The sequence below is a fragment of the Somniosus microcephalus genome, chromosome 10 (genome assembly GCF_052327205.1).
Source record: "Somniosus microcephalus isolate GS21.2 chromosome 10, FLI_Smic_1.0, whole genome shotgun sequence".
Lineage (NCBI taxonomy): Eukaryota > Metazoa > Chordata > Chondrichthyes > Squaliformes > Somniosidae > Somniosus > Somniosus microcephalus.
The window spans coordinates 171,489,787-171,778,144 of NC_140996.1; the positions used below are offsets into that span (position 1 = coordinate 171,489,787).

The 288,358-nt window shown below is 45.4% G+C and overlaps 3 protein-coding genes across 10 annotated transcripts in view; all 3 read right to left on the reverse strand.

Annotated features, from left to right (window-relative positions):
• Window positions 1–17,080: 17,080 nt before the first annotated feature.
• ska3 (spindle and kinetochore associated complex subunit 3) lies at window positions 17,081–59,678 on the reverse strand. 3 transcript variants are annotated; one of them, XM_085999173.1, is made up of 10 exons: window positions 59,551–59,678; window positions 43,345–43,460; window positions 42,881–42,945; window positions 34,527–34,692; window positions 30,642–31,077; window positions 29,754–29,863; window positions 26,759–26,928; window positions 22,771–22,998; window positions 19,310–19,437; window positions 17,081–18,032 (listed from the first exon to the last, which is right to left on the reverse strand). In XM_085999173.1, exons 2-10 carry the CDS (start codon window positions 43,442–43,444, stop codon window positions 18,026–18,028), a joined length of 1,410 nt encoding a protein of 469 aa, XP_085855299.1. In that variant the 5' UTR covers window positions 43,445–43,460; window positions 59,551–59,678; the 3' UTR covers window positions 17,081–18,025. The 3 variants fall into 3 exon arrangements, with proteins under 3 accessions (XP_085855299.1, XP_085855301.1, XP_085855300.1); XM_085999175.1 differs by lacking the exon at window positions 59,551–59,678 and adding an exon at window positions 51,972–52,074; XM_085999174.1 differs by lacking the exon at window positions 59,551–59,678 and adding an exon at window positions 51,925–52,031.
• A 28,697-nt stretch (window positions 59,679–88,375) lies between these two features.
• On the reverse strand, window positions 88,376–209,704 carry LOC147111859 (palmitoyltransferase ZDHHC20-B-like). Of its 4 annotated transcripts, none has more exons than XM_085999177.1 (14): window positions 209,577–209,704; window positions 198,082–198,108; window positions 175,698–175,792; window positions 163,657–163,777; window positions 146,641–146,710; window positions 142,800–142,832; window positions 141,039–141,159; window positions 128,105–128,140; window positions 112,718–112,850; window positions 112,312–112,438; window positions 96,776–96,865; window positions 95,337–95,452; window positions 91,480–91,543; window positions 88,376–91,014 (listed from the first exon to the last, which is right to left on the reverse strand). In XM_085999177.1, the coding sequence occupies exons 1-13, from the start codon at window positions 209,692–209,694 to the stop codon at window positions 91,485–91,487; spliced, it is 1,146 nt and encodes a 381-aa protein (XP_085855303.1). In that variant the 5' UTR covers window positions 209,695–209,704; the 3' UTR covers window positions 88,376–91,014; window positions 91,480–91,484. The 4 variants fall into 4 exon arrangements, with proteins under 4 accessions (XP_085855303.1, XP_085855302.1, XP_085855305.1 ...); XM_085999176.1 differs by having other exon boundaries at window positions 95,334–95,452; XM_085999179.1 differs by lacking the exon at window positions 128,105–128,140.
• Window positions 209,705–285,985: 76,281 nt separating this feature from the next.
• Window positions 285,986–288,358, reverse strand: part of micu2 (mitochondrial calcium uptake 2) — a 572,545-nt gene continuing 570,172 nt past the window's right edge. For all 3 annotated transcript variants that reach the window (XM_085999181.1, XM_085999180.1, XM_085999182.1), the window contains one exon: window positions 285,986–287,005. In XM_085999181.1, the coding sequence (XP_085855307.1) occupies window positions 286,901–287,005 (105 nt within the window). In that variant the 3' untranslated portion in view covers window positions 285,986–286,900. The remainder of the gene's footprint in view (window positions 287,006–288,358) is intronic.

Below are 288,358 nucleotides of genomic sequence, written 5' to 3' on the forward strand. Positions count from 1 at the left end.
AAAGCGAGAAGTCTGGCTATTCTGCCATAATCTATCCAGTTACAAAGTAGATTGTTCAGGACTTAAGCTATGTAGTCCATATTTAGATGTTGGAATATTTAATGTTGGTGAATTTCAAGTCAAATTACACAGTAATATCAGATGCTGATGAATACTTACCAAAAACTAGCACTACTAATTGTGGTGTATGTAACCTGTTCCACCTTAAGAGAACTTAAGCCTGTTCCACCTTAAGAGATGTACTACTTTCTCTGGCTGCTGTATACGTAATACCGGTGGTGACCACCGGTATATAAGTACTGTGTAGTGATATTGTATTTAGTATAGTCCTGACCTCCAACTAGTAAAGACCTGTTGAAACTTTATTCTTGTAGTCTGTGTCAGTAATTAATCTTAATACAACTGGAACACATAGACGTAACAGTGGCGACGAGTCAGATTCTTACCCTGCGGCAGTTTATATCCACGGCGGCTTCGTCCACAGAACAGGCGTCGAAGAGAGGCATCCACCCTCATCACCCTGCTGGAAGACACGTCGCGCGGCAGGCATCGAGAACCCGGAGTGCAGAAGACATCCTGAACTCGAAGCCTCCATCAGCGGCAGTCAGCTATCTTCTTTCTACCTCGGTGGTGGGTAAGCCGGTCAGCAACGCGAGCAGAAAGTCGGCTGCATTGGCTGTACAGGCGGGGGGAGGAAGACGGAGGAATAAGGGCGGTGAGATCGATCGCGACCGGAGATAAGGGCCGGGCCGCTTTCGGGCCAAAAAGGCGCAGCGTCTGGGGCGACTGAAGGCGCGAGAGCCGCGGTGAAGGCGAACGCAGCCGGTGCTAATAACCGGGCTGCAAGAAGGGCTGTGAGGCGCGACATCGGGGAAGCGCGAATACCCGAGGGAGCCGCGGTGAAGCGGAGACAGCGTCGGGGGAGTTACTAACCGCTGGGAAAGGGGAGCAGCAGCGGCACGCCAAATGCCATTGCAGCCAGTGGGTGAAGACCGCCAAGCGCGGGAAAACCGCCATTTTGTAGGCGGAGGACGAAGACAAGAGCGGGAAGCCGCCATCTTGGGATAAAATTAAATAAATTGTAACGATGCCTAAACATGGGAACATTAATACCTTTGATAGCGACATCGAAGATTGGGCCATGTACGTAGAACGCATACAAAATTATTGTAAAGCAAATAAAATCCCAGATGCAGAGAAAGCACTAACTTTATTGAACTTAATGGGTGCGAAGACATACGGGCAATTGAAACACCTTTTATCACCAGATGAACCGGCGGATAAGACGTTTGAGGAGATTGTTACTGTCCTGAAAAATCATCTAAACCCCACGCCGCTGATGCTAGCGGAATGATTTAAATTTTACAGCAGAAGGCAGCTGAAGGATGAAAGCAATGCTGAATATTTAATGGAATTGCGTAAGCTAGCAAAGTACTGTCAGTTTGGAATGGGACTAACAGACGCGCTAAGAGATAAATTTGTGTGTGGATTATTAAAAGAAGATACACAAAAGCGACTGCTCGAGGAGAATGAGCTGACGCTTGAGAAAGCGGTCACTATGGCAGCAGCACACGAAGCCGCAGCGAGAGGCACGGCAGTAATGCAGCTACGGTCACCGGAACTCAGTACAAATAAATTGGGTTTGAGTACTGTAAAATGTTATCGTTGTGGAAAGACAACACACAATCAGAACCAGTGTTGGTTTAAAAACCAAGAATGCAGAACGTGTGGCAGGCTTGGCCACATAGCTAAAGTATGCCGGTCAGGAAAGAAGACCAGCAACAAAAAGTCACCGCAAGGAAAATACATAAAGGTGCACAAGGTGACAAAGAACAGTTTGAACGAACAGAAGTCAGATTCAGACGCTAGCAGTAATGAACTGGGTAGCTTAAGAGTACACAACGTTGGTAAGGATGCAGATCTCCAGACAATTTGGGTCACTCTTCAGATAGCAGGAGTCCAAGTAAAGATGGAATTGGACACTGGATCGGCATTGACGGTCATGAATAAGAAAGATTACAAAAGGTTATTCCAACATATTCCCCTACGGGATACGGAGATTATATTGAAAACATACACGGGGCAAAGAGTGTACCCCATCGGAAAGATAGAGGTAAAAGTGGTCCACAAGGGCGAAGAAAGCCAAGTAATGGACTTATATGTGCTACCTGAAGGAGGTCCACCACTACTGGGACGGGAGTGGATTAGGAAAATGAATATGGACTGGCACTCCTTAAAAGCACTAACGGTAGATTCCGGGGAAACAGATGTCAAACCTAAACGATTGTCCAAAATATTGGATGATGCTAAAGAGGTGTTCCAGCAAGGACTGGGAACACTGAAAGGAATTACGGCAAACATCAAGATTGATGAACATGCACAACCAAAATTTTTCAAAGCCAGACCGGTACCCTATGCAATACGACCTACTGTAGAAGCGGAACTGGAAGCGCTAGAACGTTCAGGTGTACTGTCTAAGGTAGATTGGAGTGAGTGGGCTACGCCCATTGTTCCCGTTATGAAACGTCCTTCGAGCAACAAGCCAGGAGAACCAGGGAAGGTTCGCATCTGTGGAGATTTCAAGATCACCATTAATCCGGTGCTTCACACGGTGCAGTATCCGCTTCCGCGGATTGAGGATATTTTTGCTTCGTTGTCTGGCGGGAAACACTTCACCAAGATAGACCTGGCACAGGCGTACTTGTAAATGGAGGTTGAAGAAGAGTCACGCCAGTACCTCACGATCAACACGCATAGAGGTTTGTACCGGTATAATAGGCTGGTTTTTGGAGTGGCATCGGCTCCGGCAATTTGGCAGAGGGCCATGGAGCAGGTATTACAGGGAATTCCAGGCACACAATGTTACCTAGACGATATTCTGATTACAGGTGATGGTGATGAAGAACACCTCGCAAACTTGGAACTGGTGCTCAACAGACTGAAAGAGTATGGACTTAGAGTTAATTGGCAGAAATGTGAGTTCTTTCAGAAGCGGATCTCGTACTGTGGTCATGTCATTGACCGGGAGGGGCTTCATAAGTCTCCTGACAAGATAGAGGCAGTTGTAAAGGCTCCCGCTCCGGATAATGTCTCTCAGTTGAGGTCGTTTCTGGGATTGATTAACTATTACCATAAATTTCTACTGAATCTATCCACGGTACTGCACCCGCTGAACGCTCTTTTACAGAAGGGGGTACCATGGGAATGGAGCGAAAACTGTAAGAAGGCATTTCGCAAAAGCAAAGAATTGATCACCTCAGAGGAAGTGTTGGCTCACTTCAACCCGACACTGCCTATTCGGTTGGCTTGTGATGCTTCTCCATATGGTATTGGGGCAGTACTCTCACACAAGTTGCCAAATGGCACGGAAAGGCCAGTCGCGTTTGCATCCAGATCATTGACCTCCGCTGAGCGCAACTATGCGCAGATCGATAGGAAGGCTCTCAGCCTTGTATGGGGAGTGAAGAAGTTTAATCATTACCTGCAGGGCCAAAAATTCACACTTCTGACAGACCATCAGCCGTTGGTATCCATTTTTAACCCTAAGAAGGGTGTTTCGGTGATGACAGCACAGCGACTCCAGAGATGGTCCCTTTTCCTAGGGGCACATCAATATCAAATAGAATTCAAAGGTACAAAGCAGCATGGCAATGCTGATGGGCTGTCGCGCCTGCCACTACCTGAAGCGGAAGAGACGACGAAAGTTGACCCTGTTGAGTTATTTCATTCGACCATCATCGAGTGTTTACCAGTCACCAATGCAAGTATTGAAAGAGAAACCAGGAACGACCCGACACTGTCCCGAGTTTACGAGGTGACAGTGAAGGAATGGCCAACACATGGTGATCCTCTGTTACCGGCATTCTCGGCAAGGCGAGACCAGCTGTCCGTCTGCCATGGTACTTTGATGTACGGGACAAGAGTGATTATTCCTCCCAAGTTACGGGAAAGAGTTCTAAAGGAACTGCATGACGGTCATCTGGGGGGAGTTAAGATGAAAAGTCTTGCTAGGGCTTATGTATGGTGGCCGGGCATTGACCAACAGATAGAGGGGTTGACAAAAAGCTGCGCTGGGTGCCAAAAAGTGCAAAATGCACCTCCGATCGCACCGCTACACCCATGGGAATGGCCTTCAGCCCCATGGCAACGCGTACATATTGACTTTGCTGGTCCATTCATGGACTCCATGTTCCTAATTGCGGTGGACGCACATTCCAAATGGCCAGAAGTGATCAAGATGAATACCACTACTTCAGAAAAGACAATTGCGGTGTTAAGAACAATATTCGCAAGGAACGGATTGCCAGAACAGATATGTTCGGACAACGGACCACAGTTCGTGTCGGAAGAATTCCAAAAATTCTTAAAGAAGAATGGGGTGAAACATTATACCTCTGCCCCATATCATCCGGCGACAAACGGGTTGGCCGAGATTTGTCCAAACATTCAAAAAGGCAATAAAGGCCATGAACGATGATCAGATTCCGTTACAACACGAGGTGGACAATTTCCTAATGGCATATCGAAACGCCGCTCATGCAGTGACTAACCAAAGTCCTGCCATGATGTTTTATAACAGGAGGTTGCGGTCCAGGTTGGACTTGTTAAAACCAAATGTGCGGAGGGAAGTGGAAAACAAACAGTTCCGGCATATTAATAACAAGTCCACTCGAAGTTTCGACGTAGGACAACCAGTGTTGGCAAGGGGCTATGGAAACGAAAAATGGCAGTCCGGAACAATTCGGGCCAGACAAGGACCTCTGATGTACACAGTAGATATTGGTAACAATGTGATAAGGCGTCATGTGGATCAACTGGTAGAATCAAGAGCAAGGGTCGAACCCATGGTTGCGACAGAGACAACTGTGGAAGACGTTAATGAACCTGAAGCATCTACCTCGGCAGGGACTGTACCTGATGATGACGTCCAATACATAGGAAACCAACAAGAGTCACCTCAGCAACAAGAATCAGAGACCACTGAAAGGCGTTATCCAAACCGAATCAGAAGGCCTCCTGAGAGACTGAACCTTTGAACTGTTTATACCTGAAGTTATATATGTATATATGTTATTATGTTATGTTAAATGGGGATATGACTGTTAAGCTAAAAAGGGAGGATTGTGGTGTATGTAACCTGTTCCACCTTAAGAGAACTTAAGCCTGTTCCACCTTAAGAGATGTACTACTTTCTCTGGCTGCTGTATACGTAATACCGGTGGTGACCACCGGTATATAAGTACTGTGTAGTGATATTGTATTTAGTATAGTCCTGACCTCCAACTAGTAAAGACCTGTTGAAACTTTATTCTTGTAGTCTGTGTCAGTAATTAATCTTAATACAACTGGAACACACAGACTTAACACTAATCTTCTGGTAAAACGATTCACAGTTGCATTACAAAATATATTGTGCATTACAGGGTATAACACGGTTATAAAAAGACCACATTCTGCAATACACCATAAGCAGTAGCATGGGAGTTCTGCTAGTGCTGTTTAAAAAAAAAATGTATTAATGCTTTCTAAACAGACCAGGATACAGCACCTGTATTTCCATCTCCTGGTGCCTAACCAGATTTTGCTCATAGCATCTGAAAAATAAATGATAGACAAGGCCACTGTTTTTTTTCTCCCCTCACAGAAAATGGACAAAAATCACAGAATGTGAATTCCAAAACACCAGTAAACCTCCCAGGACCCCATGTAAAGCAAATGACATTCACCAAAAACCAATAGCCCTGATATAGAGACTAAAGCATTTGCAACCATCTACAGCCAGAAGTGCCAAGTGGATGATCCATATCGGCCTACTCCTGAGGTCTCCACCATCACAGAAACCAGTCTTCAGCCAATTCAATTCACTCTACGTGATATCAACAGCTTAGCGCACTGGATACAGCAGAGGCTATGGGCCCCCGACAACATCCCAGCTATCATGCTGAAGACTTGTGCTCCAGAAATAGCCATGCCTCTAGCCAAGTTGTTCCAGTACAGCTACAACACTGGCATCTATCTGACGATGTGGAAAACTGCCCAGGTATGTCCTGTCCACAAAAAGCAGGACAAATCCAATCTGGCCAATTACCGCCCCACCAGTCTATTCTCAATCATCAGCAAAGTGATGGAAGGTGTCATCGACAGTGCTATCAACTTGCACTTACTCACCAATAACCTGCTCACTGATGCCCAGTTTTGGTTCCGCCAAGACCACTCGGCTCCTGACCTCATTACAGCCTTGGTCCAAACATGGACAAAGGAGCTGAATTCCAGAGGTGAGGCGAGAGTGACTGCCCTTGACATCAAGGCAGCATTTGACCGAGTGTGGCATCAAGGGGCCCTAGTAAAATTGAAGTCAATGGGAATTGGGGGGGAGAAACTCTCCACTGACTGGAGTCATACCTAGCACAAAGGAAGATGGTTGTGGTGATTGAAGGTCAATCATCTCAGCCCCAGAACATCGCTGCAGGAGTTCCTCAGGGCAGTGTCCTAGGCCCAATCATCTTCAGCTACTTCATCAATGACCTTCCTTCCAACATAAAGTCAGAAATGGGGTTGTTCACTGATGACTGCACAGTATTCAGTGCCATTCACAACTCCTCAGATAATGAAGCAGTCCATGCCCGCATGCAGCAAGACCTGGACAAACTTCAGGCTTGGGCTGATGAGTGGCAGGTAACATTCGTGCCACAGACTATCTCCAACAAGCGAGAGTCTAACCACCGCCCCTTGACATTCAACGGCATTACCATCGTCGAAACCCCCACCATCAACATCCTGGGTGGTCACCATTGACCAGAATCTTAACTGGACCAGCCACATATTGTGGCAACAAGAGCAGGTCAGAGGCTAGGTATTCTGCAGCAAGTGTCTCACCTCCTGACTCACAAAGCCTTTCCACCATCTACAAGGCACAAGACAGGAGTGTGATGGAATACTCTCCACTTGTCTGGATGAGTGCAGCTCCAACAACACTCAAGAAGCTCGACACCATCCAGGACAAAGCAGCCCACTTGATTGGCACCCCATCCAGCACCTTAAACATTCACTCCCTCCACACCGGGGTACCGTGGCTGCAGTGTGTACCATCTACAAGATGCACTGCAGCACCTCCCAAACCCACGACCTCTTCCACCTAGAAGAGCAGCAGGCGCATGGGATCACCACCACCTCCAAGTTCCCCTCCAAGTCACACACCATCCTGACTTGGAAGTATATCGCTGATCCTTCATCGTCGCTGGGTCAAAATCCTGGAACTCCCTACCTAACAGCACTGTGGGAGTACCTTCACTCCACAGACTGCAGCAGTCCAAGAAGGCGGCTCACCATCACCTTCTCAAGGGCAATTAGGGATGGGCAATAAATGCTGGCCTTGTCAACGATGCCCACATCCCATAAAACAAATTGGGAAAAAAACACCGCCCCTTTTGTATATTACAGAGATTATCTCTTGTGAGTTCGCAGAAAGTCGGGGGGGGGGGGGGGGGGAAGGGAAATAGATCACAGAATGCAATCTCCAAAACGCTAGAAAAAAATCCCAGAAACTCAATAAAAAAGTTTAATTTTTGATCATCATAAGCTAACTTGTTTGGCCCAAGTCAGCAGTGACCTGCCTCAGACCTAGAAGTGGTTTCAAGACCTACAATGGGTGTCAATAATCTCACCTCAAGACTGGTTGCAAAACTGGCTTTTTGAACTGGTTTTCCTGTTGAGGACTTGAATTTCATAAGCTGCATCCTAGCTCCAGAATTGATGGAAGAGGGCACAACTTGCATTTATATAGCAACTTTAACGTATTAAAACACCCAAGGTGCTTCACAGGAGTGTTATCAAACAAATTTTAATTACCCAAATATCGATTGGGATAATGCTAGGGTAAAGGGAAAGGAGGGGGAGGAATTTCTGAAATGTGTTCAGGAGAATTTCCTTGACCAGTATGTTCTTGGTCCAACTAGGAAGGAGGCAGCACTGGATCTGCTGCTGGGGAATGAGGTGGGCCAGGTTGACCAAGTGTCTGGGAGAACACTTGGGTACGAGTGATCATCGTATCATAAGATTTAGATTAGCATTAGAGAGGAGCAAGGAACAATCTAGAGTGGAACTTCGCTAACTTTAATGGGATGCAAAAGGATCTAGCCAGGGTAAAATGGAAACAAAGACTGACAGGAAAAACTGTAATGGAACAATGGGTGATCTTTAAGGAGATGTTCCAAGTACAGGCTAGTGTAGGAACGGAAGTTCCTATCCGAATAATGAAGTTCGACGCAGTGAAACAAAATAACAAAGTTTAATAAACAAACAACTTAACTGGTAAAACTACAGGAGCAGATGTAAACAGGTCTGTGCAGCCTCACAGCCTCTCTAAGACTGCTATTAAGTACTGGAAGCTGACGTCATGACGTCATCACGTTCTCTGCGCCAACTGGGGGTCACGTGATCGGCGTCATGACATCATCACGCGGAAATGCAAGAAACTACATACAGTTTAAAGGTGCAGTCCACAGCTGCACTACACAGTAGTTAAAGGGATGATTACTAATTGCCCAGTGTCTCTTGGTGGCTCCGCCACAGGCGCCCCCCCAGAATTCTCTTTAACAGACAGCGTCAAACGAACAGGAGGTTTAATGATCTGCCCGAACGACTACGAACTTCAGGCAGTGGAACGTTGGGAGACGAGCCAGTGCTTGGCTGTGTCTGAAGTGGTGCATCTGGGGTGGAGGGAACAGTAGCAGAAGGTGTAGGCAAGGATGAGGCAGAAGCAGGCAGTTCAATGGTGGGCTGTTGCATAACTGGTCTAGCAGCCAACGGTGGTCGTCCACGGCGAGGTGGCTGGGCAGCAACAACTGGTTCACTCCGATCTAGATGGGCTGGTTTAAGTCGGTCGATAGAGATGGTATCGGACTTACCTCCCACTTCGACCGTGAAAAATTTCTCTCCCGCTGAGATGACACGAAACGGTCCAGCATAAGGTGGTCTGAGTGTATCTCTATGAGCGTCCTGCCGAATAAAAACGTAATCGGAACTCATAAGTTCTGCCGGAACATGAGGCCTCTGTAGGCTGTGATGCGAGGTTGGGATAGGCAGGAAATTCTTTGCCACCTCGTGATGCTGAAGGAGCTGCTGAGCAGGCGACCACGGTTCTGTATGTGGAGGGAGGAAGTCCCCTGGTACTCGAAGTGCTTGACCGTAGACTAACTCAGCCGATGAAGCCTGGAGGTCATCCTTGGGGGCTGTACGGAGGCCTAGCATCACCCAGGGGATCCACCCAGTTAGGACCACGCAAGCTGGCACGGAGGGACGCCTTTAGAGACCGATGAAACCTCTCGCATAGACCGTTCGCTTGCGGATGGTAAGCGGTGGTACGGTGCAGCTTGGTACCCAAGCCCTATGCAACTGAGTTCCACAACTCTGACGTAAATTGTGGACCTCGGTCAGAGGAGATGTCAGATGGCACCCCAAACCGGGCCACCCACGACGAAATAAACGCCTTGGATACGTCCGCTGCAGTGGTAACGACCAAGGGAATCGCCTCTGGCCACCTGGTAGTGCAGTCCACTATTGTCAGGAGATGCATGAAACCCCGCGAAGCGGGGAGGGGACCCACTAAGTCCACATGTACATGACTGAACCGGCGTTCCGGCACCGGGAAGATGGCCACTGGAGCCTTAACATGACGACGGACCTTCGATTTTTGATAGTCCACGCACTTGTTTGTCCAGTCCCGAACGTCCGAATGCATTCCCTTCCAAACAAATTTGCGGGACATGAGCCGTTGTGAAGCTCGCATCCCCGGGTGCGATAAGCCATGTATAGCCTGAAAAATCTTCTTAAGCCATTCGACCGGCACAATGGGCCGGGGTACTCCCATGGATGTGTCGCACAAGAGCGTGGTTCCTGCTGATTGGAACATAACATCGGCTACCTGCAAGCTAGAAGGCGTGGTCCGATACGCCTGAACTTCGGAATTTGCCAGTTGTTCTTCCGCCAACCCGACGAAATCGATTCCCAGGTGACCTGCCTGGACTGGGGCATGTGAAAGGCAATCAGCCACGAGATTATCTTTGCCGGACACATGTCGTAAATCCGTCGTAAATTCGGATATAAATGTAAGGTGGCGCTGTTGCCGGGCTGACCACGGCTCCGCCGTTTTGGCCATTGCGAAAGTGAGCGGCTTATGGTCCACGAATACAGTGAACGGGCGCCCTTCTAGGAGAAAGCGGAAATGCCAGATGGCCAAAAACAGGGCCAGCAACTCCGTCAAAAGTGCTATATTTTCGCTCGTTCTTGTGCAGTTGGCGGCTAAAAAAGGCCAATGGCTGCCAAGTCCCGTCAACCTATTGTTCCTGAACCGCCCCGATGACGTAATCGGAGGCATCGGTAGTAAGGGCGATGGTCGCACCCGGGAGTGGGTGTGCGAGCATAGTTGCGTCTGCCAACGCCGCCTTGGTGTCAAGGAACGCCTGGTCCATCTGCGGTGTCCAAGTGATAACATCTTTACCCGACTTCCCTTTGAGTGCTTCGTACAACGGCTGCATCAATTGGGCTGCCTTGGGGACAAAACGATGATAAAAATTTACCATCCCCAGGAACTCCTGAAGAGATTTAAGTGTGTGAGGCCACGGGAATGCTGTAACTGCCTCTACCTTGGTGGCCAGTGGGACGGCGCCTTCTGAGGTGATCCTATGCCCCAGAAAGTCAATGCTGGTTAACCCAAACTGGCATTTGGCTAGGTTTATGATGAGGCCATGTTGGCTGAGACGGGCAAAGAGTGTACGTAAATGAGCCATGTGCTCCTTCTTATCCTTACTAGCGGTGAGAATGTCATCCAAGTAAATGAAAATGAAGGGAAGGTCCCGTAACACAGAGTCCATGAGTCGCTGAAAGGCCTGAGCCGCATTTTTCAATCCAAACGGCATGCGGAGGAACTCAAAAAGGCCAAACGGTGTGATGGCCGCCGTTTTGGGGACGTCTTGAGGGTGCACAGGAACTTGGTGATATCCACGGACGAGATCTACTTTGGAAAATATTGAGTTGCCAGCCAAATGAGCTGAAAAATCTTGTATATGCGGTATTGGATACCTATCCGGCATAATGGCTTCGTTAAGGCGTCTGTAATCCCCGCAAGGCCTCCATCCGCCACCTGATTTAGGTACAATGTGTAGTGGGGAGGACCAAGGACTATCGGAGCGTCGGACAATCCCAAGGCGCTCCATGGTCTGAAGCTCTGCCTTTGCGGCTGCAAGCTTTCCAGGTTCCAATCTTCGTGCCCGAGCGTAAACAGGCGATCCCGTTGTGATGTGATGCGCCACACCGTGCCTCGCGACTGCTGCCGAAAATGTAGGCCTGGTGAGCTCCGGGAACTCGCCGAGTAGGCGCCTAAACCCTTCCTGCGATGGAACTGCACAGGCAACCGACCAGGAGACAGCGGTGCTGCGGTGGCAAGGCACCGCGTGGAAAGTAGACGCATTAATGAGTCGACAATGTTGGACATCGACCAGAAAACCATAGGCGCAGAAAAAATCAGCCCCCCAGGATGGCCTGTGATACTTTAGCCGTTATAAACTCCCACACAAAACGTTGACCTCCGAGAGTTAAATTAACTGTCCGTTTACCGAACGTGCGAATGTCCGCACCATTGGCTGCCTCGAGGGAAGGACCGTGACCGCCGGATTGTAGATCTAGCTTTGAAACTGGCAAAATACTGCACTGAGAACCAGTGTCACACAAGAATTGTCGCCCTGTCATGAAATCCGTAATGTAGAGGAGTTTTCCCGCTGAACCGACTGCCATGGTGAACTGGGTGTGTTTGTCAGACCCTGTCATCCTCATCGAAGTTTGCGGGCCTGCTGGAGATTTTTTTTCAGCGAAACTGCAGGGAGGACGGCAGCGTCGAGCCTTGGCGCCAAAACGGGCGTGGTACACACACCAGCCTGCTGGAGGGCTGGACTTTGCTCGCATAGGGGAAAGGCGCCTCGTGGCTGCACAACTCTGTTGTGTGACCGTAAAAATCTTGTCTGTCTCTGCAGCAAGCTCGGCACAGTCCGTAATCGTAGAACTGGCCAAGGCTGCCTGAACTGGTTCAGGTAGCTGGCAGAGGAAGAGTTCGCAAAACAAAAAACATTGGGGCTCCGAACCCAAAAGCGTGAGCATCTGGCTCATCAATTCCGATGGTTTTGAGTTCCCGAGGCCGGGCATAGCAATAAGCCTGCGTGCACGCTCCGACTTATTTAAACCAAACACCTGTAGTAAACGAGTTTTTAGAGCTTCATACTTGCCCTCTGCCGGTGGATTGCCAAGGAGGCTGACGACCCGCGAGGCCATGGCGCGGTCGAGAGCGGAGACCACATAATAATAACGGGTCGAATCCGCTGTAATGTCCCGGAGTGCAAACTGGGCTTCTGCCTGGAAAAACCATGCTGCTGGTTGCTGTTCCCAGAACTGCAGCAATTTAAGGGCAACGGCGTTCGTGTTCATTATAAATATCTCGACGAAAGTTGTCCGACAAGATCAGGGTCACCAATGTAGGAACGGAAGTTCCTATCCGAATAATGAAGTTCGACGCAGTGAAACAAAATAACAAAGTTTAATAAACAAACAACTTAACTGGTAAAACTACAGGAGCAGTTGTAAACAGGTCTGTGCAGCCTCACAGCCTCTCTAAGACTGCTACTAAGTACTGGAAGCTGACGTCATGACGTCATCACGTTCTCCGCGCCAACTGGGGGTCACGTGATCGGCGTCATCATGCGGAAATGCAAGAAACTACATACAGTTTAAAGGTGTAGTCCACAGCTGCACTACACAGTAGTTAAAGGGATGATTACTAATTTCCCAGTGTCTCTTGGTGGCTCCGCCACACTAGGTACATTCCAACAAGAGGGAAGAGTAAGGGAACCAAAGTAAGGGCTCCTTGGATGATAAGGGAGATAGAGAAGATGATGAAACAAAAAAAAGAGTGTGTATGATGCATGTCAGGTGAATTCTTCAAGAGAGAACCAGACCAAATGCAGTAAGTTGAAAGGGGAAGTGAAGATGAAAATAAGATTGGCAAAGAGAGAATATGAGAGTAGAATGGCGGTTAACATAAAAGGGAACCTAAAAATCTTCTACCAGCATGTAAACAATAAGTGGGTAGTAAGAGGTGGGGTGGGGCTATTAGCAACAAAGGTGATCTATGCTTAGAGGCGCAGGGCAAGGCTAGAATACTCAATAATACTTTCTATAGGTGTTTACTAAGGAGGTGGATGCTGACAAAATATCGGTAGCAGTGGAAAAGGTAGATGCAATGGAAGGGGTGAAAATTGCTAGACAGGATGTACTAGAAAGGCTGGGTATGATTGGAGTGGATAAGTCGACTGGTCCAGGTGGCTTGAATCCCAGATTGCTAAGGGAATTGGGGGAGCAGATAGCGGAACGGCTTGCCATAATTTTCCAATCTTCCCTAGATGCGGGGGAGGTGCCTGAATATTGGAAAGTGGCAACTGTGACACCATTGTTCAAGAAAGGGTGTAAGGACAATCCTAGTAACTACAGGCTGGTCAGTTTAACATCAGTGGTGGGTAAAGTTTTAGAAACAATAACCAAGGAAAAAATTAACGGGCACTTGGAGAGGTTTAAGCTATTTAAGGAGAACCATGTTTGACTAATCTAATTGAATTTTTTGATGAAGTAACAGGGAGGATTGAAGAAGGGAATGCAATGGATGTTGTCTACATGGATTTTAGGAAGGTGTTTGACAAAGTACCACATAGAAGGCTGGTTAACAAAATTGAGGCTCATGGAATAGGTGGGTCAGTGGCAGCTTGGATAAGGAATTGGCTTATGGACAGAAAACAGCAAGTTGTGGTAAACGGCTGTTTTTCAGACTGGAGGATGGCAGACAGTAGTGTTCCCCAAGGGTCAGTGCTGGGGCCACTTATATATAATAATGACCTGGACATTGGAAGAGTCGAATTTCTAAATTTACCAATGACACCAAACTTGGGGGTGTGGCAATGAGGATGATACCAATCGACTGCAACAGGATATAGAAAAGCTAGCAGAATGGGCAGACATGTGGCAGATGGAATTTAATAAAGAGAAGTGTGAGGTGATGCATTTTGGCAGCAGGAACAGGGAGCGGCAATATACAGGAAACTTTGGTTTATCCGGAGGTTAACTGTCCGGAATGCTTGAGCCAACGGCAAAAATCAGGAGCTGTTTCGTTAGATTTTTTTCTTTTCGTTGCTTTTTTTTTCACCAGTCAGGCTCTGCAAGGTCTCGCTGAAGCTGTTGCTAAGTTACAGAGATGCTTGCAAGGTTCGGCCGACTGTTTAGAAGCTGGGTTTGTTGCCAGATACGGAGCTCAAAATCTCCGTATGTTTCAACATTAGCGCTGGTTTGTCCGGCAGTTTTGATGGGACGGCAACAGCTCGGTCCCGTCGGTGCCGGATAGCACAAAGTTTCCTGTACACTTAATGGCACAGTTTTAGGGACAGAGGGAAATGGGAGTTAATGTGCATAGGTCCCTGAAGGTGGCAGGACGTATTGAGAGAGTGGTTAGCAAAGCATATGGGATCTTGGGTTTCATAAATAGAAGTATTGAGTACAAAAGTAGAGCAATTATGCTGAACCTTTATAAAGCGCTGGTTAGGCCACAACTGGAGTATTGCGACCAGTTCTGGTCACCACACTTTAGGAAGGATGTGAAGGCTCTTGAGAGGGTGCAGAGGAGATTTACCACAATGGTTCCGGGAATGGGGGATCTTAGATACAAGGGCAGGTTGGAGAAGCTGGATTTGTTTTCATTAGAGCAAAGGAGGTTAAGGGGTGATTTGATAGAGGTGTACAAGATTATGTCGGGTTTGGATAGGCTAGACGGGGAAAGGCTGTTCCCACTAGTTGATGGTACAAGGACTAGGGGACACAGATTTAAGGTTTTGGACAAGAGATACAGAGGGGATGTGAGGAAAAACTTTTTTACACAGCGAGTGGTGAGGACCTGGAACTCGCTGCCGATGGAAGTGGTGGAAGCGGTGACACTCAATGTTTTCAAGGGGAGACTGAATAGGCATTTGAGGTAAATAAACTTGCAGGGCTACGGGGATAGAGCGGGGGAATGGGACTGACTGGATTGCTCTACAGAGAGCCGACATGGACTCAATGGGCCGAATGGCCTCCTTCTGTGCCGTTATGACTATGTAACATGTAACCTTTGCTTTTAAACACTAAATAGGGCAAATATATTTACAAGTGAAGTGAAGATGAAAATAAGATTGGCAAAGAGAGAATATGAGTAGAATGGCGGTTAACATAAAAGGGAACCTAAAAATCTTCTACCAGCATGTAAACAATAAGCGGGTAGTAAGAGGTGGGGTGGGGCTATTAGCAACAAAGAAGGTGATCTATGCTTAGAGGCACAGGGCAAGGCTAGAATACTCAATAATACTTTGTATCGGTGTTTACTAAGGAGGTGGATGCTGACATATATGCTGTATATATTTACAAGTGAATACAGAAAAACAAAATTTAAACATTTAACAGAGGCAAAAACACACCGGCAATTGCTGGTATTCTGAAGGGTTCAAGATGCAATCTATTCACTTAATTTCTACCTAGAAGGGCAAGGGCAGCAAGCGCATGGGAACACCACCACCTCCAAGTTCCCCTCCAAGTCACGCACCATCCTGACTTAGAAGTATTACGTCAATCCTTCATCGTCACTGGGTCAAAATCCTGGAACTCCCTACCTAACAGCAATGTGGGAGTACCTTCACCACACGGACTGCTGCGGTTCAAGGAGGCAGCTCACCACCACCTTCTCAAGGGCAATTAATGCTGGCCTTGCCAGCGACGCCGACATCCCATAAAAACATTTTTTTTAAATCCTAAAATGTTACTTATGTACCTATACCCTCTTTGCATCAAAGTCTTCCTTTGTTACCAACAAGGGCATTTTGCACAATAGGCCCAAGACAGCCTAGCAACAAGACATTTGGTGCAGAACTACTTCAGTATCAGCAATTGCTGGCAACCAGCAACTGTCCCCATTCATGATAATGCCGAAGAGGGATAAAATCTGCTCTTGGATTGCCTCTATTATTCTTCAAGTATTCATATGTTAAGCTAGTGTTTAAAACAAATACTGGTATTCATGAGTCTCCATTATTTCTGAATTCATCAAAATTTCTGTTTGTACCATATACCCTGTAATTGGAAAGATCAATTTCAGGGATGCAGTCATTTATTGCATCAAAATTTAGGCAGAAAAATGCTTTACTGAAATCCTAGTGACCCAGCATTATCAAGCTCTGTGCCAGAGTGACAGATTCGCCTTTAGAGAAAAACAAGTCATCAGCGCAATGAGACTGAATTCAGCAAGTTTTCTAGGAAGGTGATTCAATTACTTATCTCCAGCCGCAACTATTTGAATCCTTACTAACTGTAGTAACAAGATTTGTATATGCATTGCATGATGTCAAAAGTGCTAAATTTTAACACATACGGATCATCAGAAAGCTGAATTGGAGGAATTACCCAATCACCTCCAGTCTGAACGGGAATACAGGTGTCACTATATTCAGCCCTGAATTCGAGGCCTGGTAGTATCAGCCCAGTGTGCCACTAATTATGCCCATTATGCTACTAATTATGCCCATTACGCTATTGACTAGTTTGTAACACTACAGGCAAACAAATGAAAGAAAAAGAGAAAATGAATAATGTTGCACCGTTCGTGTCCTTAGATGTCTGAAAGCACTTCACAGTGAATTAGTTACTTTTGAAGTAAAGTTACTTACGTAGGCAAACGTGTAGCCAATTTATGCAGTGAGTGCTACCAATAGACAAGCTGACAACCAAGTAAACCAACAACCACCAATGTAGCTTACTCTCCAAGTTTTCCTCTATCGAATGTACAAATGTTAAAATCAGGTACAAGGTTACTGGTTTTTCATGGAAATATTTAATCCTAGAACATTGGTAAACATCCCAGAATTCCACATAATAAAAATAAAATCTGACCCAGTGGCCTTGATCACAAGCACAAACCTTCACACGACCTTTAAAAACCAAACTGGCACCAAAATCATGAAACACAAAATCTGCAGGTAAAGTTTAATTGCCATTTTAAAAAGCCAAAAAACTAAAATTACATTGTACACCTTCTGATATTAACTGATGCTTTCATAAATAAAATTATACATCAAGAGATAGAATATACAAAATGGGGAAGAACAGAAAAAATGCAAAATGAAAGTCATGAGGTTAGCAGAAAGGACCAAAACATATGGAAATGTAGTTTGATTTGGGTTTTCCTCCCCAATTTTCTGCCCTTGCTGTTCCTCTTCTGAAGCTGGTTACTTAATCAAAGTCAGTCTTCTGCATCCTTATACATTCAAAATCTACAATGCCTTTTACAGATAATGAAAATATACAGAAAACTACTAATTTTATAGAAATCTGATTAAAATGCTACATTGAGGATTTCACTTATTAAGGTCAATTATGAATATGTTGACCAAAATTCTATAATTTTGTTTGAACTTGGGGGCTTGGAAAATTTTGGGAAGGAGACCAATTGCACAATCACATGTTGAATGTGAAAACCACTTTCACGCAGCTTTAAGTACTGTACCTTACCTCAGCATAATGCATGCATAGCTTGAAATAGCTTCTAAAATGTTTTTCTTCCCCACAAATAGCAAACAAACTATAAGGCACAATCTATTTTATGATTAATTCTCAATTACAGCTTTGATCTGTCCTTATAATGTGCTGGGAATATGCAAACACTTTTTGTGCTTCATCAATAACTAACCTTTTTTCTACAGCACCATTTACACGGCCCACTTTACCCCAGTGTGGATTTGGAGTTGCTTCCGTACTTGCTAATTCAATAGCACAGAATTCTCCATCGCCAGAACCACCCAAACATTCTACTCTGGTCACGGTCTTAATTTGCTGACTAATCTAGTATATTCTTTTTCCATTATCCAGTCTATTTTTCCAATTTCTTTCACCAAGACTTATCAGAGATGGACACAGGTCACTTTCTGGAAAAAATAAATGGAAAAACAAGAGTAATATTAGTCCATATGTTTTTGATTACTAAAAGTATAAATGACATAACTGTTAGTACTACATAACTGAGCTATTAGAGTGTCAACTGTCCTATCAATTCTGTAGTTTCATGCATAGTTATGCTTTGTGCAGTGATCACACACTCCAAATTATTTACACTACACACACCATACAAAAATACTCAGGCACCAACTGTGAAAAAGTACAATAAAAATGGTAGTTCAGTACATGAGCCAGGGATGAGAAAAAGATCTAACGAAGGTCCTCCATCTAGAACTTTTTCACCATGGCATCTGTATATATAAAGGTATACTGAATAAACTCAAATGTTTTTGCCTCCATTACTTTCCTTGAACGATTATTCCAATCATTTAGCATGTTGAGTAAAGAAATTAATTGTATCCAATTTTTTCCTGATATTTGCTGCAAAATAGAAATCAGTTGAAAATGAGTTTGTGTCCTCTAAGGATCCCTACTGAAAAATGCATTTGTGGACTCTAGGAGCGATCAAGATTTAGCTTGGCTGTGTTGGCTCTTTCACATATAGAGCTGTAGCGTCATTAAATCATTTTACGGAGAAGGGAGAAAAAGGGAGTGAGAGGGGTGGAATACCATACTCCAGGTTACATATTTGACTAGGAAAAAATAAACACCCATGGGGATATCTGCCCCCGAGATACTTTTAAGTAGAATAACTTAAATTAGTTTACATCAATTCTGAAAAAGCCTTTTCAATTGTCAGATTATAACCTAACTTTTCTCCATCAGTTATATTCCAAATGAGTAGGACCAAACAGAAGTGCGATAGGCTGCAACATTTGTGCAGTTTCGCAATGTAGTTGTCTACACTAATGACTTGCAGAGATATGCAGGTTACTCCAGCTACTCTACAGATATCCTGCAAATCTACAAGAAGTGGCCTTGACTGTGGTGCAATGCCCTTCAACACCAGCAGCAATGGAAGCACATTCTGCCATTCTTTACCCATCTTGGGTTAATCTAGAAAACAGTTCCAAAAGCTGGATCCGTAGTATAGGCTGCATTGTAACAAAGAGGATAACCTGTGCTCAACTGACCCAATCGTTGAAGTGGAGAGGTTTCTGTTGGAAAAGTTATCAATGATGTGCAGCCTTGAATCACATTAGTTGCATAAACTGCCAGGAATTCTAATTTATTCAATACAGAATAGCAATAGCAAGAGATTTAAAATACCAATGTTGAACTGCTAAAATGAATGATCACATTTTACCTGTTTTCTTTCTCATATTTGTTCCTGGGTACAGGGGTCATTAGATCAGCAGAAGTCAAATTTTGTCTGCTAAATTTGTGTCTTACATCACGAGGAGTCCTTAAATTCGCATCATAAGACGACAGAATCTGGTACACATATTAAATTGTTAGTATATTATGGCAAAAGAATTGTAAAATTACTAGTTCCAAAAATAACAAGTGACAAATTAAAGTTTAGTTATACTTATTATTTAAGTGCATAGACAAGTCAGATAAATTCCTAGGAACAGGTCATGATTGTGCTACATAGGATAGAAACATCGAATTTTACAGCAAAGGAGATGGCCATTTGGCCTGTCGCACCTGTGCCAGGTTTCTGAAACAACAACTATTTATAAAGTGCCTTTAACGCAGTAAAACATCCCAATGTGGTTCACAGGGGTGTTAGCAAACAAAATTTGACACCGAGCCACATAAGGAGGTATTAGGGCAGATGACCGAAGCTTGGTCAAAGAGGTAGGTTTTAAGGAGCGTCTTAAAAGAGGAAAGAGAGGTAGAGAGGTGGAGAGGTGATGGGAGGAAATTCCAGAGCTTAGGGCCTCGGCAGCTGAAGGCACGGCTGTTAATGGGTGTACACTTGAAGTGCCGTAACCTACAGGGCTACAGACCAAGAGCTGGAAAGTGGGATTAGGCTGGATAGCTCTTTGTCGGCCGGCACGGACACAATGGGCCAAAATGGCCTCCTTCGGTACTGTAAATTTCTATGATTCTATAATGGTGGACAGGTTAAAATCGGGGATACGCAAGAGGCCAGAATTGGAGAAGCGCAGATATCTCGGAGCTGGAGGTTACAGAGATAGGGAAGGACGAGGCCATAGAGAGATTTGAAGACAAAGATGAGAATTTTAAAAATCGAGGCGTTGCTTAACCGGGTGCCAAAGTAGGTTTTGCCAATGTAGCGAGCACTGGGGTGATGAGTGAGTGGGACTTGGTGCGAGTTAGGACACGAGCAGCAGAGTTTTGGATGAGCTCAAGTTTATGGAGGGTGGAAGATGGGAGGCTGGCCAGGAGTGCGTTGGAATAGTCAAGTCTAGAGGTAACAAAGGCATGGCTTAGTTCCATTTCTGTACTCTTTCCTCATATTCTTTTACATTTTTTCTGTGTAAACAGGTTTACTATGATACCAGAGATCAGACGCTTTAGTTGAGAGATTAGACTGGCATAAAAAAAATTCTTCCAGTCTCACCCTTTGTTCTTTTGATCTCAAGGTTATGTCCTCTAATTACTGACTCACCAAACCTATTTACGGCACAAAACCATTCATAATTTTTCTCCTCATAACTAAAATCGCTCATCTCTGGTATCATCTCAGTAAATTTCAACAGCCTTCCTAAAGTAGGATACCCAAAACTAGTTAATAAAGTAACTGCGGCCTAATCAATTATTTGTATGTTTAGCATAGCCTCTTTGTTCATGTACTCTATGAAACCTAAGATCCCATAATCTTTTTTGAATACAGCTTTTATCAACATACCCTCCCATTTAAAAAAAACTGTGCATCTTAACCCTGAAGTCTCTCTGATTCTCTACTCCTTTTGAAGTTTTACTATTCTGTATATTTTCTCTCCTTATTCACTTTAGAGTGAATCATGCTCTCTATCTCTGTGTTGTCTGCAGAATTTGATAATGTGCCCCCATAATAAAGTCCAGATCATCTGTTATATATAAAACTGAGCGGTCTTAGGATTCTAAAGGCACTGTGCCTGCAAGTGGCACTCTGAACTTAACATTTTATGCCTAATTAAGTACAATAGACAGCACTTAACGTTGTGACAGCCCAGTGAAGTGACAGCCAAATTCTTGTGCATAAACTGAGGAACCATGCACTCTACTGCTGCTAACCACACAGTGACTGTTCTTTCTGAATCATATGAAGAAAATATCCACTCCCCCTCCCTGAACAAAAATATGGGGACTAAACAACAAAGAAACCATCAATTCCCTCTTCCATCCATCCCCACTGAACAGAAATTCCAGAAAAGGACTGGAAAACCATTTGTAATCTCAACACCTCCTTTGCATGAACAGAAATTCGAGGATTGAACTATAATCCTACACACAAGAGTATAAAAACTAAAGTGAACACCGGGGAAGAGAGGATGAGAGAAAAGGGGGAGAGGGCAAGAGAAAGAACGAACAAGATCCCACCACACTGATAAAAATATTGTGAACATACCTCAACACCACATTGAATTCCCCCCGCCACTGAAGAGGTATATTGGGTGAGATTTTGAGGCCTCCTGCCTGGCGGAATCGAGAGGGTAACACCCCAAAAATTGTGAAGAACTTATTGCCCCTGTTCTTCACGTGACTGTCACTATTTTGCCTGTGTCCTTGGAATAGGTAGCCGGTATGGCCGCCTGAAATAAGCGTTCAGTTAATTTAGGTGTGAAATGTTATTTTAGGACTCTACTGGGTGCAGTATCGTGGTCCAGCTGAATAGGAGCCCAAAGGTAAGTACTTATTTATTTTGTAGAGCCAGCAACACCGTGCTGCACCTCGCCCCCCTCCCCCAAGAACGGACCCCACCCCGTCTGAACTACCTTTTTAAAGGACCGCCCAAAATTGCTCTGCGACGCTTATTTTCTGTCTGCAGCCCACTGGCTCCCCATGTTAACCTCAAAATGGACTGGGCCTCCCGTTAGCACTATCGGGCGGCTGGCCAGCCGCTCGAAAACACATGGAGGGGACATCTAATCCATCCTTACCTGCTACACCACTTCTCCAGCCACACACTGAACTCCCTAATTTTACTATTGCTATACTGACGAGCACATGGCACCACATGCAATCCTGAGATTACTATTCTTGAGGTGCTGCTCTTTATCTCCCAATTGCTGAAACTCCATTTGCAGCACTTCAATGCTATTTCTTTCTTTGCCATTGGACCCAAAATGAAGCACAACTTCTGGCTGTTCCTGTTCATTCTCCAAAACCTTTGCATCTGCTTTGATATATCCTTTACCCTGGAAGGCAACATACCACTCGGGACTTTTGGTTGCAGTTACAGAAGTGCCTGTCTACTTTCCAACTATAGAATCCCCCATTACTACTGTCTTTCTGCACATCCCCTCTTTGGCAACCACATGCGCCACAGTGCCATGGCATTGCCCACAGTTGCCCTTATCCAAGTTGCTGCCATTGTCTTTAGTGCTGAATACCCATTTTTGTCAATTTAACTCGGGGCTTTCCTGTAGTACTTCCTGTCTTCTCTTCCTACCCTGATGCAACCAATTGTTCCAGTAATCTTTTCTTGGTCACATTCAGTTATCAGTCAAAGATGATGTGATAGAAGGTGGCTGCGTAGAAACCGCAAATGTACTTTCTCTTTCAAAGTTTTGTACTGTGTCTAAAAAACATGGGCACTAATTTTTGATTCCATTTTGGAGCAGTGAAAATTAAACAAGAAACAAAACCAACCTTAAGAACATCTGCAGTAATCAGTGTGGTCATTTCTGGGGCCTTTGGTGTATCTAGAAGAATTTCACAGTCAGTCATCATTGGTGGAGGCGATGGCGATTTGCTGTATCCATTCAGAAAGTAATGCTCAGAACTCATGGCTGGCGGCTGAGGTTCTTCTAAACTGAACCTATCTGTTGCAGTTTTTTCTACAGGTGCAGTAGTTACTTCATTTTTAAAATGTTGACACTAAGGAGAAAAAAATTATATAAAAGAAATACATATAACTGTCCCACATAAAGGGGGGTTTGGTACCATTTATACTTAATTTAATTTATTAATATGAACAGCTTTTGTTGGTGAGAATGCATACCTTTCAAGTTATTTTTCTTCTCCGACAGCCAAAAAGGCAACATGCTGTTACACTATTGGCTAGGCTATGTGGAATGCAAGAGAAGCTTAGTGACAATTGTCACTCCTTCCTGTCCGGGGGGTGGGGGGAAAAGAGAGCTCTTTAATTCTGCTTCTCTACATTCCACAATAGTGAGCAGATAATGATAATTCAAAAGTGTGTGCAAGGCCCGGGGCGGGGTGGTTCAGACAATCCTATGTCCTACCAATTTGGTCCCTTAATGAATTAGTCTGGCAGTGTATTATTTTCCACTTTGAGATGATGGGAGAACATGATAATTGTTCAATGTATTCTCCTGTAAGAAATTCAACATAATTTGGGATTGTTGAATCTAAGCGTACTAACCTAGATAAAGTGAATAAAGATACAAGTTTCAGCTCATAAGGGTCTCGGATGTTTCAAGTAAACTGTAGTCTGGCTGTAATCATGGAGAAAGCCCAAATTATAATGGCCCGGAATTTGCAGTGGGTAACAATGGCGAACTAACAGCTTTCCCTGTTATTACCCCTTTGAAACTGATCGCAACTTCATCATGTAACGCATGTGCATCTAAACACGTAAAGCCAGAAGTTGCGGTCAGCCAGTCACTGCTCGGACACTGGCTGTGCTGTGGGCCCCACCCCCATAACCGGCAATCAGTGTAATCCGTGAAACTGACGAGAACTGCAGTAATATCACTGTTAAATACCACATTAAAAGTTAGGCCTTGTTGGATTAGGTGTAACTGGGGTTTTAACAGCGTATTGACTACTAAAAAAAAAAGTGTTATGGCCCTGAAAAACTAATTTTATGGAGTGTCAAATTTCCCATTATAAGAAATTGCAATTTTTAAGAAACTTTAAAAAAAATTATATTTTTTTAAAAGTTTGTTCACATTTATTTCAGGTTTATCTTTTCCCCATGCGAGAGCCCCAATCTTTGTTTTGCTCTGTAACATTCTTAAAAAGTCTGAATAAAAGCAATTTCTTCACTTCCTGGTTCCCTGTCTGAGAATTCTGCATTGTGATTGGCTGCTGAGAAAGCTTGTTGACGTCACAGCTAGGGATTCCCCATTATTCTACACTGTCGAAAAAGGCAAACTTCTCACCACAGAGATCACGAGATCTTTGTGTGCAGTTTTCTTTGGGGCCAGCGGTGAACACCTTTGCTTCGCTGCTGATCGTAAATTCCAGGCCAATACATAGGAACAGGAGTAGGCTATTCAGCCCTTCAAGCCTGTTCTGCCATTCATTTAGATCATGATCCAGGAAACTACAGACCAGTGAGTTTGATATCGATTGTGGGTAAAGTCATGGAAATCCTTATTAAAGAGAAGATCGTGGAGTGTCTGGATAGAAATAAAATCATAAAAGGTAGCAAATAGGGGTTCATGAAGGGGAGATTTTGCCAATCTAATTTACAGGTTTTTTTGAGGGTATGATAAAGGAACTTGATAGGGGTAGGCAGTGGATGTGGTGTACTTGGATTTCAATGAGGCCTTTGATACAGTTCCTCTGGAAAGGCTAGTACAGAAAATAAAGCAGGAATCAGTGGAAATATTTTTAAATGGATATGTAATCGGCTTACCAATAGTGGTACAGAGATTGCCATCAGCCTGGGAGAATGTTACGAGTGGGGTCCCACAGGAGTATGTTTTGGGACCTCTTTTGTGTAACATTTTTATAAATGATCTGGAGCAAAGAGTCACAAGCACAGTGGTTCAATTTGCAGATGATACAAATCTAATGAAGGTGGCAGACTCCAAAGTGGAAGAGGATAAGTTACAGAAGGATTTAAATATACAGTACTGTACTTGGGAATTGAGTAGACAGGTAGGTGGCAGATGAAATGCAATGTAGAGAAATGCAAAGTGCTTCATATGGGTACAAAAAATCCAGGAAGGAACTATTACTTAACAAAAATAAAATAAAGTACATGGAAAACAAGAGAGATCTGGCGTCCTGATTGACAATAAATTGAAGCTATCGCAACAATGCTCAGCAGCGGTGAGTAAAGCAAATCAGATGCTGGGTTGTATTAAAAGGTCAATATTGAAACAAAATAGTATGGTAAGCCTGCCAGTTTATAAATCATTGGTGCGACCGTACTTAAAATACAGTTCTGGTTGCCACAGTACAAAAAAGATGTTGCAGCTATTGAAAGGATACAGAAGAGAGCAACCAGAATGATTGAGGAGATGGAGGGATTGGATTATGAGGAGCGATTATGTAAATTTTGCATGTGCTCACAGGAAAAGAGAAGTTGAGATGTGATAGGATTGCAGGTTTTAGGATTCTAAAGGGATTAGATAATAACAAGCTATTTCACGTTGTCCAGCACAGTAGAACCCGAGGACAAGGCCTGCACTTGAAGGGGTGGAGGGGGAAAATTAAAACTAACGCGCAGAAACAATATTTCAGCGAGTGAGTAGTCAATCTATGGAACACACTCCCTAAGCAGACAGTGGATGCAGCTAGTATTAATTCAAATGAAAATTAGATAAATTTCTTTCAGAAAATAGCATTTTGGGATATAGTATATGAGTAATTTGAGACATGATGTGGTAAATGTAGTATGCTTGGGAGGAAAAAGGTGACTTTGGACCGATGGTTCCCAAAGCTCTCTACTGCTGGGGTTTTTCCCGGTCTCATTTCTGGGTCTGTTGTAGAATAATTGAGAGATTAATTGCTATGATTAATCAACAACTCCATTATCATTGTATCATACGATTACCAAGATGGTAGAAGGCAAACTAGATGGACCGTGGTCTTTTTTCATCTAGCAATTCCTATGTTCCTATGGCTGATCTGTACATCAACTCCATTTACCTGCCTTCGATCCATATCTCTTGATACCCAATTAAATTTTGTCGAGCTCAGTCTTGAAAATTTTAATTGACCCAGCATACACAGCATTTTTGGGGAGAGAATTACAGATTTCTACGGTACATACGTACACAAATCTGCAAGGTTTTTCATGGAATGTTGCATCACAACAGGTCACTTGCCCTAGCCATGTATGATCGTCACATTTCAGGATTCTGATCTGCCCATATGGGAGGATCTTAGGATAATTTATGATAAAAGTGCTGCTATTAGGTCAAATGTAGCTCTCAAAGAGCTGCATTCACAGAACAGCAGAACTAAGAAAGGTATATGAGGATTCAGATGAGGAGTCTAAATCAGAGTGCTTTAGACAATGAAACTAGTTTAGAGATTCCAGTGGACATTCACACCCATTAATATGTAGATGTTTCTATTCATGCGAGTCCAGCGTAAAGTATCTGCTGAAAATATACTCTTGGGAGAGGGGGATAGTCAGTTTGGTTGAAAAACCTGCTGGAAAATCTCTGAAGGACCTGTGCTTCCACTTCCTGAGTATAAGAGAAAAGTGACTCTTGGGCAGGCAGGCAGCCAGCTAACCAAGCGGGAAAAAAGCAGTTTAAATCAGTGATTGGAGAATGCTGACAAACTTGACTAGTCTTTCTCCAAAGTCACATCAAATAAAAATGTAATTGGTGTGCTAGATATTAATTGCCATTTGCAGATCAGTGAAACATTATGAACACAAATGCTTGCATAGGTATAGTTTTACATTAGTGCTGAAGATCATACTCACAGCAGATTGCTTTTTCAGCCATGGCGTTTCAAAATTTGGCAGTACTGGAGATGGCACAGAGCCATTTGATTTTCTTTCTTCATCTGCTGGAACTTGGAAGAAATCTTTATAAATTTTCAGGCCAGGAGTGCAGAACACAGGAGGCAAAGGAGAATTCAGCATATCTTCAGCTAAAAATACAGAAGTACAGCCAATGTTTCGAGGCAGCAATATTTTATTGAACTACACAAGCTAGATTTAGAATTTTAAACTCAAACCCAGATATTATTTTCTATGTATTGAATGAGCAGAGGGAAAAAGCACTTTGGGTTTGTGACTGAGGGAGATTTTAGCGGAACAGAAAAACATCCCACCATTTCAGAAAGTATATGGAAATAAAAGTCTCAAATTTTAATTTGCATAAACAAATCAAGAAGTCACATTTAAAAGAATCAAAAAAATTACATTGCAAAATATCTTGGGTATAATCTAGGTTTGTTCAAACAGTTGACTGGATTGTTTCAGTTTCTCCTCTTTGTTCCAGCTCCATAAACTTCTATTACTGAATCTCAGAACACACTGTAAATAACCATTTATAAGCTGGAATGGAAAAAAAAGTGATCTGATGTTCATTAAAAAGGTGACAGGGGAAGGAAAAGAGGGGGGGGGGGGAAGGGAGAGAGAAAAAAAAAGTAAATGGTTGTAAAAATAAACGAGACAATTACCACCAGAAGGTAACTAAGTTGCCACTTACGCTTACTTTCTCCTTCATCTTGGAGATCACCTTTTCAGATCTACAGTTCAGCAGAAGTTGCTGTGTTCATACTACAGTACCTACAAGCTCTGAAGGCAAATGGTGGCATAAGAATTTGTGCCCTTTCCATTCTGGTTGTCAATCAAGAGGCTCATTAGTTGTGAAATTGCAGAACTAGTCAAGAACTGCTGCAAATCCAACACAGCAGCGGTTTGGAACTTTTTTGGACGAGGTCTGACCATCACAAAGTTCTCAGCTTTTTTCACCCCTGCAGCTAAGGCTGGTGGTATTGACAAGTCTGGAAATATCAAGATTCTTGCATTCAATTTTAGTTAAATTCTTCTCACCTTCTCCTACCCTTTCTTAGTCTTTGATTTTATTTTCTCTCTCATTTGTCTCTGCAACATTCACAATTTTGCACGGGAAGAGAAATCTAGGCACTGGACAATGTGCCCAGACATTAGGAGGGAGCAAAAATTGACAACAGAAACCTGAAAGAAAACCAAAACATATGCTTGGTCTTGCTGGAGCTAGAAGAGGAGTTTGGTTGATTGACAAGGACTCCAGGCAACACTCCAGCAGTAGCAGCAGTTAAGCTCCATTTAGAGCACCGACTAACTCTCCCAACCCCTAACTGTACCCCATCTCTACAGGCTATATTCCCCATTGGTGGAGAGTACTCCATATTTGGAAACTCAATGCAAGAGTACTGAGCTTTCCTGGATTGGATGCCTCCACATCAGTATCCAAAGGGATGCCAGTGTTCTTTCCCATGGAGGCATTTGTCAATAGTGCCCATAGCTGAAGTCAATTGAATGGCTGTGGAGATATTAATGGTCAGTCTTTGTGGGGTGGGAGGAAAACATCTCCAACAAGGTGGGATTTTTTTTAACTTTACTTAGACATTTAGATGAGCACTTGAAACGCCATAACATACAAGGCTACAGACCAAGTGCTGGAAAATGGGATTAGAATAGATAGGGCTTGATGGCCGGCGCGGGCACGATGGGCCAAAGGGCCTCTTTCTGTGCTGTATAACTCCATGACTCTATGACATGGCTTGTGTGAAGAGTACTTTACACTGAATTCGAAAGTCATTTCTATTTAGCTACCTTTGCCTTTGAGTAACCTTACATACAAACATAATGATTCTTGCATTTGAATTTCTTGATGAAAATCCTGAATAGGTTTGCTCTCAAGATAAGTATCGATGAGGAAAACCATTTGCTCACTCATCCAAAAAAAATCCTAGTTCTCCCCTCACAGCTTCTGACTGATTCTTAAATGATTTCAGGATCTTCGCCTCCACTACTCTACCTGTATGTTGATCATGCTGTGTGAGAATTTCCCAATGTCATTCCTGCATTTTCTTTATACTAGTTTGAACCCATGTTCCCTTGTCATAATTTGAAATAATCTTCCAAATCTACCATTTTCTCTTGTATATCCCAATAAAGGTCACACCTCTCAGTCACCACCTTTCATGGCTAAAAAATTCCAAAATGTCAAATCTTTTCCTGTACCTGTCCTTTTATATGAAGAATCAGCCTTTTGGCTCTTTCCTGAACTGCCTCCAAGGCTCGAATGTCTCAGAAAAGTCTCAGTTATCACAGCTGGACATAGTACTCAAGGTGTGGCCTGACCAAAGCACAGTGCACATTTTCATCATGGTTTTCTCTTACTTGAACCATACTATTTTGACTATTCGGCTAAGCATGGGATTTGCTCCAGAGTGACTGGACATGCTGAGTGCTGAGTTTAGTTGGGTTCCTAAATTTATCATTTTTTTCCTACATGCAATACTTCACACTTGTCTGTATTAAATTTAATTGGCTATCATTCATGTATTTTGTCCAACTCATTTTGTAGCTCCCAAGCAGCCTCCTTGGATTCAACCACCCATCCTAGGTTGGCATCATCTGCAAATTTGACCAATTTGCACTGAGGTTTTTGAATCCAAGCCATGTTCTATGCAAGTTGCAGTGGATGGGCTACTGAGCCAACAACAGCTAACCATTACAACACTAAAAATGATAGCTTGAACATTCTGATCTGCAGGAATTAATCCTAAAGCTAATAACTTAGCAATGGACACTTTGTAATTTCTAACATTGTACAGCCATCTAATTGGAATGGTTGGATTGCTTTCCCAGCATAAATGCAATTGGCAGATCTACCAATGGATTCTATACATACGTCTAATAATATTCAGTAATAGAAGCTTTATTCTCAAATATTTAAAGTATGCAGCCCAATACTTACTGTTGAGAATGGCCTGGTGTGTCATACAAGATACAGAAACATCCTTTACAACCTGTTTTGACACACAGGTTTTCCATGGATCTCCTTCAGCTGTTGGTACAGGATTACAACTGGAAACCAGTTTTTTGGAGGGCAGTGGAAGGAACAAAACAAAGAAAAATCATACTCCTATAAATTAATTCAAGTAGGTAAAGTAGTGACAAATGCAATAAATACATTCACTGGCAAAATTAATTATTCAGCAACACTTAAAATGGCCTTTTTTGGGGAGAATGCAAACACTTTATTTTTCTCCCCAATCTCTGGGTCACAAATGCCAAGAAATAGTATACATGTAACCCCACTTCTAGTTCTAGACTAAAGCTGCTCTAAAAAGCCTGGTCAGGTGGCACACCTAGCCTTGTTGGCACTCCCCATGATACTGTGGCAGAGACTGAAGCTTTAATTGTGACGGAACCAATTCTGTCATACTGTGGTGCCACAAGCTAAGTACTTATATTGAATGTGCCTTGCCATCACGGGAATAAAAAGATAGTTAAAAAAATTGCTTTGCTATTTCAATCTTCGTCACACAGGTGCAAGTTTGTTTAAAACCACCATACAGCCATTGTTATTGTAAATGATAAACTTCAGAATATAGACAACAATGCAAATCCTTCACTTAAGTTTATAAAAACAGTATACTAATCCTGTTTGGAACCGTGTAAAAATTATCAATACAATTAAAATTTAGTTTGGAGTAATCTATTCACTAGTAATCTACTTTTAAATCAGCTAGAAGAGAGTAATCACTGATTGGCTAATTTATGAAAATCACATAGATTGCTGGAAACTGAATATAGAAACTTGAATTGCAATTATTTTCATAAAACATTAAAAAAACTTTACCTGTTGACCTCTGGTTGAGCACATTTATTATACAGTGCCAAAGTAAAGTCATTTACACAACCAGTATGTTCTGTAACACCAAAATGTTCCATCTTAGGAGTGAGGAGCATATCGTCATCCAGCTGTAATGTGCACTTTGGTGTCTTTGGTATTATTGGACCTTGTAATGTTGAAGAATGCATATCGTAATTTCCAGAGAATTCCTGAGCTATTTTGGGATCTGAAGGTAGGATACATTCTGGTTGCTCCCACGCATTTTGAAACATTAAGTGGCCAAGTCCAAAATCTTCAAGCTGGGGGGTACGCAAGGGGTCATTCAGCAAAGGCTTCTCATGCGATGGAGTGACAACTTTATCACTTTGCTCTTCAAGTTCAGGTTCAGGTACAGAATTTTCAGTCACTTCAGTTCCAGTATTCATCAATTTCATCTGTGGTTCTTGGGAGGGGGGAAAAATACATTTTATTTGGAGATTTTCCACTTCCCTTTTCACCAATTTTCTTCCCCCTGAAAACAAGGCCCTTGTATCCTGGAAAACTCCTGATTCCACAGGGCACAGGATACACCTCTGATTCCTAAAGACTTTTGCAACTGACTGGTTGGAATTGAAGGAAACTTTAGAAGGGTGCAACTTCATTGGTTTACAAGGCAATAAAAAAATGAGTGAAAGGAATGATTAATTTACATTAGGGGATAATGATTGAAGCAATTTGTTTCTTGGTAGGGTCAAAGTGAGTTTTAAAACTGCTGCTGACCTGACTGCTTCTTTGCCTATTTGCAAATAGCGCTGACCTTGTCTCATCTCTAAGCCTGGGTCCTGCAAGCAAGCTAAACATTTGTGCAGGATCAGTGCTGGGATCTTCATTATCGTGGAATCACAAGAACAAAGGTCTTCACTTTAACGAAGTGATGAGCCTACCCACAGTGCATCCACTTGGTTTATGTTACGGAAGCATCAGTCAAATCTGTGCAGTGTCATATAGACTACATGCAACTTTCTCAATTAGCTGCCAGTATCTGCCTCTCCAATATAAGCATTGTATTGTCCACAATATAGCAGTATCTATACCAGATGGATGATTGAGAGAGATCGATGTGCTAAGTTAAAATGCAGACCCAACAATAAACATGTGATGCATCAGGCTAGGGTCAGGGCAGCCTGGCACTGAAGTTAGACCCGCTGTGTACATGCACTCAATTTATATATAGAGGCAGAAAGTAAAGCGCAGGTCCATTCTATGCACTCTCTCATAATGATGTCTGGTTAGGCACAGATTTAATATGAAAATCACAATTCTCTGATTTTATGTCCTACCCATACGTTAATTTTTTTGTCAAACTGTAACTTATTTTAACCATTTCTTATCCTGCGTTCATTCTACAGCTGACCATGAATGTGGAAGGTTTTAGTCAAGCTTTTCAGACAATGCTGGGGGAAATGATGTCAGGGCTCCGAATAAATGCAAATTTCTTTTTGTTTCATTCAGCAAACACATCCGACCCATGTACATTTTGTAACTTGCAGGTGTTAAAGGCTGATAAACATTGGCCACATCTGATTTGTCGCTATGCTTGCTGCTGCATATTTAAATTACTAATCCAAGAGGATTTTGAGTAAGTTCATAACTGTGAGATCGGTGCAGAAAATGGCAAAATTTATGACATACATTGCCAATCTCTGCCATTGCAGGCAATTCTGGGACATGATCTCTATAATCCTCACTAATGAACTAATTCAATATTTATGTCCCTAAAAAATTCATTTAAGGCCACAGGGCCAAAAAATGCTAAACATTTAAAAATATTCAACTCTCAGTCCTGTTGGTTAAACTTTTGACATATAGAATACAAAACTAAACCATAATGAAAAGGGTTAGAAGAGGGAAAGTTGGGCAGTTTATGAAGCTAGAGATTGAAATTTTTTAACTTATCTAAAACTAGTTTCAGAATTGGTTGGATTTTCATATTTTGCTGTAGGGTTTTCCAAACAGACTAGAATTTGGGGAAAAAACACACCAGTTTGCTCATTGACCTCTCAATACACCACACCGAATTTGCATTATTATTCTACTCGACTTATTTCATCTTGAAGCAAGTGAATACCACAAATTAAACTGACAAGATGAGGAACAGCTGTGAGATTTGTTTGCAACACCAAAAGTAATGTAGAAAAACTCTAGGATATCAAATAATCTGTATAAGGGAGGGAGGGATTTATATAGCACTTTATAACATCCTCAGGATGCCTCAAAGTGCTTTATATCCAATGAATTACTTTTTGAAGTGTAGTGACAGTTATGTAAGCAAAAATGACAGCAAACATAACAGCCAGACAGCAAGGAAGATGAACAATCAATGCGTTGGCGGCAGCAGCCCTCGGGTAGTCTTGGAAAAGTGGTGGATTGGGTGATGGGGAGGGGCAAGCGGTGGTCAGCAGCAATCGTGGCTCTAATGTGGAGCTGGAAGGAGCACTCCTGCACCTGTTGGCTGCACATTTAACTGCTTTTTAAAACTTACATTTTTGGTGGCGGTCTGCAGCAGTCCCTTTAAAGACCGCTGGTTAGGCCACATGTAGGCCTGGTTTTCCTCAATGCAGTTGGCATGGAGTCGGCTGCATTCATGACAAACCAATTTGGTAAAGGGGACATCAAACAGGTGTTAAACCCTTTCTGTGCATATACAAAGGGCCCAACGCCTGTTTCAGGTGTGGGCCCTGGACCTCTCTTTCAGTATATGTATCAATATGATGGATAGTGTACTTCCGGCTCAGAAGGCGTGCACTCACACAACCTGCCATATTGGATGCTTTGGCGCCTGTTTTACAGGTGTAAAATGGCCGAATCGCAAGCAAATTTCTAGATCTTAAATGTGTAAGATCATGGCATGGAAGCCGGCTCATTTTGAAAGTTACCTTGAGGGAAAGAACATTACAAGAGGTCACTTCTGAAACTTTCAATTCAATACATATTCAATACAGGAAACTCTCGATTTACCGGCACCTAAATAACCAGAAATCTCTGTTAACCGGCAAAATTCAGGAGTAGGTTCAGGTAAGTTTTACTTCATATTAGTGGCAGTTCCTGGATCTGTGGCTGTGTAACTGGGGCTCCTACACTTGTTGCTAAGCAACAGGGACGCTTGGTCTGTGGCCGGAGTTCCTGCACATGTTGCTAAGCAACAGGGAAGCCTGGATTTGTTGCTGTGTAGGGAGCTTTCGTACCTTTTAACTATACCTCTCTGTAATCCGGACTTTTTGATAAACCGGCACCGTCGGTGCCGGATACCAAAGAGTTTCCTGTACTATGTACTACAAATCTACCATTTTTCAACAATTCTCACTAAATAGTGATTTTTTTTTTTGCCAATGGTACATGCTCCCATAAAGTAGAAGTAATTTCATATGATTGTAGTTGAATCATTATTATTCTGAAATATACACTTCAAGCAACTCTATATATTCCATAAAATTTATTGAATAAAACATCAGTAACTCCACAGTTAGAAATGTTTACGGTTGGCCCAATTTAATTTATAAACTTTATGGATTAAGTTTCAGGGTATAGGAAGAGGAGGGAAAGATGTTAAAACAGCACTTCTGATCTTAACCAAGTCACTGCTATAGTACGTACAGAATAGTAATAGTGGGTCACTGCATGCATGAAAAATTCAATTACTTTTGTAAATTTCATTTTTTAAACTTCTGTTTCTTACTATTCATACAAGTTACAGTAGCATGTGACAGCACCTTTCTAGGGCATACCAAGTACAATATAGCACTGTATAAGTCACATTCTGTTTAGTATTAAAGAACCTTCAAAAATGATCAAATCACAGTAAATTAGTGGACATCTCTGCTCACTTCCCCTATTTCCCTCCCTTTTACATACCTTCATCTTTTCTATGCAAGGGTTCATAGCCATAATTCTGAAAGTGTTCTTCAATTTCTTCAAGGTCTGCACAATTCCTCTGCTGCAGTATCTGGAAGGCTCTAATTAATTCACTGTTCTCTTTGTGTTCTGTATCAAGGGTTTCTAATTTTTTTTGAACATCTACCTTTAAAAAGGAGGGAAAAAAGGTTCTAAGATACCTTGAACTGTATTATGCAAAAGCTCCATATATATGGACTTTCAAAAAGAGATACAGGGCAATTAAAACATTTAGCTACTCACATTTTAAATCCAACTAAGTATTACTGTATACCACTGAGACGTTTTAAAATATAAAATAGCTTTTTAGAAATCTGTATTTTGAGACGTCCTCTACTCAGCCTAGAAGACAACCATTTATTTCACAAATTTCTCAGTCTGATTGGGAGCTCATTTTTAAACTAATTTCCCATCCAGTATTTGTTGAGCTTATCCAGCAAGTTACTTTCTCCTTTTACACTAAAACAGAACCATTAATCTAGGACACTTCTCTTCAAAGTATTCTGCAAGTTTCATAATATAGTAGGGTGGATTTAATTCCTTAATATCGACAGAACATAGGTCATGAGAGCAATGAGACACTTGTATAAAAAAACTCAAGACTACCAGATATGCATAAGACATTGATTGAGATGGGATGAAAGTAGAGGGAAAGCAGAAAGAAACCATGATTGTAAAGCACAACTGGATATAATGGCACATGATTAATTTGGTCTGGGGTTGGGGTTGGGGGGAAAAGGAGAAGAAAGAAAGAAATAGGAACCAATACTGTATTCTGCAGCATTCTTATAAAAGACTACCAAATTCTACCACTTGGCGGTGCTGTACAAAATTTCAACACTGAACTGCATTAATAGTACCACAAATTTTACCCACTAGAAAATATTAAGGAAAAAACAAGGGACAACGTGTTGGCAATATTAGGCAAAATATAGCAACAACTGCTATATTTCAGGAACCATCAACTATATAAGGGATAAAAGGACACAGTCAACAGTGGTCTGGTGTCTCATTTAACGTGATGCAGTGATCTTAAAGTTAATTAGCATGCAGAACACACACCACATATGTAACCTTTGTTCTCTTTTTTTCTGGGGGCGGCGGGGGGGGGGGGGGGCAAGGAAGGAAGCAGAACACCAGACATCGAACTAGTCATTTTTAATACTTTGGGCCCATTGAGGTAATATGACTTAGTGAGTTAACTACTCACACTAGTCTCAATTGCATTTCTTTACGATTTAGCAACAAATCTACCCTCCTTCTCCCACCCTAAGTTATTAACTCGTACTCAAGTATTCTTCCTGAGGTGATGGTTGCCTACCAGTATCTTACCAAAGTGGCCATTGTTTATATGCAAACTTAGAGAGTGAGTACAAGCAGGCTATTTCACCATGTAAGGCATTCTAAAATCCTATCTTCACCCAATGCACAGACAAATACTATCCAGTTGATTTTAAAATTCCTTACACGCATCGAGGCCAACTGCAGTTGCCACTGCCCCACCCAAGATCAGCTAACTCAGTGGGGATTGAACCCGTGACCTACATGGCTCAGCTGCATACTGAACAATACATTTATCAATTTAAGGATCCAAAACAACCATCTATTTATTTCTATATCTTCCTTTTGTGCATTTCAACTGAAAACAAATACAGGGAAACCACAAATAAAAGTCTGATCATGGTCTGGGAACAAAGCATTTAATGGAGATTTGCATATTGGGTTTGTCACAGAAATAGGGTTATATTTTAGCGAAGGAACTCAGCCGTTTTCTGTAATTGTTCATGATAAATTACATAATTGTTGAGGTAATTTACTGAATTAGCCAATTGGAATATTGCAAAACAACAATATGCAATGAAGTAGATGCACATCTATTAAAGCACTGAATAGGAAAAAGCCATTTGGCCCTTAAACACCCGCTCCTTGCACAGACCATGCATAATATACCCTGGCTAATCTCCCAAAGGCAATCGCTGCAACTGAATAATCTCAAAAAGGTAACCAAGCAAAACTCAGAGGGGGAAAAATTGAGTATAGCCCCGTTTGGGGCGCCAGCCTTGCCAGGGCGCTAAAAGTAGCGCCCTGGAAACATTCGCGCCCGCCCACCAGAAATTGAGTGGTTGCGCCCCAAAGGGAAGCGCGGCACTACTGGAGGCGCCCCGCATCCCTCTTGGGGCGCTGCGAGTGAGTAGCGTGGCGCAACGTGCCGCAGCGCCACACGCTGCGTCATGTCGCGCTGCGGTATTGCAGGCCTTCCTCCCCTTCTTAAAGGGGACGGACCTTGTGCAGCGCGATCTGGGGCCCAGCTGGGCCCCCGAGGATCGGGAGTGCAGGCAAAAGAGCCTGGCACCGAAGAGAAGTGCCGGGCTCTTGGAACGCAGCCGGCACTCTGCGGGGAGGGGGTTGTTCAGGAGGCCGGGGACGGGAGCGCAGGCAGGTGCTGGCAGGCGGCCAACAACAAAAATGGCCGCCCCACACCTCTTGGTTAATTTGCGCCTCCCCACTGCAGGTAGGCCCCCCTGAACTGGTCGGACATCGCGTCCGGCAGTAAATCAGGGGGCGCTGCCGAATATCGCGGCCAGGGCGTCAGCGGGGCGCTGCGCACACCGATGACGTCATCGGCAGCGGCGCAGCGCTAACGGTTAGCGCCACCACTAACGTCCTGCGGAATTTAGCGGGAGGCGTGGGCAGTGCCGCGCCCGGGCGCCAGTTGGCTTGCGACCCACTTAGTGCCCTCTTAAGGCGCTAACGGGTGGCGCAACCTACTGAATTTCTCCCCCAGAATATTTAATCATCCCAGATCTCCTCTATTCAATCCTGGCCTGTAACGCTCTACGGAAAGCAGGATTAACTATAGAAACATAGAAGATGGGAGCAGGAGTAGGCCATTCGGCCCCTCGAGCCTGCTCCGCCATTCAATGAGATCATGGCTGATCATCCAAATTCAGTACCCTGTTCCTGCCGTCTCTCCATATCCCTTTAGCCGTAAGAAATATATCCAACTCCTTCTTGAATATATTTAATGAATTGGCCTCTACTGCCTTCTGTGGTAGAGAATTCCACAGGTTCACCCCACTCTTTGGTGAAGAAATTCCTCCTCATCTCTGTCCTAAATGGCTTACCCCTTATCCTTAGGCTGTGACCCCTGGTTCTGGACTCCCCGACCATCGGGAACATCCTTCCAGCATCTAGTCTGTCTAGTCCTGTTAGAATTTTATAAGTTTTGATGAGATCCCCTCATTCTTCTAAACTCCAGCGAGTATAAGCCCAATCGACCCAAACTCTCCTCATACGTCATTCCTGCCATCCCAGGTATCAGCCTGGTGACTCTTCGCTGCACTCCTTCCATGGCAAGAACATCCTTCCTCAGGTAAGGTGACCAAAACTGCACACAATACTCAAGATGTGGTCTCACCAAGGCCCTGTACAACTGCAGCAAGACATCCTTGTTCCTGTACTCAAACCCTCTCGCTACGAAGGCCAACATACCATTTGCCTTCTTAACCGCCTGCTGCACCTGCATGCTTACTTTCAGCGACTGGTGCACAAGGACGCCCAGGTCTCGTTGCACTTCCTCTTCTCCCAATCTATTGCCATTCAGATAATAATCTGCCTTCCTGTTTGACACCAAAGTGGATAACCTCGCATTTATCCACGTTATATTGCATCTGCCATGCTTCTGCCCAATCACCCAACCTGTCCAAATCATACTGGAGTTTCTCGGCATCCTCCTCACAGCACACACGCCCACCCAGCTTTGTGTCGTCTGCAAACTTGGAGATATTACATCTAGTTCCCTCGTCCAGATCATTAATATATATTGTGAATAGCTGGGGTCCAAGGACCGAACCCTGCGGTACCCCACTAGTCACTGCCTGCCACTCAGAAAAAGAGCCGTTTATTCCAACTCTTTATTTTCTGTCTGCCAACCAGTTCTCTATCCAAGTCAATACCTTGCCCCCAATCCCATGTGCCTTAATTTTACACGCTAATCTCTTATGCGAGACATTATCGAAAGCCTTTTGAAATACAAATACACCACATCCACTGGTTCTCTCATATCTATTTTACCAGTTACATCCTCAAAAAATTCCAGTAATTAGTCAAGCATGATTTACCTTTTGTAAATCCATGTTGACTTTGTCTGACCCTGTCACTTTTTTCCAAGTGCTCTGCTATTACATCCTTTATAATGGACTCTTAGCATTTTCCCCACTACCGATGTCAGGCTTACCGGTCTGTAATTCCCCGTTTTCTCTCTACCACCCTTTTTGAACAGTGGGGTAACATTAGCTACCCGCCAAGCCATGGGTACTGTTCCAGAGTCTATCGAATTTTGGAAGATGACCAGCAATGCATCTACTATTTCTAGGGCCACATCCTTAAGTACCCTAGGGTGTAGATGATCAGGCCCTGGGGATTTATCGGCCCTCAATCCCATCAATTTCCCTAACACCATTTCCCTACAAATACTGATTTCTATCAGTTCCTCCCTTTCATTAGACCCTATGTTCCCCGACATCTTTGGGAAGTTATTTCTGTCCTCCTTTGTGAAGACAGAACCAAAGTATGTATTTAATTGGTCGGCCATTTCTTTGTTCCCCATTATAAATTCCCCTGATTCTGACTGCAAGGGACCTACGCTTGACTTCACCAATCTTTTTCTCTTCACATATCTATAAAAGCTTTTACAGTCAGTTTTTATGTTCTCTGCAAGCTTACTCTCATACTCTATTTTCCCCCTCTTAATTAATCCATTTGTCCTCCTTTGTTGGATCCTAAACTGCTCCCAATCCTCAGGTTTACTGCTTTTTCTGGCCAATTTATATGTCCTCTCCTTGGATCTTATGCTATCCCTAATTTCCCTTGTTAGCCACGGTTGAGTCACCTTTTTTGTTTTATTTTTATGCCAAACTGGGAGGATCATCTTTATTTTTCAAATTATAGCTTCTTCCACACACCACTGCAAATTGAGGCCAGGCATGAATCAAATAGTAGGGAAACCACAAGCTGAAACACAGCCCCAGTGAAATTTTTACCACGATGATGCGCATCATGGGGATGCTCCCTATGTGGTCCTCTCCTAGCAGTTTGTTTTAAACCTATTAATGGAAGCTAATTTGAAAGAAAAGAAATTTGAATATCCTCATACGATTATTAATGAGAAGCCAAATTTGTAATGCATAGCTCCCTGTAAAGTCTAAGGTCACAGATCTGCAGGACCACAGCTGCCATCAATGAAAGAAGACTTTGGATAGGCTAGATGGGGAAAGGCTGTTCCCACTAGTTGATGGTACAAGGACTAGGGGACACAGATTTAAGGTTTTGGGCAAGAGATACAGGGGGGACGTGAGGGAAAACTTTTTTACGCAGCGAGTGGTGAGGACCTGGAATTCGCTGCCGACGGAAGTGGTGGAAGCGGAGAAACTCAATGTTTTCAAGGAGAGACTGGATAGACACTTGAGGGATATAAACTTACAGGGCTACAGGGATAGAGTGGGGGAATGGGACCGACTGGATTGCTCCACAGAGAGCCGGCATGGGCTCGATGGGCCGAATGGCATCCTTCTGTGCCGTTATGACTCTATGGCCACGATTTTGTCATTGGATGCGGGTTGGGAGCGGGTCAGGTGGTTTCCGGCTTCCAGACCTACCCCCAACTGCATCCGGCCCACGGATGTGATTTTACGTTGATTGACCTTGTTAAGTCCGCCCTGCGGGCTTGCCGGCCAATTAAGAGGAAGCCAGTCAGATGACATCATTTGATGACGCGTCATCTGCCGGTTTTCTTAAAGGGACCACGCACAATTTTTTTGACAGCTAATTTCTCAGTATTTGACAGCATTGAGGTGCTGCAAACACTGACAATCACTGTACAAAGGTGAGCTTTTGCACCCAGGCTCTCCAATGACTCCCTCCTCAGGCTAGAACAGATAGCAGCTGCAGGTGAGGTGACAGAAGCGATCTGTCACTGGTGGGAGAGGTTCTCCCAATGAGGTGGGAATAGACATCGATTTCAAAACTTGTTACCTACAGAAAAGTGCAAATGCATTAAAAATGATTTCCCCAACATTTTCTTACCTCTGAAACTCACCAGTGCACCATTGGATCCTTCACACCACTTCTGCAGCTGTCATCAATGCAGTAACATTACACCAGACTCACAACATGCCACACTTACCTGGCGTGGTGTCTGGACGTCGGGAAGCCCGAGGCAGAAGTGGCAAAATTAAAAAATAGCCTATTAACTACTCTCAACCACCTGTTAACAGGCAGGTAAGTGGCTTTAATCCTCTTCCCGCCGCTAGGTGTCGGGTCCATGCGCAAATCAGGGACCTGACACTTAGGAAAATTGTTTGGAGGCGGGTTGACGGCGGGATCGGACCCCGCCGTCAAGCAAAACGATTTTGACCTTTGACCCGCCTCTAAACCCACCCTCTCAGTGCTGATAAAATCGTGGCCTATGACTCTAAGACAACTTTACAAGATAGGGAATCTTTCTCCATTCATATCTTCCATTCACAATGGGACTTTTCCAGTGATGAGGAAGTTATTGCTTGCAAGGCAGATGCAGATATCCTTGTCTAAAGTTGCCAACTTGAGGGAATAGTGCCTCAAAGATAAGTAAGCTATTTCAAGTTGCAGTTTTATATATACAGAGATTCTTCAGAAATGCCCATGTGGGAGCCAAAGATCAAGTGGAATGACCATGAAAAAGGTTCATTAGGTTTCTTCCTGGAGAAGATAGCAATGGGTGTATTAATTTTATGAGCTACTTAGAGATGCAATGTTTGGAAAAGGGATGGCCCAAACATTTTGGGCTATGAGAAACAAAAGGTTGTCAGCATAGATGGAAAGAAAGGAAATGATTTTTTGGGGAAACCATAAAACGGTTCAAGTAAAATGTGCCCCTTTCTTAGTTTGGTTGAAACAGCTTTAAAGCAGAAAACAAAAGATCTTGCCTGCCAGCATTCCTATCAGATGGAGTTTCCTGAGAAACCTCCCCTTTGGCTGGTTCATTTCTAGCGTGACATGAATGTTTGTAAGGACTATTTTACTATCTGTCAGCTGAAGGTTAAATCAAAGGATTTTCTGTCAGGACTAGTAACCTCTGATGCACATTAAACCTGGAGCAACAACCTTCTTTCCCCCCATCCTCCCAAAAAGTAAAATTTGACACTTGAACTCAAACTCTGGCCTCCAAGAGAGGATGATCAAATTCTGGCATTCAAGAGAAGATTATCATTTGTTGTATTTCCTAAAATTTATCTTAAAAAGTAAAGCTGGACTGCTTTTGTATCATTTTGTAACACAGCAATTCTTCAAGTAGTTGCATAAAAATAGTATGTCATATTCATTTCTCTCACTGGGATGCAAGTAGCATGTGCATCGCAGAGTACATGCATCGTAGCGCGCTCATCTCTCCTCCTCCACCCCAAAACAATTTTTAAAAATATACCTTGGGCTCTGAAACAAGGCAGTAAAACCATGTTCTGAACAATTCTTTCAGTTATTGATGAATTGACACAGGCAAGTTATTCACTGGGGCTAAAAGTGCAAATACCAGAGGTACCATTTAAAAATTAAGTCATTAGTAAGAAAAAAATTTAGAGGAACCTTTTTTTTACACAAATGTTACACTCATGTAATAAAGTTGCTAGGAAAAGCCACTGAAGCAAATAGTATCAAATTATTTTAAGAGTCAAAAAGATTTGTGAAAAGTGAAGCAATCGCAGGATGTGAATGCAGTCGATGGAACTGAGATCAATCCAAATGGCGTGGGGTTGATGGGTTTAGAGGTATTTGCCAATTTCTACAAACTATTACTATTGAATTAGGCCACAGGCAACGACTGAGCTCACAAATTGTTTTAAACAATGCAATACCTAATGTGTATCAACAAGTACGAAAGTTCATGCATGTTTTTAATATTCAAATAGCCAATACACCAATACTTACATTAGGCATTCCTGTAGTTTTTTCAAAATGAAAGATGTACAGTAGCTTATCACACCAGTTAGTTTAAAAAGGTTTCTGAAACTTCTGCATATTTGAAACCTTGACCGTACTCTGCAACTTGCAAGAATCACAACTGCAGCCATTGAGATCAAATAATTAACAGCAGTAACTAAGATATCAAATTTTAAAATAAATGTTTTAAGCTCTCAGATAGCCTGCTTAACGAGTTGGGGGGAAAATGCAGTTGGAAATAATCTTACATGTAACAGACGAGCTTTGTGCAAAATAGTTAGTAGTGCTTACAAAATACAGCCAATCTATGGTTATGAATAAATGCACAATTTAAACTCTACCTTAATATTTCTGACTTCGGAATGTAACTCATGAAGGATCTTTTTTGGAGCTTCTTCTTCATGACCTTCATGTTATAGAAATAAAAGTTAGGTTTTGGCTTCTTCAGATTTGTTGGGTAAATTCAAAACTGAAGCAATAATTCAATGCAAAAAATTAGAAAAACAGTACATTAAAATCAGCACCAGAGATGGTAGACAACATGGAATGAAGGCCAAAATAGTAACTTTTGCCCATTGTTACTATTCACATTGCACGGGACTGAGCTTTATGTCACCTGGGGGAAAAATTCTATGCAACATATCTACTTGCCTTTAACTAGCAGTTCTAAAGCATTTTAGAAAAGGACAACTAAGGCACGTGGCCACAGACATTGATAACTTTTAGGATTATCTTGTCATTTTAGTAGAATAGACTACTTCCCCATTAAGACAGTACTGCATCAAAGTGGTATTGACCTGCTTACCAGACTCATTATTCAAAGCATGATCCAGATATTTTGTCTCTTTCTCTAAATTTACTGCAAGGATTCTCAACTTGGTGAAGAAATTACCTACTGCATCCATTTCAGTTGAGAATAAACTACAAAAAAAGGAAAAACACGTGTTTAAAACAAGTTTATAGGGCATCACAACTTTAACATTTTGGTATATTGTAGGAATTGACGAATTCCTAACTAATAGCCGAGGTCGACTCAGGAAATCAATCAAACAGGTCTTTAATGTAAGACTAAACAAGTTCAGTTTGTTGAGATCGATACAGGAGAACCACGAAAACAGGTCTTAACAAGATGGAGATTCCACGAGGACTGCTTGGGCAGTCACGTGGTTTGCGACGTGACGTCATTGCGTTTACCCGCGTTTTCCCGCGCTCTTAAAGGGGCCACGCCCCGTACATACAAAACACTATATACAAAACAAAGTAATGTCTAACACCATGGTACAGGCTTAGGCTGGTGTTAGAACATCGTTAAAGGGAATTATATACAGTTGCCCAGAGTCATTCAGTGGCTCCGCCACATGCGCCCCCCCAGAATTCGCTTTAACGGACAAAGTCAAACGGTGAGGGGGTCTGATGAGCCTGTCGGAACGACTCCTGTACTCCTGAGGTGGAGGTTGTTGGGCGGCTGGCGGGCGGTTGCGCTTGGTCTGCCGTAACGGTGATGAATGGCCGACCTCGTCTCGGCGGTTGTGCTGTCTCGACGGGGCGGTCGAGGTCCAGGTGTGCTGGCTTTAAGCAATTGACTGAAATGTGGTCTGGTTTACCACCGACATCTACCGTGAAGGTTTTGTCCCCTGCCTCCAACACGCGGAAGGGACCAGTGTATGGGGCCTTGAGTGGATCCCTATGTGCATCGTGGCGAATAAAGACGTATTCCGCCTTGTGAAGCTCCGTGGGAACATGCGAACTCTGCAGCCCGTGGTGCGAAGTGGGCACTGGCGCGAAACATCTGGCTGCCTCCTGGTGACTAGTAAGCTGGTCAGACGCGGACCAAGGCTTCGTCGATGCTGGTAGGAAATCCCCATGGACTCGCAGCGGTTGACCGTACACCAGCTCCGCTGATGAAGAGTGAAGGTCTTCTTTGGGGGCCGTGCGAAGGCCCAACAAGACCCACGGTAGCTTGTCTGCCCATCCAGCGTCCTGGAGGCTGGCCCTCAGGGCGGCTTTCAGTGACCGATGGAAACGTTCACAGAGACCATTCGCCTGTGGGTGGTAGGCTGTGGTGCGATGTAATTTGACACCGAGTCCTTGGGCCATTGCATTCCAGAGTTCGGAGGAAAACTGCGGTCCCCTGTCTGAAGAAATATCTGCGGGCACTCCGAAACGGGCAACCCAGGTGGAAATGAACGCCCTGGCCACGTCCGCCGAAGTAGTGGATGATAGGGGAACCGCCTCCGGCCATCTGGTGGTGCGGTCAACCATGGTCAGGAGAACCACGAAAAACCATGGGAGGGTGGGAGTGGACCCACCAGGTCCACATTGACATGGTCAAAACGTCGCTCCGGAACTGTGAAGGTGGCCAACGGAGCTTTGATGTGGTGCTGTACTTTGGCCTTTTGGCAAACCACGCAGGTGTTGGTCCAGTCGCGGACATCCTTGTGCATGCCGTGCCATACGAATTTCGCTGACATCAGCTTCTGAGAGGCCTTCATTCCTGGGTGTGACAACCCATGTATGGCGTCGAACACTTTACGGCGCCAGACAACTGGTACGACAGGGCGAGGGTCCCGTACGGAGACGTCACACAAGAGCGTGGTACCTGCTGAATGGAACTTGACGTCGGCCAACTGGAGGCCAGTGACGGTCGTTCTGTAGGCTCGGACTTCTGGGTCTGAGGCTTGATCCGCTGCCATGAGGGCGTAATCGATGCCTAAATGAACCGTATTGACGGTCGCACGGGAGAGGCAGTCGGCCACCAGGTTGTCCTTACCGACCACGTGCTGTATATCCGTGGTGAATTCAGATATGTAGGTCAGTTGACGTTGCTGTCGGGATGGCCACGGTTCGGCGGTCTTGCCCATGGCGAAGGTGAGCGGCTTATGGTCCACAAAAGCGGTGAAGGGACGTCCTTCCAGGAGGAAGCGAAAATGGCGGATGGCCAGAAAAAGGGCGAGCAACTCCCGGTCAAACGTGCTATATGCTCTCTCGTTCCGCCGTAGTTGACGGCTGAAGAATGCCAACGGCTGCCACGTCCCGTTCACCCACTGCTCTTGCACGGCGCCGATTGCGTAGTCTGACGCGTCGGTGGTGAGGGCGATGGTGGCTCCTGGCAGCGGGTGCGCCAGCATAGTCGCGTTGGCCAAGGCGCTTTTGGTGTCGGCGAACGCCCGGGCCACGTCATCCATCCAATCTACCGTATTCTTGCCAGCCTTGCCCTTGAGGGCCTCGTACAGGGGCTGCATGAGTAGTGCTGCCTTAGGCACGAAACGGTGGTAAAAGTTTACCATGCCTAGGAATTCCTGCAGGGCCTTAATGTTTTGCGGGCGTGGAAAAGATGTCACCGCCTCTACCTTCGCTTGTAAAGGAACCGCTCCCTCTGAAGTGATGCGATGCCCCAGGAAATCAATTTGGTGAAGACCAAACTGACACTTGGCCGGGTTGATAATCAGGCCGTGTTGGCTGAGACGTCGAAAAAGGGTGCATAGGTGACAGATATGTTCTTCTTTAGTGGGACTGGCAATGAGAATATCGTCCAGGTAGACGAAGAGGAACTTGAGGTCCCACAGCATGGAGTCCATCAGGCGTTGGAAAGCCTGGGCGGCGTTCTTTAACCCAAACGGCATTCGTAAAAACTCGAAAAGGCCGAATGGGGTGATGACTGCGGTCTTCTGGACGTCTTGGGGATGAACTGGGACCTGGTGGTAGCCCCGGACGAGGTCGACTTTCGAGAAGACAGTGTTCCCTGCCAAATGGGCGGAGAAATCCTGGATTTGGGGAATCGGGTACCGATCAGGAGTGGTAGCGTCGTTTAGGCGTCGATAGTCGCCGCATGGCCGCCATCGGCCGCCAGGCTTCGGGACGATGTGGAGGGGTGAAGACCAGGGACTATTCGACCGGCGAATAATCCCTAACCGTTCCATGGTCGCGAACTCCGCTTTTGCGACCACCAGCTTGCCAGGTTTTTCTGTTGTTATTTCGGAGATATTTGGTCTGATCCGCAACGATGTCCCTCAGGGCGAACTGGGCCTCGACCTGAATGAACCACGAGGTCGCTTGCTGCTCCCAGAACTGCGGTAGCTTCAGCGAAACGGCGTTGGCCTCCATGTTGTGTCCTTTTTGCGAAAAACATTCACAAAAAAATGAGGTCACCAATGTAGGAATTGACGAATTCCTAACTAATAACTGAGGTCGACTCAGGAGATCAATCAAACAGGTCTTTAATGTAAGACTAAATTAGTTCAAACAGTTTGTTGAGATCGGTACAGGAGAACCACGAAAACAGGTCTTAACAAGATGGAGATTCTACGAGGACTGCTTGGGCAGTCACGTGGTTTGCGACGTGACGTCATCGCGTTTTCCCGCGCTCTTAAAGGGGCCACGCCCCGTACATACAAAACACTATATACAAAACAAAGTAATGTCTAACACCATGGTACAGGCTTAGGCTGGTGTTAGAACATCGTTAAAAGGGAATTATATACAGTTGCCCAGAGTTATTCAGTGGCTCCGCCACAATATAGAACATAAGAAATAGGAGCAGGAGTAGGTCATATGGCCCCTCGAGCCTGTTCCGTCTTTCAATAAAATCATGGCCGATCTTTAACCTCAACTCCACTTTCCCGCCCGATCCCCATATCCCTTGATTCCCTTTTGTGTTCAAAAATCTAGCGATCTCAGCCTTGAATATACTCAACGACTGAGCATCCAGCGCCCTCTGGAGTAGAAAATTCCAAAAATTCACAACCCTCAGTGAAGAAATTTCTCATCTCAGTCCTAAATGGCCAACCCCTTATCCTGAGACTATGCCCCTTAGTTTTGACTCTCCCGCCAGGAGAAACAGCCTCTCAGCGATTACCCTGTCAAGCCCTCTCAGAATCTTGTGTATGAATGAGATAACCTCTCATTTTTCTAACCTCCAGAGAGTTTAGGCCTAGAATTATTTGGTTTGTAACCACAGGAAAGTTATGGTTAGGCTGCCATCTGCACTTAGGGATTCAACCACCAAGTTTTTTTTTCAAAAACACTCAAATATCAATTTAAATCAGCAGAATACTGAGTACTATATAATGAAGTATTCATTTAAGTTTATTAGAATTCTGCTTCAGGGCTACACAAAGTAATTCCTCAACAGAAATAATTTTCCTTTTGTCAAAAGCCATAGGCCTAGAAATTGGGTTGGGGCGCCAAAGTGGCGCAAAAGTCGCCTGAGCGCAGGATTTAGCGCAGCGTTCGCGGCTTCAGCGATCGTCCGATATTTCGTTTCATTGCCCCTCGAGGGACACGGGGCGAGGCTCGAGGCGCTCCGCGTCCCTCTTAGGGCGCTGAAATTGAATATCGCAGCGCAACGTGCCGCAGCACCACACGCTGCGGCACGGCACACTGCCGTACTTCCTCCCACTGTTAAGGGGGAGGGGCCTGCAACAGCGCGAACCCCGATCGCGAGTGCCGGCAAACGAGCCCGGCACCAAGGAGAAGTGCCGGGCTCTCGGGAAACAGCCAGCAATGCCGCGCAGGGGGGGCGGTTAGGAGGCCGGGGACGGAGGTGCTGGCAGGCGGCCGCCAAAAAAGGCGTCCGCCCCGCACCTCCACCTTAACTTGCGCCACTGCCGGCACAGTAAGGCCCCGTGAACCGGGTGCGGGTAGCGAACGGCGCAAGTGCGGCGTTCGCTACCAAATATCGCGAACGGGCCGCTGCGCACACCGATGACGTCATCGGTGGCGGCGCAGCGCAAAAGACTAACACCACCATTATCGCCCCAACTCAATATCGCGGGAGGTGCAGCCAGTGGCGCTACAGCCACTGCCTGCCTCTTTAGGCGCTAACAAGTGGCGCTACTTACCCAATTTCTCCCCCATCTTACTTGAAGGCCTCTCATGAATGCTCTAATATGGGGTAGTAATGTGCAGTTCTGCACCTACAAATTCCTTATAACCATGAAAGCTGCCGTCACTTTATACATTTTTGTACTTCACAAATGAAAGATAAGGATTTAACAGACCAGCAAGATCAACTGCGTCCCCAAAAGCTACTTCAAAATTTACTCTCCCATAACAACCCCTCCTTGCCTTAGCTCAGAGACACTCTACTCCTCTAGACTCAGTTCACAGACCCTTATCCATCTGACTCAACACCCTTTCCTGGAGGCATTCTCTCTGCCTACACCCTTTTTCGTTCATGCTGGCACTCATCCTCCAATTCAACCTGGTGCTCTTCTTCCAACAACCCCCTGTTTATGCTGGCACTATTCTCCTTCCTCAGTTAATGCTGGCACTCTCTTTCCTCCCCACCCCAAAGCACTGCACCTGCTTCTCACTCCCCTTTACTGTCACCCATTTCTCCCTTCCCACTATTACCCCATTTCCTCTTGTCCATAACCATCCATTTTGTCCCCTTATCTTCACTGCGTTCTATTTCATCCTTCCTCTTCTGAGGAAGGATGTTCTTGCCATGGAGGGAGCGCAGCGAGGATTCACCAGACTGATAGCTGGGATGGCAGGAATGACATATGAGGAGAGATTGGGTCGATTGGGCTTATATTCGCTGGAGTTTAGAAGAATGAGAGGGGATCTCATTGAATCTTATAAAATTCTAACAGGACTCGACAGACTAGATGCAGGAAGGATGTTCCCGATGACAGGGGAGTCCAGAACCAGGGGTCACAGTCTAAGGATAAGGGGTAAGCCATTTAGGACAGAGATGAGGAGGAATTTCTTCACCCAGAGAGTGGTGAACCTGTGGAATTCTCTACCACAAAAGGCAGTTGAGGCCAATTCATTAAATATATTCAAGAAGGAGTTAGATATATTTCTTAAGGCTAAAGGGATATGGAGAGTAGACAGGGACAGGGTACTGAATTTGGATGATCAGCCATGATCTCATTAAACGGCAGAGCAGGCTCAAGGGGCCGAATGGCCTACTCCTATCTTCTGTTTCTTTGCTTCTTTCTCCTCTTCAGCACCGCTCCTATCCAAGCACTGCTGTTAATAAGTAATTCCAGCCACTGTAGGTAGCATTTCCTGCTTATAGCACACAGCAAACAAACATTTTCAACAGCAGCTAGGAGTGACACAGAGGGGAGAAGGGCCTAGTCAGAGCAGATTTTTGTCAACTGGGCCCCAAAGCACTGACCACCAGCATATCCATCAGTCAGTTACAAATTTCAAGTGCGACTTAGATTTTCTCTTGGGTACAGCAGTGCTGGTCACTCCTGTAAGCAGTCAAAGCATCTTAGGTTGAGTCTTTTGGACATGCATTGCCCCAATCTATTGGAAGATGGACTGAGAACAAGTTGGCGTGACTACCATATGTGAATTCCTAAGTTACTTTATACATTGGTTGTCTGAGAAATAAAGTAACAGTCAAAGCAAATTCAAGTTGCATCACTCAAATTCACTTCTCTCCTCAAAATGTAATAAATCACAAGCTGTCACTTCTGTGTTTTTGGAATTATCTTTCTATCCAGACAACTTCTAATTATGAAAACGTTTCATCTGCATTTTAGTTTACTGCTACACGTCCCAGGCATTCACCTTGCAATCCTTTCCCCAAACATGTGTTTTTTCCCTTTTTGTTAATTCTGACCCCAGGAAGGTGAGTGGCGGTGTCCACATAGAATTATAATAGTACAGCACAGAAGGAGGTCATTTGGCCCAGAGTCTGCGCTGGCTCTTTCGAAGAGCAATTCAGTTAGTCCCAATCCCCTGCTCTTTCCCCGTATCCCTGCAATTTTCGCTCCTTCAAGTATTTATCCAATTCCCTTTTGAAGGCTACTATTGAATCTGCATCCACCACCCTGTCAGGCAGTGCATGCCAAATCCTAACCACTCATTGCATAAAGTTTTTCCACATGTCGCCTGATTCTTTTGCCACGAATAGACTAGTCCTCAATGCAATGGGTGTAAATAATTGTTGGCCATCTGAGACATAGAAACAGGAGGTGGCCATTCAATCCCTCAAGCTTTTTCTGCCATTCAATTAGATCATGGCTGATCTGTACCTCAACTCATTTACCTGCATTTTCTCAATTTCCCTTCATAGCCAGCAAAGATCTATTGATCTCAGTATTGAAAATTTCAATTAATCCAGCATCCGCAGCCTTTGAGAGTGTTCCACATTTCTACTATTCTTAATGTAAAAAAATGCTTCCTGATTTCACTCCTAAATGGCCAGGTCTAATTTTAAGATAATGCCCTTTTGTTCTGGATTCCCCACCAGAGGTCCAGGCAGCGGGCGGTCAAGGGGTGTCGTTCGGCCCGACTGCCTGCCTCTCTTCAACGGCCATGTTCGCGCCCGGGTGGCCCTGGAGATGGAGTACGTGGTGTCCGCCTGCACGCTTGAGGCCTTCCGCGACCGGTGGGCGCCGCGGGGACTGGAGTGCATCATCACTCCAGCCAATCAAATTTTAATTTAAGTTAAGTTTCCTTTAATGTTTAGTTACAGTCTATTTGTTTAAGCACCCAATCAAAAAGAGTACACCTGAATCGTAGGGTGTTGCACGGAGCAGTCCTGTGCAATAAAGTTTTAAGTAGGTTCACAGACTCCCAGGCTGCCTGCCTTTTCTGTGGCCTGGAGGAGTCCGTGTTCCATGTATATATAGAATGCGAGATGTTGCAGCCCCTATTCCATTATTTGAAGGGGTTGCTCCTCGATTTTTGGCTGCACTTCAGTCCCACGTACCTGATCTTTGGTCACCGGTGCAGAGGGGAGCTAGCAGAACGGGGGAACCTCCTTGTGGGACTGCTCCTGGGCCTGGCCAAAGTGGCCATCAACTGGTCCAGGCAGAGGGCGGTCGTTCGGCCCAACTGCACGCCTCCCCTCCACGGCCACGTTCGTGCCCGGGTGGCCCTGGAGATGGAGCAAGCGGTCTTCTGCGACCGGTGAGCACCGCAGGGACTGGAGTACATCACCACCCCCGGCAATAGAATTGTAATTTAATTTAATTTATTAAGTTTCCTTTAATGTTTTAAGTTACAGTTTATTTGTTTACAGCATTACCAAAAGAGTGCACCTGAATCCGTCACCTGCCTTTTCGCTTTACAGACTGCTCATTTGCAGAATTGTGTGTTTTGGTTCCAGCAATGGTGAAGGCCCCGGACCAGGAGCTGAAACCACCCCTGCCCAGCTCGATGTGATGATTGGTGAGGGTGGGGAATTGCACGTTACTTTAGAAAAACGGCAGAACATGGTTCCTCCCGAGAGTGTAACACCGCCGAATCGTCCTCCAGGTTCTGAAAATTTGATGCAGCGACAGGAGGCCGGTCTTGCAGCTGCCAAGTTAAACCGCTTTATTTTTAAACTCCCGTCATTCCCAGAATATAATTAAAAAGCTGCTACAGTCCCGCAAACAACTAACACACACAAAAATCAGAAGACGATAACTTTTACCTTCTTAAAGTCCCCGCCCCAAAACCTCAGGCGTGTTTTAAACTCACCAACCCGGCCCGCCGCCGCCCGCGCGCCCTGTTTGAATTTCGCGCGCGCGCAGTTTCAAAGCAGCTCGAGAACAACTCTGTTAACTGCGCGTGCGCGCGCACCGTCCCGCTCAACCGCTCCGGGTTCCCATCGCGCGCCTCCTAGCAACGAAAGCAGCAGGTTCCACGGGCGGGCCGCCGAAAAAGACCCTTTGTGTCGTTTTCATGGGAGTTTCTCCAAAGTTACGGCCTGATCAAAGAATCTTACAGCACAGAAGGAGGCCATTCGGCCCATTGTGCCTGTGCCGGCTCTTTGAAGGAGTTATCCAATTAGTCTGAATGCGCGAGGCATTCGCAACAAAATAAGAATTAATAGTGCAGATAGAAATTAATTTTTTTTTCCAATTTTATTTGTCACATAACCAAATACAACAAGTGAAATCCAGTCAGTGAAATGCTTTTTTCTTAATGAGCCGAGCGCGCCAAGCAGCAAAGGACACTTAGCTGCCTGGTACGCACGGAGCCTGCAAGGACTTAACAGGTTTGATCTAATAGCCTTAACGGAGACGTGGTTGCAAAGTGGCCAAGGTTGGGAACTAAATAGTACAGGATACTTAACTTTTAGAAGAGACAGGCAAAATGGAAAAGAAGGCGGGGTAGCCCTGATAATAAAGGATGGGATAAAGACAGTAGAGAGAAAGGATCTTTGCTCCGAAAATCAAGAAGTAGAATCAGTTTGGGTGAGGGGCAGAAAACATTGGTGGGAGTTGTTTCTAAGCCCCCAAACAGTAGTTGTAATGTAGGGCAGAGTATAAATCGGGAAATTAGAGGCGCATGTAACAAGGGTAATACAGTAATCATGGGGGACTTTAATCTACATATAGACTGGGCAAACCAAATTTGCAGCAATAGTGTGGAAGACGAATTAATGGAATGTATACAAGATAGTTTTCTACATCAGTATGTTGAGGAACTAACTAGAGAACAGGCTATTTCAGATCTAATAATGTGCAATGAGAAAGGGTTCATTAATAACCTTGTACTAAAGGGGCCTTTAGGGAAGAGTGACCATAATATGATAGAATTTTATATTGAGTTTCAAAGAGATTTAGTTAAATCCAAAACTAGGGTCTTAAATCTAAACAAAGCAAACTATGTAGGTATGAGAAGCGAGTTGGCTAAGGTAGATTGGGAAACTACATTAAAAGGTATGACGGTAGAGAAGCAATGGCTAGCATTTAAAGAATTAATACATAATTTACAACAAATATACATTCAATTTAAATTGAGAGAGATTACAAAATGCTACAGTTCAGAGGGACCTGGGGGTCCTTGTGCATGAATCACAAAAAGTTAGCATGCAGGTACAGCAAGTAATCAAAAAGGCAAATGGAATGTTGGCCTTTATTGCAAGGGGGTTGGAGTATAAAAGCAGGGAAGTCCTGCTACAACTGTACAGGGTATTGGTGAGACCACACCTTGAGTACTGCGTACAGTTTTGGTCTCCTTATTTAAGGACGGATATATTTGCATTGGAGGCAGTTCAGAGACGATTCACTAGGTTAATTCCAGAGATGAGGGGGTTGACTTATGAAGAAAGGTTGAGCAGGTTGGGCCTATACTCATTGGAATTTAGAAGGATGAGAGGTGATCTTATTGAAATATATAAGATACTGAGGGGGCTCGACAAGGTAGATGCAGTGAGGATGTTTCCTCTTGTAGGGAAATCTAGAACTCGGGCATAGTTTCCTTTTAGAACGGAGATTAGGAGGAATTCTCTCAGAGGGTCGTAAATCTGTGGAATTCTCTGCCCCAGAGAGCCGTGGAGGCTGGGTTATTAAATACATTTAAGGTGGAGATAGACAGATTTTTGCAAGATAAGGGAGTGAAGGGTTATGGGGAGCGGGCAGGGAAGTGGCTTTGAGCCTAAGATCAGCCCTGGGGAGGTGGGTTTGGAGGCGGGACTGCTGGGAAAATGGCAGAATTTGGGGCAGGTGCCCAACCCACTTCCATGCCATCTTGCCAGGAGGTGGGTAGCCGACCCGCATCGGGTCCCGCCTCCTCGAGGCAGGAAGGGGATTAATGCCAATTAACTGCCTGTTAACAGGTAGTTAACAGGCAGTTTTTTGGCTAATCCCTATTCTGAGCCCTGAAGTGTGGGTTTCCCGACAGTTCCGAATCTCGCCAGGGTCAGCGAGGTGGGCCGTCGGTCTCTGGGGGTCGGAGGGGCCGAGATGTCCGGTGTGCAGGTGAGTAATGGGTGCATGTGTGCAGAGGTAAGTGTGTGAGGTGTGTGTAAAGTGTTTTAATAAGTTTTACTTACCTTTACTTCTTCCTGCAGGCTTCCTCCCTTCAGGTCTCGGGAGTCCCTCAGCTCACTGGCACAGAAAGCAGAATGACCGCTGAACTGTCAAAAGCTGCAGCCTTCTGCTTTCTGGTCAGGAAGGCTTTCTAATAGTGTCTTGAGTAAAGACACAACTTAGAAGACAGATTGTCAGTGTTTGACAGCTTCACAGAGCTGTCAAACGATGACATTTCACCTGTCAAAAGCTCCTGACAGATTAAACGGCACTCGCTGATGTCACCTGTAACTGGCTTTCCCTTAATTAGCCTGCTAAGCCCACTGGACGGACTTAACAAGGTCAATCAAGGGAAAATAGCGTGGGTTGACCACAAGTCGATGGAGGCGGGACTAAAACCCAACAAGTGGGAGTCCCGCCTCCAAAAGCTCGCCATTGACAAAATCCAGCCCAATGGATGTATTGGTTGTCATTTTCCAAAATTCCATAGATTCTAGAACGGTTCCCGCAGATTGGAAGGTAGCAAATGTAAGCCTACTATTTAAGAAAGGAGGGAGAGAGAAAACAGGGAACTACAGACCAGTTAGCCTGACATCAGTACCTGTAGTAGCGAAAATGCTAGAATCTATTATTAAGGACGTGGTAACAGGGCACTTAGAAAATAATAATAGGATTGGGCAGAGTCAACACGGATTTATGAAAGGGAAATCGTGTTTGACAAATCTGTTAGAGTTTTTTGAGGTTGTAACTAGCAGAATAGATAAGGGGGAACCAGTGGATGTGGTGTATTTTGATTTTCAGAAGGCATTCGATAAGGTGCCACACAAGAGGTTATTAAACAAAATTAGGGCTCATGTGATTGGGGGTAATATACTAGCATGGATTGAGGATTGGTTAATGGACAGAAAACAGAGAGTAGGAATAAATGGGTCATTTTCGGGTTGGCAGGCTGTAACTAGTCAGGTACAGCTTGGACCTCAGCTATTCACAATCTACATCAATGATTTGGATGAGAGGACCAAATGTAAATTATCCAAATTTGCTGATGATACAAAGCTGGGTGGGAATGTAAGTTGTGAGGAGGATGCAAAGAGGCTTCAAGGGGATATAGACAGGCTAAGTGAGTGGGCAAGAACATGGCAAATGGAATATAATATGGAAAAATGTGAAGTTATCCACTTTGGTAGGAAAAATAGAAAAACAGAGTATTTTTTAAATGGTGAGAGATTGGGAAATGTTGGTGTTCAGAGAGACCTGGGTGTCCTTGTACAAGAATCACTGAAAGTTAACATGCAGGTACAGCAAGCAATTAGGAAAGCAAATGGTATGTTGGCCTTTATTACAAGAGGATTTGTGTATAAGAGTAAAGATGTCTTACTGCAATGTCCAAAGATGTGCAGGTTAGGATGATTGGCTATGATAAATTGACCCTTAGTGTTAGGGGGATTAAATACATGGGGTTACGGGGATAGGGTGGGATATGTGTTGGTGTAGGGGTTATGGGGATCGGGTGGGATATGTGTCGGTGCAGGCTCGATGGGCCGAAATGGCCTTTATCTGCACTGTGGGGTTTCTGTGATTTCTGTGAATTATATAGGGCCCTGGTGAGACCACACCTGGAGCATTGTGTACAGTTTTGGTCTCCTTACCTAAGGAAGAATATACTTGCCATAGAGGGAGTGCAACAAAGGTTCACCAGACTGGTTCCTGGGATGGGGGGATTATCCTATGAGGAGAGATTGAGTAGACTAGGCCTATATTCGCTAGAGTTTAGAAGAATGAGAGGTGATCTCATTGAAACTTTCAAAATTCTTACAGGACTTGACAGGTTGGATGCAGGGAGGATGTTTCCCCTGGCTGGGGAGTCTAGAACCAGGGGTCACTGTCTCAGAATAAGGGGTCGGCCATTTAGGACTGAGATGAGGAGAAATTTCTTCACTCAGAGGGTGGTAAAACTTTAGAATTCTCTACCCCAGAGGGCTGTGGTTGTTGAGTATATTCAAGACAGAGATCGAAAGATTTTTGAATATTAAGGGAATCAAGGGATATAGGGATAGTGCAGGAATGTGGAGATGAGATAGAAGATTAGCCACGATCTTATTGAATGGTGGAGCAGGCTCGAAGGGCCAAATGGCCTACTCCTGCTCCTTTTTCTTATGTCCCAATCTCCTGCTCTTTCCCCATAGCCCTGCAAATATTTTCCCCTTCAAGTATTTATCCAGTTCCCTTTTGAAAGTTACTATTGAATCTGCTTCCACCACCCTTTCAGGCAATGCATTCCAGGTCACAACAACTCACTGCGTAAATAAAGTTCTCCTCATCTCCCCTCTGGCTCTTTTGCCGAGTACCTTAAATCTGTGTCCTCTGATTATCGACCCTCCTGCCAGTGGAAACAGTTTCTCCTTATTTACTGTATGAAAACCATTCATGATTTTGAATACCTCTATTAAATACCTCTATTAAATCTCCCCTTAACCTTCTCTGCTCTAAGGAGAACAATCCCAGCTTCTCCAGTCTCTCCACATAACTGAAGTCCCTGGTATAATTGTAGTAAATCTCCTCTGTCCCCTCTAAGGCCATGACATCCTTCCTAAAGTGTGGTGCTCAGAATTGGACGCAATACTCCAGCTGAAGCCTAACCAGTGTTTTATAGAGGTTTAGCATAACTTCCTTGCTTTTGTACTTTATTCCTTTATTAATAAAGCCAAGGATCCCCTATGCCTTTTTAACAGCTTTCTCAACTTGTCCTGCCACCTTCAAAGACTTGTGTACGTACACCCCCAATCTCTCTGTTTCTGTAACCCCTTTAAAATTGTACCATTTAGTTTATATTGCCTCTCCTCATTCTTCTTACCAAAATGCATCACTTCACACTTCTCTGTGTTAATTTCATCTGCCATGTGTCTGCCCATTTCACCAGACTGTCTATGTCCTCTTGAAGTGTGTTACTATCCTCCTCATTGTTTACTACATTTTCGAGTATCATCTACAAACTTTGAAATAAAGCCCTGTATACCCAAGTCTAGGTCATTAAGGGTCTGACGGCCATGTTAAATTTAGTTACAGTTTATATTGGGCCAGAAATTCGTGACCAAAGGCGTGAGTACGGTCGGGGTACTCACGCATCTGGCCGTTGGAAATGCCGGCGTTCAGCATGAACAGCGCATGCGGGGAACGCCGGCATTTCCAGACCTCGGAACGAAGGGGTTCATAGGCACAGCGCGTGCGACTGCACAGGCAGCGCTTGCGCAGTGAACTTCGTAGATTTCATTCATGGATTCAGTGAGGGTAAGTCCTTACAAGTTACACTTGAAAAAAGCAGGTGTAAAGTTGTTCCAAGGCTGCGGAGGAAGATATATTTTATCGTGGAGCTTCTGAAAGGCAATATTTTTGTTTGGGAAAGGGAGGGAAGTTATTTTAAGAAATTTTAAGTAAGTTTTAAAGTTTAAATTTTTTTTTTTTTTTAAACGGGTTTTCAGAACGGTAGGTAGAAGGAGCAATTGTGGCTGTGTGAATGGAATGTGAAAATGAGTGTTCTAAAATGAGTAATGTAACATTTCCAGCACTTTTAAGAAAGAAACTTTTCATCAGTAATAAGTAATTATGTATGTATGTCCGCATATATTCCTTTACGTATATGTATGTATGTTTTATATTCCTTTACTAATGTGTATGAATGTATGTTTTTAATTATGATTTTCCAATAAGTTACTTTCTCTGAAAGTCATAATTAAATAATACATTCATACACATAAGTAAAGGAATATATACATAACACGCAAAGGAATATGTACAGACATACATACTTTCAGAAGCTCCACGATAAGAAATATCTTCCTCCGCAGCCTCTGGAGCAACTGTACCCATGCTTTTTTCATGTGTAAGTTGTAAGGACTTGACCTCACTGAAATCATGAATGAAAGCGGCGAATTTTACTGCGCACGCGTTTTGCCTCTGAACCCCTTCGTTCAGAGGACAGGAAATGCCGGTTTTCCCCGCATGCGCTGTGCATGCTGAAAACCGGCATTTCCTCCGGCCAGACGCGTAAGTACCCCGACCGTACTCGCGCATTTGGAAGGGAATTACTGGGCCAACATTTTACATGTAAAAAAAATGAAAAATTTAACAATTGCACGATTTGCCCCCTCGCATCTGCGACTGAGGGTCCAAGGAGGTGCATTGCGCAAGAGGTCATCGTCGTACATATCCTCACACTGTTCCCTTTCGGGAACTGTATGAAGTGGTGGAAGGATTTATGGCCGTGATTAACGCTCATTCCGTGACCGTAACCATCTTTGAACCAGCCATTAGGGTGGTTAGTCCTATGGCGTGAGGGTTTTACGGGCTCCCACAACCCATCTGAGGGGGGGGGGGGGGCCACCCACACCCACGGACACAAGTATCCCGCTGGATGTCCACCCAGAATTTATAGTTGGAGCTCCGACTCCACTTGCCGGGACTGTCTGGAGTGGGGTTCGAAACCCTACTCCTTCTGGCCCAGCGGCGGGGATGCTTACTGCTACGCAAAAGGCCCACTCCGCACAAAAGGTGACACCCATACGTTTCCTGCGCCTTTTCCCTCCCCGTGACTGGAGCCCTATGCTGCCACTTGAAAGACCAAGCTATCATCTGCCCTTTTTGCGGCGCCTTTGACTTCTCATTACCAATGATGAGCAGGCGCTGCGCCTCCACCTCCTTGAGGAGATTGCTGAGGTCATCATCAGTTCAATTGTGAGTTCTTTTAATGCCGTGAATTGTGCTCGTTCCAGCCATTTCACGTTGCTAATCGGATTGGGCCTTTGGCATAGCGGTAGGATCCCCGCCGCTGGGCCAGATCAGGGTAGGGTTTCGAACCCCGCTCCAGACAGTCCCGGCAAGTGGAGTCGGAGCTCCGGCTCTAAATTCTGGGTTGACATCCAGTGGGATATTTGCGTCCGTGGGTGTGGGTGGCCCCCCCTCCTTGTATAGCTTGTGGGAGCCCGTAAAACCCTCCCGCCATAGGACTAACCGCCCTAATGGCTGGTTCAAAGATGGTTACGGTCACGGAATGAGCATTAATCATGGCCATAAATCCTTCCACCACTTCATACAGTTCCCCAAAGGGAACAGTGTGAAGACACGTATGACGACGACATTGCTAAATAAATACATGGAATTAAAAAAATTCTTTTAGGGCTTTTAAAAGTCTTTAAATTGCTTTAATTCTGTTTAAAACTACTTCAGATTCTTCAAAATAATGTAAACGTTTTTAAAATTTTATAAAAGTTCACAAAACATTCATAAAATAGCAGATAACTTACTTTCCCTGCAGCTGTGTAACTACAAAGTCCTCTGCAGCTGCTTGGAGAGATTGGGGGCGTGTCCTACTACAATGAGACCTTAAGGGGCGTGTCTCACTTGCACTGCACGCTCCAGGCTTCGCGCTGGCTGCACTCCTGGGCGGCGTGACGTCATACGCTGCCCGGGATTCTTCTTTTTGAAACACCAATTCCAGGCGTCCCTGGAGGTGATCGGCAGGAGCGTCGGGTAAGTGCATATACGGGGCTTGCACGCGCGGCAAGCCCCGTTCACGAATTTCTGGCCCATTATATTCTCTCAGGATTTAGTTAGACCAAGGAATGTCCAGGGAGCGCCAAATGATTATGCAGAACCATAAGCCCCCCAAACACAAACAGTGCAAGTTACCCATATACACAAAAAATCAAACCATGTAAGCAAGAAGGCCAAGCACCCCCAACCCATACACAAATGTGAGACCTTAATCTTTGAGCTGAAATCATAGGTTGGGAAATTGGGTGTGCATGACTGCAGACCTGATTCGCTGCCTGTACGCTTTAGGTTTGCTAAGCCTCCAAAATTGTCCTGGAGTCTCCAGGAATTAAAGATTAATCTCCAGGACACCGCTGTGAGCAACCTGGCGAATATTCCGATATACTGTGTTGCCATCAGAGCATAGAATGCTGTCAGCACAGTGTATTGTACATCAATACAGTGTATAGTGTAACCCATAGTTCATATTGGAGAAAGTGCCAACAATGATATTCAAAGAAAGAACTTGCATTTCTATAGCACCTTTCACAATCTCAGGATACCCCAATGTGCTTCATAACCAATGGCTGAGGGGAAACTTAATTGAGGTGTATAAAATTATGAGGGGCCTAGAAATTGTAGATAGGAAGGACCTATTTCCCTTAGCAGAGAGGTCAATAACCAGGAGGCATAGATTTAAAGTAATTGGTAGAAGGATTAGGGGGGAGTTGAGGAGAACCTTTTTTCACCCAGAAGGTAGTGGGGGTCTGGAGCTCACTGCCTGAAAGGGTGGTAGAGGCAGAAACCCTCATTGCATTTAAAAAATACTTGGATCTGCACTTGAAGTGCCGTAACCCACAGGGCTACGGACCAAGAGCTTGAAGTGGGATTAGGCTGGATAGCTCCTTTTCGGCCAGCACAGACACGATGGGCCAAATGGCCTCCTTCTGTGCTGTAAATTTCTATGATTCTATGTTGTAATGTAGGTAAATGCAGCAGCCAATTTTCAATCAGCATGAAGTGGACCCACAAACAGCAATGAGATAAATGACAAAATAATCTGTTTTTGGTGGTGTTCGTTGAGAATAAATGTTGACCAGGACATCAGAAGAACTTTCCTGCTCATCTGCAAATAGGGTCATGGGATATTTTGCACCCACCTGGTTTAATGTCTCATCAGAAAGTTGGTACCTCTGACAATACAGTTCTCCTTCAGTACTGTATTGAGGCATCAGCCTAGATTATATGCTAAAATCTCTGGAGTGGGGCTTGAACCCATGAAATTCTGATTTAGAGGAAAGAATTCTACCATGAGCCAAGGGTGACCCTTAACATATTTTTCTGCACTTGCCAAGGCAATATTGTTTCAGCAGTGTGAACATCAATCTTTTTCAGGTTAGGTATATCACTTTCAGTTACTGAAGAAAGCTCTCTCTCACCAAAATTCCTGTCTTTTCTAGTCTGCTTGTTTTGCATCGGATGATGTCACCCAGCTCTGGACCCCTCCATTGCCTGTGCTGTCAGACTGCTTGTCCACCATCCTCAATTCCCTCCAGCTAAAAGTAAATTGTGAAGAGGACATAAGGAGGCTACAAAGGGATATAGATAGGTTAAGTGAGTGGGCAAAGATCTGGCAGATAGAGTATAATGTGGGAAAATGTGAAATTGTCCATTTTGGCAGGAAGAATAAAAAAGAAGCATATTATCTAAATGGTGAGAGATTGCAGAGCTCCGAGATGCAGAGGGATCTGGGTGTTCTAGTGCATGAATCGCAAAAGGTTAGTATGCAGGTACAGCAAGTAATTAGGAAAGCTAATAGAATGTTATTGTTTATTGCAAGGGGAATTGAATACAAAAGTAGGGAGGTTATGCTTCAGTTATACAGGGCATTGGTGAGACCACATCTGGAGTACTGTGTACAGTATTGGTCTCCTTATTTAAGGAAGGATGTAAATGCCTTGGAAGTAATTCAGAGAAGGTTTACTAGACTAATACCTGGAATGGGCGGGTTGTCTTATGAGGAAAGGTTGGACAGGCTAGGCTTGTATCCACTGGAGTTTAGAAGAGTAAGAGGTGACTTGATTGAAACATATAAGATCCTGAGGGGTCTTGACAGGGTGGATGTGGAGAAGATGTTTCCTCTTGTGGGAGAATCTAGAACTAGGGGTCACTGTTTAAAAATAAGGGGTCGCCCATTTAAGACAGGGATGAGGAGACATTTTTTCTCAGAGGGTCGTGAGTCTTTGGAACTCTCTTCTTCAGAGGGCAGTGGAATCAGAGTCTTTGAATACTTTTAAGGCAGTGGTAGATAGATTCTTGATAAGCAAGGAGGTGAAAGGTTATCGGGGGTAGGTGGGAATGTGGAGTAATCAGATCAGCAATGATCTTATTGAATGGTGGAGCAGGCTCGAGGGGATGAGTGGCCTACTCCTGCTCCTAATTCGTATGTTCGTAAACATTGGGAAGACCATTGACCAAATAGAATTTTTGGAAAGCAAGGGGCTTTGTCAGGGTGTGTGGGAATAGTCTAACAGATAGATGTGAAGTGACTTTATTTGATGAGTCAACCTTTATTTATTGAAAGTTTTGGGCTGTCAGTTGTGTTTTCCTTGTTCTGGCTACTGGCTCTCCTCTTCCACTTCCTTTCCTTCTTGCACACCCTCAAGTTGTGTGGATGCCTAAGTAAGGCCTTCTTAGTCAGTAGGCCTGGTGAATGAGTATCTATGGTTAGAGAATAGGTACCTTCTGTAATGTATATACCTTTAAGGGGGGGAACTATCTTTTACAGCTCATGTATACTGCAGTACCGGCAGTGACCACACCTGTATATAGCACTGAGTAGTAATCTGTACAGATCAGTTCCAGTGTGAGCCACGTTGAGTAAACACCTGTTGTACCGTTCTCCTGCAGTCTGTGTCTTATTATACATGGACACAACATTGGCGACAAGGCAAGTTCGAACCTACCTGCAACTCTGCATCACCTCCCGGGGATTCGTTCCTGGAGATCAGTGGATTGGAGGTCAAGGCCAGGGACTCGGGCAACCACCCAGTCATCCAGCAGAGACTCGAGAATTGCGGGGGAGGCTGTCGAGAGCCAGGCTTGGTTTTCCAGTCGAGGTGGTCCAGCGAAACGGGCTGGCAACAGGTAGTGCGCAGACCCTTCCTGGACAGCGGCGGGCTAGAGCCCGACCGAGCGGCACAGCAAAGGGCCGAGCAGCGTCGACGGGGGAGAGAGAGGGCAGAGCGCACAGGGCGCAGCCGGTGTTCAGGGGCCGAGCAGCGTTGAAGAGAGGGAGAGAGAGACACGCAGAAACCCGCGAGGTGCTGCCATTGCCACGAGGACCGCCGAGAGCGGCGTTGGCAGCAGCGCAGGAGAAGCGCGCGAAACCTACAGGGCGCCGCCATTGCCAAGAGAACTGCCGGGAGCAGCGTTGGCAGCAGCGGGGGAGGAAGGAAAGCGCGGGAGACGCCATTTTAAGCCATTGGGAGACACCATTTTAAACCACACCCAAAATGCCGAAGAGTGGCAGTATCACCGCATTTGACAATGAAGTCGAAGATTGGACTACATATGTCGAACGAATAGAGGTATACTGCAAGGCAAATGAGGTGTCAGATGACAAGAAAGCGTCGGTATTGTTAAATTTAATGGGTGCAAAGACGTATGGTTTATTACGAAATCTAGTAACCCCAACGAAGCCAATGGAAAAGAGTTTTGAAGACATAGTAACGATACTACAGGAACATTTAAACCCCACACCGCTGCTGATAGCAGAAAGATTCAAGTTTCACAAACGGAACCAGCATAAGGATGAAAGCAATGCTGATTATTTAACAGAACTGCGCAAACTATCGAAACACTGCCAGTTTGGAGTGGGACTGGCAGATACCTTAAGGGACAAGTTTGTGTGTGGGCTTCAAAGTGAAGGAACCCAGAAACGGCTTTTATCTGAAAAGGACCTTACGCTGGAAAAGGCTTTCAGCATTGCGGTATCATATGAAGCAGCAGCACGGGGCGCTGCAGAGATACAACAGAGACTGCAAGAATATGGCACAAACGAAATGTCATATGGAACAGAGAAGTGCTATTGCTGCGGCAGAACAACACACGACCAGAATGATTGCTGGTTCAAAGACAAAGTGTGCAGACAGTGTGGAAAAGTAGGACACATAGCACGAGTCTGCAGGTCGGGAAAGAAAACCAGCAATAAGAAACCTACCAAAGAAAAGTACAAGAAGGTACATAAGATAGAGTCATAGAGTCATAGAGTTTTACAGCACAGAAAGAGGCCCTTCGGCCCATCGTGTCTGCGCTGCTCCAGATGATGGAGAATAGTTCAGACGAACAAAAGAGTGATAATGACTCCGAAAGCAGGGAACTGAGTTGTCTGAAACTACATAATGTGATCACAACGGAGGATCACCGAACCATTTGGGTCACTCTCAAGATAGAAGGAGTCCAGGTAAAGACGGAATTGGACACAGGATCAGCCCTAACAGTCATAAACCGACGGGACTACGAGCGGCTATTCTCACACATACCCTTGAGAGACACAAAAATTATTTTGAAGACGTACACGGGGCAAAAAGTCTACCCCAAAGGAAAAATAAGGGTGACCGTTATATATAACGGTAAGGAAACACCAAAACTAGACCTGTATGTATTGCAAGATAGAGGATCACCATTACTGGGACATGAATGGATCTGGAAAATACAACTGGATTGGCATTCCATACAGGCACTGACTGTGGCTGACAAAAAGGATGACGACGTCACACCTGGGCGACTGTCAAAGATCCTAACTGATGCGAAAGAAGTGTTCCAGCAAGGACTCGGAACACTAAAAGGCATGACAGCGACGATTAAAATTCAAGAAAACACAAGCCCAAAATTTTTTAAGGCCAGACCGGTACCTTATGCGATCCACCCAGCCGTCGAAGCAGAGCTGGAGAGTCTGGAACGTTCAGGTGTACTGTCCAAGGTAGACTGGAGCGAGTGGGCTACACCCATCGTCCCTGTGATGAAAAAGTCGTTGAGCAGCACGCCTGGGGAACCAAGGAAGGTTCGCATCTGTGGGGACTTTAAGATAACAGTGAACCTGGTCCTTCACACCGTACAATATCCACTTCCGCGGATTGAAGATATTTTCGCCTCGCTATCTGGAGGGAAACGCTTCACTAAGATTGATCTGGCCCAGGCGTATCTGCAAATGGAGGTAGAAGAAGCATCAAAAAAATACCTCACAATCAACACCCATAAAGGTCTCTACTAATACAACCGGCTGGTATTCGGGGTAGCATCAGCTCCGGCTATTTGGCAGAGGGCAATGGAACAAGTCCTGCAAGGGATCCCAGGGACCCAGTGTTATTTGGACGACATCCTGGTCACGGGCGAAAATGACAGTGATCACCTTGCCAACCTGGAGCAGGTGCTCACTAGATTGCAGGAATATGGGCTCCGAGCTAACCGCCCCAAATGCGAGTTTTTTAGAAAACAGATCTCGTATTGTGGCCACGTTATCGATAAAGAGGAGTTACATAAGTCCCCAGATTGAGGCAGTAGTCAAGGCTCCAGCACCGGAAAATGTGTCACAACTGAGGTCGTTCCTCGGGCTGGTAAACTACTACCATAAGTTCTTGCCAAATTTGTCTACAATACTACACCCACTGAACACCCTACTGCAAACTGGGGTGCCATGGAAGTGGAGTGACAAATGTAGATGAGCTTTCCAGAAGAGCAAAACACTAATCACATCGAAAGAGGTATTGGCCCATTACAACCCAGCATTACCAATTCGGTTGGCATGTGATGCGTCACCCTACGGCATTGGAGTGGTGCTGTCGCACAAATTCTCGACCGGCTCAGAGAGGCCAATAGCCTTTGCGTCACGATCACTAACCTCAGCCGAGCGTAACTACGCCCAGATTGACAGGGAGGCCCTCAGCCTAGTGTGGGGAGTGAAAAAGTTCAATCACTATCTGCACGGGCAGAAATTCACCTTGCTGACTGATCACCAGCCTCTTGTCTCCATTTTTAATCCGAAGAAGGGCGTTCCGGTGATGACTGCGCAACGACTACAAAGATGGTCACTTTTTCTAGGGGCGCAGCACTATGAGATTGAATATAAGGGCACGAAACAGCATGGAAATGCTGATGGGCTATCACGCCTGCCACTGCCTACTGCGGAGGAAGCACCAGCACTGGATCCTGTCGAAATATTCCATTCGACTATAGTTGAATACCTACCGGTAACTAACGCTTGTATCGAAAAGGAAACCCGAAATGACCCGACACTGTCTCGGGTATATGATTTGACGGTGAAGGGATGGCCAGCACATGGCGACTCACTGTTGCCAGCATTCTCGACAAGGAGAGAACAACTGTCAGTGTGCCAGGGGACCTTGATGTGTGGATCCCGAGTGGTAATTCCACCCAAGTTAAGGGATAGAGTGCTCAATGAGCTTCATGAGGGTCATCTGGGAGGGGTAAAAATGAAAAGCCTAGCCAGGGCTTATGTGTGGTGGCCGGGAATCGATAAACAAATCGAGGACCTGACCAAGAGTTGCTCAGGATGCCAGAAAGTCCAAAATGCACCACCACAGGCCCCTCTACACCCATGGGAGTGGCCCTCATCTCCATGGCAACGGGTGCATATTGATTTTGCTGGTCCATTCATGGACTCAATGTTTTTAATAGCCGTGGATGCGCACTCGAAATGGCCTGAGGTCATCAAAATGTCCTCCACCACCACGGAGAAAACTATTGCAGTCCTACGGACCATTTTTGCCAGGAATGGCTTGCCAGAACAGATTTGCTCCGACAACGGACCACAGTTTGTGTCCGAAGAGTTCCGGAGGTTCTTGAAAAAGAATGGGGTAAGGCATTACACATCCGCCCCGTATCATCCAGCCACAAATGGATTGGCTGAGAGGTTCGTACAAACCTTTAAGAAGGCAATAAAGGCTATGTACAATGACAACATTCCGCTGCAGCACAAGGTGGACAATTTCCTGTTCGCCTACCGGAATGCGACACATGCAGTCACCAACCAGGCCCCAGCCATGATGTTCTTTAACCGAAGGTTAAGATCTCGCCTGGATTTGCTCAGACCAAACGTACGAAGAGATGTTGAGAGTAAGCAATTCCAGCACATCCATGAGAAGCCAACAAGGAGCTTCAATGTAGGGCAACCAGTCTTGGCCCGCGACTACCGAACAGAAAAATGGCAGCCAGGAACGATATGCACACGGCAGGGCCCACTAATGTACACAGTGGACGTTGGGGAGAGCATCGTGAGACGCCATGCTGACCAGATCCTAGAGTCACAGGAACAAGTCAACCCCATGCCTCGCCCATACGTACCTGGTGATGAACCCGACGTACAGGTCGCATCTACCCCAGAAACAGTAGCATCGGAAGCTGATGAACCAACCGACGACAGGGGGCCAGAATCGCCTCCGCACCAAGAGCAAGACACTCGGGAAAGGCGCTATCCAGAAAGGATCAGGAAGCCTCCCCAAAGACTGAATATATAAATAGATTATTTTCAGCTAATGTTGCATGTTAAAAGTGTTAATTGTAATTAGTTTGATATTTAATTGTTAAATGAGTGTTATGGTACTGTTAATCTAAAAGGGGAGGAATTATAATGTATATACCTTTAAGGGGGGAACTATCTTTTACAGCTCATGTATACTGCAGTACCGGCAGTGACCACACCTGTATATAGCACTGAGTAGTAATCTGTACAGATCAGTTCCAGTGTGAGCCACGTTGAGTAAACACCTGTTGTACCGTTCGTCTGTGTCTTATTATACACGGACACAACACCTTCAGTGATGCACGAGTCTAAGAGCACTAACCTATCCTTTTGTATAAGTTCATCCTCCTCCTCTTCATATCAAAATAAATGTGTTCCCATTGAGAAATCCATGTTTAGAATGCAAGGCAGTACTTTGAGCAAAGCTGAGCAAAATAAGCAGTAAAAGTCCTCACAAAACTTCCAACAAAACTCCCAAAATACTACAACAGTCACTATGCAGGAAAAGTAATACCAACCTTCAGTGACAGCACACAATGGCATCCTCAATGTGAAATCTGTCTCAAGGAAACCTTGTAGCACCTCTTAATGCCACCGATATAGTGTTAGTAATTATTTGGGCCGTGTTTGGAGTGGAAATAGAGGAAGACGGGGCCGAGGGGTTAGCCACCTTTAGCTTGACTCCATTTAAATGTGGCAGAGCTGACCTTTGGCATGTATTTTAGGGAATTGGTAGTTTTTTTTGGGAGAGGAATGTAGGTGTAATTGTTTGGAATGGTTTCGAGGTGGTAGCCTTTAAGAATAAATTTTACTCTGTTTACCACTCCAAACCTGCCTCAAAATAGGCAGTAATTCAGTGGAGTATCTAAATCTGAGGTTATTCAATCATAAAGTGCATCACAGCTAAGCCCAGTCACCTTACTGTGTACTAAGACCAATGAACTCTGGCTAATTTTTCTCATCATAGCCCAGGAGTACTGAAGACAATTTAGCACTTCAGCTGCTGCTTTGGATTAGATTGGTTAACTGATAGACCAGGGACCAAACTTGGGACTTTGATCTGTATAACTCGGTACCTTTAAATATTATTTTGATGGCCCACTGAGAATATTGAGGAGAGGGGAAATTCCAGAAGTACCATTTGAAATTCATTATCAATATGACTTCAACTGTGGATATTGTTCTTTAAAAAAACACCTCAAATTGACAATGAGATTTTATTTCAGAATCCCTCAAGAACGTAAGAAAAAAATCAGAGCAAGAAAATGCCATTGAACCCATTAAGTCTGCTTCCTCCCGAGATCATGTATGATTCTTCTACCATGGACTTCTCATTGCTGTTTTTAACAAAAAAAATCTGTTTCTTTAGTTATTTTTGTTAAAAAGAAATGCTTTCAGTTTCTTCTCATTTTATACCTGTTACAACTGTTAAGTCTGTGAGTTGTTCAAGTAATTAATACTCAGACTTAATCAGTAACAATAAAACAGGTCTTTACTGGTTGGAGGTAGGGACTATTCGTAGGTCTTTACTTCAGGCCCACAGGTGGGAACTGAGGGGAGATCAGTACCCACAGTACTATTTATACCCCTATGGCCAGGAGTGGTACTGCGTATCACTACGCCCTACAAGTAGTGCAGTCCTGTCCATAGGTTCAAAGTAGCACACATATTACATACACAACATTCCTCCCTTCTTAGCTTTACAGTCATCTCCCCATTTAACATAACGTAATAACATATATACATATATAACTTCAGGTTTACATAACAGAATAACATAGATACATAGATAACTTCATGTCAAAACAGATCACAGATTCAGTCTCTGCGGAAAACAGTTCACAGATTCAATCTCTGTGGTGTAGTCGGTTCACGTTGCTGGAGTGACTCATTCAATAGTCCTTCCATGGATTTAAGTTTGAACTTCCGAACTGAATTGGCTCCGTTCGGAGGGACCACGTGTGTGATCTGGTAGAGGTAATAATGGTTCAGATGGGTCATCTTCTGTTTCGACTTTTCCTTTTCTGCTTCTTGGAGACTCTCTGGGCTCCACTGTCAGCTGCCAGCTGCATGCGCAGTTCCTCCTTCTCTTCCTCCTTTTTCCGTAGTAGAGCCACCTTCTTCCGATGTTCCGTAGACTTTCGGTGCTCCTCCATGATTTCTGTATGGTGGGAGTCGAAGTTACAAGTTGGGCAGGACAGGACATAGTAATATTCGGTGTCGTCCTGATCTAGGCCAGCGAGAGGGTCTTCTATTTCCTCCATACCCAGCTGGGCGTTAGCCAGCTTTTGTTCCAAGTCCAGACATCTTTCCTGAAGAGACTTCTTCATGCGTACCTCTTCATCCAGCTTTTTCTGGGCTTTCAGCAAGTCGTTTACTAATGACCTCATTTGAGATTTTACTACTTCAACTTCTTTTGGAGATTGATTGATCGGACTATTCAATCCCTCTACCGGAGCAGCTGTTTCAGCGGTCTGTTGTTCTACGTTGACGTGAGTCAGCGTACTTTTGGCATCCAAGGGCTGCTCTGTTGCAGTCATCTCAGTCTGTGTTGCCACCTCAGCTCTTCCAATAACCTTTGAGAGCTCCGAACCCCTTTCGTTTGAATATTGAAGTTCGTGTTCAAGTTTTTCCCATTTCAGAGTCCTGTCCTTCAGCATATGCAGGAGTTGGCTGACCGTTAACTCCTCTGACATCAGACGTTTTGTGTGCTCCTGCTCCATTTTCTCCATCAGCTGCTTCTGTTGTCTTTCCAGATTCTCCAACTCTATATCAAAGAACTCTTTCGTTGCATTCAACTCTTGCTCAAAACGGCGAAGCATTTGTTCTAATTGCTGCTGTAGTTTGAAATGGAGTTGAGTTCGAGCCCAGTGTCCCTCAAAAATGTGCATATCAGTAGACTTGACAGACTCAGAATTCTCTGTTAAACTATGTTGTTGTTGCTCAGTGGAATTCTGTGCTGAAACTTTGTCTTTTGCACATGGGTTGGTCTTACCATCATCAGTTCTAGAGTCTGGGCTGATTATCTGCACCGAGTTCTCACTCTTTATGGCTTTTAGCGAATGCCAGTCCATATTTATGTTTCTAAACCACTCCCGGCCTAGTAGTGGTGGACCTCCCTCCGGTAGCACATATAAGTCCATTATTTGACTTCCTTCGCCCTTGTTGGCCACTGCAACCTTTATTGTCCCGATGGGGTACACTCTCTGCCCCGTGTAGGTTGTCAATATAATCTCCGTATCCTGTAGGGGAATATGTTGGAATAACCTTCTGTAATCTTTCTTATTCATGACCGACAATGCCGATCCAGTGTCCAATTCCATTTTTACTTGGACTCCTTCTATCTGAAGAGTAACCCAAATTGTCTGGAGGTCTGCACCCTTACCAACGTTGAGTACCCTTAAGCTAGCCAGTTCAATACTGCTAGCGTCTGAATCGGACTCCTGTTCGGCCACCTTGTGTACTTTTGCGTATTTTCCTTGCGGTGACTTCTTGTTGCTGGTCTTCTTCCCTGACCTGCATACTCTAGCTATATGTCCAAGCCTACCACAAGTTCTACATTCTTGGTTTTTAAACCAACACTGGTTCTGATCATGCGTTGTCTTTCCACAACGATAACATTTGCCAGAACTCACACCCAATTTGTGTGCACTGAGCTCCGGTGACCGTAGCTGCATTACTGCCGTGCCTCTCGCTGCGGCTTCGTGTGCTGCTGCCATAGTGACCGCCTTCTCAAGCGTCAGCTCATTCTCCTCGAGCAGTCGCTTTTGTGTATCCTGTTTAAATAAACCACACACAAATTTGTCTCGTAGTGCATCTGTCAGTCCCGTTCCAAACTGGCAATATTTCACTAATTTACGCAATTCCAGCAAATATTCAGCATTGCTTTCATGCTGTAGCTGCCTTCTGTCGTAAAATTTAAATCGTTCCGCTAGCATCAGCGGCGTGGGGTTTAGATGATCTTTCAGGACAGTAACAATCTCATCGAACGTCTTATCCGCCGGTTCATCTGGTGATAACAGGTGTTTCAATTGCCCGTATGTCTTCGCACCCATTAAATTTAATAATGTTAGTGCTTTATCAGCCTCACGAATTTTATTGGCCTTACAATAATTTTTAACTCGTTCAACATATATGGCCCAATCTTCGATGTCACTATCAAAGTTGCTAATATTCCCGTGTTTGGGCATTGTAGTACTTTATCAGATTTGCAATTTCTCAGATTTTTTTTTTTTTACTGCTATCCAAGATGGCGGCTTCCCGCTCTTGCCGTCGTCCTCCGCCCACAAAATGGCGGTTTTCCCGCGCTTGGCGGTCTTCACCCGTCCCCCCCGACGCCGTCTCCCTTCAGCCCCCGAGTGCGGCCCTTATCTTCGCCGCGATCGCCCGAGTGCGGCCCTTATCAGCGGATGCGATCGCTGGATCGCGAAGTGGCTCCCGACCGAAGCGGCTCTCGGCCCTTATCTGGAGATGCGATCGCTCTCGCGGCTCTCGCGCCCTATTCCTCCGGCTCCCCCAGCCCCGTTCGTGCGGCCAACGCGGTCGACTGCCTGTCGCGTCGCTGCCCGGCTCAGACAACGGCTTACCCACCACCAAGCTGGAGAAGAAGCTGACGGTCGCCGATGGAGGCTCCGAGGTCAGGATGTCTTCCAGTGGGGTGGAGAGGGTGGAAACCTCTCTGCAACATCCTGGCTGTGGACGAAGCTGCCGTGGAGTGACTGCCGCAGGGTCCGAATCAGACTCGTCGCCAGTGTTAAGTCTGTGAGTTGTTCAAGTAATTAATACTCAGACTTAATCAGTAACAATAAAACAGGTCTTTACTGGTTGGAGGTAGGGACTATTCGTAGGTCTTTACTTCAGGCCCACAGGTGGGAACTGAGGGGAGATCAGTACCCACAGTACTATTTATACCCCTATGGCCAGGAGTGGTACTGCGTATCACTACGCCCTACAAGTAGTGCAGTCCTGTCCATAGGTTCAAAGTAGTACACATATTACATACACAACAACAACAGCTTTCCTTGTTTTGTAGAATTCAAAAGATGAAACTCACCTAACCACCAAGCCATTATGATGCTTTTACTTTTTGTTTTTGTGTTTACTGTTACAGCGCAGGAATCTTCATTGAATTATAATTTTATGTAACTTTGGTTTTACACTCGTTTATTCTATACCTTCTTTCACTTTCGGAAACCTTATCTGATGTTGGTCAGTTGAAATAAGCAAGCTATTATTACTAGCACCAAAGTATGATAAATATCTCCAAAAGGGATACTAACTAAGTCCTAAGTGACTGAAGTCATAAAAGGGCTGCTCTTCTGAGGTTCCGGTAAGTCAGTTGATGTAGGAGGAATACCATCCTGTATTTAGGGGTAAATTTTATGATTGAATTAATTTTAATAGATTGAAAATTCTGCAGGCTGAGAATTGAGTGTGATGACTGTCTTGTTTTGCACACTTTGTACAAAAATAATAAATTGCAGGACAAGAGAATATTACAGTTTAAACTATTTTAATTTTAAACTCAAACATACATACAGCACCGTGTGGACAAGATGGAGTCAGGACCCTGGGTCCTCCAAAACAATAGCAGTCCTTACAGATGCCTGCAGGCCAATGACAACTCAGCATGTGATCACATGTGAATATAATAGGTATTCCTTACAGATGCCTGCGGGCCAATGATAAATCAATATGCAAATGTTACAATGACCTCACCTGAATTCCCAATATACAATCTAGTCATGCAAAGTTCTTGGCCAGGAGCACTAAATTGTAAAATTTATACATTAACTATACCATTCCTGACCTCAGGCTCATTTCTACAAAGGAAGAGAAACAAAGCAGTACACGAGGGAAGAGGTACACTGAGACAGTACACATAGTGTGGACAATTACATAGAAATTACAACTCAAAAACAGGCTGTTCAGCCCAGTCAGTCTGTGTTAGCGTTTATCCTGCACAAGTAGTAGTTCTAATCCCAAATCCATGTGCCTGCCCTGTTCCAATATCCTTTGATCCTCCTTTCTTTCAAACACATATCTAACCTATTCTTAAATGTTGACATGGTTTTTGCTTCAACCACTAACTCCAGTAGTGCATTCAACAGCCTCACAAACTACTACAACAGAAAACCCTTCAAAAGGCACACATTACATTTGGGAATCTAAAAAGTGGGGTGTAGACAAGGAAGAATGTTGGGATCTGGAGAGAAAGAGGAAATCTTTTGGCAACAATTCCTAAGGAAGGTGTCTTTCATTATGAAATTAAAGATCACAAACAACTTCAAGATAATTTTTCTCTGGAACTGTAATAGAAGCTCTCTCTTGGCTGGCATTACTGACAAAGAAAACCAAATCACAGAAATTGCAATAAATATAATTTTCTGGACTATTTGTTGTGGGGTGGGGAAGGAACTATCATGGCCACTGAAAGGACGGGATCAGGGATGTGATTGGCTCCTGTTGTGAGTGATTGTAAGTGTTTATTTTTTGTTTGATTGCTTTTTCTGGAATGTGAGAAATTTGAGCCAGTTCAGCATGCTTCGTGCCCTATAGCCACATAGAATCTTACGCCCTATGACATGTTGTCCTATGACATGTTGTGATACCAACAAGTGCCAGATCCAAAATTTTAATTAGAAAGATATCTTCAAATAAACATGTGTAACACTCTGTACATTTATCCAGATTGTATGATTGAAGAGAGAACATGTGACACTTGAATTGTAGCTACAATCATATCAAGCATTCATTCAATCTCATCTGATCATAGAAGCTAAAATGGGTTAAATCTGAGTAGTTCTCACATAAAAGACCAACTTGGAATACCAGGCATTAAGTTTATTTTTCCTAGCACAATATACATTTTCAGTTCATATGTGTAACCTATTGTTTCCTTCCAGCAAAACAAATGAAACACAAATCTTCATTGAATCATCGAAGAGATTCTAGGCTATATTTAGTATAAAATTATTTTATTTCTAACACTAAAGTACACACTTAGATGTCCCTGAGTCTTAGCTTAGACAGAGATGACGAATTTTATCTATTTCCAATAGCTGTTAAAAGCTTGCAAATTAAATAATTTCTGAAAATCAGATTCTAGTCTCTAGAGTGCATAGCGTAAATCTGTTGAGAACCGACAAAAGTGGATTAAACACTGCTGTTCTGAGACTAATCAATATAGCTAGTGCAATGAATAAAAATTTAATTGGTGGGGGGCAGGGGAACGATGTAGATGGTGGTAGCATTCTACTGAAACTGGGAATCTAAATGGATTGTGCACTAAGTGCATTAGGAACTGAATAATTTATGCTACATGTGGCATAGACATATGTTGTCACTGAGAAAAATGTAATGTTTAGTTCTTGAGAGCCTTCACTAAATCAATTCTTGACGAGCACACAAAAGATGAGTTATAATGGGATGGATTTTGCGGTAGAAATAACATGGAGACTAACAGTGCTCATCATTATTTACGTGGAAATCAGACAGCAACTTCCAGCGACTGCACATGTGCAGTTAAAAGCGGAAATCAGGAAGGTTTTTAAAAATGTTTTCTTTGTCTCTTTTATCTCTCTGTCTTAATCCAATCTTTCTTTTCCTCTCATTTCACTTTTTGTACTCGATTTGACATTGAATTCACTATTCTAATTAACACTTCCTGGTTCAGACTCTGTGCTGCTCATCAACAATTCTTCAATCTAATTGGTTAAGCAGGAGCAGTGGCTTGCCCTGTTCACACAGCTGCCAGATCCCCTGTTGAGGGTGCTATACTTTTTGGCTCTCTAATTTAGTGAATTCCAGTGCAAAACCCCATAGAAAGTTTATGGGTAAGTGCAAGTCTAACAAACAGCTGGGGTCAAGATATTCATCGTTCCTCGAACTATTGCTCTCGCCGTATCTTGAGATCCACGCTCAACGCCATGCGGTGCCACATTAACGCTCTCAACCTCTCTCTTCAGCAGCACCGACACATTCTATCTCAAAGCTGTCCGGGTCCACAGTTCCATTTCATCCTTCGACTCATCCGATGCTTCAACAAAAAACTTTTTTTCTTCCTTTCCGATGTCGAGGATCGCAAGCTTCAGCAACTCTTGAACACCAACGCCCCTCCAGAACCATCTTCTCCTTCACTTTCCTCTGACCCACCTTCTCCCAATCTCACCCCCTGCCCTGTCTTCACTATCCTCTCTAACCTTCCCCTCTCTGACCCTGAACGATCAGTCCTCAGCAAAGGCCTGAGCTTCATCCCCTTACGCCCCCACCTCAATTAATTGAGCTCGACACGATGTTGAGCTCTTTTTCCGCCGCCTTCGTCTCCGTGCCCACTTCTCTGGCCAGGAGTCTTCCCCCCGCATGGCTGACCCTTTCTCCCGCTTTCAGAATTCTCGTTCTACCTGGACCCCTCCCCCTGGCCTCTTACCCTCTCTAGATCTTTTCATCGCTAACTGCCGCCGTGACATCAGCCGTCTCCATTTCTCTGCTCTCCTCACTCACTCCAACCTACCTCCCTCTGAACTTGCAGCACTCCATTCTCTTAGATCCAACCCTGACATTGTCGAGTTCAACAATTTCAGATCATAACCTCGGCCCCCAATACATTTTTACTTATTTTTTATCCCCACCTTTGTTTTGTCCTTTTTTCCCCCCGCCCCCTTTTTTTTCTCTCTCCCACATGGCAGCTGCCTCTCATTCTGCCAGAACATTTCACACCTAATCTAGAGCCGTCTTTTGTCTCCACTAGTCCTATCACCATCTCGTCTCGTTTTGAATACCTCTTAATGTCTCTTCATTTCTGTTCTCTCCCAGCCTGGCCTTTCAATCTATTTCATTTCCTGTGCCTTTCCAGTCTTGACAAAGAGTTTGACTCAAACCGTTGACTCTATTTTCTCTCCACAGATGTTGCCTGGCCTGCTGAGTTTTTCCAGCATTTTCTGTTGTTATAGCTGGGGTCATTCGTTCTCCGCTACCAGCAAAATCTAGCCCATTGTACATTCTTCTGTTATTGAATTGTAATCCTAGATCTTAACACACTGTCACATGCATTTAAAATTCATCTTCAATCAACAAGGTTTTGTAACTAAATACTCCCCATTTATAATCCTATTAATCTGTCAAAACTAATTTCCTTATCAAAGTAGAAAAGGTCATTAGAAATATTCCTCCAGGTCTCCTAATGGTGCAGCTGATTAAGTGAGTGAGTAGCTAAGCCAGACAAATCTGGAAGATCCTTGGATCAATCCCTAGTCTGTGCTGAGTTAGCTAATGTCAGTTAGAGAAGCAGTAGGGCCTCCATTGCTTCCTGATCCATATCACTATCCAGGGTCCTCTAGCTGGAAGTGTGTATTTGTGGACATCAGGTGAGGAAAGCATTAGGGTTAACTGCGATATCGAATAGCTGCTGACACTCACCGTCTGAGCTCACATCTGAAGCATGGTTACTTGAGCCAGGTACTAGAGGCTGTTCAATAGCCATGGAACCATATCACAGAAAGGTATCAAAGTACAGAAGGGAAGGGTAGGGAGACAATTGGTGGAAAAAGAGAATGAAGGGGGGAAAAAAATGTTAACCACTGATAACTGAAAAATTATTAATTACAAGGTAAATTGGACAGCAACTTCTGGCATCCGCACATAAAGACTTGCATTTATATAGTGCCTTACATGACTTCAGGACACCCCAAAGCATTTTACAGCCAATGAAGTACATTTGTAGTTACTGTTCTAATGTAGGAAACACGGCAGCCAATTTGCGCATTGCACGGTCCCACAAACAGTAATGTGATAATGACCAGATAATCAGTTTTAGTAATATTTAGTAAATATTGGTCAGGACACCAGGGATAACTCCCCTGCTCTTTGAAATAGTGCCATGGGATCTTTTACATTCACCTGGGAGGGCAGACGGTGTGGTAAACCACTGTTAACTCTGTACAGGTCCGGGCATGTCTCCGCCCCTCGCTCCACCCCTAAGCCCGGGTATAAAGGTGACTCACCACCCTTCCCCCGGGAGCTCTTAGGATGGATCCACTAGCAGAGGCATGCTCCAGTTCTTAGTCAATAAAAGCCTACTTCGTATAAGTTCAACTCGTAGTCTTTGGTGTTGTTGATAGTGCATCAATTTTATTGACTAAATTTTCGACATGGAGCAAATCTTGAAGCCGGAACGTTTAGACCTGGATCCTCAAGCAGCAGATGCAGCCAATAACTTTGAACACTGGCTGAGCTGTTTCGAAGCCTTCCTGGAGGCCTCCAGCACTACCGTCACTACAGATGACGTGAAACGGCTTGTCTTGAACTCACGGGTGAGCCACCGAGTCTACTCGATCATCCGAGATGCCACAACTTACGCGGCCGCCATCACGACGCTAAAGGAACAATACGTGAGGCCTGTTAACGAGGTCTACGCCAGACACCTCCTGGCTACCCGAAAACAGCGCCCCGGGGAATTGGGCGCCGAATATTTACTGGCACTGAGAGTCCTCGGCCGGGCCTGTAATTGCAAAGCGGTGATGGCCAAGGAATGCACGGAAGACCTGATCCGAGACGCCTACGTAGCCGGCTTCAGGTCCAACTATACTCGGCAGAGGCTGCTGGAACAGAGGGGGCTTGACCTGCAGAAGACGGTGGCCCTCACTAACTCGTTAGACGTGGCCCTCCAGAACATTGTCGCCTACCCCACTGACCAGATGGCCACGTGGATGTCACGGGAGCAGCCATCTTGGGACCCGGTAAGGCCACAAGCTGCCAGCAGCCCAACTACAGCTGCAATGACCAGAGGCCAGAAATGCTACTTCTGCGGCCAGGCCAAGTACCCCAGACAGCAATGCCCAGCAAAGGACGCGACCTGCTCCAAATGCGGCAAGAAAGGCCACTACGCGAGAGTGTGCAGGGCGAAATCGACCCCCAATTCCAGCAGCGCCGCGTGTGAACCATGCAGGCCGCCATTTTGGACCCCACCAACCACGTGTGAGCCGTGCGAGCCGCCATTTTGGGCACCACCAGCCGCGGGGGAGCCGCCATCTTGGACACCATTTCGAGACCAGGCCCCCGGCGCGGGCGAATACTACAGCGACCCACCGACCTCGACGATGGCCTCCATCACCCTGGACCAATCTAGGCCCCATCAACTAGCCAGGTCCCCGATGAACGTAAAGGTAAATGGCTATGCCACAAATTGCCTTTTCGACTGCGGAAGCATGGAGAGCTTCATCCACCCCGACACGGTGCGACGCTACTCCCTATCGGTTATGCCCACACGCCACCAGGTCTTTATGGCCTCAAAGTCCCATACGGCGGACGGCGGCGGCTACTGTGTAGCGACTCTGACAGTGAACGGCGTGGAGTACAGAGATTTTAAATTCCTCGTCCTGCCACAGCTCTGCGCTCCCGTACTGCTAGGATTAGACTTCCAGTGCCATCTGGAGAGCGTCACGATGGCCTGTGGTGGGCCCCTGCTCCCACTTACAGTCTGCAGCCGGCAGAATTTAAACACGGCGCCGCGCAAAGTATGCAGCCTGTCCACCCTGAAGGTCAAACCCCCCCCTGTTGTTCGCTAACCTCGCCAAAGACTGCAAGCCAATTGCTACTAAAAGCAGGCAGTACAGTGCCGGGGATAGGAGCGTTATTAAATCAGAAGTAGAAAGACTCCTGAGGGAAGGGATTATCGAGGGCAGCACCAGCCCATGGCGAGCCCAAGTGGTGGTAGTGAAGACCGGCGAAAAACAGCGCCTGGTTATTGATTACAGCCAGACGATCAATCGATACACACAATTAGACGCATACCCACTTCCCCGCATATCTGACATGGTCAACCAGATAGCACAATACCGGGTATTCTCAACGATTGATCTGAAGTCGGCATACCACCAGCTCTCCATCAGGCCTGAGGACCGCCAGTACATGGCCTTCGAGGCCGACGGTCGCCTCTACCACTTCCTCCGAGTCCCCTTCGGCGTCACCAACGGGGTCTCAGTCTTCCAAAGGGAGATGGACCGGATGGTTGACCAGAACGCGCTGCAGGCCACCTTCCCCTATCTAGACGTCACCATCTGCGGCCATGACCGGCATGACCACGACGCCAACCTAGAAAAATTCCTCCATACGGCCCAACGGCTGAATCTGACATACAACAGAGAAAAATGTATGTTCCGCACCACGCGCCTCGCTATTCTTGGCTGCGTGGTGGAAAACGGAGTCATCGGCCCCGACCCCGACCGAATGCGCCCCCTCCTGGAACTACCCCTCCCCCACTGCCTAAAAGCCCTGAAGAGATGCCTAGGGTTCTTCTCTTACTACGCCCAGTGGATGCCCAACTATGCGGACAAAGCCCGGACCCTCATCAAGTCAACCTCCTTCCCCCTGACGGCAGAGGCCCGTACGGCCTTCACCCTCGTAAAAGAGGACATTGCGAAGGCCACAATGCATGCAGTGGATGAGTCCATCCCTTTCCAAGTGGAGAGCGATGCATCCGACTTCGCCCTAGCCGCAACCCTTAACCAGGCAGGGAGACCCGTGGCCTTCTTTTCACGGACCCTCCAGGGCCCCGAAATTCGACACTCCTCAGTCGAGAAGGAGGCCCAGGCGATAGTGGAGGCTGTACGGCACTGGAGGCATTACCTGGCCGGTAAACGTTTCACCCTGCTCACTGACCAACGGTCAGTAACATTTATGTTTAACAACAGACAAAGGGGGGAAATCAAAAATGATAAGATATTGCGGTGGAGGATCGAGTTATCCACCTACAACTACGATATCTTATACTGGCCCGGGAAACTTAATGAGCCCCCAGACGCCCTATCCCGTGGGACATGTGCCAACGCACAAGTCGATAGGCTACGGACCCTCCACAATGATCTCTGCCACCCGGGGGTCACCAGGTTCTTCCATTTTATTAAAGCTCGCAACCTGCCTTACTCCATCGAGGAGGTCAGGACCATGACCAGGAACTGCCAGGTCTGCGCCGAATGCAAACCGCATTTTTATAGGCCAGACAGGGCACACCTGATTAAAGCCACCCGCCCCTTCGAACGTCTCAGCGTCAATTTCAAGGGGCCCCTTCCCTCCTCTGACCGCAACACGTACTTCCTCAATATTATTGACGAGTACTCCCGTTTCCCCTTCGCCATCCCCTGCCCGGACATGACCAGCGCCACAGTCATCAGGTGCCTCAACGACCTGTTCGCCATATTTGGCTTCCCCAATTACATCCACAGCGACAGGGGCTCGTCGTTTATGAGCGACGAGCTGCGCCAGTACCTGCTCGAGAAGGGCATAGCCACGAGCAGGACTACCAGCTACAACCCCCGGGGTAACGGACAGGTAGAGAGGGAGAACGCAACGGTGTGGAAGACCGCCATGCTCGCCCTAAAATCCAAGGGCCTCCCAATCTCCCGCTGGCAAGATGTCCTCCCCGATGCGCTCTACTCCATACGATCACTGCTCTGTACTGCCACAAACGCCACCCCTCACAAGAAGATGTTCGTCTTCCCCAGGAAATCCACCTCGGGGACATCACTACCGCCATGGCTGACGTCTCCGGGACCCGTCCTGCTCAGGAAACACGTGAGGAGCCATAAGACGGACCCCCTGCTCGAAAAGGTTCACCTCCTCCACGCCAACCCACAGTACGCCTACGTGGCGTATCCTGACGGGCGGGAGGACACAGTCTCAATTCGAAACCTCGCACCCTCAGGTACCACCCGAAACACCATCGATCACCATCCACTACCTCCACCCACCACCACTACCCACGACGCACCACCGGGGTGTCTACCACGAACTGACAACATGCCGGTGCCATCCCTACCCCGAGAGGACGACACGCCAGTGCTCCGTCCCACGCGAGAAGCTGCCGCGGGCAAAGAACCGCCGCAACCGGCACCACGAAGATCATTATGGCAGACAAGACCCCCGGAGAGACTTTCGTATACGAACTTTTGAAACACTTCACCCCGCCGGACTCTTTTTTAAACGAGGGGTGAATGTGGTAAACCACTGTTAACTCTGTACAGGTCCGGGCATGTCTCCGCCCCTGGCTCCACCCCTAAGCCCGGATATAAAGGTGACTCACCACCCTTCCCCCGGGAGCTCTTAGGATGGATCCACTAGCAGAGGCATGCTCCAGTTCTTAGTCAATAAAAGCCTACTTCGTATAAGTTCAACTCGTAGTCTTTGGTGTTGTTGATAGTGCATCAGACGGGACCTCAGTTTAACGTCTCATCCGAAAGATGGCAACTCAGACAGTGCAACACTCCCTCGGGTACTGCACTGGAGTGTCAGCCTAGATTTTTGTGCTCAAATCTCTGGAATGGGACTTGAACCCACGACCTTCTGATTCAGTGGCAAGAATGCGTTACCCAGTGGCAAGAGTGCGTTACCCACTGAGCCACAGCTGACATGCAGTTAAACGCAGAAATACGGCAGTTACTGTCACAGGATGCACTGTTGCAGTCCTCGCCAATGACTGCAATGGTGTGAACTTGCTGTACTTGTCCACTAGTTCCCCACTAAAGACAGCTGAAAAAGTTAGGTCTGGTGCTTTGAGGAATGAGAGTTTTTAATGGTGTGATAAGTGATAATTACTGAACATCTCTGGTCTTGAAAAATTAATTTTACAAGTGTGGAGCATCATTCCTTCAGAAGAAAATTAGTGTTGGAGATATTAAAAAAAAGTTTTTACTTTGTCTCTCTCCCTTAACCCCTCCTGTATTCCTCAATCTTTATTTCACTTTCTGTAAGTCATTTACATTTAATTTACATTCCCTGCTTTATTCTTCCTGGTTTGGACTCACTGGAGATTCTTCAATTTGATTGGTTGAAGAGCCTCGCTGTTTCTTGACCTGCTCAAAGACGCCACAAATGCCATGTAGAGGGCGCCGCGTTGCAACAGACGCCTGTGCTCTAAAGCCGGTCAAAACTTTGTGGGCAGCTGTCCGTGAGGTGAACTGCTAGCATCGTTCCTTCATCGCTGACTGCAAAATCTGGGCCATTATCTTTATACAAATAGCTGCTGCTGGTGTTTAGTGGAAAGGTATCAATATTTCTAACAAACATGAGTTTTTACAGCTATGGTAAGTACATTTTGGATAGTTAAGAATATTAAGTTATGGGAGCATGCTTAAACATATTTCTGCAGTGAATTGGCTCAACTGTAATGATAACTATCCTGACCGGCATTCACCCAAGCACAATAGCCAGTACTCCCTACTTCAAAGGCGGAGTATGTGCTGACTGAGCCTGTGTTGAGAGGATATTTGCTCTCCTTCAGCTTCTTGCAATGATAGAGCTCTGCCAGCACAGTTGGATACTCTGGCGTAATCAGATGCTTTTTTGCAGGGTGAACTACTATATGAAATACTAGCTGGGGTGAGCCCGGCGTTGCCGAGGCTTTTTCGAGGGCATGTTGTTGTTGGAAGAGAGAGAGAGAGCGACGGGGGGTGGCAGAGAGAGACTGGGGGGGGGGGGGAAACAGAGAGAGACTGGGGGGGGAGAAACAGAGAGAGACTGGGGGGGAACAGAGAGAGACGGGGGGGGGAACAGAGAGAGACTGGGGGGGGGGGGGAAAAAACAGAGAAGCTCTCCACCCCCCCCCCGCGATTTCCCGAGGCTCTCCCCCCCCCCGCGATTTCCCGAGGCTCTCCCCCCCCCCCCGCGATCTCCCGAGGCTGTGTGCTGGCGTCACGGGGGCCGTGCGCATGCGTGCCGGCGTCAAGGCGGCTGCGCAACTGGCGGCTTCTTCATTTTTTTTAAACTCATGCGTGCTGGCGTCACGGGGTGGCGGGCCGTGCGCATGCGTGGTTTCAAGACCGCCGGCGTGCCCCGTTGCCGGGGTAAGGGGGGCCGTGCGAATGCATGCCGTCGTCAAGGCGGCCGCGCAACTGGCGGCCTCTTCTTTTTTTTTTAAACTCATCTTTCGCCGAGTAAGAGGAGATTAAATAAAGAGAGAGCAGCAAAAGAGGAGGAGGGAGTAGGAGTCGCTCGGTAGGCCCATGCAAGAAGGACGGTAGATGTGAATAGGAGGCAGGGCTCGGCTGCCGGTTAACTAAGTGGCCCCTCGGGTCGGACGCAGGCCTGGTCTCGAACGAGGAGCCAACTGCCCCGCCCACCGCGTGCGCATTTGCTAAACACAATTTAAAACACAAATAAATTGTTATTTAATTCCCTAACACATCATTAAAATATTTACCTTAGTTCCCTAACACACAGAAAGTGTGGGGGAAAAAATCGTGAAAAATCAAGATGGCGGCCACTCACCTCGGTTCAGAAGGATAAGGCCCGCCCACACACGCACCGATTGGTCGACCGGTCAGGTCACCGAAGCGTAGGATTGGTCAATCGTCGAGTCACTCGACACTCAACTGTAGGACGGCACGCGCCAGGAACCCGCCGTACGATTGGTCAACCTCGACGTCACACGGTCGCTAATGAGATGCTAATGAGCGGAACGCTGAACGTTTTTTGGATACCGCGGGCGGGATTTTTGTCCGGCCGAAACGTAAATATGCCTATGACCGGTCCGGAATCGCAAGCTTTCTTTTGAGGCGACGCGCGCGTCGGTACGCTCTGTAACTTTCAAACGTATAGAACACGGACAGACAGAAGAGCCGTTTTATATATATAGATGAGTTTCAGCAGTATTGATCTACTTCCATGGGCTTACAATGCAAACTGTCCCGAATGAGGCACTGAATGGCAATCTCACTTGGTGTTCCCAGGATGGCTGGTGTGCAAAAATGGAAAATTGTTACACTGGTGCAGTAGACTGAGGGTGCTGTTCTGAGGCTTAAGGCATATTATTGAGATAGCTGAGAGAATTTTGAATTTGTATTATTCATGTCATACCAAACCTAGGAATGCTTAACATTGATACTTGGTGCCTGAAATGAAAAGTGTTGTGGTCCTCAGCACCAACTTCCCTGAAGAGCACATTTTTCAAAAATGGAAAAATATTCAATTAGTGCTCTCCAATCAACAGTGAAATCACATTTTATATGATTAGATATCCATTGGCAAACATATATTATTTATGTCAATGGGGTCTTCTACTCAGTACTTGATGTGCATGCAATAGCATTTAAAAGTAGGTTAAACATTCTACTTCAAAAGCCATGAAAAAAAATCTCTGGAATAAATAGTTTGTCTCATTAATAGCAACATATTTCAAAGCAAAGTTCAAGATAGAGTTCAGTGGGATTTCTAACATTATGAACAGCAATTATGAATAAAGTGTTCCTGTGGCAATAAATATAAAATAAAGGCCGAGGAAGATCCACTAGTAATGTAATAAAGATGGTACGTGTGCATGCATTTCTTGGCTGTGCATCACATTTTATCAGCTGCACTAAATCGGCAAGACATCACACCTCAACTACCAAGATGATTCAAACCCCAAATTTACAGGTAAAACTAACATCTTGTAAAATTTACAACTTAAATTAACATAATCCCACGATAAAAATTAGTTCTGACTAAAATCCTTATTCTTGCAAATTTCACACTACAATTTTCTAAATCCCATGAAAACATTTCTCTGCAAGCCAACTCCTCGCTAAGCATGCCCAAAACTTAATGCAGTAAACCAGGTGGGTTTGTACAACTGACCAAGGCTCTGTACAACTGAAACATCACTTCACTATTAAATTCCAACCCCCTTAAGATGAAGGCCAACATTCCATTAGCCTTATTGATTATACGGTACAACACTCCTGTTCCTTTACAAACACATCCAATTTACTGAGAGCAAAGCTGCAGGAGTTCTACAAATGTATGTAAAATCTATACATCTAGCATGTATGTTTTCGGTCATACGTGTTTCTGTATGTGTAAAAGTGTGTCATTACAATGGCAACAAATCACAACTGACCAAGTATGAAACAGGTATCAACAAGTAGCAACAGGAATTCAAATTTCCGAACCACCTGCGTCCCTGGGATCCGTGGGCCTTTATGCAGGTGTACGTCTACCCTCTCAGTTGACTAAAATCTCGGTCAAGGTGGGTTTATCAAGGAGGGGGAAACAGAGGGGCTTAGGGAGGGAACTGCAGAGCATGGGGCCTGGGCAGCTGAAGAAATAGCTACCAATGGGGGTGGGGGGGGCAAAGAGTCAAAAGAGCACAGGAGACCAGAGCCAAAGAAACAAAAGTTCTGGGGAGCTTTCAAAGGAGGTTACAGAGATATGGAGGGGCAAAGCCATGAAGGTATTTAACCACATAGACAAGATTTTCAATTTATGGCAATAGGGGACTGGAAGCCAATGTAGGTCAGCAAGGATAGGGTGATGACCACAAAATATATTCCTGCTATATTAACATTTCTTCCTTAGATAACGACAGTACTCCAGTTGTACTTTGTACAATTGTTCAAGTTAAACACGTAATGACAAGTATATATTATGGGCCAGAAATTCGTGAACGGGGCTTGCCGCGCGTGCAAGCCCCGTATATGCACTTACCCGACGCTCCTGCCGATCACCTCCAGGGACGCCTGGAATTGGTGTTTCAAAAAGAAGAATCCCGGGCAGCGTATGACGTCACACCGCCCAGGAGTGCAGCCAGCGCGAAGCCTGGAGCGTGCAGTGCAAGTGAGACACGCCCCTTAAGGTCTCATTGTAGTAGGACACGCCCCCAATCTCTCCAAGCAGCTGCAGAGGACTTTGTAGTTACACAGCTGCAGGGAAAGTAAGTTGTCTGCTATTTTATGAATGTTTTGTGAACTTTTATAAAATTTTAAAAACATTTACATTATTTTGAAGAATCTGAAGTAGTTTTAAACAGAATTAAAGCAATTTAAAGACTTTTAAAAGCCCTAAAAGAATTTTTTAAATTCCATGTATTTATTTAGCAATGTCGTCGTCATACGTGTCTTCACACTGTTCCCTTTGGGGAACTGTATGAAGTGGTGGAAGGATTTATGGCCATGATTAATGCTCATTCCGTGACCGTAACCATCTTTGAACCAGCCATTAGGGCGGTTAGTCCTATGGCGGGAGGGTTTTACGGGCTCCCACAAGCTATACAAGGAGGGGGGGCCACCCACACCCACAAATATCCCACTGGATGTCAACCCAGAATTTAGAGCCGGAGCTCCGACTCCACTTGCCGGGACTGTCTGGAGCGGGGTTCGAAACCCTACCCTGATCTGGCCCAGTGGCGGGGATCCTACCGCTATGCCAAAGGCCCAATCCGATTAGCAACGTGAAATGGCTGGAACGAGCACAATTCACGGCATTAAAAGAACTCACAATTGAACTGATGATGACCTCAGCAATCTCCTCAAGGAGGTGGAGGCGCAGCGCCTGCTCATCATTGGTAATGAGAAGTCAAAGGCGCCGCAAAAAGGGCAGATGATAGCTTGGTCTTTCAAGTGGCAGCATAGGGCTCCAGTCACGGGGAGGGAAAAGGCGCAGGAAACGTATGGGTGTCACCTTTTGTGCGGAGTGGGCCTTTTGCGTAGCAGTAAGCATCCCCGCCGCTGGGCCAGAAGGAGTAGGGTTTCGAACCCCACTCCAGACAGTCCCGGCAAGTGGAGTCGGAGCTCCAACTATAAATTCTGGGTGGACATCCAGCGGGATACTTGCGTCCGTGGGTGTGGGTGGCCCCCCCCCCCCCTCAGATGGGTTGTGGGATCCCGTAAAACCCTCACGCCATAGGACTAACCACCCTAATGGCTGGTTCAAAGATGGTTACGGTCACGGAATGAGTGTTAATCACGGCCATAAATCCTTCCACCACTTCATACAGTTCCCGAAAGGGAACAGTGTGAGGATATGTACGACGATGACCTCTTGCGCAATGCACCTCCTTGGACCCTCAGTCGTAGATGCGAGGGGGCAAATCGTGCAATTGTTAAATTTTTCATTTTTTTTACATGTAAAATGTTGGCCCAGTAATTCCCTTCCAAATGCGCGAGTACGGTCGGGGTACTTACGCGTCTGGCCGGAGGAAATGCCGGTTTTCAGCATGCACAGCGCATGCGGGGAAAACCGGCATTTCCTGTCCTCTGAACGAAGGGGTTCAGAGGCAAAACGCGTGCGCAGTAAAATTCGCCGCTTTCATTCATGATTTCAGTGAGGTCAAGTCCTTACAACTTACACATGAAAAAAGCATGGGTACAGTTGCTCCAGAGGCTGCGGAGGAAGATATTTCTTATCGTGGAGCTTCTGAAAGTATGTATGTCTGTACATATTCCTTTGCGTGTTATGTATATATTCCTTTACTTATGTGTATGAATGTATTATTTAATTATGACTTTCAGAGAAAGTAACTTATTGGAAAATCATAATTAAAAACATACATTCATACACATTAGTAAAGGAATATAAAACATACATACATATACGTAAAGGAATATATGCGGACATACATACATAATTACTTATTACTGATGAAAAGTTTCTTTCTTAAAAGTGCTGGAAATGTTACATTACTCATTTTAGAACACTCATTTTCACATTCCATTCACACAGCCACAATTGCTCCTTCTACCTACCGTTCTGAAAACCCGTTTAAAAAAAAAAATTTAAACTTTAAAACTTACTTAAAATTTCTTAAAATAACTTCCCTCCCTTTCCCAAACAAAAATATTGCCTTTCAGAAGCTCCACGATAAAATATATCTTCCTCCGCAGCCTTGGAACAACTTTACACCTGCTTTTTTCAAGTGTAACTTGTAAGGACTTACCCTCACTGAATCCATGAATGAAATCTACGAAGTTCACTGCGCAAGCGCTGCCTGTGCAGTCGCACGTGCTGTGCCTATGAACCCCTTCGTTCCGAGGTCTGGAAATGCCGGCGTTCCCCGCATGCGCTGTTCATGCTGAACGCCGGCATTTCCAACGGCCAGATGCGTGAGTACCCCGACCGTACTCACGCCTTTGGTCACGAATTTCTGGCCCAAAATGATGGGAGTTCTGCCCCTTTCCACATAAAACATTTATTGGGGTCTTTCCATAATTATGCATTTGCTATAAAGTAAATGTACAACTGAACTCAAATGTACATCCATAGCACAGTTGTCACAGTATCGTTCACAGCAAGTAACAAGATCAGTGTAGTTTTTAAAATCACTTTTGGCTTTTATTTATTCTCTGCATTTATTGACAAGGTTGACTGAACAAAATAAGAAATAGTAGCCAGTTTAACTTATGAATAGTCTAGAAATGACAGAAAAAAGGTGCCAGACATGCATATTCTATATGCGATATATGTACTAACTTTAATTTGGCTATCCTTTGGAGGAAAAATAAAACACAGCTTAAATGATTGCATAACATGCCAAGTAAAAATGTCATTCATCCTTGTCTACTGATACTAATTTAGTTACATTGGCTTCAATTATTATTAATATAAAGAAAATGTTACTGAAACATAGCTGTCCTCAGGACAAATTTCATAGACAAGTTTTAATTGTTCATAAGCACAAAAGATAGGGGAGAAAAGAAGCTGACAATGATAGAAAAAGTGCACACCACTTAGTTTATATTTCAATTTATATTAAACTATATTCAAACAATCTTGACATTTTTATTTGGATAATCCATTGGTAAACATCAATACAACATCTATTGTTAATCTGATAACATCAATGTTGCATTCTTGTATAGATTTTTTTCTGGGATAAACCTATTTGTTAGCTTAATACTGTCACAAATTTCATGATTGCATATGATTTTTCTGCTTAATGCTACAGATCATATACACAATGGTAAGAATTATCATAGCAAAAATGTCACTTTAGTAACAGACATGTTTTTGAAGAACGCATCAGAACCCTGATAATAAGTTTAAGGTAAAAAAATGCAATGTTGAAATTGTGAGAACATACATTACTCTGGCTGTAAAATACATTTACTTACCCTAGTTATGGAATACAAGTTGAACAACATACAGCATAACAAGTATACGGAGGATGCGCTACGTGATTGATTCATACTATACCTTTATGAACTTTCTAACTCAGATACCACAACTACTAATTAATGATAAACATAGCAACAAGCAACGCCTGAAGTAACTTACAAAACAAATCAATTATGGGAACCAGAGTCTCAGTTCTGAATCAGAATCTCTCTCCCCTCCAATTTCATCAGATGTGCTCATTTCTAATACATATAATTTTGTTTGGTTCACTTAGATTACAACTTCTGCAATTAAAAAAATTACATAGTATTCATATACAGGAAACTTTCGTTTAACCAGAGGTTAAAAGTTCGGAAAGCTCTATCTACCGGCAAAATTCAGGAGCTGTTTTCTATAAGTTTTTTTACTTCTCGTTGCTTTTTTTTCCCCCAGTCAGGCTCTGCAAGGTCTGTAGCTAAGCAACAGCTTCAGCTAGAGATGCTTGCAGCTGCAGCCGACTGTTTTGAAGCTGTTGCTAAGCAACAGGGTTTGTTGATTCACACGGAGCTGAAAAGCTCTGTATGTTTTAACATTGCCGCTGGTTTATACGGCAGTTTTGATCTAACGGCACCAGCTCGGTCCCGTCAGTGCCAGATACCAGAAAGTTTCCTGTATTGTACATAGCAGTGCTTACATCAACTGTTCAAGACAATGAAAAGTTGAATCACCAAGTATAAAGTCTACTATAATACATAGTAATCAATCAGCAACCCTTTCCCAAACCATTTCTGATTCACATCTCGATCGATTGATGACTACCACAGGTCATTTACTGAACATGAATGACTATTACGATGTAAAATAATAAAAAACATTTTATAGGCCATATATAAAAAGAACAAGACAACCAGCAAACAAAATAACTAGCAATCTTGACCACAAATAAAAAAGGAAAAACTAAAACCTTATGGCATTTGTAAACCACTGTTCATTCAGAGCCAATAATAAATAAAAAAATGTTTCATAAACAGTAACTGCTTTTTGGTACACAGCAGCTCTGATTAACAATACACATACAAGGACATCAAACATTAGTGCAGAAAGTCTGTTTTTCAAAATTTCTTGCATAAATTTAGAGAAGTAATAGCACACTCCCCCTCGAGAGTATTGGCTTTTGCTTGATTAAAGTACAGACCTGCATCAGCAATTGATTTTATGTTACAGCTTGCAGTCATTAACAGTTATTTTAAGATCCTTGTAAGTACAGTTTACAATTATTATACAGCTTAGTCCCTTGTAGCCCACATTTATGTTGTACATCTGATATATATATATATTGCTTATTTAAAAAATGTTAATAATTCCTTTCAGTGCCTTTTATATCCTATAATAACACTATAACCTGGCAGTAAGTATGGGTTAAAATCAAGTCATCTGACTAGACACTTGCATCTAAACATCCAATCAAATAACCAAAATACAGCTATGTGATTGGACATTTCAAATCACAACTGCAGGTTACCTTCTGTTTTGCAGGATACAGATTATATTAATAGTTTTATGATCTGTTCATACAGACCTAGAGAAGACTAGTGGCTTGGTAATCTAGGACCCTGATTACATTTGTATCACCTACCACAGTGTCTGTGGACCCCATGTATAAGGTTATTATTTAAGGCAACAAGTTATGTTGATTTTAAATTTATTGCCTTTCTCAACATGGTAGTATTACTGTTAATGTCTGTTTCATAGCACAAAAAATCTGATACACAAGAAGTTGTTCATATGTCATCAGTTCCTCTTCTAGAGAAGTGAGCAGCATTCCAGTTTCAACGTCATGTACCAGAAACATCTAAATGGAAGAACATAGTGGTTTAAAAAGTAACAAAACATCATTTGAAGGAAATTCATCTATTTAAGGTACTTTACACAGAATTAGATACCGTTTTCCCTTCAGGTGTTGATTAGTGGTTGCATATAATTTTGATTTAGATTTTTTATTGTGCTCATTAAGGTGAGGAATTTCAGTACTGGGACAGGAAGATAAAAAATGACCATGTGAGAGTACCCTGTCTTAAAAAGGAATCCCCAGTGATTTGCCTCATTGATATCCTGACCTTATCTACAGTATATGGAGCATTAAAAAAAATCAGCATGAAGGTGTGTAGTGTGAAAATATCAGAAAGCAAACTTTGTACTTAACTTTACAAAACAGGACACCATGTGATAATACTGAATGCAACAGATATTATAAATTTACATATTTCCACTGTGATCTTATTACATTTACTACTAGTAGTACTTTTACTATTTTTACCTTCATTATGTTGAATGTTTTGTTGATTCCTGGTCTATTGAAACTGAAGCATTTTCATTTGGAACTGCAAAGGTTGGAGAGATTAAAAAAACATTAAAATAAACACTGAGCTTAGGACCATTCTTCTCATTTGGAAACTTTTAGGTAAAATATTTAGGCCTAGAAATTTGGGAACACATGTTTTTGGGCGAAGTTATCCCTTGCACAAACCGAGTGGTCTGAGGAACCCTGGAAATTGGGCCTCGGACCTAGTTACCATGCAGTCAGCATTGCAGGAGGAGCCCTCTGGGAAGAAGGTACAAAGATCAGGCCGCTGCTAGCGCCATAGTGGCCCTCAGGTAAGTGAAGGATCGCAAGTCTCAGGAGATGTGGCGAAGGGGGAGGGGGTGTTGCAATTGGGCAGTGGTCGCAATCGGGCCTTGGGGGATGGGAATCACCAGCCTCATGGAGCCTGGAGGTCATGGTCGGGGGAGAGGGACTGTGCTTGTTGGGACCAGGGCCTGGAAGTCAGGGTTGGGGCTGTCAACGGCAGTGTTCGGGATGGTGCGTACTTAGTAAGTAACTTACTAAATACCAGGCAGCTTGCGGTCCTTCTCAGAGGCAGGCGCAATGGGCCATAATTTGCTGTCAAAATAATGTGAGGCTAATGGTGCTCACCACTATTTATGCACAAATGCTACAGCAACTTCAGGCGAGGGCAGATGCGTCATTAAGCATGGAAATCCAAAAGTTGTTGTGCAAGATGCTTCGTGAAACGCCATCTCGCTGTCTGGCTGACCATTCAAATGTATTCAATGGCATGAAGTTGCTGTATTTGCATGGTAGGTATGAACTAATGAACTAAATTTGCCAGAGAAAGTTTTGTCTTGCCCATTTCAATCCAAGAACTCTTAATGGCATGATAAGTGTTAATTACTGCCAAACCACCTCTCTGGCACTGAAAATTATCTATTACAAGTGTGGAGTCTTAATCCTTCAGGTTTTAATTGTTATTGCAGATTTCATAAATGTAAAATTTTAAGTTATTTTTTTTAACTTTTCCTTTGTCTCTTTTTCCTCTCTCTCTTAATCCAATCTTTCTTTCTCCCTCCTTATTTCTCTTTCTGTATCTGATTTGGCATCAAATTCACCCACTTTAATTTATACTTCCATCTCAGTCCTTGGGCTGTTAATTTCACAATCCTTCAATCTGATTGGTTAAGATGATACGCAGTTATGCCCTGTTCACTCAGGTCCCAGATGCCCGGTTTCCCTTGCTGCGGCCTTATCAGCTCGGACTTTCAGCAATTTGTGGCACAAAATATCATTGCGATTGAACGGGCAAGGGCAAATCTAACTAATGGCGGATGCCGCTCATTGCCATATTACAGCAAGCTATGGCCAATTGAAGTTACCTCCATAGATAGGATACAGAATTAAAAAATATAACAAGCAAAAATAGAACTTGTTTAAAAAAAGACCATTTTAAGAGATAAGAAAAAGAAAGAGCAGACCAAGACCACAGTGGCTAAACGAGGTCAAGAATAACTTAAAGGCCAAACAGAAACAAAATGTAGTGAGGTTTAGGAGCCATATAAGTTAGTTGAGGACCACTAAAATGAGTAAAAGAGATAAGAGGACAGTAGATAAGCAGAATGTACGAAGCAACTCGATGTATCAAAGATTATTTTTAAAGCTTGGTTAGTAGCTGATGGCTTCTTTTAAGGGTAAAAGTAGAAATATTGAGCATCTGGAAATGACAAATGTATGAAATTTGTTGTTACATTCTTCTCAGATAGGAATTGTGCACAAATTCCAAATCCAGTCATGTTGGCTCAAATATCTACAGCATGAGTAGAGACCAGTAAAGTTTGGTTATGAAGTAACTCAAGGAATCAACCATTCGCAAGCAACTGCACTTCTCTTCCCCTTCTCTAACTTCCCTTTCCTTTCCAAGGCCTTTGAGCTGGTCATTGCTTCCTAACTCCATGCCACCTTCTTCCACAGCTCCCTATTTGAATCCCTTCAGTCCAGTTTCCATCATGCTCATAGTCACCAATAGTATCCTCCATGAGTACGACTGCAGTGCAGTCCTCTCTGTGGTATTCAACATGGTCCTTCTCCACCAGCTCTCCAGCTTCGTGGGACTGCCCTGCATGTTTGCAATCCTACCTGTACCAACGTAGCCAGCACATCTCAAACAATGGTTTCTCCTCCTGCCTCGATATGGCTATTCAAAGGATCCGCCTCAGTCCCTCCCCTACATGCTGACTCTCGGTGACATTGTCGGGTAGAGTTTCCGCTCAGTTGTGTTGGTTTTTCGGCGCAATTCACCCAAAACTGGCGTAATGTGGCATTTTAAGCACAAATTATGTTCAGCGCAAATTGAGTTTCTGCAATCTTTTGTGCTCGTCTAAAAAAGAAAATCGGGCTAGAAGTTGGCCCCACCAACAAAACTGGTCATGCCCCCACAATGAATTAATCACCATTAGGAGTTTGTGCTAATTGCGCTCGTCTGCAGGCCTTCGAGGAGGCACTAAAAATTAAGCTGGTTCATTTGGGTGCAAGGGCACCAATAGGCACTTTTAAAAGCTTTTGAATGTAACTATTTTAATTTACTAAGAAACAGACCACTGTCCCCATTATAACCAACAACTGGTTCTGTATATTTTTTTTAAGTCATTTTCAGTAATTTAAAATCGGGCTACTCTCAGGTAGTGGATTGACACTAATTAAAAATGCTTATTTTATGCGATAAATCAATTTTCAGCTGTATTAATCAAACTGCACCAATTTACCACTCTTAAATAGATCAATGAATTTTTTAAAAGCCAAACTTTAAAAAATGTTTTAAAACGCTGCCTGATTGTGCTGGTTCATGGCAGATTGTGTGCTCAGCAATATGCAAATGAGTTTGAGCAGCAACACAGGAGAGAAAAAAAAAACTTCTCAAAACTAGCTCAACTGCGCCCAAAGCAGAAACGCTACCCTCATCTGTAGGAATGGGGTCAGCTTCCTCAAGTATGTTGATGGAACTCAGCCCTACCTCTTTGTTACTTGCCTCATCCCCACAACCTCTTCTGTGCTATCTGACTACCTGTCTGACATTAAATCATGGATGAGGGAGAATTTCTTCCAATAGAACATTCAGAAGACTGAAGCCATCGTTTCTGGCCTCTGCCAAAAACTCCGCTTCCTGCCCACTGAGTCTTTCCTCAGGTTAAATCAAGACTGTATGCAATCTCAGCATCATGTTCGACCCGGAGCTGCGGTTCAAACCCAACAGTCTATACATTACCAAGACCACTAATTTATCACCTCTAACATTGCTCGCCTCGTCCCCTCCACCAACAAATCTCTTATCCATGCTTTCGTAACCTTTAGAGGCAACTTCTCGAACACCAGTTAGCCTAACCTTATAGTATGAAAAATGCACAAAAGCATATCATTGTTCATCTGAAGAACCTAAAAGGCCAGGAGTAGTCAGCATGGTTTTCGAAGAAACAGTTAAAACATGACAAATCTTCTGGAATTCTAAGATGGTAACTAAATTAGTGGATCAGGGCATCTTGTGCATATAATTTTAAGTGTTTTTCTGAAGATATTTAATAAAGCTACATGTAGATACTTTTAAAGAAGACTACAGATTGGGGAATTAAAGACCATTTAGCCAGATAAATTGAAAACTGGCTTGGCAATAGGAAGTAGCAGCAGAAAACATTAAACATGTACAAAATGAAGGGGGATGCTTATGTTTAAGGGGTTATTTTTCAAGACAATTCTTCTTGATCAAGTAAAATGTATTTTAATTAAGATAAATGTATTCTTTATCAACATATATAACCAACAATGCATAACATTGTGGAAAATATTACCACGTTTGGAGCTTTCTTCATCTGATTCGTCATCTAGCCAGTGCTGATCTGTCCCTCCTAACAATCGGTTTTGAGATTCACTCAATGGTCTAGAAGGAAGCGACTGTCCATCTGCAATACTGTGAAAACAGTAATACCAATTACAACAACAACTTGCATTAATATGGAGCCTTTAATATAGTAAAACATCCCAAGGCGCTTCACAGGAGTGTAATCAGGCAAAAATTGACACCAAGCCAAAGGAGGAGATATTAGGGCAGGTGAGGTAGGCTTTAAGGAGCGTATTAAAGTAGGAGGTGGAGAGGTTTAGGGAGGAAATTCAGCTGGGAAAAGAATGGGAACTAATGATTTTGGCGAGAACATTTTCAGGGGTTATAGAAGTGGGGGGTGGGGGGAAGGGTTATTGTTACAGGTGCAACAGGCAAGGATACAGTGCTAGGTCTGGCTCTGGACAGTGAAACAGGACAAGTAAGTGACCCAAACCTAATTAGGTGCATAACAAAAATAAAGAAAATGAAAAGAAAAAGGAAGGTGGAGGTAAAGGCAATCGACTGGAAATTGCCTAATTTCAATTAACACTCATGTGGAAGCCCCAGGAAATTCTGGGGCAGCACAATGGGTACAGAGACCTGACATAATGGGTTTCGACCCTGTGCCAGTGGAATGCTGATTTGCCTCGTGTGGGGTAGAGGAAAACCTCCCCTATGCCCTAAATGAGCAGAGTGGAGAACAAGAGATTTGGGGGTGCAGATACATAGATCTTTATAGGCAAGATTAGAGAGAGAAAAAAAGACAAATGGGATTCTTGCTTTGATACATAGGAACATTGAATATAAAGACAAAGCGGTGATGCTGAATTTGTACAAGACATTAAGCAGGGGTGGTCAAGCTTTTGTCTCTGTTGGCCACATGTATCATGGAGCCTAGGGAGGCACATATAAAGCTTAAATCCTGGCAGTAGCAACAAATAATTGGCATCTGATAATTATTTCATCCTTTCATTGGGGATCAGAAAAGGTTATGTACCATCTATAAATTAAGTGCTTCAAGAGATATGTCAGATTCAACTAGGGGAAGAGGAAGGCAAACATATTTTAATAATGAAAATTAGAATAGTTTCAAAACTAATACTAGGGGGAGAAATGAAAACCAAATGGATGGAAGAGTCATTGATGCATTCTTCAATCTTGAGTTATACTGGAGATGAAAGATGGGCTTGTAAATTTGCTATTGCCGCAATTATTTGTCCAGTCCAATTGCTGCAGTTGGAAGCTTGTCTATTGCTGTTTGCTTTATCAGGTAACACTGATTTTGCTTGAACATTTTCGCAAATTACAACATTGTGCTAATGAAAAACAATTCAACAGGCAGCGGAAAATGGAGTTAACTAAATGGAATATTAAATTAATAGATATTATAAACAAAAGTAGTAGTAAATATACTTATTGGCAGGTTCAGTGTGGTTGATTGTGTTGGGTTGTTCTGCATCTTGACTGACCAGGCGAGTTGGATAAGAACACCCATCACCTAGGCTAAACGATAAAAACAGACAACAATACATTTTCACCAAGGGAATTCTCATGGAAGTAAGCATATTCAAACATGGTTGGAGCATAGTAAATTAGTTTCTTTTAGGGAGGATTAAAACTGGAGCAAGATGGGCCAATGGCTTCCCTCTTAATACTTCTGTGAACATTTAAAAAAAATCTTGTTTTACAATTTTACAGTGTCAGCTGTGGCTCAGTTGGTAGCACCCTCGCCTCTGAGTCAGAAGGTTGTGGGTTCAAGTCCCACTCCAGAATTCTGCATAAAGCTTGTGGGCAAGTTTACAGTTTAAAATATTTCCCATGGGCAAGAATTTTAAAGAAATTAATAACATTGCCAATGTATATTTAATAAACAAATACAGACCATTAAAATTAATGCTTTCCAATACCATAAAGTATATTTTGTCCACACATCTAACATTAATTTAACAAAAGCATTTTTTTTTTTTTTTTTTAAATACCTGAAACAGCTTCACCCAGTACATTTCTTCACACGTAAAGATTAAGTATTATCACTCTGTTATGCAACACGGCATAAAGCAGGAAATGTCCAATTTGGGACCACATAGAGTCACTCACACCCTGACTATCATTCCTTGAAGCTCAGGATGCCCAGTCCTATTCGTGCTTATGTTTCTCATTTGATTATTGTGGCTCTGGAGCTATCGAAAGGATTGTTTTGTGCATTTTTTCAACATTTATTCATAAATCTTAAATCAGAACACCAAGGCCTGTTAGTATCAGCAACCTGATATATGCAGACTGATAAGTGTGTTTAAATTTTATATGTGCTCCTCAAGGCTTCATGGTATGCACCTATGTAGCTCACTAAGACAACAGCTTGGACTCCCCTGGTATAAAAGATTTAAACACTTAGAATTCCTGCAAGATTCATTGTTACTGAACATAAGAATGTAAGAAATAGGAGCAGGAGTAGGCCATACGGCCCATCGAGGCTGCTCCACCATTCAACAAGATCATGATTGAACTTCTACATCAATTCCACTTTCCTGCCCTATCCCCATATCCCTTGATTTCCTTAGTGCTCAAAAATCTATCATTCTCAGTCTTGAATATACTCATTGACTGAGCATCGACAGCCCTCTGGGGTAGAGAATTCCAAAGATTCACAGCCATCTGAGTGAAGAGATTTCTCATCTCAGTCCTAAATGACCAGCCCCTTATCCTGAGACTATGACCCCTAGTTCTAGACTCTCCAGCCAGGGGAAACAGCCTCTCAGCATCTACCCTGTCAAGCCCTGAAAGAATTTTATACGTTTCAATGAGACCACCTCTCATTCTTCTAAATTCCAGAGAATATCGGCCCATTCTACTTAATCTATCCTCATTGGACAGCACTCTCATCCCAGGAATCAATCTAGTGAACCTTCATTGCACCCCCTCGAAGGCAAGTATATCTTTCCTTAGGTAAGGAGACCAAAACTGTACACAGTACTCCAGGTGTAGTCTCACCAAAGCCCTATATAATTGCAGCAAGACTTCCTTACTCTTATACTCCAACCCCCTTGCAATAAAGGCTAAAATATCATTTGCTTTCTGAACTGCTTGCTGTACCTGCATGTTAACTTTCTGTGATTCGTGTACAAGGACACCCTAATCCCTCTGAATACTAACATTTACCAGTCTCTTACTTTTTTTTAAATAGTCTGCTTTTCCATTCATCCTACCAAAGTGGATAATTCCACATTATACTCCATCTGCCATCTTCTTGCCCAATCACATAACTGGCCTTGGTCCAAACATGGACAAAGGAGCTGAATTCCAGAGGAGAAGTGAGAGTGACTGCCCTTGACATCAAGGCAACATTTGACCGAGTGTGGCATAAAGGAGCCCTAGTAAAACTGAATTCAATGGGAATCAGGGGGAAAACTCTCCACTGGCTGGAGTCATACCTAGCACAAAGGAAGATGGTTGTGGTGATTGAAGGTCAATCATCACAGCCCCAAGACATTGCTGCAGGAGTTCCTCAGGGAAGTGTCCTAGGCCCAACCATCTTCAGCTGCTTCATCAATGACCTTCCTTCCAACATAAGGTCAGAAATGGGGATGTCCGCTGATGATTGCACAGTATTCAGTGCCATTCACAACTCCTCAGATAATGAAGCAGTCCATGCCCGCATGCAACAAGGTTTGGACGACATTCAAGCTTGGGCTGATAAGTAGCAGGTAACATTCGCGCCACAGAAGTGCCAGGCAATGACTATCTCCAACAAGCAAGAGTCTAACCACTGCCCCTTGACATTCAATGGCATTACCATCGCCGAATCCCCCACCATCAACATCCTGGAGGTCACCATTGACCAGAAACTTAACTGGACCAGCCACATAAATACTGTGGCAACAAGAGCAGGTCAGAGGCTAGGTATTCTGTGACGAGTGTCTCACCTCCTGACTCCCCAAAGCCTTTCCACCATCTACAAGGCACAAGTAAGGAGTGTGATGGAATACTCTCCACTTGCCTGGATGAGTGCAGCTCCATCAACACTCAAGAAGCTCGACACCATCCAGGACAAAGCAGCCCGCTTGATTGGCAGCCCATCTACCACCTTAAACATTCACTCCCTCCACCACTGGCGTACCGTGGCTGCAGTGTGTACCATCTACAAGATGCACTGCAGCAACTCGCCAAGGCTTCTTCGGCAGCACCTCCCAAACCCGCGACCTCTTCCACCTCGAAGGACAAGGGCAGCAGACGTTTGGGAACACCACCACCTCCAAGTTCCCCTCCAAGTCACACACCATCCTGACTTAGAAGTATATCGCTGATCCTTCATCGTCGCTGGGTCAAATCCTGAAACTCCTTACCTAACAGCACTGTGGGAGTACCTTCACCACAAGGACTGCAGCGGTTCAAGGCAGCGGCTCACCACCACCTTCTCAAGGGCAATTAAGGTTGGGCAATAAATGCTGGCCTTGCCAGCGATGCCCAGATCCCATAAATGAATTTTTTTTTAAACGGTCTATATCCCTTTGCCTCCTCCTCACAGCTTACTAGGGTTGCAAAATTCTGGGAATTTTTAAAAAGAGGAAACTTTCCATGGGAATTTTCGGGAATTTATGGGAATTTTGAGTTTTTTTGCACACTGATGGTTTTTGTCTCTGACCCTTATATTATCTTTGTCGTCAAAATAGACATACTGTTCCATACAAATAAAAACAGGCTTTCAAAACTTTATTTAGGTTATAATTTTGAACTTTATTGAGCCCCCACAAAAAAGACCCATCTAAAATAAAATAAAAAGAGCGTCAGTTTATTTAGCCTGTAATTTGTCCTTATTTTGTCCCTTTGAGTCTTCTACTCATGAGTCTTCTGAGTTTTCTACTCCTCATTGCTCCTCCTGATTCTCTGACTCTGGCTCTGACGTGTCCATTTCCTCCTCTGTGTCAGTGTCTAGCTGTGTGGTGGACACTTCTGTATCTGGCTCAATAAGTTGTAGGTTCGCCCGGATAGCCACCAGTTTCTCCACTCCCTTGTTAGTCAGCCTGTTGCGCACCTTTGTATGCGTATTCCCAAAAAGTGACCAGTTTCGTTCAGAGGCCGCTGATGAAGGTGGGATTTGGAGTATCACCGATGCAATAGGTGACAGGGCCTCAGATGCACAAAGTCCCTTCCACCAGGTATGTGCACTGATATGCTTGCATGATTCCCATATCCCATCCCCATTCCAAAGACCTTGCTTGGTAGAGAACTTTGCCCGACTTCCCAGAACTTTGCCCACATCCAGATTGAGATGGTGTGAGAGGGTAGAAATCACACTGTAAGCGCTGTTGATCTGTTCTCCAGAAAGTATTGGGCTCCCAACATGCTTTGGGTCCAGCATGTATGCTGCAGCATGAATCGGCTTGACACAAAATTCTTGACGCGTCTGTATGAATTGAACAATTGCCTTCTCCTCTGCTTTGAGCAGCAGGGATGTGGGTAGGGCAATGCTGATTTGTTCTTTTAAATCAGTAAAAAACCTGAGAACATCTGACAAGACAGCGTCATCTCCTTCAATCTGAGCAATTGCAGATGCTACTGGTGAGAGTAGTTTAAGGCTGCTAACCACTCTCTCCCAAAACACATCATCCAGCAGTATTTTCTTGATAGTGGTTTCCATATCCCCAGACTGGGATATTGCCATTTCTTGCAGCAAACTCCTTACCCTCCAGAAGGCTGTTGTACATTATGACAACACCACCCCATCTAGTGTTGTTGGGCAGCTTCAGTGTGGTGTTCTTGTTCTTTGTCATTTGCTTGGAGTTGTAGGTTGCTGCAACTACCTGTTTTCCCCTGACATACTTAACAACTTAGTAAGAGTACAGAGAACAGGATAGTTAGGCTAAATACGTGGCTTGAGCAGTGGTGTAAGAGGGAGGGTTTTAAATTTTTGAGGCATTGGAACCAGTTTTGTGGTAGGTGTGACCTATACAAAAGGGACGGTCTACACCTGTGCAGAGATGGAACTGATGTTCTCGGGGTAATTTTTGATAAAGCAGTTCGGGAGCATTTAAACTAGTATGGCAGGGGGCTAGAAACCTATGTAGTGAAATAGAGGAAAGTGAAAGGCAGACAGAAATAAATGGTAAAAGGGTGAGGAACAAAAAACAAAGGGCCAAACTAATTCATAAAAAATGTGAGCATAAAAAAAGCCTGAGGGTTTTATACCTTAATGCGAGAAGCATCAGGAACAAGGTAGATGAATTAGCTGTGGAAATAGAGGTTAATAATTATGATCTAATTGGGATTACGGAAACATGGTTGCAGGGTGAGCAGGGCTGGGAGCTTAACATACAGGGGTATTCAGTATTTAGGAAGGATCGACAAAAAAGAAAGGGAGGAGGGGTAGCATTGCTAGTAAAAGAGGGGATAAATGCAATTGAAAGGAAGGATATTAACTCAGTTAATACGGAATCTATATGGGTGGAGCTAAGAAATAGCGAGGGGCGAAAAACATTAATAGGAGTGGTATATAGGCCTCCAAATAGTAAAATAGAGGTTAGGGAGGGCATCACGAGGGAAATTAGAGAAGCGTGCAATAAGAGCACAGCTGTCATCATAGGTGACTTTAACTTACATATAGATTGGACTAGCCTAATCAGTAAAAATAATGAGGAGGAGGAATTCCTTGAGTGTTTAAGGGATGGTTATCTGGATCAATATGTCGAGGAACCAACTCGGGAACAGGCTATATTGGACTGGGTACTGTGCAATGAGAAGGGACTAATCAGTAATCTTGTTGTACGGGGACCCTTGGGTCAGAGCGATCATAACATGATCGATTTCTCACTCGAAATGGAGAGCGAAGAAATTGACTCAGAGACTAAGGTCCTGAATTTAAACAAGGGGAATTATGATGCCATGAGACGGGAACTGAGTAGGTCTGATTGGACAACGTTCCTGAGAGGACTGGAGGTAGATAAACAATGGCAAACATTTAAAGATAGAATGACAAAATTGCAAAAATTGTTTATACCAATCTGGCATAAAAGGAAATCTAAAAAGGTGACTCAACCGTGGATAACAGGGGAAATTAGAGACAGCATAAAATCCAAAGATAGGGCGTATAAAATAGCCAAAAAAAGCGCCAGAGCGGAAGATTGGGAACAGTTTAAGATAGAGCAAAGGAGGGCAAAGGGCATGATCAAGAGGGGCAAAATAGCTTACGAAAACAAGCTGGCGGAAAATATAAAAACTAACTCCAAAAGCTTTTATAAATATATCAAAAGGAAAAGACTGGTGAAAACCAAAGTTGGTCCATTGCAGTCAGATACGGGGGAATATATAATGGGAAATAAGGAAATGGCAGATCAACTAAATGCATACTTTGGGTCAGTCTTTACGAAGGAAGACACAAAAAACCTCCCTGGGATATCGGGAAAAATAGGGACATTGGCAAAGGAGGAACTGACGCAAATCAATATCTCTAAGGATATGGTGTTAAGGAAGCTAAAGGGATTGAAGGTGGACAAATCCCCAGGGCCTGATAACATGCATCCTAGGGTACTGAAGGAGGTGGCCCTAGAGATAGCGGATGCACTAAGGATGATTTTTCAGAATTCATTAGACTCGGGAACAGTGCCGATGGATTGGAGGGTAGCTAACGTTACCCCACTATTCAAAAAGGGGGGTAGGGAAAAAGCAGGTAATTACAGACCTGTAAGCCTTACATCAGTTGTGGGCAAAATGCTGGAGTCCATCATTAAGGATGAAATAGCGGAGCACTTAGCAAATGGGGACAGGATAGGACAGAGTCAACATGGATTTACAAAGGGTAAATCGTGCTTGACTAATCTATTGGAATTTTTTGAGGGAGTAACTGGTAGAATAGATGGGGGAGAGCCAGTAGATGTGGTGTACCTGGACTTCCAAAAGGCCTTCGATAAGGTCCCACATAAAAGATTAGCATGGAAAATTGAGGCTCATGGGATAAAGGGGAAAGTTTTGGCGTGGATAGGGAACTGGCTGTCAGATAGAAAACAGAGAGTTGGAATAAACGGCTCATTTTCTGAATGGCAGGCAGTAACAAGTGGGGTACCACAGGGATCTGTCCTGGGCCCCCAGCTGTTCACAATTTACATTAATGACCTGGATCAGGGAGTCGGATGCAGCATTTCCAAATTTGCAGACGACACTAAACTAGGAGGTGGGGTGGGCTCAGAGGAAGAGACCAGGAAGCTCCAGAGCGATTTGGACAGACTGGGCGATTGGGCGGATAAATGGCAGATGCACTATAATGTGGACAAGTGCGAAGTTATCCACCTTGGGTGCAGGAACGGGAGGGCAAATTATTATTTAAATGGCAATAGATTGGGAGAGGGGGAAGTACAGAGAGACCTGGGTGTTCTTGTACACCAGTCACTGAAGGCGAGCATGCAGGTGCAACAGGCGGTCAAGAAGGCAAACGGTATGCTGGCCTTCATAGCAAAAGGGTTAGAATACAGGAACAGGGATACCTTGCTGCAGCTGTACAGGGCACTGGTGAGACCACACCTCGAGTACTGTGTACAGTTTTGGTCGCCTCATCTGAGGAAGGATGTTCTTGCCATGGAGGGGGTGCAGCGGCGATTCACCAGGCTGATACCAGGAATGGCGGGAATGACCTATGAGGAGAGACTATGTAGTTTAGGGATGTACACACTGGAGTTTAGAAGATTGAGAGGGGACCTCATAGAAGTGTATAAAATTCTGACAGGTCTAGACAGACTGGATGCAGAAGGAATGTTTCCCTTGGCGGGTGAAAACAGAACTAGAGGACATAATTTAAGGATAAGGGCTAAACCATTTAGGACAGAGATGAGGGGGAATTTCTTCACTCAGAGTGGTGAACCTGTGGAACTCATTGCCACAGAGGGCAGTGTACGCCAGCTCATTAAATATATTTAAGAGGGAATTAGATATATTTCTACGGGCAAAAGGGGTTAAGGGTTACGGAGAGAAGGCGGGGACGGGATACTGAATTAAAGGATCAGCCATGATCTCATTAAATGGCGGAGCAGGCACGAAGGGCCGAATGGCCTACTCCTGCTCCTATCTTCTATGTATCTATGTATGTAACTTGCTTGGCTCTCTTGTACAGTGCTTCCATGGTTCTCAAACCCATGATGTCCTTGAGGAACAGGTTAAGCCCATGAGCTGCGCACCCAATAGACGTAATATGAGGGTAGGCCTCCTCCACTTGAGCCCAAGCAGCCTTCATATTCGCAGCATTGTCAGTAACTACTGCAAAGACCTTTTGTGATCCAAGATCATTGGATAAATGTTGCTGCATCTTTGTGGTATTCTTTACATATGGCTTTCTACAGTGTTTGCACATGTACACAGTCTTTCCATCTTTAATGCCTGGGGTAAAATGCTTCCACACATCCAACAGTAAACGTGGCATTGTTCTATGCAGAGAAATAAAGGGCATTCATCTCTGTGTCGAACTGCGGTCGATCAGCATGATTGCAACAGGGTGAGTACATTTTTGCTGATGCTCCATGTGATGGAAGCATGACCTGTACACACACAATGCTACATCACCAATAGTGTATTATTTTGTATATTTTAAATTGAAGGACAACAGAGTTCAACAAGTAACTGGTTTATTTGGTATAAAGTCTGATTTACTTACTGCATCATCACAACATCAGCAGAAAACAAAATGACTTCCCTCAGGACCCCTAACCTGGATCTTAAAAAAACTATAGCTGTCTTACAGATGCCTGCAGGCCAATCACAATTCGATATGCAAATATTACAAATAGAGGGAGCTAATCGCTCATCCACTCATCCAACCAATCAGGACACATTTGTTCACAGTCACACACAAAACTTGTAATTATTAAAACAAGCCAAGTAAGAAGATAAACATATATTGATTAAGAAATTCCTTAATAATTAAGATTCCATCTCTGTTAGTAATTTTAAGAGAGGACCTGTGGAAAAAAAAGAAATACAAAAAAAACAATATTATGCTAGCATGTGCTTTTTTGGGCAAAATTCCCAAGCTAAACTTCCCGTGGAAAATTTCCAGAAATTTACCGGAAACTTTCCACCCCTTTGCAACCCTACAGCTTACTTTCCCACCTAGCTTTGTATTGTCAGCAAACTTGGATATATTATACTCGGTCCCCTCATCTAAGTCGTTGATATAGATGGTAAATAACGGGGGCCCAAGCACTGATCCTTGCGGCACTCCACTAGTTACACCCTGCCATCCCAAAAATGACCTGTTTATTCTTACTCTCTGCTTTCTGCCTGTTAACCAATCCTCAATCCATGCTAATGTATTATCCCCAATCCCATGAGCCCTAATCTTGTGCAACAACCTGTGTGGCATCTTATCAAATGTCTTCTAAAAATCCAAAGATACTACATCCACTGGTTCCCCCTTATCTACCCTGCTAGTTACACCCGCAAAAAACTCTCAATAGATTTATCAAACACTATTTCCCTTTCATAAAACCATGTTGACTCTGCCGAATCATTTTGTGATTTTCCAAGTGCCCTGTAACCACATCCTTAATAGATTCTAGTATTTTCCCCACTACTGACGTCAGGTTAACTGGCCTATAGTTCCGTTTTCTCTCTCCCTCCTTTCTTGAACGGCAGGGTTACATTTGCTACCTTCCAATCCAGGGGGACTGTTCTAGGTCATTTTGGAAGATCAAAACCAATGCATCCACTATCTCGGCAGCCACCTCTTTTAAAACCCTAGGGTGGAGTCCATCAGGTCTTGGGGATTTGTCGGCTTTTAGTCCCATTAATTTCTCCAGTACTTTTTCTTTACTAATATTAATTACTTTAAGTTCCTCACTCTCAGACAATTTCCAGTATGTTCTTTGTTGTCTTCTAATGTGAAGACAGATACAAAATATTTGTTTAACATCTCTGTTATTTCTTTATTCCCCCATTACATTTTCTCCCATCTCTGCCTCTAAGGGACCCATGTTTACTTTTGCTAATCTTTTCCTTTTTACATACTAGTAAAAGCTCTTACAATCTGTTTTTATATTTCTTGCTAGTTTACTCTCATATTCTATTTTCTCCCTCGATCAATTTCTTGGTCATCCATTGCTGATTTTTAAAAGCCTCCCAATCCTCAGGCTTACTACTCTGTGTGGCAACATTATAAGCCTCTTCTTTTAATCTAATACTATCCTTAACTTCTATAGTTAACCACGGCTGTACCACTTTTCCCATGGAGTTTTATTCCTCAAGGGAATGTATATTCATTGAGAATTATGAATTATTTGTTTGCCATTGCTTATCTACCATCAGATCTTTTAATTTAATTTCCCAATCTAGCTCAGCCAACATGCCCCTCATACCTCCGTAATTGGCTTTGTTTAAATTTAAGACCCTAGTTTCAGACTTAACCACATCACTCTCAAACTTAATATGAAATTCTATCATATTATGATCACTCTTCCCCAGAGGATCCTTTACTATAAGATTACTAATTAACCCTGTCTCATTACTCAATACCAGATCTAAAATAGCTTGTTCCCTAGTTGGTTCCTCGACATACTGTTCTAGAAAACTGCTTTGAATGGATTCCATGAACTCGTCCTCCAAGCTACTTTTGCCAATTTGGTTTGACCAGTTTATAAGATGATTAAAGTCCCCCACAAATTTTGAGTTACCATTAAAATCTTTACATCTCAGTGCAATAAACTTCAGTACTGGCTGCCTATGAATTACAGATAAATTGTAAGGAGAATTTAGTAAATAAAGCTGCTATAATTATCAGCTGTTACCTTGTGTGTCAGCTGCTAAGTATCCTAAGCATTACAAGCTCCTCTAACTTTCTGATTTATACTCTGTCCAACAGTATGATTGCTGTTAGGGTGGCTATAAAAAAATTCCCACCAGTGTTTTCCGCAGTTTGTTATTTCTCAGCTCCACCCATATTGATTCTATAGGCAGAGTAGTAGGCGTAGGCAGGTAGTGCAGGGGTCCCCTGTGGCCATCCCCCTTTCAAACAGATATACCACTTTGGACATTGTTGAGGGAGATGGCTTATCGGGGGAAGGCAGCAGCAGCCAACTTCCTGGCACCATGGGTGGTCCTGCTGCACAGGACGGGAGGAAAAAGAGCGGGAGAGCTATAGTGATAGGGGATTCTATTGTAAGGGGAATAGATAGGCGTTTCTGCGGCCGCAAACGAGACTCCAGGATGGTATGTTGCCTCCCTGGTGCAAGGGTCAAGGATGTCTCAGGGCGGCTGCAGGGCATTCTGGGGGGGGGAGGGTGAACAGCCAGTTCTCGTGGTGCATATAGGTACCAACGATATAGCTAAAAAACGGGATGAGGTCCTAAAAGCTGAATATAGGGAGTTAGGAGGTAAATTAAAAAATAGGACCTCAAAGGTAGTAATCTCAGGATTGCTACCAGTGCCACGTGCTAGTCAGAGTAGAAATACAGGAAACTTTGGTTTATCCGGAGGTTGTATGTCTGGAATACTCAATCTAACGGCAAAAATCAGGAGCCGTTTTCTGTACGTTTTTTTTAGATCGCGTCCTTTTTTTCCCCCAGTCAGCCACTGCAAGGTCTGTAGCTATAGCAACAGCTTCAGCTAGAGACGCTTGCAGCTGCAGCCGACTCTTTAGAAGCTGTTGCTAAGCAACAGTGTTTGTTGTCAGATACGGAGATGAAAACCTCCGTATGCTACAACATTAACTTTATATGTCCGGCAGTTTTGATAGATCGGCAACACACCGGTCCCGTCGGTGCCGGATATCACAAAGTTTCCTGTAGAAGGATATTTCAGATGAATATGTGGCTAGAAGAATGGTGCAAGGGGGAGGGATTCAAATTCCTGGGACATTGGAACTGGTTCTGGGGGAGGTGGGACCAGTACAAACTGGACGGTTTGCACCTGGGCAGGACCGGGACCGATGTCCTAGGGGGAGTGTTTGCTAGTGATGTTGGGGAGAGTTTAAACTAAAATGGCAGGGGGTTGGGAACCTGAGCAGGAAGACAGAGGAAAGGGAAGCAAGGATAGAAGCAAAAGACAGAAAGGAGAAAAGCAAAAGTGGAAGGCAGAGACATCAAGGGTGTAAATCAAACAGGGCCACAGTAAATAAGAATTCTAAAAGGACGAAGAGTGTTAAAAAATCAAGCCTGAAGGCTTTGTGTCCTAATGCGAGGAGCATTCGCAATAAGGTGGATGAATTAGCTGCGCAAGTAGATGTAAACGGATATGATATAATTGGGATTACGGAGACATGCTCCAGGGTGACCAAGACTGGGAATTCAACATCCAGGGGTATTCAATATTCAGGAAGGACAGGAAAAAAGGAAAAGGAGGTGAGGTAGCATTGCTGGTTAAAGAGTAGATTAACACAATAGTAAGGAAGGATATTACCTCTGATGATGCGGAATCTGTATAGGCAGAGCACGTTAGTGGGAGTTGTATAAAGACCCCCAAACAGTAATGCTGAGGTTGGGGATGGCATTAAACGGGAAATTAGAGACGCATGCAATAAGGGCTCTGTAGTTATCATGGGTGACTTTAATCTACATATAGATTGGGCTAACCAAATTAGTAACAATACTGTGGTGGAGGAATTCCTGGAGTGTATATGGGATGATTTCCTGGACCAATATGTCGAGGAACCAACTAGAGATCAGGCCATCTTAGACTGGGTATTATGTAATGAGAAAGGATTAATTAGCAATTTTGTTGTGTGAGGACCCTTGGGTCGGAGCGATCATAATATGATAGAATTCTTCATTAAGATGGAGAGTGAAGTAGTTGACTCAGAGACTAGGGTCCTAAATTTAAATAAAGGAAACTACGATGGTATGAGACACGAGTTTGCTAGGATGGATTGGGGAACGTTACTTAAAGGGTTGACGGTGGATAGGCAATGGCAAACATTTAAAGATCGCATGGATGAACTACAGAATTTGCTCATCCTTGTTTGGCATAAAAATAAAACAAAAAAGATGACTCAACCGTGGCTAACAAGGGAAATTAGGGATAGCATAAGATCCAAGGAGAGGACATATAATTTGGCCAGAAAAAGCAGCAAACCTGAGGATTGGGAGCAGTTTAGGATTCAGCAAAAGATGAGAAAGGGATTAATTAAGAGGGGGAAAATAAAGTAAGCTAGCATGGATCATAAAAACTGACTGTAAAAGCTTCTATAGATATGTGAAGAGAAAAAGATTGGTGAAGTCAAGCCTAGGTCCCTTGCAGTCAGAATCAGGGGAATTTATAATGGGGAACAAAGAAATGGCTGACCAATTCAATACATACTTCAGTTCTGTCTTCACAAAGGAGGACACAAATAACCTCCAAGAGATGTCGGGGAACATAGGTCGAATGAGAGGGAGAAATTGAATGAAATCAGTATTTGAATGGTGTTAGGGAAATTGACGGGATTGAAGGCCAATAAATCCCCAGGGCCTGATAATCCACATCCTAGGGTACTTAAGGAAGTGGTCCTAGAAATAGTAGATGCATTGCTGGTCATCTTCCAAAATTCTATAGACTCTGGAACAGTTCCCATGGATTGGAGGATAGCTAATGTAACCCCACTATTTAAAAAGGGTGGGAGAGAGAAAATGGGGAATTATAGACCGGTAAGCCTGACATCAGTAGTAGGGAAAATGCTAGAGTCCATTATAAAAGATGTAATAGCAGAGCACTTGGAAAACAGTGACAGGATCTGACAAAGTCAACATGGATTTACAAAAGGTAAATCATGCTCGACTAATCTACTGGAATTTTTTGAGGATGTAACTGGTAGAATAGATAAGGGAAAACCAGTGGGTGTGGTGTATTTGGACTTTCAGACGGCTTTCGATAAGGTCCCGCATAAGAGATTAGCGTGTAAAGTTAAAGCACATGGGATTGGGGGTAAGGTACTGTCTTGGATAGAGAACTGGTTGGCAGACAGGAAGCAAAGAGTCGGGTCTTTTTCCGAATGGCAGGCAGTGACTAGTGGGGTACTGCAGGGATCGGTGCTAGGACCCCAGCTATTCACAATATATATAAATGATCTAGATGAGGGAACTAGATGTAATATCTCCAAGTTTGCAGACGACACAAAGCTGGGTGGGCGTATGTGCTGCGAGGAGGATGCCGAGAAACTCCAGTACGATTTGGACAGGTTGGGTGATTGGGCAGATGCATGGCAAATGCAGTATAATATGGATAAATGCGAGGTTATCCACTTTGGTGGCAAAAACAGGAAGACAGATTATTATCTGAATGGCAATAGATTGGGAGAAGGGGAAGTGCAACGAGACCTGGGTGTCCTTGTGCACCAGTCGCTGAAGGTAAGCATGCAGGTGCAGCAGGCGGTTAAGGCGGCAAATGGTATGTTGGCCTTCATAGCAAGAGGATTCGAGTACACGAGCAAGGATGTCTTGCTGCAGTTGTACAGGGCCCTTGGTGAGACCACACCTTGAGTATTGTGTGCAGTTTTAGTCGCCTTATCTGAGGAAGGATGTTCTTGCCATTGAGAGTGTGCAGCGAAGATTCACCAGACTGATACCTGGGATGGCAGGAATGACGTACGAGTAGAGATTGGGTCGATTAGGCTTATATTCGCTAGAGTTTAGAAGAATGAGAGGGGATCTCATTGAAACTTATAAAATTCTAACAGGACTAGACAGACTAGATGCAGGAAGGATGTTCCTGATGGTGGGGGAGTCCAGAACCAGAGGTCACAGTCTAAGGATAAGGGGTAAGCCATTTAGGACTGAGATGAGGAGGAATTTCTTCACCCAGAGTGGTGAACCTGTGGAATTCTCTGCCACACAGAGCAGTTGAGGCCAATTCATTAAATATATTCAAGAAGGAGTTGGATATATTTCTTGAGGCTAAAGGGATCAAGGGATATGGGGAGAAAGCAGGGACAGGGTACTGAATTTGGATGATCAGCCATGATCTCCTTAAATGGCAGAGTGGGCTCGAGGGGCCAAATGGCCTACTCCTGCTCCTATCTTCTATGACTTTATCCTGATTTTCTGGGCTAAGATCCTTTCTTACTGCTGCCTTTATCTCATCCTTTATCAGGGCTACCCAACCTCCTTTTCCATTTTGCGTAACTTTTCTAAAAATCAAGAACATGGAATATTTAGTTCCCAACCTTGGCTACGCAGCAACCAAGTCTCAGTAATGGCTACCTGATCAAACCCATTTATCTCTAGTTGTGCCATTAATTCAACTAACTTGTTACGAATGCTTCATGCATAATAAAAGAAATAGGAGCAAGCCATTCAGCCCCTCCAGCCTGCTCCACCATTCAGTAAGATCATGGTTGATCAGGTGTTGCGTTTAATTTTAATTTTTTTACAATTTTTACCTGATGTGGCCTTAGTCGCTAATGCCCGATTACCATTGTTAAACTCTCTATCCCTTCCTTGCACACTTTGCTTGATTTTACCCAAATTGCTACACCGCTCTACAGCCGTGACATTTTCCCAGACTTATAAATTTACCCTTACCTGAACATTCCCTCCCCCTTATTAGTTTAAAGCCCTATCTACTGCCCTAGTTATTCAATACGCCAGAACACTGGTCCCAGCCCGGTTTAAGTGGAGTCTGTCCCAATGGAACAGCTCCCTCTTTCCCCAATACTAGCGTCAGCACCCCATTAATTGAAACCTCTGTTTGTCCGTATGCTAATTTGCGCTTAGCTCAGGTAGTAATCCAGAGATTATTATCTTCAAGGTTCTGCTTTTAATTTGTACCCTAGTTTTAATTTAACTAGTTTAAATTATTCATTTAATAAAGTATTAGTTATAGGTTCCTAGTTTTAAATACTTACTGCCTCAAGCTTATACAAACCACTATAAGCTTTAAGGCAATAAAAAGCATCTCCTTCCCCCTCTCACCAAATTCTCAACTTCCCACTCTGTTTACAATGCACTCCGTTCACATTGCGATCTGTGGTTATGCTCTGTGCCTTAGCGCTGAACAAAACATACCTTGTAAAAATAGGCAGAAGCCAGTATTTCCCTTGATCCCCATACACCTGTTTTATATTTTTGGTAATTCCAAGACTAAATCCATTTTTGTCAGGGCCATTTCGAAACACTGGTGCACGGAAAGCCTCTGGGGGAAAAAAGTACTCAGTTAACAGCAGTACAATATTTTCTTCAAATCAATAATACAGATCTAGACCAAGATCCTGCTACATAGGTTAAATAACACCTCTTCCTGATGTTATTTTAATAGGACAGCCACAATTAAGAAAAAGATGTCATCTTTCTCTTTTCTACTGCATAACAATAACCAAAGGCAGCAAGGCATCTGTAAAAGCCACAACTGTGAGGCTTTAACTTAACTCAAATTATCAAAGCAAATTTGTAATCAGTTTAAAGACTCTCTTACCTATTGTAGACCTATTTTTGCTGACCAGCCAGCAGTGATAACTGAAGAGTGACAGTAAACTGATGAAGAACATGGCCGCCACAAAGAAAAGAAACAAGACATGGAATTTTGCACGAGTGTCTGGCAGATCACCCTATAGGAAGCAAAAACAACTTCAGCTATATAACATTTTGCCACGAGCATGATACCCGACAGTTAGGTAATGTGTCTTATATACTAGGTTTCAAACCACCTTTTTCAGATCTCTACCACTTTTATAGAAAATTTATCTTTGTTAAATTTTATTTTTCTGGAACACTTGTTTAAAAAAACAAACATCAGTAATGTTTTTGATATTTTCAGCTGTTCAGTAATGCATTAAGTTGCATTCGTTCATAAATGTCTGAATTATTAACTACAATGCCAGAGACCTGAGTTACCCATAGCTTTTTCCTGGAACAAAACGGACACCATTTGTCAAATCACATCATATTTACACGATACATCATATTCAAAACATTATTTAAAATCGAAACCTGTCAACCATTTAATTTTTCAGATTTTCTTCTCCCTATCTTTTCACTTAACCCCAGGCCATGTACCAAATGCAGCCAAGAGGGCATGTAGCCCAACTCTCCATCTATGCCACTCTTGATTGGGTATCCATGTGGTGTGCAGGAGTATGACTGCCTCTCAGATTGCTTTCACCCCATGGGGAAATTGTTGACTTGCACTTGGCCCTACCCCAAAGAAGTAACTTAGTGGAGTGGCAGGCTAAGTCCAAACCACATCATACCAGTGTGCTTTCCAGTCATCTTGTCCTAACATTTATAATTTAAAACACATTTATACAGCCTTTACAGCTTTAACTGATAGTAGAATCATTTTGCACAGAAATATCAGCACCTGGTATATTGAAGTAATAACAATGGGGTGAGGGAGTGGAAGAAGAGAACAGCTCCATTTCAATTCCCCCATGTTGCTGAGTTCCTGATAACAGTATATGATAAGGCTCCAAACAGAGTCCTGTGCAGGTTAAGCTACAAGCTATAGACCAGGCATACTGGGAAGAAAATAGAAGTGTACCCCAATTGGTGGAGTAGCAGGGAAGGAAAAACATTATGGCTCTCAAACAATCAGAAAGGCAAATGCTTTTGAAACCAACACTATTTTGTGTGCTAAATGACTTATTAGTACTGGTAATAAATTCTGCCTGTAACTTACTTTCACCTTCATTGGAGCTCTACCAATGAAATGTATCCTGAGTAAAATAAAAATATTGAGATGGGGACACAGGAAAAGTTATGTGGCAGGTGGTGGAACACGTGCAAATGAGGAGCTGGGAGAATGTGGGGGTCTGCATTGGGGACGTGGGAGGAAGATGGGAGAGTCTGCGTTTGGGAGCATTCAGTGGGGTCTAGATGTGGGGGTGGAGGTGGCTAGCTAGGTGTTCATTGGTACTCTGCACGTAGGGAAGTAGAGGTCTGGAAGCAATGGTGGGGCTCTGAGGTGCAGGAGAATTTAGGGAGGGGAAGGCAGGCTAGGGTCTGGGACCATTTGGAAAGGTTATGTGTGTGGCAGCACAGGATGGTCTGGGAATACTGGGGGTGGTTGTCTGCAGTTGGGAAAGAATTCTGGGGTGTGGATTCAATGTTGGGGTACTGGGGTAAGCCGGAGAGGTTGGTGGGTGGAGTGGAAAGGTGGGATGAGGGAAACAGGGGTTTGGCAGCTTTGGGCAGGGACAGGGAACATTCAAGATATCTGGGAACATAGGTAGTGGATGTGGCAGGTGCACAAGCAAAGAATGCACCAGAAAAAAAAACTGCTTGCAATTGTTAATCAGTACGGTTAGCAGTCACAGCCAGCTGGGAGAAAAGTGGTCTCATCAAGAGCAAACAGTGGCTGTGACTGCCTGAGAAGACACACAAGTATTATTCCTCGATAGGAGAAAAGCACTGACAGTGGGCAACTGAGCAGGGTAATTAAGTCACACATCTGCAGAGCCTCAAATATATCTAAATAGCAAGAAAAAGTCCAGCTGAACAATACAAGCTTCAGGAAAAGAGAGCAAAATTCAGCTTCATTTCGGTGGCATAGTGGTTAGCACTGTTGCCTCACAGCGCCAGGGACCCGGGTTCGAATCCGGCCTCGGGCGACTGTCTGTGTGGAGTTTGCACATTCTCCCCGTGTTTGCGTGGGTTTCCTCCGGGTGCTCCGGTTTCCTCCCACAGTCCAAAGATGTGCGGGTTAGGTTGATTGGCTATGATAAATTGACCCTTAGTGTTAGGGGGATTAAATACGTGGGGTTACGGGGACAGGGTGGGATATGTGTTGGTGTAGGGGTTACAAGGATCGGGTGGGATATGTGTCGGTGCAGGCTCGATGGGCCGAAATGGCCTCTATCTGCACTGTGGGGTTTCTGTGATTTCTGTGATAAGAGAGGGTAGACTGATGGAGGAAAACATTAGATATATTTCCAATAGAATTTGAATAATTTTAAATATTTTTGTTCATAGAAACATAGAAGATAGGAGCAGGAGTAGGCCATTCGGCCCCTTGAGCCTACTCCGCCATTCAATGAGATCATGGCTGATCATCCAAACTCAGTACCCTGTCCCTGCCTTCTCTCCATATCCCTTTAGCCTTAAGAAATATATCTAACTCCTTCTTGAATATATTTAATGAACTGGCCTCAACTGCCCTGTGTGGCAGAGAATTTCACAGGTTCACCACTCTCTGGGTGAAGAAATTCCTCCTCATCTCTGTCCTAAATGGCTTACCCCCTTATCCTTAGACTGTGACCCCTGGTTCTGGACTCCCCCGCCATCGGGAACAGCCTTCCTGCATCTAGTCTGTCTAGTCCTGTTAGAATTTTATAGGTTTCAATGAGATCCCCTCTCATTCTTCTAAACTCCAGCGAGTATAAGCCCAATCGACCCAATCTCTCCTCATATGTCATTCCTGTCATCCCAGGTATCAGTCTGGTGAATCTTTGCTGCACTCCCTCCATGGCAAGAACATCCTTCCTCAGGTAAGGCGACCAAAACTGCACACAATACTCAAGGTGTGGTCTCACCAAGGCCCTGTACAACTGCAGCAAGACATCCTTGTTCCTGTACTCGAACCCTCTCGCTACGAAGGCCAACATACCATTTGCCTTCTTAACTGCCTGCTGCACCTGCATGCTTACCTTCAGCGACTGGTGCACAAGGACACCCAGGTCTCGTTGCACTTCCCCTTCTCCCAATCTATTGCCATTCAGATAATAATCTGCCTTCCTGTTTTTGCCACCAAAGTGGATAACCTCGCATTTATCCACATTATACTGCATCTGCCCAACCTGTCCAAATCATACTGGAGTTTCTCGGCATTCTCCTCACAGCACACACGCCCACCCAGCTTTGTGTCGTCTGCAAACTTGGAGATATTACATTTAGTTCCCTTGTCTAGATCATTAATATATATTGTGAATAGCTGGGGTCCTAGGACCGATCCCTGCGGTACCCCACTAGTCACTGCCTGCCACTCGGAAAAAGACCCGTTTATTCCAACTCTTTGCTTCCTGTCTGCCAACCAGTTCTCTATCCAAGTCAGTACCTTGCCCCCAATCCCACGTGCCTTAACTTTACACGCTAATCTCTTATGCGGGACCTTATCGAAAGCCTTCTGAAAGTCCAAATACACCACATCCACTGGTTCTCCCTTATCTATTCTATACCAGTTACATCCTCAAAAAATTCAAGTAGATTAGTCAAGCATGATTTACCTTTTGTAAATCCACGTTGACTTTGTCTGATCCTGTCACTGTTTTCCAAGTGCTCTGCTATTACATCTTTTATAATGGACTCGAGCATTTTCCCCACTACCGATGTCAGGCTTACCGGTCTATAATTCCCCGTTTTCTCTCTACCACCTTTTTTGAATAGTCGGGTAACATTAGCTACCCTCCAATCCATGGGAACTGTTCGAGTCTATAGAATTTTGGAAGATGACCAGCAATGCATCTACTTTTTCTAGGGCCACTTCCTTAAGTACCCTAGGATGTAGATTATCAGGCCCTGGGGATTTATCGGCCTTCAATCCCGTCAATTTCCCTAACACCATTTCCCTACAAATACTGATTTCATTCAGTTCCTCTCTCTCATTAGACCATATGTTCCCCGACATCTCTGGGAGATTATTTGTGTCCTCCTCAATCATTTAAGTTTTTGTATTTGTTAAATTGTATTTTTTAAAAACCTGTATACAGTCAGCTGAGGTAACAACATGGTAGCTGAAATAAATCAATTTATTTGGAACAATTTGATTGACTGGTTTGGATTGGCAGATATTTTCTATTTATGCAAATCAGCTTCATTTACTGAACAGATGAAAGCTATTTAAACCATTGAGGTGCGAGTATGGCAGATTGTTTCCAGTGTGAGATACATTTTCCCAAACACCTCAAATACACATTGCCCACAATCCTTTTTAATTATTCTAATTGATCTCCCATAGCATTACACACAGTAAGTCAGAGAATATGTTAACACTCAGAGGCCTTCATGTTGCTGTTTCTGTCTCTCCTCTTCTGCTTCACTCTCTGTCTCTTCTGCTACTTCACTCCCCTGAACTCTTCTTTTTGCTGCACTCTGTTCTCATCTGCTTTTCTTTTTCTTTCCTTTTAAGTGAGAAGTGGGAGGTGATGGGTGGTACGGCAGGGAAAGGAGCAGGCTACATCTTTAGTGGGGATTGTAGGGGGGAAAAAGTCACTTTCAGAGGCTGCCTTCCTCTTCCTTCTCCCATTACTCATGCTCCTCCCAGCCACTCAACCCCTACACAGCCCCTATTCCTTCACCTTCCCACTACACATTTCATATGATCCCCTCACTCCCATACCTCTTCCAGTATACTACCAACTCAACTCCTGTACTTCCATTTCTCACTTCTTCCATTGTCATTCACCTCACCATTATCCTGCCATCCACTCTCACTTACTTCCCCTCCCCCTTCTGGGACGGTGCCAAGAGGCCAGAGGCCGCTCATCCTCAACCACTTTCTCTCCACCCCTCCCATCTATTTCCCTCAAGATTGTTTGCTTTCAAAATTCAACTTTAATAAAAATCAAATTCGAGTGAGGAAAGAAAATGCCTGCCTGCCTCATAGATGTTAGAAAGTAGAACTGGCACTGACATTTCTAGTCAATGAAACGCAGCTTGAGATTAACTAGTTGGCCTCAAAATTCAACTAGATTTTTTATTTTGAAAACTAAAACATTAAGTGAAGAACTACACTTTCTCTCTAAACTCCCTCTCTTTGACCTCAGTCTCTCTCTCCTCCTCAGCTTAATACACTTTTTAAAGTTTACATAATACAAAACAAAAACTACAACAGATGTGCAGATCTCTCTCTCTCTCTCTCTCACACACACACACACACACACACTCGTTTAAAAAATAAAGTGAGTATTAACACCACTGCGTCAGCCAATAAGTTGGAGGTGGGGCAGGACTTACAGCAAACAGTCGATTTACTCAGCAAACAAACAGAGTCTATTTAGAAAAAGAGTATCTACAAATGACAGCAATCAGAACTCATGACTGAAACTACAGCAAAGTCTCTGAATAAAGGCAGGGTTATTTCTCCAGAAAAATGCAGTGAGTGGAGGATAGTTACATAATACAAATTATGTGTGTAAAATCAATTCCAGTCACTTACAGCAGTGATTCACGGGGCAATTACCCAATCATCTTCATTCTGGCTGGGAATAGTGGTGTGCACCGTGAATATGCAGCCGTAAAAAAAATATATAAATTTTACTTCAGTGAAGCTTTTGAAATATGTCCGCTTATTTTTCAAAATTATTTTAGGAAAAGCTACTGGGCAGAAACTGCTAAATAAAAAAAAATCCTGTCAGTACAACAGACCAAACAGTGCTTATGCATCTTGGGAATTTAGGATCTTGGGAATTTAGGTACACTCTACATGCTCAGACTGCACAATTAAAATTCAGCTTTAGGCAAAAAAATCAAAATCCAAGCCGAGGCTTTTAGGAGAGGCTGCGGCATTTAAGTAAAAACTTTAATGATGCTTTAAAAGACACCAGAGAAATTTAATCATGCAGTCTACGTGGGGTAGAGGAACAAAGGGATCAGAGTACAAATACACAAATAACCACAAGTTGCGACACAGGTATGCAAGGCCATAAAAAAAGCAAACCAAGCACCAGGGTTTATTTCTAGAGGGATAGTATTGAAAAGTAGGGAAGTTATGCTAAACCTGTATCGAACCTTGGTTAGACCACACTTGACTGGTCACCATATTATAAAAAGGATATCGAGGCAATGGAGAGGGTGTAGAGAAGATTTACAAGGATGATACCAGAAATGCAAGGGTATACATATCAGGACAGGATGAACAGGCTGGGTCTCTGTTTTCTCTTGAAAAAAGGCTGAGGGATGACCTAATAGAGGTCTATAAAATTATGAAAGGTTTTGATAGAGTGGATACAGAGAGAATGTTTCCACTTGTGGGGAAGAGCATAACTAGAGGTCATCAATATAAGATAGTCAACAAGAAATCCAATAGGGAATTCAGAAGAAACTTCTTTATCCAAAGGGTGGCGAGAATGTGGAACTCGCTACCACAGGGAGTGGTTGAAGCAAATAGCATTTAAGGGGAGGCTAGACAAGCATATGAGTTAAAAGGGAATAGAGGGTTATGCTGATAGATTTAGATGAGGAAAGACGGGACGAGGGTCGAGTGGAGCATAAATGCCAGCATGGACTGGTCGGGTCGAATGGTCCGTTTCTGTGCCGTATATCCTATGTAATATAATTTTTTTAAATTTCATTTAAACCTTCATTTACTATTTATTAGTTACTGAGAAAAACATGAAGGATGGAAAAACAATTCAAAAAGCATTTTGTGTGCTTTGTGGGAACACGTGGCCAGACTTTTCCATCATGTTGATATAGTTTATAAATATCAGCTATAGTGCAACACGCAGCTTAACATTTAAGGTTGAGAGGTCCCATTATAGTGCTACCTACAAGTGTAACAGGTACTTATACTGAGCCTTTCAATGAAACATAAGCTCCACATACCAAATTTAATATATAGGTAAGTTTTGTATTCATATAGTTGAAATATCTGAAAGCACTTATTGAAGTGCAGTGACTGCAGCTTCTTTTCATGGCTGATCAGTACCTCAACTGCATTTCCCCATCTTTGCTCCAAATCACTCGATACCTCTACCCAACAAAAGTTTATCGCTCAAAGTCTTCAAAATTTCAATTGTTCCAGCATCCACAGCTTTTTGGGAGCGATTCCAACTACCCGTTGTGTGAAAAAGTGCTTTCTGATTTCACTCCTAAATGGCCAGCTCTAATTTTAAGGTTATACCCTCTTGTTCTGGATTCACCCGCCAAAGGAAATAGTTTCTGTGTCTACCCTATCAAACCCCTTAACCATCTTAAATATCTCAATTAGATTACCCCTCAACCTTCTAAACTCAAGAGAATACAAACCAAGTTTATGCAACCTGTCTCAATTTAACTCTTCATGCCCTGGTATCATATTGGTGAATCCGCACAGTACCCCTTCCAAAGCCAATATATCTTTCCTGAGGTTTGGTGCCCAAAATTGAACAGAGTACTTGAGATAGGGTCTGACCAGGGTTCTATACAACTGAAGCATCACTTCCTCACTTTTGAATTTCAACCCTCTTTAGATAAAGGCCAACATTTCATCAGACTTTTTGAATACTTTTTGTACCTGTGCACTAGCTTTTAGTGATTTGTACACATGGACACCGAAATCCCTTTGCTCCTCCACAGCTCCTATTCTCTCACCATTAAGAAAATATTCCAATTTGTCTTTCTCGAATCCAAAGTGGATGACCTCACACCTCCACATTGAACTTCATCTGCCATAGACAGACTAAGTCAGTGGACTAAACTATGTTCCTTTGCAACTTCCTGCTCCCATCCACACTACTTTCTGTGCCTTCGAACAGTATCATCTACAAACTTGAGTATACAACTCTCTGGCCTAGAAATTCAGTTGGTTGCGCCAGCCGTTAGCGCCTTAAGAGAAGTGAATTTCGGGTGCTATGCGTGTAGCATCCGGGCGCAGCGCGATCTGCGCCTCGCCCCAAATTAAGTAGACATTTAGCGCCGGCGCAAAGTTTAGCGCGCGCTCACCTGCGCGCACAGAAAATGACGTCATATCCTCGTGCAACGCCCTTTGCGCGCCCCGATCCAGAACTTCAGTGGGACCGCCCCATTGTGCGGCCGGCGGCCCGCACGCTTGTTTAGTGGAACGCAACAGAGCCGACGCGGGACCCGGGGAGCGTAAATTAAAGGGCACTTACCCTGCACTATAAAGGGCAGGCATTTTGCAGCAAACACTCTTGTGCAACGGATTTCTGGAGAGAGACCAAGGAAGACAGCTTTCTGGTTTGGGCCAACACTAGCTCAGGTATTTTTGGCTTCAGGCCAGAGCGTTGCAAGTGGCCTCTTGTATATTTGACTGTTTGGCAGCATATTATGGGGGCTGCATGGGGTGCCAACGCTGAGTTTCAGCGTCATGTCCGTAGGGCTCGCAGACGCGGTGTGAGAGGGGCAGCCCTGGCTAGACGCAGAGGGGGCAACAGGCGTCGGCAACATAGGCCTTACCCAGTCAGGGCATACCGCCAGCAGCGCACCTACCTCAACATGAGTGGCGCGAGATGTGTAAAAAGGCTGAGATTCCGAAAGGAGGTGGTTGCAGAGATCTGCCATCTGCTTCGCAGAGATCTGCGTCCAAAGCTCAGGAGCAGGACGTCTCTGTCGGTGGAGGCGAAGGTGACGGTGGCCTTGAACTTCTATGCCACCGGCTCCTTCCAATCCGCTGCTGGGGACATAGCTAACATATCCCAGTTCGCCGTGCATTGCTGCATCCGCCAGGTGACCGATGCCCTTTTCAGAAGGAGACGCCAATTCATCTCCTTCCCCATGGCCCTGGAGAGGCAGCATCAGCGTGCACTGGGATTTGCAAGATTCGCGGCCTTTCCCTTGGTGCAGAGCGCCATTGACTGTACGTATGTGGCTTTGCGGGCACCTGTGGAGCATGCCGAGGATTACCGCAACCGGAAGGGCTACCATTCCCTCAATGTGCAGCTGGTGTGTGGCCACAAGCAGCGCATCCTAGCTGTCAATGCCCGCTTTCCAGGCAGCAGCCACGATGCCTTTATCCTGCGGCAGACAACTGTGCGTGACATGTTCGAGGCACAGCCTCCCCCAAGAGGATGGCTTCTCGGGGACAAAGGCTATCCTTTGTGTACCTGGCTCATGACCCCGCTCCGCGCGCCCAGGACCCCTGCTGAAGAGGCATACAACGAGAGTCATCAAGCGAGCAGGAACATAATCGAGCAAACAATTGGCGTCCTCAAGCAGCGGTTCCGCTGCCTGGATCGTCCCGGCGGATCTCTGCAGTATTCCCCGGACCGAGTGTCCCAATTCGTTGTTGTTTGCTGCATGCTGCACAACCTGGCTCTCCGCAGGACTCAGGCACTGCCACCTCACGTTGGACCACCACCTCAGGAGGAGGAGTACCATCCCAGGAGGGAGCGAGAAGGTCCAAGGGCCGTCCGTCGGCGGCTTATTGAACGTCACTTCTAAGCCCCGTCAGGGAATGCCTTGTGGCCATGAAGGAACATGAACGCAGCCGCTCCGCAAGCCCTCAGCCGGCGAGGCAACAAACACTTACAGCAACAAACATGGACACTGTCTGAATAAAGAGAAATCTTTATTTTAGACCAATGAAACCCCTTCACACATGAAACCCAGAAACATTAAACGGCCCCAAAAAACAGTACATCAAATGACTCACTCCCACAACCTGGGGAGGAATAACTGAACATTTGTTCAAAAATGGCCTTCATCCTCGGCCTTAACCCAAAAAACATCCCCAGAAACAAAACAACCATGGCCAAAAGAAACATAGGCATCGCCATATAAAATAACACTTGGCCACACCGTCTACTTCTTGGGCCGCGAGGGCGAGACCTTGTCGAGCCTTTTGGGGCCCCTGCCCGGCCTGCTGCTCCTCCGCAAGCTCTGCCCAGTGGCTGCTGCGAGGCTGGGGAAAGGCTCCTGAGGATTAGATGTCCTTCTGGCAGATGCCCTTGGGGGGCGGCCTAGATGGGGTTTGCCCCTCGAGGGTCCGGCTGGTGATTGGCGCAGCTGTGCCTGGCCAACATCATTCGCAGCCGCTTGCCGTTGAGGCGCCACTGGGGGAGTGGCGGTGGTGGCTGGAGGAATGTGTGCAATCTGGCGGATGGTCGGCCCTGGCTGGTGATGTGCCACTCTGGCACTCGCACGAACCCGCACTGCAGCATGCGCACCAATCTGCCGAAGGGCAGCCCGCTGTGCTGCTGCAGCGCGGCGGGTGTCCAGGCGATGCCTGGCTGACGCAGCGCGTGTGGCAGCAGTCAGTGCCCCTGTTGCCCTGGTCTGCGACCGCAACAGAGCAGCCACTGTCTGGACGGCATCACTGATCAGCCGGCCACTCGCGGCATGTGAGGCCCCGAACTCGCGCACACTACTAGCCAGGGACTCGATGGCCTCAGGCATCTGTGCCACTACCCCCATCAGCTCGGTGTGCCGGCGATCCGAATCCTGGGCCATTTGATCGAGGTGGCGCACCTACTGTGAGTTGAAGGTGGCCGGACTGGAGTCCGGACTCTCCCGCTGGGGAGCAGGGGGCAGAGCTGGCCGACCCTTGCCACGTTGCCGGCGGCGACTGGGCCCAGCAACTGCACTCCCCTCCGATCCTTCCCCCCTCTGGGGGGAAGGCCGCGGACCAACCGCAGCCCTCCTGGGTTGCTGGACGCCACTGGTCCCAGCAGCTCCACTCCCCTCCGACACTTCCTCCAGGCTCTCCTCCAGGGAAGACGTGTCCACTACTTCGGCATCTGCAGCCGCACCTGACTGCTGCCCCGATGGTCCGCCTTCCTGTTCCTCCTCCTCCTCGGAGGGGCTGTCACTGGCAGCTTCAGGGAGCTCCTCGTCACCAGCTGAAAGCAGGAAGGCACAAGAGTAGCTTTAGAGTGAGGAGAGGGCGTCAGCGAGGGAGGCATGACTGGTGGCATTCAGCGCATTGGTCGGACAATGGCAAAGGAGGTAGATCGGATGCGCAAGTGCGACGAGAGAGGTCCAAAAGGTGATGTCCATACCATTGTGGCCCAGAAGAGGGTCGGCATCTCCACAGGCGACGGGCCCAATCACCCGGGGTCCCATGAGGCGACTCACGCACTCCTCCAGGGGAGTGAGCTCCTGGATCTGGGGGCGGCCTCCCCCGGTCTGCTCCTGGTGCCTTCGGTTGTTGGCAAGTTTTGCCTGCAAGAGAAAGGACGGCCTGTAAGTACGGTGTGTAGCCCTGATGTGGTGTGCGCTACCTCCCATGGTCGAATAGCTTGGCCAGTGTGTAGCCCTGATGTGGTGTGCGCTGCCTCCCATGGTGGAATAGCTTGGCCAGTGTGTAGCCCTGATGTGGTGTGCGCCGCCTCCCATGGTGGAATAGCTTGGCCAGTGTGTAGCCCTGATGTGGTGTGCGCTGCCTCCCATGGTGTAAAGTGCAGAATGTGCAATTGATGTTCATGACTGTCCCATAGCTGCTGGCTGAGGGCTGGCCATTAGGGCTTTCAGGTCCCTTTGCCCATCATGTGAGGTGTACATGCAAGGATGAGGAGGAGACTGGAAAGGGTACTCACCCTGACAATCCTGGTCAGGTCATTAAACTTCTTCCGGCATTGGACATTGTCCCTGGGGGCATCGCCGGTGGCCGACACCCAGCGGGCGACCTCCCTCCAGGCTTTCCTATAGACGCTGGTGGGAGGCTTCCTGCCAGTGTCTGGGAACAAGATGTGCTGTCTCTTCTCCAAGGCCCTCACCATCACCTTCAAGTCATGGGCTGAGAAGCGCAGGGCACGCTCACGGGCCTTCTGTACCGTTGCCATGGCTCCTTCTGATCACCAGCAGTGTTCAGGCCTAGCTGGAAGGCTGCAGTGTGCAGGCCGTTGCAGCAGAGCAAGTCGACCCTTCCCCCTTTAAGAGCTGGCCGGCGCCACGGTGTCTGCTGTCAATCAAGAAATGAGCGCACCTGCGCTGCGCCCGGCCTCGGCGCTATCCCTCTGCACCGCCGGCTTAGCGCCTAAAGATAGGCGTGCAACGCCAGTTTTAGCGCTCAAGCAACCTCTTAGGGCGAAGCTACTGAATATCGGCGAAGTGCCATCGACTTTGCGCCGGGCGCAAACTTTAGCGCCCGCCCGACTTTACCGCCCCAAAAGTGGCTATACTGAATTTCTAGGCCTCTATTCCTTAATCCAAGTCATTAATATACAGTACATTGGACACACTGATGCTTTAATCTGCACCTGTTAAATATCCTTTAGTCTAATTCCATGTTTTCTGTAATCTTTTCATTGTGTTTATGATTTTTTTTCATCTTTTTTTCCAAATTAGTATAAAACTTTCAACTGTTTACATAAATAGCCAGAAAAATGTTCAGAGTTGGAAAAAGACAAAAATATCCAGTTTAACAGCAGGATTTCGAACACCTGAGAAAAAGGCAACTGCCTTCAGACACAGTAGAAAACAGGAGTAGGCTATTCATCCCCTCAAGCCTGTTCTGTCATTCAATTAGGTAATGGCTGATCACTTCATCAACTCCGTTTACCTGCCTTTGTTCCATAATCCCTTGATATCTGTACACAACAAAAATCTATCAATCTCAGTCTTGTGCACTGTTTAAGACCCAATTAAATGGCATTCTAGACAGTTAAATGATTGAACATACATTTGTATAAATTAACTTGGCTGTTAGTGCTGACAAGATACGTACTTTACTTCACATGCATTTACCTGGAGTTGGGAATATTGGTGAAGGACTTATAAATAGTTGTACTCTGACCACTCCACTAAAACATTTTAAAATAAACCTACATTTTTGAGCTAGAACAATGTACCTTGAAACTGTTTAGTAGAGATTCATTTCTGTATCTCTCTGCACTGGGAAATGATCTATTGTAATGATAACTGTTGGTTGAAATAAATTGCAGCTGCTGAGTTTGCCGATCACTGCTATTTACCACTGATTTACCCATTATAAGATTCTGGTCAGGCAGATAATCATGGAATGTGTACAGAAGGGGCATTTTATACTCCAAAACATTCCCAATATTGACTTTAAATCACAAGACTTTAGTTACTGCCAATGTCTAGTGCTGAGATAACAGGAATGTGAAGAAGTAAATTTATATCAAAGTGTATCTTTATTGTGTGAGTTAGTGCAAATTCACAATGAACATCTGCTCCAGTGGATTAAGATCAAACTAAGCCAAAATCTTCCTCACATTAAGCAAAAGATGCATTTAAGAGAGGGGGAAGTGTAATACACCTGGAATTAGACAAAACCAGAACATATATTTAAGGAAGAAAACAAACCTAAACATTTAGAAAGCATTCAAAAACTCTGGTTCTTAATACTGGAGTTTCCTTTGGTGAGTTCATGTTTTAAAACTATATATAATGTGGGGGAAGGTGGAGTTGAGGTAGAAGATCAGCCATGATCTTGTTGAATGGCGGAGCAGGCTCGAAGGGCCAAATGGCCTACTCCAGCTCCTATTTCTTATGTCCTTATATAAAGGTAACCAGATGGATGCTGTGGGACACAACAGATACTTGCCAATGATAAGTAAGTGAATCAATTCTTGATGTGTACCATTTCTGGAGTTGATCTCCAGAGTATTACTGATTACCCATTTTTAGACGCACACACTAAATGGGCATCACACTAGCATTCATGATCTATTTTAAGTAAACTGCTCAATATAAAAACCACATCAGCTAATTAAAAATAACATTTTACTAGGCAGGATCTCAATACTGAAGTATTTTTAATGGCACTTCTGAAATTGAGTTGGTCAGGCTTTATAAAGATATCTATAATTTGAAGTTAACAGTAACATTTCATGCATGTGTGTTTGTATATTTCATTTTACTCCACACGGGATATTATTTGGGAAAATCAGTGAGGTTATGCTTTGCCAAAAAGATGATTGCCGAAAGCTTATCTGCACCTAAAAGCACAGTAAAATTAAAACATTTACATTAAAGTTAGCCAACAATATATTTACTGTTAAAATATATGCTACAGTACTAGCAAAAGATGTATATTTTCAAGAACATTGCCATATAGTAATTTTTTGGATAGGAGTAACAATTCAGTAATATTTCAATACATTCTGATTTCAAAGTATCCTAAAGGGGAGGTTTTAATTTTATCCAGATCATCGATAAATTTCAACATACTTTATCAGGAACAAAGCTAGATTTTTAACAATGACTTGTTTGCCATCACTCATGTAAACACCCTATTCAGAAAATCTGCAAAAAGTCTGAAGGCACATATTTAAGTTGAAAATGGTGACTACGCAAACGGGAGAATTAGCCTGGAGTTTCCTCCACATTTGCGCTGATACACTCAATCTGGGTGCAAACAAATTACGTGGCTTAAAAGATTGCAGAATTTTGAGTGTAAGTGAGTTAGTGCAAATTCACAATGAACATCTGCTCCAGTGGATTAAGATCAAACTAAGCCAAAATCTTCCTCACATTAAGCAAATTTTACGTCCAAACAAATCACTGCCAATAAAACTGACCACGCCTCTGACTCTCAAATGAGCGCATCCCCCAAGTGAGCTTGTTGGAAGGGGGCCTCAACATTGCGACCAGATTTTTAGGCACAGCAGGAAGCAGAGTCACTTTTCTGGTCTTTAAATTGCATTTTTTGAGCGTTTTAAAAAACATTATCCTCACCGAGACCGGCTCTGTATTTTTGGTTTCTTTTAATGTATTTTATGGCATAAGTGTAAGTCACATTAAAAATTGAAAAGCTTCCCCGATTGCAGGTTCTTAAACAGCTGTGCCCAATGTGCATGAATGATGGCTAAATGAGTTGAAAGTTAAATTTTAAGTCTCAAAAGGAAAAATATACTGGTGTGGTTCGTTGAGTTATGCCAATTTTGGGTTTGGGTGTACTCTAATGAGAATGGTACTTGGGCGTAACTTGACATTGTAAAAATGGGCGATACATTGTACCCATTTTGGATCTAATGTTTGGGTTGCGCCCAAGGAAGAAACTTCAGGTCAATGTATTTAATATTTCAGGATTATCTAGTCATTTATATTAAACACTGATTACTTTTGTAAATAACACTCAAAATATACCCCTTTCTGGCTGCACAATATAGAACATTTATAAAAACATTGAATCTTTCACCTTCTACAACAGCAACATACTGAAAGTCACATGCACTGTACAACTTCAACTCCACTATTTTCAATACCAAAAGTACACCAAATAAGGAACGCATTGGCATTTTACCTTAGGGCAATTCACTGATGATTTCCTGCGACAAAGCTATATGCAAATAAAGACACACTTTAATGAAAACCAGATTAATTCATTGATTCATCTGCCATGCAAAAAGGCATGGATGGGATGGGATGGGAAGGGAAGATGAATTTGTCCAAGTACAACTATTCCATTTGTACACAATAAGCCACTTGAAAATTGAACTACCTACTGTGTCACCTGTTTTTGGAGGTAGGATTCTTTTGCTCCTACATGTGAGGGAAGTTTAATTATCGAACAACTACAGAAACTGTAAATTAACATTTCTGTACATACATTTTATCTGTGAAATGTGACAACATTATTGAGGGAGTTACAGGCTTCAGTTTCAGGAAATGTTGCATTTATATAGCACATTATCACATCTTCAAGACATCTATCCGAAAGCACCGCAACTAATTAATTTCAAGAACAGCAAATGCAGCAGCCACAGGGTCCCACAAATAATAAATCAGATGACTGACCAGTTTAATCTGTTTTAGGTGTTGTTGTTGGTCAGGACATCAGGAGAACTCCGTGCTCGTCTCTGTGTGGTGCTATAAAATCTTTAATGTCTACTTGAACCACAAGAAATATTGTGATGTTAGGTTAACACCTCATCTGAAGAACAGCACCTCTGACAATACAGCACTGGAATATCAGACTAGATTATGTGGTCTCATCCTACTGTAGATATTGAACAGACGATACTGACTCAGGGTGAGAATGCTACCAGTTGAGCAAAGCAACCACTCTGTGATGCAGCACATCAAAATAGTCTACTAATTCCCTAGCCCAGGAACAGAGGCCAATTATACTGACCCCACCATCACCCTAACGGAGATCAACTAACATGACAAAACAGGGTTTGAACCCAGCACCTTTGCATTCTATATAATTCAGTATCACATCATGTGGTGCATTTACCAATGAAGCCCTCTAATAACATCTTTAAACATTTAGGCCTAGAAATTCAGTTGGTTGCGCCAGCAGTTAGCGCCTTAAGAGAAGTGAATTTCGGGCGCTATGCATGTAGCGCCCGGGCGCAGCGCAGTTTGCGCCTCGCCCCAAATTAAGTGGACCCTTAGCGCCGGCGTAAAGTTTAGCGCCCGCCCGGCTGCGCGCGCAGAAAATGACGTCACATCCTCGTGCAACGCCCTTTGCGCGCCCCGATTCCAAACTTCAGTTGGACCGCCCCATTGTGCGGCTGGTGGCCAGAGCGTTTGTAAAATGGAACGCAACACAGCCGACGCGGGCCCCAGGGAGCGCAAATTAAAGGGCACGTACCCTGCAGTATAAAGGGCAGCCATTTTGCAGCAAACACTCTTGTGCAACGGATTTCTGGACACACAAGGAGGAGAGCTAACTGGTTTCGTGCAGCAATAGCTCAGGTATTTTTGGACTCAGGCCAAAGCGCTGCAAGTGCCCTGTTGGAAATTTGACTGTTTGCCAGCATTTGATGGGGGCTGCATGGGGTGCCAACGTGGAGTTTCAGCGCCATGTGCGTAGGGCTCGCAGACGCGGGGTCAGAGGGGCAGCCCTGGCTAGAGGCAGAGGGGGCAACAGGCGTCGGCAACATAGGCCTTACCCAGTCAGGGTATACCGCCAGCAGCGCTCCTACCTCACCATGAGTGGCGCGCGATGTGTAAGAAGGCTGAGATTCCGAAAGGAGGTGGTTGCAGAGATCTGCCACCTGCTTCGCAGAGATCTGCGTCCAAAGCTGAGGTGCAGGACGTCTCTGTCGGTGGAAGTGAAGGTGACGGTGGCATTGAACTTCTATGCCACCGGCTCCTTCCAATCCGCTGTTGGGGACATAGCGAACATATCCCAGTTCGGCGTGCATCGCTGCATCCGCCAGGTGACCGATGCCCTTTTCAGAAGGAGACGCCAATTCATCTCCTTCCCCATGGCCCTGGAGAGCCAGCATCAGCGTGCAGTGGGATTTGCTAGACTCGCGGCCTTCCCCTTGGTGCAGGGCGCCATTGACTGTACGCATGTGGCTTTGCGGGCACCTCTGGAGCATGGCGAGCAGTATCGCAACCGGAAGGGCTACCATTCTCTCAATGTGCAGCTGGTGTGTGACCACAAGCAGCACATCCTGGCTGTCAATGCCTGCTTTCCAGGCAGCTGCCATGATGCCTTTATCCTGCGGCAGAGTACTGTGCATGACATGTTCGAGGCAAAGCCTCCCCAAAGAGGATGGCTACTCGGGGACAAAGGCTATCCTTTGTGTACCTGGCTCATGACCCCGCTCCGTGCGCCCAGGACCGCTGCTGAAGAGGCATACAACGAGAGCCATCAAAGGAGCAGAAACATCATCGAGCAAACTATTGGGGTCCTCAAGCAGCGGTTCCGCTGCCTTGATCGTTCCGGCGGATCTCTGCAGTATTCGCCGCAACGGGTCTCCCAATTTGTCGTAGTTTGCTGCATGCTACACAACCTGGCTCTCCGCAGGATTCAGGCACTGCTACCTGACGTTGGACCACCACCTCAGGAGGAGGAGCAGGAGGAGGAGGAGGAGTACGTTCCCAGGAGGGAGTGACAAGGTCCAAGGGCCGTCCGTCGCCAGCTTATTGAACGTAACTTCTAAGCCCCGTCAGGGAATGCCTTGTGGCCATGAAGCAAGATGAATGCAGCCGCTCCGCAAGCCCTCAGCCGGCGAAGGCAACAAAGACTAACAAGAACAACCATGGACACGGTCTGAATAAAGATAAATTTATATTTGACAAAAATGAAACCCCTTCCCACATGAATCCCAAAAACAATCAACGGCCCCCACAAAAAGTGCAACAAACGACTCACTCCCACAACCTGGGGAGGAGTAACTCCACATTTAAACAAACCAGGCCTCAACCTCGGCCTTAACGCAAAAAATATACCCATAAACAAAACAACCATGGGCAAAATAAAGATGTCCACCGCCATATAAAATGAAAGCTGGCCACACCCTCTACTTAGTGGCCCGCGAGGGCGAGACCTTGTCCAGCCTTTTGGCGCCCCTGCCCGGCCTGCTGCTCCTCCGCAAGCTCTGCCCAGTGGCTGCTGCGAGGCTGGGGGAAGGCGCCTGAGGGTCAGATGTCCTTCCGCCAGATGGCCTTGGGGGGCGGCCTACACGGGCTTTGGGCCTCGAGGGGCCGGCTGTTGATTGGCGCACATGTGCATGGCCACCATTAGATCCAGCCGCTTGCCGTTGATGCTCCACTGGGGGAGTGGCGGCGACGGATGGCGCAATGTGGGCAAGCTGGCGTATTGGAGGCGCTGGCTGGTGATGTCGCACGCTGGCACTTGCCCGGGCACGCACTGCACGATCCGCACCAATCAGCCGAAGGGCGGATCGCTGTGCTGCTGCAGCGCGGCGGGTGTCCTGGCGATGCCTGGCTGAGGCAGCGCGTGTGGCAGCAGTGAGTGCCCGTTGCCCTGGTCTGCACCCGCATCACATCCGCCACTGACTTGACGGCATCAGCCAGCGACTCCATCGCCGGAGGCATCCGTTCCACTACCTTCATCATTATCCGGCCACTCTCGGCATTTGATGCCCCAAACTCCCACACACTGGTCGCCAGCGACTCGATGGCCTCAGGCATCCGTCCCACCACCTGCATGAGCTCTGTGTGGCGGCGGTCCGAATCCTCGGCCATTTGGTCCAGCTGGCGCACCTCCTCCGAGGTGAAGGTGGCCGGACTGGAGGCGGGACTCTCCCGCTGGGGAGCAGGGGTCCGAGCAAGGCGACCCTTGGCACGTTGCTGGCGCCGAATGTCCGCAGCAACTGCACTCCCCTCCGATCCTTCCCCCCTCTGGGGGGGAAGGCCGCGGCCCACCCGCAGCCCTCCTGGGTGGCTGGACGCCACTGGTCCCAGCAGCTGCACTCCCCTCCGAAAGTTGCTCCAGGCTCTTGTCCAGGGAAGACGTGTCCAACACTTCGCCCTCTGCTGCGGGACCCGAGTCCTCCCCTGATGGTCCGGGTTGCTCTTCCTCCTCCTCCTCCTGTTCGGAGGGGCTGTCACTGGCAGCTTCAGGGAGCTCTTCGTCACCAGCTGAAAGCAGGAAGGCACAAGAGTAGCTTCAGAGTGAGGAGAGGGCGTCAGCGAGGGAGTCATGACTGGTGACATTCAGCGCATTGGTGGCACAGTGGCAAAGGAGGTAGCTCGGATGCGCAAGTGCGACGAGAGAGGGCCAAAAGGCGAGGTCCTTACCATTGCCGGGCAGCGGAGGGTCGGCTTCTCCGCACGCTCTGGGCACAATCACGCAGCCTCCCATGAGGCCACTCACGCGCTCCTCCAGGGGAGTGAGCTTCTGGAACTTGGCGCGGCCTCCCCCGGTGATGTCGCGGCGCTTGCGATTATTCGCAAGTTTAGCCTGCACGAGAAAGGACGGGCTCTAAGTACGGTGTGTAGCCGTGACGTAGTGTGCACTGCCTCTCATGGTGGAATAGCTTGGCCAGTGTGTAAAGTGCAGAATGTGCAATTGATGCTCATGACTGTCCCAAAGCTGCTGGCTGAGGGCTGCCCATTAGGCCTTTCAGGTCCCTTTGCCCATCATGTCAGGTGTACATGCAAGAATGAGGAGGAGAGTGGAAAGGGTACTCACCCTGACAATCCTGGTCAGGTCATTGTATTTCTTCCGACATTGCACCTTGTCCCTGGGGGCATCGCCGTAGGACGACACCCTGGTGGCGATCTCCCTCCAGGCTTTGGTGTAGACGCGGTGGGTGGGATTCCTGCCATTGTCTGGGAACAAGATCCTGCGCCTCTTCTCCAATGCTGTCAGCATGATATCCAGATCACGCTCTGAGAAGCGCAGGGCACGCTCACGGGCCTTATCATGCGTTGCCATGGCTCCTTGGGCTCAGCAGCAGTGTTGAGGCCTAGTTTGAAAGCTGCAGTGTGCAGGGCGTGGCAGCAGACCAAATCGTCCCTTCCCCCTTTAAGAGCTGGCCGGCGCCACGGGGTCTGCTGTCAATCAAAAAATGACCGCACCCGCGCTGCGCCCCGCCTCGGCGCTATCCCTCTGCACCGCCGGCTTAGCGCCTAAAGATAGTCGTGTAACGCCTCTTTTAGCGCTCCAGCAACCTCTTAGGGCGAAGCAACTGAATTTCAGCGAAGGGGGCGCAACTTTGGGGCGGGCGCTAAAGTCGGGCGGGCGCTAACGTTAGCGCCCCAAAACTGGCAAAACTGAATTTCTAGGCCTTAATATAATTTTCAAAAAGTTTCTATTTTCTTATCTTTTGGTTTCCCCCATGCCAATCCGTACATTCTTTGATGACAAGGCCAACAGACAACATAATCCCAAGTCTTTGTCAATATTTTTCTGTTACCAGACATTGGAAAGAGCACAAGAACTGCCACGGTGACATGGCCTCTGAATTTTTCATCCCTCCCACTGAAGTAGCAGCTAATGCTCAGAAACTACCTCTATAGTATGGTCAAGGCTGGGAACTCGGCATATAGAGTGTAACCTTGAACTGACATTTAGTACTCCACAGTACCAAGAGTATCCATACTTTTTCTTTGCTCGAATTGTGTGATGTGGTTAAGTCTATACTTTACTTGTACAGCAATTAAATTAAGGTGAATAATACCAACCAGAAACCATGAAAAAATTATTTATCTTAAGATTTAAGTATCAGAAGTTGGATATACTGCAGACATTCTGTTTTGTCTTATATTTTAAAGAGAAAAATATACTGTTTACAGATTGTTAAAGTAACAGACTTTAATGGAATAGTTAGGTGAAATATCTCTGAAATTGAAGCCAGTTGAGATTTTTTTTTTTAAAAGTGGTAATTTTAATGTTGTTTCCTGAATGTTTGAAGCGCCTTTAGCACAAATATTTTTCATGTGTTCAATATCACAATGAGCAATAAATTTATGATTGTACTGTGAAGCTTTCATGACGAGACAACCCGAATCTATTCTTGTGCAAGAAAATCACTATCCTACACAACCCTGCAACTTGCTGATTCAATAAGCTCAATATCTGAAAGCCTCATAGAATCATACAGCAAAGGAGGCTATTCAGCCCATCGTGCCTATACCAGCTCTCTGAAAGAGCTACCAATTAGTCTCACTCCCCTTCTCTTTCCTCATAGCCTCACGCATTTTTCCTTTTTAAGTAGAGATCCAATTCCTTTTTGAAAGTTACTACTGAATCTGTTTCCACCACCCTTTCAGACAATGCATTCCAGATCATCATAACTCGCTGAGTAAAAGAAATTCCTATCTCCTTACCGGCCTTTTTTTGGCAATTATTTTAAATTGGTGTCCTCTAATTACCGGTAGCAAAGGTTTTACCCTATCTATTCCATCCAAACCCCTCTAAATTTTGAAACCTCTATTAATTCTTCCTGTAACATTCTCTGCTCTAAGGAGCACAATCCCAGCTTCTCCAGATAATTGAAACCCCTCATCCCTGGTACCATTCTAGTAAATCTCTGCATCCTCTTCAAGGCCTTCCTAAAGTGTGGTGCCCAGAATTGGACACAATTCTCTATCTGAGGTCTAACCAACAATTTATAAAGGTTTAGTATAACTTCCTTTCTTTTTCTACTCTATGCCCCTATTTATAAAGCCAAAAAAAACACCTTTATCAACTTGTCCTGGCCACCTTCAGTGATTTGTGTATGTGAATCTCCAGGTCTGTGTTTCTGCACCCCCTTGTACTGCCTCTTGTCATTTTTCCTTCCAAAATTTAGAATTTCACATTTTGCTACGTTAATCTTCATCTGCCATGTGCCTGCCTATTTCACCAGTCTGTCTTTGTCCTCCTGAAGTCCGCCACACTGTTTACAACACTTCCAAGCTTTGCCTCATCTGGGCATTGCTTTTACTTTTATTCTTTTACTATTTGACAGTCAATAGGATTTAGTGGTTGTAGCAGTAAAACATGTTTCTGGAGATATGCAACAATACAGCAAATAAAAATACGATGGCTTTCTGGGCACAACTGTTTCCATTTCTACTATTTAAATTATTTTGGATTACAGCTTCACAACATTGCCAATAGGTGAATATTTTCACTTTATGACAAATGAAAAAATTGCCAGGAATATGTAGGGCGGTCTATATATAAAACCACAGTAGGCACTAGTGGATATGCAATATAACTACATTAAGACTGATTCACCTACTGAAAATGAGGTGAATTTTCAGGAAGGCCCATCTGCTTATCAACTGATTTGTGAAATTTGACACTTAGCAATATGGTTTCTCTTACAGTAAAAAATAAAGACTGCAATTCCTGGTATGTAAAAGAGTCAAATTATGGCATTCAGAAAATATATTGCAATGCAAAGGATTACTGCATCTATGTATACGCCGATTAAAAAGTATAAATTAAACAGGTGACACTCACAATTTTTGCTGCTACGTGACTGAGGACTAATATCTGATGCACAACACTATAGGAATACATGACAAATAAGCTGAAGTCATGTAATGGTGATAATGAGGACTGCAGAATACATTTTATATCCTTTTTGGGAGTAATGAAGGAAGCATTAGTTATACAGTAATAGGATACTTAAAAAAACTGAAAACTCTAGATGTGATCAGCTTAAGAGCTGTCACGTGTAGAAAGCAGCTTTCACCATTTCCCCAAATGACTTCCTCAGTTTGTCTTCAGAACAGAGACAAGACTGCTACCAGTACCATAAAGCAAAACTTCAGTGAAGATGTTTACCTTCTTTTGCTCCGTTCTATTGAAGGCAGTGACATGCTGGCGTATGGTTCCAAGGATACCAGGACCCCTCTGAGATCTCACCCAATTGGTCATTCTTCACGTGTGTGACCCAACATTAAGCAGGAGGGCAATTTAATGATTCGAGGCATTAAAACCAAGCTCCATCCTCGCTTTACCTGATGTCCACACACGTCCCAACAGGAGTCACTGCAATCAAATTCCCCAAGGACACAGAGGTCATTATTAGTGCCCTCATTGCCACTCTCGAGACGAGCTAATCCAGCACTTAACATTTAATGTAACCTGGAATCTTCCTGGTCTATATGGCTCAGTACCATATCATACAGTGTATTTACTTACTGAGTCATCTGGGGAGCTGGGTTCACCTTTGAAATTTATTTTAAGATAAACTTAGCTAAACAAGATATAATGAAATATAACATTTGCAGGCGAGAAATGGAAAACTACAGGTCTGAGAGTTACTGAGGTAATCTAAAATGTACAACAATATTGTCAGCCATGTTATGGTGCTCTTGTCCACTTCTGTAAGCCTACAGTCTTCCACTGCAGAAAATATCTGTACTGCATACTTCTGAAAAATGAGAAGGTGCCTAGTGGATGACTGTGGTTAATTGGTGACCTCTGATTTATGCAGGATGAAATTCTGTCTGATTTACTGAAAATTTGCCCGTCATTCACTCCACACACCCTACAACAACTCAGGAGTGTTGATCTTGAACGTCAGGGTACAGGACTTCCTATAAAATGGCCAAATTAAAAGATTATATATATTTTCTATATGCAGCTATTCTAAAGTATTTGGATATTTGCTACGGTCTTCATAATTTTATTTGCTGCTCATAAAGGAATTTCAATGAAATACTTTAATGCAAACATTGCAGACTCATTATGGAGATTAAGGTGAGTCTTGCCACCAGCATCCCTTTTCAAAAGAAAGCCTTTAAAAGGAGTATTCCATATAAATCCCTCCAATGGCCTGATCCCCAAATATTTGACTGAAAAATATATTCTTCACATCTAATTTCAACAAGAAAGTGAAATAGTAATTTTGCGCAAAACAGGAGACCACAGACCTTTGCTAGGGGCTGGCTGAGAGTGATAGCATGAGTGCACCACCTCCTTCTGAACACTTGAGCGCACTGTACGGCCTTATTCTTGATCATTCATTAAGAATTACACTTACCTATAATATCCTGATTTTCTGTTGTTGATTTTGTAAATTTTTGTTTAAATGGCAAGACTTTTACAGGCGGAAAACTGGCAAGGAGGAATTACTGCCCAACAGCATAAGTCCATGGAATTGGCATACCCTCAGTTCAACTGATAAATTAATGAACTGTTGTAGGTTACTGATTACTATTGATGATTCAGTTCATTCACACTGTTGGGGTCAGTAACTCCTCCAAGTCAGTTCACTGCTCTCCTAACAATATATGCTAATGACTTTAACAAAAACACGATTAAATAAAAATGCTTAAGTTAATTTAAATTTTTTGTAATGTTTTGAATTTCTCAATGGTACAGACAAGACCCCCTTTAAATAGGAAAGGTATAACTGATTATTCACCTGCATAAAGGCATCGGTCATGGACATTAGATTTGGAACACAAATTATAATCAACTTTCCCATTTGCTCACTTCTACTTAAACATTGCATCAGTCCAGGTGATAACTGTCAATCTTTACTTTTGTAAATTTTTAATGCAACATTTTTCTTACAGTACAGATATGATATTTGTGATCCATTTGAAGATTGCAAATGCATGAGGACATTATAGCAGTAACACTGCTAAAATGAAGGGACCAGCAGAACAACACTGAAAGAAAGTGGCAATGGAAAGGTTGACACAGACCTCATACAATAGGAGAAATTCATACCAAAAATGATCAGAGAAATAGCTAGTACCTAATGACCAACAATAATGTATACATTTAAATAAGGTTTTAAACTGAAATTTCCACTGAGTAGATAGTGCCAATAAAACTGCAGGGATAATCTCATTTAAAGCATTTGATAGAAAAAAACTGGGAATCCACAAGCTGTTATACTGAAAATGAAAATAAATTAGACAGAATACAGCAGTAGCTATATTTCTATTTAACTGAAAAAATATGCTCGAGATGTTGCAATATCTATCGAATTTTGTTGATACTGATGCATAGATGAACCCAAGAACAATAAATGCCAACAAAATTATAACATCCAGTTTAGGTGATATCAGCTCCCAACTCTCCTACACAAGGAAAAAAAAAGATAGAGTACAATTTCTGAAAACAATTCATATTTCACAGTTTAAAGAATAATTGGGACAAGTGTCGGATACCCTTCAAACATGCCTTGTTTAAAAAAAAAACTCATCAGCAAATTAATGTGCAACAGCTCTTAAACAGACATTTATACAAAGTATAAAATGTTCTACATTTGTGATCTGTGCTACAACACTTCAGAAAAACAGTGAGACTTCAGTCCCAACAGAAATGACAAACACTACAAAATGTAGGAAGAGCAATTATCGCTGAAACAAAGACATTCTACAGAGAAACAGTGGCTAAGTGCCTGAAACAAAAGAGCAAAGCAAGAAAAGAAGCAAACTTAAAATAAAAAACAAGCCCTTCAGTAAAAACAAGTAGATTGATCATCAGTAAATTGCTAACAATGCTAATTTCAGACCAAGTAAAGGAACACAGCTAAAACTGGATTATATATCTCCTCTCATCTGGTCATTTTGCTACAGCTGCTGAATAGCTAAGAAACTGATTTGAAATATTTAAGCTTCACATTCAAAACAGGAAGCAATCCTCAAATAGACATTTTTTATTCTGATATTTATACTGGAGAGAATGTATAACTTTTTGAATACATTTGGTGGTATAACAGGATGCAGCTGAAGGCAACTAAAGAGATGTCTTTCAAATTTGATCCTAGGAACGCAAGTACTTTACAATGCTGGTTCACCAAGTTTCAACTTCCTCATATGGAGGGAGATCAACAGGCAGGACAAGCATTACATGAAGCTTTAGCACCATTTCATTCCAAATGGAAAACTGCCTAAACACCCCAGAATTTTGCAGGCACTTTTCTATTTTGGAGAGGGTGGGGGGAAAAGTTAAGAGGTATCTAATGCTCACTAGAAACTGTTCATCTATTTGTATCAAACTTTTATATTAGTCACATAAATCAGTATCCCTTGTATTTCAGTAGGCAACAGTTGATGGCTTGCAACTGTTGTTTCTGGGAACAGTCCTCCCAGAAGGCAATGTAAATGAGATTCTCCTAACAGTTCACATATTCGTAAATTTAAAAGGGCATTTTAAAGTGCATGAATGGTAATTAGGTACTAGAATCGTGCTTACTTACTAAAATTTGGTATACAAGTTACATTTTAATGTCCTCTAAATATAATGGGAGCAATTTATACACTGGATTTTACAGCAAGGTATTTCGGAATCAACTTTCCCTTTAAATAAAGTCAACTCCAGATAAACGCATACCTAGTCCACATCCAGAATTCCAATGTAAATTCCCCCCTCCCCATTCAGTCCCATTGTTTGAAATTCTTAATTCAAGAGGGCTAGTTGGAGCAGTGGGTTAGCACATACTCCTTTCATCTCTAGGACCTGGGTCTGTATCCAGCCTAGTCTGATGGGTTGAAGATCTCTTCCTCCATTGGTTCCATATGAAATGAGTCTATAGCCTCAGTTCAATTCCTACTGGGCACTAAACCATCCATAATTCATTCAGCAGAAATTGCTAATCTTAAGTATGACTGGTGCACCAAAAAGAAAATATCACACTGGTACAGTATCAGTGCTCATTAGTTTGGATTAAGGTACATTGTTGGAGCAGAGAGATTTTAATCCATTTTATACCAGAGTACAAAATATGGAAAAAAAAGTGTTTCAATCAACATTCCTCACCTTGATCACTCAAATTTATCAATATGGTATTTTAGATCAATCCATAACCCACACCAACATAAAATATTACCCAACCAGTTAATAATCTCCAGCATATTAAATATAGCAAATTCACAAATTTCACACAGGAACAGTACTACATTTCAGGAGAGGGGGTCACTTTTGCATAAAACACATTTTGTTTAACATATGCGTGTTGTATTCATATGAATTTCTGCATAATTAAATGGGCTGTGGTAGAAATAGTTGCCAATTGGCTATATTAACCACAGTTTACAGGTTATGCGTTTATCAGGACTGAACGGTCTAATCCTATGATTATTTTAGAAAACAAAACGTTTGAGGAATATTCTTTCAATTATGCTAATATAAATATTGAAGTAATTGTGCAAGTGAGCAATTAAAAAAACTTGGATAAGACTTTAAGAATACTGAATTGATTCAATCAAGCTTGCAAATACAATGGAACCTTAATTATCCATGCTCCCACTATCTGCAAGGATGGGCAAGTGCAAATTCTCAGCTGCACTCACCTACATTGGTCCTGTCAGATGATCTGTCGGTTCAAAGCCCCCCCCCACCTACAAATACAGCTTGGACCTGCCAGCCAAAAATGCTCAACTGTGTACCCCCCCCCCCCGCTACTGCAGCTGCATGCTCACCTCCAGCAATCCTGTCAACAGTCTCTACAGCACTAATCTCAGCAGAGTTGCTGACTTTAAAGAGTCTGTTTAAATACTGGCAAGTAGCACAGTTAAACAGTCAGGATGATTGAAATTTAAATTTTGCAGTTGCACTTAGAACAACACTATGGGGCTGCCAATTGGATCGCATGTGATAACATACTGCATTTAACACTTAATTCTGTAGCCCGGAAGACCACAATTGGCATTGGGAGCAAATTTAGCTAGCTATCTTGGGTCTTTGTTGATTTGCAAGCCAGCAGTTGGCCTGAAATTGCCAGCAGGCTAAATAAAAGTTAATACTGCTGGAGAGGACCGAGGTGGGTTGGTAAGGTGAATGCTGCTAGAAATGTAGCAGGGAGGCAAACAGCATTCAAAGTGCAGAGCAAGAGTGATATAATTTAGGACTTCTGATTATCTACCAATTTTCATAATCTTCTGGGGAGGGGATGTTTTCCGCTGTTGTGGATAATTGAGGCTCCAATCTACACAGTTTTTCATCAAAATTCAGAAGTATTTTTGGAATGTTTTTTAAAAGAAAAAACACAAATTCCAATTTTCACACATTCATCTTCTACAGAACATGCAACAGAAAAGATGCAATGACAAAATAAAGATGAACTTACTGTCCAAAACTTGATGAAATATTGTAGCACAGTTGCCGCAATGAACAAACAATATAACAAAGAATATGCCAAAAAGAGCATAAAATATTTGTAGTTCGAAAATCCCACACAGTTATTCACCCTAAGAGGAAAAGTTTGCATATTATTAGGTAATACAGAGAGTACATCCATACACCATTTACTACAAAATATCACAATAATCCATTACCATAAACTTACAATATAGTCGTCTGTAATTCATATCCTTGGTTTGTTTTCAAAGATTAAAGTACATGTATGGTATTGAACCTTTTTTTAATATAAAAAGGAGACAGGTATTTCATTTTACTTTGTTTCTCCATTTTTCCATCACTTGGTCTCCCAATATCCTGCATGACCTATTTTGCCCTTCTAGTCTACAAAGTCCATGCACCACACCCTTTGAAGAGTGCAGGGAAACAGTCTCCTAGGCCTCTGTCCATACCACTAAGGGTGGATTTATACTGCAAGTTTAGCATTGGCATGAAGCGGACGGAGACTCACTCCACTATGTCCAAGTGTCAGGTCAGATTCTTTGGATTTAAGGTACATTTAACACAACTTACTGAGTATCAGCATTAAGTGAAGCACTTTTGCACTGGTCCTACACTAGTAGTGTAAATGTATCCTGGGCGTTCTCTTTGTCGGTGCATGAGCAAAGCTTGGGGGAAATTCTCACCTGATTTCTGCTCCCTTCTCAAGGTGAGACACCAAATTTCTGCATCCTCAATATCACATAGGAGAATAAAAAAACTCAAAGCAGGAAATCAAAGCACTTTACAGTCTTCTGGACTCAACATAGAGTTCAACAATTTCAGACTAAAACCTCGGCCCCTACATTTTTTTTCTTTTTTCTCTCACATGGCAGCTGTTGATGATTCTGCCATCGCCATTTACACCACATCTAGAGTCATCTTTTGTTTCTTAAATTGCCCCATTACCATCTCCTTTAGCCTTGCACCATCATCACTTTTGTCTTTTAATCTCTCCTGTCTTCCAGCCTATTACAGACCTTCTCTTTGTTCTTTCCTCCCCTCCTCCCTTTCCCTGCCCCACACTTGCTTAAAAACCTGTTACTTCTCTAACTTTTCCCAGTTCTGACGAAGGGTCATCAACCTGAAATGTTAACTCTGTTTCTCTCTCCACGATGCTGCCTGGCCTGCTGAGTGTTTCCAGCATTTTCTGTTGTTATTTCAGGAAATCAAAGTTGCATTCCACTACGCCATTGCACACCGATACTCAAGCATACTACTCTACTGCAGTTTGTATGGCTTTTATTTTTTATTATGCAATAAAATATAATACAACTACACCACAGCTGTAGTTTTAGAAAAGTTATAAAATTACACTTCCATAATAAAAATGTAAGCTTCATGGATAACTAAACAACTCCTGTACTGAAAGCATCAACGTATGATCAAATCTGTAAGAACAGTGAAACAGTATATTTTACCCATGGTGCCAAGATACCATGTAAGCATTTATTTTTGATCATTCTTAGCACTTAACACAAAAATAAAGCTGAAAAGTTAGATGACGCAATAGTTATATTGGAATTTTTGGCCCCCAAATTAAATTCTATATTTTCTTTTTTGGTCTCCTTTAAAAAAAAGACCGAAGTCCTGTCCCCTCCTCCACACAATGTGTATCTCCCTTCTGTGAAAGGAAAACATTTCACTAATTGCATTGCTTCAGTTGTTACAGTAAACATTTTAGTTATACTTAAAGTATGACATAACATACCAAGGGCAATGATGATCCATTTTTAATACACACCTGAAAAAAAGACCAAAGGTTAGTACAAAACTAAGAGTTTTTATCCACTGGGCCTTCAACTAAATCAAGCAAACTAATATACTTGACTCATTCTACAAGATTGTCTTTGTGAAAAGACAGTGAGGCAGCATATGAATTAGTTCCTTTGAGATGTAACCTTAAGTGGGGTTTCTGGTTTTTGGCTTAATTTTTTTAACGATTTTCAGTAGTTATTTTATTATCGAGTAGTGTGTGCAGTTTTGGTCGCCTTATCTGAGGAAGGATGTTCTTGCCATGGAGGGAGTGCAGCGAAGATTCACCAAACTGATACCTGGGATGGCAGGAATGACGTACTAGGAGAGATTGGGTCGATTGGGCTTATACTCGCTGGAGTTTAGAAGAATGAGAGGGGATCTCATTGAAACTTATAAAATTCTAACAGGACTAGACAGACTAGATGCAGGAAGGATGTTCCCGATGGCGGGGGAGTCCAGAACCAGAGGTCACAGTCTAAGGATAAGGGATAAGCCATTTAGGACAGAGATGAGGAGGAATTTCTTCACCCAGAGAGTGGTGAACCTGTGGAAATCTCTACCACAGAAGGCAGTTGAGGCCAATTCATTAAATATATTCAAGAAGGAGTTAAATATATTTCTTAAGGCTAAAGGGATCAAGGGATATGGGGAGAAGGCAGGGACAGGGTACTGAGTTTGGATGATCAGCCATGATCTCATTGAATGGCGGAGCAGGCTCGAGGGGCCGAATGGCCTACTCCTGCTCCTATCTTCTATGTTTCTATGTTAATCATTTCTCAGTTACACTAAATCCAGATATTGTGTGGGCTTTCAGCATTTCCATCTTTAGAAAGTTAACATTGGTGCAAAAATCAGGTGAAATCTCTGCAACTTTATGATTCAGTTTATGTGCAATCTGCAAGCAGTGTGTTGTAACAGTTGACGTACGCAACGTGCCAACTCAGGTGACATTTGCTAAATGTAGTAATTCGAAAGAGAGAGAAAAATATCTGATTGCAACAGTCTCTCTTCCTCTTTCTCTACATTTCCTATGTTGCTCTATGATTACTACAATGGCGAAACAAAGAAGAGAACTTGCATTTCTATAGCGCCTTTCACAACCTCAGGATGTACCAAAGCACTTTACAGCCAGTGAAGTCCTTCTGAACTGTAGTCACTGTTGTCATGTAGGAAATGTGGCAGGCAATTTGTGCACAGCAAGCTCCCACAAACAGCAATGAAATAAATGACAAGATCATCTATTTTAGATGTTGGTTGAGAGATAAGTATTAGAAAATACTGGAAACACTCAGGTCAGTCAGCATCTGTGGAGAGAGCGGACAAGTTAACGTCTCAGGTATAGTCTCTTCATCAGGACTGGATAAAATTACACATGAACAGCATTTAGAAAGGAACAGAACAAGTGGAATTAGGAGGGGGAAAAAAACACATTTCCCTTCTCTTCCCTTTGTTCCTTTTAAATGTTGTTATCTGTAGTTGTATCCAGTTTTGATGCAACGTTAACTTGTCTGTTGGCTTCAGATCTGCTGAGGGTTTCCAGCATTTTTTGTTTCAGATTTCTAGCATCTGCTGTATTTTGCTTTTTACTTGTCATTTTATTCAATTTGGTGAGTGTGACATCTCAGTTGAATACAGACAAGCAGCTTCGAATTTTACTGCAAGTGGCAGCGGTTATTTGTATGGGCAAATATTTCATGTATTTAATGAATGAATGGCTGATTACCTAATACAATTATGAGATACAGTATCTCAATGTCTTTTGCTCATATCTTCAAATGATTTTAAATGTATCTGTGGCTGATTTTCTCCCAGTAAACAGTTAGTCTGAGGCCGTTAAGGTACAAAGCTATTCTGAGGCTCAGTGGTAGCATTTTACTCCATAATTGAGTGACCATGTTTTTTGAGGATCAATTTTAAGTTGAGGGTTAGTGCAACAGAAGAGTCTTTGCTATTTTGACAATGAGGGGAACAGAAATTATATAATTATTGTAAATATACTGTTTGTACTGATTAATGGCAATTTAACTACAGCCTGAGTTTGAGTCAATAAAATGCATATTCTTCTGTTTTCCAAAGTCAAGGAGATCATGTGGTGGCAGGTGCTACAGTACAGTAGTCAGCCAGAGTATAGAGGCAAGGTTTCTCTGCTCAATCCCTAGGTCTAACTACATTTACCTAGATAATGACCAGGTAAAGGCACAACCTGGTTCGCAGATGCAATGTCCGGCTACAGAAGTGAGCAGTGCCAACGAACATGCAATGTCAAAACACATGAATAGAACGGACAGATTTAGTAAAATATTTACTTAGTTTATCACTCTTGTAGAGATAAACATTAAGTTTAAAAGAAAATTATGGGGAAGAGGAGCTAAAAATCAAGTTTTAAATCGGGTAAATCCAAAAACCATAAACCTACCATAAAGCAATGGATGTTATATCAATGACTGTTGCACAAAGTGCAGTACAAGTGAAAAATCAATTTATAAATTTTAAATGTATTTCTAAAGAATTCGTCAAACAAAAATTATTGTACATCTTACAAAATTTTAACATGGTCAAATATACACAAAATTTGCAGGTGGAATAAAACAGACGATCAATATTTATATATTGTACAACAGACCCACTTTAAAAGATTCTGACCTCAAACATAACCTTTGATTATAAAGTTGCATTTGGCTCAGTCATTAATACATCCCACATAAAAAGCAATCCCACCGTTGGCCTTTTCTTTACAAAGCTAGTCTTAGAAACAGAGAATACTGCAATTGTTAAATACAGTATACATTCTATCCATTAAAGAGGCTGCATAAATTAAGGAATGAGAAAATAATTTCATTTGCTGTAGCGATAATTCTGTATTTTGCTCTATTATGGTGTACATACAGTTGTAATGAATCCAAGTCCCCACCTCAACTGTACTTGCATTGTTGTGACTCCATTCAGCTATTGCTTACTTCCCACTTGTAAAAATTAAACTGACAGATATGGTGTTGAGTGCTGATGTGTTTCCATTGCTCTTCCTTAAAGATGAAAGAACTGCACTTCAAATATGGGAGGTACAGCCAAGTTCCAATTTTAAACCATAAATTGTACTTGCAGTGCTGTGGCTGGGACTTGCTGTGTGTGACTCCTGCTCACTGTGCTTTAGTGCAAGTTTGTACTTGCTGACTAAGCTTGGGACACTGTGGCTCTACCTGCACCCAAAGCATAGTGAGCAGTAGCCAAAAAGAGTGTCTCAGCCACAACACCACAAGTACAAGATTTAGAATTGCAACATACTTGATCGGTATCTATTATATTCATGAGGGGCACCTCTTGCATATTCCAGAAACAGCCTTGGAAACAAACCTTAAAGCTGAAAGTTTCACACCAAATTAGCAATGAGCAGAAGCTGAACACAGAGCAAGTCCCAACCACATTGCAAGTAGAGTCAAGGTACAGTACTGTGAATGAGAAGAGAGACTGATTCAGTCTCGTGAACACCTTCTATTAAACACAATTTCCCAAATCCATTTATTATAACCGAGGCAATAGTGCGGTTGTACCACTACTATGTTTACAGAAATTTGTATCATGAATGGAATTATTTGAAAAATTCTACATAATTTATTTTAAAAATTATCCTGTGGCGAATCAGAGGCACAATGCTACATCTCAGCACTCCGTGCATTTTATAATGTTAAACCCAAATGCAGTACAGCCAGATTTGTGGGGAGTGGGGACAAATACCTCCAATTTTTTTTTCTCAAAACAAAAAATCCTAAACTTACAAATGTATAGAATCAACTTACATGTCACAGGCAGAGCAATGATGACATCGGTCAGGTTTAATTACTTGACACCTATCACAGTACCTGATGGCTGCAAAGAGACAAAAACTTGTCTGAATATGGATGAACTCAGGCATCAAGAAATCCAACAGGTAAGATGTGTTGTCTAGTTATATCTGATCAATGTACAAGTTTCTGGAGAATCTACCTAATGCATCCTCTACACCTCATCCATCATTCTTCTTTTATGATTATACATCGTATTCATGCAGCTCATCAGAACTCGGTCAAGACTGAAAGTCATGACGTGACATGCTACTGGTCTTTATAATGCAGGGGCGTTCAAAGCAAGTTGGAAAAATAAATTGCATACTGATAAGAGCCACAAGTTTTAAATATAGTGCACAAGTAGGTTATTAATATTTTCACTGCAAGTATGCCAGCCAACAAATTTTGAAATCTAGCTCATCAATGTGACTTTTGATGTTTTTCATTACCTGTCATTCCCTCTCTTTCTCACACTCTGCCTCTCTCTCTCTCTCTTTCAATCATTCCATTTCTCTCCAGTTCCTCCTTTTCTATCATTTTACTTCAAATGGGATAGAGGCGCAAATAAAGATTACCTTCATTCAAGCAAACAAAGTCACTGTTTTTGCTCTCACTGTTCAGTCACAATAACTTCATCGCAGTAAAGTAATCCTCCATTCTTCAACAAATGTAATGGAGGTTAAAATATGACCAAGACATATTGGTGATAATTTAAGACTGATCTGCACAGGATAATGTTACTGTTGAACACAAGGCTAAGAGGAGATTTGATAGAGGTGTTTAAAATCATGAAGGATTTAGATAGAATAAATAAAGAGGAACAGTTTCCAATAGCTGAAGGGTTGATAATGAGATGGTACAGATTTAAGGGGATTGGCAGAAGGACCAGAGGTGACATGAGGAAAAACTTTTTTATGCAACCAGTTGTTAGGGTTTGGAATGCACTGCCCGATAGGATGGTGGCTACAGATTCAATAGAAGGAAATTGGATAAATACTTGAAGGAGAAAAAATTGCAGGGATATGGGGAAAGAACGGGGAGTGGGACTAATTGGATTGCTCTTCGAAAGAACCGGTGCAGACTCGATGGGCCGAATGGCCTCCTTCTGTGCTGTACTATTCTATGATTCTAGTGCTCTGTGGGTATACGGTAAATCAGATGAAAATCATTTATAGAAACAGGAGTAAACCATTCAGTCTATCAAGCCTGTTCCGCCAACCAATTAGATCATGGCTGATATGTACCTCAACTCATTTATCTGCCTTTGCTCCATATTCTTTGATACTCTTACCTAACACAAATCTATCAATCTCAGTCTTAAAAAAATTCAGTTGACCCAGCATCCACAGTCTTTTGGGGTGAAGAGATCCAGATTTCCACTACCCTTTGTGTGAAAGATTTCTGTTATTTGCATCAGGTTGGCTGCGTTACCCTGCAGTAACCAAACTGAATTATTTTCAACATTTAATGATGTAATTAAATTTGCAGTACTTCCATAACCAATAGAGTGAACTTGAGGCTTCAGTACAAATGAGCAATCACTTCCCACTTCGGTGAATAAAGTGTCTCTCCTTGAATGCTTAAACTGTCCGTCCCACACTCTTCGCCATTATGTGGCTGATGGTGTCCTTTCTTATTCTGCATTCCTCACATTAGGACAGTGTGAGAGAGAGGGGAAGTCAGTACAGCTAAACAAAGCATTCAAAGAACTGCAGCTCAGCCACAGAAGAGCTGCATGTGACTTTCAAGTCACTGGTTGGCCAACGTTTACAATGCTTTCTCTACATCTACTAGACAATGCATCTTAATCTAAATTTCGGAACAATGTGCTCCTTAAAGTATTAATGACATTTTCATTCCTCACATAAGCCAGAGAGAGGCTGGCTACTTAGGGCAAAATTATGAGCAGCTGTGTACCATGGATGCATGGATAGAACGAGGATGGGAGATTGTCCAAAAGAGCATTAGAGTAGTCGAGCCTGGAGGCGACATAAGCATGGATAAAGATTTCAGCAGCAGATTAGATGAGGAGGGAGATCAGATGAAGCGGGGCGGAGGTGGGAAATGTTATAGAGAAGGAAATAATCAGTCAGTCAGTCATTGTGATGGAGAGAATCAGGTTGGAAACTCAGTTCGGGGCTGAATAGGATACCAAGATTGAGAGCAGTCTGGTTCAGCCTGAGAGAAGATTGGGGAGAGGGATGGAATTGGTGGTGAGGTACAGAGTTTACTGTGGGGGCCGAAGACAATGGCTTCAGTCTTCCCAATGTTTAGCGGGAGGGTACTGCGGCTCATCTAAGATTGGATATCAGTCATGCAATCAATCAGGCAACATAGAGGCAGTGGAGGGGTTGAGATAGGTGATGGAGAGGTAGAGCTGGGTGCCATCAGCATACATGTGGAAGTTGCAGATGATGTCACCAAGGGGCAGTATGTAGGAAGTGGCCCAGGGAAAATCCTTGGGGGACTTGAGGCAACAGTGCTAGGGTGGGAAGAGGAGCCATTGATGGAGGCTTTGATTGGATAGGTATGCGTGGAACCAAGTGAGGGCAATCCGACTGAGCAAAACAATGGAAGAAAAACATTGAAGGAGGATGGTGTGGTTGACCATCTCAAAGAATGCAGAAAGATCGAGGAGGGAAAATGCAGTGTGGTCTCAGTCATAGAGAATATCATTTGTGACTTTGCTTAGGACCGTTAGCAATGTTCTCTCTAATTTATATTTGTACTGAGCAGGCCACGAACTCCACTGAGCGTGACTGTTTTGTCCATGGGCAGTTTACTACAACAACAACAACAACTTAAAGCATATATATATAATACTAGCTGGGGGGAGCCCGGCTTTGCCAGGGCTGTTTTGGGGCGGGCGGTTTAAATCGAGTGCCAGGCTTTGGGGCCCTGTCTGTGTCCCTTTGTGAATCTGGTGCCGGGCAACATTTTAAATCGAGTCCCAGGCTTTTGGGCCCTGTCTGTGTCCCTTTGTGAATCTGCTGCCGGGCAACATTTCTACCTTTTAATACCTTGAAAGATGAAAGTGAAAGTACTTATAAAACGTTTTTGGTAAATCTTATGTTATTTTTAAAAGGGAAACTAACTTTTTCAAAGCTGGATGAGGAGAGTAGTTTGAGCTGCAAGCAGTGAAACAATGGCTGGCAGATCCCGGAGATGAAAACGATTAGTCCCGCCCACACACACACACACCGATTGGCCAACCATCAGGGGACCGTACTGTAGGATTGGTCAATCGTGACGGCACAGGATTGGTCGAACCTTGACGTCAGTCAATCAATGCTAGCAGATAATGAGTTTAATTTTGAAGGTTTTTTGCATAAGGCGCGAACAATTTTCGTCCGACCGAAAAGTAAATACGCTTACCAGCGTCCCGGAAGCGTAAGCTTTCTTCGGAGGTAACGCGCGCGTAGGTACGCCGTATAACTTTCGAGCGCATAGCCGGACAGACACACACCCGAGGACAGACAGACAGACGGACAGAACGATTCCTTTATATATCTTATATATATATATAAATCGGTCGATCTGTCTGTCCTTCTGTCTGTCTGTCCTTCTGTCTGTCTGCACGTGTGCGTCTGGGCGGCTATGCGCTCGAAAGTTACAGGGCGTACCTACGCGTGCGTTATGTCGAAAGAAAGCTTACCTTTCCAAAACGGTTTTAAGCGTATTTACGTTTCGGCCGGGCTAAAATCGCGCCCGCGGTATCCGAAAAACCTTAACATTCCGCTCATTAGCATCTCATTATCCGCTCATTAGCGACAGAGTGACCTCGAGCTCGACCAATCGTACGCCGGGTTGCTGGCGTGTGCCGCCGGGCCAATCGGTGCGTGTGTGGGCGGGCCTTATCGTTCTGAACCGAGGTGAGTCGCCGCCATCTTGATTCCAAACTTTTCCTTTCTTTTTCCCGCTTTTTCTGCATCTTTAAAAAAAAACGTTGCTTTTAAAACACATATTGTTTTTTAAAAAAATGATTTAGAAAGTCATTAACTTATCTAATCTCATTAATTTTCCTACCTTTCCCCGTTTTTCCAGGTAGGCCTCGAAGCCTCGGCCTCTCCTCTGCACCCACGCCCGAGCTAGGCACCTCCCGGCCCCACTCGAAGGCTGGAGGGGCGGGCCTCAGCCCAGCGCCGCTACCTTACTAAAGGGTGCGCGCGCAGCAGGAGCAGCTGAGACGCGGCGTCTCTCTCTCTGGCTCGGCCGGGGCTTAGTGAGCGTCAAGGGTTACCCTGGCAACCGGGCCCGCCGGCCGTCTCGCACAGCCGCAATCTTGAAGCCAGCTCGGGAGGCCGGTGCTCCGAAGATCGCGCCTCCGGAGTTCGGTGCTTGGTTGGTGGGGGGGGGGGCGAGCCTCGGTGGTGGGGGGCGAGTCTCGGGGGGGCCAACCAGGGGGCTGGGGAGTTTGGGGGGACGGGGATCAGGGGGCTTGGGGACTCTCCCCCTTCCCCTCCCCTCCTCCCTCCTCCCCCCCTCCTCTCTCCTCCTTCCTCCTCCCTCCTCTCCTCCCTCCCCCCGCCCATCCCTCCCCCCCTGCTCTCTCCTCCTCCCTCCTCCCCCCTCCTCCCCTCCCCGCCCTCCCCCCCTCTTCCCCCCAGTCGCTCCCTCTCTTCCCCCCAGTCGCTCCCTCTCTTCCCCCCAGTCGCTCCCTCTCTTCCCCCCAGTCGCTCCCTCTCTTCCCCCCAGTCGCTCCCTCTCTTCCCCCCAGTCGCTCTCTCTCTCTCTTCCAACAACAACATGCCCTCGAAAAAGCCTCGGCACCGCCGGGCACTCCAGCTAGTCTATATTCTATATATATAAATCGGTCCTTCTGTCTGTCCGTCTGTCTGTCTGCACGTGTGCGTCTGGGCGGCTATGCGCTCGAAAGTTACAGGGCGTACCTACGCGTGCGTTACGTCGAAAGAAAGCTTACCTTTCCAAAACGGTTTTAAGCGTATTTACGTTTCGGCCAGGCTAAAATCGCGCCCGCGGTATCCGAAAAACCTTAACATTCCGCTCATTAGCATCTCATTATCCGCTCATTAGCGACAGAGTGACCTCGAGCTCGACCAATCGTACGCCGGGTTGCTGGCGTGTGCCGCCGGGCCAATCGGTGCGTGTGGGCGGGCCTTATCGTTCTGAACCGAGGTGAGTCGCCGCCATCTTGATTCCAAACTTTTCCTTTCTTTTTCCCGCTTTCTGCGTCTTTAAAAAAAACGTTGCTTTTAAAACACATACTGTTTTAAAAAAAAAATGATTTAGAAAGTCATTAACTTATCTAATCTCATTAATTTTCCTACCTTTCCCCGTTTTTCCAGGTAGGCCTCGAAGCCTCGGCCTCTCCTCCGCACCCACGCCCGAGCTAGGCACCCCCCGGCCCCACTCGAAGGCTGGGGGGGCGGGCCTCAGCCCAGCGCCGCTACCTTACTAAAGGGTGCGTGCGCAGGAGCAGCTGAGACGCGGCGTCTCTCTCTCTCTGGCTCGGCCGGGGGGCGGGGCTTGGTGAGCGTCAAGGGTTACCCTGGCAACCGGGCCCGCCGGCCGTCTCGCACAGCCGCAATCTTGAAGCCAGCTCGGGAGGCCGGTGCTCGGAAGATCGTGCCTCCGGAGTTCGGATCTTGGTTGGTGGGGGGGGGGGGGCGAGTCTCGGGAGTTCGGGGGGTGGGGATCAGGGACTCTCCCCCTCCCCTCCCCTCCCCTCCCCCCTCCTCCCTCCCCCCCCTCTCTCTCTTCCCCCCAGTCGCTCTCTCTTCCCCCCCCAGTCGCTCTCTCTCTTCCCCCCAGTCGCTCTCTCTCCCAACAACATGCCCTCGAAAAAGCCTCGGCAGCTGGTAGACACACACACACCTGACCGTCTCAAAAATCATGAGATAATCAGACAAACTCTTGAAAATCATGAAATCAGTTGCTATTCTGTGGTTTATAAACCTCATTAGTGGCTTTATTTAAATCGCTAACAAGTCACAACAAACAGTTTATTTCCTTTAATCGGCTCCCTCTGGAGCTCACTAGCCCCGAAACTGGTCAGAATGCTCTCCCCTGCATTTTATTAAGCAGTTCTAAATGGTACAATTTTAAAGGGGGTGAAGGAAGAGAGACACCTGGGGATGTGCATACACAAAAATTTAAAGGTGACAGGATAAGTTGAGAATGCTTTAAAAAAGGCATATGGGATCGTTGGCTTTATAGAAGTTATATGCTAAACCTTTATAAATCACTGAGTAGGCCTCAGCTGGAGTACTGTTTCCAATTCTGGGCAACTCACTTCAGAAAGGATGTTAAGGCCTTGGAGAGCATGCAGTGGAGATTTACTGGAATGGTACCAGAGGTGAGAGGCACCAGTTACATAGATAGACTAGAGAAGCTGGGATTGTTCTCATTAGAGCAGAGAAGGCCAAGAGGATATTTAATAGAGATGTTCAAAATCATGAAGGGCTATTAGAGTGCATGCAAAGCTATTTCCAGTGGCAGAAGAGGTGGTAACCAGAGGACACAGATTCCAGGTAATTGGTAACAGAGCCAGAGGTGAAATGAAGGAAATAAACATTTAGCGAGTTATGATGATCTGGATTACACTGCCTGAAACGGTGGTGGAAGAGAGGAGAAAATTGTAGAGCTATGGGGAAAGAACAGGGGAGAGTGGGGCTAATTGGCTAGCTCTGAGAAAGCCGGCACAGACATGACACAGTGAAATGCCTCCTTGTTAATGTGCCCGTTAAGGTGCGTAGTAAATAAAACAGCCCGCCCAGGCGCTCGCAATATTGCCAGCCCGCAGGAGCGGGCTTCTACATGCGAGAGAATACAATGGAATAAAACACATCGAGTGACACTGTAGAATAACAAATGGGTTTGATTGGAATGTTGAATTTCGATTAGAATGGATGAAACCTCAAGGAATCAGCAACTTAAATTGGGATTCCCATCACTATATTGATCTGAAAGATAGGAAAGAGAAATTAAGGTAAAGAAAGGAAGGAAGAAAAAAGAACGATGAAACTCTTCCCATGTTCTCGTTTTTTTACACCTGCTCACCAATGCCGGGTAAAAAACGAAGTAACTGGGAGAATTTAACCAAAAAGGGAGAGAAAATGCCGCCAAAGCCCAGGATCGAACAAGGCCCCATCAAACCGCCTGTTTAACCGTTTCCTCACTAGGGGATTTCGATCGGTGAGCAATATTATTCTCTGATTTTCATTTTTTTTTAAAATGAACCCAGATCTGTCACTCGGAGTTAATATCCGTGTTCTCACTGCTGAATAATAAAACTGCGAGTTTGCTAATATTTTCTGGACAGATTTCCTGTTGAAAGCTTACAATTTATCTGATGCTAAGCTTAAGAACGAAGGAAATGACATCTGTGATATTCGGGTTGTGAATTTCTTTTTAAATATTACAGCATTTTTGCAATTATTAAAAGTCACGTTCCTGTGTAACAGTAACACATTCCACAATGGAACTGCACCGAAATTCATTCTACTCCTCTTTAATACTGAGCGGGTTTAGTTCTTATTCCCAATTTCCTTTCAAACAATGCAGTGCTCCATATTCAAATATATTTTCCATGCCATTGTGTGTTTATTTCTCACTGAGCTTTGTATTTTGTTTAGTTACCAACAGTCAAAGAAAATTAATTCACCCCCGAGATATTATTCGTGTTTCAAATTAGAACAACAAGCAAGGAGTCCTTGAGTACTGTAAGATATTGGGCCGGAATTTGCTGTCGGAGGCATACCTCTGGAGTACGCCGTCGACCCCATAAAAAAATCTGCACTTACCTTCAAGCTTCCGGGCTTCAGAGACTGCGGGTCCTGGGCCTGCAGGCATACGCCTGCGTAAAGGCCCATGGATCCTAGGGACGCGGGCGGTTCGGAAGCATCCCTGGGATCACGTGGGCCAGGTCCTCCAATCAGAAAGGAGGATTCCTAATATGCTTATGGGGATTCCATAATATTAGGAATCCCCAAATAATTAAATAATTTATACAACTGGAATAAAAATAAATGTTCCCATTTTCACATTTAATTAAAAGTCCCTTCAATAAAGCATAACATTTTTATTTTTTGAAAAATAATTTTAAACATTTTAATCCAGGCCAAAATTTGTATAAGCTAATTTTAAATAGTTGTGCATTATTTTTTAATTTAAGATTTATATTAACCCTTAAGCTGGTGAAATCAGACCCTACGCCTGCTTTTACCAGGCATAAGGGTTTTGTGGGCATTTGCTGGGCAGTAGTTGGGAAAGTAGTCCAACTCTGCGCCAGTGAAAGTGATTTCTCAGTTGGTTCGGTATATCCGTCAAGGCATACCTTGACAGATTGCAAATTCCAGGTTTTTGCGCACTCGCAGCGCATGCAGAAACCCGGAACTTGCAGGGCCTTCCTGATGGCTTGCGCACATCGAGCACGCAAAATCCAGGCCTATATGATTCTTTGATATGATTCTGTCACAGATGGATGCAGAGCTTTTTGGTTAAATTCGCCCAGTTATTTTTTTTTACCCGGCATTGATGAGCGGGTGTAGAAAACAGAGAACAAGGGAGGAATTCCATTGTTCTTTTTCTTCCTTCCTTTCTCTTTCTGATCAATACAGAGATGGGAATTCCCAATTTCAGTTGCCGATTCCTCGTTGTTTCATCCATTCCAATCGAAATTCAACATTCCAATCGAACCCATTGTTCTGTATTCTCTCACGCGTAGAGGGCCCCCTCCTGCGGGCCTGACGACATTGCGAGCACCTGCGCGGCCGGTTTTGTTTACCGCGCGGCACCTCCAAGCTTGCTGCGCATCCATGCAGCTTAGCGGGAACATAGGCCACTAGTGTTGTGGCAGGAATTGAAACCTGATTGAACAGATTCAAACATGGAGTTTCAGGAAAGATGGGCACAGATTTGGGAGCAGAGAACACATTCAAGAACTTTGGAGAAGGAAGGAGGGTTGGAGATGGGGTGGTAGTTTGCGAGGTTGGTGGTACATTTATGGAGGAGGAAGGTGATGCTGGCAGTTGAAAGGCAGGGGATAGTACCCGAGGAATGGAAACCACATACAATGTCAGCTATCATAGGGGCCAGAAAGAGAAGCCTCAACATTTAAATCCATCTGCACTGGTTCAAGTTTATACCCAAAACTGCAATCTCAAGATTATATCAATATTACTTTTGTTTTGAAGATATAGTACCCTCTCTCCCTTATTTTCTCTTACATATTTTTCCTGGGCTAAACATCAGCAGGCATACACAAATGTATCCCAATGAAAACTGCTCCTTAAATTTCTTCCTTCCCACCCACTGCAGAGAGTTAGCTGGTATCCGATAATCTCAACTGACCTGCTGTGGGGAGTGGTTTAACAACTCAGCAAAGTGAGGGATTGAACCTGTATCCCAACACACCATGGCCCAGCAGGTTTATTCGCCAGTACAGTCAGCACAACAAAGGAAAATGTTTTTTTTTTTTTTTTTTTTTTAATATTTCTGCACTTTTCTCTCCTGTGTCTGCTTGGACCAATACCTGGCAATCAAAGGCAAGGTTCAAAGCAGCAATGTTCCCCATAGGCAGCCTCAAGATGGTATTAGTGACCATCCAGGTGCAACTTTTCCCTCCAAGAGACATCACAGAACCAGCGCTCGGCACTTTCCTAGTAGACATGGCTCAGTGGAGTGGAGCAGGATATAGGAAAAGTAGAATAAAAAGTGTTTTAAAATCATACTGCTAAGTTCTGGGAAGACCAAAAGGACCAATACTAGAATTTCAGGAAGCTATCTCAACAATCAAATAAATAAGATGAACAAAGACTCTTAGAAATGGCAGTTGCTACCAGTTGGCTGATGTCTATCATGAGCACTAATTAATTGGGCCACGCTGTCTGGCCAGGTAAAGAATACCTGAAGGTGCCCTCGAGGATTGCCAATTTTATTTAGTTTAATTAATGTCTTGTTATAGTAAATTAAAGCGGAGAAAAGAATGGAAATTGAGCATCTCGCCACTAATTAAAACTTGTCCATTATAAGTCCCTGACATGTCTGTTTAAATTGAATGACACCTAAAAGTGGAAATATTGTGGAATCATCAACGAACAGCCCCATTCTGACCATATGATGGAGTGAAGGTCATTCATGAAGCAGCTGAAGTTCAGCCAAGGATGTTTCCTTGAGGAACTCCTAGCTCTAGCAGTGTCCTAGTGCTATGATGATTGGCCTCCGATAATTACAACCATCTTCCTTTGCACCAGGTACAATTCCAGCTATTGGAAGGTTTTCCCTTTGACCAACCCCCACCCCACTCCACGTTGACCAGCGTCTTGCTAGGGCTGTTTGGAGTCACACTTGGTTGAATTCTTGATGTTGAAGGCAGTTACTCTTGCCTCTCCTTTGGCATTCAGCTCTTGCGGAACCTGAACTGAGCATCAATAAGCAGGCTATTGGTGAATGGGTGTTGTTTGATGGCATTATTGATGGCTCCCAAGAGTTTCATAGGGCAGCAATTGGCTGTGTTAGATTTATTGCGTTTTTGTGGATAAGACATGCCTGGGTAATCTTCCACATTGTCTGGCAGGTGCCTATGTGATAGATGTACTGGAACAGCTAGTTAGAGAAGTGGCTAGCTCTGGTGCACAGATCTTCAGCAATACAGCTAGGATATTGTCAGGGCCCATAACCTTTTCTGTGTCCTCTGCACTCAGCTGCTGCTTATTGTCACGTGGAGTGAACCATATTGGTTGGACACTTGCATCCATGATGCTGCGACCTCAAGAAAAGGATTGTCTGTAGTGTATGTACCTTTAAGAGGAACTATGTTTTTGAAGCCCCTGTATACTGTAGCACCAGTAGTGACCACTCGGGTATATAAGCCTGTGTAGCGTCTTGTGTTGTTAGTTCACCTCCAGACTTTGTTCAGTAAACACTTGTTGGATCAACTCCTGCATTCCGTGTCTCCATTAGCACACGTGGCGACGAGTTAGAAACAAACTTACCTGCAATTCGGCAGCACCTCAAGGGGATCGATTCCTCAGACGAAGGTCGAAGCCAGAAGCAAAAAAAAAAAAAAATTAAAAAATAACTCGAAGAAACTCGAAAACGAGGGCCAGGCTTGGTCTCCAGTCTGTGGTTTCCCCAGCTAAACGGGCTGGTGGCAGGTAGTGCACTGATCCTTCCTGGGCTGCGGCGGGCTAGAGCTCGATCGGGTGGCTCTGCAACAGGGCCGGGCAGCGAGTCGGGAAGCAGAAGCAAAGAGAGAGAGAGGGTGGAGCACTCAGGGCGCGGCCGGTGCTGCAAAGCAGGTCGGAGTTCGGACCGAGAAGAGAGAGGGGAAAGTCCCAGAGGGTCCGCTCCACGACGGGAACGGTTCTCCAAGTAACGGAGAAACTATTGAAGCGATATATAAAAAAAAATAGAAATACCACGAAAAGCTGCAGGTCGCAACAGGAACCGCGGAGAACAGCGTTGGCAGCAGCGGCAGGAAAGCGTGGGAGGCGCCATCTTAACTCGGCGGGGAAGAAAGAAAAGCGCGGGAAGCGCCATTTTAGATTTTCAAGATGCCGAAGACTGGCAATATTACTGCTTTCGATAGTAATATAGAAGATTGGACCACATATGTGGAAAGAGTGGAGGTATATTGCAAGGCGAATGAAGTAGCCGATGATAAAAAGGCATCGGTACTTCTAAATCTGATGGGCGCAAGGACATACGGGCTGTTACGAAACTTGATCACTCCAGCCAAACCGATGGACAAGAATTTTAAGGAGATTGTTGATACCTTACAGGAGCACTTAAACCCAACACCGCTGCTTATAGCGGAACGATTCAAATTCTTCAGGAGGAATCAGCACAAGAATGAAAGTAACGCTGATTACCTCACCGAATTACGAAAGCTGTCAAAGCACTGCCAATTCGGGGCAGGACTGGCAGATTCTCTACGAGACAAATTCGTCTGCGGTCTCCTAAGCGAAGGAACACAGAAAAGACTACTTTCTGAGAAAGATTTGACACTGGACAAGGCTTTCAGCGTGGCTGTATCATACGAAGCAGCAGCAAGAGGAGCTGCAGAGATACAGCAAAAGCCACAGGACTTCGGCACCCATGAAATGACACGGGGTTTCGAGAGATGTTATCGCTGCGGCAGATCCACCCATGACCAGAAGGACTGCTGGTTCAAGGACAAAGCATGCAGGCAATGCGGAAAGATGGGACACATTGCACGTGTATGTAGATCTGGAAAGAAATCCACTGACAGTAAAAAGGTCAATAAGGAAAAGTACAGAAAGGTACAAATGATGACGGACAGTAGCTCCGAAGACCAGAAGAGCGATAGCGACTCCGGAAACAAGAGACTAAGCTGTCTCAAATTACATAATGTAATTGCCAAAGAAGATTACCAGACCATTTGGGTTACCCTCACGATAGCGGGGTCCCCAGTCAAAATGGAGCTAGATACAGGATCAGCTCTGACCGTCATGAGTCGACGGGATTACGAGCGGCTATTTCCGCATATACCTTTGAAAGACACATCCATTGTCTTGAAGACATATATGAGGCAGAAAGTATATCCCAGAGGGAAAATAAGGGTGCCTGTTGTATACAACGGCAAGGAAATACAGAAGTTGTATTTATAATTTCTGCAAGATGGTGGTCCGCCGTTGTTGGGACGTGAATGGATCAGAAAGATACATTTAGACTGGCACTCCATTCAGGCACTGACGGTGACCAGTAAGAAAAAAAACGATGACGACGTCATACCTGGACGATTAAAAGAAATCTTGGCTAACGCCAAAGAAGTGTTTCAACAGGAACTAGGAACCCTGAAAGGCGCCACCGCCTCAATAAAAGTGGAAGATGCGGCAATTCCCAAGTTTTTTAAGGCAAGGCCGGTGCCATACGCAATTCGTCCAGCCGTCGAGGCAGAGCTGGAGAATTTGGTAAAATCAGGCGTGTTATCCAAGGTAGATTGGAGCGAGTGAGCAACACCCATCATCCCGGTCATGAAGAAAACGTTGAATAATGATAAATCTGAAGAACAGAGAAAAGTTCGCATCTGTGGGGACTTCAAGGTGACTGTAAACCCGGTTCTTCACACGGTACAGGATAGAAGATATTTTCGCCTCACTATCCGGAGGGAAACGTTTCACCAAAATTGACTTAGCACAGGCATATCTACAGATGGAGGTTGAGGAGGCCTCTAAAAAGTATCTCACGATAAACACACACAAAGGCCTGTACCAGTAGAATCGACTGGTTTTCGGAGTGGCATCAGCTCCGGCTATCTGGCAAAGAGCTATGGAGCAAGTCCTGCAAGGGATTCCGGGGACTCAATGCTACCTAGACGACATCCTTGTAACAGAAGAAAACGACAACGAGCACCTTGCCAACTTGGAGCAGGTGCTCATGAGGCTGAGAGAACGGGGCCTACGAGCAAATCGCCCCAAATGCGAATTTTTCCAGAAACAAACATCATATTGTGGCCAGTCATTAACGAAGAAGGGTTGCATAAGTCACCTGAAAAAATTGAAGCGGTCGTAAAGGCCCCAGCGCCTGAAAATGTCTCACAATTAAGGTCGTTCCTAGGATTAGTAAATTACTATCATAAATTTTTACCAAACTTGTCGACGGTTCTGCACCCGCTTAACGCACTGCTACAAACGGGAGTAGTTTGGAAATGGAGCGAAGACTGTAAACGTGCCTTCCATAAATGCAAAGGCTTGATCACGTCCAGGGAAGTGTTGGCTCATTACAACCCATCACTGCCAATCAGACTGGCGTGCGATGCATCCCCTTACGGCGTGGGAGCGGTATTATCGCATAGATTCCCTGATGGCTCGGAGCGGCCGATAGCTTTTGCGTCACGCTCATTGAACTTAGCTGAGCGTAACTATGCCCAGATCGACAGGGAGGCACTCAGCCTGGTGTGGGGGGTGAAGAAATTCAACCATTACCTACATGGACAAAAGTTTACCTTGTTGACTGACCATCAACCCCTCGTCTCCATATTCAACCCTAAAAAGGGCGTTCCCATTATGACAGCGCAAAGGCTACAGAGGTGGTCCCTTTTCCTAGGGGCACACCAATATGACATAGAGTACAAAGGAACAAAACAGCATGGGAATGCTGACGGGTTATCGTGCCTACCGTTGCCAACGGTGGAAGAGGCGCCTACAGTGGGCCCAGTGGAGATATTCCACTCGATCATAGTGGAATGTCTACCGGTGACAAATTCTACCATTGAAAAGGAAACGCGAAATGGCCCGACTCTCACACGAGTCTACGATTTAACGGTGAAGGGATGGCCAGCACATGGCGAACCACTGTTGCCAGCATTCTCGCAAAGAAGAGAACAGCTGTCAGTGTGCCGAGGAACCTTGATGTGTGGATCCAGAGTGGTGATTCCACCCAAACTCAAGGATAGAGTGCTAAAGGAGCTTCACGAGGGGCATCTGGGTGGAGTGAAAATGAAGAACTTAGCCAGAGCGTTTGTGTGGTGGCCAGGTATCGACGGAGACATCGAAGAAATGACCAAGAGCTGTCTAGGATGCCAGAAGGTCCAAAGCGCCCCACCACAAGCCCCTCTACATCCATGGGAGTGGCCCTCATCTCCATGGCAAAGGGTACATATCGACTTTGCTGGTCCATTTATGGACTCAATGTTCTTAATCGCAGTGGATGCACACTCCAAGTGGCCGGAGGTAATAAAGATGTCCTCCACCACCACGGAAAAAGCCATCACAGTATTAAGGACCATATTCGCCAGGAATAGGCTGCCTGAACAGATCTGTTCTGATAATGGACCGCAATGTGTATCCGAAGAATTCAGGAAGTTCTTAAAAAACAATGGGGTTAAGCACTACACGTCCGCCCCATACCATCCCGCCACCAATGGATTGGCTGAAAGGTTTGTCCAGACCTTCAAGAAGGCCATAAAGGCCATGGGTAATGAAGACATAAATCTACAACATAAGGTAGATAACTTCTTGTTTGCGTACAGGAATGCAACACGTGGTTACAAACCAAACCCCCGCCATGATGTTTTTCAATAGAAGACTAAGATGCCGGCTGGATTTGGTCAAGCCAAACGTCAGAAGGGACGTAGAGAACCGGCAATTTCAAAGCATGAATGAATGAATGAAAGGCCAACTAGAACCTTCCAGATAGGTCAACCAGTTTTGGCCCGGGACTACCGTACCGAGAAATGGCAGCCTGGAACTATTTGCACACGACTAGGACCGCTGATGTATACCGTGGACATTGGAGAAAGCATAATAAGGTGCCATGCTGACCAGATCATAGAGTCATCCGAAAAAGGACAACCTACACCACAACTCTATACGCCTAGTGATGAAGCAGAGATACCCATAGTATCTACCTCCGATCCGGTGATACTGGAACCAGATGAACCCGACACTAGCATTGAAGCCGAATCGACCTTGCCAAAAGAACCTACTACACCACCGAGGCGTTATCCGGACCTAGTCAGGAAGCCTCCAGAGAGACTGAATTTGTAATTGATTAACTTCAGCAAATGTGTATATTATTATTCTTGTAAAAATGTTATTTAATGATTACTTAAAATGTTATGTACTATTTATCTAAAAGGGGAGGAATTGTAGTGTATGTACCTTTAAGAGGAACTATGTTTTTGAAGCCCCTGTATACTGTAGTACCAGTAGTGACCACTCGGGTATATAAGCCTGTGTAGCGTCTTGTTTTATTAGTTCACCTCCAGACTTTGTTCAGTAAACACTTGTTGGATCAACTCCTGCGTTCCGTGTCTCCATTAACACACGGATCTAACATTGTCCATTCGGTACTTTTGGCTGAAGACGCTTGCAAACACCAGCCTAGTCTCTTGCACTCACGTTCTAGGATCCATCACGGTTGAGAATGGGGATGTTCATGGAGCCACTTCTTCCTCCTGTTAGTTAACTGGTTGTCCACATTATTCTCGACTGAATGTGGTATCGCTTAGTTCCGTCTACAGTCTGCTACTTTTGGTGTTTAGCATGCAGGTTTCCCTATGTAGTAGCTTCACTCGGTTGATACCTCATTCCAAAGTATGTCTTTTGCTGCACCTGGCACGCCCTTCTACACTCCCCAATAAACCAGTAATGGTCTCCCAGCTTGATGGTGATTGAGGAGTGAAGAATGTGCTAGGTCATAAGGTTACAGATTGGTATAAAATTCTGCAGCTACCGAAAGCCCACGGCATCTCTACTGCCCAATGCTAGATCTGTCCTTAGTTTGTCCTACTTAGCATGGCAGTAGTGCCACACTACATGATGGAACAGGTCATCACTTTTAAGACTAGACTTGCCTTCACAAGAACTCTGCGAGTCAGTTGTACCAATGCTATTGTGAACAGACTTGTCTGTGACAGGCAGATGGTTGGTGAAGACGAGGTCAAGTAGGTTACTTCCTCATATTGGTTCCCTCAGTAACCTGACAGACCCAGTCTGGCAGCCTTGATGGTACAGGTAGACTATCCTTTATCCGAAAACCTCGGGACCAGCCGTGTTTCGGTTTTCGGAAAATTTCGGATTTCAGAAGGTATTTTATAAGACTGGGAAATTTATCGGGGGTGGGGGTCGGCGGGGGGGTCGGGGTCGTGCGCACGGCTTACGCTGAACGAAAAAACCTTTGGTTTTGAGAGGGTTTCGGAAGTTCGGATGAAGGGTAGTCTACCTGTACTACCGAGTCACTCTTGGTGAACAGTGTAGTCCCCCGCCCAGAGCACATTTTGTGCCCTTGCTTTTCTCAGAGCTTCCAAGTGATTTTCAACATGGAGGAGTACTGATTTGTCATTTGAGGAAGGGATCAGCAGGAGGGGTTTTCTTGAACTTTAGGTCACTGCCATCTTTAAAAAATATCTGCAACACAAATACAATAACCAACATGGGAGCAAAGGGATATGAAAACAATGCAGTATGTGACATTAGAAAGCACTTTTCCAACAATGAATTACCTTCCACGTCGCTCACTACTCGCTCTATTAATATTTCATATAACTGGAACGGCATTTACCTCCATTTGCAGTTCTGGTGTAAATAGGCAAGTCTTTGGCAGCTCTTTTGAGAATTTCTTGCTGTGTTTCTGGTCTTTCTTCCCGCTCATATTGTTCCTTATCGGTTTTGACCAAACTGAACTGCAAGAAGAAAATGGAGCGCCATTACATTCAGTTCCTGCGTCTGTTTGCATCAACCGTAACATTTCAATGCACAATTGCTGGCCGGTCGGTCTGCGCTAGCGACTGACAGACCGCAAGTTCCAGATTTCACGAATGCACAAGTGCATGTGGAAATCCCAAACCTGCGGTGGATTTCAAAAGGAGATAAGGCGGCGTATTCTCATACCAACTGCAAAATCCGGGCCGATGTTTCATATAGCTACATAACAAACTTTCTGGGTTCCAAAATCTTTTTACATTCATTCACTAAAGTACGAGTCCATCTCATGCTTGGAGCATTTTATTGGTAGAATAATTAACATGTTGCTGTTTGCTTTATTTTTTCATTGCCACTGATGTTCAGAGAGTGCTCCCTGGTTGGCCTTGTAAACGTTTATTTAGTATGCTGATTTAGTACGCCAGAGTGCTTACAACACAGTAGAGTCCTGATGCACGCAAATTGATGCATAAGATCAGCTCAACATCAGCTTTTCAAGAAAGTCTTCCTGTTACGAGCACACAGCAAATCAAAACGCTCAGACTTCCAGCAGAAGACACCACCCTCACATGGAACAGTCAGCTGCAGTTTACTGCATAAATGAGACAGTGACGCAACTGGTTCTCTCTGTGGAGCTCAAGTCAAGGTAAAAACACTTCAATACGGAGATGATATTCAGCAGGTTACTGTAGTCAAGAAACGCCAAATTAGCAAACAACAAGATCTATTAAACCAGCTTCATATGGAAGATTCTTCACATCACTTCATCAAGACTTAAAAGGAGTTGAGAATAAAGTATTCCCAAAATTCAGTTGCATAACCCAGTCAATATTTATTGCTACAATTTTACCAAACAAGTTACCAAAGTATGCAAAATTAAGTTGCGACTTCCCATTTTTCTAAATTTTATCTGAATCTGCACCAGCTCCAAATGAATCAAAACTTACAATAGCAGACTGCAATAGCTACTCGAGAGAACACAATATGTGGAGATCCAAAAGGCAGGAATTGAGCAGGACCATTGGATTTTTCCTGCTCTCTAAACAGATATTCGAGTACTGTAGTTGAGTTTCTGCAGCTCATAACTTAAAACAACCCAAATACTATTGCAGTGCTTCAGGGAGCAACAGTGTCACTAAAACTTGAATCTTGCTGTGCAAGTTTTAATAATTTCCTGACTTCTTTTCCCCACTGGTTTAAAGGGTGTAGCCTCTGCAAATTACAGGAAAACTGCTGTGCTTGGATCTTTATTGCCTAAATGACCACTCTTGTGGATTAAGCAATTAGTATGCTACAAGTCAATGTGATTCGCAGACTTACAATTACTGCACTTAAATACCGTGACAGCTCCAAGTTGACCTTTCTAATTAGGATTTCACTATCCCTGAATGACATGGTGCTTTGTTTTGTTGCACTGCAGGGAATGCATTTAAATGGTCCGCTTCCAACAGTGGACATAAAACACTTGGTGCGCATAAACTAACAAACAGCATCGACCCATCCACTGTATGTAAATTTGTTGAATGGCGCAATTGTTATCAGAAAATCTTATTACAGGAAACTTTGGTTTATCCGGAGGTTGTATGGCCGGAAACCTCGATCTAACGACAGAAATCAGCAGCCGTTTTTTTTTTTTTTAAACAGTCAGTCTCTGGAAAGCCTCTCTGAAGCTGTTGCTAAGCTACAGAGACACTTCCAAGGTACGGGCCGATTGTTTACAAGCTGTTGCTAAGCAACAGTGTTTGCTGTCAGATGCGGAGATGAAAACCTCCGTATCCTTCAACATTAGCGCTGGTCTGTCCGGAAGTTTTCATAGATCGGCATCACGCCGGTCCCGTCGGTGCCGGATATTGCGAAGTTTCCTGTATATTAATCAGGCATTTGATGAAATTGTGTTCTTCTCCTAGATGGCCTAGCTCTAATTTTAAGATCATGTCCCCTCATTATAGATTCCCCCACCAGAGGAAATGATTTCTCTGTATCTACCCGATCGAATCCGTTTAACATTTTAAACCTCCCGAGTAGCTTATCCCTCAACCCTCAAAACTCAAGGGAATATAAGCCATGTTTATGCAACCTGTCCTCATATAACCCTTTAAGCCCTGGTATCATTCTGGTGAATCTGTACTGCACACCTTCCAATATAATTTTCCTGAAGTTTGGTGCCCAAAACTGAATGCAGCACTCCAGATAGGGTCTGACCAAGGCTCTGTACAATGAAGCATTAATTCCTCACCTATGAATTCCATCTCCTTTGAGATAAAGGCCAACATTCAATCAGCCTTTCGGTAACTGTGCACTAACTTTTAGTGATGTGTACATGGACACCTAAATTCATTTGTTCCTCTCTCACCATTAAGAAATTATGATTTGTCTTTCTCAGATTCCAAGTGGATAACCTCTCACTTCTCCACATTGAACTCCATCTGCCATAGTTTTGCCCACTCACTTAGTCTGTCTATGTTCCATTGCAACTTCCTGCTCCCATCCACACAACTTACTGTGGCTCCCAATTTATTGTCTTGCTGCAATTGTACAGGACTTGTGAGGAGTACGGTGTACAGTTTTGGTCTCCCTACCTACTTGCCTTAGAGGGGGAGCAACAAAGATTCACTAGATTGTTTCCTGGGATGAGAGGGTTGTCCTATGAGGAGTGATTGAGTAGAATGGGCCTATATTCTCTGGAGTTTAGAAGAAGGAGGTGAACTCATTGAAACACTGAGGGGGGTTGACAGGGTAGATGCTGAGAGACTGTTTCCTCTGGCTGGAGAGTCTAGAACTAGGGAGCATAATCTCAGGATAAGGAGTCGGCCATTTAGGACTGAGATGAGGAGAAATTTCTTCACTCAGAGGGTGGTGAATCTTTGGAATTCTCTACCCCAGAGGGCTGTGAATACTGAGTCGTTGAGGATATTCAAGGCTGAGATTGAAAGATTTTTGGACGCTAAGGGAATCAAGGGATATGAGGATCAGGCAGGAAAGTGGAGTTGAGGTCGAAGATCAGTCATAATCTTACTGAATGGCTCCTATTTCTTATGCCATCTACAAACTTGGACAGACAACTCTATTCCTTCATCCAAGTCATTAACATATATCGTGAAAAGTTGAGGCCCCAGTACTGATTCCTGGAGAACACCACTCATCACATGCTGCCAATCAGAGAACAAATCCTTAATCCCTACCTACTCTGTCTCCTACCTTTCAGACAACATCCATAAATTCTCCCCTATCCACCAAGCTAGTGACCTAAAAAAAAAATCAACTAGATTAGTTCTGTGATGAGCCTGTCCCGCACTGCTTAAATTAGAAACTCATCAACACCAACTTGCATTTATATAGTGCCTTTAACGTAGTAGAACATCCCAAGATGCTACACAGGAGCGTAATCAGACAAAATTTGACACTGAGCGACATAAGGAGATATTAGGACAGGTGACCAAAAGCTTGGTCAAAGAGGTAGGTTTTAAGGAACACCTTAAAAGGAGGAGAGGAAGGTAGAAAGGAGAGGTTTAATGAGGGAATTCCAGAGCTTAGGGCTTAGACAGCTGATGGCATGGCCATCAATGGTGGATGAAGGAAATTGGGGGTGCACAAGAGGCCAAAATTGGAGGAACGCAGAGTTCTCAGAGGGTTGTAGGGCTTGAGGAGGTTACAGAAATAGAGAGGGGTGAGGCTATGGAGGGATTTAAACACAGGATGAGAATATTAAATTTGAGGCGTTGCTGGACCAGGAGCCAACATAGGTCAGCAAACACAGGGGTGATGGGCGAATGGAACTTGATGTGAGTTAGGATATGGGCAGCAGAGTTTTGGAGGGACTGAAGTTTATGGAGGAAGGGAGATGGGAGGCTGGCTAAGAGAGCATTGGAATATTATTTCATCATAATGCAACTCAGTTGCAAAGAACATTAGAACACAGTGCGCTACTCCACCTCTCTATCCCCTTTTCTTACCACTGTTACTATCTTGTCGATAATCTTTCTTGCTTGCACGCTACCTTGGTCACATTATCTTGGCTGCTCTCCCATGTGTATATTGTGCCGCATAAACACAAATTAATTGACCTGTGACCTATCATAACACCAACAGTATCAAATTAATCAATCCTTTTTGCAGTAAATCGTTTTGCAGAAAAAAATGCAGCTATTTTAATCATTGAACAAAAAGGTTCCTGTACCAGTGCTTTTCTGCCCACCTGTCAGATCAACTCATGGCTATTGATAGCAAGGCTGGGGGGCCGGCATCACATGGTTTAAAAATACATTTGGCTCCGTCGTCTCATCCTCTTTACATCTGACCCCTTTCTCTACTTCTTAACTAAGGGACTACTTCACTGCCAGTTTAGAAAGGTTTAGTGCCTTTTTCCCCCTCTTCATCCTGCTTTTCGATTCCACTGTTCCCCACCTCTACTCCACTCTGGCAGCTCATTCTCTGTATTCACTATATCTCCTAATTGTGTGTGTATATTTAGGGTTTGAGCCAGCTCCCAAACACAGGTCCATGTACCTAGCTACCATTATTGTGATCACAGCAGCTACCAGCACAGGGGTAATATTTTCATACTTTAAAATTTTACACTACAGTAGAAATAACTATAAAAAATGCCAAATTATTTTTTCATTACCTACATTTTTGGGCCAATTTTTGTTTTCGTATGTAAGTTATTTGAAATGCAAGACATTGTTGCAGCACTATGAACGTACAGGAGTGGTTTTCAAAAGCAAGAATATTGAAGTGTGGTATAAAAAAAATGAGCATATACACACCACTGCAACTTTTCTGTAATTCACTGCTTAATCATACATAACCTTCAGTAAAGCTATTCAATACTATTACTTTGGTCTTAGAATATTGAATAGTAGTAAAACATATTGGGTGTTTCAACAAATTTCACTACAGATAGGATATGGATTCCATTTTCACCTTCCCATATGAGTTTCCTAGCTCCAACTAAACTATCAGGAAAGGAACCGAGTGAAGGACCGATGAAGCCTCACTGGAGTGGGATCAGGGGAAGAGGAGCCAGGAGTCACTGTGAGCAGTTGCATGCACACACTGGCAGATGGTTCGAGGGCGGCAGGAGCCTGGAAATGGATTCCCTGCCCATCTGCTCAGTAAGACTCAAGAATTGAAGAAATTAAAAGCAGGAAATATAAATCAAAAATGGGTACAAAACAAAAGCTTACCTGCACTATGTTAAACTAATTTTATACAGCTCTCTACTGTATTACATGGAATTCCGTAACAAAGCTATTGATATACCTATCAATTCGTCCAATAAAAAGCGACGAGTTAGGAACGTAACTAAAGGTTTTTATTGACTAAACAACAGAGCCCACCCTCGTGGGCGATCGGGTCCAACAAGGAGGAACACCAGCCAGTCGACCACCCCTACACCTGGGCAGGCAGGCGGAGCCATGGGCGGAGTCGGAGGTGGTCAGCCCAGGTATAACAGCGCGACAAGAGGCGACCTCGTATAGCGACACAACAGTGAGAACAGTGATAACAATACAACAGTGATAACTATAGTGTAACGATAGTGAACGATAAAAGTGGTTCACCACAGCTATATGACCCAATTGTCTAATCTGTGACAGTTCATTAACTGGATCTGTCAACTAGTATAAAAGAGTACAGTCCCCACAACTTAAAACTTCTACGCTTAAAACAGGCAGTCGCATATATTATTCAAAAAGCGATAACCGCAAACTATTTGCATTAACGTCAACTTCAAAGTTGACGGTTATAGCGTCGCAAGAGCTCGGTTTATTTTGCTTCTATGAAATTGACTACTTGTACAGATGTCTTGCTGGCGCTCAGAATTGATTTACCATGCAAAGAATTCCACATCCGCCACCTCTCCACAACACCCCCCCTCCCCCACAACTGAGTGCCTCACTCAGTCCTAGTTTAGCCCTAATTACAGTACTGTATTAATTTACAAAAATAATAGAAAGCCACAACAATCTCTACATTTATTTTGTCTTGTCCAAGGTACTGTACAAAATTACTTTCTTTCAACTACAATGTGCATGTCCTGCGCCGCAGTGCCGGCTACCTTCAGGCTCTCAGACGTCAGGTTTCACCAGCCACCGCATATAGCGGGCAAATCACAACAACAACTTGTATTTATATAGCACCTTTAACGTAGTAAAACGTCCCAAGGCGCTGCACAAGAGTATTTTAAGACAAAAAATTTGACACCGATCTACATAAAGATAAGTTAGGGCAGGTGACCAAATGGTCAAAGAGGTAGGTTTTAAGGAGTGTCTTAAAGGAGGAAAGAGAGGTAACGAGGCCGACAGGTTTAGGCAGGGAATTCCAGAGCTTAGGGCCTGGGCAACAGAAGGCACGGCCACCAAAGGTTGAGCAATTATAATCAGGGATCCTCAAGAGGGTAGAATTAGAGGAGAGCAGATATCTTGGGGGGTTGTGGGGCTGAAGGAGATTACAGAGATAGGAAGGGGCGAGGCCATGGAGGGATTTGAAAACAAGGATGAGAATTTTGAAATCGAGGCGCTGCTTAACCGGGAGCCAATGTAGGTCAGCGAGCACAGGGGTGATGGGCAAACGGGACTTGGTGAGAGTTAGGATATGGGCAGCCGAGTTTTGGATGACCTCAAGTTTACGTAGGGTGGAATGTGGGAGGCCAGCCAGGAGTGCGTTAGAATAGTCAAGTCTGGAGGTAACAAAGGCATGGATGAGGGTTTCAGCAGCGGATGAGTTGAGGCAAGGGCGGAGACGGGCAATGTTACGGAGGTGGAAGTAGGCGGTCTTTGTTATGCTGCGGATGTGTGGTCGGAAGCTCATTTCAGGGTCAAATATGACACCAAGGTTGCAAACAGTGTGGTCCAGCCTCAGACAGATGTTAGGGAGAGGGATGGAGTCAGTGGCTAGGGAATGGAGTTTGTGGCAGGGACTGAAAACAATGGCTTCAGTTTTCCCAATATTTAATTGGAGAAAATATTTGCTCATCCAGAACTGTATGTCGGACAAGCAGTTTGACAATTCAGACACCATGGAGGGGTTGAGTGAAGAAGTAGTGAGGTAGAGCTGGGTGTCGTCAGTGTACATGTGGAAACTGATGCTGTGTTTTCGGATGATGTCGCCAAGGTGCAACATGTAGATGAGAAATAGGAGGGGGCCAAGGATAGATCCTTGGCGGACACCAGAGGTAACGATGCGGGAGTGGGAAGAGAAGCCTTTGCAGGTGATTCTCTGGTTACGATTAGATAGATAAGAATGGAACCAGGCGAGTGCAGTTGCACCCAGCTGGACGACGGTGGAGAGGCGTTGGAGAAGGGTGGAGTGGTCAACCGTGTCAAAGGCTGCAGACAAGTCAAGAAGGACGAGGAGGGATAGTTTACCTTTGTCACAGTCACTTTCGCACCAGCTATTTTGCTTTAAAAAAGTACTAAAGGGATTGTCTCCTGCATTCTTGTCCACAAATCCTCACAAGTTAAGATTCTTTCCATGGCCTAGATATCCCTCAAAGTAAGGTGCCCAAAATTAGAAGAGGTAATTTAAGTACAACAACGCTGATCTTTTAAATAGCTCTTCTACACAGGTGGCAAACATCTTGGCGAGAGCAGGGTTGGACGAGAAAAATTAAATTTTAATCTAGAGAACTATCCAATATCAAAATATACAATTCAACTTTGTTAGTGAAAATAGTGAAAAGCTTCTTAGCCAGAGACTAAATTACATTGAAAATACTTCTGCCAAAATACAGAATGTGATTTAGATTGTTGTTAATACTTCATCTTAGTTGCATGCAAGAAAGCATCAGTTTCATTCATACTCTTTCCACAATAATTGACAGTGGATCAACATTTTAAAGTAGATTTTGCAACATAAATTGTTATTTGACAGAACAAACCCATACCCCTCTAAGTCTACGATGCTAAGGGTAAATCGCTAGCATCAGTTTCTTTTAATTTAGCAAAATTAACAGTCACTTGGACAAGTGTGGATTAATGAAGGAAAGCCAGCACAGATTTGTTAAAGACAAATTGTGAGAGGGTTGATGAGGGCAATGTGGTTGATGTGGGTACATGGACTTCCAAAAGGCATTTGATAAAGTGCTATAATAGGCTTGCCAGCAAAGTTCAAGCCCATAGAATAAAATGGACAGTGTCAGTATGAATACAAAATTGGCTAAGTGACAGGAGAGTAGTGGTGAACGATTGTTTTTCCAGTACTTCCAGTGGTGTTCCCCAGGGTTTGGTACTGGGGCCACAAAACTTGGAAGTACAGTGAACAGTGAGGAGGATAGTGAGACTTCAAGAGGACATAGACAGGCTGGTGGGATGCGCGGACACGTGGCAGATGAAATTTAACACAGAAAAGTGCAAAGTGATACATTTTGGTAGGAAGAACAAGGAGAGACAATATAAACTGAAGGGTACAATTCTAAAGGGGGTGCATGAACAGAGAGACCTAGGGATATATGTGCACAAATCGTTGAAGGTGGCAGGGCAGGTTGAGAAAGTGCTTAAAAAAAGCATATGGGATCCTGGGCTTCATAAATAGAGGCATAGAGTACAAAAGCAAGGAAATTATGATGAACTTTTTATAAGACACTGGTTCGGCCTCAACTGGAGTATTGTGTCCAATTCTGGGCACCGCACTTTAGGAAGGATGTGAAGGCCTTAGAGAGAGTGCAGAAAAGATTTACAGAATGGTTCCAGGAATGAGGGTCTTCAGTTACATGGATAGACTGGAGAAACTGGAGGTTTTCACCTTAGAGCAGAGAAGATTGAGAGGAGATTTGATAGAGGTGTTCAAAATCATGAGGAGTCTAGACAGTGCAGATAGAGAGAAACTGTTCCCATTGGCGGAAGAACCAGGGGACACAGATTTAAGGTGATTGCAAGAACCAAAGGCGACATGAGGGAAAACTTTATTACGCAGCGAGTGGTTATGATCTGGAATGCACTACCTGAAAGGGTGGTGGAGGCAGATTCAATCGTGGCTTTCAAAAGGGAGTTGGATAAGTACCGGAAGGAAAAAAATTTGCAGGGCTACGGGGAAAGGGCGGAGGAGTGGGACTAGGTGAAATGCTCTTGCAGAGAGCCGGTATGGGCTCAATGGTCTGAATGGCCTCCTTCTGTGCTGTAACCATTCTATGATTCTTTAGTATTCTTACCATTTTTGTGAGCACAAAACAACAGAGTTCAGCAGCTACAAGGATTGAGGGTGTCAAACACAAGTCAGACGTGATAGGGATTAGAGAAATATGGCAGTATAACTGCAACAAAACTTGGACTTAAGGGGAAAACAAACAGCATGGTGGAAAAGAGATGGTCAAGGAGCTGGAACTGTGTAGGATGATTCCACAGGAGCAAATGACCAAGCATGCCAAAACTAAGTCTAGACCAAGACAAAGAAAATTAAACTGACTGAAGCGTGCGCTCTCAGATTGAGCTAAACAATTTTAAGTTTGAAATGTCCTTTGCAGCTTAATAAAATATGCATGTTTGCTGCCATTAAAAACTTTTAGCATTCAAAGAAATAAAACAGCTTGAAAAATTACACGCAATAAAATGCTTCAACAAAATATGCAATCTTGCTTAAGTTCTATATATCACGCTGAAATGTCATCACTTTTTAAGGAATGGTAATGACAAGTCACAGAGATAATGTAATTCCTTAAGTAAACTGAAATGCACTTTCCAATGAATCATTGCATGCAGTCCAGTGAAGATCAAGATTGCATTAATTAAATTAGGTATTTAGAAAAAGCAAGTCACTAATTCTGACCAGTAGCAGAGAGTTGACTTTAAACATCAAGACTTTCACAATACCACAAAATCAGAGATTTGTGGCGCCAGTAGGTCTTGGATTTAATTTAGCACCATCTTTCTGCTTCTTCGCTCATACATCTAATTAAAGTTTGCAGTCATCTGTTATTTTTAATGTGAACTTGACTGCAGACATGAGCAAATTTCAGGAAAAAAAATCAAAAATATGTAACATATATTGCATAAATCAGCCTCAGCATTCAAATACAGATGAAGGCGGTTATCTTTTCAGAAAAGATTGCGTATTTTTTCCACACCACTTTCCCTTTCCTCCTTCAGTAATGTTTCTACTCAGAAATGTGAACTGAGCACACCTCCCAATTGCTAGTGAGCGCCAGAATCTCAACATATAAAACCACTTGATGGTTGACTTATTGCTGGGGTATAGTTTGCTGGGCACAAAGTGTAAACATATCTTATCCGAGTTCTGGTGGGGGGGGGGGTGGGGGGAGGGGGGGAGTGAAAGAGAAGGGAAGGATGGAAGAGAGAAACGCAATTAAACCTATTGTTGTTTACCAACATCAACACATGATGGTTGTTTAACAATTCCTGCTGGAAGTGCACAGGATCAGGGACCCTAGTTGAATTACCCTACTTAACCCACGTACTGATGTCAATTGTAGTACTGAACATGTATTGAACCCGAGACATTGTTCATTGGCTAACCTTGCTGAATCACTGGGAGAGACCTAGAGAGTATTTTCATGAGGAACTGGGAGATTTATTTGTGCATCACCATTCTCACTACAGTAAATAGTAGCAGAAATATGTTTTGATGAGGCTACATGGATGTATTGATGCTTTACAAAAAACTGATCTGCAGTGATATATATATATATTTTTTAAACAGCGTGTTGTTGAAAGTGAAAACTGGGGAAAGACTAAAATTTATATGAATGTGCATTTAACAAGTGAGTATTCAAATCTCATAGCACATAGAATTCAGCACCATTTAAGAGCATTTAATTATTTGGACTGAAAAAGCTATGTTACACAAAAAGTTGTAATACTTCAGTTAGATAGGATATTGGATCAAACACAAAGCATCTGATTCACTGAAATATAGTGCTCTTCATCACCCTAAACTTCAACAACTACCTGAAGAGTTTAAGCAATATTCTGTGAAATACTCACTTAATCATACATCCCTTAACACAAATACAGACAGTCCATGTCTTTTTAAACCCCTAAATTTGATCATTCCTTTCTGTTGTTAGCTTTGCTGATGTCCTGTTGATACAGTAGTATTGGTTGTCGCCATCTTGGCTTCGCATTTAATCCTTAATGGAGAAGTTAAGAATGCCTGGAGGTTACCTTCAAACTCTCTGTCTAGGCAAGTTAAAAATACTGTTTATTAAGACTCCCACATGACAGTATCTTTTTAATTGAAGGTTACTTCTTGTCTCAGAGTAACTTGTCATTCTGGATCCCCAAATTAAGCTCAACTGATGTTGAATAACCAGTAAAGTGATGTCTAGAGACTAAATTTAGATCAACATGCTTTCTGATGGTCATGATCTGGGGCGTATAAACTATGACATTTCAGTAGTAGCTGAGGTCATAGAAGGATTCAGCCAGTACTGAAGTCTCTCTGCTTGAATGTGTCCAGATCAGTATCCAGGACCAAACAAATTTGCAATCTGCATTAATCCCTTCTGGAACCACTTGCTGGCTGGTCCTATAGCCACATGAAGCACGAAAAATAAATTAATATTCCCAAATTGTCAAGAATCTTTAAAAGTTTTAACTGTACCTAATTTATTGGAGGTGAAATAGTGAGACTTAATGTACACTCTTCTTTTAAGATGCATCATTATTGAATACCCAATATCTCCAGAAAGAAAATAAATGCTTGTTGAAAAAGTTATATTTCAGATGTAACCTCTGTAATATATGAAGTTAGAATCTGATCCAGCTTGCCATTTTTATTGACTCCCAGAAAATTCAGATGGCTGTATTTTATTGAAAAACTCCCAGTCTCCATATTTAATAAAACAAACTGATTTTAATGTGTGTGTTAGAATTAGCATTTCCTAGAACTTTTAAATGATAATCACTCAGAACTCAATCAAATGTTCTCAGGCAATGCAACACTCACCTCTTTTGATGGCTTGGCTGGGGGTGTAAAAATAGTCTTCCAATAGGACCACATAAACATGACAAAAGATAGATGGAACACCACAAGGTAGACAACTGAAACAGCAGGAAAAAAAACATTTTAAAATTTGCAAAAATATAATGCGCTATTGTTAGAGATGTATTTTGTCCAGGAGTTCAAACTATCCTAGAATCAGGATCCCAGAACCACAGAAGCTTACAACACATTTGGTACATTGTGGCTGTGCCAGCTCTTTGCCACAGCAATCTAAAATGAATCCCACTGCCCTGTGCCTCCCTCTGCTTCAACTAATTATCCAACTTTCCCTTAAAAGATAATATTCTCTGTTTCAGCTACTCTGTTGCAAAGCATTCCACGCTCTAACAACTCTGCATAAAGAAATTTCTCCTACCGATGACTTGCATTTATATAGTACCTTTATTAACATCTAGATGACCCAAGGCACTTTACAGAAAGGGAAAGGAAAAAACGTAGGATAAGGAAACGGAGGGAGAGACTGGGGGGCTGTAACTGAAAGCTTAAAAAAAAATACTGTAAATCCATTTTTTTTTTTTTTTTGCTAAGTAGAGAGAAGTGGAAGCACAGAGGGGTTTAGGGAGGGAGTTCGAGAGAGAAGGGCTGAGGTGACTGAAGGTTCTGCCACCAATGTGGAGTGAGGAGCTGAGAGGGAATTGGAGGGCTGAAGGATGTGAAAAGAGAGATATGATTGGAGGAAGTTGTAGAAATAGAGTGGGGCAAGGCTATGGAGGATGGGAAGAGAAGCCATTGCTGGAGATAGGCAGGCTGCATTTGGACAGGTAGGAGTTAAACCATGCAATGGTAGTCCGACAAAGTTGGACAGTGGAGAAGTGGCAATGAAGGAGGATGGTGTCTAATGCTGTGGAGAAGTCAAGGATGACAAGGAAGGATAGCACGCCATGATCACGGTCATAAAGGATGTCACTAAAGGCTTTGGCTAGGGTAGACTTGGTGCTATAAGCAGGGCTGAAGCTAGCCTGGAGGAATTCCAACAGTGAGTTTTGAGACAGTCAGGCGCAGAGTTAGGAGGGTGACAATCTTAGAGGAAATGGAGGTTCGAAATTAGAAGGTAGCTGGAGAGGACAGATAGGCCAGTTTTATGAGGGGGGGTGATGATGACAGAGGTTGTGAAAGGGAGAGTGATGCTGTCTGAAGGGAGCCGTTCAAAATGTCAATTAACATGGGGAACGGGAGGTGTAATTCAGCAATCAAGTGTTGAGTGGAAAGGAGATCAAGAGAGCGGGGTTGGGGGGGGGGTAGGTTTCATGAAAGAGATGAGCTTGGAGAGGGCAAAGTTTGAGATAAGGGAGAAACTGCAGAGTGATAGGGCATTAGCTGGAGTAGATGAGAGACTAGGGGAAGTCAGATGCATGGGGAGGGGGAGAACAAGAGCTAGTAGAGGGAGATACAGCGCACAGAATGTCTCAATCTTGCAGATGAAAAAGATCCATGGGTTCTTCACACCTCATCTTCCAGGTGAGAGTAGGGGAAATGTTTGAGGAGGTAGTTAGCCTTGAGAACGTGAGCCCCGAGTCGTCCTTGGCTTTGCTTTCAGGATTATCTTGGAGTAGAAAGCAGTTTTGACTGAGGAAAGCAAGGCATGGTAATGCTGGACATGACTGAGCCGCATCTGGCGATGAACAAGACCAGTTATGCACTCAACCGCTCAGTGAGGATTTTAAATTGTATGACCCGCTCATCACCAACTACCCAGAGGAAATAATCTTTTCTTATTTATCCCATCAAATTTCTACATAGCTTTAATGTCTTTTCTCTAATGTGGTATCTGAAACTTCACACAGTACTCTAGATGCGGCCTAACCATTGCCATGCACAAATTTATTACCCCTGTGCTCTTGAGCTCTATATTCTTATTTATATACCATCCTAGTGAATTTTCGTCTCAACCTTTCCAAATGTTAGTTGCAACAACCATTTAATTTTTCTATCTATTCCCATTTCCAGACTGTACTCAGAATAACATTCCTCAAAGTAAACACAGAAAAATAAGTACTGTAGGAAGAGTCAACTATAAACACAGTCAAATCAGAACACTAAGCCCTTTGCCGTCTGGGGAAAGTGACTCCCAGGTGCCAACCCCAAGGCTTTAAATGGAGGTCTACCTGCTACATCTACAGCATTATATGAAAATCCAGAGCGAGGTTGGCACTGTACATATTATAATAAACTTTGAAAGAAATCTTACACAAGACCCTGATAATGCAAGTGTCCTTTGCAACGTACACCACCATACCCTCTGGCATGTCCATTTCCTCTGATAGACGGGGAATTCTGGCATGCCAGAAACAGATACAAATGCCAGAATTAAAATCTGGCAATGCAAATGCCACTGTGCAATACTAAACAGAATAGACAAAGTAGTCGATTAACACCAAGATATCAGAAACATAATTCAGTGCTTTGTACTATATACAATGGAAATTTGCTAAATACAATCATCACTAATTGATGAGGAGATAGGATTCATAGCTAGAAAGGGCTTAGTTTTAATTTAATATGCATATTAAATTTATTTTCAATATAGTATGTCAATTATATAGTGGCCATGGGCAAACGTATTGGGCCGGATTTTGCAGTGCCGATGAAAGCGTATGCACAAGGCCCCGCAAGTTCCAGGTTTCCTTATACGCTGCGCATGCGCGAAAACCTGGAACGTGCGATCTGTCAAGGTTCGCCTCGACAGATCTACCGCACCGACTGGAAAATCACTTTCGCTGGCGCCGTGTTGGGCTATTTGCCCAACTACTGCGCACAAAACCCTTATGCCTGGTAAAAGCAGGCATAGGGCCTCCTTTCATCAACGTAAGGGTTAATATAAATCTTAAATTTAAAATTTAATAAAAAATCATGCACAAACATTTAACATTAGTTTATGCAAATTTTGGCCTGGATTAAAAGGTTTAAAATTACTTTTCAAAAAATTACATTTTATTGAAGGAACTTTTAACTAAATTTGAAACTGGGAACATTTATTTTTATTCCAACTGTATAAATTTAATTATTTGGGGATTGCTCATATGCTTATGTGGATTCCGTTCGTAAATGGAATCCCCAGAAGCATATTAGGAATCCTGCTTTCTGATTGGAGGATCTGGCCCACGTGATCCCAGGGACGCTTCCAAACCGTCTGCGTCCCTGGGCCTTTATGCAGGCGTACGCCTGCAGGCAAGTGCAGATATTTTTAGCGTGTCAGAGGCGTACTCCGGAGGTACGCCTCCAACTGCAAATTTGGGGCCTATATAGTTCACTACAGTGATTATTACAACTTACAGTAAACTCTTTCGTATCCGGCACCTACGGGACCGGGATGGTGCCGGTTGATGAAAAATTCCGAATAGAGAGAGGTAGGCAATTTTAAACAAAAAAATATAAAAACCGACTAACTCGGCCACCACGGGAAACTCGGACTCGGAAAAACGAAAAATGGGTGGATTCGGCAAGATTACCGGTTATCTATTTTGCCGATTATTAAAGAATTCTGGATTAAGTGCCGTTTAAACAAGAGTTTACTGTACTTCTATGTGATCCTTAAATCATCAGTAAATAGAAACAAAGGTTAGATTATATAATACTTGAAATGATACTCTAGAATGAGCAATGAAAGTTACTTCAGTACTTTTTAGAATCACTGAAGGCATAAAATTTAACTCCGTGACAAATAAGTACCTTCAGTTAATAAACTTTAAAAGCCAGTTAAGCAGAGGTTAAATTCAATTTACCTCTATAACCACAATTGAGTTGATTTAGAAAATTTTATCTCAACAAGAATTTGTATTGATCCAGAGGGAAGAAAGCAAGAGAAAACCTTTCACCAAGGTATTGCAACACAACCTTTTTTGGAATCGCATACTACAGAATGATTGCTACTTCCTTGTACAAAGTGCTCTCCAGCTATGGATCTTGTCCCCTCAATAGTATTGATCTACCATCACAAAAGTACTCATGTTAATATATTCCATATACTTTGCAGTATATTAACCTAGACAACCTGCTACTTCAACTCCATAAACACCCTTCCATTCTATCCTTACTGATCTGAAATTATTGAAGGAATCAGCATTGACAATACCATACTATAGAAATTCAAACTACTGGATTACTGACAGCCTAACAGATTACAAGAAACAAATGCAACCCAACAAGCAACTTCTTCTGTAATAGCATTATTAGCCATGGTCCAATGGCTAGCTGGCATCACAATTCAACACTATAAAACAATCCAAGTGCTCCAAATTTGTCAGTTGGTAATAAAGATTGGTGCAATATTTATCTATGGTATTATCATCATACTTAGCAAATACTGTACTATATTTACAAAGGCATCCAATAGTAGAATACAGGGCAAGAAAATTTAACTTGTAATAAAGGAAGTGACAGAGGGTTTCAGTGGAGATTTTGATTCTTTTTGCCTCAAAGATATCATTACACCCTCCCTCGCCACCCTCCAACAGTCTTTGAGAACCTGGATTTCATCTCAAAACTCACACTGCCTTCTGCAGAGTATTTAAATTTTAATGTAGTTCTGTTGCTGGAATTCACTCTACTTGGCTCCTGCCTACTGTGCTTACTGACTGTACTTTCAATGGTTTTTGGTCACAGTTCTCAAGTACAGAAAGCAAGTGCAGTAATTGGGAGCCAAACAAGAATGAATCCCAGCAACAGCACACAAATGTAGAAAAAAAAACTAGGGACAGATTTTGTGGTGGCTTCTGCAGCCACAGATCATGGAGCACCAGGTGCCCTTCTTCATGCTACATAAAATTTACAGTACAGAAACAGGCCTTTCGGCCCAACAGATCTATGCTGGTGTTTATACTCCACACGAGCTTCCTCCAACTTACTTCACCTGACCCTGTCACCACGTGTGCGTCAGCTGTGGCTCAGTTGGTAGCACACTCGCTTCTGAGTCAGAAGGTTGTGGGTTCGGCTAAAAGCTGATAAAGCTAGGTTGACACTCCAGTGCAGTGCTGAGGGAGTGCTGCACTGTTGGAGGTGCCGTCTTTCGGATGAGACGTTAAACCGAGGCCCCGTCTGCTCTCAGGTGGAGGTAAAAGATTCCATGGCACTATTTCGAAGAAGAGCAGGGGAGTTATCTCTGGTGTGCTGGCCAATATTTATCCCTCAACCAACATAACAAAAATAGATTATCTGGTCATTAGCAAATTGCTGTTTGTGGGACCTTGCTGTGTGCAAATTGGCTGCCGCGTGTCCCACATTACAACAGTGACTCCACTCCAAAAGTACTTCATTGGCTATAAAGCGCTTTGAGACGTCTGGTGGTCGTGAAAGGCGCTATATAAATGCAAATCGGTCTTTCTATCCTTCTATTCCTTTCTCCCTTATGTACTTATCTAGCTTCCTTTAAATGCATCTATGCTGTTCGCCTCAACTACTCAACCAGTGACTCAAGCTGTCAAATTGCTAGGAGATGCAGAAGTGGAACTTGAGGAGTTAATATCTGGGCTGAAGTTGCTAGCTGCTTGTGACAGATGACCTCAATTATGCAGCAATACGTGATCTGAGTAGTTAAGCACGATCTCTGTCAGCACTAGATGTTGTGCTCTTGGTACAGCATTGTAGTTCCACTTCCACTCCTCTGTCCTCCTCCTGGTGGGCAGGAACTGCTTAGTTCTCATACCATCTAGTTTCTTCTTTAAGTGTTAGCCGTGGCTCTCTTGCCTCTGAGTCAGAAGGTTTGTGGGTTAATTTGTATTGAAAAGAGGTGCTTCCACTGGCTCCTTTCCAGTTATTCTGCCCTATTTACATTTCAGGGTGGATTCAACAATGATGACAAATACACATGTGCAAAACAGATGCTCCAAGTAATGAATACAGAACTGCAGAGGTGCAAGTCTCAGGCAGCCAAGTCCACATTTGCACCTGTCAGTCTGACCAGGATCTTCCCCAATGTCTATACAGACCTTTCCCGATGTCAGGGAAGTCTGTACAGACCAGCAACTTGGCCTGTATAGGTGAGCCTGCCTAACTGGAAAATAGGGGGACAATACCCATCGAGGAAAGTATTACATTTTTGGTTCTTTTCTATTCTATATTATTTCAGCTCTCAAATCTTACGCCGTCCCAAGATCTGACTTCAGCTTTTGAAAGGGGCACAGAATCACAGCACACCCTGTTTTCAAGCAAATTTATTTCACAATGAACAAGTGAATAATGTAATCGTGATCTAATTGTTAGATATTTCTACAGTAGAAAGTCTTGTCTAACACAAAAGTAGGCAAAAATAGGAAGTCACAATTTAACTATTCTTTTATAGATGATTTTTATAAATGTAGTCCCTTTCAAAGTTACAATCTTTTCTGTCTAAAGGAGTTTCCTTGTATACTTTATTATAGTTCCCTGTGAAACTTCTAATTGGTTTAACCATCTTCTGATTATTCAGTTTAATGAGTTAATCCAGCCACTTAAATACCCTTTCACTGATTGCTGTGGCTTGTTTGGAATTTTAATAACGAACAGTTGGATTTAAAACTTAGCTTGGTTCTACCCCTCATGCCTACAGTTTGAACTGATCTTGCAATATATGCTTCAAAATAAGCTTGTTACAGGGATCTGAACTGCAGTTGTTTTAAAAAAAAATGCTCATCAAGACACTGAATTTAAACAATAAAACTAAACAAAGGTAGTTTGTCAAGGACGTCTTTGTGGTCACAATATTAAAATCAGTTCAATTTACTTTACAAAGTTGCTTCTGACAGGGTTCTTGCTGGAGACAACCCTGTAAAGTAAATGGAATGATACCAAGGAACGTGGTTCTGAATTACTACAATTTGATCTTATGCACCACACGTTCCAGAGAACAAAAAAAATAATTTTATATGGTATTAAATGAGGTTTAATCTACTAAAGGAACCACTGGCCCTTTAACTAGCACAGCATAAATAACCTGATGCTGACCCCAATTCTTCACTACTAGTTCTTAGTTCATGATTGCCAGAATCCAGGACACCATTAACAACGGCTTTGGTGTCGGACACTGCAGCTTTAAGAATAAAATGCATATGCTGCAGTTTTTAAAAAAGAAACAATTTTATGTACACTCTCTATGTTATCAAATAAAGTTATTGAAAAAACTCAGCAATTAAAAAAACAAATGGTACAATTAAATGAATCAAAGATATATGCAGCAACGTGTTCAAAAAACAATCTTACATAGGATTTCATAGGATATACGGCACAGAAACAGGCCATTCAGCCCAACCAGTCCATGCCGGTGTTTATGCTCCACTCAAGCCTCCTCCCGTCTTTCCTCATCTAACCCTACCAGCATAACCCTCTATTCCCTTCTCCCTCATATGTTTGTCCAGCCTCCCCTTCAATGCATCTATACCTTTCGCTTCAACCACTCCCTGTGGTAGCGAGTTCCACATTCTCACCACTCTTTGGGTAAAGAAGTTTCTTCTGAATTCCCTATTGGATTTCTTGGTGACTATCTTATATTGATGGCCTCTAGTTATGTTCTTCCCCACAAGTGGAAACATTCTCCCATATCCACTCTGTCAAAACCTTTCATAATTTTAAAGACCTCTATTAGGTCACCCCTCAGCCTTCTTTTTTTGAGAGAAAAAAAAGAGACCCAACCTGTTCATCCTTTCCCGATATGTATACCCTCACATTTCTGGTATCATCCTTGTAAATCTTCGCTGCATCCTCTCCAGTGCCTCTGTATCCTTTTTATAATATGGTGACCAGAACTGTACGCAGTACACTAAGTGTGGTCTAACCAAGGTTCGATACAGGTGTAGCATAACTTCCCTACTTTTCAATTCTATAGCTCTAGGAATAAACCCTAGTGCTTGGTTTGCTTTTTTTATGGCCTTGCTAACCTGTGTCGCAACTTTTAGTGATTTGTGTATTTGTACTCCGAGATCTCTTTGTTTCTCTACCCCACCTAGACTCGCACCCTCCAAGTAATAAGTGACCTCCTTATTCTTCCTACCAAAATGTAATACTTCACATTTATCTGTGTTGAACTTAATTTGCCAATTATATGCCCATTCTGCAAGTTTATTAATGCCCTCCTGTAATTTGTTGCAGTCCTCCTCAGTATTGACTATCTCCCCCAATTTGGTGTCATCCACAAATTTAGAAATTGTGTTTTTGATTCCAAAGTCTAAATCGTTAATGTAAATTGTGAACAACAGCGGTCCCAGCACTGATCCTTGTGGAACACCACTACCCACCTTCTGCTACTGTTGAATAGCTACCCTTTACTCCTACTCTCTGCTGTCTGTCTTGAAGCCAGCTAGCCATCTTGATTGGTTACTTAAGCGTTATGCCCTCGTCACTAAGGTATGGACAGCAGGAAGGTATCAGATTTTATCATTTTTTTTCTGAATGTCAATCTCAGCCAGGGTGACAATGGGGTACAGGAAACTTTGTGATATCCGGCACCGACGGGACCGAGCTGTTGCCGTCCCATCAAAACTGCCGGACAAACCAGCGCTAATGTTAAAACATACTGAAGCTTTTGAGCTCCGTATCTAGCAACAAACCCTGTTGCTAACAGCTTCTAAACAGTCGGCCGTAGCTTGCAAGCGTCTCTGTAGCTAAGCAACAGCTTTAGCTAGACCTTGCAGAGCCTGACTAGTGGAAAAAAAAGCAACGAAAAAAAAAAAAACTTACTGAACCGACTCCTGAATTTTGCCGGTGGATCGAGCATTCCGGACAGTTAACCTCTGGATAAACCAAAGTTTCCTGTACTACAATTTGCCTCACTATTCCTGGGCTAGAGGGGGTTAAATTAATTAAATCAACCAGGGCTCCAGTTCTTTATCACTTGCTGGAAATGCAGGTGGACTGGGTTGGGCCCCATGTTGACAGTCACTACCTTCCAGACTCATTAAAAACAGTCACTTGGGTAAGGTACTGAAGAGATGGTGTTACCCATGGCACTGTATAGTACAAGTCATCAGCTTAGGAGGAGTTAAGGGGAGAAAACTGGAAGGAAAATTTGAAAGGAAAAAAGTCACAGTTGCATTAAATATGACATCACTTAATCCAGGCCCAGCTAAATTCTCCAGCAGCATTATCCAACATTTAATAGCATACCAGGGTTTGTCAAATATGATGAGGAACATCACCCAGTACCTTAGTGTTCTTTAGGATACCCTGTATGTATCTTTTCTGCCCAAGCGGTTAACAAAATATCAAATACATTTCAGTGTTAAGATGGAGTGTATAAAACAGATTGCTCCAAACATGTATTCTTCCCTTCAAAATTTTAGATACCTGCATTTGACAAAACACAGGGTTACAATAAGGATTCCTTATATTGGTATAAATCAAAATAGCGGACGTTTATTTTAGAAAATCTCACTTTCAACATGGTTATAGCTGAATGTATTTTTTAATCTGACTCCTATTTTCATTATTCCACAACACTTCAAGGATATATTATGGGCCTGAAGTTAGTGGTTTCGATGGAGCCTTCTGAAAGGCCCCGCAAGTTCCGGGTTTCCGCAAACGCTAAAACCCACAACTTGCCATCTGTCAAGTTTCACACTAACAGATCGTTCGTATCCGCTGCAAAAACACTTTGCTGGCGCCGAGTTGCACTATTTGCCCGACTACTGCCCACGAAACCCTTGCGCCTGGTAAAAGCAGGTGTAAGGCCTTCTTTTACCAGCGTTAAGGGTTACAATAAATGTTAAAATAATTTTTTTTTAATGATTAAAACATACACATACATTTATACTTAGTTTAGGTAAATTCTGGCCCGTTTTACAATGTTTAAACTGATTTTTCAAAAAATTAAAATTTTATTTTAAATGCTTAATCAAAGGCCCTTTTAATTAATTTTGAACATGGGATCATTTATTTTTATTTAAGTGGTGTGAATTCTTATTTATTTAGGGATTTCTAATATGCTTATGGGGATTCCGTGCATAAATGGATTCCCTATAAGCATCATAGGAATGCCCCTTTTTGATTGTTTGACTGGACCCACATGATCCCAGAGACGCGTCCGCCCCGGGATCCATGGGCCTTTTCGCAGGCGTACGCTTGCAGGCCCGAGAAGGGAACTCTTCGTAGCTGTGGAGGCAGGAGGTAAGTATGGAAATATTTTGGGGGTCGGAGGCGTACTCCGGAGGTACGCCTCCGACCGCAAATTCAGGGCCATTATGTTACAGATGAAAGTAGCAAAATCTTTGCACTTGTACAGGTACCTTTTCAGTTTGAGCCAAGTGATGGTCACATCAACTTGCTCATTTAAACTGTGTGTATTCTACCAGGTCTCAGGAAAGATCATATCACTGAAAAAGGAAAAGCTGCCATACCAACCAGCCACAAAATCATGCCTCCCATCAGCCATTCACTATGAATGCCCTGGATTTTTCTGGACTCCAAAAACCAGCCCATCAATGGCATTCATCTGATGGTGATCAAAAAATGAGGCTGTGTCTTGCGAGCCCCTTGCTCATATTTATCAGCTCCCCAGGATCTGAGATTGTTCCCATGGTCTGGAAAGAGGCTCATATCGTGCCTATATTTAAAAAGGGAAATAAATCTGAATTGCAGGACCATTAGATTTAACTTCAGTTATACGCCAGTTGCTAGAAGGGATCATTAGAGAGACTTGACAGAGATGGGGTTATTAGAGAAAGTCAACATGGTTTCTGGAAAAGGTGGTCCTAGCTCACCAACCTGGTTGAATATTTTGAGGAAGTCAATAGCTTGGTGGATGTAGGAAGCCAGGTCGACATGGTATAGATAATTTTTCAGAGTGCCACACAATAGTACTGTATACTAATTAAGGCTCAGTCCTGTGGAATTAGCAGGCAGATTGGGACACAAGAAACTGGTTACATTCTTGTAGATAGAAGGTAGATGTTACAAAGTGTCAGTTGTGGCACAGGTGGGAGCTCTCTTGCCTGAGTCAGAAGGTTGTGGGTTCAAGTCCCACTCCAGAGATTGGAGTACAAAAATCTAGGCTGACACTCCAGTGCAGTACTGAGGGAGTGCTGCACTGTCAGAGATGCCGTCTTTTGGATGAGACGTTAAACCAAGGCCCCGTCTACTCTTTCAGGTGGCCATAAAAGATCCCATGGCACTATTTTGAAGAAGAGTGGGGGAGTTATCTCCGGTGTCTTGGCCAATATTTATCCCTCAATTAACATCACTAAAACAGATTATCTGGTCATTATCACATTGCTGTTTGTGGAAGCTTTCTGTGCACAAATTGGCTGCTGCATTTCCTACATCACAACGGAGACAACAATTCAAAGGTACTTCATTGGCTGTAAAGCGCTTTGGGATGTCCCGAGGTCGTAATAGGCGCTATCAATGTTCCTGCTAAGCTGCTCGGCCGCACAGCGGTCTGGACATCCTGCGCAGGTTGCTCACCAGCTTTTCAATGGGAATAACCATGCATGTGCGAAAATATGAATGGGCCGCACAGCCAATTAAGGGGCTCGCGCATGAAAAAAATTACAGGAACGTTGGGTGTTATATAAATGCAAGTCTTTTTTTTTCTTTTACTCGTAGTGGTTCTGTGTGGGGACTGGTGAAGTCCCGCAGGGTTTGGTGTTAGACTTGCTGTTCTCCACCATCTTGGAGTGATCGGGATGAAGATGTTGAGGGAACTGTCCACAAGTTCACGAATGATACCATGATTTGCGCAGGTGTAAGGACCTTAGATGAGAAAAAGAGATCGCAAGCAGATCTAGATGTAATGTGGGAATGAGCTCGTATCTGGCTGATGACTATTAATATATTTAAGTGTAGTGTTCTGCACTTGGTTGGGAGCAACACCAAGCATGTGTATACCATTCAGGGTTGTGTGCTCAAGGCGGCTGAGTGGGAAAAGGACCTGTGTACTATAGTGCATGAATCACTGAAGGTCCATGACCTGTGTTGGGAGGCTATTACAAAAACAAGTAGAGTGTTGGTATGTAATGCCAAGATAATTAAATACAAGATTGTATTTGTACAAGGCCTTGGTCAGGCCTCATCTGGAACACAGTGTCCACCAATAGTCCCCTCACTTGGTGAGTGATATTTAGGCCCTGGGAAAGATTCAGAGAAGGGCCATAAAATTTATACCTAGTTTAAGCGCCCACAGTTACAGTAGCCATAGGAGGAGATTCGATTGAGGTCTTTAAGATATTGAAAAGATTAGACTCCGTCAATGTGGATAGGCTATTCGAGCTAGATAGGTTTGGGAGAATCAGGGAACATAAGTATAGGTTACGCAAACAGAAGAGGCATTTCTTTTCGCATAGAATCATCAAACTCTGGAACAAATTGCTGGCACGTGCAACAAGTGCTGATTTGTTGCAAGCATTCAAAAGGGAGTTGGATCTCCTGTAACTTGTCTGATCACCTTTGGGGGGTCTGAAAGCAATTTTTCCAGTTTTTTGGCTTGGGGCTTTTCACCTCTCCCAGGAGATTGTGGCTGGGGCTGTTGGGGTATTGGTGTGTAGAAGTCACACTATGACAATATAAGACAAGCTTGATGGATGGTTTGATCTTTTCCTATCCTTAGTATTTCATATGTTTGAGTGGTTTGGTGAACAGCAAAGTAGGAAGGTTAAAACATAGAACATATGAAATTCACATCATAGAAACAGGCCATTTGACCCAGGTGTTTTTCTCCTCATGAGCCACCCAGACTAATTCTGCTTGCTTGCTCGCTCCCCATATCATTCAATATGCTTCCTTTTGTACATCGACCTTATTCCCTTTTAAAATAATTTAATGTTCTCTGGTTCTACAACTGTTTGTGGCAGAGAATTTCACATTCTAATGTAAACATTTTTTTCTAACGTCCCCTTTAATTCTTTTTTTTTAAATGTTTTATTTATTCATGGTATGCGGGCGTCGCTGGCAAAACCAGCATTTATTGCCCATCCTTAGTTGCCCTTGAGAAGATGATGGTGAGCTGCCTTCTTGAACTGCCGCACTCCGTATGGTGAAAGTACTCCCATGGTGTGGTTAGGTAGGGAGTTCCAGGATTTTGACCCAGGGATAATGAAGGAAAGGAGCTATCTGTCCAAGTCAGGATGGTGTGTGACTTGGAGGTGATGGTGTTCCTCAAGAGGAGGCCAAGATGGATCAGCCACTCAGCACTTCTGGCTGAAAATGGTTGCGAAGGCTTCTGCCTTGTCTTTTGCACTCATGTGTTGGGCTCTGCCATTGTTAGGGATGGGGATATTCATGGAGCCTTCTCCTCCCATTAGTTGTTTAATTGTCCACCACCATTCATGACTGGATGCAACAGGACATACCCAGAGATGGTGGTGGAGGAGTCTGGGACGTTGGCTGATAAGTACGATTCTGTGCGTATGATTATCAGCTTGACTAGTCTGTGGGACTAGTTTTCCCAACTTTGGCACAAGTCTCCAGATGTTAACGAGGAGGACTTTGCAGGGTCGACTGGGCTTGGTGTGCCTTTGTCGTGTCCGAATCCGATGTCTAATTCGAGTCCGAGTGGTCCGTCCAGTTTTAATCTTCTTATCCTTCTTTGATACAACGAAGTTGCTTGCATGACCATTTCAGAGGGAAGTTAAGAGTCAACCACATTTATGTGGATTTGGAGTCACATATAGGCCAGACCAGGTAAGGGCGCAGATTTCCTTCCCTAAAAGGACATTAGCGAACTGGTTGGGCTTTAACAACAATCCGGTAGCTTCATGGTCACCATTACTGGTACCAGCTTTCTATAATTGCTTTTTGGTTTTTAAAAGAAAAATGAATTCAAATTCACACACTGCCACGGTGGTATTTGAATTTATGTCTCCAGATTATTAGTCCAGGCCTCTGGATTACTAGTCCAGTAACATAACTATAATAGCAAAATACTGCAGATGCTGGAAATCTGAAATAACAACAGAAAATGCTGGAAATACTCAGCAGGCCAGGCAGCATCCGCGGAAAGAGAAGCAGGGTTAACGTTTCAGGTCTGGGACCCTTCATCAGAACTGGAAAAAGCTGGAAATGTAACAGATATTAAGCAGGTGCAGAGACAGGGGGGGAGGGGTTTAGGAGGGGAGGAAGGAATTGAAAGAACATGCTGTGAAAATGTTGCAAATGGGAATGGCAAAATCATACTGCATGAAAAATGGGGGCAGGGATTATTATCTGAAATTGTTGAACTCCATGTTGAGTCCAGCAGGTTGTAAAGTGCCCAATCGAAAGATGAGGTGCTGTTCCTCGAGCTTACGTTGAGCCTCATTAGAACAATGTATTAGGCCGAGGACAGAGATCAGAGTGGGAGTGAAGCGGAGAATTAAAGTGACAGGCGACCGGAAGCTCAGGGTCACCCTTACGGACTGAACGGAGGTGTTCCGCAAAGCGGTCGCCCAATCTGCGTTTGGTCTCCCCAATGTAGAGGAGACTGCATCGTGAGCAGCGAATACAGTATATTAAATTGCAAGAAGTACAAGTAAATCGCTGTTTCACCTGGAAGGGGTGTTTCGGGCCCCGGACAGTGGGAAGAGAGGAGGTAAATGGGCATGTATTGCATCTCCTGCGCTTGCACGGGAAGGTGCCAGGTGAAGGAGAAGGGCTGTTGGGGGTGATTGAGGAGTGGACCAGGGTGTCGCGGAGGGAGCGGTCCCTTCAGAATGCTGAAAGGGGAGGTGAGGGAAAGATGTGTTTGGTGGTGGGATCACGTTGGAGGTGGCGGAAATGGCGGCGGATGATCCGTTGAATGTGGAGGCTGGTGGGGTGAAAGGTGAGGACAAGGGGAACCCTATCATGGTTCTGGGAGGGAGGGGAAGGGGTGAGAGCAGAAGTGCGGGAAATAGAACGGACACGGTCAAGGGCCGTGTCAACCACAGTAGAGGGGAATACTCGGTTGAGGAAAAAGACGTGTCGGAAGCACTGGTATGGAAGGTGGCATCGTCAGAACAGATGCGGCGGAGACGGAGAAACTGGGAGAATGGAAGAGAGTCCTTACAGGAAGCGGGGTGGGAGGAAGTGTAGTCCAGGTAGCTGTGGGAGTTGGTGGGCTTGTAGTGGATGTTAGTCGAAAGCCAATCGCCAGAAATGGAGACGGAGAAGTCAAGGAAGGGAAGGGAAGAGTCGGAGATGGACCATGTGAAGGTGAGGGAAGGGTGGAAATTGGAAGTAAAGTGAATTAACTTATCTAGTTCAGGGCGAGAGCAGGAAACGGCACCAATACAGTCATCGATGTACCGGAAAAAGAGGTGAGGGAGGGGACCTGAGTAGGACTGGAACAAAGAATGTTCCACATATCCCACGAACAGGCAGGCATAGCTAGGGCCCATGCGCGTTCCCATAGCAACACCTTTAATTTGGAGGAAGTGAGTGGAGTCAAAGGAGAAGTTGTTCAATGTAAGAACAAGTTCAGCCAGGCGAAGGAGGGTGGTGGTGGATGGGGACTGGTTGGGCCTCTGTTCAAGGAAGAAACGGAGCGCCCTCAGGCCATCCTGGTGGGGGATGGAGGTGTAGAGGGATTGGACGTCCATAGTGAAAAGGAGATGGTTGGGGCCAAGAAACTGGAAACTGTTAAAGTGACGGAGGGTGTCGGAAGAGTCACGAATGTAGGTGGGAAGAGACTGGACAAGGGGAGAAAAAATAGAGTCGAGATAGGAAGAGATAAGTTCCGTGGGGCAAGAACAGGCTGAAACGATGGGTCTACCAGGGCAGTCCTGTTTGTGGATCTTGGGAAGGAGGTAGAAGCGGGCTGTAGGGGGTTGGGGGGCTATGAAGCTGGTGGCCATGGAGGGAAGATCTCCAGAGGAGATGAGGTCAGTGACACACTTGGAAACAATGGCTTGATGTTTGCTAGTGGGGTCATGGTCCAGGCGGAGGTAGGAGGAGGTGTTGGAGAGTTGGCATTCAGCTTCCGCACGGTAGAGGTTGGTTCGCCAAACAACAACAGCACCACCCTTATCAGCAGGTTTAATGATAATGTTAGGGTTGGATCGGAGAGAACGGAGTGCTGCAAGTTCAGAGGGAGTTAGGTTGGAGTGAGAGAGGGGAGCAGAGAAATGGAGACGGCCGATGTCACGTTGGCAGTTAGCAATGAAAAGATCTAGAGAGGGTAAGAGGCCAGAGGGAGGGGTCCAAGTAGAACAAGAATTTAGAAAGCGGGAGAAAGGATCAGCCGTGCGGGGGGAAGACTCCTGGCCAGAGAAGTGGGCACGGAGACGAAGGCGATGGAAGAAGAGCTCCGCATCGTGCCGAGCTCGAAATTCATTCAGATGGGGGTGTAAGGGGATGAAGCTCAGGCCTTTGCTGAGGACTGATCGTTCGGGGTCAGAGAAGGGAAGGTCAGAGGGGATAGTGAAAACACGGCAGGGGGTGAGATTGGAAGAAGGGATGGGATCAGAGGAAAGTAACGGGGAAGAAGGTTCTGGAGGGGCGTTAGTGTCCAAGAGTTGATGAAGCTCACCTCTTTTTCCGGTGCATCGATGACTGTATTGGTGCCGTTTCCTGCTCTCGCCCTGAACTAGATAAGTTAATTCACTTTACTTCCAATTTCCACCCTTCCCTCACCTTCACATGGTCCATCTCCGACTCTTCCCTTCCTTGACTTCTCTGTCTCTATTTCTGGCGATCGGCTTTCGACTAACATCCACTACAAGCCCACCGACTCCCACAGCTACCTGGACTACACTTCCTCCCACCCCGCTTCCTGTAAGGACTCTCTTCCATTCTCCCAGTTTCTCCGTCTCCGCTGCGTCTGTTCTGACGATGCCACCTTCCATACCAGTGCTTCCGACACGTCTTCCTTTTTCCTCAACCGAGGATTCCCCTCTACTGTGGTTGACACGGCCCTTGACCGTGTACGTTCTATTTCCAGCACTTCCGCTCTCACCCCTTCCCCTCCCTCCCAGAACCATGATAGGGTTTCACCCCACCAGCCTCCACATTCAACGGATCATCCTCCGCCATTTCCGTCACCTCCAACGTGATCCCACCACCAAACACATCTTCCCCTCACCTTCTCTTTCAGCATTCCGAAGGGACCGCTCCCTCCGCGACACCCTGGTCCACTCCTCAATTACCCCCAACAGCCCTTCTCCTTCACCTGGCACCTTCCCGTGCAAGCGCAGGAGATGCAACACATGCCGATTTACCTCCTCCCTTCCCACTGTCCGGGCCCCAAACACCCCTTCCAGGTGAAACAGCAATTTACTTGTACTTCTTGCAATTTAATATACTGTATTCACTGCTCACGATGCGGTCTGCTCTACATTGGGGAGACCAAACGCAGATTGGGCGACCGCTTTGCGGAACACCTCTGTTCAGTCCGTAAGGGTGACCCTGAGCTTCCGGTCGCCTGTCACTTTAATTCTCCGCTTCACTCCCACTCTGATCTCTCTGTCCTCGGCCTAATACATTGTTCTAATGAGGCTCAACGTAAGCTCGAGGAACAGCACCTCATCTTTCGATTGGGCACTTTACAACCTGCCAGACTCAACATGGAGTTCAACAATTTCAGATAATAATCCCTGCCCCCATTTTTCATGCAGTATGATTTTGCCATTCCCATTTGCAACATTTTCACAGCATGTTCTTTCAATTCCTTCCTCCCCTCCTAAACCCCTCCCCCCCTGTCTCTGCACCTGCTTAATACCTGTTACATCTCCACCTTTTTCCAGTTCTGATGAAGGGTCCCAGACCTGAAACGTTAACCCTGTTTCTCTCTCCACAGATGCTGCCTGGCCTGCTGAGTATTTCCAGCATTTTCTGTTGTTATTTAACGTAACATAACCACTACACTACCGTACTCTTGTTAACTTAAAGTTGTGATTTATCTTTACCATCTTCGCAGCCAATGGAAACAACTATCACTATTTATCTTTCAAAATCTTTCATAATCTTGAAGATCTCAAAGAGGTCAACCATTTAACCTTCTCAGCCCTAACTTCTCAAGTCTCTCTTCATAACTCCTCATCTATGTATACCTGCACATACAGCAACAAAGCTGTCCTCGCAAAATAATGTAAACTGCTGTATTGCAAGACACTAGATGAGCTAAATACAATTTTGTCAAACAGAATGTGACCATTTAGGAATAATTAATTATGATGGGAGGAGAAGAAACGAGTGGAAAAACTCCCTGCATAGTATCTTAAGAATGCCGGCTTTTTACCTTTGGTACTGGAGCTCAAATTCAGGGCAGACTTAACAATGTAATTTTATTTTTGACTGATATAATATCACAAAACTGCCAAATCCAACAATAACGGTCACTAGATTGTAATTTCAGAAAAGCAACAAAAATAGTTGATGCACAAGACTAAAAGTTTATACCCTAGGAAAGTCCTTCTCACCAACATCCGGGTACTTGTGCCAAAATTGGGAGAGCTGTCCCACAGACTGGTCAAGCAACAACCGGACATAGCCATACTAACAAAATCATACCTTTCTGTCAGTGCCCCAGACTCCTCCATCATCATCCCTGGGTATGTCAGTCCCACCGGCAGGGCAGACCCACCAGGGATGGCGGCACAGTGGTATACAGTCTGGAGGGAGTGGCCCTGGGAGTGCTCAACATTGACTCCGGACCCAGTGAAGTCTCGTGGCATCAGATCACGCATGGGGAAGGAACCCTCCTGCTGATTACCACCTACCGCCCTCTCTCAGCGGATGAATCTCCATGTTAAACACCACTTGAAAGAAGCACTGAGGGTAGCAAGGGCACACAATATACTCTGGGTTGGGGACTTCAATGTCCATCACCAAGAGTGGCTCTGTAGCACCACTACTGACTGAGCCCTGAAGGACATAGATGCCAGTCTGGGCCTGCAGCAGGTGGCGAGAACCAACACAAGGAAAAAACCTACTTGACCTCGTCCACACCAATCTACCTGTCGCAGATGCATCTGTCCATGATAGTATTGGTAGCAGTGACCACTGCACAGTCTTTGTGGAGACGAAGTCCCATCTTCACACTGAGGACACCCTCCATCGTGTTGTGTGGCACTACCAGCGTGCTAAATGGGATAGATTCAGAACAGATCTAGCAGCTCAAAACTGGGCATCCATGAGGCACTGTGGGCCATCAGCAGGAGCAGAATTGTATTCCATCACAATCTGTAACCTCATGGCCAGGCATATCCCTCACTGTACCATTATCAAGCCAGGCGACGAACCCTGGTTCAATGAAGAGTGTAGAAGAGCATGCCAGGAGCAGCACCAGGCGTACCTAAAAATGAGGTGCCAATCTAGGGAAGCTGCAACACAGGACTACATGCATGCTAAACGACGGAAGCAGCATGCTATAGACACAGCGAAGCAATCCCGCAACCAACAGATCAGATCAAAGCTGTGCAGTCCTGCCACATCCAGTCGTGAATGGTGGTGGACCATTAAACAGCTGACGGGAGGAGGAGTATCTCTGGGAGACGCTACAGATGCATTCGCACCTGTACGACCAGATTTAGGAACAGCTTCTTTCCCAGGGCTGTCATCCTACTGAACTCCACAAATAAACTCTAAAGCCTGCACATCTGCCAATGCACTTTATTATGGTTATGTTTATGTTAATGTATTACAAGCCAAATGTATGTTGAATGTTTAAATGTCTTAATCTAAATGTACACTCTCGGGAGCCGCAAGCCTACATTTCGTTGTACTGCACTTGTGCACTAACAATGACAATAAAAGTTGATTTGATTTGATTTGATCCTCAATGATGGTGGAGCCCAGCACGTGAGTGCAAAAGACAAGGCTGAAGCATTTGCAACCATTTTCAGCCAGAAGTGCCGAGTGGATGATCCATCACGACCTCCTCCTGAGGTCCCCACCATCACAGAAGCCAGTCTTCAGCCAATTCGATTCAATGCACGCGATATCAAGTAAAGGCTGAGCGCACTAAATACAGCAAAGGCTATGGGCCCCCACAATATCCCAGCTGTCGTACTCAAGACTTGTGCTCCAGAACTATCTGCGCCTCTAGCCAAGCTGTTCCAATATAGCTACAACACTGGCATCTACCGACAATGTGGAAAACTGCCCAGGTATGTCCTGTCTACAAAAAACAAGATAAATCCAACCCGGCCAATTACCGTCCATCAGTTTACTCTCAATCATCAGCAAAGTGATGGAAGGTGCTGTCGACAGTGTTATCAGGCGGCACTTACTCACTAATAACCTGCTCACTGATGCCCAGTTTCGGTTTCGTCAGGACCACGCGGCTCCGGATCTCATTACAGCCTTGGTCCTAACATGGACAAAAGAGCTGAATTCCAGAGGTGAGGCGAGAGTAACTGCCCTTGACATCAAGGCAGCATTTGACCGAGTGTGGCATCAAGGAGCCCTAGTAAAATTGAAGTTAATGGGAATCGGGGGAAAGACTCTCCACCAGCTGGAGTCATGCCTAGCACAAAGGAAGATGGCTGTGGTTGTTGGAGGCCAATCATCTCAACCCCAGGACATCACTGCAGGAGTTCCTCAGGGCAATGTCCAAGACCCAACCATCTTCAGCTGCTTCATCAATGACCTTCCCTCCATCGTAAGTGGGGATGGTCACTGATGATTGCACAGTGTTCAGTTTCATTCGCAACTCCTCAGATAATGAAGCAGTCTGTGCCCGCATGCAGCAAAACCTGGACAACATTCAGGCTTGGGCTGATAAGTGGCAAGTAACATTCGTGCCACACAAGTGCCAGGCAATGACTATCTCCAACAAGAGATCGCCTAACCACCGCCCCATGACATTCAATGACATTTCCATCGCCGAATCCCCCAACATCAACATCCTGTAGGTCACCATTGACCAGACACTTAACTGGACCAGCCACATAAATACTGTGGATACAAGAGCAGGTCAGAGGCTGGGTATTCTGCGGTGAGTGTCTCACCTCCCGAGTCCCCAAAGCCTTTCCACCATCTACAAGGCACAAGTCAGGAGTGTGATGGAATACTCTCCACTTGCCTGGATGAGTGCAGCTCCATCAACACTCAAGAAGCTCGGCACCATCCAGGACAAAGCAGCCGCTTGATTGACACCCCATCCACCACCTTTAAACATTCACTCCCTCCACCACCGGCGTACCATGTAGTGTGTGCCATCTACAAGATGCACTGCAGCAACTCGCCAAGGATTCTTCAACAGCACCTCCCAAACCCACGACCACTACCACCTAGAAGGACAAGGGCAGTAGACGCATAGGAACACCATCACCTCCAAGTTCCCCTCCAAGTCACACACCACTGTGACTTGGAAGTATATCGCCGTTCCTTCATCGTCGCTGGGTCAAAATCCTGGAACTCCCTCCCTAACAGCATTGTGGGAGTACCTTCACCACACGGACTGCAGCAGTTCAAGGCGGCGGCTCACCACCACCTTCTCAAGGGCAATATATGCTGGCCTTGCCAGCGACGCCCACATCTCATGAATGAATAAAAAAAGATACCTGTTGACTTCTACGGTTGGGATTTAGAAACCTTTAGGCCTAGAAATTCGGTTTTGGCGCAGCGAGGGCTTTAGCGCCGGAAGTTAGTGCCGGCGCTAAGTCCCCCTGCGCGCAGCAAAAATTCAGTAGCGCCGCGCCCAAACGGCTGCCGGCGCTACTGAGGGGTCTCAGCGCCTCAAAACTGGTGCCACGCGCCGCATTGCGGCGCTATTCCAGCGCCCGCTGCGGTGCGGCAGGCTCGGGAAGTGCAGGCCTCCTCCTTCCGTTAAGGAGGAGCTGCCTGCACCCGGCCGCGGCCCGCGATAATCTTTTTAAAAATGAGCCCGGCACCTCGGACAAGTGCCGGGCTTGCTTCTGTTCCGGGGGGGGGGGGGGGGGGGGAAGTCCGGGGAGGGAGCTGCGGCCAGGCGGCCGGCGGGAAAGCGGCCAGCCGCCGCGGGGCCTTTAATGCGCCGGCGCAAATTTCTGTAAGGCACCTCTGCCAGAACGTTGCTTGCGGCTGCCACGGGCGAGGCGGCCGCAACTCAATTTCCGAGTTCGGGCGGGTTACCATGGCAACCAGGACGCTGCGCACACCGATGACGTCATCGGTGCCGGCGCAGCGCTACCGGCCTAACGCCGATTTAGGGTCCCTGTCAATTTCTAAACTGGCCATAACTTCGGCGCTAGGCCCTCTAGCGCCTCAAAAGCGGCGCTAAGGCCAGTGAATTTCTAGGCCTTATTCTCCATATGGCTCATGCTGTAATTACCCTGGAATGTTAAGTGTTCCTTACCCTATTATTGATTGCCCTCCCACTGATGACTGAAGAAAATATATATAGTAAAATGAAAGTGTAATCACATCACAGCTAAGTTCTATGTTTACTTGAAAACAAATGAAAAAAAACTGTCCATATTCAAATACACAGCATTTTTATCGTGTTACTTTTGAGACATCAAAGCACAGTATGCTAAATATAAATCCTCACCTTTTTCTCCAATGCTCTGGATGGTAACTGCAAGATAGAAAAAGAAACTGTTGAAACTTGTAATACTTGAAAATTACACATTAAACAAAGGTCTACTTTCACATGTCCAAACCATGACACCCACATTAATAGGTAGCCAAACACAATATCCCATTTATTTCACAGCTCTGCGACCAATGGTAGCCCTGACTTTATGGGCTATAAAATATGAAAAGTGGCACTGCTGTCTCTGAAAGTGCAATGATTTACCCAAGGGCGATCTATATAAAGGGACGATTTTCACAAGTGCCTCTGAAAACAGTCCCATTCGGGAGTCAAAGGTCAGCCATGAATATTTAACTCATTGGTTTGGGAAGATGCATATAGGCAATGAAACAAACTCACAACCTGTGACTTTAAAACAACTATACATGTCCACGATTCTGTATGTACAGTTGTTTTTAGTGGTGCTGCAGTACTATGGACTGTTTTTTGCAATGTAAACAGGTGGCTTCCTGGGAACCGAGAGCACTATGGCAGAATTGCTTCCATTTCTATGAATAAAGTTGCGAGGCTTAAAAAATGGGACCTTTTGAAATGAGAATCGCCTTTTTGTTTCTTTTCATCAATTTTATCCTCTCCTCAAGCTGTTAACTCCTGCTCGAGTATGGTTCCACTGCTCGAGTATGGTTCCACTGCTTGAGTATGGTTCCACAGGAACTGGTCGCCCTCCAATACGTCACCCAACTGGCCATCCTGTGAGCTTACATGCTGACTGTTGGCAGGATATCTGAATGCATGGCTAAGACATCATAATCAAGCCCTGATCTTGCCCTCGCCCAACATCTACACGTGTACTTTCCAACAGAGTCACTAGATAGCAATCGGGATCAAGAACCCTAGATGATTTTCCCCTTCTTAGGACCTTTTGATCTGATGGCAACTGAGCTGTCTGGGAAGCCTGGAACTCCAAGTCTAGCAAAAACTTTCTCCAACATTATTAAGCCAGCTCATGAAAAGCTTTCAGAAAGTGAATCTGAATTGGATTACACACTGAAGTACAACAAGCTAAACTAAACAGGCTGCATACGCATTTGACAAGTTTTGATATCCCAATACTTAGCCCAGATTTATATACAGTAGTAATACATCTAAACAATAAACGGCACAAAAAATGGAATTTAAATATGCAGGAAGATACAACCCATTAGGGGAGCGAAAAAATGTAACTTCAGCCCGACACTTTTCTTTCCTGGCACAAGCACATAGAACAATAGCAGTTTCCATGTACTGTACCCACTGCTGCCAACTAAGAGGAAGCATAAAAGAAACAGGACAAAATTAAAAGGAAGTTATGGAAAATTCATTTTCTAGATTTGTTGCTTAGTTTCTTTGTCAGTTCATAGTTTCCTTGATTTTAACTAGTTAAAAAAAGCAATTACGATAAGGTGCTACTCTCTATTTCCTGATGAAAATCAGACCACAGTACAAATGGTACATTTTGGAGGGAAGCCAAACTTTGATTCCTCTCACCCCCTCCCCAGCAGAGTTTAGAATATGTTCAGCAAATTATTCTAGTATATGAGGACCTGATTTTTCTTCAAGTCCTATTCAATAAGTAGTATTTCTGGCATGTAATTATTCCACAGAATAATTTAATAAGGATGCAAAAAGCAAAATATTGCAGATGCTGAAAATTTGAAACAAAAACAGCTGAAATCACAGGTCAGTCAACAGTTTTGATGAAGACAGAGCATTGACATATCGGTATGTACATTTCTTCAAAACGGAATAAAAGACAGAGAAGCATATTAACACGATCAGAAAAAGAGAAGGGGGAATATATATGCTAAAAAAACAAAGAAACTAACACACAGAAGGAGCATCAGTGGAACAATGTTCCATATAATCTTAGTCAAGTAATAGACAGTAGCGTTAAGATATTAAAGAAATAAACTGGTTGTGAGTAGATAAGAGAGAGAAATAACAGAAAATGCTGGAAAAACTCAGCAGGCCAGGCAACATCCGTGGAGAGAGAAATAGAGTCAACGTTTCAGGTCAAAACCCTTCGTCTGGACTGGCGACAGCCCTGGGGTAAATGTAAGAAAATTTATGAAATGGATAACCTGAGTAGGAGAGTGAGGGTAGGTGTAAAATTAAAACAAGTTTAAAAATGTAGATGCAGATCAAGTCTGGAGTCAATGTTCAGACCTGAAGGTTGCAGTGTACCTAGGAGAAAGATGAGATATTGTCCCTTAAGCTTATATTGAGCTCCGTTGCAACAGAATACAAGACCAATGACAAAGGTCAGATAATTGGAGGGGAGTTAAAGTGGTGAGCCACAGGTAGCTTGGTGTCGCACATGCGGTCAGAATGGAGATGGTTGGAAAAGCAGTTCCCTAATCTGCATCTGGTCTCCCTAATCTAGAGAAGGCTGTGAGAAGCAAATACAATATAACAGTGAGTGGTCCATTGTCAGTGGTGACATCTTTCAGTTGGGAGATTAAACCAAGGCCCACATTCCTGCTCGGTATTTGAAAAGGAGCAGGGAGTTCTTGATGTCTTGGACAACATTTACCCCTCAACCAATATTATCAAAACAGATTAAGTGGCTAATTATTTCTTTCGTTGTTTGTGGGACATTGCAGTGTACAAATTGACCCCCATGTTTGACTACGTAACAGTGACTGCACTTCAAAAATTCACTGACTGAAGTGCATTGTGAGGTTGAGAACATGAAAGGTGCTACATAAATGCAAGTTTGATCTTATTTTCTTACTAGATTAGAGGAAGTACACATAAATTGCTGTTGCTCAAAAAAGTGTTTGCGTCCCTTGACAAGTGTGGGAGAACGTGAATAGGCAGGTGATATTTCTCATTTGCACGGGATGGGGCTGGGGGTAGGACAGCTGGAAGTTGGGCTGGTGAAATGACCTCCCCGGAAAACAGAGAGGGAGGGGAGGGGAAGATGGGTTTCAAAGTGCGATAGGCGCACCAGATTATATGCCATTTCTGCCACCTACAAAATGATCCCACCGTGCTACACATCTTACTCTCCACTCTGCTTTCAGACGGACTGCTCGCTCTGCAACACTGGTTCACTTTTCCACCACCCCAAGTTCCAGCTGCTATTCCCCGGCACCTTTCCATACAAATGCAGGAGATGCATTGTCTGTGCATTCACTTCCACCCACACTGTTGTCCGGGGTCCAAATACTTCTTCCGTTTGAAAGCAACTAATGCGTACTTCCTCTCAACTAGTAGAATCAGAATGGTTGCAGCACGGAAGGTGGCCATTCGGTCCGTCGAGCCCTTGCCAGCTCTCTGCAAGAGCACTTCAGCTAGTCCCACTCCACCGCCCTTTCCCCGTAGCATTACAAATTTTTTTCCTGCAGGTACTTATCCAATTCCATTTAGAAAATCACAATTGAATCTGCTTCCACCACCCTTTCAGGCAGTGCATTCCAGACCCTAACCACTCGCTGCGTAAAGAAGTTTTTCCTCATGTCGTCTTTGGCTCTTCTGCCAATCACCTTAAATCTGTGTCCTCTGATTCTCGACCCTTCCACCAATGGGAACAGTTTCTCTCTAGTTACTCTGTCCAGACCCCTCATGATTTTGAACATCTCTATCAAATCTTCTGTCAATCTTCTTTGCTCTATGGAGAACAACCCTAGCTTCTCTAGATTATCCACGTAACTGAAGTCCCTCATCCCTGGAACCATTCCCGTAAATCTTTTGCATCCTCTCTAAGGCCTTCACATCCTTCCTAAAGTGCAGTGCCTAGAATTGGACACCATACTCCAGTTGAGGCCGAACCAGTGTTTTATACAGGTTCATCATAATTTCCACGCTTTTATACACTATACCTCTATTCATGAAGCCTAGGATTCCATAAGCTTTTTTAACTGCTTTCTCAACCTGCCCTGCCACCTATACCCCTCTGTTCATGCACCCACTTTAGGATATATTTCCTCTCTTCATTCTTTCTACCAAAATGTATCACTTTGCACTTTTCTGCGTTAGATTTCATTTGTCACGTGTCTGCCCATTCCATCTATGTCCTCTTGAAGTCTATCACTATCCTCCTCACTGTTCACTATACATCCAAGTTTTTTGTCATCTGCAAATTTTGAAATTGTGCCCTGTACACCCACATCCAAATCATTAATATATATCAAGAAAACCAGTGGTCCTAGGACTGACCCCTGCTGAACACCACGATATACCTTCCTCCAGTCCAAAAAACAATCGTTCACCACTACTGTTTCCTGTCACTCAGCCAATTTCGTATTCATACTGACACTGTCCCTTTTATTCCATGGGCTTCAACTTTGCTGGCAAGCCTATTATGTGGCACTTTGTCGAATGCCTTTTGAAAATCCATGTACACCACGTCAATCACATTGCCCTCATCAACCCTCTCTGTTACCTCATCAAAAAACTCAATCAAGTTGGTTAAACATGGTTTGCCATTAACAAATCCATGCTGGCTTTCCTTAATTAATCCACACTTGCCCAAGCGACTGTTAATTTTGTCCCTGTTATTGTTTCTAAAAGCTTCTCCACTACCGAGGTTAAACAGACCGGCCTGTAGTTGCTGGGTTTATCTTTACACCCTTTTTTGAACAAGGGTGTAACATTTGCAATTCTCCAGTCCTCTGGCACCACCCTTGTTTCTAAGGAGGATTGGCCCCGCGATTTCTTCCTTCACTTCCCTCAGCGTCCTAGGATGCATCCCATCTGGTCCTGGTGACTTATCTACTTCAAGTACAGCCAGCCTTTCTAGAACCTCCTCTTCCATCAATTTTTATCCCATCCAGTATCTCCTCTGCCTCCTCCTTCACTAGGTCAATGGCAGCATCTTCTTCCTTGGTGAAGACAGAGGCAAAGTACTCGTTTAGTACCTCAGCCATACCCTCTGCCTCCATGCATAGGTCTCCTTTTTGGTCCCTAATCGGCCCACCCCTCCTCTTACTACCCGTTTACTAGTTATATGCCTTTAGAAGACTTTTATATTAGCTGACTTTCTATTCTCATACCCTCTCTTTGCCCCTCTTATTTTCTTTTTCACTTCTCCTCTGAACTTTCTATATTTAGCCTGATTCTCAGATGTATTCTCGACCTGACATCTGTCATACGCGCTCTTTTTCTGCTTCATCTTACTGACCATCTCTTTCGTCATCCAGGGAGCACTGACTTCAGTTGCCCTACCTTTCCCCCTAGTGGGAATGTATCTCGACTGTACCCGAACTATTTCCTCTTTAAAGGCAGTCCATTGTTCCATTGCAGTTTTGCCTGCCAATCTTTGATTCTAATTTACCCAGGCCAGATCCGTTCTCATCCCACTGAAATAGGCCTTCCTCCAATTAAGTATTTTTACTCTAGATTGCTCCCTGTCCTTTTCTATAGCTAATCTAAACCTAATGATACTACGATCACTGTTCCCTAAATGTTCACCTACTGACACTTGCTCCACTTGACCTACCTCATTCCCCAGAACCAGATCCAGCAATGCCTCCTTCCTCATTGGGAGGAGAAACATACTGATCAAGAAAGTTCTCCTGAACACACTTCAGAAATTCTTCCCCCTCTCTGCCCTTTACACTATTACTATCCCAGTCTAGATTAGGATAGTTGAAGTCCCCCATTATCACTACTCTATAGTTCTTGCATCTCTCTGCAAATTTGCTCCTCCATATTATTCCCACTAGTTGGTGGCCTATAGAACATACCTAGTAGTTTCTTAACTCTAGCCATATAGATTCTGTCCTTGACCCCTCCAGAACATCCTCTCTCTCCAGCACTGTAACATTCTCCTTAACCAATACTGCCACACCACATCCTATCTTTCCTGAACACCTTATATCCAGGAATATTTAATACCCAATCCTGCCCTTTGTTGAGCCAGGTCTCCGTTATTGCCACGACATCATATTCCCATGTGGTTATTTGCACCTGCAGTTCACCAACCTTGTTTACTGTGCTTCGTGCGTTGACATACACACACAGTAAATCTATCTTAGACCATCCTGTGCTCTCTCTTAGTCTGACCCCACCCAATACCTTACTATTTCTTTCTTTCTTTAGTGCTATCCGTCTCTCCCAATCCTTTGTTTCTCCTTTCTAATGCTATATCCTGGTGCCCATCCCCCTGCCAACTTAGTTTAAACCCTCCTCAACAGCACTAGTAAACCTCCCTATGAGGATATTGGTACCAGCTCTGTTGAGGTACAACCTGTCCAGGTCCCACCTCCCCCAGAACCAGCCCCAATGCCCCAGGAATCTAAAGCCCTCCCTCTTGGACCATCTCTCCAGCCATGCATTCATCTGCTCCATCCTCCTATTTCTATACTGTATTCACTGCTCACAGTGCAGTCTCTTCCACAATGGGGAGACAACATGCAGGTCAGGTGACTGCTATGCTTGTTATCACTGTTCTGTCAGCAAGTGTGACACTAAGCTACTAGTGGTTCACTAATCTAACTCTTCTGCCAATGTCCCCTCAGACTTCTCTTGTCACAGACCTCCTTCACAGTTCTGTCACAGACCTCCTTCACAGTTCTCTTGTCACAGACCTCCTTCACAGTTATCTTGTCACAGACCTCCTTCACAGTTCTCTTGTCACAGACCTCCTTCACAGTTCTCTTGTCACAGACCTCCTTCACAGTTATCTTGTCACAGACCTCCTTCACAGTTCTCTTGTCACAGACCTCCTTCACAGTTCTCTTGTCACAGACCTCCTTCACAGTTATCTTGTCACAGACCTCCTTCACAGTTCTCTTGTCACAGACCTCCTTCACAGTTCTCTTGTCACAGACCTCCTTCACAGTTATCTTGTCACAGACCTCCTTCACAGTTCTCTTGTCACAGACCTCCTTCACAGTTATCTTGTCACAGACCTCCTTCACAGTTATCTTGTCACAGACCTCCTTCACAGTTATCTTGTCACAGACCTCCTTCACAGTTATCTTGTCACAGACCTCCTTCACACTTATCTTATCTTTCACCTAGGTGTCCTACAATGCTATGGTCTGAGCAGTGACTTCATTAACTTCAGCTTTTAGTTAAATCCTCATTTTTAAACCTATTTTAATTTCACACTTGACACCCAGGTTTTGCACTTGTCACCTTTATGTCAGGTCTCACAGTCATGCATCCCTGGTTTCTTTAATGTCTCAATGCACCTATTGCTTAACAGACTGTTATATCATAATGCTTCTTTATGCATGTTTGATATATTTTCTCCCTCCTTTTTGCATGTATCTCTCTATCTATATATATATAAATCGGTACATCTGTCTGTCTGTCTGTCATTCTGTCTGTCATCGCGTGTGCATCTGTCGGGCTATGCGCTCGAAAGTTACAGGGCGTACCTACGCGCGCGTTACCTCCAAAGAAAGCTTACGCTTCCAAGACGGTTTTAAGCGTATTTACGTTTCGGCCGGGCTAAAATCGCGCCCGCAGTATCCCAAAAACCTTCAACATTCCGCTCATTAGCATCTCATTATCTCATTAACCGCTCATTAGCGACAGAGTGACCTCGAGCTCGACCAATCGTACGCCGGGTTGCTGGCGTGTGCCGCCGGGCCAATCGGTGCGTGTGTGGCCGGGCCTTATCGTTCTGAACCGAGGTGAGTCGCCGCCATCTTGATTCCAAACTTTTCCTTTCTTTTTCCCGCTTTCTGCGTCTTTAAAAAAAACGTTGCTTTTAAAACACATATTGTTTAAAAAAAAAATGATTTAGAAACGAATTAACTTATCTAATCTCATTAATTTTCCTACCTTTCCCCGTTTTTCCAGGTAGGCCTCGAAGCCTCGGCTTCTCCTTCGCACCCACGCCCAAGCTAGGCACCTCCCGGCCCCACTCGAAGGCTGGAGGGCCGAGTCTCAGCCCAGCGCCGCTAGGGTGGGCGCGCAGCAGGAGCTGAGACGCGGCGTCTCTCTCTCTGGCTCGGCCGGGGGGCGGGGCTTGCTGAGCGTCAAGCGTCACCCTGGCAACCGGGTCCGCCGGCCGTCTCGCACAGCCGCAATCGGCGGTCTTCACCTCGGGGGGGGGGGGGGGCCCTCCTCCTCCCCCCCTCTCCCCCTCCCCCCTCTCCTCCTCCCCCCTCCCCTCCTCTCCTCCCCCTCTCCTCCCCCTCTCCTCCCCTCCTCCCCCTCTCCTCCCCCTCTCCTCCCCTCCCTCCCCCTCTCCTCCCCTCCCCCTCCTCCCCTCCCCCTCTCCTCCCCTCCTCCCCTCCCTCTCCTCCCCCCTCCTCTCCTCCCCCTCCCCTCCTCCCCCTCTCCTCCCCTCCCTCCCCCTCTCCTCCCCTCCTCCCCTCCCTCTCCTCCCTCTCCTCCCCCCTCCTCCCCTCCCTCTCCTCCCCTCCTCCCCTCCCTCCTCCCTCTCCTCCCCCCCCCTCTCCTCCCCTCCTCCCCTCCCCTCCCTCCTCCCCTCCCCTCCCTCCTCCCTCTCCTCCCCCCCCCTCTCCCTCTCCCCCCTCCCCGACTATATAAGCTGTGTCTTTATGCATTTCTCCACTTCACCTGAAGAAGGAGCAGCGCTCCGAAAGCTTGTGATTTCAAATAAAGCTGTTGGACTATAACCTGGTGTTGTGTGACTTCTTACATAAGGATAAGGGGTAAGCCATTTAAGGCAGAGATGAGGAGGAATTTCTTCACCCAGAGAGTGGTGAACCAGTGGAATTCTCTACCACAGAAGGCAGCGGAGGCCAATTCATTAAATATACTCAAGAAGGAGTTAGATATATTTCTTAAGACTAAAATGATCAAGGGATACGGGGAGAAGGCAGGGACAGGGTACTGAATTTGGATGATCAGCCATGATCTCATTGAATGGCGGAGCAGGCTCAAGGGGCCGAATGGACTACTCCTGCTCCTATCTTCTATGTTTCTATGTAAGAAACATTAAGAGACATTAAGATGTATTCAAGGAACAAAGGATGGCTCTGGATGAAGTGTGAATGACCCTGGCAGAATGAAGGACAGCTGCCACGTGGGAGGGAAGAAGAAAGCCCAGACAAAAAAGTGTGGATTAAAAAAAATATATATAGGGCCGAGGTTATGATCTGAAATTGTTGAACTGTATGTTGAGCCCAGAGGGCTGTAGAGTGCCTAATCGAAAGAGGAGGTGCTGTTCCTCGAGCTTACGCTGAGCTTCCATGGAACAATGCAAGAGGCCGAGGACGGTGAGATCTGAGTGGGAATGGGACGGTGAATTAAAGTGACAGGCCACCGGGAGCTCAGGGCCCCCCTTATGGACTGAACGGAGGTGTTCCGCAAAGCGGTCGCCCAATCTGTGTTTGGTCTCCCCAATGTAGACGAGACCGCATCGTGAGCAGCTAATACAGTATAATAAATTGCAGGAAGTACAAATAAATTGCTGTTTCACCTGGAAGGGGTGTTTGGGGCCCTGGACAGTGGGGAGGGGGGAGGTATAAGGGCATGTGTTGCATCTCCTGCGCTTGCACGGGAAGGTGCCGGGCAAAGGGGAAGGGGTGCTGGGGGTGGTAGAGGAGTGGACTAGGGTGTCTCGGAGGGAGCGATCCCTACGGAATGTTGAAAGGGGAGGCGAGGGGAAGATGCGTTTGGTGGTGGGATCACGCTGGAGGTGGCAGAAATGGCAGAGGATGATCCGTTGAATGTGGAGGCTGGTGGGGTGAAAGGTGAGGACAAGGGGAACGCTATCGTGGTTCCGGGAGGATGGGGCAGGGGTGAGGGCAGAAGTGCGGGAGATAGAACGGACACGGTTGAGGGCTATGTCAACCACAGTAGAGGGGAATACTCGGTTGAGGAAAAAGGAAGACATGTCGGAAGCACTGGCATGGAAGGTGGCATCGTCAGAGCAGATGCGGCGGAGACGGAGAAACTGGGAGAATGGAATAGTCTCCTTACAGGAGGCGGGGTGGGAGGAAGTGTAGTCCAGGTAGCTGTGGGAGTCAGTGGGCTTGTAGTGAATGTTTGTCAATAACCTATCCCCAGAGATGGAGAAGTCGAGGAAGGGAAGGAAGTAGTCGGAGATGGACCATGTGAAGATGAGGGAAGGGTGGAAATTGGAAGCAAAGTGAATGAAATTTTAGAGTTCAGGGTGATTACCTGACCATGGTAAAGGATAACAAACTGAGAAGAACCTTGACAAGGTACAGACTTAGCGAACATAGCCTAGCGATCGAAAAAGGCAGACACAGGCAGACCAGGCTGCCAAGAGAAGACAGGATATGCTCTCACTGCAGTCAGGGAGTAGTGGAGACAGAGATGCACTTCCTCACAGCCTGCGGAAAATATCAGGGCATCAGGGAGAATTTCTACCAAAAATTCTCACAAATATGCCCTGATTTCAGAAATCTGAATGACAACCAAAAACTCCCATTCCTACTGGGGGAGGAGAGAAGCTGTGTAACACTGGCGGCACACTATGTTACAGCTTGCCATGAACAGAGGGACAACCAGTAAACTAAGAAAAGAATATATATAAACAATGCGAATGTATATTTATACACTCAGGGATATACCTGTTTATACACTGTATGAATAGAACTGCGTTTATGTGCTAAACCATAAATGTATTTTGATGCTTTGGCAACATAAGATGTAACTTATCATGCCAATAAAGCGATTTGAATTGAATTGAATTGAGAGCAGGGGACCGCACCGATACAGTTATCAATGTACCGGAAAAAAGAGGTGAGGGAGGGGACCCGAGTAGGACTGGAACAAAGAGTGTTCTACATATCCCACGAAAAGACTAATGCCGACTGCAGCACTGTACTGCCACCCCTAGTGAGATCAGGTAACACAACACAGGATAGCGAATCTGGGACTTCCTGGTCTGAGGATCACCTACTTGTTAGCTGAACCAGAGAAAGCCACAGAAATTTAATTAAGAGGGAGATTTTACACTATCTACACAATTTTCTTCCATGTATCTACTATAATCAAAAGTAGGAGTCAATCTTATTTAGATTTAACGATTAAATCAAAGTCAACAACTTTCTGCCTTGCTCTTCAAGAAACTGCACAAGCTACCATTTCCAACGCCAATGGAACACACTTTAAGGCATTTAAGCCCAGTTATTAGAGTAAGTATTTTGAAAAACAACAAAGCAATTCTACAGGTGACGATGATCAGAATCAAAATCGATTCGATCGCAAGTTAAGCCTTTTGTTGGCCAGCCTCTTCAGTTTAAGCTAATCAAATGTACAGGGTTGTTACTGTGGCCATCCGCAGCCGGACGTCAGCAAGTTGCTGGGGACCGGGGAGCAGGTAAACCGTCCGTGTGACAGTAGCAGCGGCTCCAGTCCGCGCACTCGCCGCCTTTAAACCCCCGGCCGGTCCCGAGCCTGTGCGCGGCGCCCGGGAGAGGTTCGTCTCCCGGCTCTGACAGGTAGACCGACACACTCCGTTCCCCCAGCGCTCGCCTGCTCCAACTCCCGGTCTGACCCGCCTGCATTACTAAAATGGTTAAATAAAAAGGAACGGCTACAGATCATGCGTGTCTTTATCTTTTACTCACAGATGCATAATTCTACCACGTAAGCGTAGTAAGACCAAAAGGCAATGAGCGCGATAAAAATTACAGGGATCCAGCCGACAACCCGCTGACAACACCTCAGGACATGAGACGGCGCCATCTTCCTCCCTCCCACCCATCTGAAATCACGCTGACGCTGTCAGCACGCACAGGCACGCCGCCTGTGGGCGACACCTCGAGGGGATAGCCGTCACATGGTCTATTTGTAGTGCAGTAAGGATTAGCATAGCCATGGTTCATTGAGTTTTAAAGTATTTAGACCGGGCAGCTTTCAATCATTCAATATAGTGAAGTATGGACTGGCATAGCCATGGTTCATTTGAATTTTCAACCTTTTTCCCACGTGGCAGTTTACATACATAGGATATACAGCACAGAAACAGGCCATTTGACCCAACCAGTCCACGCCAGCGTTTATGCTCCACTCGAGCTGCCTCCCATTTTCCCTCATCTAACTCTTATCAGCATAACCCTTTATTCCCTTCTCCCTCATATGTTTATCTAACCACCCTTTAAGTGCATCTATACTATTCGCTTCAACCACTCCCTGTGGCAGTGAGTTTCACATTCTCACCACTCTTTGGGTAAAGACGTTTCTTCTGAATTCCCTATTGGATTTCTTGGTGACTATCTTATACTGATAACCTCTAGTTATGCTCTTCCCCACAAGTGGAAACATTTTCTCTGTATCTACTCTTATCAAAACCTTTCATGATTTTAAAGACCTCTATTAGGTCACCCCTCAGCCTTCTCTTTTCAGGAGAAAAGTCACCCAGCCTTTTCATCATTTTCTGATATGTATACCCTCGCATTTCTTGTATCATCCTTGTAAATCTTCTCTGCACCCTCTCCAGTGCCTCTATATCATTTTTATAATATGGCGATCAGAATTGTATGCAGTACTCCCAAGTGTGGTCTAACCAAGGTTCGATACAAGTTAGCATAACTTCACTACTTTTCAATTCTATCCCTCTAGAAATAAACCCTAGTGCTTGGTTTGCTTTTTTATGGCCTTGCTAACCTGTGTTAGTGATTTGTGTATTTGTACTCCGAGATCCCTTTGCTCTTCTACCCCACCCAGAATCCCAACCTCCAGGTAATATGTGACGTCCCTATTTTTCCTACCAAAATGTAATACCTCACATTTATCTGTGTTGAAAATAATTTGCCAATTATATGCCCATTCTGCAACTTTATTAATGTCTTCCTGTAATTTGTTGCAGTCCTCCTCAGTATTGACTGTCCCCCACAATTTGGTGACATCCACAAATTTAGAAATTGTGTTTTTGATTTCAAAGTCTAAGTCATTAATATAAAATTGTGAACAACAGTGATTCCTGCACTGATCCTTGTGGAACACCACTTCCCACCTTCTGCCTTTCAATTATTGGGACTGATTTATTTTGGTTTAAAAACGTATATGTCAAAATAAAGCTTCCATACATTGCAACAGTGACTACACTTCAAAAGTAGTTCATTGGCTGTGAAGCACTTTGGGATGCCCTGAGGTTGTGAATAACGTTATATAAATGCAACTTTTTCTTTCTTCAACATGAAATCTGTTGATCATAAATGCCAATCCTGGGAATGAGTTTTAATGTTTTAGATTTGCATTTATAATTTCACTGAAAATATCCACCTTACTTTTATATATATATTTTTTTTTTCTGCACCGTGTTGACTCCTGTTGCATTTATATTCTAAAGGAGAATTCAAAGATTTAGTGGAGAATAAAAACAGAAATTACTGGAAATACCACAGCAGGTCCGTCAGCATCTGTTTGGAGAAAAGATACGTTTTAACATTTCTGTGCTGTAAATACTATATAACTACATGTAACTGATTTCTTTGGATTTAGTGGGGGTGGTGCTGTTAAAGTGCTGAGCTTCTGTCATACATTCAGAAATCAAGGAACATAATAAGAACTAATATTTATATAGCGCCTTTCACGACCTCAGGAAGTCTCAAAGCGCTTCACAGCAGCTTGCCCGAGCAAAGACATCTTTGTCGGGTTGCAGCAGCCCTCAGGTAAGGCCCGGGAGCAGGGTTGGAGCAGGCTATAGGGGGGTTTGATTGCGACTGCTGTGGAGCTGGAGGAGCACTCCTACTCCTCCTGGCTCCGCAGGCAGGGTTTTATCACTTGTCTTTTGTCTGCCTCGCTTATCGCGGACGAATTTTGAAAAGGGGTCCTTTAACAGTCCATCCCACTGCTAAACTGGTATGCTTTGCGCCCATTTTATGCCTGAAAAACACATACAATTTCTACCCTATGCTTTTCTACTGTATGGCACTGTATCAAAAACCTTCCTGAAATCTGGCTAAACCATGTCCATGGAGTTTCCTTTATTCACAAGCTCCGATTCCTTATCAAACAATTCTAATATGTTTGTCAAGCATGATCATCTGCTTCATAAAGCCATGTTGGCTTGCCCGGATGACTTCAACTTCTCTAAGTTTTTTTACATGACCCTTCATCATGATAGCTTGTAACATTTTACCCATGGCAGACATCAGGCTCACTGACCTGTTATGTAATGTTCCCTTCTTTCCAATACTTTTAGTACAATTCCTGATTCCAATGATTTCCCAAAGATCCCCACTAGAATGTGACCAATTTTGTAAGCCGTTTTCTTAAGTATCCTTGTGTACAGACTATCTGGCCCTGAGGTATTATGCTCATTCATTATCTTCAATATTTCTGTCACTTCCTTATCAGTATTATAATTATTATTGTTGCTAAAATTTTCTCCTCATTTCCTGGAAAATCAATCCTCACTTCTGGGATAAAGTCAGCAGCTTCTTCTATGAACATGGATTCAAAGGGATTGTTCTGGAAATCCAATGTTTCCCAGTTGCCACATATTACATACACTTCAGTGCCTTTCAAAAGCTTCACTACTTCTTTGACCCCCTGTTTACTCTGGATACACTTATACAAGCCTTTCCTTTCTTCTCTCTGCAATTTTAATTTCTTTGTTTATCCTGTTGAACCAGTTTGTTTAACAGTTTTAATGCTGTTCTTATAGGCCAAACCCAATGATGCTATGGACACTTTTTCATTGTGCACTTGTGTTTTTGTAGGCCTTTTCATTTTCACAGTGCACAGCAACCTCTTTCTGTCACACACATGCGCAGACATAAATAGGTATGTGGAAAGTGCGCAGGGAGTACCTATAAATTATGATAACGAGCTGACCGTATTGAAACCGGTGACATGAGCTCTCGCTCTACTTGTGATAAGGATTGTAGGAGTGCAGCAACTTAGGCTCCATTTTTGCCAGGATTGTTGAATTAGTTTAATATCAAATGGAAAAATGTGTAAGAATAAAAATATATGTTTTGTATGTGTGATGGACTCGAGACTATTAATATAAGATGTATGTAATAAAGATCAATTTGATGTATATGGATCTGAGAGGAGAGGAGAGGAGGAACTCACACTCTCTCTCTCACCATGTGGAAGAACAAGAAGCCCTCCCTCTACAGACCAGACCAAGAAGCAAGGAAAAGGGCCACGTGCATTGCTTGATTCAGGGAAGTACAAGTCTGTGTAAATCTAACCCATTACCTTACGTGTTGTAATCGAGTAGAGTCCATAAATACCAGTAGGCTATTGTTTTGATGTGCATGAGTGTGTGTGTTTAATAAACTTATTCCAAATTGTTTCAAAAGTATCGGTCTTGCTGTCAATTTAATGCCAGTTGAAATAAAAAGCTTACAAATGGCACATACTTTGCATATCAGATGTCTGTGAGCAGCGAATACGATACAATAGTGAGTGGTCTATGAGCCTTTTATATAAATCTAAAACCTGAAAGAACTCAATGAATATTGTGGTAGGTAACTTGGGAACAGACCTCATCTAGAACTCATTATCACAACAAAGGCTGATAATATCCTTTTAAACTTTGTGAGAACGGTTTAGTTGTTGAATGGAAGAACTGTCAGAAGGGCCACATATTATTTTCATCTTGATGACATAATGTACAAGTGCTGCAATGGCATATCATATTATGTTAACATGTTTCAACATGTTTTGCATGATCATGTTGGTAAACAAACAGAATGGTATTCATAAGTGGTTGGCAAAAAGGTAGCATTCTTTAAATTTAGAGGTTAAATTCGTATTCGCACATCGGGAGTGCATTGTGGCACTGCCACCATGCTAAATGATATTTAGATTCAGAACAGATCTGGTATCTCAAAGTTGGGCATCCAAGAGGCGCTGTGGGCCACCAGCAGCAGCAAAATTGCATTCCACCACAATCTGTAACCTTATGGCTCAGCAGATCCTTCACTCCTCTATCACAATCAAGCCAGATGACCAACCCTGGTTCAATGAGGAGTGTAAAAGAGAATTTCGAGAGCAGCACCAGGCAAACCAGAACATGAAGTGCCAATGAAGCTACAACACAGGACTACATGGATGCGAAACAGCGGAAGCACCATGCTTTAGACAGTGATCCTACAACCAACAGATCAGGACAAAGCTCTGCAGTCCTGCCACATCTAGTTAGAATCATAGAATGGTTACAGCACAGAAGGAGGCTATTCGGCCTGTCGAGCCCATGCTGGCTCTCTGCAAGAGCACTTCAGCTAGTCCCACTCCCCCGCCCTTTCCGCATAGTCCTGCAAATTTTTGTCTTTCAGGTGCTTATCGATTCCCTTTTGAAAACCACAATTCAGTCTGCCTCCATCACCCTCGCAGACAGAGTATTCCAGATCCTAACCACTCGCTGCGTAAAAAAGTTTTTCCCCATGTCGGCTTTGGTTCTTCTGCCAATCACCTTAAATCTGTGTCCTGTGGTTCTCGATCCTTCCGCCAATGGGAACATTTTCTCTCTATCTACTCTGTATAGACTCCTCATGATTTTGAACACATCTATCAAATCTCCTCTCAACCTTCACTGCTCTAAGGAGAACAACCCCAGCTTCTCCAGTCTATCCACATAACTGAAGTCCCTAATCCCTGGAACCATTCTTGTAAATCTTTTCTGCACCCTCTCCATGGCCTTCACATCCTTCCTAAAGTGTGGTGCCCAGAATTGGACACAATACTCCAGTTGAGGCCAGACCAGTGTTTTGTAAAGGTTCATCATAACTTCCTTGCTTTTGTAGTCTATGCCTATATTTATGAAGCCCAGGATCCCTTATGCTTTTTTAACTGCTTTCTCAACCTGCCCTGTCACCTTCAACGATTTGTGCACATATACCCCCTTTAGAATTGTACCCTTTAGTTTATATTGCCTCTCCTCATTCTTCGCACCAAAATGTATCACTTTGCACTTTTCTGCGTTAAATTTCATCTGCTATATGTCCGCCCATTCCACCAGCCTGTCTATGTCCTCTTGAAGTCTATTACTATTCTCCTCACTGTTCACTATACTTCCAAGTTTGGGGAAACATCTCATATGAGCACTAGAGTAGATAAGAGAGCAGTTAATTCATGCACTAGGGGCTCACACCTGGGTGATAATCAATGTCTAGGCATTTGTGTGATCCAGTAAAATGATAAACTTTTATGAAATCTTTGGCTGGAATTTTACTGGCGCTCAGAGTGCGGGTTTGGAGGCGGGTCCGCTGCCAAAATCACAAAGATTGACAACAGGTCGGTATCCTGCTGTAAACCTGCCTCCTTGTCAGTTTCCCAAGTGTCGGGTCTGTCATCCCTGAACTGACCCGACACCAAGCAACGGCTCAGCCAATTTAAATACTTAAAAGCTTGTTAAAAGGTTCTTAAGAACCATTTTCCCATGTACTTACCATTTTACCAGGTTTTTAATGAGGTTCCCGGAGAGCAAGTATCATGTCAGGTAAGTATGTTGTTGAGTCTGTGCTTTCAAATGTAGTTATGCTGAATAACTGGACACAGACAACAGAATACTTAAACAGGTCTTTAGTAACTGAGGGTCAGGGCTGAACTGAAATACACTTTGCTCCACAGGGTTTATATACCGGTGTGGTCACCACCGGTACTACAATGTACAGGAGCCATCAGAAAGTAGTCCATCACCTTAAGGTATCCTCTTAAGGTGGTACAGGTTACATACACTACATATGTCATGCTCTCAATGACTCTCCATTGCTGTGAATAGGTGACAGCTGCAAAAGTGGTAAACCTACCATTTCACAGCTGTTCACTTCCCAATCTTAGAAGCTGGAGCCTTCATGATTTGGAACCCACTTTTGAGCTTTATGCAGTTTGGAAGTGTTTGGAGTAAACTCTCTAGCCACTGTTACCTCCTTGGAGCAATCCTTCTCACCATTGACAGATTACTTCTGTCATCTCAACTTCAGCTGCCATCTATTCCAGTAGCATCGGTGCCCTTGGAAAAAATCTCACCTTGGTCCTCAGAATCCCACCACGATCACCAACATCACCAGGCACATCAGCAGCACCAACAACAACACTAACCTTCTCCGCAATCACCTGATGCTGCACAGGACACAGGGCCCGACCACATTGCTGTCCGGGACGCCAGTGATGGCCTCACCATGGCCAGATTTACTTCACTTGACGCTGTACACCCTAGCTGCCACATGATGTGCCAAGTTGGCACCACCCCACACCAACACCATAAAGCATCCCTACAATGTCCAAACCATCCTTTTCACACTCATCACCATTGCGGGGGGAGGGGTACCCTTATGTCTCACCATTTACTGCAACTCACTAAGCCACTTCCAAAGGTGCACACAAATTTGTCCAAGAAGGCAAAGGGGTTGATTTTCAGTGTGCCATGAGGCGGGCTTTTAGGCGTGCGGGGGGCACAAATCCCGAATTCGGGGGTCCCGACACCATCCTGCCCAAAACCCGCCTCCACATAAGTTTCAAAGGAGGCCCGCACTGGGACCGGCCGACCCCAGGCAGGAAGGGATTAGTGCCAATTAACTGCCTGTTAACAGGTAGTTAACAGGCAGTTTTTAGCCTAATCCCTATTTTGAGGGGTGTCGTGTGGGATTCCCGACGGCTCCAAACCACGCCAGGTTAGAGCAGGCGGGCCGTCGGGTTGAAGGACTTGGAGGGGTCGCGATGTCGGTGTTCAGGTGAGTGATGGGTGCATGAGTGCAAAGGTAAATGTGTTTGGTGTGTCTAAAGAAGTTTAAATTACCTGTACTTACCTTAACAGCCTTTCTTCCTCTAGGTTTCGGGAGTCCATCACTCAGCCGGCACAGAAAGCAAAATGGCTGCGAGCTGTCAAAAGTGACAGCCTTCAGCTTTCATTGCCGGTGAGAGTTCTAACTGAGTCTGTGTAGAAGGACTCAGGTTAGAAGTCAGACTGTCAGTGTTTGACAGCTTCAAACAGCTGTGAAACACTGATATTTCACCTGTCAAGACCTCTTGACAGATGAAATTTCAGTCTGTGACGTCACCTGTTGCCAGGTGGCCCTTAATTAGCCTGCTGGGCGGGCTCAACAAGGGAAAATCGCGTGGATTGGCTGGACGTCAATGTAGGCGGGACTAAAACCCGAAAGTTGTAGTCCCGCCTCCTTCCTGACTGCTGAATGAAAATCGACCCCAAAGTGTTGAAAATAGAGATTTCAATGTTTGACAGCACATTACCAGAAACTTCACATGAACATTGCCTGAACCACCCAAGTGCCTACCTTTGTGTGTTCTTAGTTGGTATGCTTGCAGTAGGATGAGGGTGATTGTGAGGGGTGGCTAGTGAGATGGGGATGTGATAATGTAGATAGAGAGGGATGGGTGGAGGTGCAAGGTAAGTTGGTGTGAATAAAGATGTGCAGGAGTAGGGTAGGGAAGGCAGAGTGATGGGGTGTGATGAGTGGCACAGCAGGATGAGGTTGAGTGTGGCTTGGCAGTAACGTTTCGTGATCTACTGAGATCATTGAAAGGTTTACACCACTGCAGCCTGGTCCTCCTGACGACATCCCTGCTTGTGCCCTTCTGTGCAATGTGCAAACAGGCTGCGTTGGTCTCCTGGGGAGGTCTCTATGTTGAAGAGAACCTCCCTGCATGCTGTGACTCCCTCCATAAGCATCTGGAGGGAGTCATGGGAGAGCCTGGGTGCAGCCATGTACCTTTGTGCAGTGCTTGTCAGTGTTTGCAGCACCTCAATGCTGTGGAACACTAACAGCACAACTATCAAAATCAATTTGGACATGGCCCCTTTAAGGAAACCGGCTGATGACGTGTCATCAAATGACATCATCAGACCCGCTTCCTTTTAATTGGACATGAACCGCGCAGGGTGGGCTTAACAAGCCCAGTCAACGGAAAATTGTTCTCACACAGCAGGATGGAACTGGGAGCGGGTTCGCCATCCGGCACCTACCTCGGCCTCACTTAGCCCGCCTCGGAAGGCGAAATCACGGCCTTTGTGCGCAGTGTTCCTCTAGTAGCTGATGGCCCTACAATGTCAGGTAATATGAATATCAATGTTAGTCTTTGGCCAGCTGTAGTTCATTGGAAGGTGGAAGGACTGGGACAGATGTAAAGTATGTAAAAAGAAAAAGATAAGTGAAGGCAAATGTAGGTCCCTTACAGTCAGAAGTGGGAGAATTTATAATGGGGAACAAGGAAATGGCAGACCAATTAAACAAATAATGTGGTTCTGTATTCACGGAAGAGGACACAAATAACTTCCCAGAAATGCAAGAGAACCAAGGGTCTAGTGAGAAGGAGAAATTAAAGGAAATTAGTATTAGTAAAAAAAAAGTGTGCTGGAGAAATTAATGGGACTGAAAGCTGATAAATCCCCAGGGCCTGATAATCCGCATCCCAGAATACTAAAAGAGGTAGCCATGGAAGTAGTGGATGCATTGGTTGTCATCTTCCAAAATTCTATAGATTATAGAACAGTTGGAGGGTGGCAAATGTAACCCCATTATTTAAAAAAGGAGAGAGAAAACCGGGAACTACAGACCAGTTAGCTTAACATCAGTAGTAGGGAAAATGCTAAAGTCTATTATAAAGGATGTGATAACAGGACACTTAGAAAATATCAACAGGATTAGACAAAGTCAACATGGATTTATGAAAGGGAAATCGTGTTTGACAAACCTACTGGAGTTTTTTGAGGATGTAACTGGTAGAATAGATAAGGGAGAACCAGTGGATGTGGTGTATATGGATTTTCAGAAGGCCTTTGATAAAGTCCCACATAAAAGAGGTTAGTGTGCAAAATTAAAGCACGTGGGATTGGGGGTAATATACTGGCATGGATTGAAAATTGGTTAACAGACAGGAAACAGAGAGTAGGAATAAATGGGTCTTTTTCGGGGTGGCAGGCGGTGACTAGTGGGGTACCGCAGGGATCAGTGCTTGGGCCCCAGCTATTCACAATATATATCAATGATTTGGATGAGGGAACCAAATGTAATATTTCCAAGTTTGCTGATGACACAAAACTAGGTGGGATTGTGAGTTGTGAGGAGGATGCAAAGAGGCTTCAAGGCAATTTAGACAAGTTGAGTGAGTGGGCAAATACACGGCAGATGCAGTACAACGTGGATAAATGTGAAGTTATCCACTTCAGTAGGAAAAAGAGAAAGGTAGAGTATTATTTAAATGGTGATAGATTGGGAAATGTTGATGTACAAAGGGATCTGGGTGTCCTTGTACACCAGTCACTGAAAGCAAACATGCAGGTGCAGCAAGCAATTAGGAAGGCAAGTGGTATGTTGGCCTTCATTGCAAGAGGATTTGAGTACAGGAGCAAGGATGTCTTACTACAGTTGTACAGGGCCTTGGTGAGACCACACCTGGAGTACTGTGTGCAGTTTTAGTCTCCTTACCTAAGAAAGGATATACTTGCCATAGAGGGAGTGCAGCGAAGGTTCACCAGACTGATTCCTGGGATGGCAGGACTATCATATGAAGAGAAATTGGGTTGACTAGGCCTGTATTCACTAGAGTTTAGAAGAATGAGAGAGGATCTCATTGAACCGTATAAAATTCTGACAGAGCTAGACAGACTGGATGCAGGGAGGATGTTTCCCCTGGCTGGGGGGTCTAGAACGAGGGGTCACAGTCTCGAGATACGGGGTAGATCATTTAGGACTGAGATGAGGAGAAATTTCTTTACTCAGAGGGTGGTGAACCTGTGGAATTCTCTACCACAGAAGGGTGTGGAGGCCAAGTCACTGAATATATTTAAGAAGCAGATAGATAGATTTCTAGACACAAAAGGCATCAAGGGGTATGTGGAAAGAGCGGGAATATGGTATTGAGATAGAGGATCAGCCATGATCATATAGAATGGCGGAGCAGGCTCGAAGGGCCAAATGGCCTACTCCTGCTCCTATTTTTCTATGTTTCTAGATGTTGGACAAACTGTTAATTCAAGGTAGCAGGGCTAGTTCAACTGAAGTGCTCATTAATGAGCTACTACCAAAAAGGTCTGGCTGCAAGCAGGTGTTGGAGCCCTCCTGCTTCTTTGTCATCCTCCATTTCATCATGATGGAGGTCCTCATCCAATGGTAGCTCCATGTGTTGTCCCCATTTCAGAGCAAACTACCATCATACGAGGTACTCTTTCAGGGCTGTATTGTAGGAAGCCGCCAGACCTGTCAAGGCAGCATAATTGTTGCTTGAGGACTCCAATGGTCTGCTCAAACAGAGCTTTACTTGACCCATGGATTTGATTGTAACGCAGTTTAGTTGCAAGCGTGGGTTCCTGAGAGGAGTTATGAACCAAGTATACAGGGGATAGCCCTTGTTCCCAAGCAGCCAGCCTCTCACTTGCTGTGCAGGGGCAAAGAATGGGGGCTGGAGAATTGCCACAATATCAATGCATCATGGCAGCTGCCAGGAAAATGGGCACAGACCTGCATGATGCACTGCTGGTGATCAAACACCAGTTACACATCAATGGAGTGGATGACCTTACAATTCATGAAGCAGTGGACTTATCTAAAGAAGCTGGCAGGGCTGAAGTCAGTGACGCCTTGGTGGAAGCCTGCTATGTGTGTGATCCAGAGCCTTATCCTGCTGTTCTGGATGTCCATGGGAAAGTGATAAAAGTGTTTGAAAACATGGCATCAATCACCTGCTAATCTATGCATGAACTATAGACTGATTGATATTATTGATATCAGTAATATATCCCCCTGTCGTTGCCTGGAGGGAGCCGAAGGCAATGATGTGTCAGCTGGTTATAGGTTTTCTTGCAGGAGTTGACACAGCTCTGAGGTCCGCAGACTCCTGATGCATTGCTCCTTAGAGAAGTGCAGGTATGTTGTCCCGGGCCTATAAATTCTGTTTGGGTGCGTAAGTCTCTGCGAGCACGCCTCCTTCTATTTGTTCCACCTGCAGCTGCAACTCTGCTTGCTCTTTCTTCCTGTCAAAACTCGCACCAAGTCCCGTTCACCCATCACCCCTGTGCTCACTGACCTACATTGGCTCCAGGTTAAGCAACGCCTCGATTTTAAAATTCTCATCCTTGTTTTCAAATCCCCCCATGGCCTCACCCCTCCCTATCTCTGTAATCTCCTCCAGCCCTACAACCCTCTGAGGTATTTGCGTTCCTCCAATTCTGAGCATCCCCGCTTTTAATCGCTCCTTTATTGGCCTCCAGCTGCCAAGGCCCTAGGCTCTGGAATTCCCTCCCTAAACCTCTCTTTCCTCTTGTAAGACGCTCCTTGCAACTACATCTGCCCGAATATCTCCTTACGTGGCTCGGTGTGAAATTTAGTTTGATAATGCTCTTGTGAAGTGCCTTGGGACAGTTTACTACGTTAAAGTCGCAATATAAATACAAGTTGCTGTTGTTGTTGTTGCTGCCTCTCCGCTTCCTCTTCCTCAAGTCAGTGTGGAAATGCCAGAAGGACCCCTGTGAAGAAAAAGGTTCATTGCCAGAAGGTCCATAAGATTTCAGGAGCTTGTGCAGCTACTGAAAGCACTTTAAAGATCACCTATGTTGCCAAAACCCCCTATCTAATACCATCAAATTGTCTGCCAAACCTTTGCAGTGTTTTAGCTATCAGTGCTTGAAGCAGGTGAACATCCCTTTAAATAACGGTGGAAGTGTACACCTCCCAACTTGTACTGTCCATAGTGTGTGGTGGGTTGAATAACTAGTGTTAGCAACATGGGTTGAGACGAGACTGGCATCGGGATCTTCCATTTGACCCCTTTTTACAAAAACTCATGAGCAACGTTCCCTCTAATTTTTTGGGGGGGTCACGCGTCCCCTTTAACGGGCTGCACGGCCCATTCAAAATTCCGCACAGGTGCAGTTTTTCCATTTAAAAGCCAGCGAGCAGGCTGCGCGGGAGCTCCAGAGTGTTGCGCGGCCATGCAGTTTAAAGGGAACATCGCTCATGAGGCTGCTACCTGTTTCTGGTGAGGATGCTGGCCGCCTAAATTAAGGTCTGCTTGAAAATCGGAGCTGGTGAACCTCCAGCGGTAAATCGGCAGGACTCATCAATTTTTGTCCCACTATCGACCCGTTTAAACAGGGTGGGAGCGGGACAAAAACCAGCCTCAATGTTACTACAACTCAATGCCCACTTAACACATTGTGAAGGAATAAGCCATATAACCTATTCAGAAAAATACACCATTCTATGAACAAATTCTGGCCTATTGAAACACGACAAACTGGGTCTGGAAATCTAGAAACCTAAACTATGAAAAAGCTCTGAAAGCATTCTAGCTATAGAGAGAAGATAGTTGTTGACACTGAATCAATAACCTTATTGAAACAGAAGGTTAAAGGCTCTGGTAGTCTGAACCTTTCAGGTGTTCTAATTTACACTTCGTAAAGAAGCACATAAAAGTAAGAAACATCTGCCTTCGTAAAAATGACATCAAGTAAAACACACCTGCTGTAAGACCATTTTTTATGGTAAACTTAGAACACCTAGAGAAGAGACATAATTCTGTAATCTATATATTTTTAGAATTGTCTCACATAAGACTTCTGTATCAAACTCGCAAACTCAATTATCTGTACACTCTTTGGTGAGGAGTTGCAGAATTCTGGGGGAGTTTTCCGGATCCTCATAATATCCAGAACGTTACAGTCTAGCTAAACTTATTAAAAGTGCTATCTGGAGGACGGTAACATTTTCAGGTTGTTCCTTGCCTTTAGGGAGAGACAGTCCAGACCTTTAGACCCAATTAAGCATCTTTAGGATTCGGCTACCTCAAACTTTAGTTGAAAGTGAATGTCTGAGGACTATGCCTGATCCGGGGTAGCCCTAAAGGGTCTTGGACTAGTAATTATCCCTTCAGTTGGCGCCCAACGTGTGTGTTAACGAGTTGATACAAAACCCTATACTTATATCTATATCTCGTGGATTGTTAAGTAGTGTTAAGAAGGAGTGTTTTACTGACAGTGGTACTAAGACCCAGATTTAAGTCTCTAGAGGTGACAAGTCCCTGATCAGGCCCTGTAGAACTTAAATCAGAACTCCCTCAACATACCATTGAGGTCTAGAAATTTCTTATTAAATCCTAACCGAGGTTAGGTCCTGACGAAATGGAAAGCCCTGTCGGAATTGGCCAAGTTTTTTTATTAGGAAATTCAAACGATTGCTTTATTAGGGGAGATAATCGTATCTCTATACCTCCACAAAACCAAGTAATAATTTGTGATGGATCTTCAGTGTCGATTAAAAAAGGGACATCCCAACAATCCTCAGCTGGGATGGGGATAGTAGTAGGGACTTTGAGATTTCTATTCTTTTTATCCAGAAGAATTACTGTCCCTACCCCTTGGCCATAAGACAGCACAATATGCTGAAGCCGCAGCACTACTGTATGCTTTAGAAAAGGCAGACCCTATTAAACCCACATTAATCTGTACAGATAGTGACTATTGTAAAAGAGGATATAACCAAGATCTAGTTTTCTGGGAACAAACAAACTTTACCAATCATAAGGGTAAACCCATAAAACATAAGTCATTGTGGGAAGACATTCTCCATTCGAGAATGGAGAATCAGAATTGTCAGGTGATTCATGTAAACGGGCATACCACTGGGACAGTACACTCAAAAGGAAACAGTCCTGCAAACGAACAAGCGAAACGTTCGGTCTGCATGACACCCCCCTCGAGAGAGGCCTGCCAATATTAGTGTTATCACTAGGGCAGAACGGGCAGCTAATCAGGATGAGGAACTGATTCAGCTATTAGACCCAACAAAAGAGAATCCACCAGGATATCCATCAAAGTACTTTTACTTGAAAACCCCTACTGGTATTGTGCTAGTTAAGTTACCCAAGGGAAAGCGAGAAATACCCCCGAGACACAAACGAGAACAGCTTGTAAAAGAAGCTCACAAGGGCATAGGTCAAGCACATTGTGGTGCCAGAACAACATTCTGCAAATTGACTCCCTTATATTGGTGGCCAAGCATGCTTAAGGCCTGTAAAACATACGTGGCAAATTGTGAGCCATGCAATTTAACCAATAAGTCATCACTAATTAAGCCACTACCATTTGGCTCCTGTGAAAGCTGATGAGTCAATGGAAACATTTTTTATTGACTTTATTGGACCACTTCCCCCATCTTTGGGATACAGACATTTTCTCATTTGTGTAGATGGATGCACTTCCTTCTGCTGGCTGGTCCCCACAAAAACTGTTTTGGAAAACTCGCCAATGCTATTACTGACATAATTACTGTAGCTGGTGCACCCAAAATCTTACACTCCGATCAAGGTGGAGCCTTTGTCTCCAAGGTCTTCAAAGACTACTGTGAACAAAGGGGGATTGGGTTAGAGCACAGCACGCCACATCATCCGCAATCAGCGGGGCTGGTGGAACGTAAAAACCAGGAAGTAAAAAAGCTATTGGTCAAACTGTTGAGAATCTGGTGAAACAAGTGGACCACCGTCATTCCGGAGGTGCAACTATCACTTAATAATGTGCCCGCATCTGCATCAGGGACAGTGTCCCCTAAAACTCCATATTATCTGATGTATGGGGTTGAGATGCATACACCGCATACCCACGGTTCTTTTATTGCCTCTACACTTTCTGGTTCCTTGACCCGACAGCGACAGTTAGATTTAAAAGAAGTAACAGAGGAGATTCATCAAATTGATCAGAGGATAAAGGAGGCAAATAGGCAGAAAAAATTGACGAACAAAGCATGGCAACCCCTAGCAGGAGAATGGGTACAGGAAAAGAAGTTTGAGCAAAAACCTGGTTTAAGACCCAAGTGGAAAAAACCTGTTCAAATACATTCTGTTATTAAAGAAAAAACAGTTAAAATACATATTAATCAGCCAAATGGCAAGCATATTCTTAAAACTGTCTCCATAGACAATCTCAAAAGGATACCGGAATGGAGGAACAATACAAGGTGCGGTCGTACACTGTCTTTCAAGACCCAGCTTGGAGCACGACACAGGAAATGGATGCGATCGAACTACTGACGACGGTCAGCCAGACGGTATCGCCAACTCCTCCACACGATGCTTGGCAACGCCTCAGGAATTGGATTCGCAAAAAGCCACAACCAAAGCAAGAAAAGATCAACGAGTTACTTCAACGAAGGAGGAAAACACTGTGGATAGAGAAGGAATCAACTGAGCTCCTGGCAAGACCTTTACGAAAACAAGAATCTGTCCTCACGCTGGATCAATGGAACAGCGTATCAAGCTTCAGCCAGTTCCAAATGACGTCTCCTTGACTTGTATGAATAACTCACCTCTACGGAACGTACATCTGCCAATTGGACATTCTAAGTACACATTGTTTCGCTAATTGCATGACAATGTACCTATCATTGTTTTAATTTGTGTTCAATTTAAAATAAGGCAAAATATTGTCCTGGGATAACTAAAAGGAATTTTCATGTAGCACATGACTGGGCTCTTGTGAATCTCGTGATATTAATGTACTATTGTAACCTTATTAGTAACATTGACCAAACTCTGCCCTGATGTTTGAGCTAATTTTTTGGGTCAAGATGGGGGTGTGAAGGAATAAGCCATATAACCTATTCAGAAAAATACACCATTCTATGAAAGAATTCTGGCCTATTGAAACACGACAAACTGTGTCTGGAAATCTAGAAACCTAAACTATGAAAAAGCTCTGAAAGCATTCTGGCTATAGAGATAAGATAGTTGTTGACACTGAATCAATAACCTTATTGAAACAGAAGGTTAAAGGCTCCGGTAGTCTGAACCTTTCGGAATGAAACAATGGTTCACCCTGTACAAGGTGTTCTAATTTACACTTCGTAAAGAAGCACATAAAAGTAAGAAACATCTGCCTTCGTAAAAATGACATCAAGTAAAACACACCTGCTGCAACACAGTTTTTTATGGTAAACATAGAACACCTAGAGAAAAGACATAATTCTGTAATGCTACCAGCTGAGGTGACTGTAAGAATTGCAGGAGTCAGCAGAAAAATAACTAGAGATAATTAGCTTACATCAGCAGAAAACCTTAAAGGAAATACCACTGGAAAAGAGTATAAATATTGGACTCTCAAATGGGATAGTAGACTCGTTTTAAAGGGGCATCTTATGTTCATTAATAACTAGGCATTCTTATTATGAACACAGCTAGCTTCTAGCTAGTCATTTATTCAGTACACGTTCTCTAGGTACAGTATCTGTAGAGATGCAGCATGTGTGCTCCTGTGTGCAGGCTGCCATCTTGACTGTTGCCTTGTGGGTAGCTTAGCCTCATGGGTAATGTAGTCTTAATATATATACAGCTGGGTAGTGTAGTCTTATACCTACAGCTATATACAGCTCTACGGCTCCACCTAGTGTCCACTATAGAATGACATGTTATTGATCGTTACATCCCCCTTTCTTTGAGGTTTAACAAAATTAATATCAATCAACTTTCAAGAAAACAATAAAGATAATATCAGTAACACTTTTGTTAGTGCTCTATAAACATAAACATTTTCAAAACTTTACATTGTACTCAAGATTAAGTCTATCAGGCTTTTTTACTTCACGTGTAGATCTTCTCAACACGGGTAAGTCTGATGTGTCTTTATGAGATTGTTCTGGCGGTGAATGACAAGATGCAGTTGCGGCATTGTTATCAATCTGCTCTTGTATAGATCGAGGTCTCCTTGCGATCTTTGCTTGGAGAGGGTTTCAGTGTTTCCTTCACTCTTCATGCCATAACTCTCAATGTAGTCAATGCACTCTCGAAAAACTGCTGGCAGCTGGATCCCATTATACAGCATAGTCCTCTCAGCAGCCTCAGCTAATGGAACACCAAAGATTGGCCTGAGGGAAGAAGGAGTATCCACCGGAACTGCTTCCTGCTCTGGTGCAGGCTTCTTTTTCTTTTTCTCTTTCCACTGCTTAACAACATCTGCTGCGGTTATATCTTTGGACTTTTTCTCCTTGTGTTTTTCCTCTTTGTGCTTCTCTTTGACCTTAAAGTCTTTTTCTTTCTTCTTGGAGAAACTAGGCTTTTTGAAGACATGGATACCCTTTGGCCTTTTCATCCTTGATGGGCTCTCTGCTTCATCACCTGAGTCATCTGGTCTGCTTATGGCACAGTTTATATGGTAGACTCTCTTGACCAGTTCTAAGTCTTCACAAGCTTTGTCACCTAATAGTGAATCAAGTCTTTCAGCCACAACAGAAAACATGAGATGATGCACTTTGTCTTTGACTGTCACTTTAAGTCTGCATACACCTAAGCTATCTATTTTCTGTCCATTATAGCTCTTCGGTAGTACTGGCTTTTTCTGTATTTTGGGCTTTTCTTTCATATTTTTTATGTCACTCATACTGATTAAGTTTGCTTTTGCCCCAGTGTCCAGTTTCAATGTAATTAATGCTCCATTTATCTGCAGTGGGATCATCCATTTGTCCACTTTTACTGCATTGGCTTTATGTTCAGCATTGTCCATTTCTGAGGGCTGCACATTTTCTGTATCTTTTTTGATATCGTCACATGACACCATTCCTACAAAAAATCTCACTTAAATCAGTGTCCTCAATCACATTAACTTGTTGCCCTTTCATTGTTTTTACTTTTGAAAAGCATTGTTTGGCAAAGTGATTCTTTCCATTACACTTTGTGCATATTTTTCCAAACGCTGGGCATTGTCTTAACTGGTGTTTGTAACCACAGCGTTTACAATTAAAAATTTCATCCTCCGATTGCTTTTCGTTTCTGTTCTGCCCACGTTTCTTCCCCTTGTAGGACACAGCACCAACAGCAGCATTATCACTCATTACAATCACATCATTATTGATTTCACTGAAAGTCTTCGCGTGCTTTCGAGCTAGCTCGCTGGCTTGGCATATTTTCACCGCATTTTCCAAATTTAGTTCGGTTTCTCTCAACAGACGTTCCCTGACTTTTTTATCATGAATACCAAACACAATCTGGTCACGAATCATAGATGCTTTGAGCTCAGAGAAATTACATGTCTGTGCTTTCAGTTTCAGATCAGTTATAAAGCTATCCAAAGTCTCATTTTGTTGCTGTGTCCGAGAACGGAAGATGTATCTTTCATACGTCTCATTCTTTTTGGGAGAGCAATGTGCATCAAATTTTTTTAGCACATCTTCTAATTTTTCTCTGTTCTCCTCTGGATTAAATACAAATGTATTAAATACCTCTATCGCCTGTGGGCCTGCAACCGTAAGCAGCAACACTATCTTCCTTGCGTCTGGCTTCGTACCAAATCCGATGGCTGCAATGTAGAATTCGAATTGTTGTTTAAAAATCCGCCAATTGTAGTCGACATTTCCCTTGAGATTCAAATGCTTTGGTGGCTTCAAATTCTCCATGTCGCTTTTCACAATTTTCAGCAGATCTTCACCACCCTGGTACCATCTTATGTTCATTAATAACTAGACATTCTTATTATGAACACAGCTAGCTTCTAGCTAGTCATTTATTCAGTACACGTTCTCTAGGTACAGTATCTGTAGAGATGCAGCATGTGTGCTCCTGTGTGCAGCTGCCATCTTGACTGTTGCCTTGTGGGTAGCTTAGCCTCATGGGTAATGTAGTCTTAATATATATACAGCTGGGTAGTGTAGTCTTATACATACAGCTATATACAGCTCTACGGCTCCACCTAGTGTCCACTATAGAATGACATGTTATTGATCGTTACAGGGCAAAGCGATTCTCGGCTTCAGAGGCGGCTCTGTAAGTCTCCAACTCTTTGTACCTTGGGGATCAGAGGTATTTGATTTTGGTGGATATCCTGTAGAAAACTAAGAACTGTAAAACTGTAGCGAAGTTAAGATTTGAGAGTAAGGTTCTCTGATAATAGAATTGTAAGCTCTCTCTTTTTGGAACTGTTAATGTTGCGATTGACTCACCAACTGTAAATTACATGTCGGTTCTTTAATAAATCTATATATTTTTAGAATTGTCTCACAAGACTTCTGTATCAAACTCGCGAACTCAATCTCTGTATACTCTTTGGTGAAGAGTTGCAGAATTCTGGGGGAGTTTTCCGGACCCTCATAATATCCGGAACGTTACAGTCTAGCTAAACTTATTAAAAGTGCTATCTGGAGGACGGTAACATTTTCAGGTTGTTCCTTTCCTTTAGGGAGAGTTAGTCCGGACCTTTAGACCCAATTAAGCGTCTTTAGGATTCGGCTACCTCAAACTTTAGTTGAAAGTGAACGCCTGAGGAATACGCCTGATCCGGGGTAGCCCTAAAGGGTCTAGGACTAGTAATTATCCCTTCAACATGTCCTAGCTTTAATGCATAGAGCAATTAAACGCATTTTGTGTCAGACTGCTTGTGTGCTACGGACCTTTTATGGACTACAGTAGCATTTTATATCTTAGCTAGAAGGGAACATTCTGAAGTGAAAATAACTAAATAATTCAGATTCTAAGTTTGGCGAAATGGTAGTTAACATAGTTATGACAGTTTAACTGTGGTTTCTACAGAAAATACTGCACCAGAGCTGGACCATGCAACTAAATTTTGGTGGAAGAGGGGTTCATGGTGATCTGCAAGAGACTGCTCGACTGCAGAGGCATATGACACCTGTAAGGACCAATAATCTGAGAGTGCATGCCCTTTATTGGAGGGTACCCACAGATGCAAAATGAAAAGGCTGTGACAAAAATTGAGTGCTTTTGTCCCTAATTTATGCCTTTTCTCTCTGTAGTATGTTCATTAGCTTAAATTAGATTCTTTAAAGAAAAGCATCACTCTGAAATTGGCTTCTGCAACTGCATACTAGGAGAATGGCTTCTATTCTTCTGACTCTGCGATAGTGTATAAGGAAATAATCAGTAGATTCAATACAGTTGATTACTAACAGAAGTTTGTGCCTGGTTAAAAACAGTCTGATGAAGGGTACACACTCAAAACATCATCACCTATCTTTTCACTTTACAGATGCTGACTGACTTGCTGTTTATTTCAGCAATCTTTTGTTTTTATTTCAGATTTCCAGCATTTGCAGTTTTTCCTTTTATTGTGTGTCTGGTTAAAAAGTCATCAAGCACATTCAAGTGCTAGAAACAATTGACGTGCATCACTGGATCAACTCCATAAATTAATCAGGACAGCCAGCCCAACGCCTGCCCTGCTCATTGCAGACCAATTTCTGCAAGGGGGCCTAAAACAGGCGTTAGCCCTTTATTTACAGATGTAAAGGACAGAATACCTGTTTTAGGTAGCCGACAATGACGCCTGGGAAATGGCCTGATCTAATTTCGAGCATGAGCTGCCAGCGCCTGTCGCAGCTGCACAGGCATGTCACGCATTTTACTAAGTTGAGTATCGGGCCACTTGCTTTGCCTGCAGTGGCCTGAAGATAAATCCCGGGAGGGGGGTTGGAGTGGCAACAGGGGGTGACCATCACGAGGATTGTGAAGTCGGGGGAGCACACCTGCTCCTCCTGGCTCCACAGGAATGCTTTTACCAAATTTTTTTTAAACCTACCCATTGGTGGCGGCTGCTGCTTAGGCCACGGTGGTCACTGAAGATTCCTGAATGGCACCTCTAGAAGAGAAACAGGCATTAGACATTAGGCCTCTCTAACATATGCAAGGAGTCAAACGCCTGGTTTAGGCAGATAGCAAAATACTGCAGATGCTGGAAATCCGAAATAACAACAGAAAATGCTGGAAAAACTCAGGCCAGGCAACATCCGTGGAGAGAAAAAGAGTCAACATTTCGGGTCAAACCCTTTGTCAAGACTGGAAAAGCACAGGAAATGAAATAGATAAAAAAGCCGGGCTACGAGAGAACAAAAGGGAAGTGAAGAGACATTAAGAGGTATTCAAAACGAGATGAGATGGTGATAGGACTAGTGGAGACAAAAGACGGCTCTAGATTAGGTGTGAAATGTGCTGGCAGAATGGGAGACAGCTGCCATGTGGGAGAGAAAAAAAGGGGGGGGGGAAGGGCCAAAACAAAGGTGTGGATGAAAAATAAGTAAAAATGTAATGGGGGCCGAGGTTATGATCTGAAGTTGTTGAACTCGATTTTGAGTCCGGAAGGCTGTAAAGTGCCTAATCGGAAGAGGAGGTGCTGTTCCTTGAGCTTACGCTGAGCTTCCATGGAACAATGCAAGAGCCCGAGTACAGTGAGGTCTGAGTGGGAATGGGGCGGTGAGTCGCGGATGTAGGTGGGAAGAGACTGGACAAGGGGAGAAAAGATGGAGTCGAGATAGGAAGAGATAAGTTCGGTGGGGCAAGAACAGGCTGAAACCATGGTCTCTTCCCACCTACATCTGCAACTCTAGTATACTGTATTCGCTGCTCACGATGTGGTCTCCTCTACATTGGGGAGACCAAACGCAGATTGGGTGACCGCTTTGCGGAACACCTCCGTTCAGTCCGTAAGGATGACCCCGAGCTTCCGGTTGCCTGTCATTTTAATTCACCGCCCCATTCCCACTCAGACCTCACCGTACTCGGGCTCTTGCATTGTTCCACGGAAGCTCAGCGTAAGCTCGAGGAACAGCACCTCATCTTCCGATTAGGCACTTTACAGCCTTCCAGACTCAATATCGAGTTCAACAATTTCAGATCATAACCTCGGCCCCCATTACATTTTTACTTATTTTTTATCCACACCTTTGTTTTGGCCCTTTTCCCCCCTCTTTGTTTCTCTCCCACATGGCAGCTGTCTCCCATTCTGCCAGCGCATTTCACACCTAATCTAGAGCCGTCTTTTGTCTCCACTAGTCCTATCACCATCTCGTCTTGTTTTGAATACCTCTTAATGTCTCTTCTCTTTTGTTCTCTCCCAGCCCGGTCTTTTTATCTATTTCATTTCCTGTGCTTTTCCAGTCTTGACAAAGGGTTTGACCCAAAACGTTGACTCTTTTTTCTCTCCACGGATGTTGCCACCGATATTACGTATACAGCAGCCAGAGAAAGTAGTACATCTCTTAAGGTGGAACAGGCTTAAGTTCTCTTAAGGTGGAACAGGTTACATACACCACAATCCTCCCTTTTTAGCTTAACAGTCATATCCCCATTTAACATAACATAATAACATATATACATATATATAACTTCAGGTATAAACAGTTCAAAGGTTCAGTCTCTCAGGAGGCCTTCTGATTCGGGTTGGATAACGCCTTTCAGTGGTCTCTGATTCTTGTTGCTGAGGTGACTCCTCTAGTTGGTTTCCTATGTATTGGACGTCATCATCAGGTACATTCCCTGCCGAGGTAGATGCTTCAGGTTCATTAACGTCTTCCACAGTTGTCTCTGTCGCAACCATGGGTTCGACCCTTGCTCTCGATTCTACCAGTTGATCCGCATGACGCCTTATCACATTGTTACCAATATCTACTGTGTACATCAGAGGTCCTTGCCTGGCCCGAATTGTTCCGGACTGCCATTTTTCATTTCCATAGCCCCTTGCCAACACTGGTTGTCCTACGTCGAAACTTCGAGTGTCTTGTTATTAATATGCCGGAACTGTTTGTTTTCCACTTCCCTCCGCACATTTGGTTTTAACAAGTCCAACCTGGACCGCAACCTCCTGTTATAAAACATCATGGCAGGACTTTGGTTAGTCACTGCATTAGCGGCGTTTCGATATGCCATTAGGAAATTGTCCACCTTGTGTTGTAGCGGAATCTGATCATCGTTCATGGCCTTTATTGCCTTTTTGAATGTTTGGACAAATCTCGGCCAACCCGTTTGTCGCCGGATGATATGGGGCAGAGGTATAATGTTTCACCCCATTCTTCTTTAAGAATTTTTGGAATTCTTCCGACACGAACTGTGGTCCGTTGTCCGAACATATCTGTTCTGGCAATCCGTTCCTTGCGAATATTGTTCTTAACACCGCAATTGTCTTTTCTGAAGTAGTGGTATTCATCTTGATCACTTCTGGCCATTTGGAATGTGCGTCCACCGCAATTTGGAACATGGAGTCCATGAATGGACCAGCAAAGTCAATATGTACGCGTTGCCATGGGGCTGAAGGCCATTCCCATGGGTGTAGCGGTGCGATCGGAGGTGCATTTTGCACATTTTGGCACCCAGCGCAGCTTTTCGTCAACTCCTCTATCTGTTGGTCAATACCCGGCCACCATACATAAGCCCTAGCAAGACTTTTCATCTTAACTCCCCCCAGATGACCTTCATGCAGTTCCTTTAGAACTCTTTCCCTTAACTTGGGAGGAATAATCACTCTTGTCCCGTACATCAAAGTACCATGGCAGACGGACAGCTGGTCTCGCCTTGCCGAGAATGCCGGTAACAGAGGATCACCATGTGTTGGCCATCCCTTCACTGTCACCTCGTAGACTCGGGACAGTGTCAGGTCGTTCCTGGTTTCTCTTTCAATACTTGCATTGGTGACTGGTAAACACTCGATGATGGTCGAATGAAATAACTCAACAGGGTCAACTTTCGTCGTCTCTTCTTCTTCAGGTAGTGGCAGGCGCGACAGCCCATCAGCATTGCCATGCTGCTTTGTACCTTTGAATTCTATTTGATATTGATGTGCCCCTAGGAAAAGGGACCATCTCTGGAGTCTCTGTGCTGTCATCACCGAAACACCCTTCTTAGGGTTAAAAATGGATACCAACGGCTGATGGTCTGTCAGAAGTGTGAATTTTTGGCCCTGCAGGTAATGATTAAACTTCTTCACTCCCCATACAAGGCTGAGAGCCTCCCTATCGATCTGCGCATAGTTGCGCTCAGCGGAGGTCAATGATCTGGATGCAAACGCGACTGGCCTTTCCGTGCCATTTGGCAACTTGTGTGAGAGTACTGCCCCAATACCATATGGAGAAGCATCACAAGCCAACCGAATAGGCAGTGTCGGGTTGAAGTGAGCCAACACTTCCTCTGAGGTGATCAATTCTTTGCTTTTGCGAAATGCCTTCTTACAGTTTTCGCTCCATTCCCATGGTACCCCCTTCTGTAAAAGAGCGTTCAGCGGGTGCAGTACCGTGGATAGATTTGGTAGAAACTTATGGTAATAGTTAATCAATCCCAGAAACGACCTCAACTGAGAGACATTATCCGGAGCGGGAGCCTTTACAACTGCCTCTATCTTGTCAGGAGACTTATGAAGCCCCTCCCGGTCAATGACATGACCACAGTACGAGATCCGCTTCTGAAAGAACTCACATTTCTGCCGATTAACTCGAAGTCCATACTCTTTCAGTCTGTTGAGCACCAGTTCCAAGTTTGTGAGGTGTTCTTCATCACCATCTCCTGTAATCAGAATATCATCCAGGTAACATTGTGTGCCTGGAATTCCCTGTAATACCTGCTCCATGGCCCTCTGCCAAATTGCTGGAGCCGATGCCACTCCAAAAACCAGCCTATTATACCGGTACAAACCTCTATGCATGTTGATCGTGAGGTACTGGCGTGACTCTTCTTCAACCTCCATCTGCAAGTACGCCTGCGCCAGGTCTATCTTGGTGAAGTGTTTCCCGCCAGACAACGAAGCAAAAATATCCTCAATCCGCGGAAGCGGATACTGCGCCGTGTGAAGCACCGGATTAACGGTGATCTTGAAGTCTCCACAGATGCGAACCTTCCCTGGTTCTCCTGGCTTGTTGCTCGAAGGACGTTTCATAACGGGAACAATGGGCGTAGCCCACTCACTCCAATCTACCTTAGACAGTACACCTGAACGTTCTAGCGCTTCCAGTTCCGCTTCTACAGCAGGTCGTATTGCATAGGGTACCGGTCTGGCTTTGAAAAATTTTGGGTGTGCATGTTCATCAATCTTGATGTTTGCCGTAATTCCTCTCAGTGTTCCCAGTCCTTGCTGGAACACCTCTTTAGCATCATCCAATATTCTGGACAATCGTTTAGGTTTGACATCTGTTTCCCCGGAATCCACCGTTAGTGCTTTTAAGGAGTGCCAGTCCATATTCATTTTCCTAATCCACTCCCGTCCCAGTAGTGGTGGACCTCCTTCAGGTAGCACATATAAGTCCATTACTTGGCTTTCTTCGCCCTTGTGGACCACTTTTACCTCTATCTTTCCGATGGGGTACACTCTTTGCCCCGTGTATGTTTTCAATATAATCTCCGTATCCCGTAGGGGAATATGTTGGAATAACCTTTTGTAATCTTTCTTATTCATGACCGTCAATGCCGATCCAGTGTCCAATTCCATCTTTACTTGGACTCCTGCTATCTGAAGAGTGACCCAAATTGTCTGGAGATCTGCATCCTTACCAACGTTGTGTACTCTTAAGCTACCCAGTTCATTACTGCTGGCGTCTGAATCTGACTTCTGTTCGTTCGAACTGTTCTTTGTCACCTTGTGTACCTTTATGTATTTTCCTTGCAGTGACTTTTTGTTGCTGGTCTTCTTTCCTGACCGGCATACTTTAGCTATGTGGCCAAGCCTGCCACACGTTCTGCATTCTTGGTTTGTAAACCAACACTGGTTCTGATCGTGCGTTGTCTTTCCACAACGATAACATTTTACAGTACTCAAAACCAATTGATTTGTACTGAGTTCCGGTGACCGTAGCTGCATTACTGCCATGCCTCTCGCTGCGGCTTCGTGTGATGCTGCCATAGTGACCGCTTTCTCAAGCGTCAGCTCATTCACCTCGAGCAGTCGCTTTTGTGTATCTTCTTTTAATAATCCACACACAAATTTATCTCTTAGCGCATCTGTTAGTCCCGTTCCAAACTGACAGTACTTTGCTAGCTTACGCAATTCCATTAAATATTCAGCATCGCTTTCATCTTTCAGCTGCTTTCTGCTGTAAAATTTAAATCGTTCCGCTAGCATCAGCGGCGTGGGGTTTAGATGATTTCTCAGGACAGTAACAATCTCCTCGAACGTCTTCTCCGCCGGTTCATCTGGTGATAAAAGGTGTTTCAATTGCCCGTATGTCTTCGCAGCCATTAAGTTTAATAAAGTTAGTGCTTTCTCATCATCTGGGATTTTATTTGCTTTACAATAATTTTGTATGCGTTCTACATATGTGGTCCAATCTTCGATGTCGCTATCAAAGGTATTAATGTTCCCATGTTTAGGCATCGTTGCAATTTTTTTTTTTTTTTTTTAGTGCTTTCCCTTTTTCCAAGATGGCGGCTTCCCGCTCTTGTCTTCATCCTCCGCCTACAAAATGGCGGTTTCCCGCGCTTGGCGGTCTTTCCCGCGCTCGCCTTCTTCACCCGCTGGCTGCAATGGCGTTTGGCGTGCTGCTGCTGCTCCCCTTTCCCAGCGGTTAGTAACTCCCCCGACGCTGTCTCCGCTTCACCGCGGCTCCCTCGGGCATTCGCGCTTCCCCGATGTCGCGCCTCGCAGCCCTTCTTGCAGCCCGGTTATTAGCACCGGCTGCGTTCGCCTTCACCGCAGCTCTCGCGCCTTCAGTCGCCCCAGACGCTGCGCCTTTTTGGCCCGAATGCGGCCCGGCCCTTATCACCAGCCGCGATCGATGTTCCCGCGCTGCGCCTTTCGGCCCGAATGCGGCCCGGCCCTTATCTCTGGTCGCGATCGATCTCACCGCCCTTATTCCTCTGTCTTCCCTCCCCGTCTGTACAGCCAACGCGGCCGACTTTCTGCTCGCATCGCTGACCAGCTTACCCACCACCGAGGTAGAAGGAAGATAGCTGACTGCCGCTGATGGAGGCTTCGAGTTCAGGATATCTTCTGCACTCCGGGTTCTCGATGCCTGCCGCGCGACGTGTCTTCCAGCAGGGTGATGAGGGTGGATGCCTCTCTTCGACGCCTGTTCTGTGGACGAAGCCGCCGTGGATATAAACTGCCGCAGGGTAAGAATCGGACTCGTCGCCACTGTTAAGTCTGTGTGTTCTAGTTGTATTTAAGATTAATACTGACACAGACTACAAGAATAACGTTTCAACAGGTCTTTACTAGTTGGAGGTCAGGGCTATACTAACAGCAATATCACTACACGGTACTTATATACCGGTGGTCACCACCGGTATTATGTATACAGCAGCCAGAGAAAGTAGTACATCTCTTAAGGTGGAACAGGCTTAAGTTCTCTTAAGGTGGAACAGGTTACATACACCACAGCTCTGACACACTATGCCACAGGATAGTTGGATTTGTGTTAAAATATACAGGGGGAAAAAATCTGTTCACTCACAAAAATGGCACGGAGGAGTCACAGGGAGCGATCCCTGCGCCTCAATGGGTACGCCCGAGGCACACCTAATATTGGGCCTCGGGTATCATTATCATTGGCCCAGCAAGCTGAAGGGTGTCCCCAGGCATCTTACCGGAGAAGAAGCTGCGAAGATCAGGCTGCTGCGTTGCTGGCAGCAGCCCTCAGATATTTCAGACTGGGGACTGGGAGAGAGAGCGACTGGGAAGGGGGCGATTGGGAGAGTGAGTAGCGGTGGCCGGAATTAGGGAAGGTGGCGAAGGTGATGGGGAAGGTCAGCGACAGTGACAGGAGGGGTCTAGGTCGCGACAGGTGGATCTGGCTCGTAATGAGTGCGCACTTCCTGTCTGCCATATTGAAGGCTGAGGCGTCCGTTTAGTGTCCAAAAAGGTGGCAGGAACCATCGAATTTCTAGGCCACAGTTTCCCACATAATGAATTTCAGATTCTGGCCATGGCAGGGTGAGTTGTCTAGAAGAGGCTAATCAATTCTCCTCAGGATAGGAGGAAAATCAGTGGACTAATTACTCCAGACTGCTGTCTGATAACTTCTGTGCACGAAACTAACAAAAATTTGGACTCCATTCATGCTGCTATGATTATAATTGCCACACCTCAATCTTTACATACATTCCTTACCACTCCCAATGATTTCACTTCTGGCTAGCCTCCACAAGGTGGTGGTGTATCCTTGGAGCCGTACTGTATTAGCTCCAGTACAACTCAAGGAGCTGACGCGTGCCTCAGAATCCACCGAGGGTCATGATATCACAATGTGCGTTAATGCTATTGTTAATACTTATCCATGGCCATGAGTTTGACTCCAAGTCAACAGATGATGCATCAGTTTCACTGACTTCCTTTGAAACTTAAGAGCATCATAATACGTACGTGACACATGACATAAATACCTGTGCAAGCAGTTGGCACTCTAAATTTGAAAGGAAGCTAGCAACATTGAGGTGCAGTGATTACGTTGCCCTCAGGATTCTAAACTCTTGCTGAAAGATAACCGCAGCATAAATGGTACAACAGCAGTAAAGTCAGAGTCTTGGAAACTAGTTACCATGGTGACAATAGATGTGTGAGAGAAAATAATTATTTTTTTTTGCCAGTAATTGTTCAGAAAATTTTAAAACAAAAGCAAAGGAAAAGGGGCAGCATAGGTTTACTAGGATGTTACCAGGAATGAAGGGTTATAGTTATGAAGAAAGAGGCCAAAATTTCACGGGACTATTTACGCTGCAGTAATGCTGGCGCCAGGACTTCCGACTAAGACTGTCATCGGGGAGGAGCAAGATAGTGGGGATCAGAAGATTGCATTGGGTGATTCCAAGAGCAGGAGGGAGCCAGAGGAGTGGGGAATAGTCGATGGCCTAACCATCCCCCAGTTAGGTTTGCAAACTCTGGGTGGAGGCATTCCTGGAGGGTTGATCACGTGCTGCCTGATCACATGACATCTGATCACACGACTTCTACAAATGTTACTACATTTATCTTATAAAGGTTGCGTCCCATGTAGTTGAGAATCTTTGCTCGCGGTTTCATGCCAGCAACTGTTGTGTGAGAAGTTCAGAGGGGAAACCGTGGGCGGGGAAGAGGGGAAACCGTTGGCGGGGAAGAGGGGGAAAACCGTGGGCGGGGAAGAGGGGGAAAACCGTGGGCGGGGGAAAACCGTGGGCGGGGAAGAGGGGGAAAACCGTGGGCGGGGAAGAGGGGGAAAACCGTGGGCGGGGAAGAGGGGGAAAACCGTGGGCGGGGAAGAGGGGGAAAACCGTGGGCGGGGAAGAGGGGGAAAACCGTGGGCGGGGAAGAGGGGGAAAACCGTGGGCGGGGAAGAGGGGAAACCGTGGGCGGGGAAGAGGGGAAACCGTGGGCGGGGAAGAGGGGAAAACCGTGGGCGGGGAAGAGGGGAAAACCGTGGGCGGGGAAGAGGGGAAACCGTGGGCGGGGAAGAGGGGAAACCGTGGGCGGGGAAGAGGGGGAAACCGTGGGCGGGGAAGAGGGGGAAACCGTGGGCGGGGAAGAGGGGAAAACCGTGGGCGGGGAAGAGGGGGAAACCGTGGGCGGGGAAGAGGGGAAACCGTGGGCGGGGAAGAGGGGAAAGCGAGGGCGGGGAAGAGGGGAAAGCGAGGCCGGGGAAGAGGGGAAAGCGAGGGCGGGGAAGAGGGGAAACCGTGGGCGGGGAAGAGGGGAAACCGTGGGCGGGGAAGAGGGGAAAGCGAGGGCGGGGAAGAGGGGAAAGCGAGGGCGGGGAAGAGGGGAAACCGTGGGCGGGGAAGAGGGGAAAGTGAGGGCGGGGAAGAGGGGGAAACCGTGGGCGGGGAAGAGGGGAAAGTGAGGGCGGGGAAGAGGGGAAACCGTGGGCGGGGAAGAGGGGAAAGTGAGGGCGGGGAAGAGGGGAAACCGTGGGCGGGGAAGAGGGGAAACCGTGGGCGGGGAAGAGGGGAAAGCGAGGGCGGGGAAGAGGGGAAAGCGAGGCCGGGGAAGAGGGGAAAGCGAGGGCGGGGAAGAGGGGAAACCGTGGGCGGGGAAGAGGGGAAAGTGAGGGCGGGGAAGAGGGGAAACCGTGGGCGGGGAAGAGGGGAAACCGTGGGCGGGGAAGAGGGGAAAGCGAGGGCGGGGAAGAGGGGAAAGCGAGGCCGGGGAAGAGGGGAAAGCGAGGGCGGGGAAGAGGGGAAAGCGAGGGCGGGGAAGAGGGGAAAGCGAGGGCGGGGAAGAGGGGAAAGTGAGGGCGGGGAAGAGGGGGAAACCGAGGGCGGGGAAGAGGGGAAAGTGAGGGCGGGGAAGAGGGGGAAACCGTGGGCGGGGAAGAGGGGAAAGTGAGGGCGGGGAAGAGGGGGAAACCGTGGGCGGGGAAGAGGGGAAAGTGAGGGCGGGGAAGAGGGGAAACCGTGGGCGGGGAAGAGGGGAAACCGTGGGCGGGGAAGAGGGGAAAGCGAGGGCGGGGAAGAGGGGAAAGCGAGGGCGGGGAAGAGGGGAAACCGTGGGCGGGGAAGAGGGGAAAGTGAGGGCGGGGAAGAGGGGGAAACCGTGGGCGGGGAAGAGGGGAAAGTGAGGGCGGGGAAGAGGGGAAACCGTGGGCGGGGAAGAGGGGAAACCGTGGGCGGGGAAGAGGGGAAAGCGAGGGCGGGGAAGAGGGGAAAGCGAGGCCGGGGAAGAGGGGAAAGCGAGGGCGGGGAAGAGGGGAAAGCGAGGGCGGGGAAGAGGGGAAAGCGAGGGCGGGGAAGAGGGGAAAGTGAGGGCGGGGAAGAGGGGGAAACCGAGGGCGGGGAAGAGGGGGAAACCGTGGGCGGGGAAGAGGGGAAAGTGAGGGCGGGGAAGAGGGGGAAACCGTGGGCGGGGAAGAGGGGAAAGTGAGGGCGGGGAAGAGGGGAAACCGTGGGCGGGGAAGAGGGGAAAGTGAGGGCGGGGAAGAGGGGAAACCGTGGGCGGGGAAGAGGGGGAAGCGAGGGCGGGGAAGAGGGGGAAGCGAGGAAGAGGGAAAAAGCGAGGGCGGGGAAGAGGGAAAAAGCAAGGGCGGGGAAGAGGGGAAACCGTGGGCGGGGAAGAGGGGGAAGCGAGGGCGGGGAAGAGGGGGAAGCGAGGAAGAGGGAAAAAGCGAGGGCGGGGAAGAGGGAAAAAGCAAGGGCGGGGAAGAGGGGAAACCGTGGGCGGGGAAGAGGGGGAAGCGAGGGCGGGGAAGAGGGGGAAGCGGGGAAGAGGGGAAACCGTGGGCGGGGAAGAGGGGGAAGCGAGGGCGGGGAAGAAGGGGAAAGCGAGGGCGGGGAAGAGGGGAAAGCGAGGGCGGGGAAGAAGGGGAAAGCGAGGGCGGGGAAGAGGGGAAAGCGAGGGCGGGGAAGAAGGGGAAAGCGAGGGCGGGGAAGAGGGGAAAGCGAGGGCGGGGAAGAGGGGAAAAGCGAGGGCGGGGAAGAAGGGGAAAGCGAGGGCGGGGAAGAGGGGAAAGCGAGGGCGGGGAAGAGGGGAAAGCGAGGGCGGGGAAGAGGGGAAAGCGAGGGCGGGGAAGAGGGGAAAGCGAGGGCGGGGAAGAGGGGAAAGCGAGGGCGGGGAAGAGGGGAAAGCGTGGGCGGGGAAGAGGGGAAAGCGAGGGCGGGGAAGAGGGGAAAGCGAGGGCGGGGAAGAGGGGAAAGCGAGGGCGGGGAAGAGGGGAAAGCGAGGGCGGGGAAGAGGGGAAAGCGTGGGCGGGGAAGAGGGGAAAAGCGAGGGCGGGGAAGAAGGGGAAAGCGAGGGCGGGGAAGAGGGGAAAGCGAGGGCGGGGAAGAGGGGAAAGCGAGGGCGGGGAAGAGGGGAAAGCGAGGGCGGGGAAGAGGGGAAAGCGAGGGCGGGGAAGAGGGGAAAGCGAGGGCGGGGAAGAGGGGAAAGCGAGGGCGGGGAAGAGGGGAAAGCGAGGGCGGGGAAGAGGGGAAAGCGAGGGCGGGGAAGAGGGGAAAGCGAGGGCGGGGAAGAGGGGAAAGCGAGGGCGGGGAAGAGGGGAAAGCGAGGACGGGGAAGAGGGGAAAGCGAGGACGGGGAAGAGGGGAAAGCGTGGGCGGGGAAGAGGGGAAAGCGAGGGCGGGGAAGAGGGGAAAGCGAGGGCGGGGAAGGCGAGGGCGGGGAAGAGGGGAAAGCGTGGGCGGGGAAGAAGGGAAAGCGTGGGCGGGGAAGAAGGGAAAGCGTGGGCGGGGAAGAGGGGAATGCGAGGGCGGGGAAGAGGGGAAAGCGAGGGCGGGGAAGAGGGGAAAGCGAGGGCGGGGAAGGCGAGGGCGGGGAAGAGGGGAAAGCGTGGGCGGGGAAGAAGGGAAAGCGTGGGCGGGGAAGAGGGGAAAGCGAGGACGGGGAAGAGGGGAAAGCGAGGACGGGGAAGAGGGGAAAGCGAGGACGGGGAAAGCGAGGACGGGGAAGAGGGGAAAGCGAGGACGGGGAAGAGGGGAAAGCGAGGACGGGGAAGAGGGGAAAGCGAGGACGGGGAAGAGGGGAAAGCGAGGACGGGGAAGAGGGGAAAGCGAGGACGGGGAAGAGGGGAAAGCGAGGACGGGGAAGAGGGGAAAGCGAGGGCGGGGAAGAGGGGAAAGCGAGGGCGGGGAAGAGGGGAAAGCGAGGACGGGGAAGAGGGGAAAGCGAGGACGGGGAAAGCGAGGACGGGAAAGAGGGGAAAGCGAGGACGGGGAAGAGGGGAAAGCGAGGACGGGGAAGAGGGGAAAGCGTGGGCGGGGAAGAGGGGAAAGCGAGGACGGGGAAGAGGGGAAAGCGAGGGCGGGGAAGAGGGGAAAGCGAGGGCGGGGAAGAGGGGAAAGCGAGGGCGGGGAAGAGGGGAAAGCGAGGGCGGGGAAGAGGGGAAAGCGAGGGCGGGGAAGAGGGGAAGCGAGGACGGGGAAGAGGGGAAGCGAGGACGGGGAAGAGGGGAAAGCGAGGGCGGGGAAGAGGGGAAAGCGAGGGCGGGGAAGAGGGGAAAGCGAGGGCGGGGAAGAGGGGAAAGCGAGGGCGGGGAAGGCGAGGGCGGGGAAGAGGGGAAAGCGAGGACGGGGAAGAGGGGAAAGCGAGGGTGGGGAAGAGGGGAAAGCGAGGACGGGGAAGAGGGGAAAGCGTGGGCGGGGAAGGCGAGGGCGGGGAAGAGGGGAAAGCGAGGACGGGGAAGAGGGGAAAGCGAGGACGGGGAAGAGGGGAAAGCGAGGACGGGGAAGAGGGGAAAGCGAGGGCGGGGAAGAGGGGAAAGCGAGGGCGGGGAAGGCGAGGGCGGGGAAGAGGGGAAAGCGAGGACGGGGAAGAGGGGAAAGCGAGGGCGGGGAAGAGGGGAAAGCGAGGGCGGGGAAGAGGGGAAAGCGAGGGCGGGGAAGAGGGGAAAGCGAGGACGGGGAAGAGGGGAAAGCGTGGGCGGGGAAGGCGAGGGCGGGGAAGAGGGGAAAGCGAGGGCGGGAAAGAGGGGAAAGCGAGGGCGGGGAAGAGGGGAAAGCGAGGGCGGGGAAGAGGGGAAAGCGAGGACGGGGAAGAGGGGAAAGCGAGGACGGGGAAGAGGGGAAAGCGAGGACGGGGAAGAGGGGAAAGCGTGGGCGGGGAAGGCGAGGGCGGGGAAGAGGGGAAAGCGAGGACGGGGAAGAGGGGAAAGCGAGGACGGGGAAGAGGGGAAAGCGTGGGCGGGGAAGAGGGGAAAGCGTGGGCGGGGAAGAGGGGAAAGCGAGGGCGGGGAAGAGGGGAAAGCGAGGGCGGGGAAGAGGGGAAAGCGAGGGCGGGGAAGAGGGGAAAGCGAGGGCGGGGAAGAGGGGAAAGCGAGGGCGGGGAAGAGGGGAAAGCGAGGACGGGGAAGAGGGGAAAGCGAGGGCGGGGAAGAGGGGAAAGCGAGGGCGGGGAAGGCGATGGCGGGGAAGAGGGGAAAGCGAGGACGGGGAAGAGGGGAAAGCGAGGACGGGGAAGAGGGGAAAGCGAGGGTGGGGAAGAGGGGGAAACCGTGGGCGGGGAAGAGGGGGAAACCGTGGGCGGGGAAGAGGGGAAAACCGTGGGCGGGGAAGAGGGGAAAACCGTGGGCGGGGAAGAGGGGAAACCGTGGGCGGGGAAGAGGGGAAAGCGAGGGCGGGGAAGAGGGGAAACCGTGGGCGGGGAAGAGGGGGAAGCGAGGGCGGGGAAGAGGGGGAAGCGAGGAAGAGGGAAAAAGCGAGGGCGTGGAAGAGGGGAAAAGCAAGGGCGTGGAAGAGGGGAAACCGTGGGCGGGGAAGAGGGGAAAAGCGAGGGCGGGGAAGAGGGGAAAAGCGAGGGCGGGGAAGAGGGGAAAAGCGAGGGCGGGGAAGAGGGGAAAAGCGAGGGCGGGGAAGAAGGGGAAAGCGAGGGCGGGGAAGAGGGGAAAGCGAGGGCGGGGCAGAGGGGAAAAGCGAGGGCGGGGAAGAGGGGAAAAGCGAGGGCGGGGAAGAGGGGAAAAGCGAGGGCGGGGAAGAGGGGAAAGCGAGGGCGGGGAAGAGGGGAAAGCGAGGGCGGGGAATAGGGAAAACGAGGGCGGGGAATGGGGAAAGCGAGGGCGGGGAAGAGGGGAAAACGAGGGCGGGGAATGGTGAAAGCGAGGGCGGGGAAGAGGGGAAAGCGAGGGCGGGGAAGAGGGGAAAGCGAGGGCGGGGAAGAGGGGAAAGCGAGGGCGGGGAAGAGGGGAAAGCGAGGGCGGGGAAGAGGGGAAAGCGAGGGCGGGGAAGAGGGGAAAGCGAGGGCGGGGAAGAGGGGAAAGCGTGGGCGGGGAAGAGGGGAAAGCGAGGGCGGGGAAGAGGGGAAAGCGAGGGCGGGGAAGAGGGGAAAGCGAGGGCGGGGAAGGCGAGGGCGGGGAAGAGGGGAAAGCGTGGGCGGGGAAGAAGGGAAAGCGTGGGCGGGGAAGAGGGGAATGCGAGGGCGGGGAAGAGGGGAAAGCGAGGGCGGGGAAGAGGGGAAAGCGAGGGCGGGGAAGGCGAGGGCGGGGAAGAGGGGAAAGCGTGGGCGGGGAAGAAGGGAAAGCGTGGGCGGGGAAGAGGGGAAAGCGAGGACGGGGAAGAGGGGAAAGCGAGGACGGGGAAGAGGGGAAAGCGAGGACGGGGAAAGCGAGGACGGGGAAGAGGGGAAAGCGAGGACGGGGAAGAGGGGAAAGCGAGGACGGGGAAGAGGGGAAAGCGAGGACGGGGAAGAGGGGAAAGCGAGGACGGGGAAAGCGAGGACGGGGAAGAGGGGAAAGCGAGGACGGGGAAGAGGGGAAAGCGAGGACGGGGAAGAGGGGAAAGCGAGGACGGGGAAGAGGGGAAAGCGAGGACGGGGAAGAGGGGAAAGCGAGGACGGGGAAGAGGGGAAAGCGAGGACGGGGAAGAGGGGAAAGCGTGGGCGGGGAAGAGGGGAAAGCGAGGGCGGGGAAGAGGGGAAAGCGAGGACGGGGAAGAGGGGAAAGCGAGGACGGGGAAGAGGGGAAAGCGAGGACGGGGAAGAGGGGAAAGCGAGGACGGGGAAGAGGGGAAAGCGAGGACGGGGAAGAGGGGAAAGCGTGGGCGGGGAAGAGGGGAAAGCGAGGACGGGGAAGAGGGGAAAGCGAGGGCGGGGAAGAGGGGAAAGCGAGGGCGGGGAAGAGGGGAAAGCGAGGGCGGGGAAGAGGGGAAAGCGAGGGCGGGGAAGAGGGGAAGCGAGGACGGGGAAGAGGGGAAAGCGAGGGTGGGGAAGAGGGGAAAGCGAGGACGGGGAAGAGGGGAAAGCGTGGGCGGGGAAGGCGAGGGCGGGGAAGAGGGGAAAGCGAGGACGGGGAAGAGGGGAAAGCGAGGGCGGGGAAGAGGGGAAAGCGAGGGCGGGGAAGGCGAGGGCGGGGAAGAGGGGAAAGCGAGGACGGGGAAGAGGGGAAAGCGAGGGTGGGGAAGAGGGGAAAGCGAGGACGGGGAAGAGGGGAAAGCGTGGGCGGGGAAGGCGAGGGCGGGGAAGAGGGGAAAGCGAGGACGAGGAAGAGGGGAAAGCGAGGACGGGGAAGAGGGGAAAGCGAGGACGGGGAAGAGGGGAAAGCGAGGGCGGGGAAGAGGGGAAAGCGAGGGCGGGGAAGGTGAGGGCGGGGAAGAGGGGAAAGCGAGGACGGGGAAGAGGGGAAAGCGAGGGCGGGGAAGAGGGGAAAGCGAGGGCGGGGAAGGCGAGGGCGGGGAAGAGGGCAAAGCGAGGACGGGGAAGAGGGGAAAGCGAGGGCGGGGAAGAGGGGAAAGCGAGGGCGGGGAAGAGGGGAAAGCGAGGGCGGGGAAGAGGGGAAAGCGAGGACGGGGAAGAGGGGAAAGCGTGGGCGGGGAAGGCGAGGGCGGGGAAGAGGGGAAAGCGAGGGCGGGAAAGAGGGGAAAGCGAGGGCGGGGAAGAGGGGAAAGCGAGGGCGGGGAAGAGGGGAAAGCGAGGACGGGGAAGAGGGGAAAGCGAGGACGGGGAAGAGGGGAAAGCGTGGGCGGGGAAGGCGAGGGCGGGGAAGAGGGGAAAGCGAGGACGGGGAAGAGGGGAAAGCGAGGACGGGGAAGAGGGGAAAGCGTGGGCGGGGAAGAGGGGAAAGCGAGGACGGGGAAGAGGGGAAAGCGAGGGCGGGGAAGAGGGGAAAGCGAGGGCGGGGAAGAGGGGAAAGCGAGGACGGGGAAGAGGGGAAAGCGAGGGCGGGGAAGAGGGGAAAGCGAGGGCGGGGAAGAGGGGAAAGCGAGGGCTGGGAAGAGGGGAAAGCGAGGGCGGGGAAGAGGGGAAAGCGAGGGCGGGGAAGAGGGGAAAGCGAGGGCGGGGAAGGCGAGGGCGGGGAAGAGGGGAAAGCGAGGACGGGGAAGAGGGGAAAGCGAGGGTGGGGAAGAGGGGAAAGCGAGGACGGGGAAGAGGGGAAAGCGTGGGCGGGGAAGGCGAGGGAGGGGAAAGCGAGGACGGGGAAGAGGGGAAAGCGAGGACGGGGAAGAGGGGAAAGCGAGGGCGGGGAAGAGGGGAAAGCGAGGGCGGGGAAGAGGGGAAAGCGAGGGCGGGGAAGAGTGGAAAGTGAGGGCGGGGAAGGCGAGGGCGGGGAAGAGGGGAAAGCGAGGACGGGGAAGAGGGGAAAGCGAGGGCGGGGAAGAGGGGAAAGCGAGGGCGGGGAAGGCGAGGGCGGGGAAGAGGGGAAAGCGAGGACGGGGAAGAGGGGAAAGCGAGGGCGGGGAAGAGGGGAAAGCGAGGACGGGGAAGAGGGGAAAGCGTGGGCGGGGAAGGCGAGGGCGGGGAAGAGGGGAAAGCGAGGACGGGGAAGAGGGGAAAGCGAGGGCGGGGAAGAGGGGAAAGCGAGGGCGGGGAAGAGGGGAAAGCGAGGACGGGGAAGAGGGGAAAGCGAGGGTGGGGAAGAGGGGGAAACCGTGGGCGGGGAAGAGGGGGAAACCGTGGGCGGGGAAGAGGGGAAACCGTGGGCGGGGAAGAGGGGAAAGCGAGGGCGGGGAAGAGGGGAAACCGTGGGCGGGGAAGAGGGGGAAGCGAGGGCGGGGAAGAGGGGGAAGCGAGGAAGAGGGAAAAAGCGAGGGCGGGGAAGAGGGAAAAAGCGAGGGCGTGGAAGAGGGAAAAAGCATGGGCGGGGAAGAGGGAAAAAGCGAGGGCGGGGAAGAGGGGAAACCGTGGGCGGGGAAGAGGGGAAAGCGAGGGCGGGGAAGAGGGGAAACCGTGGGCGGGGAAGAGGGGAAAAGCGAGGGCGGGGAAGAGGGGAAAAGCGAGGGCGGGGAAGAGGGGAAAAGCGAGGGCGGGGAAGAGGGGAAAAGCGAGGGCGGGGAAGAAGGGGAAAGCGAGGGCGGGGAAGAGGGGAAAGCGAGGGCGGGGAAGAGGGGAAAAGCGAGGGCGGGGAAGAGGGGAAAAGCGAGGGCGGGGAAGAGGGGAAAAGCGAGGGCGGGGAAGATGGGAAAGCGAGGGCGGGGAAGAGGGGAAAGTGAGGGCGGGGAATGGGGAAAACGAGGGCGGGGAATGGGGAAAATGAGGGCGGGGAAGAGGGGAAAACGAGGGCGGGGAATGGTGAAAGCGAGGGCGGGGAAGAGGGGAAAGCGAGGGCGGGGAAAGCGAGGGCGGGGAAGAGGGGAAAGCGAGGGCGGGGAAGAGGGGAAAGCGAGGGCGGGGAAGAGGGGAAAGCGTGGGCGGGGAAGAGGGGAAAGCGTGGGCGGGGAAGAGGGGAAAGCGAGGGCGGGGAAGAGGGGAAAGCGAGGGCGGGGAAGAGGGGAAAGCGAGGACGGGGAAGAGGGGAAAGCGTGGGCGGGGAAGAGGGGAAAGCGAGGGCGGGGAAGAGGGGAAAGCGAGGGCGGGGAAGAGGGGAAAGCGAGGGCGGGGAAGAGGGGAAAGCGAGGGCGGGGAAGGCGAGGGCGGGGAAGAGGGGAAAGCGTGGGCGGGGAAGAAGGGAAAGCGTGGGCGGGGAAGAGGGGAATGCGAGGGCGGGGAAGAGGGGAAAGCGAGGGCGGGGAAGAGGGGAAAGCGAGGGCGGGGAAGGCGAGGGCGGGGAAGAGGGGAAAGCGTGGGCGGGGAAGAGGGGAAAGCGAGGACGGGGAAGAGGGGAAAGCGAGGACGGGGAAAGCAAGGGCGGGGAAGAGGGGAAAGCGAGGGCGGGGAAGAGGGGAAAGCGAGGACGGGGAAGAGGGGAAAGCGAGGACGGGGAAAGCGAGGACGGGAAAGAGGGGAAAGCGAGGACGGGGAAGAGGGGAAAGCGAGGACGGGGAAGAGGGGAAAGCGAGGACGGGGAAGAGGGGAAAGCGAGGACGGGGTAGAGGGGAAAGCGAGGACGGGGAAGAGGGGAAAGCGAGGACGGGGAAGAGGGGAAAGCGAGGACGGGGAAGAGGGGAAAGCGTGGGCGGGGAAGAGGGGAAAGCGAGGGCGGGGAAGAGGGGAAAGCGAGGACGGGGAAGAGGGGAAAGCGAGGACGGGGAAAGCGAGGACGGGGAAGAGGGGAAAGCGAGGACGGGGAAGAGGGGAAAGCGAGGACGGGGAAGAGGGGAAAGCGTGGGCGGGGAAGAGGGGAAAGCGAGGACGGGGAAGAGGGGAAAGCGAGGGCGGGGAAGAGGGGAAAGCGAGGGCGGGGAAGAGGGGAAAGCGAGGGCGGGGAAGAGGGGAAAGCGAGGGCGGGGAAGAGGGGAAAGCGAGGGCGGGGAAGAGGGGAAAGCGAGGGCGGGGAAGAGGGGAAGCGAGGACGGGGAAGAGGGGAAAGCGAGGGCGGGGAAGAGGGGAAAGCGAGGGCGGGGAAGGCGAGGGCGGGGAAGAGGGGAAAGCGAGGACGGGGAAGAGGGGAAAGCGAGGGTGGGGAAGAGGGGAAAGCGAGGACGGGGAAGAGGGGAAAGCGTGGGCGGGGAAGGCGAGGGCGGGGAAGAGGGGAAAGCGAGGACGGGGAAGAGGGGAAAGCGAGGACGGGGAAGAGGGGAAAGCGAGGACGGGGAAGAGGGGAAAGCGAGGGCGGGGAAGAGGGGAAAGCGAGGGCGGGGAAGGTGAGGGCGGGGAAGAGGGGAAAGCGAGGACGGGGAAGAGGGGAAAGCGAGGGCGGGGAAGAGGGGAAGGCGAGGGCGGGGAAGAGGGGAAGGCGAGGGCGGGGAAGGCGAGGGCGGGGAAGGCGAGGGCGGGGAAGAGGGGAAAGCGAGGACGGGGAAGAGGGGAAAGCGAGGGCGGGGAAGAGGGGAAAGCGAGGGCGGGGAAGAGGGGATAGCGAGGACGGGGAAGAGGGGAAAGCGTGGGCGGGGAAGGCGAGGGCGGGGAAGAGGGGAAAGCGAGGGCGGGAAAGAGGGGAAAGCGAGGGCGGGGAAGAGGGGAAAGCGAGGGCGGGGAAGAGGGGAAAGTGAGGACGGGGAAGAGGGGAAAGCGAGGACGGGGAAGGCGAGGGCGGGGAAGAGGGGAAAGCGAGGACGGGGAAGAGGGGAAAGCGAGGGTGGGGAAGAGGGGAAAGCGAGGACGGGGAAGAGGGGAAAGCGTGGGCGGGGAAGGCGAGGGCGGGGAAGAGGGGAAAGCGAGGACGGGGAAGAGCGGAAAGCGAGGACGGGGAAGAGGGGAAAGCGAGGACGGGGAAGAGGGGAAAGCGAGGGCGGGGAAGAGGGGAAAGCGAGGGCGGGGAAGAGGGGAAAGTGAGGGCGGGGAAGGCGAGGGCGGGGAAGAGGGGAAAGCGAGGACGGGGAAGAGGGGAAAGCGAGGGCGGGGAAGAGGGGAAAGCGAGGGCGGGGAAGGCGAGGGCGGGGAAGAGGGGAAAGCGAGGACGGGGAAGAGGGGAAAGCGAGGGCGGGGAAGAGGGGAAAGCGAGGACGGGGAAGAGGGGAAAGCGTGGGCGGGGAAGGCGAGGGCGGGGAAGAGGGGAAAGCGAGGACGGGGAAGAGGGGAAAGCGAGGGCGGGGAAGAGGGGAAAGCGAGGGCGGGGAAGAGGGGAAAGCGAGGGCGGGGAAGAGGGGAAAGCGAGGACGGGGAAGAGGGGAAAGCGAGGGCGGGGAAGAGGGGAAAGCGAGGGCGGGGAAGAGGGGAAAGCGAGGACGGGGAAGAGGGGAAAGCGAGGACGGGGAAGAGGGGAAAGCGAGGACGGGGAAGAGGGGAAAGCGTGGGCGGGGAAGGCGAGGACGGGGAAGAGGGGAAAGCGAGGACGGGGAAGAGGGGAAAGCGAGGGCGGGGAAGGCGAGGGCGGGGAAGAGGGGAAAGCGAGGGCGGGGAAGAGGGGAAAGCGAGGACGGGGAAGAGGGGAAAGCGTGGGCGGGGAAGGCGAGGGCGGGGAAGAGGGGAAAGCGAGGGCGGGGAAGAGGGGAAAGCGAGGGCGGGGAAGAGGGGAAAGCGAGGGCGGGGAAGAGGGGAAAGCGAGGACGGGGAAGAGGGGAAAGCGAGGGCGGGGAAGAGGGGAAAGCGAGGACGGGGAAGAGGGGAAAGCGAGGACGGGGAAGAGGGGAAAGCGTGGGCGGGGAAGGCGAGGACGGGGAAGAGGGGAAAGCGAGGACGGGGAAGAGGGGAAAGCGTGGGCGGGGAAGAGGGGAAAGCGAGGACGGGGAAGAGGGGAAAGCGAGGGCGGGGAAGAGTGGAAAGCGAGGGCGGGAACAGGGTGGGTGAGGGAGCGATTTACAGAGGAGAAATCAGAGGTGGGAGAAACTTTGATTCCACCAGTAACTAATAGTAAGTCACTGAAATTGCACTGATAATTAATAGTAGGTAATACTCAGATTTCCCTCATAACCAACAGTCATACAATACTCACTGATCGTCTATATGTAATTGGTAGTAATAGCTGTAATGTCCCACTATTCTACCTGTAACTAGTAGTAATCCTATAACCCGTTGATATTCATCCTGAAACCATAGCCAAAATCCCCCTGCACTGCACAAGATGTGGTCAAGCTCCCCAGTTGATACCACTTTTAACAGGCCCGATCCCGCTCCCTCTCTCCTTGGTCTCTGGTTTGGACTCCAGTTCTGTGTGAAGGTACAACTCTGAACTGGGAAACTCACTCAGAGCTAATCTGTACTTCAACATCACACATCAAAACCGACCGGTTCACACCGACCTGAATCAAACCGAGAGATCGCACAAAGGGCTGTGGGCTCAGTGTTTGGGGCACTTCTCACAGGGTACATCGTCCTAAATTCAGCTCAGCACCAACATTTCTAAACTGCTCAGTCTCAATAAAGGAGAGCTTTTATAGAATTATAGAAATTACAGCACAGGAGGAGGCCATTCGGCCCCCAGTGCTGGAGCTCTATCCTGTAACCCCATTCCCCCTAGATCTTTTATATTCCTCCTTTTTAAATATGTATCCTTTTCCCTTTTAAATTGCTTTAGTCTCGACATCAACAGCCACATGTGGCGAAGGATCCCATTGTCTAATAGCCCTCAGTTCAAGAATCTTCCACTTCCCTTTCCCCTTGTTTCTTCATTTAGAATCCATGGTTTCCGTTCCCTAGTTTCCCATTCGCCCACCAATGGAAACAATGGCCCTGATATTTGTAGGGAGGCAGGGCGGGTGTGGGGGGAGTGCAGTAGCGTAGGGAAAACCCAGCAAAGTGGAAACAGGGCACTTGGAAAATCAAAATATGATTAGGCAGAGTCAACATGGTTTTATAAAAGGGAAATCATGTTTGACAAATTTATTACAGTTTTTTGAGGATGTAACTAGCAGGGTAGATAAAGGGGAACCAGTGGATGTAGTATATTTAGATTTCTAAAAGGCATTTGATAAGATGTCACATAAAAGGTTGTTACACAAGATAAGGGCTCATGGGGTTGGGGTAATATATTCGCATGGATAGAGGATTGGTTAACGGACAGAAAAAAAGAGAGTAGATAAACAGGTTATTTTCAGGTTGGCAGGCTGTAACTAGTGGGGTGGGGCAAGGATTAGTGCTCGGGCTTCAGCTATTTACAATCTATATTAATGACTTGGATGAAGGGACCGAGTGTAATGTATCCAAGTTTGCTGACAATAAAAAGCTAGGTGGGAAAGTAAGATGTGAGGAGGATACAAAGAGCCTGCAAAGGGATAGACACAGGTTAAGTGAGTGGACAATAAGGTGGCAGATGGAGTATAATATGGGGAAATGTGACGTTATTCACTTTGGTAGGAAGAATAGAAAAACAGAATATTTTTAAAATGGTGAGAAAATATTACATGTTGGTGTTCAGAGAGATTTAGGTGTCCTCGTACAGGAAGGACAGAGAGTTAACATGCAGGTACAGCAAGCAATTAGGAAGGCGAATGGCATTTGGCCTTTATTGCTAGAGGGTTGGAGTACAAGAGTAAAAAAGTCTTGCTACCATTGTACAGGGCTTTGGTGAGACCACACCTGGAGCACTGTGCACAGTTTTGGTCTCCTTATCTGAGGAAGCATATGCTTGCCTTAGAGGAGGCGCAATGAAGGTTCACTAGATTCTGGGATGAGAGGGTTGTCCTATGAGGAGAGGTTGAGTAGATAGGGCCTATATGCTCTGGAGTTTAGAAGAATGAGAGTGATCTCATTAAAACATAGAAGATTCTGAGGGAGATTGACTGGGTAGGTGCTTAGAGATTGTTTCCCCTGGCTGGAGAGTCTAGAACTAGGGGGCATTGTCTCAGGATAAGGGTTTAAGACTGAGATGAGGAGAAATTTCCTCACTCAGAGGGTTGTAAATCTTTGAAATTCTCTACCCCAAAGGGTTGTGGATGCATAATCATTGAGTATATTCAAGGCTGAGATAGATAGATTTTTAGACGCTAAGGGAGTCATGGGATGTGGAGATCAGGTGGAAATGTGGAGTTGAGGTCGAAGATCAGTCATGATCTTATTTAATGGTGGAGCAGGCTCAAGGGGTCGTATGGCCGACTCCTGCTCCTAATTCTTATGTTCGTATTTTAAATTTTTTAACCCTCTCTTGCCCATTGTGGTGGGGGTGCGGGGGATGGTGGTGGTGTTATTATCTAGGCCAATCTTTCACTATTTATCCACAGTAAGGTCACCAGGTTTCACTCACCCCTTTACTGGCTGCTCCTCTCTCAGTGCCACTCCCACTTACCCTGTTGCTGCTCCAGGAAATGTTGGTCCCCAGGGCCAACCCCACCCCATTCTCCATCCTCCCCCACTTGAGCCCCAGTCCCCCGACTCCCAGCCGCTTTCTCTTCCCCATTCCCCAGTATTCATCTATCCCCAGCCCCATTCCCTAGTCTCCATCTCTCCCCACCACCCCCCCCCGATTTCAAGGGCCCCCCGATTTCAGAGAATCCCCGGCCCCAATTTCAGAGCCTCCTCCCCCTGATTTCAGAGACCACCACCCCAGGCCCCTGATTCCTGACTGCACTTCAGCCGGGGAACTCCGGGGAAAAGGCTGGGAAATGATTCTGTTTAAAATGAATGCAGCATAACCTTGTTCTGACTCCCGACGTAAGGCTAACGGTTAGTAATTATTTGCAGTACCTCACATATTGTTCATGTGGCTGCACTGTGGCGGGGACTTTAAATCGCTGATCTCCCGGGCTGCTGGAGGCAGCGCTTGGGATAGGAATCACCGATTTCGGGCAACTCCCGGTCATCCTGGGAGCCCTCCCCCCAGTAGAGGCTGTCCTTGGCTGAGCAGGCTGCGGAATGGGATCTCATGGGTCCTGATATGAAAAGAAGGATGTTTGACGAACATTATACCCATGTGCAGACATTGAGGTTGTTTTCCCAGGAAGTGCAGCAGATGACAGGTGTCATAGTGGTGTCCACAGCCTTCATATTTGGCAATATCAAGGACACTTTAGACCATTGGCTACTGGAGTTTGTTGTATTAAAGGAGAATGTGTGCTTATGCTGTGCTTTGTTATTCATGGGGATTACAGCTGTACAGTAGAGGGTGCATTTATTTTTTGCTGACTTAATATAGCAGGTGATGATTTTGGCATGGTCATGTAGGGCCAAAGAGGTCTGAAGTGTTGTGATGTTCTAGGATGGGCATTAAATTGAAGGTGGGGAGAAGGAGTAATGGCAGTTGTGACAAAAGTAGCCTGTGTTAAATAGGTGAGAACACATCACTGATCAGTTATGTTCTGATGCTCCTTGCAGCAGTAACTGAGGAGTCCCCAGAATGATGGGCATCCTAATGTTCTCCTCCATGCATACTGCCTCCAAAGCAGGCAGGGCCAGCTGGCTAGATATATCTATGTTTGGGTCTTTGTGAATGGCAAAGTTGTGTAGGGCACAGCAGGCTGTAACTATGTGGGACACACAAGCTGGAGCATATTGCTGAGCCCCTCCTAACCTGTCAAGGCAGCAAAGAATTGCATTCAGAACCCCTATAGTCCTTTCAATGATCACACCAGTTGATGAATGGCCTTCATTGTAACAAGGTTCTGCTGCTGATTTCAACTGTTGAAATGAGGTCACGAGCCTGGAAGCAAGGGGTACATCTTGTCTCCCAGAAGCCATCTCAATGCTTGACTGATTTCCCTGAAGGCTGAAGTTTCTCCTGATGAAAGTGTCATGACAATTCCCAGTTGTAGAGAATTTGAACATTGAGGGAGTGGAATCTTTTTCTATTCAGGGAATTCAGTGGGTCTACAGTGGAGTTCGCAATGCAACATCTATTGGCTCCTGAACTTCCAGGAAACCAGCAACATGATAGAACTGAATAACTGTCATGCTGCTGGCTAGGAGTCAAATGGCTCCGCCCATGTGTACTGGAAGTCTGAACAGGAAACGCCCAGAAATGTAAAAAAAAATGATTTGTGGAGCCGGAAGGAGCAGATGTGCTTCTCCTGGCTCCACAAAAATACTGCTTGGCCTGGCCTGGCTTTGGCATCATGCCCCCTTCTCCCCCGAGCACTTACCTGCAGGTCTCTCACACAGAAGAGGAGGGAAAGATACACAGAAGGGAAGGAGAAAGACACAGAAAGATGGAGGAAAGAGAGAGGCATGCTGATGGAACAGAGACGTGCACATGGGACGGAAGTGAGAGAGACACACACAGGAAGGAGAGAGAAATACACAGATGAGAAGCACACATAGAAGGGAAGGAGAAAGAAATGCACAAGTAATGGAGACAAGATACACAGACTGGATGGAGGAGAGACAGACAGGAGGGAAGAGAGACATAGACAGAGTTTTATATAGTCATGGTTATAAGAGGTAACACTTGTAGTAGGGTGTAACGAAGTGCAAAGGTGAAGTAAGCATCTACATACTTGGCAATTTAAAGTGATTGAGTATTTCATCCATGGAAGTCTCCCGTTCTCTATCTTATAAAGAGATGCAGGTTTGCAAGTGCCCTCTTTCCGAGAAGATATTACAGATGTGCAGAGTGGTTACCTGAGAGCAGTGCTTTTGGTAGAAAAAGACTGCAAGTCAGATTCCAACAGCTGGCATACCTCTGTCACAGTATCTGGGTATCTGGGCAAAAAACACACCCTTCTCAGACACTGCCTATGGGAAAAATCCAGATAAGACCTCTGGGCCTAGAAATTCAGTTGTTTGCGCCAGCCGCTAGCGCCTTAGGAGGAGGAGAAGTGGGGTGCTAAGTGGCTAGCGCCCGGGCGCAGCGCGATCTGCGCCTCTCGCGAACTTCAGTTAAGATTTAGCGGCGGCGCAAAACCTTTGCGCGCGCTCAGCTGCGCGCGCAGATCCTGACGTAATTTCATGGTGCAACACCCTTTGTGCGCCCCAAACCGGAAATTCAGTGGCGCCGGCCTATTGTGCGCCTGGCGCCCCTAGCGACTGGTAGAGGGGAACGGTTCCCAGTCGCTGCGGGGCACGGGGGGCGCTAATTAAAGGGGACTCCTCCTGCAGTATAAATGGCAGCCATTTTGCACCACTCCTTCTTTGTGAGAGACGGATCTTTGGAGAGAGACAAAGGTAGAGAGCTTTCTGGTTTGGCTCAACACCCGCACAGGTACTTGTGGCTTCAGGCCACAGCTTTGCACTTGTCTTTAACTTCAGAGTCATAGCATTGATTGGAAACATCTAATGGGGGCTGCAATGGGTGGAAACGTTGGGCTTCTTCATTGCATTCAAAGGGCTCAGAGACGCTGTGAGAGAGTGCCAGTCATGGCCAGACGGAGAAGGGGCAACAGGCGTCGGCAAAGGAGACCTTACCCACCCAGGGTATACCGCCAGCAGTTCTCATATCTGAACATGTCTGAGGAGCAGTGTGTTCGGAGGCTGCGATTCAGAAGGGCGGTGGTCACTGAGATCTGCCACCTGCTTCGCGGAGATCTGCAGCCACAGCTGAGGAGCAGGACGTCTCTGTCGGTGGCAGTGAAGGTGACAGTGGCTCTCAACTTCTATGCCACCGGCTCCTTCCAATCCGCTACTGGGGACATTTCCAACATCTCCCAGTTTGCGGTACATTGCTGCATCCGCCAGGTGACCAATGCCCTTTTCAGAAGGAGACGTCAGTTCATCTCCTTCCCCATGACCGTTGACAAGCAGCAACAGCGTGCAATGGGCTTTGCAGCATTAGCGGGCTTCCCCATGGTGCAGGGCGCCATTGACTGCACGCATGTGGCTTTGCGGGCACCTCTAGAGAATGCCAAGGATTACTGCAACTGGAAGGGCTACCATTCGCTCAACATGCAGTTGGTGTGTGACCACAGGCAGCTCATCCTAGCTGTCAATGCCCGCTTTCCAGGCAGCAGCCACGATGCCTTCATCCTGCGCCAGACTTCTGTGGCAGACATGTTCGAGGCCCAGCCTCACCCACGAGGATGGCTTCTCGGGGACAAAGGCTATCCTTTGTGCACCTGGCTGATGACCCCGCTCCGTGCGCCCAGCACCCCTGCTGAAGAGGGATACAATGAGAGCCATCAAGCAACCAGGAACATCATTGAGCAAACAATCGGCATGCTGAAGCAACGGTTCCGCTGTCTGGATCGTTCCGGGGGAGCCCTACAGTACTCGCCTGAGCGAGTCTCCCATTTCGTTGTCGTGTGCTGCATGCTGCACAACCTGGCTATCCGCAGGACTCAGCCACTGCCAGCAGACATTGGAGGACCACCAGAGGAGGAGGAGGAGGAGGACCAGCACAGGAGGGAGGCAGAAAGTGCAAGGGCCGCCCGTCGGTGGCTTACTGCAAGTCGGTTCTAGGCCCCCTCTCAGGGAATGGCTTGTGCCAATGGCAGAAGATGAATGTAGCCGCTCCACAAGCCCTCAGCCGAGCAGGGCAACCAGGACTTCCAAAAGAAAGCATGGACAGTGCAATTTAAGAAATTTTTTTACTATGATACCTCTGTGCCCTTCCCACATGACAAACTAATGGAGAGAAACCCCCCCCAAAAACACAAATACACCAGTCTCGGCCTTTACAAGTAAAACAAATATACCAGTCTCGGCCTTTAAATATGAAACAAATACACCAGTCTCGGCTTTTATAAGTAAAACAAAACATTTGGCCACACCTTCTACTTTTTCCCCTGCGAGGGTGATCCGTTTCGCTTCCGTGACTGGCCCCTACCCGCCCTGCAGCTCCTCCTCAATGGGACCCCAGTGGCTGCAGCAAGGCTGGGGGAAGGCTGCTGAGGGTCAGATGGTGAGACGGCAGATGCCCTTGGGGGTCGGCCTGGACCAGCTCTGGGCCTGGAGGGGCCGGCTGCTGACTGCTCCAACTCTGCTTGGGCGGCAGCAGTCTGTCCAACAGCTGGTGGCAGCTGCAATGGAGGAGTGACAGTGTTGGCTGCAGGAATGCTGCCAACCTGACAGATCACAGGCACTCCCTGGTCGGCTGAGAAATTGGCACGCGCACGGGCCAGCACTGCAGCAATCTGCTGAGGCACAGACTGCTGGGCTGCTGCGGCACAGCGAGTGCCCCGGCGATGCCTGGCCGATCCAGCGAGTGTGGCAGCAGTTAGTGCCCGTGTGGCCCTGGTCTGTGCCTGCATGACAGCAGCCAGTGAATGCACGGCACGACTGAGCACTTGGCTAGAAGCCGCCTGTGAAGCAGCGAAGTCCTGCTGACTCCTAGCCTGTGCTGCCGCGATGTCCTGCAGACTCCTGGCCTGTGCTGCACTGAATTGTTGCAGACTCCTGGCCTGTGCTGCACTGAATTGTTGCAGACTCCTGGCCTGTGCTGCCCCGAATTCCTGCACACTCCTTGCCAGTGACTCTATGGAGTCAGGCATCCTTGCCACTGCAGCCATGAGCTCAGTGTGCCTGCGCTCAGCCTGGGCGCCCATTTCCGCTCGGAGCCGCACCTCCTCTGCGCTCACCGTAGCAGGACTGAAGGCCGCACTCACCCTCCGGGGAGAAGGCCGCCGAGCTTCCCCACCCCTCCCGCGTTGCTGCAGCCCGCTGGTCCCCGGAGCTTCACTATCCTCCGACCCTTCCCCCCTGCTCCCCTCCAGGGAAGACGTGTCACCATCATGGCCATGGGCTGCCTCGGCTGAGGGTGTCCCTGATGGGCTGGCTTCCTCTTCCTCCTCCTCTATGTCTGACTCGGACACAGTGCCAGCTTGAGGGGCCGCCTCCTCACCTGGTGAGTCACCATCTGAAAGCAGGGAGGCACAAGAGTTGCTTTAGAGTGAGGACAGGGCGGCAGCGAGGGAGGCATGAGTGCTGCTGTGCACTGCATTGGTTCGATAGTGGCAAAGGATGCTGGCGTGAGGCGCAAGTGGAAAGGGAGAGGTCAAAAAGGTGATGACCTTACCATCGGTGCCCAGAACAGGATCAGCATCTCCAGTGGCGACGGGGCCACTCAGCCGGCCTGCCATGATCCGCTCCACTCGCTGCTCGAGGTCGCTTAGCTGTTTCAGGTCAGGATGGCCTCCCCCGGTCTGTCGCTGCTGTCTTCTGTTATGCGCCAGCTTGGCCTGCAAGAGAAAGGACCGCCTCTAAGTACAGTGTCAAGCCCTGATCTTGCCCGCACTGCCTCCCATGGTCGAATAGCCCTGACAGTGTCTAAAATCCTGATTGCGCAAGTGCTTTTCATGACAGTCCCATAGCTGCTGGATGAGAGCTGGCCATTAGGGCTTTCAGACCTGTTTGGCCATAAAGTGAGGTGCACATGCAGGGATGAGGAGGATACTGGAAAGGGTACTCACCCTGACAACCCGAGTGAGGTTGTTGAATTTTTTCCGGCACTGGGTTGGTGTCCTGCCAACCACGCTATTGGACGTGACCCTGTTTGCCACATCCCTCCATGCTTTCCGATATTCGGCGGGCAGCGGCCTCCTGCCACCCTCAGGGAAGAGGATATGGCGCCTGCGGTCCACTGCGCCAACCAGCAGCCTCAGGTCACCCTCGCCGAAGTGCTGCGCTCTCTCCCTGGCCTTCTCCATTCTCCTGGGCGTGGAGCTGTTCCAGAAGCAGTGGGAAACTTAGGGAAATCCTGGAGAACACCAATCTGCATGCAGCAGGACGCAATTTCACAGCACTCTCACCTCTGAGTCAGAAGGTTCATAGAATCATAGAATTTTACGGCACAGAAGGAGGCCATTCAGCCCATCGTGTCTGCACCAGTTGAAAGAGCTAACCAGCTTAATCCCGCTTTCCAGCTCTTGGTCCATAGCCCTGTAGGTTACGGCACTTCAAGTGCATATCCAGGTACTTTTTAAATGTGATGAGGGTTTCTGCCTCTACCACCCTTTCAGGCAGTGAGTTCCAGACCTCTAACCTTTCTACCAACTACTTTAAATCTATGCCCCCTGGTTATTGAACTAGGTCCTTCCTATCCACTCAAACTAGGCCCCTCATAATTTTATACACCTCAATGAAGTCTCCCCTCAGCCTCCTCTGTTCCAAAGAAAACAACCCCCGTCTCTCCAATCTTTCTTCGCACCTAACAACAGAGGTCCTGGCCAAATTTTCCCCTCCTGCCCTAGAGGCTAAATGTAACTTCCCCTACTGGCGTACCAGCTTAGATCAGCTAACTCAGCATCCAAGGTCAAACCTGGACCTTTCGAACTGCACATTTCCATTACACGCTGACATCGAGAGCAGGCCTGGGATAAAACGGTGAGAGCAGCGGCGACGGCGTGCTAGTCAGAGTAGAAATAGAAGGATACTTCAGATGAATACGTGGCTAGAGGAATGGTGCAAGGGGGAGGGATTCAAATTCCTGGGACATTGGAACCGGTTCTGGGGGAGCTGGGACCAGTTCAAACCGGATGGTTTGCACCTGGGCAGGGCCGGGACCGATGTGCTAGTGTTCTGGGGGAGGGTTTAAACTAAAATGGCAGGGGGTTGGGAACCTGAGCAAGGGGACAGAGGAAAGAGAAACGAGGATAAAAGCAAAAGATATGAAGGAGAAAAACAAAAGTGGCAGTCAGAGAAATCAACGGTTTAAATCAAACATGGCCACAGTAAATAATAATTCTAATAGGTGTAAGAGCGTTAAAAAAACAAGCCTGAAGGCTTTGTGTCTTAATGTGAGGAGCATTCGTAATAAGGTGGATGAATTAGCTGCGCAAATAGAGGTAAACAAATATGATTTGATTGGGATTATGGAAACATGGCTCCAGGATGGCCAAGGCTGGGAACTCAACATCCAGGGGTATTCAATATTCAGGAAAGATAGGCAAAAAGGAAAGGGAGATGGGGTAGCATTGCTGGTAAAAGAAGGGATTAACACAATTGTAAGGAAGGATATTAGCTCTGATGATGTGGAATCCGTATGGGTAGAACTGAGAAATACCAAGGTTCAGAGTTGTTGAGCTGGAGTCTGAGGTGCAGACATTGCAGGGCATCAGGGAGGGGGAGAGTTACTGGGACACTTTATTCCAGGAGGCAGTCACACCCCTTAGATGAAGTAGTACTTTAGAGTTCGTCAATGGTCAGGGACAGGAGGGTGTGACAGTGAGTCAGGAAGGTACGGGGACCCAGGATGTAGTGGTGGAGGAGCCTCGGCCCTTGACTTTGACCAACAGGTATGAGATACTTGCTACCTGTGGGGATGAGAAGGACTGCAGGATGGATGAGGAAACTGACCATGGCACCATGGTGCAGGAGGCCATTCAAGTGGGGGGGGAGTGAAAAGAAATGTGGTAGTGGTAGGGGACAGTATAGTCGGGGATAGATACTGTTTTCTGCAGCCGTGACCCAGAGTTCCGAAGGTTGTGCTGCCTGCCTGGTGCCAGGGTTAAAGACATCTCCTCACGGCTGGAGAAGAACTTGGAGTGAGAGAGGGAGAATCCAGTTGTCGTGGACCATGTAGGAACCAACGATATAGGTAGAAGTAGGAATGAGGTTCTGCTGAGAGAGTTTGAGGGGCTAGGGTCAAATTAAAATGCAGAACCTCACAGGTAATAATCTCTGCATTGTTACCTGAGCCATGCGCAAATTGGCATAGGGACAAACAGGTTAGAAGGTTAAATTCATGGCTCAAAGTGTGGTGTGGGATACAGGGGTTTCAATTCATGGGGCACTGGCACCAGTACTGGGGAAAGAGGGAGCTGTTCCGTGGGGACGGGCTCCACTTAAACCGGGCTGGGACCAGTGTCCTGGCGAATCGAATAACTAGGGCGTTAGATAGGGCTTTAAACTAATGAAGTGGGGGTGGGAGGATTCGGGAATGGGTAAATTCAAAAGCAGTAAGAGAAATGTCAAGGCTGTAGAGCAGAGTAGTGATCTGCGTAAAGATAACTAGAGTTGGTCAGGAGGGACAGAAAGATTAATAAAGGTAATAGGGCATTAGTGACTAAAGTCAGGGAAAAAAAGAAAAAAGTTAAAGCTAAAGGTACTATATCTGAATGCACGAAGCATTCACAACAAAATAGATGAATTAAAAGCGCAGATAGAAATAAATGGGTTTGATTTATTAGCCATTAGAGATGTGGTTGCAGAGTGACCAAGGTTGGGAACTAAATATTCCAGGATATTTGACTTTTAGAAGAGACAGGCAGAATGGAAAAGGAGGAGGAGTAGCCCTGATAATAAAGGAGGGAATAAAGACAGTAGAGAGAAAGGATTTTGGCTCAGAAATATAAAATGTAGAATCAGTTTGGGTGGAGCTAAGAAAACACAAGGGGCAGAAAACACTAGTGGGAGTAGTCTATAGGCCCCCTAACAGTGGTTGGAGTGTCGAGCAGAGGATTAATTAATAACCTTATAGTAAAGGAGCCTCTGGGGAGCAGTGACCATAATATGATAGAATTTCATATTGAGTTTGAGAGTGATTTAGTTAAGTCCGAAACTAGGGTTCTAAACCTGAACAAAGCAAACTACGTAGGTATCAGAGTGAGTTGGCTAAGGTAGGTTGTAAAACTAGATTAAAAGATATGACAGTAGAAAAGCAATGGCAAACATTTAAAGAAATAATTCATAATTCACAATGAATATACATTCCCTTAAGGAATAAAAACACCACGGGAAAAATGGTCCAACTCTAGCTAACCAGAGAAATTAAAGATAGTATTAGATTAAAGGAAGAGGCTTATAATGTTGCCAAAAAGAGTAGTAAGCCTGAGGATTGGGAGGATTTTAGAATTCAGCAAAGGAGTACCAAGAAAATGATAAAGAAGGGGAAAATAGAATATGAGAGTAAACCAGAGAGAGACTTAAAAACAGACTGTAAAAGCTTCTATAGGTATGTAAAAAGGAAAAGATTCGTGAAAGTAAACGTGGGTCTGTTACAGGCTGAGAAAGGAGAAATTATAATGAGGAATAAGGAAATGGCAGAGAAATTAAACAAATAATTTGTGTCTGTCTTCACAGAAGAAGACGCATAAAACCTCCCGGAAATAATGGAGAACCAAGGGTCTAGCGAGAATGAGGAACTGAAAGAAATTAGTAGTAATAAAAAAAAGTACTGGACAAATTAATGGGACTGAAAGTCAATAAATCCTCTGGACCTGATGGCCTACATCCTAGGGTTTTAAAAGAGGTGGCTATAGAGATAGTGGATGCTTTGGTTGTCATCTTCCAAAATTCCATAGACTCTAGAATGGTTCCTGTGGATTGGAAGGTAGCAAATGTAACCCCACTATTTAAAAAAGGAGGCAGAGGGAAAACAGGGAACTACAGACCAGTTAGTCTGACATTAGTAGTGGGGAAAATGCTTGAATCTATTTTTAAGGACGTGGTAACAGGGCACTTAGAAAATAATAATAGGATTGGGCAGAGTCAACACGAATTTATGAAAGGGAAATCATGTTTGACGAATTTGTTAGAGTTTTTTGAGGTTGTAACTAGCAGAATAGATAAGGGGGAACACCAGTGGATGTTGTGTATTTGGATTTTCAGAAGGCATTCGATAAGGTGCCACACAAGAGGTTATTAAACAAAATTAGGGCTCATGGGATGGGGGGTAATATACTAGCATGGATTGAGGATTGGTTAACGGACAGAAAACAGAGTAGGAATAAATGGGTCATTTTTGGGTTGGCAGGCTGTAACTAGTGGGGCACCGCAAGGATCAGTGCTTGGGCCTCAGCTATTCACAATCTATATCAATGATTTGGATGAGGGGACTAAATGTAATATATAAGAACATAAGAAATAGGAGCAGGAATAGGCCACTTGGCCCCGCGAGCCTGCTCCACCATTCAATAAGATCATGGTTGATCTTGGGCTCAAAGCCACTTCCCTGCCCGATCCCCATAACCCTTCACTCCCTTATCTTGCAAAAATCTGTCTATCTCCACCTTAAATGTATTTAATGACCCAGCCCCCACAGCTCTCTGCGGCAGAGAATTCCACAGATTTACGACCCTCTGAGAGAAGAAATTCCTCCTCATCTCAGTTCTAAAAGGCGACCCTTTATCCTGAAACTATGCCCCCGAGTTCTAGATTTCCCCACGAGGGGAAACATCCTCTCTGCATCTACCTTGTCGAGCCCCCTCAGTATCGTATATGTTTCAATAAGATCAGCTCTCATTCTTCTAAATTCCAAAGAGTATAGGCCCAACCCGCTCAACCTTTCCTCATAAGTCAGCCCCCTCATCTCTGGAATTAACCTAGTGAATCGTTTCTGAACTGCCTCCAATGCAAGTATATCCTTCCTTAAATAAGGAGACCAAAACTGTACGCAGTACTCAAGGTGTGGTCTCACCAATACCCTGTACAGATGTAGCAGGACTTACCTGCTTTTATACTCCAACCCCCTTGAAATAAAGGCCAACATTCCATTTGCCTTTTTGATTACTTGCTGTACCTGCATGCTAACTTTTTGTGTTTCATGCACAAGGACCCCCAGGTCCCTCTGAACTGTAACATTTTGTAATCTCTCTCCATTTAAATAATAATTTGCTTTTTTATTTTTCCTGCCAAAGTGGATAACCTCGCACTTTCCCACATTATACTCCATCTGCCAAATGTTTGCCCACTCACCTAGCCTGTCTATATCCCTTTGCAGATTCTTTGAGTCCTCTGCACAACTTGCTTTCCCACCCATCTTTGTATCATCCGCAAACTTGGCTACATTACACTCTGTCCCTTCATCCAAGTCATTAATGTAGATTGTAAATAGTTGAGGCCCCAGCACTGATCCCTGTGGCACCCCACTAGTTACCGTTTGCCAACCAGAAAATGACCCATTTATCCCGACTCTCTGCTTTCTCTATCCATGCTAATATATTACCCCCAACTCCGTGAGCTCTTATCTTATGCAGTAAACTTTTATGTGGCACCTTATCGAATGCCTTCTGGAAATCCAAATACACCACATCCACTGGCTCACCTTTGTCCACCCTGCTCGTTACATCCTCAAAGAACTCCAGCAAATTTGTTAAACATGATTTCCCTTTCATAAAACCATGCTGACACTGCTTGACTGCATTATGATTTTCCAAATGCCCTGCTACTGCTTCCTTAATGAAGGACTCCAGCATTTTCCCAACGACAGATGTTAGGCTAACTGGTCTATAGTTTCCTGCTTTCTGTCTCCCTCCTTTCTTAAATAGGGGTGTTACATTTGCGGTTTTCCAATCTGCTGGGACCTCTCCAGAGCCCATGGAATTTTGGTATATTGCAACCAATGCATCCATTATCGCTGCAGCCATTTCTTTTAAGACCCTGGGATGCAGGCCATCTGGTCCAGGGGACTTGTCGTCTTTTAGTCCCATTATTTTACTTATCCAAGTTTACTTATGATACAAAGCTAGGTGGGAATGTAAGTTGTGAGGAGGATGCAAAGAGGCTTCAAGGGGATATAGACAGTATAAGTTAGTAGGCAAGAACATGGCAAATGGAATATAATGTGGAGAAATGTGAATTTACCCACTTTGGTAGGAAAAATGGAAAAGCAGAGTATTCTTTAAATGGTGAGAGATTGGGAAATATTGGTGTTCAGACAGACTTGGGTATCCTTGTACATGAATCACTGAAAGTTAATATGCATGTACAGCAAGCAATTAGGAAAGCAAATGGCCTTTATTACAAGAGGATTTGAGTATAAGAATAAAGGCATCTTACTGCAATTATATAGGGCCCTGGTGAGACCACACCTGGAGTATTGTGTACAGTTTTGGTCTCCTTACCTAAGGAAGGATATACTTGCCATAAAGGGAGTGCAACTAAGGTTCACCAGACTGACTCCTGGGATCGGGTGATTGTCCTATGAGGAGAGACTGAGTAGACTAGGCCTATATTATCTAGAGTTTAGAAGAATGAGAGGCGATCTCATTGAAACATACAGAATTCTTACAGGGCTCGACAGGGTAGATGCAGGGAGGATGTTTCCCCTGGCTGGGGAATCTAGAACCAGGGGTCACAGTCTCAGAATAAGGGGTCGGCCATTTAGGACTGAGATGAGGGGAAATTTCTTCACTCAGAATGTGGTGAATCTTTGGAATTCTCTACCCAAAAGGGCTGTGGAGGCTCAGTCATTGAGTATATTCAAGACAGAGATGGATAGATTTTTGGATGTTAAAGGAATCAAGGGATATGGTGATAGTGCAGGAAAGTGGAGTTGAGGTAGAAGATCAGCCATGATCTTATTGAATGGTGGAGCAGGCTCGAAGGGCTGAATGACCTACTCCTTCCTGCTCCTATTTCTTATGTTTACCAACTGAGAAACTGGAAGACCAGGAGAACTAGGTCATTAAAAAGGGATGACATTGGGGAGGGGAGTGAGGAAAGAGAGAGAGAAAGGGGTATAGACATTTTCATTGCAGAATCGCCCTTCTCCCGAACCACTTTCAATATTGATCTCCAGTCAGCTACATGAATGCAACCCACTATCAATTCCTCTCCTCCCTGCCCGACCCCTCAAAGGAGCACTGCTGAGATCGGGAGCAGAAGAGGGGAAAATAGTACTCGTGTCCCGCTCTCACTCTGGGGTAGAAGTTGGCACTTAAGTGGGCTGTGCATCTTCAGTTAATTATTATACAGTTGTGCTCATGTTCCAGGTCCTACCTCAGGGCCATAACCATGTTTCTGGGTCAGGAATAGTAGCAAATGAGTTATATCAAATACAGATTAACGCAATAACAGAATAATGTAAAAGAGAGATACACAGGTAAGTGGAGAGTACAAACAACAACAAAAACTACTTGTATTTATACAGCGTCTTTAATGTAGTAAAACATCCCAAGGCGCTTCACAGGAGTGTTATCAAACAAAAATTTGACACTGAGCCACATAAGGAGATATTAGGGTAGGTGACTAAAAGATTGGTCAAAGAAGTAGGTTTTAAGGAGCACCTTAAAAGGAGGAGAGGCGGAGAGGTTTAGGGAGGGAATTTTTGTGGGTTCAAATCCCACCCCAGAGATGTGAGCACAGAAATCTAGGCAGAAACTCCAGTGCAGTACGAAGGGAGTGCTGCATAGTCAGAGGTGCCGTCTTTTGGGTGAAATTTTAAACCAAGGTTTAAACCTGCTGTCCCAGGTGGGTGTAAAAGATCCCATGGCACTATTTTGAAGAAGAGCAGGGAGTTATCCCCAGTGTCCTGGCCAATATTTATCCCTCAATCAACATTACTAAAACAGCTTATCTGGTCATTATCACATCGTTGTTTGTGGGAGCTTGCTGTGCGCAAATTGGCTGCCACATTTCCTACATTACAACAGTGACTACACTCCAAAAAAAAGTACTTCATTGGCTGTAAAGCGCTTTGGGATGTCCTGAAGTTTTGAAAGGCACTATATAAATGCAAGTCATTTTCTTATCTTTCTTTCACTTACAGCCGACAGCTCAGGGTTGTGTCGGGGAGAGAAGTTGTGGTGGAAGTTCCGGGCGGAGTATCAGCAAAAGGCCTCTCCACCCCATTTTACTTGCCAGACTGTCTCTACACCACCCAAAAACGGGTGTTTTTTTTGCATGAAAAATCCAGGCCCCATCTCCACTAATAACGTCAGGTTCAACACAGTTCTGGAGTTCGTGCACTTAGATAAATGGACCCATTTATGCAAATAGAGCAAGTACCCATGTTAGGACTTTTATGTAAAACTAATTATACCAGGTGTTGGATATTCCAGGTACCTAGATATATTTCTGTATTTCTTTGCATTTCCTAAGAGAAAGAATTGTTTGTTAAGCCTCTTTAAACATCCTGCTGCTGACAAAGGCTAGGTAAATCTACTTATGAGATATCAGTGCTAGTTTCTTTTACTTATTAATTTGTAATATTTGATTTGTGATTGTATTGAATGGAAAAACACAGGTGATTACGTATTGAGTCTGGTAGCTTCCATTTGTCATGCTGACGTCTTTAAACCCTTATAGAAATAGCTGTTTCAGTGCCTCGAGTTAACCAAAAATGTGCTTTACTAAAGCAGATATTTAATGGAAATGGGGCTAATAAACTGTTTGTCACAAGAACAAGTCTAGTAGCACACAAGCAACAAGATCGCATGAATACGTTTCACATGCCTGCTGCACAAATGCAATACATCAACGTTTTCGTGTGTTTGACACGAATTCCTGGCTTTGCACATAATAGAAGGGCGTATCTTGTGTCAATACCTGGCAGGCTGGCACACAAATGCATTATTGAAGACGAGATTGTTGGTAATGGATCAGTGTTGCCTAGCAGCATGTACGTACAGCGTGAATTTCTGAAGGTATCTCGCTCATTCGCTGTAACCAAGGGTTTCCGCAGCTCTTCCGCCAAAATTATGGTGGGCGAGCGGGAGAACCCTGCAGAAAATCACCCCCTTAGTACTTAAATATTGTGCTGTTGTCCAGATTAAGTTAAGACTTAATAAAAAGGAAAAATAAAACCGGTCTTGATATTAATACACCATGCAAAAAACAGAAGCTGTCACATGGTTCCCAGTGTGAGACAGGTGCCTAAGCATTCAATATGGCGGGCGTTGTGCGCACGCATATTCCGCATTTGAGGCGCACCACCCGCCATATTGGTGAAGGCTGAAGTAGAGGCGTCCAGGGCATAAGCAAATAGGGGGCCTAATACCTATATCAGGACTCCTTCCCAGAATTAGGCTGCCCTGAAAGAATCTGACACCGGGCCAGCTGCATTCAGGAGAAACAAGTATGGTCTAACCTTAAAGGAACTGCTGGAGGCTGCCAACAAAAAGGTAAGTTTAAAAAAATACTTTGAATCATAGAATAGAATTGCAGAATCGTTATAGCACAGAATGAGGCCGCTCGTCCCGTGGAGCCCGTGCTGGCTCTCTGCAAGAACGGGCCTTGTGGGAACACAGCATCAGCGGCAGTTCAAACCGGCGGCAGTGAGTCAGGAGCAGCCCGACTAGAGCGGGCCTTGTGGGAACACAGCATCGGCGGCAGTTCAAACCGGCGGCAGTGAGTCAGGAGCAGCCCGACTAGAGCGGGCCTTGTGGGAACACAGCATCGGCGGCAGTTCAAACCGGCGGCAGTGAGTCAGGAGCAGCCCGACTAGAGCGGGCCTTGTGGGAACACAGCATCGGCGGCAGTTCAAACCGGCGGCAGTGAGTCAGGAGCAGCCCGACTAGAGCGGGCCTTGTGGGAACACAGCATCGGCGGCAGTTCAAACCGGCGGCAGTGAGTCAGGAGCAGCCCGACTAGAGCGGGCCTTGTGGGAACACAGCATCGGCAGCAGTTCAAACCGGCGGCAGTGAGTCAGGAGCAGCCCGACTAGAGCGGGCCTTGTGGGAACACAGCATCGGCAGCAGTTCAAACCGGCGGCAGTGAGTCAGGAGCAGCATACCAATTCAACAGCAGGGGAGAGAGGTAAAAAGTAATCAAAGTGTGACGTCACCAGGAAGCAGGTAAGTGATTGGTTGGTGAGTATATCTCTTTTTTTTTTAAACTTTAACTCTGGTTTATAGTTTCTAAGGTCTCTCTGGTGTAGCAGGGACTGTTGGTAAACCAGTTAACTGTAGTGTAATTAGTGGGATTGATTGATTTAATTTAAATTCAATTAAAGGGTAAGTCATGGCAGGACAGCCGGGCCCCGTGATCTGCTCCTCCTGCGATATGTGGGAACTCAGGGACACTTCCTGTGTCCCTGACAACTACATATGCAGGAAGTGCATCCAGCTGCAGCTACTGACAGACCGCATTGCGGCGCTGGAGCTGCGATTGGACACATACTGGAGCGTTCACGATGCTCAGGACAACGTGAGTAGCACATTTACGGAGTTGGACACACCGCAGGTAGAGGTTGGACAGGAAGAAAGGGAACGGGTGACCAACAGGCAGAGTACTAGGCGCAGGCAGGTAGTGCAGGGGTCCCCTGTGGCCATCCCCCTCTCCAACAGATACACCACTTTGAGTACTGTTGGGGGGGATGGCTTATCAGAGGAAGGCAGCAGCAGCCAACTTCCTGGCACCAGGGGTAGCTCTGCTGCACAGAATGGGAGGAAAAAGAGGGGTAGAGCTATAGTAATAGGGGATTCAATTGTAAGGGGAATAGATAGGCGTTTCTGCGGCCGCAAACGAGACTCCAGGATGGTGTGTTGCCTCCCTGGTGCAAGGGTTAAGGATGTCTCCGAGCGACTCCAGAACATCTTGGAAGGGGAGGGTGAAGAGCCAGTTGTCGTGGTGCATATAGGCACCAACGATATAGGTAAAAAGTGAGATGAGGTCCTAAAAGCGGAGTATAGGGAGATAGGAGATAAATTAAAAAACAGGACCTCAAAGGTAGTAATCTCAGGATTGCTACCAGTGCGACGTGCTGGTCAGAGTAGAAATAGAAGGATACTTCAGATGAATACGTGGCTAGAGGAATGGTGCCAGGGGGAGGGATTCAAGTTCCTGGGACATTGGAACCGGTTCTGGGGGAGGTGGGACCAGTTCAAACCGGACGGTTTGCATCTGGGCAGGGCTGGAACCAATGTCCTAGGGGGAGTGTTTGCTAGTGCTGTGGGGGAGGGTTTAAACTAAAACGGCAGGGGGTTGGAACCTGAGCAGGGAGACAGAGGAAAGGGAAACAAGGATAAAAGCAAAAGATAGGAAGGAGAAAAACAAAAGTGGCAGTCAGAGAAATCAACGGTTTAAATCAAACATGGCCACAGTAAATAATAATTCTAATAGGTCTAAGAGCGTTAAAAAAACAAGCCTGAAGGCTTTGTGTCTTAATGCAAGGAGCATTTGTAATAAGGTGGATTAATTGGCTGCGCAAATAGAAGTAAACAAATACGATTTGGTTGGGATTACGGAAACGTGGCTCAAGGAAGGCCAGGACTGGGAACTCAACATCCAGGGGTATTCGATATTCAGGAAAGATAGGCAAAAAGGAAAGGGAGGTGGGGTAGTATTACTGGTTAAAGAAGGGATTAACACAATTGTAATGAAGGATATTAGCTCTGATGAGGTGGAATCTGTATGGGTAGAATTGAGAAATACTAAGGGGAAAAAAACGTTAGTGGGAGTGGTTTAAAGACCTCCAAACAGTAAGGCGGAGGTTGGGGATGGCATTCTAAGAGAAATTAAAGAAGCGTGCAATAAGGGCACAGCAGTCATCATGGGTGACTTTAAACTCCATATAGATTGGGCCAACCAAATGAGTAACAATACTGTGGAGGAGGAATTTCTGGAGTGTTTACGGGATGGTTTCCTAGACCAATATGTCGAGGAACCAACCAGAGATCAGGCCATCTTAGACTGGGTATTATGTAACGAGAAAGGATTAATTAGCAATCTTGTTGTAAAAGGCCCCTTGGGTCGGAGCGATCATAATATGATCGAATTCTTCATTAAGATGGTGAATGAAGTAGTTGACTCGGAGACTAGAGTCCTCAATTTAAATAAAGGAAACTATGATGGTCTGAGGAGCGAGTTGGGTAGGATTGATTGGGGAATGGCACTCAAAAGGGTTGACGGTGGATAGGCAATGGCAAACATTCAAAGACCGAATGGATAAACTACAGAATTTGTTCATCCCAGTTTGGCATAAAAATAAAACAAAAAAGGTGACCCAATCGTGGCTAACAAGAGAAATTAGGGATAGCATAAGGTCCAAGGAGAGGGCATATCAATTGGCCAGAAAAAGCAATAATCCTGAGGATTGGGAGCAGTTTAGGATTCAACAAAGGAGGACAAAGGGATTAATTAAGAAAGGGAAAATAGAATATGAGAGTAAGCTTGCAGAGAACATAAAAACTGACTGTAAAACCTTTTATAGATATGTGAAGAGAAAAAGATTGGTGAAGTCAAGCGTAGGTCCCTTGCAGTCAGAATTGGGGGAATTTATAATGGGGAACAAAGAAATGGCAGACCAACTAAATACATATTTTGGTTCTGTCTTCACAAAGGAGGACACAAATAACCTCCCAGAGATACCGGGGAACATAGGGTCTGATGAAAGGGTGGAACTGAAAGAAATCAGTATTTGTAGGGAAATGGTGTTAGGAAAATTGATGGGACTGAAGGCCGATAAATCCCCAGGGCCTGATAATCTACATCCCAGGGTACTTAAGGAAGTGGCCCTAGAAATAGTAGATGCATTGCTGGTCATCTTCCAGAACTCGATAGACTCTGGAACAGTACCCATGGATTGGCGGGTAGCTAATGTTACCCCACTATTCAAAAAAGGTGGTAGAGAAAAGGCGGGAAATTATAGACCGGTAAGCTTGACATCGGTAGTGGGGAAAATGCTAGAGTCCATCATAAAAGATGTAATAGCAGAGCACTTGGAAAGCAGTGACTGGATTGGACAAAGTCAACATGGATTTACAAAAGGTAAATCATGCTTGACTAATCTACTGGAATTTTTTGAGGATGTAACTGGTAAAATAGATAAGGGAGAACCAGTGGATGTGGTGTATTTGGACTTTCAGAAGGCTTTCGATAAGGTCCCGCATAAGAGATTAGCGTGCAAAATTAAGGCACATGGGATTGGGGGCAAGGTATTGACTTGGATAGAGAACTGGTTGGCGGACAAAAAGCAAAGAGTTGGAATAAACGGGTCGTTTTCCGAGTGGCAGGCAGTGACTAGTGGGGTACCGCAAGGATCGGTCCTAGGACCCCAGCTGTTCACAATATATATTAATGATCTGGACGAGGGAATTGGATGTAATATCTCCAAATTTGCAGACGACACAAAGCTGGGGGGGGAGGGTATGCTGTGAGGAGGATGTCGTGAAACTCCAGCACGATTTGGACAGGTTGGGTGATTGGGCAGAAACATGGCAAATGCACTAAAATGTGGATAAATGTGAGGTTATCCACTTTGGTGGCAAAAACAGGAAGGCAGATTATTATTTGAATGGTAATAGATTGGGAGAAGGGGAAGTGCAAAGAGACCTGGGTGTCCTTGTGCACCAGTCGCTGAAGGTAAGCATGCAGGTGCAGCAGGCGGTTAAGACGGCAAATGGTATGTTGGCCTTCGTAGCAAGAGGGTTCGAGTACAAGAACAAGGATGTCTTGCTACAGTTGTACAGGGCCTTGGTGAGACCGCACCTTGAGTATTGTGTGCAGTTTTGGTCGCCTTACCTGAGGAAGGACGTTCTTGCCACGGAAGGAGTGCAGCGAAGATTCACCAGGCTGATACCTGGGATGGCAGGAATGACGTATGAGGAGAGATTGGGTCGATTGGGCTTATACTCACTGGAGTTTAGAAGATTGAGAGGGGATCTTATCGAAACCTATAAAATTCTGTCAGGCCTGGACAGACTAGATGCAGGAAGGATGTTTCTGATGGCCGGAGAGTCCAGAACCAGGGGTCATAGTCTAAGGATAAGGGGTAAGCCATTTAGGACTGAAATGAGGAGGAATTTCTTCACCCAGAGAGTGGTGAACCTGTGGAATTCTCTGCCACAGAGGGCGGTGGAGGCCAGTTCATTAAGTATATTCAAGAAGGAGTTGGATATATTTCTTAAGGCTAAAGGGATCAAGGGATATGGGGAGAAGGCAGGGACCGGGTACTGAATTTGGATGATCAGCCATGATCTCATTGAATGGCGGAGCAGGCTCGAAGGGCCGAATGGCCTACTCCTGCTCCTATCTTCTATGTATGTATGTAAGAACACTTCAGCTAGTCGCAATCTCCCTCCCTTTCCCGTAGCCCTGCAATTTTTTTTCCTTCAGGTACTTATCTAATTCCCTTTTGAAAGCCACGATTGAATCTGCCTCCACCACCCTTTCAGGCAGTGCATTCCAGATCATAACCACTCCTTGCAGAATTTTTTTCCCCCTCCTGTCACCTTTGGATCTTCTGCCAATCACCTTAAATCTGTGCCCTCTGGTTCTCGGCCCTTCCACCAATGGGAACAGTTTCTCTCTATCTACTCTGTCTAGACCCCTCATGATTTTGAACACCTCTATCAAATCTCCTCTTAATCTTCTCTGCTATAAGGAGAACAACCCCAGCCTCTCCAGTCTATCTACGTAACTGAAGTCCCTCATCCCTGAAACCATTCTTGCAAATCTTTTCTGCACCCTCTCTAAGGCCTTCACATCCTTCCTAAAGTGCAGTGTCCAGAATTGGACACAATACTCCAGTTGTGGCCGAACCAGTGTTTTATAAAGGCCCATCATAACTTCCTTGCTTTTGTACTCTATGCCTCTATTTATAAAGCTCAGGATCCCATACGCTTTTTCAACCGCTTTCTCAACCTGTCCTGCCACCTTCAACGATTTGTGCACATATACCCCCAAGTCTCTGTTCCTGCACCCCGTTTAGAATTGTACCATTAAGTTTATATTGCCTCTCCGCCTTCTTTCTACCAAAACTTATCACTTCGCATTTTTCTGCATTAAACTTCATCTGCCACGTGTCTGCCCATTCCACCAGCCTGTCTATGTCCTCTTGAAGTCTATCCCTATCCTCCTCACTGTTCACTATACTTCCAAGTTTTGTGTCATCCACAACTTTTGAAATAGTGCCCTATACACCTAAGTCCAAATCATTAATATATATCAAGAAAAGCAGTGGTCCTAGTCCCGACCTCTGGGGAACACCACTGTATACCTTCCTCCAGTCCGAAAAACAACCGTTCACACCACTACTCTGTTTCCTGTCACTGAGCCAATTTTGTATCCATGCTGCCACTGTCCCTTTTATTCCATTGACTTCAACTTTGCTGGCAAGCCTATTATGTGGCACTTTATCAAACGCCTTTTGGAATTCCATGTACACCACATCAACCGCATTGCCCTCATCAACCCTCTCTGTTACCTCATCAAAAAACTCGGATCAAGTTAGTTAAACACGATTTGTCTTTAACAAATCCATGCTGGCTTCCCTTAATTAATCCACACTTGTCCAAGTGACTGTTAATTTTGTCCCGGCTTATCGTTTCTAAAAGCTCCCCCACCATCGAGGTTAAGCTGACTGGTCTATAGTTGCTGGGTTTATCCTTACCCTTTCTTGAACAAGGGTGTAACATTTGCAATTCTCCAGTCCTCTGGCACCACCCCCTTATCCAAGGAGGATTGGAAGATTATGGCCAGTACCTCTGCGATTTCCATCTTTACTTCTCTCAGCATCCTAGGATGCATCCCATCCAGTCCTGGTGACTTATCTACTTTAAGTACAGCCAGTCTTTCTAGTACCTCCTCTTTATCAATTTTTATCCCATCCAATATCTCAACTACCTCCTCTTTCACTATGACTTTGGCAGCATCTTCTTTGGTAAAGACAGATGCAAAGTACTCATTTAGTACTTCAGCCATGCCCTCTACCTCCATGCATCACTTAACTGAATGTGGAGCTGGGAGGAGCAGGAGTGTTAACAATCTCAACAGCGTCAACCTACAACTACACAGTTTCTTCCTCACAAAAGGTAGCAACAACACTCTTTAGGAGTTCAGGTGGAAACCTGAAAATTTTAATACAAACCTGTGAAGGTAAATTCCCTGAGCTGCTCGCCGGGATCCTTATTTGGAGCAGTTGCTGCAGTAATTTTTCTGCCTGTGCAATGTTACCAACAGAGAACAGAGAACTTCATGTGTGGTGATGCCATAATTCAATATAAAACTAGTTAGTACTTAGAAACGCATGGGTTAATCAAGAGCAGCCAGCACAGATTTGTCAAAGGCCAGTCACGTTTGACATATTAGATTGACTGATTTGGATAGTTAAAGGAAGTGCAGTAGATGTTGTATGTATGGATTTTCAGATGCCTTTGATAAGGCATCACACAAGAAACTAGTTAGAAAAATTCAGGCATATTGTATAAAAGGAAACATAGCAGTACGGAAAGAAGGTTGGTTGACAGACGTGAAATAAAGTCCCCGTCATGAAGCGTTCATCGAGCAACAAGCCGGGGGAACCGGGGAAGGTTCGCATCTGTGGAGATTTCAAGATCACTGTTAATCCGGTGCTTCACACGGTGCAGTATCCGCTTCCGCGGATTGAGGATATCTTCGCTTCGTTGTCTGGCGGGAAACACTTCACCAAGATAGACCTGGCGCAGGCGTACTTACAGATGGAAGTTGAGGAAGAGTCACGCCAGTATCTCACGATCAACACGCATAGAGGCTTGTACCGGTATAATAGACTGGTTTTTGGAGTGGCATCGGCTCCAGCAATTTGGCAGAGGGCCATGGAGCAGGTATTACAGGGAATTCCAGGTACACAATGTTACCTGGACGATATTCTGATTAGAGGAGATGATGACGAGGAACACCTTGCAAACTTGGAACTGGTGCTCACCAGATTGAAAGAATATGGTCTTCGAGTTAATTGCCAGAAATGTGAATTCTTTCAGAAGCGGATCTCGTACTGTGGTCATGTCATTGACCAGGAGGGGCTTCATAAGTCTCCTGACAAGATCGAACCTGTTGTGAAGGCTCCCGCTCCGGATAATGTATCCCAATTGAGGTCGTTTCTAGGGTTGATTAACTATTACCATAAGTTTCTGCCAAATTTATCCACGGTGCTGCACCCGCTGAACGCTCTTTTGCAGAAGGGAGTACCATGGAAGTGGAGCGAGGACTGTAAGAGGGCCTTTCGCGAAAGCAAGGCATTGATCACCTCAGAGGAAGTGTTGGCTCACTTCAACCCAATGCTGCCTATTCGTTTGGCTTGTGATGCTTCTCCATATGGTATTGGGGCAGTACTCTCACACAAGTTGCCAAATGGCCAGGAGAGGCCAGTTGCGTTCGCATCCAGATCATTGACCTCCGCTGAGCGCAACTATGCTCAGATAGATAGGGAGGCTCTCAGCCTTGTGTGGGGAGTAAAGAAGTTTAATCATTACCTGCAGGGCCAAAAGTTTACGCTTCTGACAGACCACCAGCCGTTGGTATCCATTTTTAACCCTAAGAAGGGTGTTTCGGTGATGACAGCACAGAGACTCCAGAGATGGTCCCTTTTCCTAGGGGCACATCAATATCAGATCGAATTCAAAGGTACAAAGCAGCATGGTAATGCTGATGGGCTGTCGCGCCTGCCACTACCTACAGAGGAGGAGGCACCGACGGTTGACCCTGTTGAGTTATTTCACTCGACCATCATCGAATGTTTACCAGTCACCAATGCAAGTATTGAAAGAGAAACCAGGAACGACCCGACACTGTCCCGGGTCTACGAAGTGACAGTGAAGGGATGGCCAGCACATGGTGATCCACTGTTACCGGCATTCTCAGCAAGACGAGAACAGCTGTCCGTCTGTCAAGGAACATTGATGTATGGAACAAGGGTGATTATTCCTCCTAAGTTAAGAGAGAGAGTTCTAAAGGAACTGCATGAAGGTCATCTGGGGGGAGTCAAGATGAAAAGCCTTGCTAGGGCTTATGTGTGGTGGCCGGGTATCGACCAACAGATAGAGGAGCTGACGAAAAGCTGCTCAGGGTGCCAAAAAGTGCAAAATGCACCTCCGATTGCACCACTGCATCCATGGGAATGGCCTTCAACCCCATGGCAACGTGTACATATTGACTTTGCTGGTCCTTTCATGGACTCCATGTTTTTAATTGCGGTGGACGCACATTCTAAATGGCCAGAAGTGATTAAGATGACTACCACTACCTCGGAAAAGACGATCGCGGTGTTAAGAACGATATTTGCAAGAAATGGATTGCCAGAACAAATATGTTCAGACAACGGACCGCAGTTCGTGTCAGAAGAATTCCAGAGATTCATGAAGAAGAATGGGGTGAAACATTATACCTCTGCCCCATATCATCCGGCTACAAACGGGTTGGCCGAGAGATTTGTACAAACGTTCAAAAAAAGCGATAAAGGCCATGAGCGAAGATCAGATTCCACTACAACACAAGGTGGACAAATTCCTACTGGCATATCGAAACGCCACCCATGCAGTGACAAACCAAAGTCCTGCCATGATGTTCTATAACAGGAGGTTGCGGTCCAGGTTGGGCTTGTTAAAACCAAATGTGCGGAGGGGAGTTGAAAACAAACAGTTCCAGCATATAAATAACAAGACCACTCGGAGTTTCGAAATAGGACAACCAGTGTTAGCCCGGGATTATAAAAACGAGAAATGGCAATCTGGAACAATTCGGGCCAGACAAGGACCCCTGATGTACACGGTAGATGTTGGTGAAAATGTAATACGGCGTCATGCTGACCAACTGGTAGAATCGAGAACAAGGGTCGAACCCATGGTTACGGCAGAGACAACCGTGGAAGAAGTTAGTGAACCTGAAGCATCTACCTCAGAAGTGAAGGTACCTGATGATGATGTCCAATCCATAAGAGACCAACTAGATGAGTCACCCCAACGACAAGAATCAGAGACCCCTGAAAGGCATTATCCAACTCGAATCAGGAGGCCTCCTCAGAGACTGAATCTTTGAACTGTTTTGCATGAAGTTGTATATATGTTATTAGGTTATGTTAAATGGGGATATAACTGTTAAGCTAAAAAGGGAGGATTGTGGTGTATGTAACCTGTTCCACCTTAAGAGAACTACTTTAAGAGATGTACTACTTTCTCTTGGCTGCTGTATACTGTAATACCGGTGGTGACCACACCGGTATATAAGTGTTGTGTAAGGATTTGCTGGGCAGTTCAGCCCTGACCTCCGAATAGTAAAGACCTGTTAAAAGTTATTCTTGTTGTCTGTGTCCAGTGATTGATCCTAAACATAACTGGGACACACAGACTCAACAGTTAGGGTACATGGATATTAGTCAGATGGGAGAAGGGTTGGAAGTAGTGTACCACAGGGGGTCAATGATGGGTCTACTTTTGTTCTCGATATATGTAAATGATTTGGATTTCGGCACAGGGAGTACAATCTTGATATTTCCTAATGACACAACAGTAGGCAGTTTGCCAAAATGTGAGAAGTGCTGCAATAGCCTTCAGGAAGACATAGGTTAGTGGAATGGGCAGACAGGTAGCAGTAGCAGGTGGAATTTAATGTGAATAAGTATGAAGTAATACATTTTGGAAAGAAAAATCGAAGAATGGGAGTATACATTTAATGGAATGATGCTGAAGGATGTGGATGAACAGAAAGATCTTGGGGGGGGGGGGTTCAAATGCATAATTCCCTGGAAGTGTGAGTACCTGTAGCTAAAGCCATAAAAAAGGCCAACAACATTTTGGGTGTTATAAGTCAGAACACAGAGTATAAAAGTAAAGAAATAATGATAAATTTATACAAAGCATTGGTTAGGGCATAGTTAGAGTACTGTGTGCAGTTTTGAGGTGGCCTGTAATAAAGAGCAGGTTAAAGTAATAAAATAGCATCAATTCACCAGGATGGTGCCAGGGATGGGAAACTATAATTATGAGGAGAAACTTGAGATACTGGGACTATTTTTTCTGGCTCAGAAAAAGCTTGGAGGAGATTTAATAGAGTTTTAAATGAAATAATCAGGGTTATAAGAGTGAATCTTGTTGGGGAGTCAGTGATGAGGTGTCATCAATTTAAAAGTAAGGAGAGAGATTAGGAGACATTCCTTTACAGAGGGCTGTTGATGCATGGGATGTTTTGTTGCAAGGAGTGGTTGAGCAGAGACCATTGTATCTTTTAATGGCTAGTTGGATAAATACTTGAAGCAGAGGAATATACAGGACTGTGGAGAAGAGAGCAGAGCAATGGGTATAGTTTTGAATTGCACTATCAAATAGTTGGCAGACACGATGGGGTGAATAGCCTTCTTCTCTGCTGTAAATTTATCTGGTTCTCTGCAAGCTTGCTTGCTATAAATGAACTTTACCCAGTGCCTTATAATCTGAAACTTCATTGCAGTACCGAGGACTGCTGCATTGTCACAGATCCCATCAGCTGGATGTAAATGATCCCATGCTCCTATTCAAAGAGCAGGGAATTTTCCTGACCAACAATCCTTGCTGCGTGCAAAGGGTCTGCCACATTTGCCCACTTAACAGCAGTTGAGTACACTTTAAATGTAATTCATTGGAAGTGAAGTGCTGTGGACAATATAAGGCAGTATATCAATGTAAATCATTTGGAAAGAATTTGAGAGAGTCCTCTGGGCACATAGCCACTAACCCCCATCCAGGATTTTTCTTGTCAGGGCGCTTGTCAGTGGAAGCATGGTGGGACAAGATTTATGCCTGCCCAGCTGACTTCACATTGACCAGTGTAATTTTTCGTGGTCAGCTCAACTTACATATTTTTGCCGATATTGCCACCTGCCTTTGGGAGCTTGTTAATGTTGCGGGAGGGGGTGGGGGGTCAGAATGGCTGCTATTGCAGCTTTCAAAGTCTGCAGCTTAAAGGGCCAGGCAGCATCCCTAAATGGAAACATCAAGCTGCCTGCAATCTTGTTCAGAAATTCCTGCAGTATTGGAAGAAACATCTTGCTTACTCCTCTTTTTTAAAGTGCATATTGTCTGCACTAAAATTGACTTCTACATTTTGCAGCCTCATGGAATGCTGGATGCTTGTTTTATACAAACGCTACTTAGGTCTAGTATTGATGAGGCGGCAATGACAGAAAATGGGATGTATGACCTCTCCATGTCATTACTGCTCATTTACATAAACCTGCCTGTAAAAGTGACATAGAAAATATATCTATGAGAACGAGGTGAGGATCCAGCAGTACAGGTCCCTGCCCCATTACTAAATGAGTGGTAAACAAGAGAAAAATCATTTAGATTCTCAGGAAGGACCGGCATCTTAGTTTCAATGGGTGACTTTATTTACAGGTAGCAAACAGTGGCGAGTCTGAAATTGGAAGCATAAACAGAAAGGGGTACGTCACAATTCCAATATTTTATATTACCTGGAGATTCGAACACAGGTTTTCCTCAAGAGCATGCAGGGAAAGTGGAATGGGATGTATAAGACACTTAATTGTCCATCTGGAACTCTCATTCTACAGGAAACTCTCTGGTATCCGGCACCAACGGGACCGGGATGGTGCCGGTTGATTAAAAATACCGGATGACTGAGAGGGTTATCTACCGGGGCTATTTTTAACAAAGAGTCAGACTCCTGTTATTGAGGTGTTCGGACTTCTGACAGTGCCACGAAGCCGAGTAGTGGCAGTTTGGAGAACTACCCACACTGACTAACTCAGCCACCGCGGGAGACTCGGACTCGGCAACATTTCCGGTTATTGAGGTGTTTTCGGAGTATGAATTTTGCCGGTTAGAGAATTCCGGATATTTAGGTGCCGTTTAAACGAGAGTTTCCTGTACTTATACTGATTCAGTTAGCATTAATTATGCCATTTTTTGATCAACAGAGGGACTATATTGATTTAAATCCTATTTAACTCAGCTTACCAGAGATATAATGAGCTGAAAGGGACACAGAGGATCATTAACAATAACGTCATTTCACTACAGGTTATTTACTTCTGTATTACCTGGCTTATCAGGCCCTCAGGAATGATCATCCAGTTCCTTCTTTTAGATGTCATGTTTAGATTCCTGTAATAAGAGAATTATCCTTGTTTTAGCTTGTATGATTATATTTTTGCTCCACTAGGCGATAATGGAGAACTTCCGGGTATTTGTACTCTTTGATAGCTAGCTGTCCAATTAGGTACTGATGGTGTACCACTGTATTTATTAAAGGAACTGTCTGAGTCAACATATGTTGTAAACAAAATGGCACCAAATTTTCTCGGGGCTTGGGGCAGAATCCTGGTGAAAAAGCCGTGAAAGTGGACTGGTGGGATCCAGAAACGGCAGCTCTCCATCTTGAAGATGTAAGTCTGGGATTTCCTACGGGGGATGAAAGTTATCTTCACCCCATTAATAGCTGGCAGAATGTTGTCAGCCACTGGAGCACCTGCCTCCTTTGCACTGAGAAAGCTGGACGTTGGCAAGATATCGGTGTCTAGGTCCATGGGTTAGCAAAAGTGGGGCCCCACAGAGGGGTCCAGTCTTGGTCATGGCCTGGGTGACTCCAGAATTGCTTTGAATTATTTTTTAAAATCAGTTCTCATGGAGGGGACCAATTAGCTACAGTACTTTACCTTGTAAGGCAGGCCTGCTGGTGGAATCCTCATATGGGGATGGTGCGCTGTGCCTTTTTCCCTTCCTCCGCTCGAACAGTTGCCCAATACAGGTTATTAATCCTTTATCCGAAACCCTTGGGGCCAGATGTGTTTCGGAATTCGGATTTTTTCGGATTTCAGAACGGTAGGGGTACCTGCAGCTCTTTTTGACATTTTCACAGTGAAATTAAACTCAAAATCACAAAATATCAAAAAATATCAGAGAGCAGCAGATGCATGTGTGACTGGTAGCAGCGCTGAGACACAACTGACGCCTCACACCTGCGTGGGTCAAGCATCGGCCGCGTCGGGTTATGTTTGGCGCCACTCGGGTCATGTCGTGCACACGAGTGACGCTCCACGAAAAAACTTTCGGTTTTCAGAGCTTTTCGAATTTCGGAATTGCGGATAAGGGATTGTGGACCTGTATATGCTCATATGGTGCAGGTGCTCGCTGATATTATTTAGATAACTTGGTCATGCTCTGGATCCTCCAGTAGGGTCAGAAGCGTAAGTCATCAGCAGATTGCAGTTTTTGCTCCACTGCAGTTAGAATGGTATAGCAGGATTGCGGACTTTTAGGCCCGTCTATTAAGGCCCTTTACAGGTTTATCTCTCTTCTCTTTCTTCAGATGAGAGAAACATTTGGAATCTCAGCACCAGAATCACTTATTTCAGGTGATCTAGTCACTATTGATGGACCTACAGTGTTGGATAGATAATCTGCTAGTTTCCACTCAACGTGAACATGGAATAAAGACAGCCACTTGCCCAGTCAGACATGTAATGGCCAACACCATATAGTCAAGGGAGATTCCTCTCCCACCGACACACAGTACACCCTTGGCCTTGTTATCACATCTTGTCAGCTACAAGGTCACAATCTCTGACTGAGCTATCTTTAGTAATTTCTTCATATCTGTTTTCATTCACACTCCCTGGCAGCCTTTAACCTCGCTAACTCTTATTTCTACCCACGAAAAAAAGTCATCAAGCCCCTCCCCAATTCCCAACTCGCATTCCTCTAACCTATCAATTGCACTTGCATTGCTCAAGAACTTCCTTGCCTTGATCCTCAAATATCCTTGTCCCCAACAGATTCCCTTCCTACAACAGCCACCTTTGTGGTTTCAGGTATGCGAGCTGGAGACAAGAGTGCACATGGTATAAAACTCACCTGATTGTGCATTGCCAGATCTGACCACTTCAAGCTGCACCATTTCTCTCTCTCTGCAGCCAAATCTTCCTATTACTATAGGGACATCTTGAGGGCAAGGATAACCTAAAAATTCTCCTTACACCATTAACTACCTCTTCAAAAGTTCTTCCCCTGCATGGTCTGATTGTAGATGTGAGGAGTTAAAGGATATCTTTGTTTCTAAGTTGAGGCCATCTGCCAGCCTCTGCTCGCTTCCTAACTTCTCTCAAACTGTAGAGCTCCACCTGAGCTCTCATCAGATTCACTTTCTCCACCACGATTGCTTGATTCACTTTCAACCAAGCTCCTGAACATGCAACAACTTCTTCTTAGGATCCATGCTAATCCTTCTCATTCTTCGGGAAATACTTGCGCTGCTTTTAAAATGATCACCCCCCCTCCCCCCCTTTTGAAAAGACCATCCTAAAATCCTCTAACCTACCAAACTATCATCCTATCTTTAACCAACCCTTTCTCCAAAGTTCCTGGACATATTTTTGTCACCCAACTGTATGCTTATTTCTCCTACCACTTCTTGTTCAAGTCCCTCCAATCTGGTTCTGTGTAAGCCACTCACTTCCCACAGTGACAGCAATTTTTGCAGACATTCTAGTTACATGGTCTTTTTGGAAAGTCTGTCAAATAGCAAAAAGTGTACATCACACATCTAAATTTGCATGTAAAAAGTGACAATAAACAGAACTAATAGACAAGGCTATTAACATATTAAAATGGTAATGTACTTCAGGAAAAAGTGACATTAGAGGATATACAGGTTGTCTGAAGGCAAAATGTATTTGTAAAATGCACACTTCGAATATGGTTAAAGAGTGAACCGGTGTGGAATTTTGGCACAAATCCTAAGATGTGCTGTTGGCAGTTCTTTTGCCTCTTGTACATTAATATTCCTCAAACATTATTACACTGTAATAGTTTTATGTTAGCTTTCACTGTTTTGAAGAAGCAACAGATTAAATTGAAAATACCATGACTTAGCACTATTTTGAGAACAAAATGTTATGAATACAAAATTAAATAAGGTTACATTTTGAGCACTTGCCAATCAGGAGGGTGTTGCAACCTTAGACTGAGGTTATTGCTTTTCAGAAAACATTCATCATGAAAATTATTTTCATAATTTCTTTTGCAAGCATCTACACAGATTGGTTTTTCGAAGATATCTATAAAATCTAGCAATAAAATTGAATCAAATATCCAATTTGTACACAACTTGTCTTTATTTCATGACAACCAATGCAACCTAATTTAAATCATTTCATCCCTTCTGACTAGATTAAATTGTGTCAAATTTAGAATCATTTCACATATTTGTAGATATAGATGATTACAAAAAAAAGCCAGGTACTAAATTAGTTACTAATCCAATTCATGGGGGAAAAATTCGGTATCTCCCCATTTGGAGCGCCATTATTGGCGGTGCGCAAAGTTTAGCGCCTGGCGCTAATTATCGCCTCCGACAGCAAACTTGGCTTTTATCGCCCCTGGAGGTGATTGGAGCGCTAAATCAGGCGCTACACACCTCTCTTAAGGCGCTAAGGCCGAGGAGCGAGGCGCTACCTCACAGCGCTGGCGAAGCTCATGTGATGTCAGTCAGCAATGGAACACAGACACACTGGCACCGTCCAATTCTTAAAGGGGAGTTCTGACGAATGGTCATCGGCCTGAAACGTTAACTCTGTTTCTCTCTTCACAGATGCTGCTTGACCTGCTGAGTTTCTCCTGCATTTTCTGTTTTTATCTTAAAGGGGAGGGTTGATCTTGCTCTCCCTCCACATCCTGCTCATCGCAGCCTTGAATCTTGGACTGAATCTCAGCCTGGAGAGACCTGTACATCAAATCTGCTGGAAAGAACAATGGAGAGCACCAGGGAAAGAGCTCAGAGTGCAGACCCCATAGTCTCTTCTAAATCGATACAAGGAAGGGCAAATCAAAATCAACCTGCAAAGTGCTGCTCAGTACCCAAAACTCCTTCACACAGCGTTGAATCTCTCCAGAAGTCTCTCAGAATGCGTGGTGCAAAAATGTCACCGACAAAAAAAGGCAGGAAGTGGTCGCCTTTAAATAGTGCTCCCCTAGTCCCTTTCTGACAGCATAACGCTCCCCTCAACCTGTCGTTGCTAGCGGTAAGGCAGGGGGCGTCACTCAATATCCGGTCCGGGGCACTACCGGGGCATTGCGCACTCGACTGACGTCACGATCTGCCGGCGCAGGAGATCGTGGTGGTAGTATTTAGCGCCGCCGCAAAATGTCTAGTTAATTTCGCGAGCGGCGCAAACATTGCTGCGCCCGGGCGCTAGTTGCTTTGCGCCCCACTTGGCACCCTCTTAAGGCGCTAATGGGAGGCGCAAACAACTGAATTTTTCCCCCATGGAGCCTTGCTTTCAATAAACTGTCCATTAGTTACAGGCACATATTGTTTAAAGGATACAATCATGTTTCTTTTCTTGCAGGTTGTTCCAGAATAAGGCCTACACTCCTGATAATTCCAATTAGAAGCAGTTGACTGACTGAACTAGTTTGAACTTTTATTGATTGGAATGCCAAGCTGAAGTGTTGATGAACCAAGTTCTTATTTAGCACTTTCATTCTTGAATCATTGCTGTTACTATCTGCAACTAATACAGCAAAGCATTGCCCGACTGTGGGTTTCAACTCACTCATATATTGATTTATTTCTCTGCAATTTAATAGAAAACCTACTGGATTGTGGAACTAGTTTAGACGGAGGTCACTGCTTTTCAGAACCAATCGTTATGCAATGCTACAATGGATCTGTTCCTAGAAAAGCAGAAAAAGCACTCTAAATATGAACAGAATTCCATCTGCATGTAGCTAGCCAAGGACCATGGCTGTTTACAATGAGTGCTGGCTAGTATTTTTGTAAACAGGTGCAGTATAGCTAGCATGAATTACACTCCATCTGTACAGGATCAGGATAACCAACTGTGAAGTAAACACAGACCCAAACAAGCTTAATGTTCTCATTTAGAGACTTGCATCAGCTAATATTTAGATGATTCAGTGACTTAAATTTGGCAATTACATATCATGTAGTTGCATACCATCATGATTACAGCAAATATTTTATCAACAATTGGATAAAAGGAATGTTTGTTGCTCCCTTGGTGTGCTAAGAAAAGGCTTGTACTGGTCATGCATGCTCTGACACATAATAAATTAAAACAGATTTTACAAGCTAAACTTTATTAGTGCAAAAGAAACAGTGCAGATTTAAGAGATTCCAGATGCAGTTCTAGATTTTGATGAAATCATTGTATTCCTTATTCAAATATGAAATAACAAAATCAAAGCGCGCTTTTATCCAACATCTGAAAAGTAAATAGGGTTGAAGAATAATTGCCTCATGATCCCCACAATAGATGCACCTTGTGCGCAAATTACTTTATAATTTTACATTTTAGACTCATTGATTTTTAGAAAATAAATTCATTAATTTTTGAAAGTAATTTTTTGTCTGAGATTCTTAAAGTATATTTGTACAACAAATTGAAGAAACATTCAATGAAGTTCCTGAATACTTCGTGCCTTGCCTTGAAGTAGCACAGATGAAATATTTTCTGTTTCTTATGAGCATTTCTGAATAAACTGATACAATTACCATTCCCCACTATATATGAATAACTAAAAAAAAAAAATCACATAAAAACAACTGGTCTAATTTTAGTTAAAGTGCATTGCCTTCATGAAAAATTGCTGGATAAAACTTTTTTTTATTTGAAGAACAAAAAGAGCCAGAAAGACCATGTACTATCTTCATCACAAAGATTTCACATATAAGTGACACAACGATATGTTTCGAAGTGTTCTACATCATTACATTCTACGCTTGTAAACAAATGAGAAAAGACTTGCAAAATACATTTTCATGAAGACAATGTTGCTTTATTTTTTAGTAAACACACAGCTTATGTATGTAAACAAGATATATTTATGACATTTTATTAAACTCTGGACACTTTCCAGTAACCCTTGATATTCTGTAGCTTTTTTTAAATCCACTGTGACAAGTTTCCTCAACAAGCAAGCTGTCATGTATGGTATTGGATTATTTTATGTAGAAACGCCTTATGCTCAAGTAGCATTAACAGGGGCTTCTTCCAGACTGCTTCCAGGCTTCATGAACTCCAACAATAGTCTCTTTCTTCACACATTTAAAATATCCCTTGAAACCATGTTGTGTTGGTGCCTGTTGAAACCAAAGTAATGAGTCTCAGTTACTGTACACAGACACAACTGTGGTTTTCTGTCATAATCTACCTGGGCCATTCTGTTCCAGTTTAAACCATTTTGGACAGTTTTAGATTACTATTCAAGATTTTTATAAAACTGGTGATATAAATACTATCCAATGGATGTAAAACTATCAAATATCATTTGCCTTCCACCTTTTCACATACATCCTATATTTTTTAACTATATAAATTTGCCACCTTTTTCTTCTCCTAACTCCTAGGGGTCGATTTTCCTAAAGCTGTCGGGAAGGAGGCGGGACTTTAAACTTTCGGGTTTTAGTCCCGCCTACATCGATGTTCGGCTGCCATATTCCTTTCCCCCTTTGTGCTGCCAATAACTGGCAGCGCCCTGAAAGAAAAAATGGCGGTGTGGTAACGTCAATCGGGGTGCAACACTGGCTTAACGTCACCAACGCGAACTTCGATCCCAGCGCTGGGTCCTAAGCACGCCAGGCAAGCAGGCTGACGGTGGTGATGCCTGCAGCTCTTAAAGGGACACACACATCATTCAGGTAAGTTTGAATTTAAGGGTTTGGACCATTTTTTATTTTATTGAAATGGTGGCTTGCTGCAATAGATGTGAAAAGTTTTTTTTTAAGTGTGTAGGGAGTGCTGCTGGATGCTTGCAAGGGCTCGGATGGTAAATGAAGGCCTTTGAGAAGACAGAACATGCTGCGAATACACAGCAGGTCACACAACATCCGTGGAGAGAAAAACAGAGTTCATGTCTCAGGTCGACATGCTGCTGACCAACTGAGTATTTCCAGAATTTTATGCTGTCATTTCACATTTACAGCATCCGCTTGCAGAGGGAAGAGGAAGACGCAGAAGAGGAGGAAGCGAAGAGGAGGAATCAGACAGCCCCTTTGTGGCCAGGATATCCGGGATGGCATCATCTGCCTGCGGTCCCACTGGCTGGGCAGGCTGCCTCTTCTTGTTAATCCACTGGCTGAGCATTTCTTAGGTGTGTGAAATGAGGAAGGCACAAGGGTGGAGTTGTGCTGACGGGCGGGTGGGAAAGCAAGAGGTGCATGCCAGGAGGAGGATAACGTACCCGCATCTTGTATCCTTTCAGCCTCGCCGCTGGCCAAGGACTCAACCATGCCCCTGCCAAGAATGGCCTGCATCGTCTCCTCCAAGGGGGTGAGGTGAGGCTAAGAATGGGAGACGTGCCTTGTCATTGGTGCAGATTGTTGGTAGGCAAGTGATTGGGGGTTGTGCATTGAGCAGTGTGTGAGGCTAGTGGTGTAGTTGGTAGGAGATGGCTTTTGAAGAGGCATTCACTGACCTTCACCAGTGGTCTTAGG

Coding starts and splice junctions, on each gene's coding strand:
- ska3 (XM_085999173.1), bottom strand. CDS start 43,444: ATGGATGCAGTAGGTAATTTCTTCACCAAGTTGAGAATCCTTGCAGTA. Junction 29,864..30,641: donor GCTCAACCAGAGGTCAACAG/GTAAAGTTTTTT, acceptor ACTGGTTTCCAG/TTGTAATCCTGTACCAACAG. Junction 19,438..22,770: donor TTACTGCAGATGTTCTTAAG/GTTGGTTTTGTT, acceptor TATGTGTACCAG/ATTCTGTCGTCTTATGATGC.
- LOC147111859 (XM_085999176.1), bottom strand. CDS start 209,694: ATGGCGCCGTCTCATGTCCTGAGGTGTTGTCAGCGGGTTGTCGGCTGG. Junction 141,160..142,799: donor ATGGATCATCATTGCCCTTG/GTATGTTATGTC, acceptor TTTTCCTCTTAG/GGTGAATAACTGTGTGGGAT. Junction 96,866..112,311: donor CTTCTGCCTATTTTTACAAG/GTATGTTTTGTT, acceptor TTTATCGTTTAG/CCTAGGTGATGGGTGTTCTT.